Source organism: Podarcis melisellensis, assembly GCF_964234715.1.
Source record: "Podarcis melisellensis genome assembly, chromosome: 6".
In the NCBI taxonomy this organism is placed as follows: Eukaryota; Metazoa; Chordata; class Lepidosauria; order Squamata; family Lacertidae; genus Podarcis; species Podarcis melisellensis.
The window spans coordinates 49579071-49864229 of NC_138538.1; the positions used below are offsets into that span (position 1 = coordinate 49579071).

General features: G+C 45.2%; 9 protein-coding genes and 1 long non-coding RNA gene across 25 annotated transcripts; 5 read left to right on the forward strand and 5 right to left on the reverse strand.

Moving 5' to 3' along the window:
* Window positions 1-8231: 8231 nt before the first annotated feature.
* On the reverse strand, window positions 8232-13507 carry LOC309372561. Its single transcript, XR_014169557.1, has 2 exons — window positions 11299-13507; window positions 8232-9831 (listed from the first exon to the last, which is right to left on the reverse strand). It is a non-coding gene; the product is annotated as an uncharacterized lncRNA (long non-coding RNA).
* Window positions 13508-17782: 4275 nt separating this feature from the next.
* ARTN (artemin) lies at window positions 17783-26148 on the forward strand. 4 transcript variants are annotated; one of them, XM_081916235.1, is made up of 5 exons: window positions 18188-18249; window positions 18460-18595; window positions 22859-22953; window positions 23711-23903; window positions 24236-26148. In XM_081916235.1, exons 2-5 carry the CDS (start codon window positions 18472-18474, stop codon window positions 24655-24657), a joined length of 834 nt encoding a protein of 277 aa, XP_081772361.1. In that variant the 5' UTR covers window positions 18188-18249; window positions 18460-18471; the 3' UTR covers window positions 24658-26148. The 4 variants fall into 4 exon arrangements, with proteins under 4 accessions (XP_081772359.1, XP_081772361.1, XP_081772360.1 ...); XM_081916233.1 differs by lacking the exon at window positions 18460-18595 and having other exon boundaries at window positions 17783-18249; XM_081916234.1 differs by lacking the exon at window positions 18188-18249 and having other exon boundaries at window positions 18257-18595.
* A 2406-nt stretch (window positions 26149-28554) lies between these two features.
* IPO13 (importin 13) lies at window positions 28555-70819 on the forward strand. 4 transcript variants are annotated; one of them, XM_081916218.1, is made up of 20 exons: window positions 28555-29371; window positions 41864-42600; window positions 51338-51478; window positions 52214-52355; window positions 54329-54495; window positions 54715-54835; window positions 56596-56743; window positions 57425-57606; window positions 58592-58618; window positions 59187-59321; window positions 59703-59850; window positions 60388-60464; window positions 60838-60975; window positions 61359-61455; window positions 62949-63001; window positions 67972-68038; window positions 68317-68375; window positions 68748-68837; window positions 69207-69388; window positions 70177-70819. In XM_081916218.1, exons 1-20 carry the CDS (start codon window positions 29297-29299, stop codon window positions 70274-70276), a joined length of 2886 nt encoding a protein of 961 aa, XP_081772344.1. In that variant the 5' UTR covers window positions 28555-29296; the 3' UTR covers window positions 70277-70819. The 4 variants fall into 4 exon arrangements, with proteins under 4 accessions (XP_081772344.1, XP_081772345.1, XP_081772347.1 ...); XM_081916219.1 differs by having other exon boundaries at window positions 59703-59846; window positions 60384-60464; XM_081916221.1 differs by having other exon boundaries at window positions 28558-29371; window positions 59703-59846; window positions 60384-60464; window positions 70180-70819.
* Window positions 70820-72885: 2066 nt separating this feature from the next.
* Window positions 72886-81922, reverse strand: DPH2 (diphthamide biosynthesis 2). Of its 3 annotated transcripts, none has more exons than XM_081916222.1 (7): window positions 81728-81918; window positions 80915-81084; window positions 79671-79783; window positions 78973-79193; window positions 77501-78133; window positions 76405-76587; window positions 72886-76016 (listed from the first exon to the last, which is right to left on the reverse strand). In XM_081916222.1, exons 2-7 carry the CDS (start codon window positions 81065-81067, stop codon window positions 75892-75894), a joined length of 1428 nt encoding a protein of 475 aa, XP_081772348.1. In that variant the 5' UTR covers window positions 81068-81084; window positions 81728-81918; the 3' UTR covers window positions 72886-75891. The 3 variants fall into 3 exon arrangements, with proteins under 3 accessions (XP_081772348.1, XP_081772349.1, XP_081772350.1); XM_081916223.1 differs by lacking the exon at window positions 81728-81918 and adding an exon at window positions 81615-81637; XM_081916224.1 differs by lacking the exon at window positions 72886-76016 and having other exon boundaries at window positions 76075-76587; window positions 81728-81922.
* Window positions 81923-82045: 123 nt separating this feature from the next.
* ATP6V0B (ATPase H+ transporting V0 subunit b) lies at window positions 82046-97048 on the forward strand. The gene is made up of 8 exons (XM_081916237.1): window positions 82046-82202; window positions 90868-90916; window positions 91931-92014; window positions 92710-92787; window positions 93500-93569; window positions 94205-94256; window positions 95445-95635; window positions 96450-97048. Exons 1-8 carry the CDS (start codon window positions 82136-82138, stop codon window positions 96474-96476), a joined length of 618 nt encoding a protein of 205 aa, XP_081772363.1. The 5' UTR covers window positions 82046-82135; the 3' UTR covers window positions 96477-97048.
* Window positions 97049-103461: 6413 nt separating this feature from the next.
* B4GALT2 (beta-1,4-galactosyltransferase 2) lies at window positions 103462-119004 on the forward strand. Of its 3 annotated transcripts, none has more exons than XM_081914777.1 (7): window positions 103462-103524; window positions 111255-111631; window positions 112911-113146; window positions 113820-114010; window positions 115645-115767; window positions 116177-116281; window positions 117457-119004. In XM_081914777.1, the coding sequence occupies exons 2-7, from the start codon at window positions 111322-111324 to the stop codon at window positions 117605-117607; spliced, it is 1116 nt and encodes a 371-aa protein (XP_081770903.1). In that variant the 5' UTR covers window positions 103462-103524; window positions 111255-111321; the 3' UTR covers window positions 117608-119004. The 3 variants fall into 3 exon arrangements, with proteins under 3 accessions (XP_081770903.1, XP_081770905.1, XP_081770904.1); XM_081914778.1 differs by lacking the exon at window positions 103462-103524 and adding an exon at window positions 103789-103982; XM_081914779.1 differs by lacking the exon at window positions 115645-115767.
* A 241-nt stretch (window positions 119005-119245) lies between these two features.
* On the reverse strand, window positions 119246-123684 carry LOC309371787 (von Willebrand factor C domain-containing protein 2-like). The gene is made up of 3 exons (XM_081914783.1): window positions 123158-123684; window positions 120465-120594; window positions 119246-119918 (listed from the first exon to the last, which is right to left on the reverse strand). Exons 1-3 carry the CDS (start codon window positions 123503-123505, stop codon window positions 119734-119736), a joined length of 663 nt encoding a protein of 220 aa, XP_081770909.1. The 5' UTR covers window positions 123506-123684; the 3' UTR covers window positions 119246-119733.
* A 498-nt stretch (window positions 123685-124182) lies between these two features.
* CCDC24 (coiled-coil domain containing 24) lies at window positions 124183-135846 on the forward strand. Of its 2 annotated transcripts, none has more exons than XM_081914775.1 (9): window positions 124183-124330; window positions 125636-125823; window positions 127577-127761; window positions 129524-129631; window positions 131852-131938; window positions 132887-132941; window positions 134271-134340; window positions 134550-134670; window positions 135060-135846. In XM_081914775.1, exons 2-9 carry the CDS (start codon window positions 125668-125670, stop codon window positions 135427-135429), a joined length of 1152 nt encoding a protein of 383 aa, XP_081770901.1. In that variant the 5' UTR covers window positions 124183-124330; window positions 125636-125667; the 3' UTR covers window positions 135430-135846. The 2 variants fall into 2 exon arrangements, with proteins under 2 accessions (XP_081770901.1, XP_081770902.1); XM_081914776.1 differs by having other exon boundaries at window positions 124236-124330; window positions 125663-125823.
* Window positions 135797-189703, reverse strand: SLC6A9 (solute carrier family 6 member 9). 4 transcript variants are annotated; one of them, XM_081914752.1, is made up of 14 exons: window positions 189483-189703; window positions 180077-180222; window positions 146489-146645; window positions 145533-145664; window positions 144574-144829; window positions 143409-143541; window positions 142534-142668; window positions 142259-142362; window positions 141293-141530; window positions 140378-140512; window positions 140171-140270; window positions 138801-138901; window positions 138280-138450; window positions 135797-138172 (listed from the first exon to the last, which is right to left on the reverse strand). In XM_081914752.1, exons 2-14 carry the CDS (start codon window positions 180104-180106, stop codon window positions 137954-137956), a joined length of 1911 nt encoding a protein of 636 aa, XP_081770878.1. In that variant the 5' UTR covers window positions 180107-180222; window positions 189483-189703; the 3' UTR covers window positions 135797-137953. The 4 variants fall into 4 exon arrangements, with proteins under 4 accessions (XP_081770878.1, XP_081770877.1, XP_081770876.1 ...); XM_081914751.1 differs by lacking the exon at window positions 189483-189703 and adding an exon at window positions 188416-188720; XM_081914750.1 differs by lacking the exon at window positions 189483-189703 and adding an exon at window positions 188416-188720 and having other exon boundaries at window positions 180077-180241.
* A 48824-nt stretch (window positions 189704-238527) lies between these two features.
* On the reverse strand, window positions 238528-245376 carry KLF17 (KLF transcription factor 17). 2 transcript variants are annotated; one of them, XM_081914774.1, is made up of 3 exons: window positions 244320-245376; window positions 241705-242695; window positions 238528-241020 (listed from the first exon to the last, which is right to left on the reverse strand). In XM_081914774.1, the coding sequence occupies exons 1-3, from the start codon at window positions 244410-244412 to the stop codon at window positions 240845-240847; spliced, it is 1260 nt and encodes a 419-aa protein (XP_081770900.1). In that variant the 5' UTR covers window positions 244413-245376; the 3' UTR covers window positions 238528-240844. The 2 variants fall into 2 exon arrangements, with proteins under 2 accessions (XP_081770900.1, XP_081770899.1); XM_081914773.1 differs by having other exon boundaries at window positions 241705-242698; window positions 244320-245230.
* Between the last annotated feature and the right edge of the window lie 39783 nt (window positions 245377-285159).

The following is a 285159-nucleotide window of genomic DNA, read 5'->3' on the forward strand; positions in this document are numbered from 1 at the left end:
AGTTTTCCTTGCATGTGCATCAAAGTGTGTCAGGCTTGAATGGCAGCTCCTCATAGGGGAGGATGGCTGCTTTGTTTGTTAGCCCTTGTTGGCTGAGAGTAATGAGCTGGAGTGTGAAGTATTGAATTTGTAGCCAGCCCTTCTTGTATTGGAATTAGTGCATTTGAATACATCTCTATTATTTGTTTATCTGCTCCACTAGCCTCCTGATTGTTTTCAGAAATGTCAGACCTGGTTTGCTAAGCATCCAAATTTTGCCTACTTGAATGCTTTCTTGTGAGATTCAAAACTGAATTGGAATTGCTGCCCAGGCCAGAAGAGTGGAGCATAATTGCCCCCAAATGCTCTGTTTTCCCCAAGTCACACTGGTTCACTTTGAACTGGTACTCAAATCATCTTAACTTCCACTTCGGTAGTTTCTGCAGCTGGGTTTGCAGCGTTCCTGGGAGAGCTATTTCAGCTACATGAATCAATGAGAAATTTCCAAGATTATAGAAGTTTCTGAAAAATATGTCATTCATTCATCACTGTACATAGCCTGGATGGGAGGTATGTGTGTGTTATGATAGGCCCAAAGAGTGTGAACGAGTTGTAGAATTGGGGAGCAGGCCTCCACCATATTGACCAGTGCTAAGCCTCCTATTGGCAATCAAGCCACACAGAAAGCAAGGCTATGGCATTAGTCCATCAAGAGTGATGTGCTGAAAAAGTATTAAGATGATAATGTTGTTAGTTCCTGTGCTCTGTGTTGAGTCCATTTTATTATCCTGCCCTGGATCAGTTACCTCAGGGTCCTGGCCAGAGAGCTACACTTGTGGATTCTCAGAGTGGAAATGGAGCCACTGCCACTTTTCTGGATGTAATGGTAGAGTGATAAGAGGTGGGTTGAACTCTCTTTCCTGCCAATCTATGCTATTTTAGTGCATTTGCTGCCCCTAAGTGCATGCACTTTCTATCCCATTAGTCATGTACCGTTCCTACGACATGTGCAAAAGAGGAACATTTGTCAGGAAAGGATCACTGATACACAGAGGCTATGCCCTCAGTCCACATCCATTCTGAGCTAAGGTTGCTACCCAGAGGAGAAAAACAGACATTGCTCATTGGCAAATGTTAACTCAACTGCATGTGCAAAAGGGTAAAACTGAGTATTCCTAATATTTTACAAATCTTATTTCTCTCAACTTCATAATAATCATGTAAAATTTGCAATTATTCCAATTTTAGTAGGGCTGTCACCCAGTTAAGAAGAAAGCTTATTATATGAGTTTCAGTCAATTAATCAGATTTGTATATAGTTCAGAAGCAAAAAATAAAATAAAATCATGCTTCCGTTGCTCAGTGCACATGTATGTCATTGCTGAAATCATCTTAGAAGAGGCATTCCCTCTTGTTTGATGGGAAAGGATGATGCCTCTGTTAAGATTATGCTTGGCATCACTATTTCTTACAAGTATTTGTATTAAATGTAATACTCTTTTTTAAAAAATCTGCCAAATTAATCTGGACACTTCTTCAGTGTTTTAACTGAGTAATCAAACCAGTTAATAGATTAAATGTTGCAGTTCTATAATTTGCAGATAGCTGAACTGAAACAGGGAGAGAGTACTTTACCCAAGGTAACCCAGCAATAGCATACCTTGGGATAGCGAAGATGTTGCACAGGAGATAGATAGCAGGATCTTCTGCTGCTCCCTGATTTCCCTTAGCCTTGGACTCTGAAGGAATGTGGTTTACACTGGAATTACCCACTGATGTATACCATTTGTCTGATCATCATAGCTGGGAGCTTTACAGTTGCCTTCAGGCATTTCCTACAGAAATAATGCGAAAACTTAATTGTTTGTGATAATTACTAAATGCCTGTTCCATTTTTGTGACTATTTCTTCAATGTCTGAAACTTCACTTTACAAGTTGTTTCGTAGGCTTCAGTGGGAATACAGCAAATCCTTCCTAGCCTGCAGCTGTTATGGACAGAGGCTGGCGACGTGCTTTACAGATCTCACAGAGAGACCCTTGTTCATGCCATTCACTATCAGTCACCTCCCTGGCATCAGCAGTTTAGAAACACAGTCTTTCTATATCATTCAAGGAGTACAAAGTACTAGAGTGAGCTCTGGGTCTTTGCTGGCCCATCCTACAGAGGGACTGAACCACATTGCGGTGGATGGTGAAGGGGCCCACCCTGTTAATGTGCTTGAAACAGGCATAGTTTTATTAAATTGTGCAGTTTCTATTGTTTGAACTTTCTTTTTAGCTAAGAAAGAGGTGGTGTGATGTATGAGCCTCCAAGTCACTTGTGACTTATTCATATCATGGAAGCAATAAAACTATAAAAGACGTCTGGATTTCTGTGTCTGTGTTTCCCTCCCTCCCCTCCCCTCAAGTGAAAAGGCAGAGGGATGCTTACAGATTGGTGCAACTTGTTCCTGGAGTCGCTTCCATAGTTAGCAAACAGCTACTGGTGAAATCACACAGAAAAAATCAGCTCCTAGATTTATAAGGAGCAGTTCCTGTGAGAAAAGGAAACTGGAGCACCTTTATACTGTATTTCCACATAAAAAGTCAAATGGGTGAAAATAGATACTTTAGGCCTTGTGTATATAACCTTATTTTCAACCACATTGGGCAGCTATGGACTAGCTAACCTCAGCACATAGTGTTCTTTCATAGTTTAATGTGCAGACATATCTGTATTCTGGGCTTTAGGTACCACTCTTTCACAAAAACTCATAAGAGGCCACCTGTTGTCATCTGAGGAAGTTGCAGCTTATCTATACAGATCCCAATGGTGCCATGCCACAGCTGGGTGTGTTTTTGTTGTCGCTACTATCTGGTATCTATGTGCAGACAGATACCTTACATAATATCCATCCTGGGATTATTTGGAGAATATCATATTTTATTGTGCAGTATACTCAATCCCTGCAAACAACAAGCTCATGAGGCTTCATCTGATACAAACACATCACTTAACTGCAATTGACAGGGGTGTGAGTGAGCCTGGATGAGTTGTGCAGAGTTCGTATTAGTGCTGTAGGAATGCCATGTGGGAAAAGACTGCAAGCATTGCTCAGGTCACACCAGCTACGCTTTGAGTTGCATAAAGTCATATTGATCCAAGAACATGAACAGGTACTGTAATGATGTGCCCACAGAGTGGAAACTTGGTAGCCTTCCATGAAATCTGCTTTCATTCTGCTTTCTTAGAATCATTGAGTTGAAAGTGACGCTGGGGTTCATCTAGTCCAGCCCCCTGGAATGCAGGAATATGCATTCCTTTATAGGGATCAAACCCGCAACATTGGCATTATCAGCACCACACTCTAGCCAACTGAGCTATCCAGCTGTTTCTTGCATCTTTGAAGGGTGCGGAGTAAAGTGGAGCAGAACATGTTGGGCTACAAAGCAGGTAAAATGGTCTCTTTCCCTGTAAGCTAGGGGAAGGTTTTGCTGTTTAGAATGGAGGCACACACTCATTTCCTCAACAGTTCTGAGACTGACTTTTAATAATTAGACCACTCCAGGGAGGCTCCCCTGAAAGGGGAGGCTAGGGACATGATACTTTAGTTCCTCTCAACTGAAGAGATATTTATTTATTATACTGCTTAGCTGCATGGAACATCCTGAAAAGATGAGATGTAAATATATTTTTGAAAAGCAGAACTGTGTTCTGGAAAAGTCTGGTTTCTTGAAAGCTTACTGACAGTGCCTTGATGCAAATATCCATAGTGATGGACAAGTTTCTGCAACCTCCCTTTACAATGTGCAGCCACAGGACAGTTTTGGTATAGGATTGCCACCTTGCTATAATGTTTCCCATCTATCTATATCCTTTTCTCCATCCAAATGCCCAATTTACTCAACTAGTTGATGAATTTTGGAGACAAACAGGGTTATGCAGGAGGGGGAGGAGAATGTGGTCATGGAACCAAGGTATGTTCTGAAAGCACATTGGGCAACCACTTGGCTGAAGCTAAGCATGTCTGGGTCTGGTCAGGGCTTGGATGGGTAGCCACCTAGGAATTACATGATGCGTTCCATGATGGAAGAAAAGCAACATATAAAGGTAAGAAAATAGTGTTCTCCCTGTGTATTTGGATGGAAAGTGGACAGCTATTTCACTGAGCCTGGGATTGAGGCAGCCCAGAGAGAGGATAAAAAATTGATATGGATATGAAATAAAGAGAAACCTGCAAGTGATCATGAGAGGAGAGGAGAAAGCTTCAAGTGGATTGAGAGATGGAGGAGGAGATGCACAGAAAAAACAAGAAGGAGGTGAAACAGAGAAAGCTATGTCCATGCCGTCGTCAACAGAAAAAAGGATTTCAACATAGCTTAAAGCAACACACAGCAGTCCTTTTCAGTACCGAGAAATCCCTACTGGAAACAAGTACCTCTGAGATGTCTGTTGAGGCCAGCTTCCACACTCCAGCTGATGTACATACTGGGGAGAAGAAGCGGCCGTAGCTCAGTGGCAGAACACAAGTTTTGTGTGGGGAAAGTCCCTGGTTCCATTCCTGGTGTCTTGAATTGAAAAGGTCAGGTAGGAAGTTATGTGGAAGAATCTGCCCTGCAGAGCCACTGCCAGAGTAGGCAATGCTAGGCTAGATGGACAAATTGTCCGACATGACAGAAAGCTACTTCCTATGTTCCCAGCATGCTTAAAAGGAAAACATCATGGAACTTTCAGTCCTACATGTGGAGCATTTGGTGTTTTCTGCCAGGTTTATATGCACATGGGTCTGGATCAGAAGCTACACTAAGAAAGAAGAAGCTACTTGCTGTTCTTGATTAGCCCAAACAGAGTGTTCACTATTTATTTTATTTTAATTTTAGTCCTCTTTTGTTGTTTTTACATAAGATAAATGGGACACTGAGGCTTTGTCTAAGCAGAATGCTTCCTGACATACCATTTGCATTGGGATAGGCCACATAATGTAAATTTTAGGACAGCTTAAAATGTTAGGGAAAACATCCATTGTGTCAGTTAAGTAACAGAAGAGAATAAACTTGAGATAAATATCGCATAAGAAGAAGGTTGGTCTTGAATAATAATTTTGGATTATTATCAAGCACTACAAGTTTATCCAGTTGATCAGTCAATGCAAGGCATGCCCCACCCGTCACAAGAACCAAATAGAACTTCAGTACCCAATTCACACATTACTTTATTAAGAGATTTACTGGGGTGGTATAAACATAAAAACACCATCATTCTTAAAAAGAATTGCCATGGCTTGGCTAAGGTTTTACAGAGACTTGCCGTGAAATTGGCCCTGTAGCCTTAAGCGAATCAGGATGTTGACAGGACTGAGACAATGGTCATAAAAGTCAAACCTGATTGTCCCTAAGGAAGGAAGGGGGGATGTCCAGAACATCAAGGTCTTCAAATGCTTTTAAGGCATTTTCTATAATGTAATCCTATAGCTTCTAACTGTGTGTCACCCATGCAAATCCTCCTTTGTGCAATATACATCTTATAGGGAAAGCCGTAGACCTCCTATGGCAGGGGTCTGCAACCCGCGGCTCCGGAGCCGCATGTGGCTCTTTTACACCTTTGCTGCGGCTCCAGGGCAGATACTAGCGAGGGGAGGAGGCGCATTGTGCGCCCCGACACTCCCCACTGTGGCGGGCGCTGTACTGGCTGTGACGTCACATGGGGGCGGTGCGTGCGTTAGTCACTCACCGTCCCGACGTCACCTTCCCGCCCGCTGTCAGATCGCGGCTCCGGAGATATATTTGTTGTAAATGTGGCAATGGTTTTGCGGCTCCCATATTTTTTTTTCCTTCGGAAACGGGTCCAAGTGGCTCTTTTTGTCTTAAAGGTTGCAGACCCCTGTCCTATGGGGAAGGAGAAACTCGCTCATCAATATGTGTTTCTGCATTCCTGCAGGCCAGAGTGAGGCAGCCACCTCAGGCAGCCGATTGTGAGAGTCACGAAAGGACAAAAAATAATTTATTGTTATTTTATATTATTCCTGAGGAGAAGTGTTTTGTGAGATTTTCTGCCTCAGGTGTCAAAATAACTCGGCCAGCCTTGGGTACTGGGGGAGGGAGGGACACCATTTCTGTTTTGCCTTGGGTGAGTTCTGCATTTAAGCACTGAAGAAAAGTACAGAAACCACTGAACTGTCAAGAAAGATGCCAGAGCTCAGACACGGATGAGATTTATAAAAACGAAAATCACAAAATACTTCTGTCTCAAACACCCTTTAAAAAGGTAAAGGTAAAGGACCCCTGGCAGTTAATCCAGTCACGAACGACTCTGAGGTTGTGGCGCTCATCTCGCTTTACTGGCTGAGGGAGCTGACCTTTGTTTGCAGACAATTTTTTCTGGGTCATGTGGCCAGCATGACTAAGCCGCTTCTGGCGAAACAAGAGCAGCGCACAGAAACGCCATTTACCTTCCCGCTGGAGCGGTACCTATTTATCTACTTGCACTTTGACGTGCTTTCGAACTGCTAGCTTGGCAGGAGCTGGGACTGAGCAACGGAAGTTCACCCTGTCGCAGGGATTTGAATTGTCGACCTTCCTATCGGCAAACTTTAGACCACAGTGCCACCTGCGTCCCTGTATCAACCCTTTACTGTTTGTTTAAAAGATTTCCCCTCACCCCTTCCCAATTATACAAGCTGGTGATGTGTGACATATGTTAATCAGCCTCCATTTCCCGAGGCTTCCCCTCTCACAACCCTGCCCTCCTTCAGCTTACTAGTATGTTAAATTCTGTGTCTACGTATTCTAAAAAAAACTGAAGAAAGGATGCGGTGGGAGGGAATAGAAGGAACAACACAAAACACAGTATTGATGGCAAATCACTTTTAACATTACAGACATTATAAAATAGGTGATTTGACATTTCTGCAGCCACCTTCTAAAGGTCAGTGCCAACAGCAATGATATCTGTGGGAAGAACCAACATACTGAGGCCTAAACAACAAAGATCCTTGTGGCATTTTGAACTAACAACTACCTAGAGACCCTCCTATTGAGACAGAAAGGCAGGACATGAATGCTGTTAATAAATAAATAAATAGACAGCTAAAGTCTTGGAGAAAGTCCTTTTCCAGTCTTGAGAGGCACGGAATATCTTTCTATGTTAAGGGCTACCTGTCTACCAGTGTTGCCTGAGTGGTCTCCTTTGTGATGTCAGTGGTAATGACAGGAGCATAGCACCTTAGCTGGGCCTGGGAACTTAAAGGAAAACCCCCCACTATTTTTGCTTCGAAGAAAAATGCCAGCTACTACTGATATTGCACTGAAAGTCCCTGAAAGGGACAAGGAGTGGGTTCTGGTTATTAGAAATTAACTCAGCTGAAGTTCAGACACCTTTTCCTCCAGCAAATCGCCTAAGAAAATACAACTTTTAAACGATTTGAAATTGTGAACTGACTGAATGTTATTTCGGAATTACCTGTTTTCCCCTATAACTGTATATTTTAAATCTGACTATTAAACAACCTGCTTTAATGAGGGAAGATTAGATTCAAGCCATTACTTCAATGGCTCCTGATGCTCCTGTCAGAATGACTCATCAAAACAAACAAACCCACTCCAGTGACATTAACAGAGTTATGAGATAGGATTTAATACAAGATCTATAAAATAAGCCACAGAAGAACTCAATATTTGAACAAACTAAGCACGTGTGGAGGAAAATAAACTAGGTTGCAAGTATTTTCAGAATTTGCTCTTAATTGTTTTGGGCCAAAGTAAGTTGTTGAGGTTGGTGGTTGTTTTTTTCATAAGAATGTAGAGAGGACCTTTTAATGCAAATTGCATATCACGTACTGTCAGGAATTTATGTTCTTAATGCCTTTCTTCATCTAGGTCCCTAGGTACAACCCTATATATTATATATTGACTCAAAAGAATGTCCTAATAATGTGGTGTGGCACCTCAAGTGTTGGACTAGGTAGGACATGGGAGAGCAGTGTTTGAATTCTCATTCAGTCATGAAGCTTACTGGCTGACCTTGGGCCAGTCACAGTCTTTCAGCCTAACCTACTTAACAGGATTGCTGTGAACATAAACTGGAGTGTGTACCACCTTGAGCTCCTTGGAGAAAATGTGGGATATAAATATAAATAATTATGTTCAATGATGTTTACTCTGTAGTGTGTTTTGGATTGCAACTTTAGAGTATTGTATTTTGAGTTTTTCTTTGACTTACTTAACAAAGTTTGGGCACTCCAGAATTAGTGAGGAACACACAGTCTAGAGGGAATATTATTATGATTATAATTTATTAGGAAATGTCAGGACAGTATTGCAAGGGAGGAAATAATCTTGATGGGGTTTACCCAGCTCGTTACACATTTAACAAGGCTGCAGTTGGCACTCCTGCTGTTATGCTACAGAAGGAAAGCTCATTAAAGACCTTTAACTCCTGAATTTTTTTAAAAAAAAGAAACATGTTTTTTAAAACAACTTCAACAACAACAACTTTAAAAGTAACACCAGGGGGTGGGGAAGAGTGGTGCTTGTCACCAGTGACATCACTGACATTAACCAAAAAGTGCTTCTGACATGCCAGAACCACATTCCACACCAAGCACGCTGCTGCAATTGACATGCTGTCTGGAAGAAGAAACACTTTCCTTTCTTTTTTTTCTTTACCAGCAACAACAAGAAAAGCTATTTATTGCTGGGAAAATGTTATTTCCCCGCAAAACAAGTGATAATTTGGCCGACATTTCAGAATGATTCCCAAATCGTAGGCACACTAACTGAAAAAGAGCAGCACATTCCTAGCATAGAATGTAATAAAACCTACCAGAATGTTAAAAAGGTCCTAGAACATTCTCCGACCAGGCGAGGGGCAGAAGATGGTTTCAAAATTGATAATATAGCCCAGCCTTTACCATCCTAGTGCCCTCCAGATGCTTTGAACCATGTTGTCCATCAGATGCAAGATAAATGATACAGTATATTCTGTCCTCACTGTTCTTTCCCTTTTCTCTAGAACCTTTAGCAATTTCACTGCAATTCAACCCTCATATTAGCGGTGACTGAGGAAAGGATGAAGAGCATTTATGCTGATGACATGATTTGCATGTTAACTAATCCACTGGACACCTCACCAATGCTAAAATCAGAATTAGGTCAGTTTGAAAAAATGGCAGGCCTTAAAACCAATCTCAATAAATCATGGATCATGTACCACAATATAGGCCCAATGGAGCAAATTAAGCTTCAGCAAACACCTATTCCATATTGTAGGACTGATTTTTAGGGGTAAAAATCCCATATAAATTGAATAAATTATACATTTTAAATTATACTCTTATAAAAAGTTAGGAGCCTTGGGTTGATGGGATAAACTACATCTTTCAACTTCATAACTGTGTTTATTCAAATGATGATAATACCTACAATTTTATATCCTTCCCAATTGCTTCTAATTTGATTTCCACCCAATTGACTCAAGAAATGGTAAATGATACTTTAAAAGTTTGTGTTTGTGTAAAAAAAAAAAAAAAAAAGGTCCAGCCTGGCTATTATTATTATTTTTTACAGGAAATCAAGGGAGTGGATAGGGGCTACCACACCTAGCCTTATCTCACGATGCACTCCAACGATGTCAATGTAATTTTATCATCACTAAAACAAATAAGAAATGGATTGACCTCAAAGACTCAAATGATATAAAATAAAATATGGGTACTCCTTAATTTCTAAAACAATTTTAGATAAAATACCGCAACCCATATACAAAGAACACAATATGGAAAAGGTTCCAGCGATGTCTATCTTCTTTGTGTTCACCTTTAACATCACTTGGCTTTCACACCCAAGTCCAAGATCCAGCTCTATGAAATCTCATCCTATTACGGAAGAAAAAACATTTATTTAGACTTTGTAGTTTTTATGCTAATGATAAACCAATATCCAAAGAACAACTAACAATAAATACAGGTGAATTGAGACTCTACTGGTTACAATAAATACAGTTCTCCCACTTATTTAGCATATAATGCTTTAATTGCACAAGCCACCAGACCGTTAACTAAATTTGAATTTATACTCTTAAACCAAGGGCATGTAGGAAGAGGCTTGATCTCTACCATGTATAGTATAATGAATTATTACACAACTACAGGCCAATTAGTTGGCCTGAAAACTGCATAGGAAAGAGAACTTAATTTGAAGACTATGTGGAATGGTATTTGCTCAAGTAAACCCTTCGAGTCAATATCTGCTTATATTCAAGAATACTCTTTGAAAGTACAATATTACATAGATGGCACCAAACTCCTGTTCAGATCTCACACATAAACTCTCAACCTTCCCAGGTCTGTTGGAGGCAGGGGCGCCGACTTATAGAAAATATTGGGGGGGCGGGGGCCCATACCGACTTATAAAAAATATTGGGGGGGCCCAAGACCTCCAAACCGCTGCTGCTGGGGGAACGAAAGGGGCGAGCCCCGGGCTGCCCCGACCTTAAGTGAACCTGTGAGGGCCCGCCCTTTGCGGCAGCCGATTGGCTGCCGCCGTGGGCAGTGAATATTAATGAGCTAGGGGGAATCCCCGCTTCTCGCGGGGCTGACGCCAGCCCCGCGAGATTGTTGATGGGTCGAGAGCCCGCAACCCCACCCCCTCTCTAGATCAGGAGTGGCTTTGTTTTAACTCATTACTGAATGTATTTTAAAAGGTAACTATCGTCAAACAAGGAAAATAAAAAATACCAATATAATTTTGTGATTTTACAAAGCATAATATAACTAATAATTTTCTTAAATTATTGGGGGGGCAGAGCCCCCCCAAACGAATTTTTGAGGGGGCTCGGGCCCCCTCAGGCCCTATGGAGTCGGCGCCTATGGTTGGAGGAGGGTGTGCTCAAAAGGGAACTTTTTCCCCTTTATGGTGAGAATGTCCATGAAAGAGATATTTGCAGAAATGTCAGACATATTTAAGTTTCAGATTCAAGCAACCCCACACATTCATTCATTCATTCATTCATTCATTTAATATGTGGGATAATAATATGAAGCAGTGTCCTTCAAAAGAGCTATTACTTGGATGCTGGCAGCTGCCGGAATTTCTGCAGCACAAAAATGGAAGACATTAAAGTTGACTCTTGCATTATGGTACAAAGATTTGCAGACTGGTGATCACTGAAAAAATAACCCACAAACTTTGTGTAATTAAAGGCAAAGATTCTTTAGAGCACTTCTATGCAATATACTGGGACTTTACCAATAATCTACAAGATTCTTTACCTGCACATAAAAAGAACTCTGGACTTCATGATTAGAATATATTGTAAAATGAATGTATCGGATTATACTTACCCATCTTACATATGTATGCATCTCTCCTGTGACTTTCCAGATTTCCAGGCTGAAGTCAGTTGCTCTTTGTTGTTACCTGCAAAAGAAAAAGTATAATAAGAATAATAAAAACTTCCATCAAATCGGGTGGAAGTTTTCATCTAACATCTCTGGAAGCCACCAAGTTGGCAAAGGCTGCTATAGTTGTACCTCAACCAATCTCCTCTGAAACTATTCTAGAAAAATATTAGAATTTCTATTCTGGCAAGGAGGACAATTGATCCCCACAAACAACATTTTTCCTGTGCTACAGTATTTTAAGGAACAAATATGCTTTTGATGCTGTGTAGGCCAAGTGGCACCTGTCATGGTTTAACTCTTTACTCTTTCCCTGTACCTTAAGTAGATTCCATTCTCCTACCCCACTTTTTAAAATAAAATATGCTTACTGTATTCAAAAACTAAGTAGGAGGAGGTGTTGCATTTGCAATTGGTATTGTTCACCCCAATCTCCAAACGGCAAGAGACTTACCCAATGCTTACCCAGGTTTCCGGTTTCAGGAAACAAGCTCAAAAGAGACAGTTATGTCTTTATTTGCACACATATATACAACCTGAACATAGGATTGGCATAGAAGGGCTGACAGCATAAACACACCAACAGATCTTGCCTCCTCATTAGGTTCCCAGGGGGATCCCCAAGCCACAGCTTTTGAGTCCAGCACAGACCAAGCCTCTCTGTCTCCAGCTTCCAGTGATAGCCAAAACTCTCTCTCTCACAGCCCCTCTTTACCTATTGTTTTCAATCCTAGGATGATGTGGGATCCAGTCAGGTGAGGTGGGAAAAGACCTACTCATTTGTCTCTATGACAACAGGACTCACTCTTTAAGATGCTGGTGATGAACATTTAGCTGAGCTAACAAAGGAACTGGTTTAACTGGTTCAACAGGTTTCATCTTACATATTCTAACCCAGGGGTAGGCAACCTAAGGCCCGGGGGCCGGTTGCGGCCCAATCGCCTTCTCAATCCAGCCCGTGGACAGTCTGGGAATCAGCATGTTTTTACATGAGAAGAATGTGCCCTTTTATATAAAATGCATCTCTGGATTATTTGTGGGGCATAGGAATCGTTCATTCCCCCCCCCCATATAGTCTGGCCCACCACATGGTCTGAGGGACAGTGGACTGGCCCACAGCTGAAAAAGGTTGCTGACCCCTGTTCTAACCCCACAGATACAATATCTCAGGCCTGGAAGGGACCCATGGATATAATCCAGACTGCGCCCCCATTCTATACAGTTTACTCAGCTATACAATGTAAGTACAGAGAATGAAAAATTGTGCAAGAACATTTTCTTTATATTAACTTAGAACATCTGTCCAGTATCTGAAGCCGATGTCCAACTATTTCATTTCCAGAAGTAAGAAAACGATAAAGTACATAATTTGACCCATGTGTTTCCCCTTTAGCAACTTTTACTTGGTTGGTTAGGGGTTTTTTTGGCCAAGGGAAGGTTGCACACTTTGCTCTACCCATGGTCCAATCATGTTACTGCTCTGTGTTAATTCTTAGGTTATACTTGCATGGCTGCACCTATCACAAATAACAGACTTGTTTGTATAGCAAGTTTTTGTTTTGTCCATGCAATAATGAGATCAGCTCCAGCTTTAGTGTACAATATATCTGTTGACCTTTTATAGTAAAACTTTTAACCAAAAAATATTAACCGTTCCACAGGTCCACCTCATGTGGAAAAATTATCCCAATTAGGGCCTTTGTCGCCAGCATTGTGGACTGGTTGTACTGCTTAGTTTTGGCAGTGGAAGGCAGTGGATGATTTTAAATGTGTCTGCTCCAATTGCTAAAATAGATTTAAATGGTTAACACAGCTACACTTGAGGCTTTTTTGAGATGTGACTTTTATTTCTTCAGAAGGTCAGGCTAGCTGATTGCAAGCAATTTGCTTCATTTTATTTATAGTCCATCTTATCTCATGGGGTCAGGGCAGGAAACAATCATTTTATCAAAAAATGACAGGCATATCCCCATCCTTGAAGGCATAGGAAATTGATACAAATGGCTTAGGGCTGTTGGGGGGTGGTGGCGAAGAATAATACTACTACTAATAATAATTTGAACACTGGTATGCTTCAAGGTGTCAATAAAAGCTAACCCCATCTCACCCGCTCACACCCACCCATAGCAGGGTGTCAGCAGCAGTTTATAGATATAGATAGATGATTATGATAGATAGATGATAGATAGATAGATAGATAGATAGATAGATAGATAGATAGATAGATAGATAGATAGAGATAGATAGATATAGATATAGATGATAGATAGATGATAGATAGATAGATGATAGATTGATAGATGATAGATAGAGATAGATAGATAGATAGATAGATAGATAGATAGATAGATAGATAGATAGATAGATAGATAGATAGAGATAGATAGAGATAGAGATGATAGATATGCCTTAAGCCTATAACTATATGCACTGCTGTTGCCTTGGTCCCTGACATGTCCCTGACAGCCTGCAACAGAGAAGATCATCCAAGATTTAGCACAGACCATAAATTCTGCAGGCAACCAGCTTTCTGTTCCAAAAACAGGGAGAAATATACCTTCTTCTTTAAATAGCTCTTGCATCCACTTTTGGGTTTCACTGTAATCAGACTCAGGCAGTCTTTACCATCTGTATATGTGTTATTTATCAAGAGGGTTTCTTCCCAGCCTCTCCATTTCTAGACCCCACAAGGCAGCTTATGGAAAACTGATTTAAAAATACATAGCAACAACAAACCAACGCTGGTATTAAAACGGAGCAAAAATGGCAAAAAAGCATATAGTTCAAAAAGAACCTAGAAGTGCAGTGCTGATAAAAGCGAACATAAAAGACTCCGTTACGCTACATTCCTAAATCCAGACAAAGGTCATCTGAGGTGTGGTATAAGTGCTCCCCTGCTCCCAGAGAAGTACTTGTGAGGCAGTATTCATGCCACCAAGGGTCCCCAGGTATGTCCATGGAAAGCTTATATGAAGAGAACTGTTGGATCAGACAAAAGGCCCATTTTGTCCAACACTGAGTTGGCCAGCCAGATGCATATAAAGCCTGCAAGTAGGACTTGAGTGCCAAAAACACCTTTCCCCAGGAACTGGTATTCAGTTGCATACTGCCTCCGACAGTGAAGGTAGAACATAGGATGGTTAGTATCCATTGACAGCCTTAGCCCCTGTGCATTTGTCTAATCCTCTTTTAAAGCCATCTAGGTTGGTGACCACCCCAACACCTTGTGGGAGCAAATGCCATAGTTTCACTAGGCAGTGTGGGAAGAGGTACTTCCTTTCATCTGTCCTGAATTTCCCAACATTCATTGGATGCCCCCTTCCCTTTTGATTTCAATTGTTATGCTTTCTCATTTACAAAGTACCTACATTTTTAATAAACTCTGCACAGATTAAAAACATGACAGTCCCCGCTCGCAGGCTTACAACCTAAAAGGCAGGACCCAGAAAGGGGTGGGGGGAAGGGGTGGGGTAGAAAGAGCAAAACAAACATCTCTGGCACCAGTTATTGTTCTTATATTTCCCAGTTGCAACACATCAAGTGAGGGGGTGGGGTTGGCACTGCTCCTTGTTGGGGCCAAGATTCAAATCTCCTCCTCCCTAAAAACCCAGTTTGTCAAGGATCTTGGGTCCACACTAGTAGATTTAGCACAACACCTTGGTTGGGTCTAAAGCTGGTGCTGGTTCTCTAAAGCGTTATCCCGCTGAGACTGCCTTGAGCAGGGCAGTTTTAGCAATAGGTTTACTTGACACTATAATGCTTATTAAGATCACTGCACAGCAAGTGTAAGTAAGGGAGGAGTGGCTACACTTTAACGAAACGGAGCTGTCATACAGGATAATCCTAACGGATTTAAGCAAATGTGCTCAGGGGTAAGACCCTATGTAGCTAAGAGTAAATAATGCTTGGCCTATATATAGCTGGCCCAGGGCAGGAGGTGGGGGAAGGGCCAGGTGCAGAGGCATCCCCCAGGCCCATTCTCTGGCCAGCAGTGGAAACCACTAATGAGCGTGCAGTTCCTCTCTGGAGCAAAGAATTATTATATAAGCCCAGAGAGATTGGGTTGGCAATTTATCAAGCGATCCCAGTTTAGATCCTGTGCCAACAGCAAGCGCCCCATTTGGCTCTCTCCATTGGAATAGCTAATTAGAGGCAAGAGAGAGCAGCTGAGGGCAAGTGCAGCCAGCAGAGAAACGGTGCAAAGGGGCTTACGATGTACAGCAGCAGCAGCAGGCAGGGAAGGGGACGGGATGTGAGAACTGGATGCAAGCTAGTGCCCTTGAGAGCTGCCTGGTGCCAGGGGAGCCGGGAAGGCGCAGGGAATACATTCCCTTCCCAGGCCTCCAAGGGGTAGGGTGCTTGGGGACCTGGGGTGGTGGTTCTGCTGAGCCATCTCAGTCCCTCCGCTGAGGTCCGGAGAAGAACATAAGAGTTGGAGGTAAGAACTGAGCTGTCTGCCCACAAACAGATTAGCAAGGTATACCCTCGGCAGCTATGTGGGAGTTAATCCATGATCCATTTGGCGTGGGGAGGGGGTTCGTGGGACATGTGAGCAACGCCAGTGGTGATTTCTAGAAAAGATCCAGGCTTCTCCTCCAGCCGGCAAGGAAGGACTGTGGTTCAGCGGCAGAGCCGAAGGTCCCTCTTCTAGCCCCAGCATCTCCAGATATTGCTGAGGAAGGTCAATACTGGAGAACTGCTGCCAATCTATGCGTAGACCAGCCTTTCCAAACCATCAGCCCAAGCTGGGCAGGACTCATGGGATGGTGGTGGAATTCTGCTCTAGATAATAGCAAGCTAGATGGACCAATGATCTCTTCTTGGACTAAAGCAGCCTTTTATATTTTGAATGAGGAACCGTTAATCAAAGTAACCGAGTCTTCCAAAGGTGCATATGAAAACCAGTGTGCCATATCTGCTTACATTTGTGTTGAGTCCCCAGCAGGGCCATCTTAAGCATATCTGGGGCCGTGGTGTAAAGCTCCCTCTGGCGCCCCCGCCCCCATTTCCCATAGTTTTTTAGGGAGGACGGTGCTACCGGCGGGGCTGGAGGAGGCGGGCAGCGGCTGGAGGTTGGCTCCTCTGTCAGGGAAGAGGTGGAGGCTGGCCGTGGTGCCTCCCGGCTCAGCTGGCCGCTGCATGCCATGGTGGGCAAGGGCGGCGAGCTGATGCTGGCAGGTGCCGCGTCCAGCCTCTGCCTCTTCCCTGGCGCCCTCCAGAACCTGGCGCCCTGGCGCCCCTAGCCTCTATGGGTAAGACGCCCCTGGTCCCCAGCAAAAGCAGAGTGGCCACAGGCACCAGCCTAGCTTAAGGAGAGAGGGGAGTTGCATGTGTGCTTGAATAGCTGGGGAAAGGGGGCGTAATTGTTACACTGGGTGGTGCCTTGCCTCTATTCCATGGAATCAGAAAAGGGAAGACTTTCCAGTGTGGCTCAGCTGCTCTCCAACAAGACCACTGTACCCCATAACCCAGAATCTCCCAGGCCCCTAGCACATGCTCCTGGGCCCTCAGGCCAGGATCTGGGGGCAGAAGACGGGGGTCCCATGCAGCAAAATGATGAAGGACCCCCAATGCATGACTTCATAAGTGAGCAAAGTCATACAAATTATTACTATCTAAGGATGATGGGGAGGGGGATAGAAGACAGTTAACTGCTACTGAGCACCTGGAAGTAGGGACTGGGGGAGCTTGATGAGACAAGAGCAGAACTTGGCAGAACAGCGCTGTGCGTCTGCCATTCTGTCCAGGGAAAGGCAGCCGTGATTCAGCTACTGGGGTCAGGGATCAGCACTGCCAAGCCGCTGATCACCAGCACTGGCATGGACTACAGACCAGTTCCTGCTGTGGCACAACATCCTTGAGAAGTTTGGGTGGGCAAGGACTGCTCTGTACCTCCCCTAGCAATGGATGTTAGGAGTAACTGCCACAGCTTCCAGCCACTCATCTGCTCTCTCCTGCCCTGGGCAGCTCTGCCTGCGGGTGATGCAGCAGTAAGGACTGCCCAGCTTGAGAGTGCAAGCAAACGTCATGCCCAATACTGTGCCACCACGAGGGAGGATGCAGGTGAGAGTGAGTATGTGGGTGGCCCACGTTTTGCATGAGCAGCTGCCTCTGCTCACCTGCACCCTCCCTGCTGTCCCTCCCTGAGAGAGAGAGAGAGCGCAAGCCGGCAGAAGCAGCACCTTACTCTGGCTCTCCTTGGGCCCAATCCTCTCCACCATGTTGTCCAGAGAGCGAAAGTGCCCGCAGCCTCCAATCCCCCCACTCTCTGGTGGCAGCGAGGACTAGGAGGCAGAGAAGTGCCTCATGACCGTCGCCAGGGCGCCAGCTGCCCGAGGGCCCCAGGGGCCTCCGCGCCGGTCCCAGGGGCGGCGCCTGCGCCGGCTGCTCGGCTTGGCGGCCGGGGTGGGGTGCGGCGAGGTCCCACCCGTGGCTCTTTCTCTTGTCTCTCGGGCGAGCCCCGCCCTGGGGATCAGGTGACAGCGGAGGCTGGAATTTGACACCAGACTCTGCCAGCCGCGGAGATGGAGCCGGTGCTTTTCTTCCTGCCAGAGGCCGCCTGTCCCGGAGCCCGGCCGGCCGTAGGTCCGCTTCCCGAGGGCCGAGCGCCCCGCCGGCTCCCTGCCTCGCCGTGTGCGGTGAGTCCGGCCCGGCGTGGAGGGGGGTCCCGGGATCGGAGCTGCCCTGCCGACTCTGGCCCGGACGCCAGCCGCTCTAACCCGATCTTTCCCCGCAGGGGGGCGCTGAGCCCACCGGGCACCTGCCGGCCATGCAGGCGACGTGAACGTCGGGCGCCCGAGGGAGCGATCCCGGCAGGGCCGGGCTATGGCCCCCGGGGCCGGGTGAGCGCAGGAGCCGCCGAGGAGCCGCTGCCGCCGCCGCCGCCGCCGGGAGGTAAGGAGGGGGGCTGGCGAGCTCGTGGTCCTCGCGGGGAAAGGGCTGTGGGTGTGCGCAGTTCTGTCCCAGAGCGGGGAGAGGCGAAATCTCTGGTGGTCGGGAAGGGGCGCGGGGGCCCTCCTCTTTGCTCCCTCCCCGGCCGATCCCGGTGTAGGTATTCCCCGTGGCTCTGACCAGGCCGCCGGTGACCGTGTGTCTCCCGTGCAGGGAGCGGATTCGATGCCCTGGAAGGGCCGGTACCCGAGGGCAGAGGGAGGCGCTTCCCGGCCCGGATCCTCGGAGCATGGTCCCCGGAGAGCCGCGCGCAGCAGGAGGCGCCCGATCTGCCGAGACGGAGCGCGCGGTGAGTGCGGCGGGCGGGAAAGCGCGAGCGCAGCGCCCCCTGGACTGGGGCGGGGAGGAGAGAGCGGGGCAAATGCGCGGCTGGGGGGGGGGGGCGGAGAAGCAAGACTCTGGAGCGGAGCAAGTAGGCAGGCTGTTCGGAAGGGGAGCGGGCGCTTGTCGCGGCAGGGCTGCTTCTCCGCCGCCGACCCGGGTAACTCTTGGCGGACTTCGAGCGCCTTCGTTCTCCAGAGGGCCGCTTGCTCGGAGTCGAACCGCTCGCTCTCTCGGTTCCCCGCACCCCACAGCTCAGGTCTGCCTCGTGGCTCCAGTCTTAAGTTTTCCAGGCAGCTCCTCTGGAGAGAATCGATGGTTGAGTGTGTTGTATGTGTGTGTGAGAGAGGCAGAGAAAGACAAGAGAGCCGGATGCAGGGTGTCTCTTTGCCTTTTCCCAGGCGGTCCAGGTCCTCTTCTCTTCTAGAATTTCTCTGGCATTTCTCTGCGTTTCCTCCAGTCCAAGAGTGGCTAACCTTTGGCCCTCCAGATATTGCTGGACTACAACTAACATCATCCCTGACCATTGGTAATGTTGGATGGGACTGAGGAGTCATAGAATCACAGAATTGTAGGGTTGCAAGGGACCTCCAGGGTAATCTAGTCCAACCCCCTGCAATGCAGGAATGCTGCTCATGGTACCTGGGTGGACTTGACCCACCAAAACAGCCAGATGCACTGACCCTACAGAGCCTAACAACTTCTAGCAAGCTCTCTGGGGCTGTTAGACCAGGCCTATCAGGAAGGACCTCTCTGGCTTCCTCAGGCACTTCCAGAACATATTTCCACCAGCATTCAAAGGAGAGAGGGAGAGAGAGAAGAATTCGACACAATTTCTACATCATCAAAACTTGAGAAACTCAGCTCGTCCACCTCAGTCACTGAGCCTACAATGCTATCCAAACTTACCTGAGAGCAGCGGGACTTATGTCTGAGTAAACGTGCCGAGGATTGCACAGCAGGTCTGTTTTCCACTCCCCATCACCACCGGTGTCCGGCAGCCCACTCTTTTCTGCTGTGGTTCCGATCCTGCCGTGACTTCTCTGTTGCTTCCTAGCAGATATAATTCCTGCTGTTTTTGGTTACTGTTCATGAGAATGTGGCGTCAGGTTGCGAGTCCTGCATTAGCTTGCTTGCTCACTTAGTCTTTTGACTGTGTTCGTTGTAGACACCAGGGACATGTTGGGCTGCTCCGGTGGCTGAGTGTCCAGAGATGAGGCTCCAGAACTGACACTTTGGCATGCTGTTCCAGCCACAAGGGGTCCAGGATAGCATATGCATGGATGCTTTACAAAGTGAGCAGGATGTTCAGAGTTGTGGGGGTGGGGTGGAGGAGCAGGAGAAGGAGCGGGGTGTATATTGGCTGCTCATCAGCTTCAAGGAAGACTTTGCTGCCAACATCTCTTTGTTTTGGAAAGTAAACATAAATCTTCAAACCAGCTTCCTTCAAAAACTCCTGCAGCTCTGCAACGGAATGCCTTAGAGTCACCACTTCAGATTGTTATGACAGTTCGAGGCACCAGAAAGATAATATTCTGTTCTCCCCGCCCATACTAACCCATTCCTTTCTTACTAGCCATTGTTTTGTATATTTCCCTAATTACCCACAAATAGACTATGTGGTCCTATGTGCTCTGACTGCCTATTTGGCTCTCCCAGAACCTGTTCCAAACACTCCTCCCTGATTTGCGAAATGCAGCACAAGCAGCCCTTCATTTCTTAATCGAAACAGCTGCATGACAGGGGAAGATGCTGTTTTGATAATGCCCTTGCCCCTGTGTGCTACTAGGTGGCACATACCAGGCAGGAGTCTTCAGGAATGCATTTCAAAGGATTTGTGTCATCCTTCTGACACAGCTTCTGAATTCATTTTGCAGCCAGCAGTCAATGGATAAGTCTCCCCTCCCTTCCATTCTTCTCAGTCCTCTTGGGTTTCCCTGGGAATTGAAGCTTGATTCCCCACCCCCATAATTCTGATCCAGGTCTGTGGAAGACTTGCATTAATGAACACGAGTCAAATTCAGGCCTCTGCATCAGAGGAGGCATGGCTTTTCCACCCAAAGGTCTTGGGAAAGCGGAAAGATGTCTTTGAAGCTTCCAGAGTTGTTGCTGGAAGCTGATGACTCCCAGAAGCTCTGCAATCAGTGTGGTTATTACTCTGTGCTGGGTCTGGCAAGATATGGAGGCAGATTTCCACTGGGCCTCAATGTCTGCATGGCTGGGGACTTTGCATACTAGGTATGGTTGCCTGGATGGCAGAAAATAAACAGAAGTCTGAATTCTGAAGATCAGTAGTATCTATTAGGATGTGCTTGGACATTGGACCCAGAGGATATAATTTCCACATTTCACAGGTTGATCTTCAGAAGCTATTCTTTTCTCTACAAAATCACTGGTAGGACCTCCCCACCTTCCAGGACAGACATGGATATTCTGTGCAGGGCTTAAAGATAGAGATGTATCTGTTTCAGTGGAAGGCTCATAGACTATAGAATTGTAGTGTTGGGAGGGGCCAAAATGGTCCTCTAGTCCAGGGGTAGGCAACCTAAGGCCCATGGGCCACAAGCAGCCCACGGGGGTCATTTAACCAGCCCATGAGCTGTCCCCTAACTGAGCAGCCCACTTGGCGAGTCCCCATGCACTGTGCTAAACCAGCACAGCACGGCACAGGGACTTGCTTTCACAGTGCCGGAAATCACGTCTGCGCATGCTCAGGCGCCGGAAATTGCGGCCGTGCATGCGCAATCTGGCCCATGGAGGGATCTCTGCTGGAGTGAACCGGCCCAGGCGAGGTAAACCTTGCCGACCCCTGCTCTAGTCCAACCCCCTGTGATGCAGGAATTCTTTCCCCAATGTGAGATTTGAACCCATGGCCCTGAGGTTAAGAGTCTCCTGCTCCACTGACTGAACTATCCCAGGAAGCCTGTCTTTCTCACAGCTACCCGAACTGCTGCGTCTTTAAATCATTTTGGAACTCTCTGTTTCCCAGTCTGCGGAATCAGGGCTAGTTTCTCCCTCTTAGCCACTGAGATGAGATAAAAGGTTCCCCCCTGTGTGTGTGGTATGGGCAGCGTAAAAAACGCAACAAAACTCTGGTTCTCTGTTGCCACCTTGTGGGAATCTGATAAAGTGCACATCTCTGCAAACGACCCGATTTCCCGATGTTCCCTCATGCAGGAGATGAATCCTGTCTCGTCAGGTCAGATCAATGCCAGTTGAAGGTAGTCTAATATCAAAGCTAGCTAATTAAGGTGGTGGCAACTTCAGATGGAAGGATAATCAAGAACCAAAAGGGTTTGCCTTTGCATCCAGCCTCTACACAAGCTCTTTTAAAAGGGCTCAGCTGTTTAATACTCTGGGGAACCGCTCTCTGTAGTTGCAGGGCAGAAAGTAGTGTGAGGGCAGACTGTGCCTCTGATAAAATCTGGTGCTTCACTCAGTGGGTTAGCTCTAACAATGAGCTTACAATCTAAAATTTTACACTGGGGTAAAACTGTCTGCAGTTGTGGGACATGTGTGCTCATACCTCACAATCATAGCAGTGACATAATAAAGTACCCATGTTGGAAGCACATACTGTCATAATAGACTCTTCCATGTGAGCGTTTCCTGGTTGCATGCCTGGTGGCAGCCCTTACAAACCCCAAGCCATTTGTGTGCATGTCACCGTAAACATGAACTAGCACAAAACCTTCAGAAATTATCAAGCCAGGTCTCGATCAGAGTTGGAACTGGCCAGGAACCTCTTTTGTCCCAGTCCTGATCTCTCTCCATGGTACTCCTCTAGATGATGAAATACAAGGAGCTGCAACACTCATGCCTGTTTTATTTATTTCAGCACCAGCATCCGCAAGATAGTTGCTTGCTGTGGATATTGGTGGTCTTAGCTGATGCTAAGGAAATGGCTTGTTTTAATTTTTCATTGGCAAAGATACATTATTGGGACAGAGCCATGGGAATGTCTCATAGCCCAACCCTGTTCCTGTTACAGACTCATACCAGATCCTAAACTGCAAACTTTCAGGTCAACTATCTCTTGCAAGGGTCATCTTAACTGCTTTTATTTAGCTCAACTGACTCACTTATCCAGAGAGGCTTGCAGTGCAGGAAGGAGAAGTGTAGATCTAGACAAGGGTGATGTCTGGGCCACAGTAAGGCTGAAGGTGTGGAAATTAGGCTATCCAATTAGGAAAGAAAGGCCCGATTCCTGAACTGTGTCTTTGTGTTGCAGGTAGGATGGAGTGGAGAGTGGAGGGGCCAAGGCACAGATCGGACAGATCTCCCTCTGCCTACAGGAGTTTGCCTGTCCAACAAGAGCGATACAGGGTGAGTTAGCCTCGCCAGAGGGTGTTTTCAACACAGGAGCAGGAGCCTCAGAAGCAACGGGTAGGTAGAAAGGCCCTTGTCTGCAGGAGGATCCCAGCTCTCCCAATGTATGAGAGATGGAATGGCTTCTTGGTACATCACTTGCCTTGGGTTTCCAATGCATGAATCTGGTTCTTTGCTGCTCTCTGTTAGCCTAGCCCAGTGTTTCTCAAACTTGGGTCTCTAGCTGTGGTGGGACTACAACTCCCATCACCCCAAGTTAGCATAACCAGTGGTCAGGGATGATGGGAGTTGTAGTCCAACAACAGCTAGAGACCCAAGTTTGAGAAACACTGGCCTCTCCCCTTGTGGGAACCTTGTCTTGGAGGGCCGCATTGTACATAGCAGTTTTCTTACATAGGTTTCATTTTTATGTAGGCCAAAGCTTGTCCATTGCTCATGTGAACTTGCATATGTCTTCTTTGCTGCATGCATCTATAACTGTAGCTTCTCACTTGGCATGCATGTGATGAAATGGATTCCTGGGCACCTTTATCTTTTCACATAATGGTGCAATTATGGCACATATACATGGCCAGCATGTGTTTTCCAGCACAGAAGTGACACCCACGTTAGAAGGTGAAGTAGCCTCGAGACTCCAGCACAACACATTGCCTCCTCATCACACCTTCCTTTGTAGGACAGCAACTGCTGCATTCTCTGTGCCCTTGTTTCCATGAGGTGTGCTTACTGAGGTGTGCCATTATCTCTTTCGTAGGAGCGGGGTTTGTGGGGTACAATCACCCTGCTATCATTGTTTGCTGGTGCAGTCATGGCAACCCCGCAGACCTGGCACAACAACCAGACATTGGGAGCTGCCTCTGATGGAAGCATGGGCACTGCCAGCCCTGCCTCTCTGGAGGAAAACAGCAGGGAAGCATCATCACTGGGCACATGGAGCCACTGGCACGGTAGGAACCTGGCATGTCTCGTGGGGAAGTGGGTGAGAGTCTGGGGTAGTGAGGATCTGAACTTTTCCCAGTCGGATCCTCACCCACACAGTGGTCCCCAGCTTCCTTTGTCTCAGGCACTGCTGTGATGCTTTGCCTCTCTTTAAATCATTTACCCATCCCCCATGTCCTTTGAAACAGGCAGTCCATTTGCAGAGCAAATGGAAATAGGTATATTTCTGCCTGTTATCTTTTGGGCCGATTGAGCCCCATGCCCTTTTCCTTGATTCCCGGTGCCTAACATTCTCCCCATGTCCTCCTTTCTGCTCGCCCCTCTTCTTTTTTTCCTTCAGGGGGAAACGTGACCATAGACAGGCTGAGCTCTTCGGAACTGCTCAGGGCTGAGCGCTCCCCAGCCAGCTCCAGCAAGGCCAAGAAAGGATCCAAGAAAGCCGGTCGCAGCAAAAACAACCGCTTCTGCCGCCTGCACAGCCGCCTGGTGAAGGTGCGGGACCTTGGGCTGGGCTTCGAGTCGGAGGAGATTGTGCGGTTCAAGTACTGCAGTGGGTCCTGCCAGCGAGCCCGCACCAACTATGACTTGGCCTTGAGTAGCCTGCTACAGCAACGCACCATCGTGCCTGGGCCTCATGACCACCCTTCCTCCCACCCCTGCTGCCGCCCCACCCGGTATGAGGACTTCTCCTTTATGAATGTGCGCAATGCCTGGCAGACTGTGGACCATGTCTCAGCAGCAGAGTGTGGCTGTGTGGGCTGAGGGGGCTGCCTACTCCGAGCTCGCAGTTTGTCACTGAGGCTGCAGCCATGCCTAGGGCCTTGCTCCATTGGTGGGGCATGAGACACGGAGAGACACGGTCTGTGGTGGGGCTTTCCAGGTCAGGCAGAAGCAGCACATGGACAATAAGCAGGAGGAGAGCATGATGGCCACAGCTCGAAGGTGCCTGGGCCTTCATCTCCACATCTGTGGAACATTTTCATAGGGTACTTTCCTCATAGCAGCAAGATGGTGAGATGGAGGCCAGCCAAGCCTTTGAGGACTGCAAACCCACACTGGGAGGAATTCTCCCCTTTAGGGTTTGGTCCGTCAACCGTGTCGTGCATTTGCTCACCCATCAAGTTGCACCCTCCAGTGGAGAAGCAGCACTGGGATTTCCCATACCTTTACTGAAGGGATGAAGGATAGGGATGTAGCCTGAAAGACCTGTGGTGCAAATGGGTAGGTTCTTGAGCATCTCTTCTTGCCACTTTGTCAGGCAGTGGAAAGAACTGGCTACTCGCTCAGGTCACCTGGCCCTGTCAATTGCAAGGCTGATGTTCTCTCCCACTTTAAGCCCCCAAACCTTTCCCTGAGCAAATTGGTTTGCTCTATCAGAGAGCAGATGTAGTTGAACACGAAAGACAGAGTCACAATGCTTAGCAGCAGCATCAGGATCAACCTACAACTGGTGAGCTTGTGCTCTGACGGTCCAGCGATTGCTACTGCTGTCAGTCTTGTGCTGGGATGTTCGGCACAGTTGTTGAGGACTGAATGGAGCACCTTCCTGGTTTTGTACTAAGATGGTGGTAATTCTTAGAATCTTTGACCTGGTCTGGGGAGCTTCTCCTGGTGAGAACAAGCCCTTGGCAGATGGAAGGCTGGTGGCTGGACCTTGTGGAGATCAAGAAGCACAGCTGATGGAAGTCTTATGTTTCCACAGCGTAATTAAGGCATCTATTGCTATAGAAAATGGTCTTATCCTATAAAACCAATGATGGTGTTAACATCCTGGTTTGCAACATTCCCTAACACACCAGCAGCAGCTTGGAGTTTGGCCACTACAGTTGCCAGGCCAACACTGGAAGCAGCAATAGCCCCTGCCAATCCCCGAGTCAGCCATCACTTGGTGCCAGCAGGGTGGGGAACTCTCTGTCCTGGAAGTGACACTTTCTGAACAAAGTTATTTATTCTCTAACTTATTTATTTATTTGTTTGAACCCCACTCCCCACCCTACCCACCCAGTGGCACCTATTTATGATGCTGAGAGTCGGGCCTGGTGTACCATTGAAAACGGGTGCTGATGTTATGTCCCGGCCTGTGACCAGCAGTTCCTACTCCCTTTTCCCTTCTTGGCCTGATCAAAGGCATTTCCTCTTTTTCCTTTCCTGATTTTTATATTCTCTACCCTTTATTTGCATTTGAATAAACTCTATTTTTGTACAGCAGCAACTTCCTGTAGCAATAAAGCCTGTTAAGGCAGTGAGAAATTGGCTTCATGTGTATCTGTGTAGGAGGGGGGAAAACAACAAATATGCAAACCAGCTTAATTCATAAATATAGTTTCTGAAGCAAGTGTGGGCGCTGACAAGCATTTGACTATGTGCCTTGTCATCTCAAAGTTTATCACCCATGTGCCAAACCTCTTGTTTATTTATACGTGCTTGGTTGAAAGTGAGTTAAAAGGCCAGCAGATTGAACTCTGGCCAGCAGTGCCTAGGAGAATTTACTAAGAGCTGCTTCCTTTCTAGGTAAAAACCTGCAAATCCTGGGAGTCCTCGCACCTCAGTTTCAGGGTAAAAAGAGGGTTTTGTGCAACAAACGTTAAGTAACTTTGTGAAAAGTATTACAGACTAGTCCATCTTAACATGGCAGTTGACGTTCCTTTATTCAAAACTGAATCCGCTGACATGCAGTGTTGGTAAATGGTTGCCAGATATTATAAAAATAAGCTCTAGAAACCTCTGAAATGCTTAGAATATGTTATTTTATTCATTTCTAACAACAGCACAAGTGGTAAAGAATAGATTGTGCTGCTGAGCTTCTCCAATTTGAGCCAAGGTTAAGCTGGCATCTATCAACACATTCCTGAAAGGAAAAAGGGAGTTCTGTTGGAGTGACTTTTCCACACTGAAAACAAAAATTATGAAAAGTAAGACCCCATTAAAACTAGAGACAACATTGTACAAATCACATCTCCCACACTGGTCAGAATAATCTGAGATGTTTTCAAACTTAGCAGGTAGTAAATATCAGTGGTAAGCTATTTTATTTATTAATTAAAATATTTACAACCTGCCGTCTACACCAATCATTAAAAAGAACAAATCCAACTACCGATCAGGATTGGATAAACAAATAATAAAGAATCTTTAAACACAAGTGATGGTAATAACAAATTAGGCACGCATAACTGCATGTACTCCAGCAGTTAGTTATGCAAACACGTTTCACACATTACTAAATCCTGGACTAGTGCCTACCACACAAGTAGCTTAAGCAGTGTTTATACTGGCGCCTGTTGTGCAGTGTTTACTTAGAAGTTAGTCCTGGTGACTTATTCTGTTGAAGAGTGTAGAAGTGCATCTGTAAAGTAGCTGCCCCCCCCTTTCTGCCCAGGTTCATAAAGACACCTAGTTTTGTTTTTTATGTTGCTGGGACTGGTGTGGTCTTAGGCTTTGGTTGTTTGTTGTTTAAATGTTTAAGCAGGGCTGAGGAACCTCAGGGATGGGGGCTGATTGTAGCTCTCCAAATTCTCTTTCCCGCCCTGAGACCTCCCAGGCCACATCCTTCACTGACTGGCCTATGGGCCTATGCCTTTTAGGGGCCCCTCGACAATGGAGCAAAATAATATTGACTTGGTCTTTTAAGAAATTACAAAAAATGTATTAGGGGATAATTTGTGAGCCCTCCCCCAATATTTCAACTGCCATGGGGCCTCCACAGGGTTTAATCCAGCATTGAAGAAGAAGAGTTTGGATTTGATATCCCGCTTTATCACTACCCGAAGGAGTCTCAAAGCGGCTAACATTCTCCTTTCCCTTCCTCCCCCACAACAAACACTCTGTGAGGTGAGTGGGGCTGAGAGACTTCAGAGAAGTGTGACTAGCCCAAGGTCACCCAGCAGCTGCATGTGGAGGAGCGGAGACGCGAACCCGGTTCACCAGATTAAAAGTCTACCGCTCTTAACCACTACACCACACTGGCACATTATCACTGACTGTGCTCTGTGCCCCCTTCAGCTTTTTTATCTGACCAGAACATGTCATTGAACTGTAAAAAGTAGTCCACTACCCAAAGGTGAGTCACATCCGATGCTCTGCCTTCTTTTACACCTGACCCCACCCACCAATGCCACTTGAAAGGTTGTCTACCGGGAACGGAATGCTTGTGTAAGTTGCTTTGAGTGATTTATGGGTTACCTAAGCGTTTCCATAACATTCTATTTTATACCAGCTGCAAATTTGCTGCTGCTACGAGGTACCTGGACCAGACTCCCTTACCGGGGTGCCACTTCCAACTTCGTCCGCCCCAGTCTCGCAGAATCCCACTGCTTAGCTGAGATTCACTATTTTTTCCCCCGCCACCAGGGGGTGCAGTAGGCAGAGACTCGCCACACTGCAAGAACTACAACTCCCATGAGCACCCCTCGGCCAATGTCTCTCTCGCTTCCGGAGCTGGGAACTACAACTCCCATGATCCTTCCGCCACAAGCTTGGTCCTCAGCGGGAAGCGGCTGTTCTTGGCGCCTGACTGGAAGCGAGCGAGCGAGCTGGCAAGAGGGCTTTTGGCGAGGACAACCCGGCAGCGCGTGAGGCCCTCCCTCCCTCCGCTCTCACTGGGTGCCCCACTGGGTGCCCGGCCCAACTGCCAGTCAATTAGTCCGACTGAGCGGCCAGGGAGGCGTCTCGGCGGCGGCGGCAGCGGTTGCCGCCTCAGGCAGATAGAGCGACCCTCCTCGGGGGGCGTTGAGCGGGAGGGGCCGGGCGAGTACGAGACCGGCAGACGCCCTTCTGTCTGTCTGTGTCTGTGGCGGGTGATAGGCAGGTACCTCCTCCGCCATTAAGGGCAGAAGGACAGATTCCCCGCTTCCCCAGGAAATTTGCGTCAGTTTATCAAGCCTTTTCTGTGCTCCCTCCCTCCCAATAATCCCGCTCAAGGCGGGGCGCAGATGGTCCGTGCGCTTTACCGGGGCGGAGGCAGGTAGCTTCCATTCACTCTGAATCTTGTTGGGAACAGGCGGGATATTCTCCCCTTATTTCCCTGCTGAGAGTCCCGTCTCCCACACATCACCCTGTGGGGGGCAGCTAGGCATGTATCCCTCTTGCAGAGAAGCTGATAAGACATCGCGCCTTTAAAAAAGAAGAATATTGGGAAAGAATCCGGCAGCCCCCACCCCTTTTTTAAAAAAGAAAAACCCCTCCCATTGACAGGCTGAGCACACGTAGCACTCCCCTTTCCTTCGGGCGAGACACAGGCAGAGAGAATTGCCCTTTCTCTCTCGTTTGGGGGGCTGCTCTTCTCTCCTTTCGCCCGTCCTTCCACCCCAAGATGCTGCCGCCGCTGTCGCCGCCGCCGCCTACCCCCCTGTAGCTGAGCCCCAGTGCAGGGCGAGGCTCAGACCGTCGGCGTGCCGGCGCCATGGAGCGCCGAGGGGAGGCTGCCGCCGCTGCCCTCCCGCAGACCCTGGACTTCACCGTGGAGAACGTGGAGAAGGTGAGAGGTGGGGAGGAGGGGCCGCTTTAGGGTACCTGTGTTGGGGTTGCGGGTGGCTTGGGTGGAAGTGCCTAATCCTGCACCCCAGTTAATTTCCGCACACTGGATTAGGAGCTTTCAATGTGCTCAGGCTTTTAGTGTACATTTGTCTCAGGCAATCCTGTCTTGAGTTCCAGTAGTTTTGTACTTCACCTATTCGGTGGGCATAGCTGCTCCCATCTTGATCTTTTTCAGGAGATTGAGAGTGCCCTTGGCATGTTATTGGTCTCTGACATTGGCTTCACGGTTTAATTTGCACTACTGTAGCCTCTGAATCCCATTGAATCGCACACACACTCTCTCTCTTTGGAGTGGCAGTAATATTGGTCCTTATGTTATAATCTGGGAACCTTTCCTCCGCTTACCTCCTTCTGAGAGCGTATCATGATGAGCCTGGCGGGGTGGGGGGTGCTGACACTACTGCTGCTGGCTTGAGGGGGCATTTGCAGAAGTGATGATCTGCCCTGGCAGCATACCCAGGGGGCATCCTGTTACTCATTGAATCCTTAGCATGTCATAGTCCGAACTCATGGCACTTTGGGCTTTCTCCTTTAGCTTCACTCCTTAGGAGATACCCTCTAGTTGTAGAAAGCAAAGTGGCCTTTAGAAACACACCTGGAAGATGAACTACTGTCTGGTGACTGCTTTATTCTTTTGGCAGTCGTGTAATCACCTGCCTCTGTTCTCTTTTAGATGTAGGTATAAATGTTCCCTAATTCACTGGAGCTATTTAAATGGTATTGTAATACTGGCTATGACTCCTGGCACCTCCATGTAAAAGGTTCTGATGGCAGGTGATGGGAAAGACCTCTGTCTCAGACCCTGGAGAGCTCCTTCCACTTAGAATAGTCTGTCATAGTATAAGGCAGCTTCCTATATTTACATGAATTTTGTAATGAGAGTAACCTTTTATTTTTGAGGGCCTCATTCCCTTAGCAGTTGTCTGTCGGGGACTGCATGCTGATCATGGGTGGGGCTGCCACCAGCTTTCCTTTCTCTTTTCTGCCACTCCTTACTTCTCTCTCTTTCTCTCTCTCTCTCTCTCCTCTTTCTCCTCCTCCTCCCTGGCCAGCAGGCTGGGGGCAGGGGGAGATCACTCTTGCCAGAGATGGCTTGCTGAGGGTTTTTAAAAATTGGTTAGCAGGTGGCCCACCTCTGCTATAGGCATACCACAACTTCACTGGCAAATATGCTAGACTAGAGTGAGTGCCACCACTTGGTTCAAGGCTAAAGAGGATCTTACCTATGTAATTGTTCCACATTCCTTCACTGTAATGCTTTTGCAGCTATTTCTCAAAATTCTTTGTGGTGGCCTTGTGGAAGGCAGGCTGCTAATGAAAATACAATTGTGCTTCAGATTTATACAATGCATTTTTGAAAGATCAGAAACAACCATATACTGTAGACAAGTATTTTTGTTCCCATGTTGCAGATTGAATGTTGAAGCTGATGAATAGTAGCTTATTCAAGACTATTTAGTGAGTTTATGTGTGGATTGAAGATGAACTTCCCAATCAAAGCTCACACTCATAGTCACTACGGTATATTGCAATAAAACAGCTCTTTATCTGTATCCAGGTAAACTATCTCTATCTCTGGACTGTGATGTGTTGTATAATGGACATTAACAAGGAGAAGCAAGAAGAATGGATGCTGTGGTACTAGTTACTGAAAGGGCACCATATTTCTTGAGGCTCCATCTTAAGTTGTGGGGCAGTCTGTGTTATGATAATAGTGAAGATTTCACTTTGCCAAGTGATTGGTGTCTTAACTGTTGCTGCCTGTTTGTAAGAATAAAATTCTACACTTACAAGATAGAAAAGCATGAGCTTGGAGCTGTTTTTGAGAGGTTGTTAAGGAATGATACTTAGAAATATCTATAACTATGTGTTTTTGGAGATTTCACTCAAGTGTAAGTAGAACTCCAGTCTGCTCCCGTTTCCCACATTGGCATATGTATAATTCATTATAATTGATTATGATGAATATAATTTATCTTTAAATGAAAAGGAACATTTCTAGCCTCCAGGTTTTTGAAGGCGGGCTTGAAAATATGTGAACAATATCTGATGAAATATTGAAAGCCAGGGATACCTTGTAAGTTTCCTAGGGGCCATGGAACTGGAGCTCTGTGGCCTGCATAGCTCCAGGTCTAGGAAAAGCAGAATAAGTGCACTCACTTTGAATAAGTTATACATACTGCAGAAATTTTATTTTCCTGGTTGAAACTGGGATACTTTGGCCTGAAAGAAATTAAAAAGCAGTTTAGGGTTAGTCCTGAACAGTTTATTTTTCTCCCCTTCTGTTGAGTAAAGTTCTGCAGGATGGAAATTGTTATTTCTGTAAAACAACACGCATCTTCCATTGTGGCTTTGTAGAGTGCTCTGTTGTGGACCTGTCACTATTCAGGCAGCTTTAACCTGCCTTTGCTGCCCATTGTATTTTCAGAAGCACTGGAGTAGCCACTCCCTATTACACCCTGAATTCTGTCATTCTGCTCGTGTTAAATTGTCACACAGGTTCCAGGCAGCTCACTAGTAGGGATTATGACATTTAGCCCTCTTCCTAGCAAAGCCCAGATAGTGACAACTCACCAAGGTATATCTTTAGCTGGATATGGAACCTGACTTGCTTCCCTTTCTTTGTTTATTAGATCCATAGCCAGGAATGGCAGACTCCTAGTCCAAGATTTTAGGCCATGATGTTAAAAACCTCCCACTTTCATAGTGCATATGGAATAAGGGTTTGTGCCTTTCTGCAAAGTTATGTAGCAGCACTAGCTTTTGTGGCCTAATCTGTTACTGGGTAATGCTGCTTTATAATTCCCTCTGAAAGGAACGCACAGGCAGCTTCTTTGTGCGAGCTGACAATAGAGCAAATGTTGACATCAAGAAAGGTCAGTACACCCCAGGTGGTGATTAGCTCAGCAAGTGCTGGGGTAGAAGTTGGAGCCATCAGGGGTGTGCCAGAATGGCTTCCACACTGGCTGGGAAGGGCTGTAGCAGGCTCTCAAGGATGCTTCGGCTCCCCCCCCCCCGTCTGTCTCAAACCTTATTTGCTTCGCTGCCTAGCACTGCTTGCATCAAGCTTTCCCGTAAGATACAACTGTTATGCTATAACAGTGGAGATTGGTTGGCTGACTGAGGAGGAAGGGTGTAAGCAGGCAATTGTGCCATAATAGTCTGTATTTAGTGCCAGTTTATGCTGCAGGAAGCATTGACTATTGGGGTCAAGATACAGGTTTTTGAGTAGGGTCAAATCTGCCATGCATTTGCCTCATCAGCCCAAGGCTTTTTTTTTTTTTTTTTGCTGCAAGTGACAGAAAGTGGTACTCTGCCAGGGTAGATTCAGACTGCTTTCTTACACACGTGGTGTATTTTTGTAATAACAATCCTCTCTGGTCTTGAGGCTGCCTCTTCATGGCAGGTGCCACAGATCCAGGGAGTCAGCATCTAGCCAAACCAATATGCTCATGCTCCAGTTCAGTCCTGAGGTAACTGAGTAGGCTAACCAGCTTTTGCAGGAGCTCATAGATTTGGTTTGTAGTTATCACTGTACCAGACATTTAGACCAAAGTAGTTAATGACATCTTGCTGTCACAAGCAGTGGTTGAACTAATACTGGGCACTTCTTTCGTATTCAGTGCAGAGCTACCCAACCTCACACATTAGTATATGAATGAAGAAGCTTAATTGGTTCTGAATGTTTGAATTATCCAGTTCAAAACTTCAGTGAGCAGGGGAAGCTTGGGAAAAGCAACACAAAGAACAAGGAAGTTAAAACAGTTATACCAATTAAAGTGCAGCTTAGATTTTAACCCTAAGGAATATTTATGGTACAGTGTTCAAAACATTGGGGTTTTTTGTGGGGTTTTTTGGGAAAGGTCTTTCTTACTCTTAGCCAGAGAGCAAACCAGGTAGCTTTTCTGTTTCTTAGCCTAGACAAGCTAGCTTTTCATACAGGAGTACAGACAGGATGCAAGAAACTCCAATGAAACCAGAGACATGCCCTTACATCTAAAGCCTTTTTGGTCTTGTGATAACACAGGCCCATTTGGCTTAGAGTGAAGTATTCTGGTTGCATTTCACATTGGATAAAGGCTTCAGGTCAGAGGCAAGGGTGTAAATTGCCATTTTGCACTTTTTATAGGGTGACCCTAAGGAGGTGACTTATCTCGCAGCAGAAGCCAAGGGATGTGAAAATGTATAGAGGAATTATCTTATGCTGTGTGTAATGTAACAATTGTTTGGGGTACAGGAAAAAATGGTTGCACTTTCAATAAGAGATGTGTAAAAAAATCATATTTCTCTGGCTTCAACAAGTTGGTAAAAAATAGAAAAAAATGAATCTGAAGATGGGAACACCTTGGAAACACCACATTTCCACCACTGGAAAACATTGGGTTGAATCTGTACACACATGCACTCCACTCTTCCTATAGCCATCTTGATGGTACTTAGGCGGCAGTTCCTGTTAACTTTATGGCTTCAACATCAGACATAACCTTTCTGCATTTGTATGATTGTGTTTGTTCTCAATCCAGTGTGTTTTAATGGTTAAAGTGTTGGGCTATGACTTGGGAGACCAGAATTTGAATCTCTAGTCAGCCATGAAGCTCACTGGGTGACCTTGGATTTCTCAGCCAAACTACCTCACAGGGTTGATGTGGGGATAAACTGGGGAGGGGAGAGCCATGTAGACCACACTGAGCTCCTCAAAGGAAAAGGTGATATATAAATGAAATTAATAAATCAAATCCTCCCACGTCCCCTGCTATTCCCCTTTTCTTGTGGGCATGTGTGTGTATTTGAGGTGAGGGCTGTATCATCTAGGCTCTCTCCCTGGATAAAAAGGTTTTGGTTTCCATCACTTCTAATTTGAGGTGGTGAGCCGCAGGCCTGTGTGATGTGACAGCTGAGACAGCTGCCTTCAGACCAAGATATTGGGGAATAGAAATACAAGTGAATCTGCCTCTTTGACTCTTTAAAAATGCTGTTGCTGATTTACTGTTGTCAAAGTAGTCTGAAGATCCCCTTCCTTGTATGCAGCTGGGAGCAGCTTTCCTGACCTGCTCCTTTTCCATTAAATTTCCATAGTACTGTTGAGGATTTCATTGGACTTTCAGGGTATAGTAGCATTTCATTTCAAATGGAAGTCTGCAGAATGATAGTGGTCGCGAGTGCAAGCCTTAGCTCAAGTTTCACCTGCTGGCCTTGTTTACTTAGAATCATAGAATTGTAGAGGTGGATGGGACTCTTAGGGTCATCGCTACTCTAACACCCTGTAATGCAGAAATCTCTTTTTTTTATATATAAATTTGTATTAAGTTTTCTTTTACAAAAAAATTTGACAACCGTGTTTGCAAATTTACAATTTTTTGAACTTCCACCAGCACCTCCCTCAATCATCCATTTTTCATATCTTTACGCATTTTCCATGTAATATTGCCGATTTGAAATTAACCTTCCATCTCAGTTCCATTCTTACAATATACCTTATATTATCACAAAGCCTCTTTAAAACCCACTAGCGTTGTCTGTTCATCACATATAGTTTTCAGATATTCCGTAAACTTTCCCCAGTCCTCAATGAATTTGTGATCTTTCTGATACCTAATTTTTCCAGTCATTTTGTCCAATTCTGCATAGTCCATAAGTTTCATTCCCCACTCGCTCAAAGTTGGTAATTCCTCTTGTTTCCATTTTTGGGCCATTAATATTCTTGCCGCTGTAACTGCATATTGAAACAGTTTATAATCACTTCTTTTTATCTCTCTTCCTGTTATTCCTAACAAAAAGGCTTCTGGTTTTTTAACAAACGTATATTTAAACATCTTTTTCATGTAATGCAGAAATCTCAACTAAAGCATTAATGACAGATGGCTATCCAACTTCTGCATGAAAACTTCCAGTGAAGGAGAATCCACCACCTTCCAATGGAGTCTGTTCCAATTGTCAAGCAGCTCTTACTGTCAAAAAGTTCTTCCTAATGTTTAATTGGAATCTCATTTCTTGTGAATTGAATCCATTGGTTTGGGTCCTAGCCTCCAAAGCAGGAGAAAACAAGCTTGCTGCATCTTCCATGTGACAGCCCTTTAGATATTTAAAGATTGTTGTCTTTCTCATCTTTACATACCCAACTCCTTCAACCATTCCTCATAAGGCTGGGTTTCCAGGCCTTTGATCATTTGGTTGCCTTCCTATGCATATGTTCCAGCTTGCCATTATCTTTCTTAAATTGTGCCCAGAACTGGACACAATACTTTAGACGTGGTCTTACCATGGCAGAATAGAGTGGTAATATTGCTTCCCTTGATCTGGACACTATACCTCTGCTGATAACTGGGTTATTTTGTCTTATGCCTGGTCTTATGAACCATAGTACCAGCACATGGCCTCTCCACTTGCACAGAGCTAGCCCTGGAAGTGCTGCTGTTGAGAGCAGCAAAGCAACAGGTCCAAGAACACACCATCTTTAGCTCTAACAGTTTTGGGTTGCCTGGCACAACCCTGTGCTGGCATCAGCTAAAAGTGACTTCCCCAAGGACATGCCTCTGCTTGATTTCCAGGGATAGGATGCTGGAGTATTTGGAACAGAGCAAACCACTACCTGTGCATATTGTGGCTTCTTAGGTTTGCTTTACACTGTTCATTATGAATTGTGTTGCAGAAGGTATTGGTGCTGTGCATGTTAGAAAGAAGTTTTTTGTTCCTGCAGTACAAGATGTCATTACTCATAGACAATGGGGCTTCTGTTTTTTACAGGGTATGTTTGAATTTGCTTACAAAAGATGTTGTGTAGCCTGCGGTATTGTGTCGCCTGGTTTCATGGTTGCAACTGTGATCAATGCTGGTCTCTTGTGCCAAGCAAAGAGTCAACCATATATTCTGATGTTCTTGCATACCTCCTAGTTAACAGCAAGTAATAGGTGTTTCCTTCATGATGACAGATGGCCAATCATGCTAGCCCTTATCAATAGCCCATTTTAGAAAGTAAGTGAAAGAGGCAGTTTGTGATGTTTCAGTTTGAGAGTTTATTTTTTAAAGCAATTTGCTAGCAAGAAGCAATCTCTGACATGGACTGCATATTTCTGTGACTTTTGTAGTCTTGATTCTTTCGTAGGGTTAACATTAACTGGGCATATGATCCCCTTCTTCTTGTAAATTTTGTGTCTGTGTGTGTGTGTGTGTGTGTGTGTGTGTGTGTACACCCACACCAAGTGTCTGCAGTACTTTCCTCTTGTAAAGAAGCTGACTCTAGTGTACTAGAGGTGAAGAATGTGAATACTTATGTGTTCCTTTGTCTGGAACTTCAGCTGCTGCTCTAAATGTAGGCTTTCTTTCTCCCAGAATCTGCATTCTTTGAACACTCTTCTGTTCCGAAGATCAGCCCTGGGTCATCACTCTTCTTCTGTCACTCCTAAATGTCAAGCTTCAACCACGTTGCAGCTTAAGCCCTAGAACTCATGCCCCTTCCCTAGTTCTAGTCAGTAGTAGTGGCATACTCACTGTAGCAAGAGCTATTGCTAGAAGCTGCTCTTTTGTTACTGAATTAGCTTTTTTAAATAAACTTGTTTTCTGTCTTGTTTTAGTTGATTGTACTGTATGTAAGCTGTTCTGCAAGCCTTTTCTGTGAAGACTGGGTACAAACATTCTAAATAACACCATCACTACCATCTAGTCTTCTTAAGCTGTTGGTCTGTTGGTGCTGAAGGCTGGCCCATCTTCCTCTGTTATGTGCTTTACTGTCTTTGGGGTGACAGTATGTTGCGTACTGTGGGGGTTGAAGGCAGTGGGTAATGCCAGCAATGTTTTCGACGTGTTGAAGGATGTCATTGGCTGCTGGCAAACATGTCTGGCGGCTTGGTTGGCACAGAACTCTATAATATGGGCCCATCAATATTTGGCTCAAGTGGGTGGGAGGAAAATGCTTGTTATGTTCACGCCTGTATTGTGGCAGAACTGAGACTGTGGTTGCAGCTGACTGCGCTCAGTACTGCAGAACCAGGGCAATTCTCAGCAACCTTTCCGCCTTCTATGTAGATTGCCTGTGCCCTCTACGCCATAGTGGAGAGGGCTAGGTCTTTGCTTGAATGAACAGATGATGCTCTGGTTGCTATGGTTCCTGTTGCTTGGTGGCAATTGGCTGTGCTGTTCAGGAGATCAAGATATTGGGTGCTTTGGACAGGACTGAAAGGAAAGCAACCCAGAATGCCTTCCAGGAGGTGAGGAGTGGTAGTCGCTGCAGAGTCAGCAGCCATACAGTCCCTCTTTGGCCCATTGGGGTCATTGGATTATGAGGCCATATCCTGAGTGTGCACAGTGACATCATGTTGGTCTCCATTCACTTCAGTTTGATGGAGCAAGAAGTATGTCTCAAACAACTGCATCTCCTGCAATTCCAGGGAGAGAGATTGTATAGGAACACGGGATGGGTTTTGTGTGTTCACTAACCTGGAGTGGCCTCATGTACTCATGCTATCTTTAATTGTTGATATCTGCTGGAACTCCTCTTCTCACTTAGTCTCTGGGACTTTGAGAATTCAGCTTGCTGTTATTTACATAGTGCTGTCAAGGAGACAAACTGCTATTTTCTTACTCTTCAAAAGCTCAGAGGAGGCCTGGAAGGAGGAAGCACTGCACCAGGGACACTGAGCTTGTGGCAGTTGCTGCTGCTACTTAAGCATCAAAACCTGATATGTCACATTTTCATTCATGCTCCTTTAATAAAGCAAACCCAGTGCCAATCTGCTTGAGAGGTCAGAGAAAAGAAATGAATCCTGTTTTGGGTCTCTGGTTAAGGCTCAGGGTGTCAATAGTGTTGTCTCATCAGTTGAACTACATTAGTATACCATGTGCTGTGGTGTTCATTAGGTGAGTTCTTTCCCAGCAGTGATCCTTTGCTGGCGAGACCTCACTCTGTTGCACTGAAAGTGCCGTGCATGCTGGGCTGCTTACAAGATATAACGTTACAAACTTTGCCATTTCTATTGGCCCAAGAATAGCACAGTATTTCAGGCTTTCTTACGGCACTCCATTCTGCATCCATTTCTTTAGTCACCGGATTGGACGCTGTATGCCAACTCCTTATGGTGTTGAACCCATAAAGCTGGTCTGAGGCTTGAGAAACCGTTATTGCCACTTTTAAAGTGCTCGTTTGAAAGATCCCTTGCTTCCGTTGTCTAGAGGAAGGGGCATATGTATGCTGTTACTTTAAGATGCATTATCTGGAGCAGGGGTCAGCAACCTTTTTCAGCCATGGGCCAGTCCACTGTCTGTCAGACCATGTGGTGTGCCTAAATTGTTTTTTGGGGAAATGAACGAATTCCTATGCCCCACAAATAACCCAGAGATGCATTTTAAATAAAAGGACACATTCTACTCATGTAAAAACACATTGATTCCTGGACTGTCTGTGGGCTGGCTTGAGAAGGCGATTGGGTCGCATCCGGCCCCCGGGCCTTAGTTTGCCTACCCCTGATCTGGAGGTTTTGAAGTCTCAGCAGGTCAAGTCATGAGACACTTGTGTAGGGAGACTGTAATATGGTTTAGTTTATGCAGCAGTTGAGCTCCTGTGTGTTTCTGTGACTGTGTTAGTTATGTGCTGACTACATTCAGTAAGTGTGTGAGCAAACTTAAAGCCCGAGTGGTGTAATGTTTATTCATGTACTTATTAATGTTGGATTTCAGCTGCCATTTTGTTGCCAATTCATCCAGCTAGGGACAGCATCCTGGAGCTCTTCAGTCTTGCTGAGATTTCACCATCCTGAATAATTTGGCATCATCTGCAAATTTGGTTGTCTGTCAGTTTCACTCTTACTCCAGACCACAATGGACAAATTATATAGCACCAATCCAAATACAAATGGGCATGGTTTACTGTCCTCCTTCATGAAAGCTGTCAAACTCTGCTTTCTGTTTTGGTGTTGGAGGCTCTTAAGAAACTTGGTTACCTAATGACAATCCTTGCTCAAAAATATAAATAATTTTAACCCTTATATTTCAATAGATTCTGGCTGCATGGGAACCTACTATAAAGTTCAGTAGTTAATAGGAATTTTATGTGTGTTTGTAGTCTGCTTCAGATTTGTACAAGGACCAAGTGCAGTCTGTGCCACATCTTGAGAAATATCATTGATTACAATTTGTGGAGAACCTGACACAAAGTCAGGCCATGGCTGCACAATGCACTCGTTGATCAGCAGCCTGATGCTTTTCTTTGTAGGCACTGCTTAAAACATCTGGAGCTATATGACTTCATATTGTATTTTTTCCCCTTTGCTACACCTACCCATTAAAATATTTGCATTTATGTTTAGAGACTTCTTGTTTTTACATTTGATAAAACTAATCAGTTTTGTGGTCTCTGTTTTTCAACATTTTGCATTGTTAAAAGCAATGGTTCCCAACTTTTTTATTATGAAGATCCACTATTAGAATCACATGAGTTTTGTACTTTAGGTCTTCAACAGATGTCGATTTCATGCATTTTAACTGCACGTTTGCCTATTTTATAACCATTATTTGAGGCACCCAAGCAAAAATTTATTTAATGCCCCTATTAATATGGAACTTGTTGAAATATTTATAATACTTACAGAGATACTCAGTTTTTTATGGGAATGTAACCACCAATCACCTGGTTACAGAATATTGCTTCATGAGCTATTAAAAATATTTTAAAAACATGCTATTACACAAGCAGTGTTAGATATTTTGAACTATGAATATTTTAAATAGCTTTATTCACAATAAAGTCCATTTTGGCAAATATAAGTGGGATGGCTGAGCTTGCACTTCGCTAATGAGTAGATCAATGTGGGGATTGATGGCTGTCAAGCATAGTCTCATATCGTTATTGATACATAGCCGGCTACTGTATTTATAGTATTTATACTGTATTTATACTGTCTTCATAGTAGTTATTGCTGAAATACCTGTCTCGCAAGTATATGCACTATCAAATGGCAGCAGCACAGATTTTGCTTCATTGGCAAGCTCAGGATACTCAGTAGTAGCTGAGTAATTTTGGTAACCTGAACCCAAAATTCAGAGAGCCTCACTGTTATAGCTCGCCTCTGATGGGCAGGTGCACAGCTTTTCTGAGTGAGAGACAGAAAAGAATTTACTAGCTATGTAGGGAAGAATTTACTGTCTATGTAAAGAAAGTGAACTTCCGGGCTCGTTCACACTTCCATTGCCCCTCTGCTTCCTCTGGGGAAACCCTCTCATTGCCACTACATCGTAGCAGATGTCAGTCGAATTTTCAGCAGATTGACGTTCAGCAGATTAACTCAGCAGTGAAGAGTGGGGTTTCCCAGAGAAAGTGGTAGGGCAAATGCAAAACCGCCTGGACGCATGCTTAGAAAGTATGGGGCAAGGTGAAAACCTTTCAGACCTGTGCTTTCTAGGCATTGGACAAGTGTGGAGTAGCCTTAGCTATAACTCAGTATATCCAGGAAACAGCCACTACCAAGATGGACCAGACTGTTATTCCCATATGTAAAATACAGAAATAAAAGGTTTTGGTTGGTGGGGAATATTGCATTGTGTGTTCAGCAAAGTGGCACTGAAAACTGGGTTCACCTAGATGTGACAGCACCATGATGAACAGGTATTAAGCATGGGATGGGGTGGAGGTGATTGTAATGTATTATAGAAACAGGTAATATAAAGGGGATTCTGAATCTTCTGTTTCAGAATTGCCACCCAAATACTTTTCTCTCGTCATGTTTTGGAACCCAACTTAAAAATAAGCAGCTAGGGCAGAGGAAGTGTTCAGCAACTTCTTCCATTTCCCCACTTTCCTCATTAAATTGCTGCTCCCTTATATTAGTTCTCTACCATTCCTAGTTCTAAAACATGAGCTCTTCATTGTGGAAGGATATTATTACAGCACTAAAGGTTTGAAATACAGTCATACCTCGGGTTGAAGTAGCTTCGGGATAATTATTTTCGGGTTGCGCGCTGTGACGACCCGGAAGTAATGGAGCGCGTTGCTTCCAGGTTTCACTGCTTGTGCATGCGCAGAAGCTGCGAATCGCCACACACGCAGATGCAGATTGCGTTCGCTTCTGGATGCGAACAGGGCTCTGGAATGGATCCCGTTCACATGAAGAGGTACCACTGTAGTAATTAACACTTTCTGTTCACTGACTTAGAATACTCTTATCCTGAATTTCTTCTGCTGAGGGCAGTTGAGACTTTTACCAGTCCCCAACTGCTGTGTTGTACTTGATTGCATGGTTATCTGTAGTATCGTCCCCACTCAACCATATCTGCCCTCTTCTGATCTAAAGTACGGGAGAGCAAGGGTGTTACTCTTTTTTGTAGTATGGAGAGAGTTAACGTTTCATGAACCAGGTACCTAACAGTAAGGGATCTGGATTTGGCTTTTTACTGTCTTACAAGCATATATAAAACAGTGGCTAAGTTGCTATTTTCTACCTTCTAGGCACTTCACCAGTTGTATTATGACCCCAACATTGAAAACAAGAATCTGGCTCAGAAATGGTTGATGCAAGCTCAAGTCTCACCACAAGCCTGGCACTTCAGTTGGCTACTTCTCGATATGGACAAGGTGCCTGAGATCCAGTACTTTGGGGCCAGCGCCCTCCACATCAAGATTTCACGCTACTGGAATGACATCCCAGCTGACCAGTATGAAAGCCTCAAATCACAGCTCTTCAGCCAAATAACCCGTTTTGCTAGTGGTTCCAAGATTGTGCTGACCCGGCTTTGTGTGGCACTGGCTTCGTTAGCACTAAACATGATGCCAGAGGCCTGGCCATGTGCTGTTGCTGACATGGTGCGCATGTTTCAGGCAGAGGACTCTAATGTCGATGGGCGAGCACGCTGCCTGGCACTCTTAGAGCTGTTGACTGTTCTGCCTGAGGAGTTCCAAACCAGCCGCCTGCCTCAGTACCGTAAGGGGCAGGTGCGTAGCGTCTTGGCACAGGAGTGCAGTTCTGTCTTCCCCCTGCTAGAGCAATTACTACAGCAACAAGACTCTCCCAGCTTCATTAAACAGAAGGTGTTGAAGTGCTTCTCGAGCTGGGTGCAGTTAGAGATTCCCCTGATGGAGTGTGAAAACTTGATCCAGGCAGCCTTCACCTCTTTGCGCGATCCAGAACTCTTTGATACAGCTGTGGAGGCCATTGTCAATGCCATTTCCCAGCCTGATGCTCAGAGGTAAGTGTTGGTTCCAAATTGTGGGTCAGTTGTGGTTACAGTTGTGCAGCCTCCCCTGTAAGCTGACTGTTTCCACATGCAGCAATCAAGGGGAGAACCTGTATTGACAGAACTTTCAATCAGCTTTCTGAACCACACTCTGATTCCAACAAAGAGGTTATAGAGTGTGCTTGTGTAGAGTTTCATATCCATGGACAGTACATAAATTCCGCAGGTCTTCTTGAAGATGGGGGGCAAGGGAGGAGATTGAGGAACTCTTGAATTGGCGCAACCATTGGCAAGCAAGCATCAACCTTTTGTGGACTTTTTTAGTTACTACGTATCAGCCAATAAAAACAGAATTACCAGAACTGAAATTAAGCTAAAACTAGTATTATTAACTTTTAAATAATCATGTGGTTGATTCTTGTGAGACAGAATTCTACCAAGCTTCAAAACAGACATTCTGTAGCCACAGCCAATCTACAAGAGCATCTGTTGGTTCTGTTCTAATTTCAACTAGGGAAGGATGCCATGCATCCTCTCGTAAGCTTCAAGAGAGTTCATGGAGTGGCCAGACAGCTCAGCTTTGGGCCCCTACCCATTAGAGTCTTGCATTGTGTCTTCATCCAGGTCTTAAATCACCTCTCTGTGAATTCATTTGCTGTGGCTGTTGGTTGTAGTTCTTTGTCTTGTGTGATATGAAAGGTAGTCATGAATGGAGGAATTCACCTTTTTTCTGTAGAGGTTCACTGGTGTGCATTAATTCAGTAACCCCTTTGGGCACAGTATGGAATCTAAGTGAGTAAGGGAGTTGTCCAGGACTATTGGTCTGTTTCAAAATCTGTTAATGACTAGCAGAGCTAGAATCTGTTGTGACTACATTGGTGTGGTTCTGGGTGCAAACATAATTGGGAAGTTTCTGTCAGCAGACAGGGCCTGTGATATAGTTTGCTTCCTATCTCCTTTCATCTCTCTTTCCTTCTCTACTCCCAACACCCCTCCTTCCCTGACTGTATTTGTTCATAGTACAGATTACATCCTTGATGTCTGGGAGTGAGAGACCTTGCCCACAGGTTCATCAACAAAGCTGTTTTTGGTTTTTTTAAGGAAATGAGTGCTGTGGTTCTTCAGGTGGCAGAACTATTCATGACAACAGATATTATAGGCTTGGAAATGTATAACATGCTCAATTTAGATAAAAGAAAATTATAGGGAACATGATACCAGTGTTCAAATATCTAAAAGGATGGCAGAGTAAACCACTATTTACCAGTGCTGCTGGAAAAAAGAGAAACATTGGCCTTTAGTAGTAATAGAATAGACGGGTTAGATTTCAAAAATACATTTTTCATAAGAATAAAGGTGCAATAGAACAAACTCCTCAGGGTTGAAGTAGAGCAGGAGTCGGGACTTTAAACCCGGAGGCCAAATGGGATCCTCCAGGTCTCTTTCTGGCCCTCAAGATGCTGCCCAGGCCAGGCCTCTTCCCCAGGCCACACCTCTCATCAGCTGTACTCCACTCCTTCCTCAAGTGCTTTTTTGGGGCTGAAATGTGTCCTTGAACTGTGATTGATAATGTCTCTTGCCTGGATGGGGAATGGAGAAATAGGTATGGATGTGTAAAAACCTGACTTTTGCTTAGCTGGAATGTGGTCTATTGTACCAAGTCACAGCTGTTGCTTTGTTCTCTTTTGCCTCTGACCCTATTTACTACTGGCATGCAACCTCTGGAAGGTTGCCCATGAGAGATATGGCCTTTGGGCTGAAGAGGTTTTCCCATCCCTGCTGTAATGTCTCATTCTAAGCAGTTCTTATGAGAGCTGGATGAGCATTGGCTGTGTGTGCATGAGTTTAGATCTTAGAGTGGTGATCCAATTTAGCCATACTCTTAATAGACCCATTGATATCAGTGGGTTTACTCGGATGAGTATGGCTAACATTGGATAATCACCTTTTTAGTCTCTTGCATTTTCTTAGTGGTTGCCAAATTAGAATTATAAGGTGTATAGTAAAGTAATTATTTCACTTGTATTCAAGTGTGTTGTGACACTGGGCCATATTCAACTAAACTGTTGCTCCAGCAGGAGCCAGTGCAATGACCACAATGGGACTTCTCCCTTCTCCCCCCCCCCATCATATACCCCTGTGCCATCCCCAGATCTACTCCAAAGCGTTAGAAGAACCCCCACAATGGGGCGGGGGCGGGGCGGGAGATGGTTTGTCAGACAAGCATAAATTCTTATTCTGATGGAACAATTCCCTTAGCACTAAGTTGATTGCAGCCTATTCAAAATGGACCAGAAAGGGAATTTGTTAATCTTCTTTAGCAGTAATATTAAATTCTGAATTATGCTTACTGCTACAACCCACCATTTATTTAAACTCAATCTGCTGAATGACTTAAAAACCACTAGCAAGGACTAATTTAGATGTGTCCTAGTTACATGATGTGAGGTGGTTCAGCCACTACTAGCTACACCAAAGTGGTACATACAGAAAGACAACCTTATGCTTACCATGAGGAACCAGCAATGTCTTGCTGGTCCTGATTATGGAGATCACACATACACAGATGTAGTTGCTGTGTAATGACAAGAGGGGGGAAGCTTGCTTTAGTACCAGGAAAAATATACAAGGTAGTCATATCACTCACATTTCATTGAAATCACTTAGGAGGTATCTACACATTTTGCTCATAGAGACTTTTTTTAATGAAAGCTGAGTCTAGGGCACCTGCCCAGTGGCACCACTGGAAGCCTTCATAGGTGCCATGTTGCCTGTAGCAACCACTACATGAGAGAGGATCTTTTTGTGGTGGCTCTGCACTTCTGGAATATTTCCTTGTCATGGTTCATAAATCATCAACCCTATAAGCAATTACGAGAGCACTAAAAGGCAATCCGTTCTCACTGGCCTTTGCTTAAGACTGTGTTTTGCTTCATGCTATAGCTGGTGATTTTAGACTGTATTTTATGATTTCATAGAATCATACAAGTGTAGAGTTAGAAGGCACCCTGAAGATCATCTAGTTCAACCCCCTGCAATCCAGGAATCTCAACTGAAGCATCCATGACATATGACCATCCAGTTTCTGCTTAAAAACCTTCAGTGAAGGAAAGTCTACCACCTTCCAAGGGAGTCTGTTTAGCTTTGGGTTGCCTGAATGTTCATTATTTTTTAAGTAGACTGGCTTTTCTGAAGCATTCTTATCATGGTTGCATTGTGCCTTGAGAGGGTTTTTGTCCTTAAAGGTGGTCTAAAAATATTATAATTCTCCCTGTCCCCCCCCCCAAAATAAGAGCTTAAGCAAGGTCAAAAGAAACTTAAAACACATCACTAGTAAATATACCATAACTATGCGTTTCAGGGATCAGAATACAGGCCACGGAATAGCACTGGCACTCACTCTCAGTCGGTCAGTCTTTAATGTTTTAACCATAGGTTAGAACAGAAGCACTCGCTACCTTAGGGAATAAGTAAACTTGTGTGTAGAAGCCCAAAATGATAGACACTGGGTGCCATTAGGTGGCCACAAGGAAAGATGTGACATAGAGACTAGTTTGAAAATGGGTGGCAGCAGGGCAAGATAGTGGTTGCATAAGCTTTGTAGGGAGGGAGCAACAAGGGTTGTGTGTGTGCATGCAGTGCCATTGTTTTCACTAGAGATCAGTGAGGAATGAGAGGAAGTTGAATAGCAATATGATTCTGGCTGGATCAACAGGATTAAGCTCTGTTTCTCCTTTCAGTCTCTGTTGCTCTTAAGAATCTTCCTTGAGCTCTCTGAGTGTGCTGCTGCCCCCTCCCCCCATTGCATTGTCTGTGGATGCTTGCTGGCAGCCTTGATGCACATGCTTTTCTGTTGTCGGAGACCACTGGAGCTGGCGCACTTCCCCTCCTCCACCCACTTCAGTTTTTGCACACAGCAATGCAGAACTGGATTCATTTGAGTTGCCCCTCGGGGCATAAATGCTGCCTTCTTCCTCACCTCCTTCCTACGTTTGCAGCTTATTGAGCAGCCTGATCTCTCTACCCCAGGCTTCTAAACACCAGTGACATGACCACGTACTTTTCCCTTTGCAGGATATTATATGCCTAGTGACTGTGGGGAGATGGGCATCTGTCTACTAGCTTAGGCTGCTTTCAAACCATAACCTGGCATTCCGTGATATGTCCCAAGTAAATTGATATGAGGGTGGTCCTAATTGTTCTGAGAGCTTAAAAAAATGATAGAGGAATTGGGTCTCCAGTGCAGAACTCAGCCTTGAAGGTGATGCTAGCATATGGATGGCCTTTGAACTGTTTAGTGCTGCATGCATGCACATTGGTGTGTTCTTCCACCTGTATCTGTGGGCTGCATGTGCGATGGCGGCAGGCATGCGAGTGCAGAATAACTGCTCTCCAGATAATATGCCTCAGTAGCCAGGTAACTGACAGCTGGCCGATTAGCCGCCAGCACAGCCTCTCTCTGGGGGCCATCCTTTGCTCTTCCCCACCATTTCCTCTGTGCTTGTTGTCATGGTTACAATCACTTATTGGCAGCAGCAGGGAGATTGACAGGCATGAAATTGCTTATATGGTGCTGGAATACTGCTGTGCACAGGGAGGCAGTAGCTGCCTGGATGCCCCCAGGAGACCACTGTATGAGCATTGTACTTTTGATTTTAGGAAATGGATATTCAAGGGTCTTGATTCTTTCAGCCTCCCCCCTCCCCTTTACCAACAGATTCTTCAAATGGAATAAATTCTGTGAATGGCATACAGCTTTAGATTTGTATTCCATTTCAGAATATGTTTCATCCTGAATGCATGAAAATGTTGACTTTGTGAAATGTTGTGGGGTAATGGAACTATACAGAAGGAAGGACAAGCACTGAGCACTGAGAGTAGACCAGGGAAGCCAGAACAGGGAAACCATATGCAGATTATTTTCCCCTGAAGTTTGAGCAGAACACACTCATCCTTAAAATCTGAGTTCAGATTTTAAATTCACCTGTAGCTGGTAAATTCCAGAAGAGTAGTGATGTTGAGTTTTTGCACCAAAAACCAAAGTCCTTTACATTTATGTATTGGTTGAGGTTTAAGGGCCATATCTCAGTGGCAGAGCATCTGCCTTGCATAAGAGGGAGATAAAGAACTACAGAACTTTTAAAAGACATCTGAAGGCAGCCCTGTATTGGAAAGTTTTTAATGTTTAATGTTTTACAATATTTTATATGTGCTGGAAGCCGCCCAGTGGCTGGGGCATAAATAATAAAATTATTGTTGTTATCAAGAAGGTCCCAGGTTCAATCCCTGATATTTCCAGCTAGAGCCAGAAATGTCTCCTTGCTCAAACCTTCAAGAGCTGCTGCCAGTCAGTGTAGACAGTACTGAGCTAGATGGGCCAGTGGTCTGACTCGGTATGAGGCAGTTTCCTATATTCCTGCGTGTGCAATTGGGCCTGTGCATGTATGGGCACCCACCTCATATATTAAGTGGTGTGTGTGATGAGAGGGAAATGCGCAGCTGCATCTCCACCAGAGTTATATTTTTTGATCCTGGTATCTAGTGTGTGCTCATTATTTTAAGTGTTTGGATAACCCTCATAAAGCAGTTTGTATAAATCATTTAAAATAACATGCTTCAATTAAAGTACAATGACAATGAACATAAACAGCAGGGGAAAAACAAAAGCCAGATAAAACCATCATTTGAGACTAAAAGACACTAAAGTGTATGGCTGAATGAAAAGATCCTCATTTGGTATGGAAAGTAAGTAGAATTAGCACCAGGCAGACCTCCTGGGGAGAGCATTGCAGAGACAGGGCATCACAGTAGAAAAAGCCCCATTGTGCATCACCATCCATCTTGCTTCAGATGGGGGAGGGCACAAAAAGCCTCAGAGGATCTTAAAACCCTGGCTGGTTCATGTGGGAGGAAGTAGTTACTGAGGTATCTTCATCCCAAGCTGTTTAGATCTTTAAATAGCACAGTGAATTTGCTCTGGAAATCAATGCAGGAGCCAGTGCAGTTGTTTTAAGACTGGCAAGATGTGTTCCATATATCTCATCCCAAGTAGTGCAAAATATGGCAACTAGGTTACTAACTGACTTCCAAACTCTTCAAGGTCAGCCCTATATACAATACATTGCAATAATCTGAATGGGATTTTCCTGGAGCATGAATAATTGTGGTTAGCTTGATTGTACCAGCCTAGAGTAGTAAAAGGCATTTCGTACCGCTGAGGTTACTTGGGCATCCAGAAGTAAGGCTAGATCTCATAGCACCTCCAGACTGTGTATCCAATCTACTAAGGCAGGCAAACCACCTACCAATAGAACTTGTCATGATTGAGCTTCAGGACATTGGTCCTCATGCAGCCAATTACTGGTTCCAGGCACAAATTCAGCATTTTTAAATGCCACAGCACCAGCTGAATTAGAAGGAAAAATGATAGAGGTGGGTGTCAAGTGCGCCCTAAATTTTCAAATCTCACTCAGTAGTTTCATGTAGATCAGAGATAGAGAACACATGACCTTCCTGATGTTGGTGGACTCCCAACTCCCATCAGTCCCAGCCAGTGTGTGTAATAGCCAGGGATGATGGGAGCTGTACTTCAACATCTGGAGAACCACTGGTTCCCCATTCCCAAACAGATGCTGGTATAACATGGGAAGGGCAGATTAGGGTTGTGTGGAACAACATGGCATGACTGTCATGGGTCACAGCAACAGTCCAGCACCATGACCTTCTAGAACTGATGATTCAGGTTGGTATGGGATCGCCAAAGTGTGGTTCCCCTGTTCTCCCCCAGTGCAGCCAATCTAGAAGGATAGCAATGTCAATAGTATTGAAAGTCATGAGGTGTATAGTTGAATTAGCAGGGTCTCATTCCCTTGGCATAGGTCACCCAGAAGGGAGACTAAGACAGTTTCAGTTCCAAAACCAAGCTGGAAACTAATTTGAAATGGCCTCAGAAAATTAATGTTGCTCTGGGGAGCTCCAGCCCTTTTCAGCACCCTATTTTCTAGGTTATAGCATGTGCCCTAAACAGTTACTCTTCTAGCATGCATAATAATAATAATAATAATAATAATAATAATAATAATAATAATAATATCATCATCACCAGAATCATGCTAGAACGTGACAAAGTAGACTGAGTTGTGAAGCCTACCTCTCTCAACATTGTTATCAAGGCCTCTTTCACTTGTTCAACCTTCATGAGATATGTTCTGTCATCTGCCTTCAAATCTGTATCTGTTATCCTATGTAGAAAATAACAGAGGATTCTTAAGATGGCTAGGACATGATGTTTGTTAGCGAATTTTACACTTTACATTATCTTTTGGTATAAAAAGGGATTGTTGATGGCTACCTCACTGCATCCCATGAAGTGTTATAATCATGGTTTCATCTTGCACAGAAAGGACACAACTTAGTGTGAGCTGGTTCCTTTGGCATTCATCTGGGGAAAAGAATGCATCTAACTGGGTTATGTGTTCATCTGCGCTCAGCAGATATTACTACACTTAGGCTTTATTGGGACCAGGATATGTTATATTTTGTTGTCTTGGCCTTACTGTAAAATACTTTCTCTTCCATGGTGTATACAAACCTGCTTCCTATTTCAGGTATTTCATGTAGGCTCATGCCATGAGTTACAGTGGTACCTTAGGTTAAGAACTTAATTCGTTCTGGAGGTCCATTCTTAATCTGAAACTGTTCTTAACCTGAGGTACCACTTTAGCTAATGGGGCCTCCTGCTGCTGCTGCGCTGCCACCACACGATTTCTGTTCTCATCCTGAAGCAAAGTTCTTAACCCGAGGTACTATTTCTGGGTCTGTAACCTGAAGTGTCTGTAACCTGAAGCATCTGTAATCCGAGGTACCACTGTATTAGTCTTTAAAGTGCTACAGGACTCTTCATCATGAAAGTTCTAGGTATGTTCTCTCAGCAGTGTTTGTTAGCTTACAAGACCTGTAGATCAGGAATTTTGAAAGGTTTGTTGTGGAAGAGAAGGCCATTTAATGTAAGTTATCAATATTCTGTGCCAGGAAGAATCATTTAAGAGGTATAGCAAATCTCATATCTGAAAAATTTCACTTCCAAGAGGCAAAATGGGGATTGATGTGTTGGTTAATGTGACAGTAGTTTGCATGTGACAAGCCTATAGAGATAACAAAATACACTCTTTACAGTTGGCTTGGGTTTCCTGACTGATGTTGGCACTTTCAGAGTTGTGGAGGAGGGGTCTGTGTAAGATGCCCTTGGTGTTTGGGGCTTTTATATTTAGATAAAGGACAAGAAGAGGATGATAGAGCTTCAAAAAAATCATGAGTTATGTGGTGGAGAATTCTTTTCTTCCTCCCAAGACTCAGGGTCACTCACTATTGATTGGCAAATTGAGGATAGACAAAAAGAAAATAGTTCTTCACACAGTGCACAACTAACTTGTGGATTTCACTGGTGCAAGAGATAAGCCACTTTATGAAAGGTCAGAAGCAATAGTATTTACAGAAACTCCAGGTTCACGGATTATATAACTCTGAGTACAGTTGCTGCAGAGCAAATTGCAGGACAGGATTGTTACCTTCATCCCTTGCTTACGAGCTTCCTGAAGCATCTGGTTGGGCAGCATGGGGAATGGAAGGCTGGGCAAAACTGATATCTGGCTTGATTCAGCAGGAGTCATTTTACATTTGTGATTGACAGTTCATTATTTTAGGAGGCTATATAGGCATAAAGCCTCCCATCCCCTCTCTCCCTTGGCAGGTATGTGAATACTCTTCTGAAGCTCATCCCACCTGTTCTGGGACTCCAGGAACAACTACGTCAAGCAGTTCAGAGCAGGGATATGGAGACATCTCATGGGATCTGCCGCATTGCTGTTGCCCTGGGGGAGAATCATTCCCGGTGAGGAGAATGGTGATGGAATCTGATAGCAATGATCTGTAGAAAATGGAGCTATTTTGGGGGGTGTTCCCTCTGCCCTACTAGCTTCCTTTGTAGCTAAGCAGCCTATAAGTCTCCCAAACCTCATTCTAAAGCAGCTCAAAGATCCAAAGGGTCATATGGACTCTAATGTATCTGTGCATGATAGCAGAGATACTATACCAAGTGTGGCCAAACTTGGCCTTCCAGCTGTTTTGGGACTACAGTTCCCATCATCCCTGACCACTGGTCCTGTTAGCTAGGGATGGTGGGAGTTATAGTTCCAAAACAGCTGGAGGGCCAAGTTTTGCCTTGCCTGGACTATACGGAACCCTTTTCCATCTGGAAGCCATTGAAGATCCTAAACCTACTGTATCTAGTCCACTTGCTGGGCAATTTGTTCCATGAGTTGGCCGAATCCCTTTCAGTTTGCTTCCTAGCTCTTTTCCTGTAGAGCACGCATCCCCAAACTCTGTCCTCCAGCTGCTTTGGGACTACAATTCCCATCATCCCTGACCACTGGTCCTGTTAGCTAGGGATAATGGGAGTTGTAGTCCTAAAACAGCTGGAAGGCTGAGTTTGGGGATGCCTGCTGTAGAGGGTATAGCGCACTGATATACTGTACTGTATTATCCCAAATGTGGGGTGACTGCTGTTTCTATGCACCTGCAATGGCAGAGCCAATTCCTGATGCAGTGTGCCTACTATCTCCCACAGAGCTCTCTTGGACCAAGTGGACCACTGGCAGAGCTTCCTAGCACTGGTTAACATGATCATGTTCTGCACTGGGATCCCAGGACACTATCCTGTCAATGAGACCACGAGTTCGCTTACACTCACTTTCTGGTATACACTTCAGGTAAGTGTTAGCCACCTTCATGAAGTGGACTTCTTCAGTGCCATCTTTATAGGTTTGTTCTCTGGCTTGTACTTGGTTGGTGCCAGGCATGTTCTTGTACTAGTGGTTCTGCATGCCTCTACATGAAAAAGTTGGCAAGGCTAATAGCTAGCACATTAAAGTTGTTTATGACAATTACACTAATTTTTCTGCATATGCAAGCACTTGTCATGTAGATTGTATAGATATTGGCTCTGGATTGAGTATAATGGAATGTTCTAGAATTGTCCACTAGAAGCTCTGAGGCCAAACTTGATGTATGCTCTGTGCTTAATAGAGTGGAAATTCTTGCATTCTTGCATACATATATTGAAGGCCAGAGTGAGTGACAAGGATGTATAGTAATTCTGCTTACTGCATAAACATGGTGTATAAACATGGTTGTGTTCCAGTAGTATGTTCTGTGGCAACAGAGAAGATGCTCAGATATACCCGTGAGCCTTAAATTCCCTTTAGGTGCTGCAGGTATTTATTTGCAGCTCAGACTCCACCATCTTCGAGAAGTGTGTAAACTAAACACCTCATTACATGAATCAAATTATTCGCTATGAGGTAGATTTATCATCTTCCTCTCTTTCTGCTAGAGAACAACTTGACTGTGAGTACCCTGTTTTGACAGGAAGAGAGCTCCATTTAGTTTGCTGTCTAGTGGTGGCAAGGTGTTTCTTTACTAGAGTAACCCATAGTGCATCAGTGGCCTTATTAGAAGAGCCTTACAGATAATAGCTCTTTTCAGCTATGAAAGAAGACCAAGTTTGTTCTCTGTCTTGACAGGCAAAGTGCTGCTATTCCCAGTTGCAAGCACAATTAATGCAGATGCAGATTTGTCTGTTGTGGTGTATGCTTGCTGCTATGCTGAGACACAGTCCTTGAAGCAGTGCAGCCTGGTCTGACTTGCCCTCCCCACCCCCACACTTCCTTGGAGCCCAGAAGCTTCATTAGCATGGCAAATTAGCCTGACATACTCCTGCACTGCCCAAGAGCAAGGCTAGCTGTTGAGCTGCTGCTTCTCTGGGTGCCAGCTTGAAATGAGATGAGGTCATGCATTGTCTCAGTGTGTGACTGGCGCAGTACTTGAGTCCACAGGCACATCATCCCTAATGAAGGGAACAAAACTGAAGCAGCATCTTTTATAGGCTGCCCAAGAACAGAGAGACAGCAGAAGACTTTTTCTGCATGGTCTAACCCACACCAGTACACACCTTTGCAGTTTCCAGTGGGTTCCCAAAACCTTTGGTAATTTTGTGCCAGGCAACCCAGGATCATCCTTTTCTATTTCCTTCATAAGCTCTGCCTAGTGTGAGAATCTTGAATCAGAGGTTTAGTGAAGCTCCAGGATTGTATTCAGTGACCCAGAATCCCTTCTTACTTTTCTTTTCTATACATCTGTTTTTGCATCAGCCTAGTTTATAAGGTAACCTTGTCCATGCCAGCCTTGAGCAGCATAGGAATACCCAGCTTTCTTCTTGGAGCAGACATTGCTATACTGTAGGGGGTGGATTTATTCCTTACCTGGCTAAAACTGTCTCTAAAGGAAAAAACAAGGTGTTGGTCACTAAAAGTAGAAGAAAGCAGACGTGGTCAGCTGCTTTACCAGCCTGTGATGGCTTCTGTGCTTGTCTAGTTGGTGTCAATGTGTTGAGAAGGAATGATACTACAGAGAGAGTGACCTGACAAAGTATTATGTAGAACTGCTCCTAGAAGCTAGGAAGGATCTTAGATGCATTAAGGAGAATATTTGAGTGGAGTAACTTGACTTTAAAATGTCATTTCTGGGTTTCCCATATAGAGATTCAACAGCAATGAGAGGTGATCCCCCCCCCCAATCACATCAAAATGCTTGGGGGACTGATTGTGTTAACATCAACATGATTGCTGGAGTTCAGGGCTGATTTTTCCAATCTCCACTTGTTGAATGATCTTTTTCTTTACAGGATGACATCCTCTCTTTTGATCCAGAAAAGCAGGCCATGTATCAGCAAGTGTATCGGCCTGTCTATTTCCAGCTGGTGGATGTGCTCCTGCACAAGGCACAGTTTCCCTCTGATGAAGAGTACAGCTGCTGGTCCTCTGATGAAAAGGAGCAATTTCGGATATACCGGTATGACCTTTTGCCTAATCATATCCCTTAGCATTCAGTTGGTGTGCAGTGCTTATAATCTGCAGAAGAGGAAGTTGATCATGCTTCATTAATGGGAGTAAACATTGAACTTGCCCTGATTTGGCTATGGGCTATAACTGTTTCAGCAATTTCTATCTAGCTGCTATTTGGTAATGTGGGAGTGTTTTGTAACTTTTTTTCTATTGCTCATTTCCTCAGAGTGGACATCTCTGACACCTTGATGTATGTGTATGAAATGCTTGGAGCAGAGCTGCTGAGCAGCTTATATGACAAACTAGGTCGCCTCTTGACCAACACAGAGCACCCATCCTCATGGCAGGTGAGTGGAGAACTCCACCCTCAAATGGAACACCAAGCTAGAGGAATGCAGCAAGCACAGAGGTTGAATATGCTGCAGATTTTTAAGAAAGGATGGTACTAGTCCTGGTTAGACCTGGGGAGAGAGCATTGTGGAAGAGAGGTGCTAAGGTAAAGTGAAGGTGCAGAGTGTCTTGGTTAGAAGAACCATCTGTTAAATCTCAGAGCAGCATGTGTGCAAGGGCAATCCAAAGTCACAAAGCTCCAAAAAGTTGTTAGAAGTGTTGAATGGGTCTGAAATGTGTAAACCTCTTCCTTGTAGTACTGAGTTGGTGGTTTATAAAATTGGGACTGAAGGATTACTTCGATGTCCCAACTTCCAGCTTGCTGATTTCTCTCCTAGTGTAAGACACTGCTGGTGGTTTTTGCAATCATTCTGCCACACCTCCCATCACTGTGTGGCAGCAACCAAATTATGCAAGATACCTGACAGCAGGATTGCGGACTCAACAAATGCATGCTCAATTACATCTATTTTTCCTTATCATAGGGTTTGTGTTACCACATGTTTTTATCACTAGTCTACAAGTTAGGTTTCTGTACTGGGAAAACTGAGGAGTGTAGTTGTCCCACTACCTCCAGTGTTACAAAGAAAATATGCCTTTACAGTTTGCTGAAAGATTCTTTGATATGTCTCCTGTGCCATGATGGGTGGTAATGCCAGGCTAGAGGTCTCTGTGTGGCAGCTAATCAGAATGTATCTGTTCACCTTGGCATGTTGACAGTGTGTTACTGGCACAGCAAACAGTGATGGGCGTCAAGGACCAGTGACCGCAGGGGCTCCTCGTTCATCAATGTGACAGCCAAGCAAAAACCCTGCCTAGCCATGATTTACAGTCCACGCACCTGGAAGACTTAAGACAGTAGCAAACATACCAGCACTCCAGCATACTAAGTATGCAGCCTCAGCAGTCCATATCTTGCTAGAATAGCCCTTGGTGAGAGGGAGCATGGATGCAGGTGTATCCTGCCTCCTCTTGCGGGTGCAGGAAGGGGAGAGACTACACAATGAGCTCATCCACACTTGCACTTGCCCCGCCCCTTTCTCCCCAGGAAACCCACTTTTTACTGCTGAATCAGAGCAAACGCCAATCAATTTTTCTGCAGACTGGTGTTTGTTCTCATGGAAAGTGGTGAGACAAATAGGACAAGTGGAAAACCTCTTGGACCCATGCTTTCAAGGTATGGGACAAGTGGAAGTGTGGGTGAGCCCTGTGTGTTATATAGCCAGTGGTTTCAGGATGCCTAGTTGGGGTTGCACTGAAGGATAGCAGGTGCTTTATGTTGCTGGGGAAAGGGGTTCCTTGACCTGAAGAATTTGACTCACTAGATATGATGCCCCTGCAAAAAGCTTACTGGTGAAATAATTATTATTGTGCTACTAAGTGTAAAGGATCAACAACTCATCATAACTTTTTATGGAAGTTAGCCCTACATATTTTTTGTAAAAATGAAATCTAGGTTGGGGACTTTTTCAACATACCGTGTCTCTGCCTTCATTGCCTTCAAGTTTGATTAAATAAATTTTAAATATTTATATATCTGTTCATTTGGGTAGTGGTGTTTGAACCACCCTTTGTAAAATTCAGCACCAACATGCAGTCCATGTTGCAAATCGGATGAAGGGAGGTATATACATTTAATAAATAAAAAAAATTAAAATATCTATGTGGGGCATTTTTCGGCCTGGGCTCAAGAATGAAATCTTTTTTTCTCTGGCAGCACACAGAAGCTTTGCTTTATGGGTTCCAGTCCATTGCAGAAACAATAGATGTAAACTACTCGGATGTAGTGCCTGGCCTCATTGGGCTCATTCCTCACATCAGCATCAGCAATGTGCAGCTTGCAGATACGGTTATGTTCACTATTGGTAAGAAGACTGGGTATGGGGAGGGAATGGGTGCTAAAAGGGAAGGTTAACCCAAAGAACCTCAGGCTGTTGAGGTCTTACAACACTATGGAACCAGCAGTCCATAGGCTGGATGTGGCCTGTAGGGCCTCTTCTTCCACAGTACCCTCTCCTTGCCCAAGCCTGTGCTACAATTAGGCTGCAAAAAGCCTTGTATTGTCTCTGCTATGTGTATATGTGTGCCAGCTTTGAGTGTGGCCAAAACAGAATGGGGCAATTTATTTTTTTACTCCCCCTCCCCAGCATGTAGCTCCCTGAAGGTTGGCAGTGAGGAAATGTGGCCCTTGGAATGAAAAGATTCCTAATGCCTGAAATTGGTGTGCATTACAGTAGTCCATATGGGGCTTCCTTGAGATGGTTTGGAAGCTATATCTGGTGGAGAATGTTACAGCCAGTTTTTTGAATGGAGCACCTTGATGTGCACATAGTGCACCTGTGCTGAGGGAACTGCACTAGCTGTTTTTATGATCCTGTTTATTGCTGTATTTTTGTACGTTGCTTAGACCTTTAATGAAGTGGTTTAGTAATGCTTTTAAATAACTAAATACTGATGGGTGCTGCTTTGCTTTTTGTGGACTGTACTGATAGCATTTGGCACATTAAACAGAGCAGCTCCTGACTCTGCATTTTCTATCTTTCTAGGAGCACTTTCAGAGTGGCTGGCTGACCACCCTGTCATGATCAACAATGTCTTACCCCTGGTGCTACAGGCTCTGGGCAATCCTGAGTTGTCCATCTCTAGTGTCTCAACCCTTAAGAAAATCTGCCGTGAATGCAAGTATGACTTGCCTCCCTATGCTGCCAACATAGTTGCTGTCTCTCAGGTAACTGAAATACAGTAATGGTCTAAGGATACATGGTTTTATGAGACAATGAAAGTTTAAGTGACTGACTAGTTTTGAGCTGTATGTAAAGGAGAGATCATTCAACAGGGCTTAAAGCAGTAGGAACATTCTGAGGAGGATATCTGCGTGTGTATGTGAGATTTAGTGGGGTAAATATTTATTGCACATTGTCAGAATGGGAATTCTGACTGCATGTATCAGTTAAAATAACTTGAATCTTATCAGTTTGAAGGTATGCGTGCATCTGTTTTGGCAGCTGGCAGGGTGGGTTGACTTTGAGTTACTTCTGCAGTAGAAATTTGGTCAAGATTCAGCTCAGCCTTCTGCTTAACTAAATGCTGTCTTTGGTTTCTCCTTCACATTTCCTGCTAGAAGAGGAAAAATTATGCTTGCAGGGTGTGTGGAGGAAACAGAACTGTTGATCCTTGTTGCTGACATTATGGAGCTTGGGAGACAAGCTATATGAAACCGCTGCCTATAATGAATCACTGATGACTACTTATCCATTATGAAGCATCCTTGAGAAGGGTTGGCTTTCACTGTAGGAGGGAGAGGGTGCTTATTGATTATTTATTCAGATATTTATAAGCTGCATTTTAAGATCAAGCCCTCACTGGTATGTAAAAAGATTGATGCAAGATAACAATAGGTACATCAGACAGGTGTACAACTACTATGAAAAAGCTGCTCTGAATCATACAAGTCTTTAACACTCTTCAGGAAAAGCAGTAGAGAGCTGTTCAAGGCCCTCTTAAAAGCATGTATGGAAAGGGCCAAGCTTAAGAATAATCAGAAGGGAGTTAGCCTTCTCTTGCTTATCCACGTTTCCTTGAAATTTCATAGCGCCCATGCTCCAGATCAGTGTTTGTCTCCCAGAGTTGTCAGTTGATATTGTGGTTGGAGCATTGTTAAATGTTTCTGCTGTGGGGCGAGTACTCACTTTCTCACATCTTTCCTTCTATAGGATGTGCTAATGAAGCAGATTCACAAGGTAAGATATTTATACTCCTCCCTGGTGCAGAGGGTCAAAGAGTGTATGGAATATATGATTACCTATCAAGTTATTATTTCCGAAGTATTGAGCATTCCAGTCAATGAGAGGAGGATTAGAGGAATTGGTGAAATTGGGTGCATGTCTCCCAAACAGAGTTTTGATCAGGAGTGAGGAATCTGTGACCCTCCAGAAGTTGCTGGCCATTGGCTTTGCAGGCAAGAACTGTTGGGAGTTGGAATCCAAAAGCATATGTAGAGTCACACATTTTTCTTTCCTAGTTTAGATAGACATCCATTATGTTTCCAGGCATTCCAAAGCTGCATGAAAGAGTCTTATTTGTGTTTATCTGTGACTCAGGGCTCTGACAATGGCTATTTTGGTGCTAAGTTCTGGCACTAAACACAGGTTTCTGTGTTGAGACTTCCAGAAGGCATAGCTAAGACTTAAGCATTAGAGTTGACGAAGAATAGAGAGAGAATAAACTCCAACTGAGATGTAGTGTAGCATGACTTTCTGAGGATAATAGGAGAAACTAAGAATGTTGTCCATCTTGTTCTGCCCCCAGACAAGTCAGTGCATGTGGCTGATGCAAGCTCTGGGCTTCTTGCTCTCTGCCCTCCAAGTGGAGGAGATTTTGAAGAATCTGCACTCATTGATTACTCCTTACATCCAGCAGCTGGAGAAGCTGGCTGATGAAACGGTGAGCTACTTCACTTGCTTGGTGGTGGCTGTTTGCCAACCTTCTTTTAAGAAAGAATAGAGCCTGTTGTGTGTAAAACTCTACTCTTCTTCTTGCAAGTTGTGCATTGTTTTAACCATACCTCCCTGGTCTTGCAAGCCTCTCATTTCTTATCTCTGTCCTCTGGTTTTTAAATTCCTTCCCCCTGCCCTGTTTTCCATTATGCTTCTGGAGTCAAGAACGGAGTGGGTGAGAATTGGCTGGGGGTGGGGGTGGGAATCAATCACTAGACTATGCTTCACAGTTGTGCTGTCCATTCTTGCTGCCAATCTGGGACATCTGATGTGAGTGGCCCATATCCTGGGTCTACTGTAACTGCTATAGTGATGCCTTGCCTTGCAGCCAAACCCCTCCAACAAGCTGGCCATCATCCACATCCTGGGCTTGCTCTCCAACCTCTTCACCACATTGGACATCAGTCATCATGATGATGATCATGAGAGCTCAGAGGTCAAGAAGCTGCCGGTGCCTCAGGGCCCCAATCCGGTGGGTGTTACATGTGTCTGAGTAGTTCTTTTTATACATTAGGGCATACAACTCCATGTTTATTTGGCTGTGCCTCTTCCCTGCCATGTAACTGTAGGCAGCTTCTTCTAACTTTTGAAGGGCAGTAGCATAGAATGGTTGAAGGGTTGTGAAAATAGGTGGTGTACAACATAGCACTGTGTGTGTGTTACTTTAACTATTGGAATGAGCCCGTGTAGATTAGCCACTTCATCACCGCAGATTGTGAGCTTTTTGACGTGACTACTGAGTGATCAGAAGAGAGCTCAGAATGTCCCTTCAATTGCGTATATTTTCTTTGTGTTCGCTTTTAAAAAGAAGTGAGGGCAGCTGCACATCTGGTATTGTGAGACTTTTGAAAACTACTCTGGCATAATATGAGTTGTGGAGCAATCTCTAGAGAGGCCTCTAATACCATCTTTTCATCCCTGGATCTGAATGGTTGTGAGCTGTCTCCTCCTCCTCAAACTGTAGTAGACCAAGCCAGTTTCATAATTATCTTTTATCTTCTTCCTCTAGGTAGTGATGGTGCTGCAGCAAGTCTTCCAGCTTATCCAGAAAGTGCTCAGCAAGTGGCTGAATGATGCCCAGGTTGTGGAGGTAATGCATCTTCTAGGTTAAAAAACAAGCAACACTTTGCCCACATAGCTATAGTTAGATAGGAGATTCCCAGGTTGGCACTGGTGGTTGTTGGTAGAACTTGAAGAATGTATGTTTGTGATGTTGGATAAGTCTCTCTTTTCAGTTGATTCCCACATTCTGTTCAATTTGGTATTCTACTTTTAGGCTTAGGAGTTTGGCCGACCACGCCAAACTTACCTCACAAAACTGAATTGGAGGTGGGTGGAGGAAACTATATATGGCACCTCAGGCTTCTTTGAGGAAAGGTGAAGTACAGAATCAATAGATATTTAGCTAAGGAACAAGTTATTTAACCACTCCTCCCTTGACGCAGCCCTTCCTCTTCCCACAGTCTGTGTGCTCCATTTTTGAAAAGTCTGTGAAGACCCTCCTGGATGACTTTGCACCCATGGTGCCTCAACTGTGTGAGATGCTGGGCCAGATGTATAGCACCATTCCTCAGGCATCTGCCATTGATCTCACTCGACAGGTAAGTCTAAGTACTAGAATTCCTGGAAGCTACTAAGTTTACAATGGAGGCTGATTACTCAACAGATTAATTCCTACCCACTTAGTATCTTTAGCTTGTCTCCTTTGTTTTGTTCAAGCACAGATATTGCTCAAAATGTGTTTTCCCCCATACACGCGAATTGTGTATGCACATATCTGAGAAGCTACTGTAGTGTTCCTATGCCAGCTGGTCTCTGTCTCCTTTGCTGTGTTAGCAGCAAGGGTCTTGTTGATGTTTTTAGGCAAAGAACAGGCAGCTAGACTTACACGGGGGATAGCTAGGGGCTACAAATATGGGATGGAATGGAATGGGTCAAACCAGACTGCTCTGGCTTCAGTCTCCTTTGTATTTTATATCCCCAGCTGGTTCACATCTTTGCCCATGAGCCTGCCCATTTCCCACCTATCAAGGCGCTCTTTCTGCTCGTCACATCAGTTACGCTAACACTGTTTCAGCAAGGTACGTGTGCTTGGGCACCTTCAGTCTTGTGAGGCTGCCACGTTGAAAACTGCTGTTCCTGGTTTCAGCTGTTCAGACTCGACTATAAGGTGTGTGCAGGTGGGGGGAGGGAACACCTTCCTCAGGTCATGGCTGTGCTCATTCAGTTCCAAAAGCTTTTAGCTGGTACAGATGAAGATGAAAAGCTCTTGCTGAGGTGGACTCTCTGGCATGCTTCTCCTCAGGTATCAGTGCCTGAGTGGACAGTAGTGCTGCCATTTCTCCCTCTTCTCCTGTCCTTCATGACTGGAAATGTGCCCTCCCCGTGTCAGATTCCTGGGTTAGGGCCCCAAGAGGAAGATGAAGCGAGCAATCGGCTCTGAGTAGAAAGCAAGAATCACTCAGGAGTGTGTTGTAATGTCTTTCAGTTAACCCCATCATGGCTCTTTATGGAGTCGACCATATTCATCAGGGTGTTTTTTTTCCTGTGGCCTAAATAAAACATTTGTCATGTGGACTCTGTATCCTATCTCCCTGGTTCTCCAGCTCAAAGGATTCCTTTTACAGCTTTGTGAAATTCCCAGCAAGTGTTTGGACTTGCCTTTGCATGGAACTGCCATATTGACTCCATGTTGACCCCAGCTGAGATGAAAAGCTTGGAATACATGTACAGATCCAGTCAGCATGGTTGGTGGGGTATCTGCTTCCTTCTCCAGGTTCTTGTTTGAACTCAGAATTGATGGGAAGCAACTAGTACTTGGAGTGATGCCCTGTTATTGCCTGACTGGGTCAGGCATAGCCAACATGGAGGAAGAGAATTCTCAGATCCAGGAAAGCTTATGTGATAATAAATTTGCTAAATTTATAATGCCACAAGGCTTTCTGTTTTGTGGAATGGAAGTATGCTTACCAGCAACCACACTGGCCTTTCCCTGCAGAAAATGCCAGAAAGTTGGGTTCTTCCCAACTAGGCAGGCATGTGGACATGGGTGTTAGGAAAATATTGTGTTGGGACTGTCCACCCGGCACTCTAGTGGATTTCCAATACTTTGTGCCTACTCCATGTCAATACTGGATTTGTTGTTTGACTCTGGAGTTGTCTTTCAGGACTAAGTAAATCATGATAACATGTATCCAGTTCAAATGTGCTCGTTCTCCACATGAAGCTGGTGTCCAGTTAGCTCCTGCTTCTCTCTTCCCTTGCTAGGGTGCAATGAGCTCTCCCCTTCCTATCCTTGGTGCTTGGCAGGGGACTCTGGGCACAGGCCTATTCCTTTGCACTTTCTTTCTGTTCTTGGGTTTCCAAGCTCCATGATTTTTGTATGTTTTGTTTCTTTAACTTGCTTCAAGCTGCTCATGTGCCTGCCCTCCTCGACCCACCCCCTTGCACCCTCCCCTTCCTTCCCTTACTCCTGTTTTCACTTGTAAATTCTTTCTGTATCACATAACTATATGATGTTGAGTTGCTGTTTGTATGATTTTTCTCTTCAGTTACATCTTTATTATATTTTTAGGGCCCAGGGATCATCCTGATATTGTTGATTCATTTATGCAACTCCTGGCACAGGTGTGTTTTAGTTTCTTATTCATTCACTTTCTGTTCTCTCTCTTTCTCTTTTTTAATTCAATTTAAACCTATTTTTAGCTTTCTGTTGACAACGTTTTTTCCTTTTAGTTGAATATCGAGTTTCTCCATCTGTTTCCGTGGAAGTTGAAAACAAAACATTCTCCTTTTTCATAGGTGTGAGTTTGCCCTTTCCATTCCCCAAGGGGCAATACCTAGTGATGCAACAAGGCTTGTAGGTTGGGTTTGTTTTCAAGTCATGTGGTGTGGCCTTGCCCAGGAGGGGGCTGCTGAAAAATTGGTAAATGTAGTTCAAGAGTTATGGCAGCAGCATTCCAGTCCTGGTATAGATCTGTGTGCTTTTCTGAAGTGACTCTGACTTCTTTACAAATGCTGGCAAGTCCATAGTTTCTGTTTATTAGGTAGGAGTGATGTATTCAGTAACTTGGTGGATCTGGGAGGGGCAGCTGATCTAATGGGCAAGGATAGCAGATGAGCCTTGTCTCCCGTGTTTGACCCCCAAACCCTTCTGCACTCCAGCATTTCTGCCAAGGCTTCCTGTGTCTGGTGTTTTGTTTTTCCCCCCAGATTGTGCTTCTTCCATAGAGCTCTGTCTCTAATGCTGTAATGACATCATGCACAGGGCAGGGCAAAGCAGTGGTGGTGGAATACAAACAGAGGCTGGTGGGTATCATTCCCTGGAGTAAGTGAAGGATGAAGCACCCCCAGCAAGTGGATTAGAATGAGCAATCCCTAGACTGAAAATAAGCTGCAGCACTAAGAACTGATGGAGCAGAATGGGGTGGGATCTTATATATTGATCTCCTGACTGTAATAAGATGCTCTCTCGTTGGCTCTGGTTTATTGTTGCCTAATGGGGTTTCTGTATACTGTGATGGGGGAAGTATCTGAGTGCTTAGCTCCCCCTTGTGGCAGTTAATACAGATGCAAATATGGGAGGCAATGTTTCTAATAGGTAAAGGTAAAGAGACCCCTGACCATCAGCTAATACTCACACTTCTATTCAGTAACACAGTAACAAACTTCCAGAAAATTCTGAAATTTGACAACAGCAAATCGCAAAATTAAAATGCCACCCTTTAGAGTTCTTATTCTTGTTTTGTCATCATGTTAAGGGGATGTCAGCTATCAATGTACAGTTAAATATCAAATACTGAAATCAGTTATAATTATATAGGTGGAACCCTATGGTGGATCCATGTTCTCAGGAAAGGGTTGGAACAATCTCATCCTAGGAGGGGGGGGTAGGGAGTAGCTTTAGCCAGATGAAGGAAAAGGAGTTGGAATGGTAGATGTGAAGAGAGGGACTAGGAGAAGCCCCTGGGGCATCCAGACACAGTTGAAAGCCCCACAGTAGCTCATGCAGTTCGACATGGAACAACTTGGGACCCCAGATCTTCTGACTGACTGCATCCAGACGAGACCTAATCATCAGCCAATATTCATCCTGAAGAATTAAAAAATGCAGCACCGTGTCTGGGACAGTGGGTGTCATAGTTTGGCTCATGCTGGAAATTAAAGCAGTAGTGTTTCAGTGGACTCAAAACAACGCTATTAATACTTTTTTATATTGTATGTCTTCCTCTCTTGCATATATACACACATACACACACACTTTCCTCCCTTGGTTGAATAAATATTGTTTGTTTGCCTCCATAAAATTTGAGAGAAGCTCAAATTAGAAGTTGCCTGGGATTGGGCTGATTTAGCTACTAGTGCCCAGTATGTTTTGTTCACCACTTTTTTTGGAGATGTGAAAGCTGGTGGTCTGGAGACACTGTACTCTGCATCTTGGTGTCACTGGCATTCTTATTCTTATGTCGCTTATTCTACTTCATCTGTGAGCCTAAGTCCCATTGCACTTTTGCTATCTCTCAGCATTCACATTAAAATTTAACACACACCCCAAAAGAGGAGAGAGAGGCAGCTGATATACTGGTTATTCCCCATATTGTCATTAGCACTTTCATTATTTCTTTGAGTAAAAAAATAAAATACTACCTCCTGGTCCACCAGTCCCACAAAACAGCTTACAATAAGATACAATAAAATTCTGAAGCAATATTCGAAACACTTGTAACTAAAAGATTAATTACAGTAGTCCAGCATTTGAAACTCTTCATCTTCCAACTGCCTTGCTAAGAATATGTTTGGGCCATGCACCAAAATGCATCTTAGCAGACTCTCTAGAGAGACACTTCCAAGGGCAGGCTGCCATCACCCAAAGAGTCATGCTCTTTGTGGCTACCAGTCTACATACACCTGTAGTACTTGGAGCAAGAACTCAACTAAAACAAAAGAGGCAGAGTGGATTTATATGGGAGAATATGACCCTTGAGGTAACATGGTTCCAAACTATGCATGGTTCTGGATTCTGTATGAGGCAAAGAGGACTGGGTTGCATTTGAAAGTGCAACTTCTGCAGTCTGCCATTTTCCTATAATTTGCTGACGGTGTCCCATTGGCAGAATGTCACCTATACCCTTCTCTCCTGGAGTAAGCCTAAATTGGCAATGCCCTAGAAGACTTCTGTTAACATTTGCTATGTTTAACTTGCCCAACTGGTGGCCCATGTCCAGGCTCGTTCTGTCCCAACAACCAAGTTAAAAGACACTGGATATAGGAATATTTGAGAAGTCTGAAATCCTAGGGGAATGTTCTCCCCTCACGCTTAGTGTGGAGACAATCAGTAGGAAAATTCTTCACAGCATCAGCATCAGGCATGCACTTTCTTTGAAGCCATCTAGTGAGACTCGAATACAGGCCTAGCAGAAGGGTCAGTTTGCTAAAATGAGAAGACCATTGAGTATGTAACAACACTGCTTGTCCATTCAAGTGGACTGGTACATTGTGAAACATAAATGTTGTGTCTGTGTGCAGAATAATGCAAGAATATATACCATTTTCCTTTCTTTGTTCAAAAATCAAATCATCTTGATTTGCAAGTATTGCCCCACTAATGCCTATATTATCCCTAAATCAAAAGACCAGCAGCCTAGGCTTAAATATACATTTGAGCTTTCCTGAAATTGTGTGTATTGCCTTGTAGAAGAAAAAAAGAAGTGAAGAGGAAAGGGAGATGCAAAAGAATGATCTTTTGTGAAACAATTTTAATTGCTTAAAATGTCAGAACACTAGAGTCATTCCTCTAGCATAGGTGTTTACATGAAAATTTTAAATATGTTCTTAGAGGTCCTAGTTTTAGCGCACCCCCATAAGGTTGCTTTGATACAAAGGTAGTTGTTGAGAGACAAAGGGTTAGTGTCAAGTCATGAGCATATTGTGAGCTAGCACTGAGTTTCCTTTAACTGGTTGTCATTATGTGGTATATTGGCTAAATTGTTTATGGAGACCTGTATAGGTATTAATATAATTTATTCTGCATGGTTTAATTTGCTTCACTTTGGATATGAGCAAATGTTTCAGTAATGGAATACAAAGATTTGTGGGCTCAGACATTTGATTTAATTGGCCTTTTTATCTATTTCTATACTGATGGCTCACAATGCACTGTGTACTAAGCAAATCTGTTTCCACTTAGTTGGCTGTAACACATTGTGGGAGGAATTCAACATAGCACTATGGCAATCATTCTGTCAAAGCAAGCGCTTCATCTTGCCATATGGAATGATGCCCCTCTCTTCCTCCTGCAGGCTGTTTTGGGGGGGCCTCCTGGCCCTTCTCCAGCCAATTTGGGTGCAGGGAGAGGGAAGAGGGGAAGCCCCATTGCGCTAGTTCTGCTAGTGGGGCTCATTAGTTGAAACTGGCCGTCAATATGTAAAAATGTACTTGGAGGGATGCAAACAAACGAAACATTCTTTACTAGGGTGATGGAATAAAAATTATTTTTAAAACTTTAGAGTATTAGCAGTATTCCATAGCAGTTTTAACAGTAGCATTTGCAATACAAGAGCCATTGAAAACTCTGCAGATTAGCACCAGGCAGATATTTACCATTGCATGACAGAAAGGGACATAACGTTGGATCATAGGAAGGTGCCTTACACCAGGTCAAACCATTGGTCCATCTAGCTCAGTATTGTCTACACTGACTGGTAGTGGCTCTGCCAGGTTTCAGGCAGGGGACATCCCTAGCCCTACCTGCAGATGTCGGAAATTGTACCTGAGAGCTTCAGTGTGCAAGGCAGATGCTCTGCCACTGAATTACAGCACTTCCCTTAACTCTCTTTGCTCCTTCCACCTGGGTGATGAACAAGTGGACAATCAAGGTGTGTAGAGTGGAAACTGAGAATGCAAAGCTTTGGAAGCTAGTCATTGCAGTGATTGGTATCCAGTTGCAGGTACAACAAGCAATACTTCTGCAGCCCCGGAAGATCGTGCTTCATTGACAAAGCACATACTTCACATAGCTATATGGGAGTATAAGTTGTTTAGGGCCCTGTTTGTTAATAGGTCTCACCTTGTTTTGCGAATGCCATGGTGGAGCAGATGTTTAGGTCATTCAACAGTGGGGACTGCTGTCCAAGGTGCTGAATTGGATAGGCTCGCAAAATTCTTGCCTGTGCTTGCTGTCTATGGTGCTGAAATAAGCTGCCAGGCAGCAATATTTATATTAAGTCACAAGTAAAATCAGCCTTTTTGTAGTTTAACAGGAATACTGAAACTAGATGAGCCCCCTTTCCTGACGGTCCATATCTGGATTTCTTCATTTGTAGCAAAGTAGGAATCCTAGTAGGTTGTTTCTAGGTAATGTTTCAATTACATGTGTCTTCAGAGGCTCTTAATTACCTGGAGTCCTTGATGCCCTTGACTTCAGAAGTGTCCTACTTATGTTCTTTCCCTTCCTGCCATATCTGACTTACTGTGCACCATGGCTGATGGCCAGGTAAGTGCACATGGGGGTCTTGGCCAGGGAGCTATTCTGTGGCACTTTTTTGCCCCGGTTTGCCAGAGCTGTGTTTATTGTCTGTGTATGTGTGTGTACCTTGCAGGCACTCAAACGGAAACCTGACCTGTTCCTGTGTAGCAGCCTGGATGTCAAAGCAGTATTCCATTGTGGTGAGTAGGCAGGCCCCGTAAGACTAAGCTATCAAAAAATTGAGCTCCCTTGATGCAGTTGGGAAAGCTGATTTAGCCAAATGAGGCAGTGTTTCTTAAAGGTTCAGATATATGACAACAGCCTGCATGTTTGATGTAGAAACACCCCTCCAATCAGACCAGCTGAAGCTCCATGTAAAGTCCTTATGCTTGCAGAAGGGAAGGCTCCTTTCCTTCCTGCTCCTGTGGAAAGCTTTGAATTGTGTTAGCTGAGTCCTGAAGTGTTGCTTTCCCTCTAGGTGTGATCTCCTTGAAGTTCCCTGAAGCACCAACTGTCAAAGCTGCCTGTGGCTTTTTTGTGAGTGTTTTGCTTTTGCTAGATCTGCCATTGGCCAATGGTACAGGCAAAGTTGCGTTTGGGCCAAGTGGCTTGGAAGCACTTGTGCTGGGACAGGATGGAGAAGCACCCAGAACTGGTGAGAGGGAGCCTCCTCCAAATTCCAGAAAGGAGCTTCTCCTTTCATAAGTTGCCATTTGGGCCTTTTTATTTTCTTTTGCAGTTGGGATTTTTTGTATGGAGGCATTTTCTCCTAACTGTATATGCCTCCACTCTGTTTGGACATGTATACAGGCATGTGCTTGTCTCCTACATGGAACTGGAGACAGATGGCTATATATCTGAGTTCTAGCAATACAGTTTGCATCAATTCCTTCTCACTGTTTCTTACAGACTGAGTTATTGCCACGTTGTGGGGAGATTCCACCGGTGGGACAAGTGGTACATGAGAATGGCAAAATGCTGCTGCAGGCTGTGCTTGAGGTAAGGAGTGGGGCTTTTCAAGCTAAGTCAGGGACAATTAGAAGGAATAACTGGAAGGAGCCATGTTCACAGATAAGCTGCACTTATTCCAGTATGTTTTATTAATTCAGCTCCCTTCTAACCAGAATATCCCTGTATGATTTGCAGCCTGATCTAGTATTTCGTGTCTTACTTGGAAGCGTGTTCCACTAGGTTCAGTGGTGCTTACTCCCAAGCAAGTGTGCCACCTTGGCCACTTCCTTTTTAAAAACACTTCCTTGATGCAATCTGCTGGAGCCTTCTTAGGTTTGTAATGTAATGCTCCCTCCTGCAGTGCAGTCTCCTGGGAGGATTATTGTCCGGTGTTAACTGGATTTGCTCCATCTGCAGGGTATAGGTGGCCAAGCCGCACGCAACTTGATGGATCACTTTGCTGAGATCCTCTTTGCTCTCAACAAGCACTGCTTCAGTTACTTGAGTGTCTGGATCAAGGAAGTGATGCAGCAGGATGGTTTTCCATCAGCCCGTGTCAGCCCTGAACAAAAGGAAATCTTCAGCCAACAAATTCTCAGGTGAACTTTCTCTTGAAGACTTTTCTGGAAGACTGAGTTGGGGAAGATGTATAAGCGGGTTTCTTGGCTCTTCAGCTTTCTATCTGTGCCCCCAAATTGTCATGAATGATCATGATAGATACTGAGCATTTCCCCAGGTTCAACTGTTCTCCCCAGAATCATCTACAATAAAGAGCTTGTTTATTTTTTTATTTTTTAGTTAATTAATTAAGATGTTCAGAAAGGTTCAAGGTATTTATATAAAGTAGAGGTAAATAGAAAAGTGTAGCACGGAAACTAAACATGAACTTGAGTTTTTATCCTTGTAGAGACATGCTACCTATCTTGGTGTTGCTTTGGTTTCTCCTTTAAGCCCTGCTACTCCATGTAAAGACCCATGAATTCACCAGCATTTAATAATTATTATAACAGGAACATAAGCAGAGCCTGCTGTATCGGGCCATTGGCCTGTTCTGGCAGGCTCTTCTTGTATTCTTATGGCTGGAAGAGCAGGATTCACTAGATTAATCCAGACACCGATGAACTGAGATGCACTGGTGAATGATAATTTGCAGAACAGGAACATGAGTTATTTGAAAGAGGATGTCTTAATGGAGGGCAGCAATGATTATAGTAGCTGTGCGGAGCACGTCTGCAGTGCCCAGCTCTCAGTGCTGGGGATTCCATGGGTTTGGCACTGGGTGGTGCCCTTGTGTATGGGAACATCCGACTCAGCTCTAGCTGTATTTTTAAGTGACTCATTCACCATTCTTATATATCAGCCTTTCATCGTTCTTGTTCTGTGTTAGCAGAGAGCGAGTGAACAAACGGCGTGTGAAGGAGATGGTAAAGGAGTTCACGCTGCTGTGCCGAGGACTACATGGTACCGAATACACAGCAGACTACTGAGGGGCCATGTAGCAAAACAGGAGCATGAACAGATCTGCTGGCTACCTGCCACTGCCTAACGCTGCTATTGAACCAGCTCATAGGACGATAACTGCAACTAACCTGCTGAGGCTGCTCCTCTCAAGAATGAGCTGTTTGTCCATCCCTCCTGCATGTTCAGAGGCAGCAGGCTACAAGGACTTGGAGCACAGGCTGGAGCTGAGGAGATTTCCTCCCCCTGCTAGACTGGTGCAATGATTGCCCCTTGTTTTCCCGGCACACTCCTGTAGACATATCTGTGGTATTGTCTGTTCCTAAAGAGTCTGCCTTTGCCCTGCATGAGGCAGCTTGTGTCTGACTGAAGTGGAAGGCCCTGCAGCCTTGAATTATATTAAGGCTATTTCTAAGCTGTGGTGTTTGGTGAATTGGGGGAAGAGACGTAACTTCTGGACAATATTGGGCAGGGGAGGGTAAAAAGCTGTAGCAGCTGCAGTTGCACTTATAGCTGCCCTAGCCTAACGGGTAATAAAGAAGAGTATGATGTCATTTTGGACAAAGAAGAAATCCAAATTCTGCAACAAAGTATTGGAAAGAATCAAAGTTAGCTTCTCAGAAGGAAGCATACCTGCCAGCCTTTGCATTTATTGGTGTGCTGGCAAAGTTGCATAACCAGTTCAAATTTTCTTTTTGCAGGCAACAATCTATAGGAGCATCCCGTGGAAGGCATATTATCATACTAGCCTGTAATATGAATGATAGTTTCTAGGTTCATTTAAAAGGATTGCAGCCACCTTTATGTGCTCTGATGAAAAATGTCCCTGGTTGCTTCTGCAGCTGAAGATCAAGATGTAACAATGGATCTGAGGGTGTGCTACTGTTTATGGTGGAATGATGGAAGAGGAGCAAATCATTTTCATATGGGGGATTGTTGGTATTGCAGGTTTGGAGACTAACCAAGTTGAGCAAATGTGCAATTCAGAATGACTCCAGGGCCCTTTTCAGTCTTACCTCCCCATACAACACGAGTAGGTTCCTAACCTGAGACTTGCTGTAATGTTTCCTAACCCTCGGTAGTGAAGCTCAGTTTACATAAGAGCAGGTTGGGATGGCTTGAACCTTAGTCAATCCTTTCTATTTAACAAGAGCTTACCAAAGTAACCATTGAACCATCTAAATAACAATAGCAGATACCAGTGTGGTAAAGTACTGGAGCAGAAGTTCTCAAACACTTGCAGGCTCCATTGAGGTGGTTTGTGGAGTGGTCACAAGTATCTGTACTTGGCCCTGCACTTTATATTTTCTGATGATAGAGATGGACTTCACAGAACGTTGCTCACAAAAAAACAGGCATATCCATCGCATTAGAAATAAAAGACTGCAGTTATTTAGAGTATGAGTTATAAAACAAAAAAGTAGCTGGCTGAGACCTGCACCATCCACAGCATTTTCCAAGTGGTCCATGAAAAAATGGTTTGGGAACTGCTGTACTAGAGGTTTATGTAGACATCAGCTGGAGCTTCTGCATTTCCAAGGCAAAACATGTTCTTGGGGAAGAATATGCTTATGGGACAACAGAAGCTGAAACAAAACCAGGCATCTTAAGTAAATGCAAAAAGTAGCATACTGACAATGCACTGTTCTAGGTCAAGTCTTGAAAAGTGAATAGGGTATACCGTATTTTTTTCCAAGTAAGGGTTGTTCCAGTTCAGGCAGATGAAGTACTTTGAATCTGGAAACAAGATAAGCATTTTGTGTAATCCTGGCTTGTTAAGTAACTGCTTTCACTGGTTAAAAAAGTCAAATTATATCAGAAATCTTCACATCAAATGTGGACTTAATGTTTAGCTAATCAGTGCAACCAAGTAGTTTATGTGTTTTGATCAGAAATTGGGAGTAGTGATCTGTAATTAAGCCACCAAGCCATCTTATAGATTACTTATCTTGAATAGATGTGAAACCTTCACAATGCATATGGAAAGAACAAAGTACAGTTGGCTATATTAGGGAAAAAGCAGTACTCTGGTATTTCTATAGCAGTGGCCATGATTACACCCCGGTAAAGAGAAGTATCTACATTAATGCACAAAACAAGCAGTACTTGGCAGAGAATGTGCCTTCTAGGTTTGGGCATGTGGTACCTTGCTGCACCTTCTCTCTTTCCATTGATTTCAGTGTTTCTGTCTGGTGTTCTTTGCACTGAAACATTCCTTTAAAAAGTAGCATTTTGAGGCTGTGTGCTGTACCTTTCAGTTATTTATTTGAAGCTCTTACTTCCATGCTGCTTATCTAAGCACTCCACACTTTGCCTTATTAGGAAAGGTATTGATCACTGGTGTGGTCATGGGCTGCTACAGGGCTTAGCATATGATGTTGCTGCTTTCCGGAACCTGATACCTATGCAACTGCTGCCCAGGACCTTGACTGATGAGCTTGCATTGCACACAGCACTTGACCCACGTCTTCATAGGTGGTATAAGTAGAGTAGAAGGTACAAGCAAGAGACTGTAAGAGGCCATGGAACTGAATCTTACTTTGCAGCATGGAGCAAAAAGCAACATAATCATTACTAGCTTGTGCAAAAGACTGCCTGTTATACCTTTCTTGTGCTTTTTTTTTGGGGGGGGGGTCTGGTATGGCATGGCATGGCAGTTGGAGAATGGAATGTGTAGGTGATGTTCTGAAAATAGTGTTCAGAGGAAACAAACTTACGGAGATTAGGAGCAGTGCTCATGTCTAAACATGGCTTCTCCAGTTATGTTGCATTTTGTAGTATGGTTTATGGAGTTGCATACTTCCTTGGTTATTCAGTATTGTTTGCCCCACTCCTGTCTATCTTAGCCTTTCTGTCTATAACTTTTAAGCTATTGCTATGCGGTGGTCTCTTTCTTCACTTTTTGGACCATGTGTGAAGGGTAGAGGTGTGTGACTTTTCTCCACAGCGGGTGGCTGTGTAAAACAGGTATATGTGGTGCCCTCCTAATTATGATGGGCTACCATTACACCTAATGGCTATGTTGGCTGAGGCTTGTGGGAATTGTAGTTCAACAACATCTGAAGGGCCAATGGTTAGCCACCCTGGTGTAAAATAACTCACCTGGCTGCTTCTAGGGCCTTGGCCTGCTACAGTATGCCCCTCTCACTTCAGCAAACTATTATAACAGCAGCAGAAGGTGAGCGGGAGCACCAGGAAAGCAGCTATGACACGGTATAAGCAGTGTTAGAAACAGAAATATGAAAGCTAGGAGCTAAATGGCAGCTTAAACTTGGGGTATGGGCGCAACAATGGAATGTCTAGGCACACTTTTTTGTAACAAGAATGCAAAGCTGAAAATGAATGAACTGCAGCTAAAATATGTTCATTTTTCACATGGTCTCTCCTTCCGCTGCTCACCCACTAATATTCTTGAGGGTCTCTTCTCCAGTCTTCAGAGAGTAGCTGGAAGTGGAGAGGCAGAAAAAGGTCCTTTCCTTCCACTCTGCAGTTTTAATCTGAAATCTTAGGCGCAGTACTGCACCCAGAGGTCAGAAGCTACTTGTGCTAACAGAATTCCCTGTTGCAAAATGTGCCTAGAACAATGGGAGTTTTGAACACTGGGTATAAGCTAGTCTTACTTCTCTGTACTACCCTGTGCTAATTTATGCTGTGCTCATTTCTGGAGGTTCCCATTCTACCAGTTACTATCTCTCCCTCTCCCACTCCCATTACTTTTCTTTTTTGCTGGTATGTATCACAAGCCCCCACCCCAGGGATCATACATACGCAGCCAGATACTAAGAGCATTGGCCAGATGGGCTGTAATGTGCATAGCATACAGTGGCCCTCCTATTATCTGATAAACAATTATGAAGTTGATTTGGGTGTATTAATGCTTCAGAAAAGTTGCCCAAATAAGGAGAAAGGAAGGATGCCAATGGATTTAAAATAGAACTTTATTTGGCATAGCAAGGTCTACAAGTAGTGTTTAAAAATGTTTTTTTTATTGGCAAATTATTCTAAGTCTTAAAAATGTTACTAGCTTTAACTGAAGTAGGTTCTTGACTTAAGGGATGTATATATCCCTTATCCGGTACATCTTGTACCTTGTGCTCAATGCTGTTTTGATTCCTGATTGGATGGCAGATGTTTACACAACACAGTGCCAGCTGTGTTATATTTTTCTTCTCTATTAGGATATGGAATGATGTTTCTCCTCTCTGTTTGATAGGCAGTGCCATATAGTCATGTTCAACCGAAATAACTTTGAGCATTATATCGGATGGTACACATCTAAGGATGTCAGTGACTTATGCTTGTGGGTCGGAAATGACGAGTGGATAAACATACCCTATCCTGCTACTGGGAGGAAAGATGCTAGTACAAAACTCTTTCGCTAACACAGATCAACAGCCACCCCTTTCTTCATTCTGTGCTTTTAAACTCCAAAGAGCAGCAAAATATGTAACCTCCAGCTGAGCAGACAATGCATATTTTGTAGGAGTATAACTGTATGGAGAACTATTGGATTCCATTTCTACTTGTTTCTATAGGATGCCATTGCCTCTCGTGTTCTTGTGTGCTTCCCATAGGTGTAGGTATGTGGTTGCCCACTGTGGGAAACAGGATCCTAGACAAGATGGGCCTTTGGTTTAATGCGGCAAGGCTGTTCTTATTTTTTTACTACATTTGTATCCTGCCTTTCCTCTAAAGAGATATCAAGGAGATATATATACTTCTCCCCATTTTACCTTCAACCCACCTTACAGGGTTGTAGTGAGTTGAGTAGCCCAAAATCACCCAGTGAGCTTCATGGCTGAGTGGGCATATGAACCCTAGTCTCCAAAGTCCTGTTCAGCACTCTACCCACTATACTGGCTCTTTATCATAGGATTCTTATGCCCCAGCTATTCAAAGCCTGGTTCTTGCTTCTGAATCCTAAAATTCAGTTCCTCATGCTATCAGCAAATCTAACTCCTCGAGGATACAAAATCCTAGCCTCAATAGGAAAACTTTTCCCAACTTCTAGTTACACCTTTAACACTGGATGGTGTGGATTAGCTCAAGGTTCAACCAGAGTATAGAAACCTGCCCTCCTTCCTCAATCGCACTCTTATCTGCTTTTCCCATGTATGAGAATATGGCAGAGGTTGAGCCTGGGCATGTAGGGGCACAATTGGCTTCCAAGAGTGCCCTAAGTTATAGCTAACTATAACTTCCACTTGCCAGTGGAAGCTGGATAAATGGGGATCTGTGGTATAATTTCACATGTGAATTAAGCTGCAGTGCTACATACCCCTGTTCCCCCAACAGAACCCCAAGTCTACTGTGCTGCTACTCTTAGCCCAGGGCTGCTTTATGTGCACAGATAAACACCAGCACAATTGAGAGTACAGTGAGAAGAATAGGTTTACTTAGCTTCTTAACATAAAAAACACCATTTGGCAGAACTACTGTATTGTAGATGTCAGCCTGTTAGAATATTGATCTATCCATCCACCAAGAGGAATGTCCAGGCCAGGGAAAGTGATATTCCTTGCCTTATACATGTGTCTAGTTATGGATAGGAGGAAGAAGGTTGTGATAAAAACCATGTTTGGTTATCTCATCTAGATGCAGAAAGGGAAGGCAACTTTTTCTCAGCATGGCCCGGCTGGTACTGTCATCCAGAAGGCTCATCTTCATATGCAATGGCAATTCCCCGTCGTCCAGCCACGGCTTTTGTGACTGCTGACTGCCCCAGCTGCTGCTCCAGCCCCCGCCAGCTTCGTGACTCCAAAAATGAGGCTAAGACACACAAAAAATCAATCAAACAAAAACAAAACAGAAGAACAATGATCATAGCATAAATGATTTCCCCAAGCTGAATTCCAGACACCACTCTGGAAGAGAACAGAGCTTACAGTATATTCAAGATTATGGATGAAAGAGCCCATGGGGCCCACTGCCCCACTCATTACTGCAACAGTAAATGGAGGAAGGCGACTAGGCTGCTAATTGCTATTCTGACACTAGCATAAACCTTTGAAACATTCACCACATAACAGACTTCAAAACAGCCATTTTCATCTCCCAAGAACAACCATTAGTCACAAGAAAGGTCCTAACAGATGAGATTTGCCACCATTTGTGTGGACCGTTAACATAATCTGTTCCCGACCCCTCAGACACATACCTGCTGGGCTACTCTCAGCCATATGCATATGGCTGCGGCAGGTCACAGAAGTGCCAGAGCTTGGCTCTGGGTCCGGTGCTGTATAAAGACAAGTTGAGCGTAGCTCGCCGGTGATGAGTGAAATGCTGGGTTCACTGTCAGCCTCTGAAACCTTGTCTGGGAAAGGGGTGTGTTCACATGCTCCTGCAGGCAACAGCAAGGGAAAGAGTAATAGCTAAGCTTGGCCCATCCAGAATCATGCCCTGCTTTTATCCACCTAAGGATGATCAAGAGGTGCAGAATTAGCACATGGAAAACAGCAGTGGGTGAGGTTGGCATTGCTCGCCTGGCTTCCCAACATGCTGCTTGTTACTGAGAGGTTGGGGAACTTGGTAAGGGCATAGCTACTCTGATGCTTCCTTTCCTGCACCTATACCACACTGAGCTCCCCACTGCCTTGCCCTTTCCCCTCTTGGTCACTGGCAGCAATGCATGGCATGGGGAAGCCAGGTGAGCAACATCAGCCCCACTGGCCACTGCAAGGTGCAACTCTTATTTGACCATTTCATATGGCAAATGTGGAGAGGACTATGGGAGGTACGCATAGCCCAATTATATCTGCTTGCACAATGGAACTTCCCCATTTCCTCCTTCCCCAAATCAGCTCTGAAGGGTTAGGGGAACCCCTAGAATAGATTCAGGGCAAGAGGAGGGGGGAGTTTCATTGCGCAAGTGAAAGTCTTTGCACTGACAGGACATGTTACTATTTTGGATACAACCCTATGTATTTGAATTATCCCCAATGTAGAAATTGTTCCCTGCCGCTGGTCTGTCTTTGTGTGGGTGTAGGGAACTTTATGGTCATTGCTGCTGCAGCAGACTATGCCTTCAGGGCAGGCCCAAGAGCATTGGTAGAGCTGTGCAGCTTTTATGAGTCTGAAATTGCAATTCATCGTGAGACTCAAGTTATCATTATAATAAAGCAACTTTCAAACCCTTATGCCTGCAGAAAGAATTTTGGAAGTGTGTGACCAAACATAATTTCCAGAGTCTGGTGTGAAAGGAGCTCACTGGTTTTGCCTCTACTCATTTCTCCAGTTACGAAGCCTAGTATTACCTGGTAGGAGGTGACGGAAATCTGTGACATAGCTGCCTGTCCAGGTCCGTGCTGGATTGCATGCCATCTCCAGCTCGTAGGGTGTGACCACAGGCCGGTAGAAGTCAGCTGAATCAAGCAAAGAGTTCTGTGGGCAGGCTACCAACACAAAAATGTCCACCTCTGGAAAGTTTGCCAGCTTTGCAGGGTTGGGTTTACCCACAGCCAAGGTATAGGCCCGTTTGCCTGCCCGCTGAATGATGCCACGCAGATGCTCCAGAACAGACAAGTAGTCTGCCACACCAAGAGTGCCCACCACAATGCCCACTACTTGGGCATCCCGTGCCCGCTCCACTAGATAGAGGCGTCGCCTCAGGGCCCGGTTCACATCCAATGTTTCCCGTCGGCCTTGTCCTGTCTGAGGATTAAAGGAGCTGAAGGGACACCGGTTCCAGCTCAGCATGAAGTTGGTGAGTTCTGGGCCTTCACAACCCACATAGAACATGGCGTAGTTGTCAAGACCATGCTGACTGTCCACTACAAAGTGCCGCCCAAATTTCTTCACCAGCCCGGGAACTGGCTGAAGTTCCTTGTTATCCAGTTGAGAGAAAACTACATTGGGATAAATGGGGTGCAGCAGAGCGGCCAGGTTATCTGAGGGGAAGAGAAATGAAAAGTCATTCAGTTTAGAGACCATAACTGTCACATACGCCTCACTGTTCCAAATACTCAGCAGGCCTCTTCCATGGACAGGGAAGGGCCCTTGTGCTAGACACTAGGTTTAAAGCTGTGATGGGGAACTCCTATCAGCCTCATGCAGCATAGCCAGTGGTCAGGGATGATGAGATTTCTAGTCCAACAACATCTGGAGAGCAATAGGTTCCCCATCCCTGATTTAAAGGATGTAAACAGAGGGGAGTTAACTGAAAGTGAATATTACAAGGAAAGATTACTTCTGTGGCCCTTTAAAAGAGAACCCCTCCAGCCACCAAATCAGAAATATAAATTGGAACATTCACAGGAGTATTGTTTTGAATTTTCTCACTTTCATAGAATCACAAAACATATAAAAGCCTCTTTGGCAGGTATCTGTGCATTAACTGACCACATTCCTAGTTCATTCAAACTACAAAGGAGTAAACACTAATTAATTTATGTGGTTTTGCCTTTGAACATTAGCATGCAGGTCTATTAGCTTTGCTCTGAAGAATGTTATTGTTGAGGAAACTGCAAACTAGTAACCTAGTGGCAATTGAGGTGGGGAGCACGGAGAGAAATAGGCATTTCCTGGTTAATCCAGCCCTGAGGATAGTAGAGAGGGTTAAAAGCTGAGACTGAGTAACATTGGAAGGCAGCTAAGACATAAAGGGCAGGACTGGCAGGGAGAGCACTGTTTGAGGTTAGAGGATGCCCACTGTAGCTTTTTCCCATCCTGGCCTGATGTACCTCTTGAATACCACCCACCACCCACATTGTGATCCCCATGGTCTCACCAAGAGAATGAAAATAGGCCACTTCACTCAGCACAACCACATGAGCTAGAGGGTCTGGATGCAGCTCCCGGAAGACTTCTGTGCAGCGCGCCACGTCTAGTTGTTTGCGGCCAAACACATGAAGCACGGGCAGCTTGCGGCAGGGACTCAAGCAGGCAGGGCCGTAGTGCACCACAGCCTCAGCGCCCACGTGCTCTGCTGCCACTTCATCCACGCAACAGCTAAAGAAAAGCAACAGCATTAGCTATGGAGGGCAGCATTCCTCAAAACACCTACCACCTCTATCACACAGAAAAATGCTTCCTTTGTAGTTACCATTGTAGAGACTGGATTTCCCCTGTCACTAGCTCACTCAGCATGCAAGGAGCCCCAGGCCTGACAGCAGATGGGAAAAATACTCTGTTACCAACACCCAAAATGCAGGAACTGGGGAGCAACTAATGATCCCAAAGTCCTACTCTCTTGTCATAAATAGTACCCCCACCCCAGCTGAGGCAGTCAAGAGACTGCTGAACATCCAGAGGCTGACATATTACTACAGAACCCCTTGAAAATGCAAGCCTGCAGTATAGTCCTATGCATGTTCTCAGCACTAAGTTCCATGTTTTCAATGAGGCTTACTCCCAAGTGTCTATAGGACTACGGCCTGAGCTTCTATCATGTGTTTATGTGGAAGGAGGTTCCTGCTGTGACCTCACCTGCCGTATGATGTGTCCCCCAGAATGTACATTTTGGCACCAGTTGCTGCTTCCATCTTGCTAGCAAGGCTTGCTGAATCTGGCAAGAGTTCATCGGGAAACTGAAGAGCAACCTACAAAACAAACCCAAGATAATTATTCAGTACATGTCCATTGTACACAGCTAGCAGTACTGTGGGTTTCCTGGGGAATTAGGCTTTGAAGAAAAAGGTCCCATCCACATGGACAGGATTTTTTCTTGTAAGTCTAATTGCCATGGGGGGAGGGGTTTGAAGGGTGAGGGTGGCAGCACTGGGGAGAGGGTTAATTTACCCCCCCCCCCAATCTGCATTGTGACTCCCTCAAAAACCTACATACTGAGCGAAATGAATTTCCTCTAAGCTTAATTGCAGCAGGGAAGGGCAAAGAGCAAAAGCAAAAAAAGGAGGAAGAATGGGTGGGGAGAGAGAATAGAATGGATGGACATACATGTGTAAGCAGTGATGTGGGTTTGCCAGTCAATTCTGAACTGGAACAAAATCCTTTGAAAATTAGGATAGTGTGAACAGGGCAATATGTGATGCCCTAGAACACTGGCCTTCAACAGGTGTACTTGGACCCACTGGTGCGTCACGGCCTGATCCAAGATGGGTCACAACAGGAGCATAACCACCATGCAAATATATGATAAAAGATTAAGAAATAGTTTTCCATATGTATGTTGGGGTTAAAAGTGGGTCCTGGGTCTGAAAAGGTTGAAGAATACCTGCCTTAGAGAAGGGTCTAATTTGGTATTTTTATTTTACTTGTATTTAGCAAACAAGAGCTAAAAACTTGAAACTGCCAAGTTTGCCTAATGCTGTATTTGCAACTAGCATCCATTCATTGTTGATCGTGACCTTATGAAACATATTTTTTCCTTGTAGAAAAATAAAGCACCAGAAAGTCCACCTCACATCACTGGTGAAAAGGAAAAGGTGGGGGGAGAAGAGATGTACCCCAGCTCTCCCATCGCTGGCATGTTCCCCCTGGGAGATATGGCCCTTGGGGAGGATTCCACATCTCTGCCTTAAATACTGTAGTGTGTGAGCTGCTTCTACATATTTATTTGTTTGACATACTTGGAAAACAAAACTTTTTAAAAGTCCCCCATATTTAGTGCCCCAATACTTGATTATTTGGGGCGGGGATGTCCACTAACTCTAGGGGAAGAACTGACATTCATGCCTGTAGCTTTCTGGCAAAAGGGCAAACTACTGTCTCACCTTAGTGAAGCCATTATCAGATACAAATGCAGCTGCTCTCTCCAGTTCATAGAACTCTTCCAGCCTGGTGGTTGGGGGACGTCCACTTGCTTCTGCAGGAATCACGGCCCGCTGCATAACTTCAGCACCATCACTGCTGAATGCTGTTGCCATGGTGGCCTATATCCAAACTAAAGTACAAAAATACAAGGTGATGCTCGTCCGCATAGCAATATCCCACTACTAGCAAGATGCTGGATGAGAATGGTCGTGAGCGTCAGTTCTCCAAGGTCACATTTACAGGATCATATTCTATATTAATCAGTAGGGAACCGACATAGCTAAAACCCTTTGTATCCATGCTTCTAATCACTAACACTGATTAGAATGCCTCCTTCATTCAGAAACATGCACTGAAATGGGGTTGCAGAGACACAAGAAAATGGCACTGAAGCGGCTTGGGAAACAGAAGAACTCAGGAAGGCTCCTTACACAAAGACAGACCACCGGTCTCTCTAGTTCAGGGATAGGCAAACTCGGCCCTCCAGAAGTTTTGAGACTACAATTCCCATCATCCCTGACCACTGGTCTTGTTAGCTAGGGATGATAGTTGTTGTAGTCCCAAAACATTTGGAGGGCCGAGTTTGCCTATGCCTGCTCTAGTTCCATGTTGTCAAGAGGACTGACTGGCATTTCGGGCAGAAGCATTTCTCAACCTTACCTGGAACTGCCAGGAATTGAATCTGGAACCCCTTTGCACGCAAAACAATTGTATCCCCCCGCCCGCCATAAGAAACATTAACTACTGTGCCCCATTACTGCCACTCTACTCACCTAGAGGACCCCCCAACATCCACCACATGGCCACCAATACACTTCCTGGGTGGAGTTAAAGGCACCCAATGAGAACGCCACGCTCCTTTCCCTATCGGAATGCGTCTTTTTTCTATCGCTTCGCTTCTCTTTCTCTCTCCTACGTCATTAGCGGGAAGCTTTGCAGCCAATAAAAGATCCCGACACAGCAAGGCCCTCGGAAAGTAGAAGAAACGGGAAGCCTATCAGCGCGCTGCATTGTGGGGGTTGGAGTTTCGCCTTCCTCCCATCCGACCAATCATCCCAGCCGGCGAGAGGCGTCAGATAAACCTCGTCTGGTCACGTGGAGCGTGGTTCCCGTCATTCTGTGGGTCAGGTGATTCCCGGTCGCGTTCAGTCCGTGTTGAGGACCCGCCGCCGCCCGCCGCCATGTCCGGTCTCGCGCTGCTGTATTCGGGACTGGGGCTGACCGCGGCCGCCACCATCACCGGCATCGGTTAGTGCTTTGAACGGGGAGCTGGGAGCGCCGCTGCGAGGGCCAACGCCGCTTTGCCGAAGTCCTCCTCTCCCCTCCTTTCGCCGGGGCTGTGTGCGGTTATACGCAAAGGAAATGGCTGTGGGAATTGGCTTGTCGTGGGCGGGCGGGGGGCGCAGGGCGCGAGGAAGCACACTTGGGGCGCTGGGGGTGGGATGCCGCCCTCCAGGCCCAGCGAATGTTTTTGGGTGCTTCTTGATCCGCGGTGCTGCCTTGCCCTACCCTAGTTTGCCCGTCAGGCTGTTCTCGGGGTTGGGGGGCGAGGCGACATCCCTGCTGAGGGGAGACTCGCATCCTCCTGCTTGCGCGGGGAGAGCCGTTTTGTCTTCAGGGGGTGGTCCGGAAGATACTGTACTTGGTTCTCCTTGTCCATGACCTTCTCATAGGGAAGGTTTCCGGAGGGGCCCTCGCATGTGGGTTTCCCACGGCAGGCCCCACCTCTTGTCGTTCTCCACATCCTTGGTCTCAAAAATAAAAATAGTTTAAGAGGCGACTCCAGACTTCCACCATATTGGGCTCTGTGGTGCTCAGTTTGCTTCCTCATCTGTGAAAGCAGCGAAAAGGCGAGGGGTGGGGAAAGGCTTTCTTAATGGCTGTTCAGTGCTAGTTGTGAATTTTGATGCTGTGCACACCAATGGCATTTTGATGTCTGAAAGTAGATCAAAAGAAGTGCATTTGGAGGAACTTTCTGAAAGTGCAGTGTTGTTTCCTTTTTTTATGTGGTGAAATTTGAGCAAGGCCTAGAGGTTGTAGCCTTGGAACCAGGGGACCTGTGGCAGAGTCGGAAGCTGCTGTCCCTTGGTTATCTTTAGTATCAAAGCAATTGCACTTTAATGAACTCCTGACTAGCTACGTAAATGTTTATACATTGACAGGATTACTGGGTCTTAATGTTGATATTGTATATATCTTTTCCTTCACTACCAAACATTGATTTCATTGTTCATCATGGTTTCGATGTTAACCATCCTAGCATTGGTAAGAAGTTCTGCATGTTTTTGGGTGAAGGAGACTTGGCTCACCAATAGTCTGGATTCATTCTTGCTGGAGAGATATTTCCATTTTCTGGTAGTCTCTACATTTGTTCAGGTGATAATTTGTTCTTGGTGAGCCCATGCAGGTATGCTGTGTCCTTATTCTAAACAAGGAACAATTCAGAAAGTCCTCCATCATGAGTTGAATGACATATTTGTTCTTGTATTGTGTGGTTGCAATTTATTGGGAACCAAAAAAGCGTTAACACTGTTGGGGGAAATGTGATGAACCATGCAAAAGGTGCACAGTGGACTCTTCCCCCCCCTTCAGTTTGTTTTGTCAACAAGCTTTGGAGCAGTTGTCCTACAACAGTCCTGTCCCAGCTCTCTGGGAGCTGTTGGTGGCTTCAACTGGATTAGCCCAGATGATTTGGTTAAGACTTCACCAGTCAGGGTTGAGGAATGACAAACAGCAAACTAAGCTCTGACCTTCTGATTGAAACTCAGCTTCTTTAAGGTCATTTTACCAATTGGACACAGACCTTGCTTAGAAGCAGAGAGTTTCTTACTGGTTCCTGTTGGGACTAAGCAGTCTGCTCACGTATACCACTCTACTCAAACAGTACTCCATTTCCTTTTCTCCTTCATTATATCTTATTTGCAGCTAGGGTTCTTCTGCCCCTCCCCTCCTCTTTTTGCAACTTTTCCAGTGGTAAGTGTGACTCTTAGTTCCCCTTTCAGATCAGCATGGATGGGAAGAACAGAACTTCTCCTTTTCTAGCCATGATTACTACAGCTGTACCAGGGAGGACATTAACATTTTCCTTTCTTTTCAGTAGGATGTGAGCATAGATGCCTCATGGTGGGTCTCTGAGTATCGCCCTGTCTTGGCTTCTGTGGACCCTGAACCAAGCATGGTTCTGTTATTACTCTGGGACATTCATGCACCTCAGTTTTGTCAGACTGGTGGCTGGGGACTGTGGCCAGGAAGGAATGTGCTCCAAGTCATGAGACATCTGTCCCAAAATGTGAGAAGCTATTTGACTTATAGATGGGCTACATAGGTAGAAATACCTTACCCCATCCCAATATGTATGTGGAAGGGACAATGAAGAACTCTTTCCTATAACAGTACTTCAGTGTTCTGCCTCATGACTAAACTTATTGGAGAGGAAGCAGAGCGGAGCACCACTTGAATGAATAAATGATGTATGTAACCGTACTCAGGGGGGGTAGCCTGTCATTTGACCTTGCTACTATAGGGAAGAAGCAGTGTGATGAATGGAGGTTTATTCACTGTGCTGTCTCTTCTTTTTTATGGTAGCTTGGGGTAGCTGTTGTTGCAAAACAGGGACTTAACTTCTCAGATGTGATTGAATGATTAATAACTTTGAAGAGTCTTAAAAGTTTTGGATCTTAACCTTTAGGATCACAATCTTTAATGTGAAGGATTTACTGAAATGGTATTCTCTCTAGGTTTTATGCTCGAAACACTGTTCCATTTTTATTTTTTCATCATTGTTAAACAATTAATAAGATCAGTTGTACAGGCCAATTCTCAAAGCATCAGCAGAATCATGGCTTCACTGGTCAGTTTGCTGTTGTGCCAACTCTACTTTGTGTAATAAACTACACTTAACTTGGTTTTCCATAGTGTCTGCTAACAATTTTGGGACTTTGTATGGGTTGTCTGGGGGGTGGGGAGTTAATTTCCCCCAAGAATTCTTGTAGCTTTAAAACTTTTTACATGCACTGCATACAAGGGTTTCACTCATGTCTTCTGGCAGGATGATGAACCATTTGGTCTTGGACTTAGAGGTAGGATAGGTTTGTGTTGCTTTTTATACTATCTGGCCCAAATTTTAAGAGGGCTCCTGTACCTCTAGGAGTTTTACAGAAAGTAGTGTATTTTCATCAATTGCTGCAACACTGCGTTGGGTAAAACAACTCTGAAAAAATGCTACCTGTATTCTGAAATAATGCATTCCAAAATAGTATTGGGCCTGAAAGTGGTAGTTTGCTTCCTTTCTTTGCAATTGCATATTCCATCCTTGCTATGTGTTATATACTTGTAATATAAATCAAGGAGGAGAAAAGTGAATGACTACTACAAGAGACAAAAATCTGGAGCTGGTCCTATTGAAAGTAACATATCAAGATTAGCATTGTGGATCTGAAAAGTAAATACCAGAATTCTGGGTGGGAATCTTTAGCCCACTTCCTGTTAGGCCTCACAGGGTGCCATGGAATTTTCTCCCCTTCTGAAAGTATAGAAAGAGACTCTCCAGTCTACTGAGTGTATTCTCTACTGCTTATAGTACAAATTGATTTGGAATATAGAGAGGGATTGTCCTAGTCAGTATCCACTGAGAAAGCAGTGAACAAATCCACATAAGGACAGGAAGCTTCTTTTGCCAGCTCGCTTCACACTTTTCTTTTGAAGAAAAGTAGAGGTGTCCTTAGGGTTCATTTTTGGCCCTTGAGTTCTCCTGCAGTATGTAAAGAAGATCCTTCAAGCAGTGTGAGTAAACTACCGTTCAGCTGTGCTTTGTCTTATTATGCCTTTCCATTCCTGTATTCCTCCATTGTTGGGATGCCTTCAGATACCTGATTTCTGACTTCAAAGTTCACATTGTGTACTGTGTCTGAATGATGCTGTTGTAGTACTTGAGGGTAGCTAGAATTACTGATATGTTTTCCTACCATGTTGTAAAGACTTGGGATGGATTACAAGAACCCCTCTTTTTTAGTAAGGTTCTTGCACTCAGTGGGATATGCCAAGGTTGCCCACCACCCCAGGATGTTTTATTTAATGCTGCTTAGCATGAAGCCATTGGTAAGGAGAATTTTGAGCTAATATTTGCCAGATTTAAAATTTACTTGTAAATCGGTATGCACTAAAATATAGCTTTGGTATAATATAATAAAAATATAACTATATTTTATGTAATAAATTATTATAACCAGAGAAAAAGCTTTAATTTATGCTAGTTGATCTAATTTTCTACATTAGAAAGGGGGACCATAAGTTCTCAAATTGTCCCGTTTATTTGTCTACTTTTGCTTAATTGTACTATTTCTCTTTAATTTCGTTACTGTAGCAAGATACCAAACTCTATCTAACCATTCTCATTCTGTTGAAATGATTGGAAAATACCATTTCACTTCCAAAATATATATTTTGGCAGCAGCTAATAAAACCCAAATGAATTCCCATGTTCTGATCTGACATCTTCATTAGGATATTCCAGAAAAAATATTAGCAGATTTATAAGTATGTGATATGCAATTATAATTATATAAATGCATCTAGTGGTCTTTCCTACCAAATTCCTAATTTTGTCTCATGTCCATCAGACATTAATATAACCCTCAACTGTTTCCCCACATTTCCAATATATTCCACTAATGTCTTTGGTTATATGTTTGGTGAATATTTGAATATAATTTGATGTGGTGTCTTTTATAAAAAAAAAAATTTGAATTGAATATAATCTGGAGCTTTGGGCAGTGATGTTATTGACATAACACCAAGCTGTAAATGTTGTTAACTAAATGAACGGGTACTACTATTTTGGTTTTAGTTAACATTGACACATTTTGGTGGAGTGGATGGTTAAACAAACTAGATTTGAATTTAGGCAAGTTGAAGATAGTTCTGGTAGATAGTTCTGGACTGGTAGCAGCCCTGCCTCTATTAGACAGAAGTGACAGTCACCGCATCAAACTAGTTAGGTGTCTAGAAGTATCGTACCCTTAAACCCTGTCTTATTTTTTGACAGGCAGGTTTGGGGGTTTCCAGGAGCACCTTCAATCAACTACATCTATTGTGTAGCTGTGTAGCTTTCTGGAGAGGAAGGCTCTAGCTATGCTTTTTGATATTGTGTAACCAGTACTGTAGTATGGAACTTCCAGAAATTTTTGAATTAGATACCTTTCTGGGAAACTTTCTTATGCTATTAGGCTAATTTACACTGTAGATAATTCAGTTTGTGTTGGAAACTTTTATTACACTCCCAATTTAGCATGTTCATTTTTCTAATATTTTGTAAACAAAGTAAAGAAACTTGGGCATTGGCAAGCTTGCCTGTGTTTGCAGTTGGCATCCAACTCACAAAATGGGGGTGGGGGGATTCCACAGCAAAATAAATCACTGGTAAATTTTCCATTCCACATCTTGGTTTGTAACTGCCGGGTTTGACTACTTTTTGTAAGGAAGACTGCAAAGTGCAGTTAATACAAAATGGCATCAGATTATATCTTATGCTAACTTTCTCAGTGTTGGTGGCATGGCTTGGCAAGGAAGGATGCTATGCCACACTCCCCTCTTCTCCAACCTTCACCTGGGTTGCTCCAAAAGAACACTTTGCCTTCATGGGGCCCCGTTCCCCCCTTGTGCATAGACTATTAACCTGCACAGCATACAAATTTGAATAGATTCTGCTCCTAGTTCTTACCTAAATGTCAGGAAGAGTGTAGCTCTCCCTGGGTGTATATGCCCATTATCTCTCTCTCTCCAGTGTTGCTTTCAAAGCCTGTGTGTGCAGGGAAAGGCAGCAGGCTGTTGGCTCCTGGTGCCAATTTTTTTTGAGATCAGAGTCTGCTGCTGCTGAGTGAAGGTTCTGGAGTTGGCAGTGCCTGGGGCTTAAAGCTGTCGCTTGGAGCAGGCTGCACACCTATGAGCAGCTAGGCTTCTGCTCACAGGGATGCGAATATGACCCTGATGAGCTCTGAGCCATTGAATAGAGTCTTCAGTTTCCTGACCCACTTTCTTCTGCTTCCCCATACATGGTTAATTCTACCAGACTTGTTTTTGGTGTGGTGTATTATATCTACAATGTCTACTGATAGGGACTTCACACCCTCTGTTGAACTGCCTTGTTGTCTAACACTTCCTAATGTCAACACTATTTTTTAAAAATAGATCAAAGGGTCACCCTACTTGCATTCTCTCTTTAGTTATTCTCCATGGGAGCCAATCTATCCTTTCTTCCCCAGTTCTGTGACTCATTTGTTCTCTATCCTGCCCCATGATGCTCTGTTTCTGCAGCCTTGCTCTTTCTTTCTCAGCTCCTTCCCACCTCTGTGTCTGTCTGTGTCTTTTTTCACATTGTCAGGCTCACAGGCGGATAGTTCTGCCTGGACCTTGCAAGTGGAACATTTGCATCCTGTGACTGTCCCATCATATTCTATTCATATATCCCGAAATACAGTTCCCATCATCATGTCATTGACTCATCTTCTTCCACTCTGCTTCCCAGTCTGAGATTGTGGGGTGATTTTCCCTTCCTGTCTGCAGTATGTGATACTGCTAACTTTTTCACAGCTGGTTTTTGGAGGAAAAAAGGCCCCCAGAGCCAGAATTTCTGTGGATGTGAAGGCACACCATTCTTGCTTATCTAAGAATGAAAGCTGCTGGGGATCCTTTTGGTATTGTTAATAATAATAATAACATTTCATTTATCAGTCACTTTATGCAATAAAAGGTCTCAAAGCAACTTGACAAATTAAATTACAACACCATTTAAAGCCAGAAAAGTTTAAAACAGCGAGAATATATAGTACATAAAATGCACATTCATCAACAAATTAATAAGGACCAAGTCCTACCCACCCCACTAAAAGATGGGCCCCACCATAGGAGGCAATATTAATTAACCAAAGGTCTTGGCTTGCTGCGCCTAAAAACTGACAAAGATGGTGACAGGCGCATCTCCCTAAAAAGAGCATTCCACAGGTGAGGCGGTTGGGAACATCACAGAAAAGAATGACTGATTATAAAAAGACTTCATGAATAACTTTGTTTATTTGGGTTGGTCACGAGTAGTGTCACAGATGGATGTGCTTCAAACTGCAGCTGTTAGATAACTTTTTTCATAGCAATCCCCATTAGGGCTACCACAAAGGGGCCGTGCCCTTCCAGTTAGCTGTGTGAACATGGGGATTTTATTTTTTATACATAAACATAATATTTCAATGAATATTAAACTAAGAAAGATTTTCATTTATACGTACAGAAAAAATGGGGCGGGGGCAGAAAAGTGTTTCCATTACTGCACACAGTAAAATCAGCAAATCTATAGACATAGATTCATTAAGCATTATATTAAATCACCCTGCTCCTTATTTATTTTAGGAATTGCAGTACATCATTTCTCCTGAAAGCCGACATTTTGGCTAGATAAGATGATTCCCAGACTGTCACTGATCCTTCCCTGATGATATAGATTGTCCTTCCCATTGTTTGGCATAAATCAACTTTGCAGCAACCAATAAATTTGAAATCAGCTCGTGCAATCTTTCACATATTCTTCTGTTACATAATTCAAAAGAAGGAGGATCAAATGGCAGCTACATTTCATTTTATCACTCCCACTAGCATTTTCCAAATTCTCTGGTTCTTATACAATTTCACTACCTGCAGAGAAAATGTGTTTTCTTTCCCTGATGCTAAAAAGGTACCCAGTATCTGGTTTACACATTTCTGTGGCGTAAGATGCCACTGAATTGCCATGTTATAGCAGTTTCCCCTTAAATTGAAGTACAACGAAAACATTGACCTTTTCATAAATAAAAATGTCTGCACTTCCACAGAAGTTTTGTAAGTTTCTTTTTCAGTTTGTCATAAAAGAATTTGACTATATGCACTAATGGAAGATGATACAAGGGTGGTTGTGGTTTTTTTTAACCGGAGTTCATTGCCATTATCTCTCTGAACATTTCATTTTCTTTTTGTAGAGTGAAATTATGAATATAGGGATAAAAGGCCATATTCTTTGCCTCCAAGATACCTGTGACTTCTTTATAGGCAATCATAGGAGATCTTCGTTACATTTTTCCAGTAAACTGAAACTTTCTAAATATTGATAAAGATCTAAATCACTTGTTACCCAAGCCAATGTGTTGTATCAGGAGCTGTTGTTTAGATTTTGAGGATAGACATAGACAAAGATACATTAATGATAGGTGGAATGATTACATCTCTTGAGTTTTTCTATAACTGCCAATTGTGCCATTAGGAAGCTTCCATCATAGCTACACAGAACATCCTGCCCATACATTGGTGGCTGTTATCTTGCCTTTGGCTGAGCCTGGCTTCTGCACGGGCCTTGCAGAAGTTCGAAAGTGATTGTTTGAGGTCCAAGGTGTTGTATTCCTATGTGGGTCAGTGCTGCAGCACTCAGAAGATAAAGAGTGAGGTAGCCAGTATGGTACCCCAAATGTTATTTTTGCACTACTGACTGGAGATGATGAGAATTGGAGTTGCGCAGCATCTAGAGGATGCTCACATTGGCTACCCTGGAACAGAGAGGGGCAAGACTTCCTGTTAGTGCTGAAAGGATTAAAAAAAGTGTGCTGGTAGGAAGCCTGTAGGATAGGATTCCTTTTCTGTCTCTTATTTCTAGTAAGTAGTGACCTTTTGGGTCTTGTTAAACAGAGCACAATAGAAAGGAATAAGTGATAGTTTCCCCATGAAAGAGGTGATTTGGAAAGGGGCAATTTGTGGTGTAAGCTGTATGAAGACTATATAAACCCTTTCTGCTCTCCCTGTGGGAGATCAGCACCGGTGGCAAGGTGTGAGCATCACAGATTGAGCTTTGAGGAGACCAAGACAAAAGGCGGAATCATTCTGTGTTTCTCTTGTTTTTCAGGAATCTGCTACACAATATTTGACCTTGGTTTCCGTTTCGATATAGCATGGTAAGATGGCACTTTTTCCTAGAGGCTGGGGTTGGAGTAGCATGGGGAACAGTAACTTATTGGTGTTTTCAGCAATATATCGGGGAAGAAAGCATGAGGAAAAGCAGTAATTTCCCTTCGCATTTTCTTTTCCATGCGCGTTAATTACTGAAAGCCCAACAGTGCTCTGCTCTGAGGAGTGGTAGGCAGGCAGACGTTTGCATGGTTGCTTCCACAGGCAGGCCGTGTCTCCCACCCCCCTTCCCCTGTTGGTTGACAACAGTATTGATGGCAGTGTCCCATTTCACTAGTCGATGCTGCTAATTGCCTCATTTTGCCTGCAGGTCAGCTGGCTGCCTCTCCTCTTCCCCTGCTGTTGCAAGCCACTTGTCCCTGTGCTTAGCTAGGTTACAGGTCCTGTGCTGCTCAGATTCTGTTGGCACATCCGCACACACATCTTGAACATTTTTGGAGCACTTTTTTCTGTGCTTCTGGACTATTGCTTGGGCCTGAAAACAGTTGCTTCTCCATGCACCCACTAGTCTTAATGGTATAGGATTAGTGGTCTTGAGGACTTGCCATGACCCATATCCTGCTTCTGCTAGTTCAAGAGCTAACCAAAGAGTGCTGTATTGAACAGCATCTTAAGCAAGTCTCTAGCTCACCCTGCTTTCATGGACCTCCTTTCCTGTTGGCTAAACTAGCCTAGGGTTGCTTGGGCTCAGCACAGCTTTTCTATAGTGTTGTTTTGTAGCCCAAACTATAACAAATAACACCTTTCCTAATGGGTTATGAAGTCTCCTAGTTACTGCTAAAGAGGCAAGGCCTACTGGGTGCCATCCTGGGCAGCAGGCGTTAGTTCTATTTTACCACTTACCAATTGTGCAGGATGGGTAGACTGACCTGACCAAGTTCTGTCCAGAAATGGGATGGATTGGTTTGACTAGGGCTGCTTCTCCCCTGCGGGTGCTATGACTTGATGCTATGATGGAGAAAGGAATAGAGTATTCATAAGGTAATTCCTCCTATGTACAGGTTCCTGACAGAGACCTCGCCATACTTGTGGTCCAACCTGGGCATTGGGCTGGCCATCTCATTATCAGTGGTGGGTGCTGCCTGGTGAGTACTTCATCTCTCCCAGCCCCTAGCGATCTGTTAATGGACATCATTCCTCAACCAATACTGCTGAGCCCTACTTTGGGCTTCCATTTTGGGGGGTTAGTCCCAAGGCACAGTCTGAGGGCACATGATGCAGCCACTTCACCAAAGGTCTGTGTCTGGTCAGTGCCTGGAGGGAGATCCCCAAACTCTGTCTGGATCCTGGGATTGTCATCTGAGACCCTTTTCTGCCTGATGCATCAAAGGCAGACTCAAAGAGTGGTGATGAAAGAACAGGCCTTTTCTGCAGCTCCCCAACTATGGAGTGTGGCAGCAATTCTGTCATAGTTCAAGTACCGGACAGATACAGTTTTGTTTCCCTGGGCATTTGGGAAGCACCAATGATTGGATATTCCCCTTAACTCTGCCTGCATTTTTAATATGCTTATGTGTTTTCATTACTGTATTCTATTATTGTTGTAAATCACCCTGGGAATTTTGGGATTCAATAAACCTAACCTAACTTCATGTACACCACCTTGACTTCTATAATGGAAGAAAGTCAAGATATAAGTGTACTTAAATAAGTGTAGTGCTGGGCATTAATGAATAATAAAATGATTTTGGCAGGGTGCAATCTAAGCAAGCCGTCCCCCCTCCCCTTTGCTGCCTATCAAGTACCACTCCTCTAACCGCTTCTGTAACTATTTTTTCAGGGGCATTTACATTACTGGATCCAGCATCCTTGGCGGTGGTGTCAAAGCACCTAGGATCAAAACCAAAAATCTGGTCAGGTGAGAGGACCCCCTTGTTCAGCATATATTCCACAGGTATAGGTACTGCAAAGTCCAAAAGCTCACTTGCCCATCCTTGATATGCCTTGTTTCCTGCTTCACAGATTTTAAAAAAATTGTGCATTCCTGAATTGGCTTCTGTGTACCGTAAAATCCTTGTGAGAGCTAGGCATTGAGTTTGATCCAGCACAGGTGTGGGGACCCTCAATGCTTGCAGGGCAAAAGATGGAACTGGGCACAGCAAAATACAAAGAAAAAGCAAATAAATAAAATCCCCTCTAGTTCAGTACATTACCTGTTCCTCACCCCTGGCTTAATGGGTGGGGTGTGAGAATAGGGGTGTGAGAACCTTGTGGAAGGATCTGCTTTGGGCCGGCGCTGCCTATGCTCAGAAACACTCTGCCTTAAGTGTCAAGCAAAGACTTTAAACAAATGAATCAGCTTTACTTTTGGGGGAACAAGGTGTGCTCTGAAACTTGCTGCTTCCTTGGTTGCCTGGTCCTTCTCAGGCTGCTGCCTCATCTGCAAGGTTACCACCTCATTCCTAGCTAGCTAGGGGAAGGAAGGAGGTGGTTGGGAAGCCAAGGAGGGTCCCAGTGGTAGATGTGCCATTGGAGGCCAACCCATTCCTCCCTCTCTCGTTCCCTGGTCCCATGCCCACATTGTCACCCTTGAGATGTTGCAGCTGCTAATCTGTGTTTTCTCCTGGCAGCATCATCTTTTGTGAAGCTGTGGCCATCTATGGAATCATCATGGCCATCGTCATCACCAACATGGCTGAGGTAATGGGGGGGGGCAGGGGCTGGCTTGTATGGGAGGGACACGGTTGTGTGCCAAGTCTCGCTCTTGGCCATGCTCCACGGTGTCTGATTTGAAGGGAGCTGAGCTGTATTGCCAAACGGAGGAGGGCAAAGAAGGTAATCAGAGAGGTATTGATGGAGTCCAGGCAACTGTGGAGCCAAGTGCTATGCTGGGTAGAAGCCCAGTTGCAGGAGGCAATCCTGGCTCATGCCTCTGAGCAAAAGTTTTCTATCCTTGTAGGGGAGAACAAGCCCTGACTAATTGCTCTTGAAGCAGGGGCTGGTATCGACACAGGGACATAGTATTGACATAGAGAGAAATAGGAGTTATTTTCACCTGGGATGAATCCCACTACTGAGCCATAGATCGCCCAAGGCCTTGGAGCAAGGTTAACCTGCATCTGGCAAAAGTTTAGAGTTATGAGCTTATGAAGAATGAGGCACCTTGGTGGGCCGCAGCCCTCTCAGCTCCCTTTCCCCCTGCTGTAATTCTGAAAAGGGTACGAGTTTATTTCAACTCAAGTCTGGATAGTGCCTATCTACAGTGACGTGCCTTAATGCCACATCTAATGTCTTTGTCAGAGACTTGCTTATTAAAATCCTTCCTTTCCTTGCAGCAATTTTCGGGCAGAACCCCTAAGACGATTGGCGCCCAGAACTACCATGCAGGTAGGCTGGGTTTGTGGGGACTGGGGATAGGCAGGCATAATGGTTCTTGCCCTTGTGATATCATCATAGGAAACCTAGAAGGCTGTCTTATAGCAAGTCAGCCCATTGGTCCATCAAGGCCAGTGTCCTCGACACTGACTGGCAGCAGTTTCTGCCAGCCCTACTTAGATGCACCAAAGATTGAATCTGGAACCTGCTCTGTCTCTGAGCTGCAGCCCTTCCCTAGTTGAATTGTGTCTTGGCACAAGTTCACCTGCACTAGGACAGCTTTTTTCCAATAGGCCACTGAACATTGTCTGACAAGCAGGGGGTATATGTATTATCTCCAGTTGATTTTCTGGCTTTGCAAAGCTCCCTACCCCATGTTGCAGTATCTGATGTGCCAACTATATCTGTGCTGTCACCCTGGGGTGGTGGGTATATCATCTTTTGTCATCACAGAAGAGACCGACACATCTTGACATGTTTGCTGGCAGCAGCTGTCCTCTTGGATGGCTATAGTGGCAATGCTATTCTTGTGGCATGCCACAGATGCAAGCCTGAGCGAGGTGTGAGCTGGGCCAAGATGCTGTCTTTGGCTGTATCCTGTCCCAAAGTCTTTAGAATTGTGACATCTAATACCACCCTGTGGCCTGAGAGGCTTTCTAGTGCTCCAGAAATAACTAAATAAATAGTATATAGCCATTGTTCTGCTTAGATAGTGTTGCTGTCACCAGTCTTTGCTTTGCTGCATTTCCCCTGAGTGAGTCAGGAACACCTTTAAACTTTGTAAATCTGAACCTAGTAGTCTGGTTCATGATTAAGGTGTGGCGAGGGAGGGTGACAGGGAGAGCTTTCTCCAATAAATAAGGAGCCCTTGCACCAGTTGCACTAAATTCCTAAGAACTGGTTTAATTTATTTGTGGATTAAAAGGTTTGCATATAGAAAGCAAGGGTTAATATACATAACATGCACCTTTTCTTCCTAAGGAAAAATCGGTTTGTGTGTGAGTTTGGGAGGGAAATTGTTACAATTTCTTGTTACCTTATTTCCATCTGCAGATAATGCATAACAAGGACAGGCTTAGAAAAAAACATAAGGGCCTTCATCCTAACGGTCTCTGAGGCCAGTCTTGTCAGGCCTGCAATGATCATCAACTGAAAATATAACTGGGTGCCGCCCATTCCTAATACTCTTTCCTCCCATAGGTTTCTCCATGTTTGGGGCAGGCTTGACTGTGGGCCTGTCCAATCTCTTCTGTGGTATATGTGTGGGCATTGTGGGCAGTGGTGCAGCATTGGCAGATGCCCAGAATGCCAGCCTCTTTGTCAAGATCCTCATCGTGGAAATCTTTGGCAGTGCCATCGGACTCTTTGGAGTCATCGTGGCTATCCTGCAGGTGAGTCTCTCCGGCCTTGCTATCCCCAGACAGTCTTGCCCATTCCCACCTCCTAAGCAGAGGTAGAAGGAAGAATTTAGAGAGGATGAAGGTTTGGAAATGCCAGTAGTCATGCCTAGACTGCTCTTTGCAGATTAGCGAAGCAAAAAAGAATTTCAAAAACTAATTTGTTCCTTCAAAGGGGCTCTCATCTACTCTTAAGTTGCGCCCAATATTTACTGGTTCGGTAGGTTAGGTAGTTATCTCGCGGTACTGGTGTTGCTTTAAGGAATCCCCAAGCCATCCCTGCTTCAGGGCAAGGAAGAGGCAAGGCCTTTAATGGGTGTGTGTGGCTCAACCTTTAGCCTTCTTCAATGACAAGAAGCTTCCCTGTCCATAAGATCTACTATGGCTCTATCTCTTCAGCCTCCCTCTCCACAACTATTGCCCCTCACTTTGGGCTGCTGCTCTGTGCACCTGTCCTGAACAGCCATATTTCCTCATGAACATGTACAGGTGGATGCATTTGCAGTGTTAAAAAGCTGCTACATGCGACAAATATGATAGCATGCCCAGTTTGCATTTCACAGTCTGTAATTGGTAGTTAATGGTTTACTGTGAAGGCACAGAAGGCTCCCAATTTGCTCCTCCCTTCTAGTCAGCAGGAGCAACAAATCACCATTCCTGGCCTGGGGGTTGCTGTTTGTTTCACTCCAAACACTCTTAAGCCAAAAACAAATCCTGGCATTATTCTTGGCAATAGTGGGGGTACGTAGGGGAGCTTAATTCATGTCCCCTGTGTTTTCTTACGTTCTCTCCTTTTTGTCTTTTGCAGGTGTCTAAAGTGAAAATGGGCGACTAAGCCCTTTGCCACCAGCCTGTCTGCCAGCTGCAGACTCTGTACATATTTATTTAATGTCTTCTGTTGGCTTGGGATGGAGCTTGGTGTATAAATTTATTCCCGTGATCTTTCCCTGCGAGGCCGTGGAAGAACCTGACCAATTGATGTGTGTGTGAGAAAGAATCTGTCCTCCTTTCCTTCCATCCTTTCCTGCTCCACTTCCCCTGAAAGAAGGGTCTGGATGGACCTAGGAGAAGGAGCCTAGAGTCTTCCAGCCCTCCACTCTTTGTGGCAACCACTGCCAACAGCAATGCCATGTTCTGTGAAATAAACTCATCCGTGTCCCAAGTAGTTTCCCTTCCTTGTGCTGCTGTGCCCCTCCTGCTACCCTGGCTCCTGCTGCCTCTCACTGTCCACATTTTCTGGAACAGCCAGTGGTACTGGCTGAAGATTTGGCTCTGCAGGCTATGGGAGGTGCCCTCCTAGGCACATCTGTTCCATACTGAAGGGGTGCATAGGAGCTAAAAGTTGTGATTTTTTGAGTTCCCTGAAACTTCACAAATGATTGGTTAATTAAAATTAAATATGGGAAATGTCTTGTCCGGTGATTAATCGTTGCTGTTTCTCTGTGGTGTGCCTGCTGTTCATCAAACTGCTCAATGCAGGGCTGGGCAAACTTCAGGCTTATCTGATTGTCTTTGTTTCTTTAACTGGAATCCAAAATCTACTAACCAGGGGCAAAATATAGATTATTATTCTTTAGAAGGGGTTCCTCTGAGCCCATTTTGAATCCTAGGAATTGGTTTTCAGTACTAGAACGGAGCTCATAGTCCTTTTGCCCAAGTCTTCTCCTGCGTAACTTTCATCATTTCAGCGGCCAAATTTAGATGGGAAAGGTCATTTTGTTATTTCCTTTAGACAACTGATAGTTGAAAAGCCCTGCTGATTGATTGCAAATCACCCAGAGGTTTGATAGAGCCTGTGAGGTAGGTGCAAAGGCTGTAACTGGCCCAAGGTCACCCAGTGAGCTTCATGACTTGAGTGGGGATTTGAACCCTGAAGTTTTAAAGTGTTGTAAACTTTAAGGGTTTTTTTTCCTTTATAATGTGGTATAGAAATGAAATTAATCATCATCAACATCATCCCTGAGAAAGAAAATGAGACCTGGACATTCCATTGTGGCAGCCACAACCTAGGTTTAAATTACCATTTAGCGAATAGCTTATATATCTGAGTCTCTACACTGGACCCCCATGGATTGGAGGTTCCCTCTCCCAGGGTAAAGAGTATTCCTGCTACCTCTTCCCAGGGGTGGGTAGTTTTGCAGTCCTAGGACCATGAAGCATATTAATTTACAAAACTGTATTTGTATCCTATCTTGGGAGTTGCCAAAGGCAGCTTTCAGTTAAAGCAAAACTTAGCTGAAAATTAGAAGCCAGAGAGTCACATTGCAGAAGGGGAAACACTTCTTATGGTAGGATGAATCTACAGATCTTATAGCTTAAGCCCTGAGCAGGATTTGCCATCTGTAATCCAATCCCATGCCAGCCTTACCTGGTAACTGTAAGGGTGGGAGGAAGGAGCTGGATTCTAGGCAGCAAAAATTGTTATTTTCCCTGCAAAGTTTAGATAGTCAAATGGGGGGGGGTGTATTGTGATATATTCTTATTTTAAGGAATATATAAAAAAGAAAACTGATTCTGTTTGTTTGTTATTTCATTATTTACAGCAAGACTTCACTGTTCTGATTGGCTCAGTGCTTTTGGAGAACAACAGAGCTGTGCTTATTTTTCTACAGGAACTAAAAAAATTATGTGGCAGGGTGTTTAGTGTCACCTTTTGGGTTCCTTGCTGGGACAGAGCCCCACCCCGGGAGATTTCCTGAAACACTTTTGACAACTGTATATTTAGCCTCTTTTCCACGTTTCCCACTACTCTGAGTAAAAACACTTGAATTTACATGTGTGAGCCATTCTGGTGCTTGTTCTGAAGGCAAAGATGTTCCTTTGGGACACTCTCGGTACTTCTCAATGACATAACTAGTGTTCATCTAAATAAAGCTTTTAAGAACATTGCTAGTGGGGCAAGATCTGACCCATATAAGCTAGAGCAGGGCTACCAGATGGGGTTGCATGTTCCCTTGCTCTCCATAGTTTAATTCTCAAACTGTAGCTTTATCAGCATGTGGTTATAAAAGTCATCAAAGGATAGAAAACATCATCTTTATGTTGATGATACCCCGATGCTCTCTCATAGGCTGACTGAAATGGATTCATTTAGTGTTTAAAAAATGATGTAGGTCAGGTGGTGGAAGAAGCCCTCCAGTAAATGGCTCTGTCAAGGACGTTTCCTTCAGTTCAGATCTGTACATGTTTTGATAGCTAGATGTGATGGCTTGTGTAAATTTAGAGGACATAGAGCCTCAAATTTCAGTTCAGCTTGATAACTGACAAGCCTAACATCTTGCTGTGGGGCAAAACGGATTTCAAAAGACAAACATTGTTTTGTCTAGTGCCACGTACATTCTTTCCTGGTGATGTATTTACAAAATCTTTCCTATTTAAAACATATAGGACTATAACAATATGTCCAGAATAGCCTTAACACAAACTGGAGTTGCTATGGGTGGGGATGAGGGATTTATTTTCCTAACCTTTAAGCTGCGCTACAAGACTTACCTGCTTTTGAATGCAGCCCAGTGGTCCCTACACAACATTTCTTAAGCACTGAGATATGTATAACAAGTCTCTTCAAGGTCTGCATCTCAGTTACTTGTGATGGCTTCGTTCGCCTGCAGTTCATACTCTTAATGTTCTTCTCATTGTGATTGCAGCTCGGGGGGGGGGGGCTTTTCCTTACATAGATAATAACTCAAAATTTGACCTGTACACGTAACCTCAGGTCCTTGATTTTGCATACCCCACTTCTGTGTATTTAAATACAGTCATTGGGTGAGCAGTCAGTATCAGAAGATGAATCTTGATCCAAACAAAACACCTACATTCTGATTGTCATATGTGAAATCATAGTAACTGTCACTGTTCCAAGAAATGGGCTAGTTTGGCTTTATTCTCATTGGAAATATGCTGGAGAAGTTGTGAGGGTTCCTTCAGATCAGGACAGGTTGCTGTTCTGTGGCATGAGTAGGGCCTGCTACACTGTAGCTCCACATTTCCCCCCTCAAAACATGTTGTGGTTACTGCCTTGAGGTGGCTTATCTTGCTGAGGCATAACCCTGGCAAGCCTATTGCTTTTTAGGAACCTTACACCGGCCTTGCGTGTTTCTGTGCTGCAGATAATTCTCTCTATTTAACAAATGTGTGCCCTGCCCTGTCTGCTATGTGCCAGGCTGATGGTAATAAAAGCAGCTTAAAAGAAGAACAGATTCCGACTAGTGAGCAATGGAAGTGGCAGCACAATCAAATGCTTGAAAATAAAAACAGCAGCAAACTACAAAACATTTCAACTGATATTTAAAAGGCTAGGAAAATAAAAGTCTAGGAAATTAAAAGGCTATGTGCGTCACATCAAAAAGGCATTGTAGTTGGCACTAGGTGTGCTCTCTTGGGAAAGCATTCCAGTGATGTGCTAAAATGGTGAAGGCCCTTTCTGTAGTCCCCACCTGCCACCTGCTGTGTTTTTTCCTACACTGAAATGGTGTTGCTTCCTAGCACTATGTTAGGAGCTGTTGTCCTCAGGAATCTTGCCACACCATTTTTCTGAGGGTGTTTCTTTCCTTAGTGCCATGAGGTCCTGTGTCTCATGTGGATGACCTCTGAGGCGGTGCAGACTGGGCCTGAGCCTACACAAGGAGTGAAAGTGAAGTCCTCCATTTTCCTCTCTAGGAGGCTTAAGTACAATCACAGTGCTTTTGCTGGCTTAGTGTTGGCTCCCTGGGTGATTCTGCCACATCCCTGCAAATCTGCTGTAAGATGCAGAAAATCCACTCACTTTGGATGTTTGTAGAGTGCCCGGCATAAGGAGCCAAGCTGGCTCATCAGACTAATGAGCTGGCAGGGATCCTTGGAGCATCGTGGGTGGGTGTTGTGGGGAGAGTCTTCCAGGATATTTGTATCCTGCCTCCCACTTAATGAGCATGCAAGTTGCTGGGTGTGGTAGGAAGGTAAAAATTACCAGATCGAGGCACTAGGCTGGCATGCAAAGCTGTAAAGAAGAGCTGGGGAGCTTGACAGCTCTCACACAGAGAGAGAATAATAAACACATGAGCCCCGCAATATTGCACTGGGACTGAAGGAGCTCAGATGTGCTTGGGCAAGAATGTTGGCATGGCTTGCAGAGTGCCTGGAAGCACTGAACTCATTAGGTTACGTTACATGATAGTTGGAGGGGAAGGCTGGGTGGGGCTGGGTGGCTGAGGGGAGAAAAACAAAAGAAGCTCTTTGTTCAGAACTTACAGGGTTCTCCAAATTCTAGTGAGGAACAGACAATACTTCCTGATGATTCTTGAGGGTATTAGGGTGTGGAGATTTTGGAGGCTAGTGTTAATGACACTGTCTTGGCAACAGCAGCATAGTCCTATTGGCAGAGGTTATACCGGTAGTTCCCTGGAGGAAAACGTGTTTTGCATGCAGAATGCCCCAGGTTCAATAATTAGCATTTCCAACTGAAAAGATACCAAGTGGAGAAAAAGATGAACCTTGGACTGCCACTGCTAAGAGAGACAGTGCTGTCTATTGTGAGTTCTTCCCAAGGTCTATGTAACTATGACAAGTTCATCGTTCAAATTTCCTGGGCGCCTCACCATTGTTAACATGTAGCATGTCTGCCAAACCATATTCTCATTTAATGAGCTCCTTCTCTCCTAGAATGTCCTTTATGAAGAAGGCTCGGTTCATTTCTCAGTTACCTGGAAATGTATCCCAAAAGCATTCTATAGTACAGCTGGAAAGAGAAACTTTGGGAGGAAGGAGTCACAAATTGAACTGAACTGGTGGGGTGGGGGGCGGCGGCAGACAGACAGACCAAGACAGAGAACATTTGAATGGTCCACGCCAGGTAGGAAGGTGACAGTGCACTAGCAGACACAGGTTGGATAACAGTCTCCTAAACACATGGACATTTTGGGAATCCTAAGCAAGTTAATACCTTGCTACAGCCGATGAGTTATATTTTATGTATGCTTTATTTTTATTCATTTTGCATATTTTTATTAATGATGTAGTGCTGGAAATGAAGAACCCAAATCTCTGGTGTTAGGCACATCTATACCCTACCAAATTCCATGGGTCTGATTATGCACCCCCTTGTCCAAATGATAGCCCAAAGTTCTTAGTAATACAGAGCTTGCTTCAGGGAGAGGCAACTGCCACTTGCTGGGTTCTGTTCTACTCCAGCATGCCTAGAAGTGTGACTTCTGTGTGCCGTTTCTGTGGGCAGCATTGGCATCACCCTATCATACCTTCGGCAGCATGAATTTCCCTTGCATCTCCACTTCATTTCCAAGTTGCCTAACCAAGCACCAACATGGTGACAGCCACATTTTACATTTCTGGCTATATAACCCTGCTGAGAGGCGGGTCCTGTGATGCGACATTTAGTGGAAACATTCAGTTAACACTGTCCTGGGGCCTCAGCAGATGTGCTTATAAACTTGCCACCTGACCATTTATATGCCAAATTCAGAGAAGAGTGGAGAGGCATCAGGAAATGGAAGGACCTTCCCCTTTGCTTTTGCAGTACCCTAGACTTGAAAGGAATCTTAAAAGCAAGATTTAAAAAAAAATAAATTCTAGAGCTGCAGATTGGAAGGAGGCCCAAACTTCCTTGTTTGTTGCATTTCACCAGTTGGGCTCAGGCTCCCTGATGGTTTTGGTTACCCTAAGTAACACCATATTCTAGCTTAAAACATGGCGGGCAGGACTAGTAAGTGGCCTATGATGAACCACAGTGCCACAGAAAATGGGTCAGGGTGGCGAGCTCTGTGGAAGGAACAGATGGGCCACCACCCTATCTCACATGTCAAAAACTCACAACCACAGAAAACATTAATTTTGGAATACCAACTAAATGCTCCTTTTTTTTGATGTGGCAACCCAACTCCTCCTGTTCGATGTACCTTTGTAAGAGTGGGGCCTAGATTTCTGCGTACCTGGGAGTCGTGCTGCTAAGTTCAAAAGTGAGAAAAAGGAGTGGGCTATTTAGAAGGGAGGGAGATGCATTCTGTATGCAGTCAAACCCGTTCCCTTGTTGCATCTTCACATGCTCCAGAGCCCACGACTGAAAACGTGTGTGTCCCATGGAGCTGAGCCCACAACGTTTAATATATGCGATTCTATTTCTTTTATTTGCAATATGGTGTGTACAGTTGACATTATGGGAAAATATCATGGCGACGAACAGCATAAAATCAACAATAACATGCGATTCACAAAACAAGTACGAAATACATCACAGATCGGCAGAGGAGGTCAATACATCGCCGGTTCACCCCTCAGGTGAGCATCATCACCACTGGGTGATGAGATTCATGCCTTGGTTGGAGTGCGTGTGTGATGAATGGGTACTCCCCACCCCACCCCCTAGGATCTTCTCCTCTGATCGGGACTGAGAGCCGGCGAGGAACCTGTGATCTCCACCAATCCCGAAGACGCTCTCTCCGCGTTCCCTACTCTCCCACGTGACTTCTTGGAGAGCAGCCCCCCGTCCTGTTGCACTAAACGGGGCTGACGAGGGCGGCGGCGGCGGAGACGGCGGCCCGGGGAGCGGGCTGGCTGGGAATGGCTGGCCGGAGCTGGCAGGGGCGGCGCTGAGCGCGCAGGAGGCGGAGCTGCCGGCGCGCCCAAGCAGGCCTGATCCGCTCCCCGGTGTGGGCGCCGCTCATCGTCCTGCCTGGGCTCCGCTGTGCTGCCCGGGATGGGGCGCAGGAGCCGCTGTTGCAGCTGGCCGGGCAGCCGCCCGCTCTGAGGCCGGGCCGGGCTGGGCTGGGGCCGGGGGAGCCGCCGCGCCGTCCCCTGAGCCGCCCGGCCCGGGCGCCGAGAGACAGCGGCGGCCCGGGCGCCGAGAGACAGCGGCACCACGAGCGCACGGCGCGGCCGGGAACGAGCAGGCGGTGAGCTGGAGCGAGCGGGGCCGAGCCGGGGAGGGAGTCCGCTGCTCGGGCGCGGGGAGCCCAGAGGGGCTGCACCCATCGCGGGCGGCGGGTGGGCGAAGAGAGAGACCCTGCCTTTGCGGCCGCCAGCCTCCTTTTGTTGTGGAGAAGGGGCTGGGTGTGTTCCCAGCAGGTCTTCCTCACACGGCTCCTCTCGGCGCCTCCATCACCTGCACCCACCTCCGGGGTTCAGGGGCGCATCCCCAGGCGGGGCGCTTCCTCCGGCACCTCAGCCATGTTTCGTCTGATCACCCACTCCTGGGCAAACTGGGCATTGTGTGGACCGATGGGCTTGGGCATAGGTGTGTCGAGAGGCGCGGATGGATGCTCTCGCGTGTACCGGTTCTCGGTGGTGTGCAGCGTAGATGCGTGTCTCTAGAATAGATAACAGTTGTGCACGGATGTCTGTTTACAAGCAGGTACGTGGGCGAGAGTAAAGGTGTGCCTCTGGCTGTCTGTCTGCGCGTATCTCTAGGATGCTGGCACTTGAGCCCCTCCCCCAGCCAGCCTCGCTCCCCCTCCCCCAAGATGGCTCCTGCACAATCCCCAAGGCGCTTCTTCGAGCAGAGAAAGGCTGGGGCTGTGTCTGGGCCGCCTGGGAATTGGGGAGGGGGGCGCTCTGGCACCTGCTGCACAAGCTTGTTCTCAGCCCCTCCGCCTCTGGGCCGGATCACTTTTGAGGTTCTTCTACCCGTTTGAGGTTCCTGACAAGACGGGGGATTTCCTGTTCCAGGCAGGGGGATCCGTGGAGAAACAATGTAGCCTTTCTCTTAGGAAAAGGGAAGGGGCAGCTGCTTTTAGGAACGAGGGGCCTCACAGCCAAGGCAGCCCAGGCGGAAAATAATGGAGCTTGTATATGTTTACCAGGCTGTGTGGAACAGAATGGCCTTGTTGCTGTCTTTTGGATCAGTTTTGCAAAAAAAGAAGAAGAGAGGAATAAACACACACACACAACAGCAACCCTTGGCTGGCATCCACTTACCTTTCCCAGAGCTTCCCCATGGGCTTGTCTTCAGCCAACTGGTTTTTTGCCCCTTGGGAGCCCATATGGGACTAGGGGCTAGCACTATATATAGCCTAGAAATGTGTGTGCCTGGGAAGCAGGGGGCTCTGTGCTGCCTCTGCCTTCCTGCAGGCACCATTTACGAATGTTTCACTTTCCTGTTTTCACAGATAGGTAGATAGGTAACTTTCCAAAACAGGTAACTGTTAGGGATGCTTATGCCAAGTCAGGTCAGCAAGGAACATTATTGACCCGAGACTATGTTTTCTGACTCCAGTTAAAACCTGGATATTTTTTAATGCCCACAAATTGTATAAACATTGGTGTCTGCTCTCTGGTGATCATCAGGCAGAAGACAAGACTGAATTTCCAGATAAATTATTCACAGCCAAGAAGCAGCCCAGCTGCAGTCTGGCTCCATTAGTGGATTGTTAACATTGCAAAAGCCCATCTCTCCAGCTTTGCTAACTTGTATTTTGCACAGCTTGCCTGCACTCTGTTTGTACAATGGGCTATCCAGCTACATACTTAATCGAGGGGAAAGGAATGGAGAGACTCCTGTGAGGCAGGCAGACCTGGGATGCCATCTCATTTAAGAGGCTGCTGTAGATAATATCCTAGGAATAAGATGGTGGCTAATGGGCTCCTGCAATGTGTACTAGCTTCACAAATAGTCTTTCTTGCCCCAGAGATGAGCTGTCTCTGACACACGGGCCAAGTTGCCACTTAAGCAGTTTCTGACTTCTGCCTCTGTTTCTCGTCCTCTTGTGTGAGAGGAGGCCAGGGGTTTTCTTGAATGCAGTGGATGTAGGTTGGCAAAGGAAGTATCTGAGGATGAACTAGGGGACCAGCAAAGCTCCTGGGAGGAGATAATTATATTCCTTTGGCACCCACTCCACTAGCCAGAGTGCAGCAAAGCCATAATTTTGAAGGAATTACATGATGGACTACAATTTTACCAGGCCCAGCTAGCATGTGCCATCTAGGGCTGTTTGGGAGTTATAGTTCAAAACTTTGGAGGGTGCTATGTTGACAAGGGCTGCTTTAGGACAAGAGACGTCTGGTTGACAGGTAAAACATAGTGGTTCTAGGATGCCAATGTGTATCCACATATTCTGTTTTGAGATATTTTGTTCCTTAAGAGGAGCCATCTTATTGTGAACAAGGATGTGTCTGGACTGGTTTTCTTAATCTTCAGGTTCCCAGTGGCAGACTTTGGATCCCCAAATTTCAGTGGCACCCTGTGTGATGCTAAACTTTGGTTCCCCCCTCTCATGCCCCATTCTACATCACTGTTGTGGTGCCCCCCTGTGGTGCCAGTTCCTAGTGCGGCCAAACTGGCTGCGCTACCTTAAAACTACCCTTCCATTTAAGCAAGGCCTTGTTATCTTCACCACGAATAGAGCAAACTCTGGTGAGGTTATTCATCTAGCAGACTCAGCAAGGCACTGGGATGCTGTCCTGGCACACGTTCTGAGAAATGGCTACTTTTGAGATTCCAGCTCTGCAATGTGGTTGGAGTAGAGCAAGTGCACCCGGCCCATTGCGAACCGTTAGGAAGCTACATGGCCCTGAGACCAGTGTGATGTGCTCTGCAGCCCGCTTCTGCTTGGAGCATGACACATATACAGCAGTGGTGCTGGTGTCAGTTGGTTTGGCAAGGAAGCTGCAAATTTGTACGGGGCTTCATTCATTCCCTGAACCATCAGAATGCCCCTGGCTATGTTGTCTTCTGCTCTTGAGCTCTCCTTAGTGTATGCTTTGTTGGGTGTGCCGTAGTGGCAGGTGAGATGTGTGAATCTCTGGAATGGGAATTGTTGCTTCAGCTCAGTTGTTTATATTGTTCCTCTCATTGCACTTTCCTCACTGTGTCCTGGAGCAAGTAAGTAGGGTGTTTGGGACATGCAAGGTTAAAATTAAATGAGAGTGCCTTATAAATCCTTTTTCCACTCTGCTGCATTCACAATAAACATACTTAGGGGCATCACTAGGACCTTAAAATACTCAGGGCACATGCCCATGATATATATTTGCATATGTTAATTTCCGTTCATGTGTAGGTGTAAATTTAGGCTCCCTTTCAAAGGGAAAGCTAGCCTGTAAGCAAAATGGTTTTGAAAAGAAAAAAAGAGAGAGGGGGGCAAGAGATCTAGGACCTAGTGCAAAAGATCCAGGACTCAAGACTTCTGTTCTATCCCCCATATAATGTCCCAGCATGTATTTCAGAAGTTGTGAAAAGCTGTGGTTTGTGTGCCAGGGTGAACACTGTCGTTTTAGTTCAACTCTTTTCAACCCCTAGCTCACAGCTGATATAAAAACTCCCTGCTCATAGAAATGTGGGTGTTTGGGAGAAATCCATGCTTTCCCTGACATTTACATTACTTTGTGGGTGCATTTTTCCCCATGGGAAAGCATTCAACCTCACTCCAAACCTTAAGGTCAGATGATAGATCTTTAGGAATAGTGTTACAATTTAATCTGTTGGTTGTGTGATCTAGACCTGGATGAAGTGAAGATTCCTATCCATTAGGGTTGCATCCAAAGCAGCATCAACAGAGTCCTGCTGGCAACAGTGGCACTTCTGTTTCTTCTCCTACCCCTGGTGTTCCCCCAAAATCTTCTCCAGAGGGTTCCCCAATCCTCCAGAGCTGATTGTGCATGTGGAGCTGAATGGGAGAGGAGGTTCCATTCCATTAGCACAAGGTCTTTTGTACCAGTGGAACAGGAGCGTTGGACAATGCCCACAGTCATTGTGAATTTGGAGGCAGAAGGAAGTAGTGATGATCAACTGATTGTTGTAAAATGAATACAGGAGTGTTTTCTTGTGCATACATATTTTGGAAAGAGTGACTAGTCCCACACCCACCACCAAAAATTTATTCTGACAGCTCAATTAAAAGAGCATGAGACTCATAATCTCAGGGTCATGGTCAAGGGTTCAAGCCCCATGTTGGGTGAAAGATTCCATTGCAGGTGGTTGGACTAGAATAGATGATCCTTGTGGTCCCTTCCAACTCTACAATTCTATGATTCTGTTATTCACTGCCTCCCCATGTAAGGAGAGAGTTATTGGCTTCTTCCCTTTTTGTGAGGGTCATAGAACTCTATAGTGCAGTAGTAAGGCAGAAAGTCTGCTGTTTCAGTCACAAAGGATGAAAGAGATTTTATGGGATTAAGGTATGTGGGTGAATGTACTGAATATGCAGCTGTCTAACATGCTAAATGCTTTGTGATTAGCCCAGCATTTGCCTGAATGAAACAGCTTATTATAACTTTCCTCTGTATTAAGCTGAGAGCCAGGTGCTTTGTCCTGGTGCCTGAAGTAGTTACTTGAAAACTCCTATTTCCTTCCATCAATGGCAGTGAGTGCAGTGAAATGTTTGACTTTGGCATAAGGTAAGACTCCAAATAAATAAATCTATTGTTATAGAGACTTTATTCTTCTTCTAACACAGGGTTGCAGAACCCCTGGCCCTCCAGATGTTTCTGAAATACCCATCAGCCCCAGCGCAGAAATGGACAGTGGACAGGGATGATGGGTGTTGTATTTCAAGCAACATCAGGAGGGCCAAAAGTTCTCCACCCCTGTTCTAACAAAACCTACTTACACACAGTCCCATGTTCAGTACTTCCTAACATTTCAAACAGCTAGAATGAATTAAAGGAGCAGGTTTATTATTATTTTTAAGCTGATATTTCATGCACAGTAACTTGAGATGATGATGATGATTATATATTTATGCCCTGCACTTTTCCCTCACAGGGATTGTGAAGGTCTAGGCGGGGAAACAAAAATATTTGGAGGGGATATCCAGTTCCACACCAAAAAGCCTTACCCTGCCCCCTAAAGTGAAAAAATAGGCTTATGAAACATTTTCTTTTGGAATGGTGGATAGAGTTTTACTCCCCAAAATGATTTCTAAAAACTTCATAATAGGAAGACTTTTATGTAAGACTTTGTACAGTACAAGATCCTTACAATATTATTCCTGTACACTTAGAAGTTGCACACTGAAAGCACAATTCTCAAATGCAAAAGCAAGTTTCATTGCTACCTCTGTGAGGCACTGCAATTGACATGTGAAAGATCCAGTTACTTTGCTTGTCGGCTTCCTCTTGTTGGCACAGTTGTTGGGTTTGTTTCTGTGCTCTTGCCTGGGCCTCAAAGGACTGTGGGTGTGAGTGGAGAAAGTAGAGGTTTTAGAAGTCTCTGATAAATATGACGACAGATATTAAGAAGCGGAAACTGATGGCAATAGCTCTGAAAATGAGACTGATTAAATTCCATGTAATATGCATTGAGTCTTGGTCACCCTCTTTCCCCCTCTCAGTTCTTTTTATGGAATTGAGTGCTTTATGTCTGCTTGACACTGGAAGTCTGGAGGAGACAATAATATTCTTTGTCTTGCTATAATGTTGATGATTCATTCTCTCTGTATAGTGTTTTGCCTGCTCCTCATAAACTGGTAGAACCAAAGAGATGCTAGGTTCCTTACAGCCTTCTTGACCATTTGGCCCACTATTGGTCTCTTCTGCTGAACATATTGGAGCTTGTCTTTGCATACAGGGAAAGTCCTTAACTTACTGAGCATTTGAGATCCATTGGCCACCCTTACCTGGTTTAGCCAGCCAGTTGAAGCCATTTCCTGGAGTGTGCCACTGTCACATTCTGACAGCCTATAGGAGCCACAGGTGAGAGCTGAGTGCAGGGTGGGAACCAAATGTGGACAAACTTTCCCAGAAAGAGCTTTACAACTCCCCTGCCAGAGGTACTCCTCCTCCCCTAACACCCCTCAATCTGCATAGTGCATTAAAAAAGTATTGCAAATGTTTCAGGGTCCCCAGAAATGTCTGTTTTGAGGTAGTGGTGGGGAAAACCCTGGGTTTTTAAATCATGGCTTCAATATTTCCAGAAAATTTACTTCTCTAGTTAGACCTTAGACTCCTTGGGAATCCTGAGAGTGCCATCCTAACCATTCCTATTCAGAAGTAAAGGTACCCTTGACCATTAGGTCCAGTCGTGTACAACTCTGGGGTTGCAGCGCTCATCTCGCTCTATAGGCCGAGGGAGCCAGTGTTTGTCTGCAGACAGGTCATGTGGCCAGCATGACTAAGCCGCTTCTGGCAAAACCAGAGCAGCGTAAGGAAAGTCGTTTACCTTCCTGCCGGAGCAGTACCTATTTATCTACTTGCACTTTGATGTGCTTTCAACAGCCTATAGGAGCTGGAACTGAACAATGGGAGCTCACCCCATTGTGGGGATTCAAACTGCCGACCTTCCGATTGGCAAGCCCTAGGGTCAGTGGTTTAGACCACAGCGCCTCACGCGTCCTTCTATTCAAAAGTACCGAATTTTTCGCTCTATAAGACGCACCAGACCATAAGACGCACCTAGTTATTGGAGGAGGAAAACTAAGAAAAATAAATTCTGAATCTCAGAAGCCAGAACAACAAGAGGGATCGCTGCGCAGCAAAAGCAGCGGTCCCTCTTGCTGTTCTGGCTTCTAGGATAGCTGCACAGCCTGCATTCACTCCATAAGATGCACACACATTTCCCCTTACTTTTTAGGAGGTAAAAAGTGAGTCTTATAGAGCAAAAAATATGGTATGGTAAGTCCTATTAAACACAGTGGGGCTTACTCAGATAATTGGGGCTAGGAGTGCAGCCCTGCTCTGCATTCTGTTCTTTCTGCCTGCTTTCTGCTATTATCCTACAAATTCATTTTCACAGATGGGGGGGGGGGAGATCCTGCTGATAAGGATAAGATCAGATACTCTTCACATGTGTGCAATTGTGCCTTAGATCCAGCTTGCCTTTTTTTATCCCCTCCACACACACAAAAGGGACTCCAGCATGGGATGGCAGGATTTCAAAGTGAAAGTGGAACAGCCCCTCTTCAATAAAGCTCCTGTTGAGAATTGTTCCCTTCCAAATGCTGTGGAACTGGTGCCTTTTTCTGATAAGAGGTGTGATGATGGGTGATTGATCTGTGTTATCTGTCATGTCTGTGTGTGCAGGATGTAGGTCTTTGAGGGAGCAAAGGATAATTGAATACAGAAAAGGGGGCGTAGGGGGTGCTGGTCTGGTGTGGTAAAGGTCTAGTTCGAGCTGGTATCTGAGTCGCTGTTGGAGAGATAAGACAGGCCCTGGTCCCTGGAAAGGGATGCACTGCCTAACTTGGATCATTCCCCTCTTGATTCCTGTGTCTGCCCTCCCCAAAGCTCAAGGGACATCTGCCCTTCTTCCATTTCTGATGTTAAGGGCAGGAGGATATCAGTGCTGGCAAGTGGGAAGCCCTCTCCTTCCTTCTTAATAACCCCTTGTTGAGTGCCAGCCCTTCATCTCTTTTGTTTTTGTTTCTTTGGCTGGCCTGCTTCTTGCCCATTTGCCAACATTTCTTTATAGGGGGAGATAGAATGTCAGGAGAGTTATTAGATTGAAAAAGCTCATCTACTTAGACTGGAATCAATGCCATAGTGTAAGCATGCATAGTCATTCTGCAGGTTGTGGGTGATGGTAGTGATAGGATGGCCACCCTTTCCCCATGAAACATGCCCAAAATTCATGGGGAAGACAGAAAGGGTAGTACTCGCTTGCCTTTAACACACTGTACTCTTATGAGAGTGATTGGTGGGTGCTGCTGGTAGGGAAGGTGTATTTGCTGACCCCTCCATCTTTCCCAAACAGGCTTGGTGCCTGGGCCAGAGCCCCCTACACTGTGCCCCCCTGATGCTGGCTGGCCTGTGCCCAGAAGATGAGCAGATTGCTGGTGGGAGTGACCCTGGAGAGGATCTGCAAAGCTGTGCTGCTCTTATGTTTACTGCACTTCCTCATCATCATGATCCTCTACTTTGATGTCTACGCCCAGCGCCTGGACTTTTTCAGTCGCTTCAATATGCGCAACTCCTCCCGCACTCTGCCCTACGTCAACGTCTCTCGGCCTAACGGGACCGCCGGGCCTCTGGGCCCTGAGCTCCTGGCCCCGAGTGTGAAGTCCGTCAGTATGAACAGCACTGTCACCGAGAAGCCCTTACCACCTTGCCCAGAGATGCCTCCTGGCCTAGGTAAGATTACAGATGAGCTCTGTCTGCCTCATGCCTAGTCCTACAGAAGGCCCTTTAGTAGGGAAACTGTATTGCAGTTATTGGGTTTATTTGTGCCCTGCTTGCCACCTGCTGTTTCCCTGTCAATGCAAATATGTCAAGTGGCTTTGGCTCCTGATAATAGGAACTAGAAGATCTAGGAATCTGCAGAACAGGCATGGTATTGCAAATCATAGGCTCCAATAGCCTCTACCATTGGAGCCAATCCTGCAGTGGAAAAACAGTTGGGAATATGTGGACAGTATTTGTTGAAAGCTGGCAAACTGAATAGTGTTCTTAGTATATTTACAGTGATCAGATAGCGGATTTTTTATTTCCCTTTTTGCCATGGCAACTCATTGTCTCTTTCCAACCCCACTGTACCTAGCTGGTGCCTTTCTGCAAGTGGGCTATAAGTAATTGGGGAAAGGGCTCAGCTTCTGCACAGACACGGCTTAGTAGGGGCTACAAGAGTTAGCTCCTTCTTATGCTGATCTCTTTGAATGAATGCATGACCAGCTTTCACTCACCTGATGCCCTCCAAATGTATTGGACTATAACATGGCTGCGGCTGATGAAACGTAGCACAAAAACATCTGGAAAGCACCTGGTTAGTGAAGACCAAAGTAGACCATCTCCTCACCCTAGGGGGCGAAACATTTAAGGCATAGAGAACTTAATAGCCTTATTCCTGACAGGTGAATAAAGAGTTGAAGCATAAGCTTTGGTACAGTGGTACTTCTGGATGTGAACGGGATCCATTCCGGAGCCCTGTTCGCATCCTGAAGTGAACGCAACCCGCGTCTACGCGTGCGCGGGTCGTGATTCGCCACTTCCGTGCATGCGTGTTATGTCATTTTGACTGTCTGCGCATGTGCGAGTGTCAAAACCCGGGAAGGCCCCGTTACTTCCGGGTCGCCGCAACGCGCAACCCGAAAATACTCATCCCGAAGCTACTTTAACTCAAGGTATGACTGTATTGATATTTAACTGGGGCTAAAACTTTTATTAAACAATGCAATCTGCAACAAGCAACAACCTTTCCTGTTAACTCTGAATCACTTAGCGGGGTATTCAAGTTAACTCTGCTTTGACTGTTTGCTGTCTCTATGCTTGATACATGTGTCGGTATTTAGGTTTCTTTGCTGGTTTTTTTCTGGGCGGTGCCCCACCAACTTGGCTGGTGAAAGGGACATGAGCTGTTTGTGTAAGTCAAGAGGCTGTGGCTGATGCATAGATAATGGAGTCCTTTCTCCTGCAGTGGGCCGGCTCCTTATCGAGTTCAGCACTCCCATGAGCATGGAGCGGGTGCAACGGGAAAACCCAGATGTGCGGGAGGGCGGCAAGTATTCTCCCCCAGACTGTGTGCCTCGCCAGAAGGTGGCCATCCTCATTCCGTTCCGGCACCGGGAGCACCACCTCAAGTACTGGCTGCACTACCTGCACCCGATTCTACGGCGCCAGAAGGTGTCTTACGGCATCTATATAATTAACCAGGTGCGTAGAGAATGATAATGTGGGGGCAGTGGTGCAGTTGGGTCATTGAGTATTCTGGACTGAATGGTCTCATGGGCATCCCCTTCAGATGGTAATGTGCATTACTTCAAAATATGGTGTTCCAGCCCTGCTGTGCTCCAAAGCAGAAGGAGTAGAGCCTGGATATCTGACCCAAAGTTCTGTCCTAATGGCACCACTGATGCGGAAGAGAGCAAGATGGTTGGGTTTAGAACATATTGCCATCCGGTTCCCTTGAGAGGAACCTGATTAGGGAAAGCGGTATGTTAGTTTTCATGAATATATGCCTCTCTGTTCTGAGTGGAAGCAAAGGCTTCCTGCTTTGTGGGGGAAGTTGAGTGTGGGCCTTACAATGCACCATGAACTTTGCACCTATGGTAAGTGTGGAATGTGACGTAGATGCTTCTCACTTGCTTCTTGTTTAAGAAAAAATCAGGCCTGCTCTCTGACATGACAATAAATCTGCAATACAGTTGGTGGGACTTTGCAAGATCTATAAAGGGAGATATAACAGTTCTAGAAAAAAATAGGAAAACAGTAGAATGTTATTCACAATGAAATGTAACAAGCGAGAGGTCAGCCAGATGCATCAGGTAAGAGTAAAAGGGTTTGTGGCAGTTGATGTGATCCTGTCCTTCATTATCTTTCCGTACAGTTTGGTGAAGACACCTTTAACCGAGCTAAGCTGTTGAATGTGGGCTTCCTAGAAGCCCTTCGAGATGATGAGAGCTATGACTGCTTCATCTTCAGCGATGTTGACCTGGTGCCCATGGATGACCGGAATCTCTATCGCTGTTATGACCAACCCCGGCACTTTGCTGTTGCCATGGATAAGTTTGGCTTCCGGTGAGTTTGTGCACTTTGATCTTTTTTGAAATGCCAGTGGCCCCTTGAAAATGTTCAGAGTGTCAGAGGCAAAATTGAAGGAGGAATATATGACTTTATTGCACACATAACTTATGGGCTCTCATTCTGTGTGGCTTGGACATTGTGGGGACCTGCAAGCTGTGAAATGTGTTTCTTAACTAGATTGCAGTACAGGAACCTCCCCCATTCTTAAGACTACCATGTCACATTTCTTCATAATTTGCAGGGGTTTTGTACTTAAAAGTGGGGATATACAACGGCTTTGGGTGAATCCCAAGCCAAAGCAGGGTGCTTTGCAGGGATTCTGGGATTGTCTGAGACAAAGTGGAACCTCTTCAAGGATCCAGAGACAAAGTGGGGAGTTCCCAAAGTGCCTCATGGCACCGTGACAACTCTGACAATTGTCTGCTGAAAGCAAAACTAATGTAGCTAACCTTAGTGTATAAGGAAAACACAAGGGGTGTGGAACAGCAGAAGTAGAACAAATGCCATGGTAAGGGGGACGGGATTCTGCTGTGATGTGACTGACAGGTCAAGCTTGTAACCAGAGGGAATGAGTTCACCTGGAGTCTTCAACCCCAGTGCTTTGTGAGGAGGAAAGGAAATCCTTTTTAGTTCTGTCCCCTGCCTCCCAAGATTAACTTTAAAAGTCCCTAGTTCACAAAAGTTGAACCAATTTGTCTGCCATTGGCAAGTTTCATACCTAGGGAAACCTCTTTTGTGTCTGGTTTCCGAACAATTGCCCTCAAAAGACATGGGAAGTTTAAGTGGACACTTTTTACCCATCCCCAAACTGTGAAGGCTGTCCTTGTGGGGAAAACCAATGAAATTATCATTCAGAAATTTGACAGGATTCATCTTTCTTGGAGACTCTGATGCCTGCAAATTTCATCCAATAGTGGGGGAGGGGGAAAAGTTTCCTTAGAAAAATAACCATAAAATTTCAAAGGTACCTGACAGAAAAAAGCCCCACCCTGGAACTATTTGGCTGGCTGAATCCGCTGTGGAGCGGCAAATGTGCCTGCAAGGGGGAAAGGTATAGCTTAAAAAACAACAACAACCCAATAGTGAACGAGGGGAAATGAAATCTTGTTTTCCCCCAACTCAGACTCAGAAGCACTTGGGACTGAGGCATGTTGTTTTCTGAAGTACTGACTCAAGGTCCAAACTGAATCTTCTGTTTGGTGCACACCCCTAATTTAAACTTTGCTGCCTCTTATATGACTAGATGAAATGCTCCAGGGAAGTCCTTGTGATACTACATTATGGAATAGGCACTTGCAAAACCTATATGAAGGTGATGTAAACAAGCAGACAGGATCCCCACGTGAATGTTCTGTGTTGCCTATATTCTTACCTGCCAAACATGGCAAAAGGAGATGGAGGAGGTACAGTGTGTATAAAATGGAACCCTGCATTCCAGCTAAGGAGAAGGGAAATGGGAAGGATTTAGGAGAGACCTGATGCAGTGGGAGCAATGGGTGACATCACATGGCTGATTTGGAAACTGGGATTTAGACTGTGTCAGGTGTAGCTTGGACCACCCAGGTTCTGTGCTCCTGAACCCATTCGTGGCTTGACTGATTCCCATCTCTCCTGCTTGTCCTCTGCAGGCTGCCATACTCTGGCTACTTCGGAGGTGTCTCTGGCCTGAGCAAGACACAGTTTCTGAAGATCAATGGCTTCCCTAACGAGTACTGGGGCTGGGGTGGGGAAGATGACGACATCTTTAACCGGTGCGTGAGAGGCTGGGCCAAGCCTAGCCAGAACTTGTTCTCTGCAAGTTGGTTGTAGTAGCCATGTAGTCTGTTTTTCCGTGTGGTGTCTCCTGGGAATGTGCTGAGTGGCAGGGAACAGCATTCTCTTCTGGGGTGGGGTAGCTGTGCAAATGGCAGGTGGCAATATGCAACACCTGCCTTTCCTATAACAATGCTCCCAAATCTGAGACAGGGGGACATAGGCAGGTAGGTATTCCACAGCACATAACAGGCAGGGCCAAATAGAAGGCCTGGGGAGCCAATACTCTGAAAGCCAGAAGGGGTTGGGGGTGCTGAGGACTGGAGGGTGAGGACTAACTCCAGCTTTATTTAGAATTTGCCCCCAACCTGTCTGCTGGTCTTTGAGCTGCACTTTTTCTTTACACAGGATCTCGCTTAATGGCATGAAAGTGTCACGTCCTGATGCCCGCATTGGGCGCTACCGCATGATCAAGCACGAGCGTGACCGACACAACGAGCCCAATCCCCAGCGGTGAGAGAGACAATGTGCTTGCTAGCTCCCTACCTAGTCCATTGCAAGCTACATAAGGAGATAGAAAGCTCCCACATAATTTCTGCACCATTTCCCTGGGCACATAATGGCTTTCAAGCCTGATTTCCAATGGAATATAATCTTCCAGACACATCTTCCCTTTTATAGCATACTACTCTACACCTCGTGAGGAGAGAGGGGCCACATTTGTTTGCCTCCCTGTAGAATGTACATGAAACAAACCAAGATAGCCTACAAGTCCTTAGCCTTCCCCCAGAGAGTGTTTTCTATTACTGCGTGTGCATTCCTCTCTTTCTGATCTACCCCCAGTTTTAATTCCACTCTCTGCCTCTTCTAAGAGACACAGACATGAATCAGAGTCCCAACCATGCACCAGGTGTGTTTGGTTAAATCTATGTTATGCTAGTTCTAGGCAAGGAAAGAGAAAGGGCCTCCTGTCCTGTGCCCTAACATTTATTGTCTGGAACCAGAGAAAAGCCACAGCTGGCATGGTTTCAGGGCAATACACTAAACCTTATTTCATGAGACCCTGACATTCCACTTGAGAAGGTTGTGTGGTGGTAGTAATCACCTATAATGAGAACTAAATGCAGTCACCATCCATGGCCCTCCAGGATCCTATGACGCCATCACACTTTGCAACCTTGCTATATCATTTGACAGGGACTGTTGTTTTACAGCTGAGCTCTGGGTAGAGAAGCTCACTCTGTTACTTGGGACTTTCAACCTGGAAGGGCTGTGCATGGTGATTGTCCGTTCATGTGTTCATGAAACACAATTTCATTTCGGAAGTCCCAGTGCTTTGTATGCTGGAAATCTGACTTAAGAAATTGCTTTATTGTGTGTGGATAATGCCACATAAGGCTCTTCCCAAAATTCTTCCAAGTGGCCTGAGCTGTCATTAGACTCTCTATTCCAGGCTTCCTCAAACTCAGCCCTACAGATGTTTTTGGCCTACAACTCCCATGATCCCTAGCTAGCAGGACCAGAGGTCAGGGATGATGGGAATTGTAGTCTCGAAACATCTGGAGGGCCGAGGTTGAGGAAGCCTGCTCTATTCCATTCATCAAGGAATGGCTTGTAGGTTTAACTTGAATTAACCTAACTGCCTACTTTCATGTGTAAGATGACTTTCTCTCTGGTTCTCCTGGCAGGTTCACCAAAATCCAGAATACCAAGGTGACCATGAAACGCGATGGCATTGGCTCGCTTCAGTACCGCCTGGTGGAGGTGGTTCGTCGTCCCATGTACACCAATGTAACCGTGGAGATTGGCCGCCCACCACCACGCCCCCCTCGGGGCTGACTCTTTGCTGCCTGGCTCTGCCCATGGCCCCATGCATGAGGAGCTGTGCGGATCCCAGCCCTGACTGGTTCAGAGGACTGTGTCCTGGCTTGGAGGAGCTGTCTGCCTCCTTTGTGGGGATGCGGGAAAGGCCAAGACTACACCTTTGCCTTGCCCCAGCCTTTGGCTGAAGCCCATCTCCTGATCACTAGTCAGTTCTCCACAGTGCCCTTCACAGGTTGGGGAGGAAGTATGAGTGTGTCATGGTGCCTGGCGCAGCGCATGGGGGTCCTGGGCACAGCCAAGCCCCACTCCTGGCTGGAAGGCACTGAGAGCAGAGAAACCTTGTGCAGGTTCTTGAACCTCCCTATCCTCTCCCAGAACTTTTCACAGAGCGGCATCCCTTAAGGATCCCGGAAGTACAGTACAGGTAGTTGTTTTCCTTTCCTCTCAGTGTGCAAGAGTGCCGTTTGAGCCTTCCTTCCAGGGGGTGGCCTGGCCTTACGACAAATGCCAGCTCGCAAGGTGTCCAGGTGGTTCACTCGTGCCCAGCTGAGGAGAAGCTCTTCCAAAGGAGAAGCTCTCATGGGCCTGGCCACTGCCCACCTCCATTCATGGCTTGGTGCTGTCCCCCTGCTGGGCCCTGGGTGTCACTTCTGGCTCCAGTAACACAGGGGCGTTTTATACAAAACCCTCATTAGAATACTTGAGTGCTTCCTGGGTTAGTTTGACAGGTAGCCTGTCTGTCAAGGGACAACAGGTCATTCTTCCTAACAGTGTTTGCTCTTCTGTCTGTGAATGGGGAATATTGGTTGGGCAGTGTGTGCTTCACTTTTCAGCAAGGATGGAATCAAAATGGCATGGTTCGGCCTACTCTCTGGTGTGGGCTGGCTTCTCTTTTTTACAGGCACCAATGGGCCTATGGCCATACAGAACAGAGGAAGGTGAAGTTGGCTTCTTGCTGCCTGTCCCCTACCTCTCACCTCCAACCCACTTACCCCATACCAACCCTCACTCACCAATCAACCTTCCCGCCATCTGCCAGGCAACCTGCCGTTGACCACTCATCGTGCCCTCTTTGTCAAGCTGCCATCTGCCACCACCTGAGGCCAGGCCCCTGGGTCCGACCGTCTGCTCATGACACATGGTGGCCGTGTGCCTAATTCCTGGAGCTTGGAAGCTGCTGGTGTCCCTCATCTCTGGTTATGGTGCCTGGCAGGTAGAATCTCCTGTGCCGGTCCACTTTGGGATGGCAGCTGGGCCAGGCTTGAAGCCAGGCACCAGCGTGTTGCGCAGCCCAGGTGTTGGTGACTTTTGTACATTTGAATGTTTTGATCCCTTTTCAAGCCTATGGTGAATGCAGCACTGGTCACTACGATCAGACTTTTGTATTCAATAAAGTTTCAAAACTTGGGAGACTCCTTGCCTATGGGATTCAGGTGGGGTCTGTGGATAGGGGCAACGCTGCAGGTTTATGCAATCTGCAGCCTCCCCTCCTTGGGCTCATCTTGGCAAGGTACAAAATGAAGAATTAAATTCGTTTCCAAATGAATGGCACCTCATTGTGCTTCCCCAACAAGTTTGTTTAAAGCAGGGACTGGGTTTTCTGGCCCAGGAAACTCTGGGCATAGTTACTCAGTCCAGAAGACAAGAGCGAACTATTCTACAAGGTTCTTTTATTGATGCTCACACAGAGAAAAACTGTTAAATAGTAGCAAAAGATGCTATGTTTAGTTGAAGCTGGAGTGGGAATGTGGTGGTGGTTGGTGGGTGATTCCCTAAATCATATGGGGAACCTCTGGCTCTCGAGATGTGGCTAAATTATTCCTAGCCATTAGTCATGCTGGCTACAGCTGATGGGAGCTGGGAGTCCAACTATATCTGAACGGCCACAGGTTGCCTATCCATCCTAAATAAAATGGGCTTTCTCATATGAGCTACTCCCCTGTGTAATAACTCTAGACATTGTCAAGGGAAAGGGGGTAGATCTGGAAAGGGGTCTGCGACTGGCAATTGCTTATGTGTATGGTTGAAGGAGTTGGGCCAGGGCTGGGTGTAAAGGCACACTAGGGCTTGTCTGAATAAGCAGAAGCCTTGCAGGTGCTGAAGAATGGCTGGCCCGGGAATTGTTTGGTGTTTGGAGCAGCTCAGGTGTGATGTGCACCTGTAGCCCGGCATCCCCGTAGCCGCTCACATTTAGCTAAGCGGTTTCCTTCCCAGTAACCGGCGTCCTGGCCATCATGACAGTGGCAACGGGTGCAGGGCCCCACCCATATGCTCTCCCCAGCAGGAATTACGCGTCGCTGGCTCCCATCCACGTAGCAGTTGGGCCCTGTGGAGAGACATGTCCATGTATTAGAGTCTGCCATTGTTTGCAGAAGTCTCATCATGACTCTTAGAAGCAGAAATGGCAAGCAGTTTAAGAGTACATATGTAGGTGGGGGGCAACCCAGCCAGATGGGCAGGGTATAAATAATAAAATTATAAATTATTATTACTCCAGCCTTGCACCCCTATCCTCTACCGGGAGCTCACCTAGTGCCTGTTCGTCCACAGGTTCTGTGCTAGAGGCTGCTTTTGTACCAGGAGGACATTTTTCATTTTGGGGGGAGCCCCTCTTCTAACACTAGGGCCAAACACCTGCCAAATCCTTCAAGATGAGGTGGGGGCTACCAGGTGTCCCACCATCATTTCTAAGTAGGAGGCTTTCTGTTCAGTTAAGCAACCTTGTGTCTCGTCAGCTTGGCCCAATTCCTCTCACTTCCCTGCTCCAGTAGGACAGGGGCCCTGAACAGTGAGGGAGACAAAGTTCTCTCCCCCTTCTGGACAGCTTGAAGTGGAACATTTGTCCCTTGCTGTGAAGGTGTGTCTTTCTCACCGTCCTCACAGGTGGGGCAGCAGTGGCCCTTCTCGTAGACTGGATTGACGCAGGGCGGAGGGGCGCAGTCTGCCACTAGGCAACGAGCGATGCCATCGAGGTCACAGGTACACTGCTCACACTCTGAGGGCTGTGAGAGACAAATATTGGTCAATACAGCAAGGCAGCTTTACGTGGACAGCACACGGTTATGATGATGCAGCTCCAGAACTATTTTGCATCAGTGGTGCAGAAGCTTATTCTTTTCTGAGAATTGCATTCCCTTGGGAATCTGTTCAGAATTGCATGCCAGTGGTGTGCTGGTCCAGAGTCAAAGTGGGTAGGGCACCTCCTCTGCCACCCTGTTTCCCTCCCCCTTTTCCTCCTAATGAAATTAGGCTGAGAGAAATAGGTTACCCATCCACCCCACACCACCATGTTGCAGAACTGACTGGATTTTGCGGTTCCAGAATGAATTAGTCATGTCTTCTGTCTGTAATTTGCAAAGAGATGTGTGTATGCAAGCAGGTGGGAAACTCATGCCTCAGATACTTAATTGGATTAGGCTCCTGGCTGCATCTTTGCTTACCTGTATCTGTGCTTTAAGTATCACAAAAGAAATAAAAGGCCCATCATCTTCCTTTTTTTGTAATGTGTGAAGAAGCATTCCAAACTGAATGCATAGCCATGGCAGTACTGGGATTATACCATCAGATGGCACTATCAACCAAAAATTGATAGGAGGGAGAAAAAGCTTCTGTCCCAATCTCCCTTGACTTTGTGTATCTTGTCAGCTCTGGCCAACTCAAGATTACTCTCAAATAATAATGCAGCTGGCCACTGGGGAAACTGACTGGTCATAAGAAAATATTGAATAGAGAAGACTGTGAGTGAGTGAGATATTGTCCCCAGTAGCACAGAACCATCAGGGATCCCAATATGCTAAAAAAGGCCCATGAATGTGTTTTGGAACCCATTACCCAATCAAGCTCCTTAAAATATCCAGCAAAGGAGACTGAAGTCATTTTCAGCACCTCACCTCTCATTCGCCTTCTCACTAGCAAAACATGAGGCTAATTCTAGCCAAGCCACATGCTTTTGTTCTCTGCCCTAAGGGGAAAGTTCCAAGATTCTACCTTCTGTCAAATTCCCTCCGTCCTGAACTGTCTGATTTCACACCTTCAGGGTGGGTGATGATAAAGACTGGTCTCCACTGAACTTCAAGTGGTTGCAGATAAAAACATTGGTCACTTGCTCTAGATCACTCCTCACAATACTTTAAAATATTACAAAGCTGGAAGATGACATCAACATTTAACACCAAAAATCATATCTTAATGATATAATTGTCCATGATCATCTTTATAACTCGAGGGAAAGAGATTGCACAACTTCACTGGCAAGTTGATATCCTGCCCTTACTACAAACCTACAGTACAAAGGAAAGTGTTTACCCTTCCTAATTACAGAACTTTTCTCTCTCTAGATCTATAGCACTTGTCTTGCTTATAAGCAAATGCAAGATAACCTAGTTCCAGGAGGTGCTGGGAAGCAGCCCTATATTACTGTATCCACAACCCAGATGTTCTGGACCTAGAGCAAAATCTGGCCATCCCTAGTAAAGAACTGAGAAGCTTTGGCTGAGCAGAGTATTTTAGGGCAAGTTAGGCCCCAGCTGAATGGTTCTGGATAATCCAAAGCTTGCTTGCTATTTTATGATATTTCGGTTGGCCATAATAAAGTTACTATTTTGGGGAAAATTATGGCTCAATATTGCTTTGCAGAAAGCATTTACTTTCTGTGTACCTTTCAATAGAATTTTGTGTTTGGGTAAATGGGACAGGCCAAGAGATAAGTCATCAAACAGACACACAATAATTTGGTGTTTAGGTAACGGACAATTCACCTAGGAAGAACCCCACTGCCCATTCTTTGACTATATGTAGCAACTGGTCCTTTCTTCATCAATACATTTATTTTTTGCAAACACTCAATTCATGATATCCAAAGAGGCATGGAGCCCAGGAATGGAGGGCTTTGATCTTCCACCTGCAGCCTCAGGGCCAGAATTTGACTCCCTTCGGCTAGTGCAGGCTTAGTGCCAAAAATACTCCTTTCCGAACCCACCCTCAATTGTCCAAGTCAGCCATGCTAGAGATTGTTTGGTCTGACTCAAGTCCTAAAATAAACTACACACATTTTTGGCAGCAACAGACAATAGCCAGAAGCAAGGTCTGAACAGGTCAATGTCAGGCCTAAAAAATGGATGAAAATGAAATTCAATTAGTCAAAGGATGCTCAGCTAGGTACTACAGCCAATAAAATTGCCTTCTGAATTATTGGTTTTATGGGAATATCTTAAGAGCACCTACAGCTTCATAGAGCACTTTTGATTTGGTGCTTCTCACCCCTTTTGGAAAAATGCAATTTATTAGTTTTGTTTGTATTTTCTTTTGCTTCAGCCAGTAATGAACCAACTATAAAGACAGCGTTCCTGCTTCCAGTCTCTTACTCTCCTGCCTAGGCCTCCCTTTCAGAACAAGATTTAAGAAACAGAAGGGACTGCTAGAGATTCTTTTTCAGGAGCGCTCGCTTTTTCTCCTGCTTTTGAATATCCTCACTTTGCCTATCCATCACCTATTCATCCCTGCCCACCTCGCTCTAGATTCCTTCTCATGCCACCCCTTTGCCTAATTCTCCCTTGAATGCCTTACCTGGAAATGCTGCCCCAGCTCATACACTTGTCCACGGTGCTCACAGCCAACCCTTTCGCAGCGTGGGCAGCAGTCGCTGGGGTAGTGGCTGACGTGAATGCAGGCAGGTGGCAGAGCGGTGCAGTCCGTGCGGGCGCAGGCGGGCCCCTCCGCTGTGCACTCGCACTGGGTGCAGTGGTCACTGTCCAGGAAATACCACTCCCCAACATAGTACAGGCTCCCGTTGGCATCGCACGTGGTCACTGGCCCTGCCAGTCCTGGGATGGGCACCAGAGTCAGCAGCAGCACTAAGATCAGCTGTGCCAACGGAAAGGGCATCGCTGAACTCGAGGGACAGATGCCGGGCATGGGAGTTGGCGAGAGGGAGGAGCAGAGCAGGAGTAGGGAAATGAAGCGGAGGAGAGCTGGCGGGGAAAGTGGGCATCCAGTCCGCTCCAATGCCGCCCGCGGGGTCCCGCCGGGAGGTTGCCTGCTGAAGCTGCGGCTAAGAACCGCCCTGGCGTGCCTCGGCCTTTGTGTAGCCGCCGCCCGGCCCGGTCCGCCCCTTCTTGCAACCCGAGCCCGCCCAGGGGCACAACACCCCCTCCCCAACGGAGCGGGCGGGACCGGGGCGGTGGGAGGGACCTGGCCCCCTATCTGCACCTCAGGAAAAGCCTACTAAGACAAGTCCACTGTGCTCCCTCTCCAAACCCCTCGAACACTTATCCGGGGAGCCAATGCTGCGTCTCCCCAGTTCCCAGTCTCCGCGGCCTCCAAAACACGCGCGGCGCTGGATCTCTCTCTCTCTCTCCCCACCCCCTTTATTCCTAGGAACATTAATGGGCAAAGAAAGAAGTTTCTCAATACTGTACTGTTGCCAAAGCAAAAAGCCAGTGGGACCCCTTCCGGATGAAAACTGGCCGACGTGTGGCTGCTCTTTACCTCCGATTGCTTGGGTGCAAGCGCGGGCGCACCAAGAGCTTCAACGCACACGCTTCCTTCCCCCGAGACCCCCGTCTCCACGCTCGACCGACATCCTGTCTGCCTCGTGGGCACGGCTCCTTTAAGAGGCGAGGCTTCAGAGGAACGCGGCGGGGCGTTTCCATGGAGACGGCGAGTTTATATTCCAGAGAGTTAGAGGGTGGAGGGGGCTCGCATAGGGCAAGACGCCTGGCCCTCCGCCCGGTGTCGCCGGTGAGGGCTACCGCAGTTATGTCCGTGGGTCCGTAGTAAGAGAGGAAGTGTGGGGAGAGTAAAAGGTCTGGGGCGGAAGTGGGCTCGGTGGGCCGAGACGTAGGTGAGTTAAGCACTGGGGAGCAACTATGGGGAGGGATAATGGGCAATAGGTTACATTTGGGGCTATAAACAACTACCTGACATTCAGAAGACATCTGAAGGCAGGGTCCCCTGAAGTTCAGGGAAGTTTTTAATGTGTGACATTTTAATGTATTTTTAATCTTTGTTGGAAGCCGCCCAGAGTGGCTGGGGAAACCCAGCCAGATGGGCGGGGTACAAATAAATAACAACAACAACAACAACAACAACGATTAACGGGAATTAGTATGACTCTCAAGGTTAATGTGAGGGGATGAGTTTGGTATATGGCGAGCAAGAAAAATTATATGCTCTTATAATTTGTAACATGATTTGTAGACAGTAGTGCAACTCAGGGGGAAAGTACAGAGCACCACAAAAATGGGGTGCCTCAAATGGCCATTCTAGAGAGTGTCAGGTGATGGAGTCAGGAACAAACGACCTGTGGCAGCACCTGGGCTGGCATGGGCATGTTGTGGTCTATTGGCGCTGATGGTAGTCACAGCGGCATCCTTGTTTTCTACAACAGTTTTAGTCAGAGGGTCGTTAGCCAGGCATGTACATGGCACTCAATTCTATTTTTTACTTTTATTTTCATCCTTGGTGCTCCCCCACCCGAATAAACGTGTTTAACATCAGGGCAGCAGAAGCAAATTCCATTGTATTCCTGTAATGCTAGTGCTATGACTTAAGTGAGTTTAGAATGTGAAACTGTACATGCTCAGAGTATTTCACAACCATTTATCTATTGTGCTAATGTATCAGGAATGTAGGAGCAGTTATAAAACATGGGAATGGCTTAACTGACAACTGACAAATGTAGTATGTGTGACTGTCTAATGGGAGAGGGGTGTAAAACCATGGATGTGGCCAGGATTTTAGTTGGGGAGGGACAAAGTTGTTGAGCTTTTCTTGGGAAATCATGGGTGAAAATACCTCATAAATAGGACATTGCGGGGGGCCAGGCTTCTGTTGGGGGGGGCAGAACCTCACATAATTGAATACTTTCAATGGTTTTCAATAATATTTGTGAATCTCGGGAGGACAGCAGCCCATGTGTAAAACCATTAAGTTCAGTGTCTAAAATTACCTAGGTGCACCACTGCATGTTGCACCAAGTACAGTAGTTGTGATGTGGAGCTTCTACTCACTGTCTCATTGGCACAATCTTTTTTTCCTTTAAAGCCTCATTTATCGTGGAATCGGATACAGCACCCATGTTGCCCTTGCCTGGTGCATCTGGGGAATCCTTGCAGTCCGTGCCATCACTCTGGACAATGGTAGAGGAACAATTAGCACCCAGTGAGAGGCTTGAGGCGAAAGCTATCTTGGGTCATGGCCTTGTGGAACGGAGCTTGGAACTTCATGCTGAGGTTAAGTACCAAAATACTGGATCTCCTATTCAAAATGATTCACAAAAGAGCAGAACAAACAAACCACCTCTCTTACTACACAATTTAGAAGTGGCTGGTGACAAAGGGATATCTGAATAAAGCATCAAATCTAGGTTTCATCAGCTAAAGAGGCAGCACTAATTTTGTAAGGGGATTTGACTGATGAAAGGGCCCGCCTTTCATGTCTATAGATTTGAGTGGAGTGGACAGTGCTAAAATTGAGTGGAGCTAAGGGAGGGCTTATAAATTGTATTAAGCCCCCTTTCACTGAGCAATGGCCACTAGTTTTGGCATACATGCATTTTCATATAGAGTAGCATTCATGTGTATGATAATCTTGTATGGAGAAAACCTCTGGTTTGCCACTTACATCTGCTTTGAGTGCTGTTTAATTTAAGTGAAAGGAAAGCATATCTGAGAAGGCAAGTCAAGGAGGGGATAAAATATTGCAACCACCCCCTCCCTGTTTGACAAGGTCCCCATTTGCCAGCTCCCAGCTCAGCTGGTTCCTAATGCTTGGCCAGAGCCCCTAATCCATGCTATTCCAGGCCCTTTGTTCTCCTCCAGCCATTCATGCCCTTTCTTTATTCAGCATGGTCCTGACTGCAGCTGAGAAGAACAGTAAACATCCCAGAGGCTTTTCACATGGTAATTGCCTTACCTCCTCCTGAAACCAGAAGAGCAAGCACAGCACACCCTGACAAGATGGCACCTTTTTCACTCTATCACTTCTTCATGTTAGAGCTTTGCTTGAGATCCAGCCCCCCCCATTGTGATTAGTGACCCCTCCCCAGCCTTTATGGGGTCTCTCACCTGGCTGTCTATTACCTCTTCATCACAAGCCTGATAAATGTAGCCCAGGTACTGCCTGTCTCCCTGCTGTGTTCTTGTATGTGTCTCTGCTCCCCTCCCCAATTGGATATCTGAGAGGCCGCCCAGGGAAGCAGCTGTACCATAACGTTCCTCTTGTGGATGTGTGGGGCCAGAAAGGGAGTTCTGGCGCTCGCCTGCCTTACAAATATCCTGCAGATATTTTTGCGGCATGACCTTGACTTTCCTCATGGGGGGAGGGAGAGAATGATTGTGGGTGGGCTGTCTGCAGCTTTGCACCTTTTATGGAGTGTACAGACGGCAACAAAGTAGTGCCCTCTTGCCAGCTACATTGGAATGACAGTGTCCTGGCTGGTGTTCTTATCTTCCGCAGCCAACTTTGCCCATTTTCTGCAAAAGAGTTGTTTTTTTAAAACCTAAAAACTTCACTCTTAATCCTAAAATACACTTCACATAAACTAATAGCCTCATAGTCTGTTCCCAGTCTTTGGGGAGATGCAACGTTTTACTGAATTCAGTGTGCTCTCACACACATTTATCACATTTGAGGCATCTTTTATTCCCCTGATGTATGACATACTTCCAAAAAGTTGTCAGTTCCCTGACTGTGGCCTTTATGAAATGTAATTGTCTACCATCAGGTGAGTAATTAACTCATGGCTAGGTATTGGTTTTCTTTTCTTGCAGGCAGGCACCTGGCTTGATTTCCAGGTGTGCAGAATACCAATACTGGGAATGGGAGTGCAACGTGTATTTTTAGGTTGTGTCAGTGCTCCATCATTTGGGGAGGTGGAGGGTGGGGGAAAGATTACTTTGAGAAAGTTACTGCAGTTTGTGTCAATGTGCACATGTGTGAATTTCTGCATGTGGCAATGCACTCCAACCCCTTCCCTATTTACAGGTGCGGACACTGTTGGAATTACATCAGGAGTTGCAGTCAGGCTGCCTTGGAGTGGAGCAAAGCCCACTGCAAGCGGATGACAGCTGGGCCTTGCTGGCAGCTCCCCCCAACCTCAAGGAGCTGGTCAGGGAGGAGATCCGCCTTCTTCTAATTGGCCTACAGCAGAAGGCATCGCAGGAGGGCAGGTACTGGAGATTGGAAGAGAAGGGACTTGAGAGAATTAAGGGCTGAGCTGAGGGGGAGCAGGTAGTAGGGATAGAAGAAAAGCAAGCAGAATATCTTAGGACCTGAAGCCTATTTGATATAAAAATGAGCCCATTGGTTTCCAACTGATGTGGCTGGTGGTATTTATGTGTGCGGAATGGGTGAGTTTTATATCATCTTTTGGCCAAAGCAGTCTAGATTGAGGAAGCCATAACTATTTGTTATGAGAGGCTTAGAGTTTCATGGGACAAATCAGTTAGGAGGCTAGACAATAACCTGATTGTCTCTCTTAACAAGAACAGGATGAGGGAAACCTCTGATTCCACTCAGATATAAATAAGTCCAGTGCCACCTAGTGACTAAACTATATATTTACACTATTTATACAGTATTCTTTCTCCCTTTGCCTTCTAAGGGTGACTGTTCCAGAAATGCTTACTAGGAAATATCAGCTCCAATGCAATTTAATTGGCAGTTCCAGTATAGTTTCAACATGATTGCCACTCGGATGGCCAATGTCCAGCAAAAATAACCTGTACCAAACATATGTTTGCACCACACACCTCCATCTGTAACTTGCGCTCCCATTCAAGTGCAGCTTGTCAGTTTGTGTGTCTCTCTAGTCTTTTTTATATGTAGAATTAATTCCAGCCTTACATTCCCATTCTTTGGGTCTCAATCATATAACCTTTGTCATTCCCACTTAGCTCCCTTACATCATGCAGGAATTGCATTGCTGAGCGCTTCTATCAAGAATGCCAGTCCTGCTAGTGCGTTTGTTTTTTATGGTGTGTTCAGTCCATAGCCTGAGGCTGAGATTATGTCCCACCTCCAAGTTCAAAGTGAGCATTCATCCAAGTGAGCACTGGGATCAGCACCTGCTGGAACCCTTGCCTGAGGATTTGCTCCCTGCCTTAGCCCTGTGTAACCAATGAATAGTTCAGTGAAGGCACGGATTAGAACAGGCTGGCTAGTAAGGGATGAGCTCTCAAACTCCTCATGCTGGAGTTGTTTGTACCATGTTGCCGTATCGGAGAATCCCTTCACACCCTTCAAACCTTTCTACTATCTCTCAGTCACAACCTGAAATTCTGCATTTGTTACTTACTTTCAAATAGCTCCCCTCTTGTTGAATTGACATGAGCACAGGTCATGGCTCCCTGTGTTCTGCCTAGAACTGGGTGGTCCAATAAATGGCCTGAGGGCTGCATGTGGCCCTCAAGGCCTGTTTTGTTGGCCCGAGCAACATTTGACACCCTCCCCAGCCCTCATGCTGCCTTCCCAAAGCCAGATAAACAAGGCACTAGGCTTAGCGAAGGAGGTGTACAGGATCTGGCAGGGTCCTAAAGTCCTCCTGTCTCCTACCCAAAGCCTAATTGCTACTTCCCTGGAGTGCTCTAGGACCCTCCCAAAGCCTGTTGTCTCACTTAGCTGGCTTTGGGAAGGCAGGGCAAGGACTGGGGGGTGGCATCAAATTTTTGCCTCAGTCTCCCCACTGCACAATACAGTATGTGTTCTGTTGGTTCTGTGTCAAACTACTTTTGTGGTCTACCTTGGTATGGAAAATTGGACCTCACTGGGCTCTTTAGTCCAGCTTGTTTTTCCTTTTAGGCTTCTATTCATTCCAGCTACTGGGTGGTTTTGTGACCCTGCACTGCCACCAACTGGTCTTCTCTTGTCCTTGTCAGCCCAAAGACTGGGGATGAACAATTGCCTTATAGCTGTATGTTTTCTGCTTCACAGGAACCAAGATTGTGCCATCGCTAAATACAGCCCTCATGTGGTCACCTTTGCATTGAAGGCAAATGCTGGCAATAGTCAGTCTTCATCTGGGAGCAGTGCTCTAATCAGGTAAGACTGAAGGAAGCTGCAGCCTCCACACAATGAGCCTCTGGCCTGTGACTTGTTCTTACCCGGAACACCATGAACTGTATCACCACAGGAGGTCTCAGAATCCAGGACTGATTTTGTCTGTAGGAAGCCTAACACCACAGAGTGCCATATGCCATAGACTTAGAAACCTAGCAGCGATAGGTTCTTTTTGCATCTATGGGCAGTTTGGGGCTGATCACTATTATCCCATTTGATCCTTATACAAGTTCCAGGAGCGGGGTCTTGCAATGAGTTGGCCTCCCTGCTGGTTTCAGTCCCATTGTGGCATTAATCTAGAAATGTGTTTGCATTATTTATATAGATATGCATATTATGCATATGTAGAATTAGCAGTGGTGTGCCCACTCAAATTATAAGTCTCCATTTTGGATAGAACCTTAATGTTAAGTCAGAGAGGCTGTGAAATTACAGACTCAGCCAGCAAAGATGGGGCAATACCAATGGGGTGGGGTGGGGAGACTCACTGAGCAAGCAGAAATCTTTGTGCAGGGCTTCCACTGACAGAGATGTAGGTGAATCCCACCCCTAGTATGTTTTCCTTTTATATCTAGTTGAAGAAACCAAGAGCAGGTTGGTATGCGGAGGTACAGTCTCTCAAACATCTTGGTGAGGTTCCTGGGCATATCAGCTCCAGTTTCTGTGGTGTTAAGTACCACCTGTAGGTGAGTTTCAGAATGAGTTCCCTTCTTTTGGCTGATATGGACTTAAAGGGAGGTATAGACCACATTCTAGTCCATTGGGTGGGGTTAATTTCATAGCCTATATCATGCTCCCATGGTTCTTTGATTGCATCAGTGTTGTGGGGATTTACTTTAGTTTGTTTTGGAGAAATGGGTGTGCTGTTGTGGGGATGTTTTCGATGGTATCCCCATGAATTTTTGTTCTTCTGCAGTTATGGTTGGCATGGTCAGCCCTGTTAGGAATCTTCTGATTTCATGTTCAGGTGGGTTGCGGGAGGTGTATAGGTTGGCATAAAATTCTGAGGTTATTTCTTTGGTGGTGGATGTTAACGCAATCGTCTTTTATAGTGACACAGTATATACCGTATTTTTCGCTCTATAACACGCACCAGACCATAACACGCACGTAGTTTTTAGAGGAGGAAAACAAGAAAAAAAAAATCTAAATGAAATAGTGGATATATGATTTTTGTGGTTCATGCTGTGGCCACAGACATGTGATCTGACAGTGAGTTTGGAGTAGCCCAATGCAAAAATCCTGAGGATCCATGTGGATCCATGCTTTGTAACCACGGGGGAGGGAAGAAAGGGGAACCATGGATCCTGTGCTCACGACTGCAGCAAATCCCCCCCGCCACCCGCAGGCATTCGCTCCATAACACGCACAGTCATTTCCCCTTACTTTCTAGGCGGAAAAAAGTGAGTGTTATGGTGCAAAAAATACGGTACTTGTTTTGAGTGATTCCCCCCCCCCCCCGCATCTGTTTGCTAGTAGTCTGGAGTTCTTCCCTCCATATTCGTAAAAGCATTGTTTAGGATATAGGATGTTAATCATTGTTTTATTGATTTCTGGAGAGTCAATTTCCCTTCTTTTTTGTTCTATGAATTTAATGAGGGTTTTTTTGGCTCCTGTTTGTTTGTAGTGTGATGACAAGGTTGAAATGTCTTGTTCTAATTTACCAATTTTTGAGGAAGTTTGTTTTTTAAGGGATGTCCTCTCCTTTATGTAAGCTCCTCTGATGACCACTTTCATTGTGTCCCAGAGAAGGGGGGTTGCAATGTCGTCTACATCGTTGTCCTTAAAGTAGTTTTGGAGAGTTTTCAAGAGACTCTCTAGGTAGTTCATTTGTGGTTAGGATGGGGCTGAAGGACCATGATTGGGTGGTTTATGCTTCCTCTCCTGTTAGGAGGGTTGCTTCTACTGGGGCATGGTCTGTGATTTTAATGTTCTGTGTCTGAGTCCTAAGAAGCATGCTAGTTCGGTTTGATGAATCCCTGTCCTGTGACAGCCATACAGAGAGGATGGGAGTACAACTTGTTGAAAGAGACTAGGGGTCCTGGAAAGAAAATGACTGACATCCCCAACCAAATTCTGTTACCTGATCCTTGTGCCAGTGTCCCATTCAAGCTTTGTTTAGTGCAGGAATGCCCAGTTGCAGGCATCAAGCCCGTCTGGTCACAGGAAAATGCAAGTCTCACCCAATTTCTGTTTCCTTAGGCCATTATTCTCCAGAACCACTAATCTGGAATCCTTCTGTAATAAACTGAATATTGCCCATATCAGTGAGGTAGCCTCTCAACTTCGGTAAGTTTTTGCTCTATTAGGTTTTTTATTTGCACAAATATTGTAAGAGGGAAGAAGGCACAAGAGGGTTACAGGTATCCGTTGCAGGTGTCTGGAAGGCAGATATAACAGAAGACCTTGTGTCTGAGAACAGTAAACTCACTGCAGAGACAGAAGGGAAGCTGGGGATGGCATTGTGTGAAAATGTGTGCAGATGGACCCAAGCAGCTTGAATTCTACCTTCTAACTCTCCCCATCAGCTGTCTCCCAGTCTGGCCTATACCACAATCATGAAGACAAGGAGGGGCAAGAGTCTCTTTCCAAACTTCCTCTGGGTACAGATATAGTTTCTATGGCACATTTTGCTCTGTGTAATTGCAAGGAGTGAAGCAGATGAAACAACAGTTGTGGCAGAACTTGGTGGGAAGGGCATAGCATAAAAAGGTGGGAACCTCAAGAGAAGGTCAAGAAGCAACACAGGAGTGTGGTGTCTAAGCCATACATAGTCTTGGCTCCCAGTGCAGTCTCCAGTGGGGAACACACAAAGGGCTTTGTAAAGATTCTTCCATCTTGTGCCACTGGGCATCCTGCATATTCCAGGCAGTATGTATAGTTATTGAAGGGAGCTTGCTCAAGTCCACCCTCAGAAATGCCAGAAAGTGTTCAACAGCAGAGTACAAAACAAGGTTTAGAAACACTGTCAGCATTAGAGATACTTGTGCCTAGTTACGAACTGTTTCAAAGAAGTGTGGTTTTCTCTTCACATCCCTAGCAACATGAGCTGCCATTGCAAGCAGATGGTGGCTATCCTCACATCTAACTTTCATTTGAATTGCCAGCCCCCACATTGGGAACGTAAACAAAAAGTGAGGAAGATGTGGAGACACCAAGTCTGCAATGCTGGCAATTGTTTTCTGTCCCAAATGTATCACCTCCTTTGGGTCTCACTGGCTGTACTATTTTTTCTAGAACCTTGCTAGAGGATGAGTGCTCTGATCTGGAAAGATACATCCCCTATTTACAGGTAAGGGCTGAACCCTTCTCATCTCAAGGAGGGTCTCTAGAGTTCCTCATAAACAGTGTTTCTCCCATGCGCTTCCAAGCATCTGCTTCAAGTTTTGGCCAATAGGTCTGTGAGACTGGTTTTTGTTGCAGCTTGGGTAGAGCATCTGCAGCAACATTTCCTCAGCCCTTCTAGACTATTGTGTAAGAACAGAGGCAAGGCTCTGTGGGATCTGACCAAAGCCCCATCTAGTCTAGCACCCTGTTCTCACAGATGCTTATAGAAAACTTGCATGCAGGATATCCCCATGGCACATCATCTAAGTTGGCACCCATCCCTATATCTCATGGGGGCAAATTCCATAGTTAACTTTTGTTTGTCCTGAATGTTGCAACCATCTTCTTCATTGGATGGACCCAAGTTCTAGTATTACTGCTCTCATGTCTTCCCTCCTGCCCACGTACATAGGAGCTTGGTCTCAGAGCTGTATCTACAAAGCTGTTCCCATGGCTATGGCAGCCTGGGTTAGAACAGGCCTTGGGTCAGAACTCTTGAGAGGAGTGACAAGGGTGTTTGGCTTCCATACCAGTTCTACAACTGCCCAAATAGCTAGCTTTTTTGTCTCCTTCCCAAATCTGGGGGACAGGGAGCAGCTGAGGAAAGATGTGAGTGGCAGGAAAACTGTTATGATGATTTGGATGTGAAAACACCATCACATTGGGCTGCAGGACTGCTGCAAGAGTACTTCCTGTCACCAGTGTCTGATTATTATTATTATTATTATTATTATTATTATTATTATTATTTTAAAAACACACCTTTGCAGCAGTACACCCATAGTGCTGAGAGCTGCCAAGTTATGAAATCACAGTGACTTGTGACTGCGGAATCAGGGTCAAAAGAATTGTTGAACTGCAGTTGGCATGATCATCTAGTCCCAATGATCATCTACTCCAACCTCCGGCAATGTAGGCTATCCACTGCTAGAGCATCCCTGAGAAGTGGTCATTTAGCCTCTGCTTAAAAGCCTCTAGCAAATGAGAACCTATTAAGTCAGCCCACTAAGTTTCTAAGTCAGCAACCTGACAGACTATTTTCCAGAAGAATATGAAACGAGCGTCATCAGCTGAAGGGACTGGATATGCTGGTGTGTATCCATTAGCTTTCTGCAGTGACTGGGGCAACTAGAAGGCTGGGAGGGAAAGTAAGGTATTTAATACGGGAAGACATTCCAACACGAGGAAAACCTGTAAGCAGAGACATGTACATCTTTAAGAGAAATTGTATAGTTAAAGGTGCAGCTTCTTTCTTCTGTGTTGTGTTTCCTATAGCATTTTTCATGTTCCACAGTGCCAACTGGAGGAGGTGCATCAGCATGCTACAGAGCTGCTAGAGGCAACACATGAGCCCACCATGGCTGGTATGAAGAACCCGAGTCTCGGATAAGGCCAGGCTGGGAATTGGGGAAGGGATGCAGCATCATGGTGCCTATAGCCATCATCTTTAGGCAGGTGTTGCCAAGGAGAGGCGTTTGCAGTGGGGCATGGTCTCTTTGTGAGTGCCAGCCCCAATGCTCTTCATGATTGTTGCTTCCCCCAACCCCCATGAAATAGGGTCTTCTCTCCGCAGAATTACAAGAGGAGAAACGTGCCATGGAACGGGATTTGCAGCTAAGCCAGCCTAAGCCAGGCACCAGCCCTTCCCTGATGTCGAAACATCTTGGGAGTAGCAGCTACCAGCCGCAATTCAGGTGGGCCTGCAAGCACCAAAGCTATGATACCATGAAGCTGCATAATATTATAACTGAGGGGTAGCTGTCAAACTGGCGCCTGCAGCAGAGAGGTGCAACCATAGTTCAGGGTTGGTTTATTATTCTATGGCAGGGGTCACCAACGCAGCACCCTCCAAGTGGGGCTGTTGGGAGTCTAACATCTAGAGGGGGCATCTTGTTGGCTCTTTGTGCTGTATGGTCTCTAGCATACCTGCCATATTTTAAGTAAAAATTCTGGAGTTTGTTCTGCGCAGGACCCATTAGTTCTGCTGTAGTGACTAAAGCTTTTCTCTCCTTGATGCTTTACATGGAAAGATGCTTGGTCAACACCTCCTGCTTCTTGGTAACCCCTTCCTTTCCCTTCGCAGTGGCTTGAGAGGCTCAGCAAAAGGACCAAGCTTTGGAGAGGTCAGTCCTGCTTCTTCACCAACTCTCAGAGACCAGGCTTCTCCTTTATGCCATCAGGCACTACCCCGGCAGGGCCACTCAGCACGAGGGTCCTATGGATGGCCGCAGCGAGATGGTGAGGAACCCAACCATGCCAGGAAGGACAATGATGTTCTGTTGCCCAGACCTGTGCTGCCAGTGCCTCTGAAAGGGGGCAGGATTGCTTCATCCTGCGGGCTGGCAGTAGCAGGGTTGGACCATGTCTTCCACCCCACGCCTCCTACAGAGCCATGCCCAGTGCCCCGCTTCTGCCCTCGCACTCGGCTGCTGCGATGCAAAGGACCCAGCTAGGGAATGGAGAGCTGCCGCCTTCCCTTAAGTACCCCATTTCCCGCTCCCATGCTGCAGAGTCTTCAAGGGACCTAGCCCTGCAGCATCCTGTGCCTCAAGAGTTGCTGCGGTTGCCTTTTGCTCATCCTTGTGAACAGGGTCAATGGGATTCCAGGGAAAGCGAAAAGGCAAAGAACTGCATACACACAACCTCCCCCAACCCATGAATGCAGATAAACTACTTGCAAGTGGGACCCATGCCAGTGAGATGCTTCTTCTCCTTCTTGTCCACAACACAGGACAGTGGGCCTTGTGGCAGTGAGGCTGTGAACCCAACCCACACCTTCCCCATTCCTCCACGCACACCAAAGAACTGTACCACCCAAGGTTCAGGAATATAAATTTCATTAAAATCTATCAGACTTTAAAAATCTACAACTGGAAGAGTCACAGTATGGGAGACGCGTCACAATTATTGCTATGAACAATGAGGCGGCAATGCTAGCTGCCGCCTTCGACACAGGAGGAAAGGACAGACACGGAACCATGCATTAAATAGTGCAGCCTTGGCGCAGAGGAGGGAAGGTCTGGGGGCTTGCGGCTTAGGGCAAAAGTACCATCATGGCATGGAGCCATCTGTCCCCCCTCTCCCTCTTAACTGCTCACGATGCAGACGTTTGGCACTTGAACGCTGGCTGCTATGCCCATGCCACCGGCTGGAGCAGGTACCACGTGGGTAGGAGCCAGGTGTGCCCTTGCTGTTGGCACCATGGCTACACCGCAGCAATCGTGCACGGCTGGGAGCTGAGGGGTGCCCCCCGACATGCACTGTTTGGCATTGGTTAAGTGAATTGGCATCGGGGTACAAGACAGGATTGTGGCTGCCGGGGTCTCCTGTCTCCTCCACCCAGGCGTTTCTAGGGGGTAAAGTGCAGGCAGCAACACTGACATGGAAACACGGGACGGTGAGGCCAGAAGACGGAACCATTAGTACCTCCTACCCATCTGAGGCAGCACAGGCCCTGCTTTGTGTTAGGGAGAAAAGCCATGGAGCTGGAGACGGGGCTGGTGCCTATGGCCAACTTCTCCATGAAGCTAGCAGCTTCTGCCCCCACCACTAGTGGAGAAGTGGGCCACATGGAACCCAGGCCTGGCCAGGATAGCCTTTAGGGAAGCTTGTGCTTTTGCTCTATGTGTGTGTGTGTGTCTTTCCCACCTGCAATGGTGTGGGCAGGACTTGGCACATCATCTGCTCTTAGCACCATGGTTGGCTCTGTCCCTTTCCCTGTGGGATAGGGCAGAGCTAGGTCCCAATGGTCTCTTACCTTTGTGGAGACCCCATTCAAATTAATTTATTCCCTTTAGGGGAAGAGTGTAGAAAAGTGCTTCAGAATAACAGGCTTGGGGGAGCATCCAGAAGATGCTGTCTAGACCAGGAATGCACACCTGGGCAAAATCTGTCCAGTGGGTTGCGTGTGCTGCCCAGAGTCTGTGGCACTGCCCAAGATGTCTATCATGGTAATACGGTGCATCCAGCCTCTCAGCTGTCACTTTTTCTATTTGTGAGAGATGCTGTTTGCTTATGTTTCGCTCTGCAGGTGTGCGATTCTGGAAGGTGTGCAAATAAGGCTCAATATTAAGATCAGGAGGGAGACAAGTGCATATTTTTGTTCATGGAGTTGTGATCCTCCCATGCTCTTGCAACCCAATTAAAGAGAGCTCTCCTGCCCCCTGCCCACCCACCCCAATCATTAACCTGCCAAATTCAATACTAAGGTTCTAGCAGGAACGTTTCTTATCATGGGAGACCATGGCGAGAAGTGCAAATTGGTAAGTGCTGGGGAAGCTAGCTTTCCTTTCCTAGGTGGGGAAGCTGGGAAGGTCTGTGCAGTGGTTGGGGGGGGGAGGTGCAGTCTTAAGTGCATCTCTGGAAAAGCCCTCGCAGGGGCAACAGCCTAGCTGAAGGCTGCCTAGCCTGTGGCCAAGCGATGCCTAGAATGTCAGGATTAACATTTACAATTACAACCAACCCTCTTGCCCTCCCCCCACCCCAATCCCCCATTTGCTTATCTGTGGGGCCAGTCCCCAGGGCCCTGATCCAGGGCAGTATGGGGCATACCACCCCCAATAGATACCAGACCCCCTGGGCCCAGGTGCAGCTGCCAGAATCCACCCCCAAAGGGGTTGCTGAGCCAGCGAGGCTCCAACCGACCCTCCTCCTGGTGCCCTTTCCCAAGGCACCCCCAACGGTTCAGCCAGTACACACCCTCCCCACCCCTGACCCTGGTCCTGGTTGCGAATTGGGGCCATCCGAACATGACTGTAAACATGAGGGTTACAAGATGGCACGGGGGCACTAATGAGGTGGGTGGGGTTGGAACTCACAGCCCCTCCCCCAGAGTCCGGCGCAGCCCGGGAGCCAGGGCTCCCCCACCCAGTGGGGGGCGCTGTCATATATCTGAGCAGAGTAGGGTTTGGAGAACCAGGGCAGGTGGGAGAGGGGAGGTGCAAGGAGGGCTCCCTGCCCTGCCTCCCAGGCTCATGTTCAGATCTTGGAGTCCTGGCTGTGGGTAGAGCCGTTGGTTCCCACGGTGATGGCAACAGCCACGCCAGCCTCGTCGCTCTTGGGCTTCTCGGGGTTCAGCAGCTGCACCTCCAGCTGGGACTCCGTGGAGGAGCTGAGTACTGGCGCATAGCGGCCTTTCCGGTGCTCCATAAGGGCTGGGCCCCACTCGCGGCTGGGACGGGTAGCGTTTTTCAAACGCTGCAGGGAGACAGGAGGCAAGGGAGCGGGTTAGTGGTTTCAAAGCCCTTGGCCATTGGGATTCAAGGCAGGGGGCGCTCGGCTAGCCTGCTCACGGACAGCCTCACCTGCATCAGCGAGTCCCCTTCTGAGCGCAACACGCAAAACACGGCATAGATAGGGATGCAGATGACCGACGAGAGCGCCATAAGGAAACCGATAGAGATGGCCCAGGTGGGGTACACATAGGTATTGTAGGAGATCGGTCGGTACTGGATCACTGTGAACACGAGGATGAACTGAGGAGAGAGGGGAAAGAAGACTGAGTGATACAAAGCCCAAGGGGAGCAAGGGGGGGTGGCATCAGGCAACTGGCCTAATTCCACACCCTCCTGTCCTCCTTCATACTGGTTACGCTTATACCCAATGTTACACTCACTGCATCTTTGGGAACCCCTCTTGCCTCTGCAGATGTGGTTCTTCCTCATTGGTATTTCCCTTGTCTTCTTCCTTGGCACTGTTCTCTCCTGTACTGGTGCGCTACCTAACGTCTCCCCCCTCCCCCAACTCATATGTGAGTGGCTGTTCACAATCCTCTCCCTCCCATTCTAGCCCTCTCTCACTGGGAGTGTTCTCGTCACACACTCACAAATATGATAACAGGAGAGATGAATCTCCAGCAGATTTGGAAGAAGATGGGTGGTGGGAAGCCCAGCATCATCTCAATGTCCTTGAAGTAGTTCCGGTGCCCTGTGTGAAGCAGAGGCAAAGGGTGGTCAGAGGAGTGGCATGAGCCAGGGATGTTGTAACTGGGCACTAGGGCCAGTTGCAGGTTTCCATGGGCCCTGTTGTATGTAGTAGGGTGTCTGTGGGACTCCACGTTGTAGATTGTGCACTTTCTCTTCCCACCCCACATCATGATTCCACAGATTTTCCCTGCTTTGACAGAGGAAGCAGAGCACCAGATAGGTTCCAACTGCTTCATGGGAAAGGACCTGGATGAGACAACGGAGCTGAACCCTTGCACACAGCCAGTTCCAGGGTTGTGTTTCTTATGTGGGGTGGGAACTGGGCCCTCTAGTGGGCCAACTTCCACAGACAGCTAGGAGATACCCTTGTACTTTCCCACAATGCCCTTGGGTGCCTGATGTAGCTCTAGGGCACTGTGGGAAATGCAAAGACTTTCCCAGCTGGATAAACAGCTGTTTACAAGAGTATCCACTCCTTGGGGTTTTAATTGTATTTATTGTTATTGTGTTTTTAATTGCTTTTAATTATTTTAAGTGTACATTGCCTTAAGACCAGTGGTTTAAGAAGGTGATCAATAAATTGTGGTGATGGGAGTGGTGGTGGTGGTGATGATATAGTGCTGCCTGCAGTCCCAGCTGAAAGGCATAGAGGATCCAGAGCAGCCATCAGCATTGGTGGGCCAAGAAATAATACCGAGGCCTCAGCAGTTGTCCAAGATTCCAGATGCTGACACCAGGCCTTGCTCTTGCACAGTTTATTTTCCTAGCAACAAGCATTTCTCTCACTGTCGAATGGGAAATCAGGCCAGCATCTTGGACCTCAGCAAGTGCCTCACCAAACTGACCATTGGTAGAAGCCTTGTTGGACATGTTATCTTCAACAGAATCCGTATCGCCCTGCCTGAGTGACGTTACTCCTATATGGATTTGGGGACTAGGGAAAACATTGCCTTCATCGTTAGTCTGGAGAAACTAATCTATGGTGAAGGTTTCACAAGCCAAGAATGAGCAGAGGGTTTCAATTTCCCTAACAATCCTGGGTTCCTATCTGTCAGTCACACTGCAGACAGCAGGAAGATGTCTTGGTAGTCTTGACTACCAGTGAAAGGTTTTGTTGGACTGTGGAATACCCTGCCCAATTCTGATTGGGAATGCTAGTCGCTGCCCAGCTTATTCCTGACATAGCTTCTAAAAAGGACGAAGTGCAAACGGCCCATATCTTGACTCGCTACCCCAGAAGAAGCTTCCAGGCAACTCTCAGGATACTTACCATAGATGTACATGATAGAGACACACATGATGCACGAAATAACGACAAGTGAAAAGCTTGCTGCATAGTTGTCCATTAACAACAGCCAATAGATGCCAGCCTGGAGAATGGAGGGAAGGAAAGCTGTCAGTATGGGCAACACCTATTGCCTTCAGCTCAGTAAGGGCTGATTTCCCTAAGAATGCCCCCTCTCCCTGTGCCCCATACCTGTGTAGTGAGTGGAACCCCTAGAAGAAAGCCCACTACAGCCACACCTAGAGTCACAAAGGTTTTCCGACGGATGATCCACTCATTTCCTATTTCATCCACAATGGCTGTGACCAGAGTCTCCAGGAGGCAGAACTAAGGAGAGAATTGACCAAGGAGAAACAGGACGTGAGGAATATTGAGATGGCTCCAACCTCTCCATCCACCCCCTTTAGCAACAGGGCCTGCTGCCTTCCTCCTCCACCTGAACCAGTTCTAATACACTTTCAGGGCGAGGATCTGGACTGTTTGAGATGTGGCCCGCAGCCTGTGATCAAAGATGCTTTCTTTGTTCTTTGGGACAACGTGGGCACAAATAACATTTTATATAACACCATTCTTATCTGTTCTTATTTTATCTGTAAGCCACATTGAGTCCCTGTCAGGGTAAAAGCTGTGATATAAATAAATGCATGAGGATGATAATAATAATAATTAAAAAAAAACAACTTTTTTGTCTGCAGTAGGGATAGCCAAAGAGATACCTTTCAGATGTTGTTAGATTACAATTCTTACTATCGTTGACCATTGGCCATGTCACACGGGGCGGATGGGAAATTTGTAGTCCAAAACATCTGGATGCAACCAGCTTGGCTACCTATCCCTAGTCCCTAAGCATGTGACTCAGCTCGTCCTTGCTCTACCCAGTCTGGAAAAAGGAGAATTCATTTCTGATGCAGTGCCCTGGGTGATTTCTGTCAAACCCTCCATCACCCAGTTCTGCAATGCCTCAGACACCAGTGCCCACTCTCACATATCCAGCCCTCCATTACTAAAGCACTCAAGTGCCCCAATTGCAAATGTGTCTGTTCTACATAGGTGCCCATAACCTCTCTCCCGCCCCACAATATCTGATGGGTCAATTTCCATGATTACCTGTGTTCCCAGCCCCAGCAGGATGAGCATGAAGAAGAAGAGAACAGACCAAAGGGGCGAGATAGGAAGTAGTGTCAGTGCCTCTGGATATGCCACGAAGGCCAAGCCAGGACCATGGTCAGCCACCTTGGAAACATCCACACCTAGATGATTGGCCATGAAACCAAGGATGGAGAAGATGACGAAGCCTGCATAGACACTTGTGGCGCAGTTGGTGATGCTGATGATGATGCTGTCCCTGTTGGAAGTGGGAGGACATGTCACATTATGAGACACCAAGGAAAGGGTCAAAGAATGAGCCTTGGAGGTGGAGAGAAGGAGAGATTACTTCAGCCATGAAAAAAATCATCGAATGAAGGAGGAAAAGGTCAAGCGAATGGTTTCATGGTATCTCATGTACTTTGTATTTCCTAAAGCTAAGCGCTTCTAGCTCTCAACAATATCACCAGAGACCCTCTGTAGAGCCCCAGATAAGCAGCTCTGATTTATGGAGGAACAAAAAAGCGTAAGACACAAAATTTAAATTTTAAAATGAGTAGGGAAAATCACCTCTTACTTCCCTTAACAAAGTGTGGCTGACATATGTATGAGGTAACTAGTCCACCGTGTTTAATTCTGAACATATCGCCTATATTAGGGGTAGCTAATCTGTGGCCCTTGGAGTACATAATCCCTGACCACTGGCCATGCTGGCTGGGGCTGATGGGAGCTGGTGGTCAACAACGTCTGGAGGACCACAGGTTAGCCACCTTGCCCTATATGTTTTGTTAAGGCTCTGGTGATGAAATCAAGTCCCTAGACTTCATGGTTTCATGGAACAACTTGAAAATGGGCAGCATCTAAAATTGAGCACCTCAAAATGGAAGGGGCGCACCTCCCTATAGACACCTTCCAGAGACAAGAACTATGCCACGCCAACAAATAGTTTCAACATCCTTTCGGGATTGCTTATAGAATGAATCTTACCTGTAGCAGTTGTTGTGGAACTTGTTATATGATGCCATGGTGATAAGTCCACCCCAGGCACAGCCCAATGAATAGAAGATCTGGGAAGCCGCATCTCCCCATACCTATGAAAGACAAGGAAAGGGCATTACCAGCACAGCTCCTTGCCTAGTTTACACAAGCCCCCAAACTCCTATGGTAAGGAGGGGAGGGGAAGAGGTGGTGTGATCATGAAATCCCAGAGATCATGTCCCAGGGGCAACAGCTCAAGCCTACCAGGCTTTCCACACAAGTACCTTTGCATCAAGAATTTTGTCCCACTGCGGTGTCAAGTAGTACATGATCCCGGTAACGGCTCCTTCAAGGGTTATCCCCCGCACAAATAAGATTGTCAGCACCACGTACGGGAAGGTTGCCGTGAAATACACAACCTGGGAGTCAATAGGAAAGTTGGATGAGAACATTAGAAGAGTCAGCTGGATCAGGCCAATGGCATCCTGTCCAGTGTTCTGTTGTCACTGCGGCCACTCAGATGCTTGTGGGAAACCTTCAAGTAGGACCCAAGCACAAGAGCACTCTACCTGCCTATGGTTTCCAGCAACTGGACAAAGATGTCTTCTTCCCCAGAAAACTTAGTTTCATCACTGTGTCAGTCGCAACAGGCTTGCAACTTAACTTTTACTCCCCGTCCCGCTCTTAAGGAAAACTTGCCACTGTTGCTACTGCTATTGTTGAATGTTTCTTTAGTACAACGTTTCTCAAACTTGCATCTCCAGCTGTTGTTGGACTATAGTTCCCATCATCTCAGACCACTGGTCCTGCTAGCTAGGGATGGTGGGAGTTGTAGGCCAACAGCAGCAGGAGACCCAAGTGAGGAACACTGCTTTAGTACCAACAGTCTGTTAGGCAGCATGATTTTTCTGCCTATATCATGAATCCGTGTCCCCTGCTTAGTCAAGGTCTAAGCACTGGGCACACAGCTCAGCCTCTTCCTAAGGATCTAGAAGGGCAATTCTGAAGTAAACGTTTCTCACAAGCAACTTGTTAGGCCTGCATAAGAGAGGAGGGGTAGACTGTTCATAGGCATTGGGTAGGCCATGTTGGAGGGCCAGAGAGGTCATTGTGCTTTGGGTTTCCATGGAGAAGTTAGAAGAGAAGGAACACTACTTGCTTTTCCTGAGGACTTGACACCCTTGATGAGGCAGAGGAAGACGACGACCCAAGAGACGCCCAGACAACCCAGAAGAGGGAGCCGTACTTCGCCCAGGTTCCCAATGTCATCCGACAGCTTCAGCACATACCGCCTGGGGTAGAAGACAGCAGCACAAACCAGAGTTCATATGTGCTCCAGAAAACACACCCCAACTAATCTGCACCTGCCCAACCTGCCCCCACCCAAAGGTCCAACCCCAGACATTAGGGCTGCTGATATTGCCAGGAGTGATAGCCTATTATGTTAAATGCTGGCGTAATGGCCTTATGACATTAGCTGCTTTGATTAAACAGTTGAAAATCGGAGATAGGAACCTGTGCATAAGTAAGTAAGCAAGCAAGCAAGCAAGCAAGCAAGCAAGCAAGCGAGTGAATGCACACAATTTAGCACTAGCCTCAAGGTTTTGGTTATTTCTAGACCACTTGCATCATGAGACTTAGAAAAAGAAAAAAAATATCACAAGCATCTCTCAGATTCCTATGGGAACAGTCCATTTATAACCCTCCTCACAATATAAGAAACATTTTGGGGCCCGACTGGAGCTGAGGTCAATCAGAAGATGAATATAAAAATAATCCTCAACATATATTCTGTTCCAATCTTGTAATTCAAGAGGCAAAATACACAGGATGGTTTTGAACTTTTAAAGTGAAAATGCTGCAGGCTCATATTCACACCTACTATCTCCATCCCTTGGCTCAGCAATAAAGAGCCTGCCTTCTAATTATCCAGATGTGCTTGCCTCTGGCTGCAAATCCTTAGACACTCTCCCATCATTTATGACAAACAAGAGGTTTCCCCACATTCATTCTGATGACCCATGAAACTTTCAGGACAGCTGCATTCAGAACTTCTGTGCTTGGTCCCTATTTGGGGCAACATCTCTCCAATATGCAGCCTCCCTTAGAGACACCCAGTGATCCCAGGTCTGGAGGGTTTTGGTAACATCCTTAACAATTTAGGGAAGGTAAAAATAAGGCCATGATCTCCATCTGGCATATTTGAACTAAGATGTGTCCATGGTGGTCAGCTTGTCGTCTTGTGAGGCAGGCCCTCAGTTCCCGACTGACAAGCTGGTTCCCTCTTCATCCCACACCCATTTGCCCTCCTCCATCATCATCACCTCCAGTATTCCTCACTGGGGCTCGTGCGCTTGGCCGTCTGGTTAAAGAGTTGTGTGAAGTTGAGTGATGACCCAGCTGAGCCATTGGTAACGTCCAACACACCAGCGCAATCAGGTGTGTTCCAGTAGTTGCCGCAGTACGTCCAGGGTAGCACCCGTGTCATTGATGAGAAGAAATAATAGAAGGCGATGCAGATCACAACGTTGTAGTAGATTCCAATGTAGCTGGACACAACCATCATACCATACCCAACACCTGGAGGGAAAGGAAAGCATGAGCACAAGTTGCAAGGGGGAGAGCTCTAAGGCATCTAGGGATGGGAGTTTGCAGCCAAATAAAGTATATGGCCTGTGCAAGTAGGGACACACATACACTGAGGCTGTGGATATAAGGCACAGGCAGACAAACTGCAGCACAATTTGGGCCTGGTTACGCAATTTGTTGATTTATTATTTAACGTGCCAAGATCTCAGCTTTCTGCCTAGTCAGCACTCAGGCCTGCATGCCTGCCCACCCCTTTCACACATTAAGCTGCTGCCTGCCCTCCCTGGTTCACTAACAGCAAAGGCACAACTGCAACAAGGAATGTGGGATGCAGGTGGAGGGAGCACACTGGCTGCACAGATGCTGCATCATGCCCTGCATGGTCTCCTGCACTTACAACACGTGAGACTAAGCATGATGAAAAGGAAGTGGTATTACATGTGCAGTATTACATGTTCTAAATGTTGCTTTTGAACTAATCCTGCCCAGAGATGCCAAAGGTCCACTGCCCCAAAATACTGATTATCTGTCTTAAATTGATTTTGCTCCTAGCAACTCCAGTTGAAATGCAAATACTGTACAGATGTGCGCACAAGTCTCTACCCACACATGGGAAGCAAAGGATGCAGACTGCAAATGTGTTTGTAGCACAATAACCGGACAGAATGTATGCACTGAATGTGCTGCCTCTCACCTTTGAACATGGGGCTAATCCTCCAGACACCAAGGCAGCCCTGGCTAGCAAACTGTCCGAACGAGAGCTCCATGAAGAAGAGGGGGATCCCGCAGAACACCAACATGATGAAGTAGGGGAACATGAAAGCACCTGGAGACAGAAGAGGAAATGAGCACCGGAGAGGAACCATAGTTCAGGGGTAAAGCACATGCTTTGTAGGCAAAAAGGTCCATCTCCAGCATCTCAAGATGAAAAAGCTCAAGATGGGATGTAATATTCATTTGTTGTACTTACATCCCACTTTCCCCTCGTTTAACTCCTCCCCCCGGTGAGGTAGGTTAGGCTCAGAGGCAGTGATTGGCCTAAGGTCACTCAGGGAGCTTCATGGTCAAGTAGTGATTTGAGCCCTGGTTTCCCCCATGTCCAGTCTGAGGCTCTGAACCACTATATCACATCAAGGGAAGACCTCTTCTACCTGGCACACTGGGCTAGATGGACAAATAGTCTTAGTACAAGGCAATTTCCTGTGCTTCAAGCCAGTGGAAAAGGAGCTTCAAAACCCTTAAGAAATGCAGAGATTTCCCCCAAGTGTCATATTCTGGGTGGGGAGAAAGCTGCCCAGAGTGTGGCATGGAATCCCAGTCCTCTCCTGCAGGAGGAGCCCTATACTCACCGGATAGTTGTGTATGAAGCTCCTAGGACACACCTTTGTCTGTGGGGACAAAGTTGCATCCCGGAACTAGCAGGACACAGCACTGCAATTCCCACCACACACAAACACACACACCAGTGCTATGCCAGAGCACTGGGCTTAGTACCGGCTGGGGGCAGGGAATCAGTCCTACCCTGCTATTTGCAACACTGCACACGCTCTAGCCCCAGACAGTGTCAGGGCCAGGACTGTCAGCAAATGCAATGCAGAGTGGGTCCTATCTCTCTTGTGCTGCATGCACCCTTCCCCGGCCAATACTCACCTCCTCCATTGCGATAGCAGAGGTAAGGGAAGCGCCATACATTGCCAAGCCCAACAGCGTAGCCAACGCTCGTGAGAACAAACTCGATCTGGTTGCCCCAGTTGCCACGCTTGAGGTTCTCGTCTCGCTTAGCCGTCTCGCCAGGCACAGCACCATTCTGCCAGAAGAGGACAGTCAGTTATTGCAGGTAGGGGAATGGCAAGAGGGTGGGCGGAGGTAAGTTATCCTATTCCTTCCTTCTGGGTCTCCCCTACTGTCAATCCTGTAAGGTCTTCCCACAAAAAGAGGGGCTTTAGAAGGGGCAACAGGCAGATAACAAAACAAGTCATATGGATGGGGACACACACACACAAACACACACCCTTCTGCAACTTTGGATGCTTGCGCTGCTGGTGGTTTAAAGTCACTCCCCTTCCCCAGCTGGAGGCAAAGCAGGCAGGGGGCGGAGAGTTTGATTATGCTAAGGGGGCTGCTACCCCCTGCCTGCCCAGATGAATAGTCCTGGGTCAGGCTGTAGGGAAGCTGGCAGCTGCAGCCCATACAAAGCAGGCATAAGAGGAGTCAGCACAAAGGAGCCTCTGTGCCTGTTCCCTCTGCCTGCCTACTGATGGAGCACAAGAGGCCACAGGAAAGGCAAGCAGATCCCTTTACCCACTGGCAGGGAAGCTAAGCCCATCAGGGCATCAGAAAAGCCCTGCTGGACCACACCAAGCCCCACCTAACCCAGCATACTGCTTCCATCAGTGGCCAGAACAATTGCTTTGGGAAGCCCACAAGCCAGGAGGGGGGCTTCATGAAGATACCTGTTGATTTGTCCCTGGCACCTGATATTTACAGATTTATCTGAATCATTTATGTCATTACTTCATGAATGAACTCTCCATGTGGAGGTTTCATTTAAGCCAAAGGTTTTCAACCTTCTTGAGTCCATGGCTCCCTTGACCAACTACGTTTTTTCTGTGGCACCCCTGTGGGGCTCAGGAGCCCAGTTATGTCACCCCTTGCTTGCAGAGCTGGCAGCCTCACACACTTTTTTGAACACCCCCCCCCTTGTGGAGTGTTCCCTCAGCCTCCTCTCCGCTCCCCTCTCCTTGGGAGTCCTCCAGGCAGCACCTTAAATTGGGAGGCAGCAGTGGCTGCAGCAGGAGCCGCTGGGCCTACATGGCAGATAGGCTCCCCTTCAGCACAGGGCACTCGGATCCCAGGCAAGCCTTGGAAACAGCAAGAACAAGAAAGGCCAGCGCAGTACCTGCCTGCCTGCCTGGCCTCCCAATTGTCTGTCCATTCCCAACAGCAAGGGCTGGCGGACTGGCTGGCTGGGCTCCCTCATCCACTTGCTTGCTTACTCCGAGGCTGCCTCAGCTCCTGGCAACCAACACCTCCTGGCCAGCCCCACAGGCACCAGTTGCCTGGGGAGCTTGTAGCCAGGGCTCCAACAAACAGCTATGCAAGCCTTTGGGAGGTAGATGTGAAAGGGCATCAGAGGAGGGAGGGAAAGAAAGAGGGACAGAGCCCAGTGTTGCCCGCAGCACCCCTGACCGTCATTCAAGACACCCCAGGGTGCCACAGCACACTGGTTAGAAACCACTGATTTAAGCCATTGTGACCGACTGCTGTTGAGACTTCGCATCCGGTAATTATTTATCGCCCTTTATAAAGCCCTATAAGCCAGTGACCATTACTGTATCCTGTGACAGGGAATGCCCAATGCTAACTATGTTTTGTGTGAAGAAGGAACAGAAATATACTCGTGCTTGTTCCTGGCAATCTCAGGAGGAAAACTGGATCCTCTCTTTGGCTATTGGTAGCTAATTCAGAATATACCCATTGAGCGTACAGTCTATGGATGTTTACATGGCATCACTAAATTGCCCTTTTATAGATGTTAAGTCCCTTTTATACTCACAATAAAAGTGGGGAAATTACTATATCTGACCTGTCAGCCCATAAGTGAGAGCTGTTCTATTAATAACATATAATGGTACACGGACTACAGGCAACTCCCCGTTTGCATGAGGATTGAGTTCCGGGTCATGCGCATGTCAGCGGTCACACGTAAGCCTGTTCCACCCCCACCCCCATCTGGGGCCAAAAACAACATATGCACCAGCAAATTTGGGTTGCACAGTTATAACTTGTGTGACAAGCCAGCTTCTTCCCTGTAAGACTGGAAACTGGTGGGAAGAATACACTAGAGAGTGGAGAGGGTGTGGAGAGAAACACTTGCTTTGACGCAATGTCATCTAATCTCCCCCAAAACAATTCTGAACCAATGGTCATTAAATAGCCAATGTTATCTCCCTGCAAACAAATCAGGGCGAATGCTTAGTAAACAGGTCATCTGGAAGGAAGTGCCCACGGTGTGTCTATCTGTGACAAAGGCTGGTTATTGGCTGTAGTAAAAGGATATCACCAGCAGAGGGAGCCTCAGTCCTCCTTAATCATACCGAGTAAGTTTAAGGTCTGTCAGAGAAAATAAATGATACTAAAAAATCTTGGCCCATCACCCTAGAGTTCCCCTTCCGAATGTGTCCAATGCTAGCCCAAGCCTTAGACAGGCCCCCAGTTTCTCTATCCCCTAAGGGGCAGGGGGGAAAACAGAGGCTACTAGCCGCAGCGTTGACAGAGCCAAGGTCTGAGCTACCTTTGGAACAGTACGACTTCCAAGTGGCTGGAAGCACTCAGCCCCACACAGAAGAAGCCCAAGCACCACACAGGACAGGATGCTGTCATCAAGCGTAGCCGCTTTCCGCAGGACAAAAATGGAGCTTTTGTGCATCTAGCTCCATCCTGGCACCACCAGTTCCCTGTACTGCCCAAGGATAACAATGGCAGCCTTCAGATCAAAGGAACGGGAGATGTGCTGTGTCAACAACAAAGCCTGGCTTCTCCTCCCTTAGAGCGGATGGGGCACATCTGGCCGTGCTCTGGAACAATATTTCTCTGGCGGCTACTGCCTGTACCTTGCCCCTTCCTCCTACTGAGAGATGGGACATCACCTGAAGATGCTTCTAGGTTCAGTTCTCCTGCATGAGACTTAAGTGATCGTTAGTTCGCTTGCCTACGTACTTGAGGGGTAAATCAGAATTTGAAGTAAGTTGGGTCAGCAATTTGCAAAGACTCTCCTCTGTCAACTGCCACTTGTAAAATTATTAACATCTTATTAAGAAAATTTCAGTTATATAGAGAAAATAAAGTGATAAAAGAGAAGGGAGCGAGAGAAGAACAAATAAAAAAGCAAAAAATTAAAATATAAGAAAAGACATAGGATACACTAAATATAATCAGCTATACTACCATACATTATTATATAGATATTACAGTACTATTATTGTCCAAATACATATATGATTATTGATAATCTACTATATTCTGTATAATCTCATTCCAAATGCCAATATATTTCACCTATTATTCATAAGCAATTAAATAAACCATGACAGAGCTGCTTTTTTCCAGTTGAAGGCGTCAATAAGTCAATAAGCGAAGATTGGGAGCAAGGCGATGCAGCTGGCGCATCCTAGAATCCCTTGGTTATACGGATGGATGATCAGCCCTGTGCTAGCAGCTTTTGCATCTTGACTGTTTAAAGCAGGGGCAGGGAAACTTGTGGCCCTCCAGACACTGCAGGGCCGAACTTCCCACCATCCTCAACCAGGGATGCTGCGGTTTGTAGTTCAGCCACAGGTTTCCCCAACCCTGGGTTTAAACCTCCCCAACCCAATGCTGCTGCTTCTCATGAGGGTCTAAAGCATTTCCTTTTATCTTCTGAGAAACTCACATTGGCTCCTGTGGTTTGCACCTCACACCCAGCCAGTGATCCCTCCAGTTGCTGGTGTGTTAGGAAGAGGGTGCTGCAATTGAGTGCTTATGGGATAGGTCAGCTTTACTACAGGAAGGGAGAAAACAGGGTATTGTAAAGAAAAAAGTGGGTGTCCTAGGAAAGGAGCACTTGGCCTCTGTGGACCCTCCCTCCTGTTCATGGCTGGGGATCCAGCAGCAGCCTGCCCCTGCCCCATGTTCCAGGATGCTTTGCTGGGGAGGATGTTGCTCCCTGAGCCCCACTACTTCTCAGGAGCTCTGAGATGAACAGGCTGCCAGCAGGAGTCTTTTGCAGGAGCCTCTCCTGTGGATGCACCTCCTTTGCTCTCCCCCTGGTGCACGCAGCACACTCCACGTAGGCGCACGTGGCTGCCCGCTGATCGCAAACAATTGCTGTGAGCACTCAGCAAATGGAAGCCGTCATTTCAGCTTTGCCTCCTGCCACTGGGATGGGAGGGGGCTGGCAGCCGGCGAGTTGTGCACCTAACCGTGTCATTCAATTAGAGCCAGCAGCCGCTCTGGCACAGAGCTGCCAAGGAGCCATCTGCTGCGCTAACTGGGGGGACTGGCAGGGTACGGGAGAGCCACGCCTGCTAGAAGTGACCTCTGCTGTGAGCCCTGGCCATGGAAGCCGGAGTTGGGATTGTGGCATCACGGGGACTCAGCGGCAACCTAAAGGATCACCTCCAAGCATCTCCATGTTCTGCAAGGGACAGGGAGACCCTGCACACAACCTGTCTCAAAAGAAAAGACTGCACACACAATACATTTATAGCACACACCCCCAAAGAATCCTGGGAGCTGTAGTTGGTTAAGGGTACTGTGAAGTGTAGCTCTATGAGGGGCAAACTACACTTCCCATTATCCTTAGGGGGGGTGTTTTAAAAGTATGGTATGTACACAGCCAAAGGTATACATTTGCCAGTGGCAAGCAGGGAGTAATACCACATCCTAATATCCTTATCCCAGTCTTTCTCTGTATTCTTCACATCCACCCTTGACACGAGGGAGGCTTGAAGTCATTTCCCCATGATAAGTGGAGTCTTGGAGGGGCAAATGCAAAGAGGGAAAATCAGCAACACTTTGCACACACAGAATGCATCCCAACCATAGTTGCAAGACAAGGGAGTTAGGCCAAGAGACAATCCTGCATCATGGCAACGTTTGACCCAGCAGTTCCAAGGGCTGCTCTTATGGGGGATGTTTGTGTTTTAGGGGCAGAGAATCTGGCACTTTTGAAGAGCTGTGGCACAATATGACCTTTAACAGATGTTGCCTCTCCTCCATCAATTCTGAAATGAGAAACAGAATATGAACAGAGCCCCAGAGCGTTCCAAGACTAGCAGTGAGATACATGTATTTATGCATATTTGTCCCAAGGTTTCTCTGCATGTTTGTTTACAGAAAAGCATGTGTGTAACTGTTACATACCTGCACATATACATGTGTATACATGCACCTAGCTATGTGCAAATAACCTTGCAGGGTTTGCTTACAGAGGGATAAGGTTGATGGCCTGAGCATTGCCAGCAACTTTCCCTTGGTGCCTTTTGGCTGAAGGCTAAACCAGCCCTGCCACATGGGGTCTTTAATATGGGTGGCTACTCTTAACCAAACAGCCTTCTCCCCCCAGATACAGTCAAGCTGTTACTGCATAAATGCAGCTTCTGGAGGGGCAGTTCTGTTAATCTGTTGCAGCAAAACCAACAAAGTGCCTTGTGGCATCTTAAAGACTGAACCAATTTATTACGACACTAAGTATTATCCTCATTTGGTACTGTAAATACACCACACACTCACACTGTGCATAGCAAGAAGAAGAAAAAGGACAATCAGTGGAGCGGAATGGCAATAAAATGCAAAAAGTACATGCAAAGACTGATTTGAACTTAAATGGGGATGGGAAGAGCAGCAGCATTCACAACAGCAGTAACTAGTAAAAATACAACCATCCTAGCATTGTTAATTAGCAAACTGTACTGGGACATGAACCACTGTGTCGATTTATGCCCAAACGGATACAAGAAAACTTCTTAATAAGTTCTGATTCAGTCCTTTCAGCTGCTGACATCTCTCTTTAACATTTCCATGTTGAAGAGAAGCAGCTTCCAGGTCAGCAGTGGAGTGTGTCGGAAGAATTAAAAGTTCGCTCAGTGGATTCTGATAAAAAGGCAGGTATCTCACCATATCAGACCTGGGCTAGCAGCTCCAGTCCACTTGGATGATGGTGTATGTGTAATTTTATCTCAAAGAGTCCCTACAAAGACAATCTGAGGAATTTGGAGTAATAACAGGTTATTCCACTCCTGGCTTTAGTGGCAAGTTTCCTATTAAGGTTCTGGGTCTGTACCCACCTGAAGGAAGCTTCTTTCTTTGGCTTTGTAAGATGTGTGACACAATGGACAGCAGAGGCTCCTCAGTGCTTTTCCACTTAGACCAATAGGCCTTTCACCAGGGCACAGCAGGGAATCTGGGGCAGAGAGAGGAAGTGCTAGCACCCCCTCCCTTTCTCTCACCCGCGGAAGCAGGGAGTCCAGATGCTGTAAATCAAGCAACGAGTGCGTTCCCAGCTCCCCTCCCGCTCTGCCCCCCATTCCTTCTGCATTGATCGAGTCCTTGCCGGGCGCTTGCGGCCATTCATGTTCCCTGAGCATGGGCTCGGGACGAGATGTTCAGGCGGCAGCCACATGTGACCGCGTGGCACGTTCGCTGGCGCAGCTAATGGGGTTGCCAGCCTGGCTACAACAGCACTTTGCAAGGAATTGGATACACAGCCTGGTAGCCTTCCCCATAAGAAGTCATAACGGTGCAGTAGCTGTGTCAGGCTGTTGCAGCAAAAACAGCAAGAATATTGCGGCATCTCAAAGACCTGTGGAATAGAGTCCACGTTATCAGATGCATGAAGCGTTATCCTGCATTTGCTGTGGTGGTGGGGGTCTCTTTCTGAGTGCATGTATGTATATCAGCTGTGTCTGCATGCCACAATAATGCTGTTGGAAGCGGAGTTCTGATTTGTTACCATGAAATAAACCAAAAATGTAAAGCCAAGAACAAAAGTTGACTGCTGTTCACAACTTCCCAAAAATAAATATCCCATGAATACGTTTGTGTGTTTTTTTATACTAAATCTTTGTCAAATCGCTGTACAAATCGGTGTATATGGCCAACACACAAATCCTCTCACTAATAATTAGTAAACTAATTAACAATGTGGTAAGATGAGCTACTGTTGCTCGATTCTGGCACAGGTGAGAGAACTGAACTTTTCATAAATTACAGTTCAGCAGTTTCACGCTGGAAGTCTCCCTCTGAAGTTCCTTTGCTCAAGAAGGCCAGTAACAGTGATCTGGGTGGTTGAAGTGTTCTCTCCCCCCCCCCCCGGTGGTTTCTGAATAGGGTGGCAGTTTATGATGTTCTAGTACTGTAACATGAAGCTCCAGGGTATCACACAACACAACTGCCTCTATCCTTTATATTCTACTTGTGCCAGCTTGACATTAAAGAATGACTCTACACCATTAGGCTGTGAAGAAAAATGGTCATAGTTCGTCCTACCAGTTCAGCTGCCCTAGCTGGTACACAGTTTTCCATGGAGCAGCATCTCAAGAGTAAGGGCAGCACTATAGTTGGCTGCAGGTCAGATCCTCCATGGCTGACTTCTTAAAGCATGCTGCTCACTCTGAGTAGCCTAATCCAACTTGAATTGCAAAGCGAGCACTAATGAGGCTTCTGTTCTGCTTAATTAATGGGAGCTCAGTTCACTCTGGCCACGTGGTGGTCTATTGGGCAGAGAACTCCCAACAGGAGCTCAAAGAGAAGGCTGGAGTGAAACTCATGGAAGTAGCCCATTGACTTGGGCAACTCCCAGCATACACTGCTGCTTCTTAGCATGTTAGGATCAAGCCACTCTTTGGAAACTTTGGACTATTTCATTTCACCTCCCTGAGGAGGAAATGTAGGGAATCAGTCCTCCACTGCTTCTGTTACTACTACTTAGAGGGAGGTGAGTACCGAGGCTAATCCTCCGTTACCATTGCCTTTCCTTCAGCCACTGGAAGAAACTACCAACCCTGCCATTTGGGGGCAGGCAAGACAAGCAGTGGCTATAGCAGGGCAGGAATGGGCCACACATTCCCTTATTAGAGGAAGACATGTGAATTAGTTCCCACAGTGAGTCAGAAATTAAATCAGTTGACTTTTCATGAAGGAAAACTATCTTGGTAAGAAAACAGGTATTTTGCGGGTCTGGCCAAATCATGAATTGGTGGCAGCAATTTTACCTGTCGCACACAGACAGAATGTTTCACTGTTTGGAAGATTTATAATGATATCCTCCCAGAACAAGGGCTGATTTAAATCAGTGCTTTAAATAGTTTCCAGCTTTCTAATTCATGTATTTACTCAGCAAGTGTATATACTAAACAGATGAAAGTCAATGAAATTCTATATATTTTATACTAAATTCTGCCTCAGCTTTATACTACTACCTAGGAGCATATATGGTCATGCAGCTTTCAATGGTGAAGTTAATTATTCTGTTTGGCATTCTTTCTATACATATGTGTGTATCTGAAGAAGTGTGCATGCGCACGAAAGCTCATACCAAGAACTAACTTAGTTGGTCTTTAAGGTGCTACTGTAAGGAATTTTTTCTTGTTTTGACTATGGCAGACCAACACGGCTACCTATCTGTAACTGTCACTTACTTGAATACTTTTATACAGAACTTTCCAGAAACAAGGGCTGGTAGTTACTGTATAGAAGAGCACTGTTTCTCCGTGGTTATTTTAATTTGTTTTTTAACATTATTTTGTTTTCCCCCCATTTTGCCAGCAGGACTCCCCTGTAACAGGCTCTCATCACATTGCCAGGGCATGCAGCAATACAGCCTGCTCACGCATTCCTACCCAAGGCCTGCCAAGCCTCCTCAGGAAGCATCCAGCAGCTCATTCATCCTCCAGACCCAAGGGCATAAGAACCTCCTGGAAGGGGGGGGCAGAATAGGAGAAGAACCATGTATGGGGGGAAAGTTCCACACACCTTTCTATACTTGTGGAAGAGGATTCCATTTGGATCAGACATAAGAAAGTGATTCGTAAATTAAAAAATAGCAGCAGCAACAACAACCCTGGTCCAACAAACCAAAGAATAAGCTATAAGAACACAGACTCCTGCCTCTTCCCTTTTCTCTTCCTTAATTCAACATTTCCTTGTTTCCTGAAAGAGTTTCCAACAATATATGAACTAGGAAATGATCATTTGAGTGATCCCTGTCAAGGAGGTTAACAAACCATGGACTGCTATCCTGGTTTGTAGGGATCATTCAAACCACATTTTCTTAGTTTGGACATCATGGTTCGGATGCCACCAGTTTAATAACTTAAGTAGTACTGAATTAAAGTCCATGTGGGATAAAAATGAAAAGTCTAAAGCAAGCTGGTAGGCAGACACACACACTTTCATTATCAGTTTATGATTCCAAGCTTCTGTTCTGACTTTGTACTTGGCAGTTCTAGAGTGGCATCTGTCTTAGCCTATTGCAGCAACAACAAAAGGGTCTTGTGGCATCTTAAAGGACAACAAATTAATAAAGGGAATTACGGCATAAACGTTTGTGGACTACAGTTGATTTCATCAAGTACATAAAGTTGCAGGTATATCTTCACATGGTTATTTGGGGGGGAGGGTTTTGAAGAATTGCAAATGCTGATGCCAGAGGTAGTAATGAATTGTGTAATTAACAGTGGTAATTTACAAAACATTTGTTGCTGATAACACAGAAACCCTGACATCTGTAAGCTAGGTTGCACGCAGAGTGTGATAAACAAATAAGCAATGTCCCAAATTTCCAATTCAGTCAACAAATTATAGCATTGAACCTCTTGATGAATTCAGTGGTTTTACACTGCAATTTCTCTTTAAAGCTCTGTGATGTCCTTGGTTTCAGCATGCATGCACAGGGGCCTCCTGTACTGACATGGTGCAGCTATTTCATCACACTACATTGGTACAAGATGCCTCTGTGCAGGTATAAATGTATCACCTTACGTGCCAGACAATCATGATGAAAGCTGCCAAGTTCTTGGTCTGCTGTGGAAGCACAGGTTTCTACCAAATTCTACCTCAGGCAGAATTGTGAGCCCTCCTTAAATGCTGTTTGTTAAGTCTGGATTTCCTCCCCATACATAGGCAGTGCACCAGGAGTGGGTGCAAACAGTCACCATTCTCCAGACATTTAGCTTGCCTCTCTCCCATTACTGAAATGTTGTGGCTACTTGAGGGGGAAAATGCATTTTTAAATGTTCACCTCCCCAGGAAGGCTCTTTATCCCTGGTATGCTCCTGAATATAGATTCTTCCTGGTGCTGCCACTATCCCCATATGAGTGCGGTACTATACCTTTCCTCACTATTTGTGACTATTGCAGAAATACCAATGCCTCAATGGGCAAAAGCAAATGCTGCAAATGTTTTCATATTCAGCCGGAGCCATGTTGGAACTGATCCTGAGCAATAGTTTGAGGTGGCAAAACTAGGGGAGCCATTTACCCTGAATCCCCATGAATGCCATTAACCTGCTTCTCTCTCTTCTTGCTCTAACAAAGCATAAAAGGGGAAAGTACCACAAACTTCACTTTTTACTTACAATGCTGGTGAATTCAAGAAAAAGTGTGTGTGCATCTATATTCACATACATGCATGATTTAGCATCCTCCTACCTGCACCCATCAAGTCAGGACTCATTCACACTTCCACATGCCCTGCTGCTTGCCCCCGGGGAAACCCAATCTTTACTGCTGAATTGGAGCAAACATCAGTTGGGTTTTTGTCCAGATTGACATTTGCTCTGATTTAGCACTAAACAGCAGGCTTTCAGGAAGTTGTGGGGCATAGGCAAAACCACTCAGACCCATGTTTTCCAGGCATGGGACAAGCGGAAGTGCGGAAGTGTAGACGAGCCCTCAGTTGCATAGCAAATGTGGTACAAATACATACTGAATTTGACTCAAGTGATGACACAGATCAGAGAGTCACCCATGGTTTCTCCTAGAGACACAGCAGGATTTCATAGGCATGAGAAGGGGAAGGAAGTTCTTATACCACCTCATGCTCATCCATCAGGACTCCCTGGCAAGAGCTACCTTTCTTATGCTAATTCACCTGTTGGCTCAACTGGTGGGCCTCATGGCTGAGCTTGTAAGGCCACTGGGCTGCTTCCAGAAGGAGGCTTCAATCAGGCAACAGGATTTATGCTACAGAAGCTCCTGTCAGCTGCACAGCCCCTTCCGGCAAGTGGTTCCCAAGGGACATGCTGCCCTTGCGGTGGTGAAGGAAGAGAAGCAGGTCTGGGCTAAAAGCCAGGTGGCAAGGAAGGCTTAGCTAGGAGCCAAGGGAAATCCCTCTTTTGATCCCAGCTCACTCATTGCTGGAGTCAACTGGAGCCTCACCTGACCCCCAGTCATTACCCCACAAAGCCTCCAACTCTGGGGCAGTGCAGGCAAGAAGACAACTAGCTGCTCAGCTTATATCAACAACAAGAAGCCTAGAGTATGCTGGAGTCAAACTGTTCATAACATGATGCCCTCAGTACCAAAGGGAACAGGGAAGATCATTTTGGAGTGCCAGTGGGTAGAGACTGGGCACAGAATGTTCATCCTAGGCTAGGAGCTGCACAATGTGTGTGTTTCTAAATATGCTAGTGGAAGTCGGGAGGAAAAGAGAAAGCAGCAGATATTACCAGAAAAGCTTTTCCCAATTCCCCCAGCCTTGCTGGTCAAAGGGCTCCCATGATCACCTTCACATACTGCACCTTAATTGGACTGAATCAGTGTTATACTCAATATACAATGGGTCAGAGGGGAGATGACCTTTCTTAACTTATTGAGGGTTCTATGCTTCAGTCTGAAGCCCAAACATTTTAGTAAAAGTCACATGGGACACCCAGCAGAGGTGCTGCTACCCAGGTGTGTTCTGAAGGCACAGGAGGTCACCACTTGGCTGATGCTAAACAGGTTTGTGGCTGGATTGCCTGAGAACTACATGCAGGCCTCCTTGGATCCCATGATAGAAGAAAGGAAGGATATAAGTGTAATAAAATAAAATAAAATAACATAATAGATGCTATTCACACAACATGTGAAAGTATATTTAATTGGAGGGAGATGCCTGAATCAGGAGATGTTGAAAGAGTGGATTATTATGCCAGTGAGAAGTTAACATTAAGAATAGTGAATCCAAGCATCAAATTAAATATTATTCAGTGTTTGATAGACAGGGCTGATCTTTTCTTTTCTTTGCCTTCTTTTGCTACAACCTTTAGACTGCATTCACTATCATTCTATAGATTTTCTCCTTCTCCAACACATATCAAGTATGAGCACGGGAGAGGGGGGCTTCTCATTTCATTTGCCCCCAAACTTGAATCCTTTTGGCGTATGAAGCAGCACTTCCAAAATGGTGCTAGGCAATAAATTGCGGGGATGGAAGAGACAAGCTGCTTTCCTAGGTGGGATGTTTTCTCCGCCTCATCCTTCTCTGGAATTGCAATAGGGTGGTGGCACTTTAGATCAATCAGCCTTCCTCAGCCTGCTACCCTCCAGATGTGTGGGACTATAACTCCCATAAGCCTCAGCTAGAATGGCCCATGGTCAGGAGAGTGGGCATTATTGTCTACTAACATCCAGAGGGCCACAGATTGGGGAAGGTTGTCCTAAATGGATGACTAAAAAACAAACTTGCTTGCCATGTGCATCCTTGGTGCCATCTTGCAGGCACTTTCCCACCTGCCAGTTCAGGGGCTAGAGCTCTTAAAGTTAGGGTCCAGGGGCAGCATATTTTGGAGAAAATCTGCCACCCCTAAATTGCTCTTCAAATTCATTCCCTGTGATGGGGCTTTCAGCTTGCTTGTCACTCTGGTGCTTCTCTGTAAGCTCACCTCAGCACTATTCTATATATTTCCTCCATAAATTATTTGCTTATATTACCACCCTCTTAATTCAAAATACCGTATGGTTTAATGGATGTTGAACTAAAGGGAGCCTGTTGAATGGACAGAGGCAGGAAATCAAAGGCTTGTGTCAAAAGTAGCACTGTCCAGCATGCCAAGAATAGCCAAAACAGGTAGAAAAGAATAAGGAACTGAGGTTGTGCATCCAAAAATAAGACTTATGCCACCACAAGTTCTATATACACACACAGCTCTACAAGGTGACATTGAATTGCATTTGGCCCAGTGCAATTCAAACATAGTTTTGAGCTGGGAGCAGGATGAATTCATTATGCAACCCATGACCTCAAAGCAGCTACAGAACCACCTGTATGATCTGTAGCAAGTTCATCAAATCAGAAATCTCACTTTGGGTAAACCTTTGAAAGGAAATGTTGCTCCACACTGCAAAAGAAGTCACCAATTGTGATGTCCCTCCCTCCCTTCATGTACTGATGAGCAAACTTCTTTTTAATCACGGAAATTATTTGTCTGCTTCACTGACTATAACAACGGTTTGGACTCCATCTGGCACCCAGGCTGAACCTTAAATTGCTACAGAAAGCAACTGAGGGTAAAACATATGACCTGATTAAATCTATGCATCAACCCATCAAATGCAGGATAAAAATAAATAGGCAAACTGAGGTTTTAAAAGAGGCATAAAGGAGTGAGCCGGGGACGCAGCACTCAACTCTCCTCACTCCAACCCATACACAAGCTGCAACCACAATCCATCTGGCCTCAGACTTCCTTTAATTGGGATAGATCAGCTTTGTTAGCTATCACATTCAGTGTGACAGCAAAGAAATCGACTGCAGTATCGGAGCCCCACAAGTCAGGTTGGGAGATAACACATACTGTGACCATCCAGGATTTTGGGTAGGTGGGATTAATTAGTCAAGGTTTAGCCCATGTACAGGCAATTCGTGGCTCTCCAGATGCTGGACCACAACTCCCATCAACCCCAGACAACATGTCCAATGGTCAGGGATGAGTTGCAGTGCAGCAATTATTTGGAGGGCCCAGTGGCAGACCTTAATTTTTAGGGCCCTGAAGCTTGAATTGTTATGGGAGCCCCTTTGCAACCAGCAATTAGGTCTGGATAACCACTGTTATCTTCTTCAGTTGGGTTGTTTACAATCTTTTCAACATCCATGCTACTGACTCTCAAAACTCTGAGAAATATATACAAAAACTAATAAATAACCAATCTGAGCCATGCAACTCAAATTGAGTCTACTAGACCCATTTTTTAAAAAAAGCAATGTGGATGAAAGTTGCTTCTGGGGCCCCTCTGGGATTAAGGGCCCTGAAATTTAAACTTCGTTAGTTTCGTAGCAGATCCACTCCTGGGTTCCCCATCCCTGGTTTAGGCTCTTGCCTTCGGAAGGGTGCAGTCAAGACTGATTCACAGAAAAGTAGCAATGGAAACTCAGAAGTCTTTGCCGAAGGGAGAGGAGGGGGTATCCTAACCATGATGGCTCTGGTTGTGATGCAAGCAATACATTTGCTTGCAGGTGTTGAGATTTGGTGAAGTTGGTGTTCCATTTTTTGGAGACAGTTCCTAGATATCATTCTTAAAAAGGTGAAACCTGTTTCAAGGTTCTACGAGAAAAAACCAGTAATAGGTCCCACCCCCAATAATCTTAATTAATGAGTTGATTTTTCTTTTGTACTTGTAGTCATTCTGATACTTCATTTAAAGTTTCATAGTATATTTCTTGGTACATCCAAAACTAAGGGAACTGAACGTGATTTTCATTTTTTAAAGTCATTCTTGCTGGCTGTGGGACTTCTTCTAGAAGTGCAAAAATGCTGTGTTCCCCTTACCGCAAGCCAAGCTGCAGAACTTACAAATTGCAGCTGGCTTCCAGTATTTGAAGTTTCTTGCTAGTATTGATATCTCTTGTAAAAATGATAGTATAACCAAGTCAGTATTAATACATTTTTTAAAAGGTTCAATTTCCTCTCTTTTAATTTTACTGCTGACAAATCACCAAAAATATGACTATTCACCCTATACTATACTTTGTGTTGAAAGCCATGCATATAAAGGTATTGTTTGCTTGTGGCTGATGCAAGACATTTTGCTGCCTTTGGCAAAAGACAAAATGGCGTCTCACCATTCCATGTACAGAAGCCAACTAGATTAGTATTTAAATCTTATTTCAATACTAGCAATGGTATCGTGTCCACCATACCTGACAGCAGCAGACTACGTCTGTGGTTGCAGGATAGGTCACAAGGCAGCATTGCCCACAACAAAATGGTATGGTCTAGAAACTCACTAGGAGGAGAACCCATGGGGCTGCTGTCATTGCACCCCAGGACCTGGTAAATTAGACAGTCACATCACTCTGTCTAATGGTAGGGCCGGCTTTATTGACGCCTCTTCTTCTTGCTTTTAGTTGTTTTCACTTTTAAAACGTTACTGAGAGCATGGATCCTGCAATCTGTTTTAGGAATCCCTCTGTTCAAAGGCTCAGATAAATTCCTTGTCCAAACCCCTGACCACAGGCACTGTCCCAGCAGAGCAATCAGTGCATCTGTGTTTGAAGCTTCCCCTTTACTCCACACAGAGCATCAAAAGTTCTGGACAGGTGTTACTAAGAAAAGTGAGGGGAAACTTCTTGGCTCCATGGGCCAGATCCTTAGCAGGATCTGGTCTAGTCTCACAGGCCAAATTTGACAGGTGGGTGAGGCTTCCCACCTGTCAATCACCTGACTGCACAAGGGAATCAGTGCTTTGAGGTCTCAAAGCTATGACTTCAAAGCACCACATGCAGCTAATCCAGCAGGCTTCCGATCCACAAATTGGTGGTGGGCAAGCCTGTTTTCCTTTGCTAATTCACAACAAGGAGTGCACTTCAAGGTTCCTGATTGTGCATTGGCAACTGCATCTTACCAGCCCCGCACCTAACATCATATATGACATCAGGTGTGGGGCAGCTGGGGTGGCTGGCCGTATTTGAACCTCTGATGAGCCAAGTTTGGTCCGTGGGCCAGAGGTTCCTCACCCCTGTGCTAAAGTGTGCAGGAAGTGGAGTTACCAATAGCTACATGGCCTTTACAGCCCCTCATGCAGTAAATACTGTTCTCTGGCTCTCTCTAGAGGCCACGGGGAAACACAGCAGCTCCCCACACCTCCAGCTGGCAAATGTAATTTAATGTGTATAAGCTGTGAGGGTACAATGGTGACCACAATGGTGTAGGGCCTGAGCAGTGCATTTCCTGCTACCAGACAACACAGACCATAAGGTGATGGAAGCGAGCACTACAAGAAAGCAAGGGCTAGAGCCCTCAAGAAGAAAAAGGCCACCTTACTGAAGTCCACAGCAGGGGAGATAATGCACATGTGCAGCCACAAAAGTTTATTCACTCACACCTACAACCATAACCAACCTTAAATGCAGACTTTCTGGCTTCATAAAGCGGATGGAATGGCAGCCAAGGAGCAGCCCCCCCCTCCCTGCACTCCTGTATGTTTATGGGCTGGAGCCCCCAAACTGTTTTATGCATCTCCACCCTCATGAGAAACAGCCTGGCAGTGATGCCTGAGCCACATTGAGCCTGGCAATTCCTCACCTCTTTGCGCTGTCTCCCCGGGAGCCAGCACAAAGAGGCTTTGAGAGAGTGTGGTTACCAGCTTTCATTGAGTCTCCGGCATTAACTTCTCCCCTTTACCCCCTTTTTAAACTTGCTGTGGCAGCCGCAGCAACAGGACCCCCTCGCTTCTTTGTGGAACTTGAACACTCACACACACTCACACACTCACATGAATCCTTCCTCCCCCATTGGAAAAACGGCTCCCTCCCCTCCCCCTGACTTTAGGGCTTTAGGGAAGATTCCCCACTGACCTGCTCTTGGGGGCAGGGAACCCCTTGGCTGCTCATTCCCGGTATCCTGGGGCGTTGCTAGAGCTGTGGCTGTTTGCTGCCTCCTTCGCATCCAGCCCCGCTGCTACTGGGGCGGTAATGTGCTTGCCTCTCCCTCATGAACTTGGCATTACTCTCAGCTCAGTTCTCCCAGCACCATGCTGCCCCCGCCTGCCCAGTGCCCAGCACCGCGCTGCCCTGCACCCGCCAACATTCTATACCCAGCCACATGGCTCCCCTCTACTGCTGCAATCTCTCCCTCTCTCACACACACATATACACAGAAGCCCACACTCCCAGAAGGACCTAGGATCACCAATTTCCTCTGTTATTAAGGCTGTATACACCCCACTATCACCAAATCCTGGGAACCATAGTTTATCCATTCACAGAGCTGCGATTCCCAGCACCTTTAATGAGCTACTTTTAATGTATGGCGCACATGCAGCCTAGTCTCCACTCTCATGGACAAAAGGTGGCTCCTCCTAAGAAGTGATAACCTACAGTACACAGGGAAAGCTCATCATGTTATCTGCAGTCGGATCTTCCAGTGCTTTGGTTTTCATTAAAGATAGGGTCAGGGCAGAACTGCTGTGAAAAGCAGCATGCAACTCCTCTCACTCAAAGCATTTCCCCTGAGGCTATTTGTACCACTGCAGAAAGTGTACTTGGTAAATGATGAACAAACGTGAATGAGGTAAAGACTCAGAGGGAACGAAGAAAGAGCCTGGAATCCCAGCAAATTCCACATGCTTTCAGGCTACAAACAAATGAAGCTGGAGGGTGCAAAGCAGTGTCAGGATATGTTTGGCCAGCCTGACTAAACCAAGCAAAATGAGCCTGGAGGTCTATCCCTGTCGTACAGCCCATATCCATTTGCTTTCCAAGGGTCCTATGTGGAATTGCTCTTGTGAGGCATGGATGTACTTCATTTTCCAAGTGTGGCTCATTCCTTCCCAGCATTCAGTATTCAGATCCCACTGAACCAGAACCTAGGAGGCTGCCATATACCAAAGCCAGGACATTGGTCTAGCTAGCTGCGTAGTGTCTACATTCAACTAGCAACAACTCTTTAAGGTTTCAGCCAGAACACTTTTCCATCTCTACCTGGAGATGCTGGGGACTGAACTGGGTACCTTTTCTATGCAAATGGTTCCCATTATATCCACTGGCCTGTGGAGCTAGCTATAAGCACCTTCAGGTAGAGATGCAGCAAACAGCTCCAGGGCAGGGATCTGGCTTACCTGAAGCTGAGACTTGCATGCACAGCAACATGGAAAGCTGCCGTATATCATTTAGCAACATGTGGATAGCTCAGTTGTTAGAGCATGGTGCTGACAATGCCAAGGCTGCAGGTTTGATCCCTGTTTGGGGCAGCTGCATATTCCTCCATTGCAGGAGGCTGGACTACAGGACCCCTGGACAGTTAAGTCCAGTCAAAGGCAACTATGGCTCATCTTGCTTTCAGGCTGAGGGAGCCGGCGTTTGTCCACAGACGGTTTTCCAGGCCATGTGGCCAGCATGACTAAACCACTTCTGGAGCAATGAAACACAGTGACATAAGCCAGAGAGCATGGAAACACCATTTACCTACCTATTTATCTACTTGCAAAGATCCTTAGGGTCCTTTGCAACTCTACAATTCTGTGATCAAGTCAGACCCTTGGGCCCACCTAGATCCCCCCTCCTGCCTTTCCCAGGGATTGAACCTGTGACCTTCTGCATGCAAAGCAAATGTTCTACCACTGAGCTACAGCTCCTCCCCAACATCCCCAACTCTGACATCCCCGCCCTGACTTCCCAATTCTATTTGGAAATGGAGAGAACTCTGGGATGCAGGGCTGAAGGAGCATGTGGGGTCTCTTGCTCCGCTTTGCATCCAATCGTGGCGCAACCCTTTCCCATTTGCCCAGCAGGCACGCAGTGTGGTGAAAGAGCCAGCTCAGCCTGACCTCGCCTAATGAGGCCTCATTAGCAGCATCCAGCTGTTGGCTGCCCCTCCCTTTCAATTAGCTAGCACTAGAAGGAGGGGGCTGCCTCACAGATGGGCTCAGACCCCACAGTGCTTGGGCAAGCAGCCGGGCGCCAAGAGGGAAAGGCAGCCAGGAAGGGCTTAAGTTTTTCTTACTCCTGCGGTGAAGGAGACTCCACCCGCTTCTGCCCCCCCCCCCGCCGGCCACAGGCAGCCCCTCCCAAGCCCAGTGCGGGCTCAGCGCCTGTGCTTTCAGCCTGGCCCGGCTCCTTGGAGGCGGTAATACCTGGCACAGGATTACAGTCTTGCTGGAGTCTGCAGAGGCAGGCATCCTGGGCCCAAACAGATTTCATAACAACTCATTCACAGTGCTCACATACAGTATTCCTTGCTGAGCTATTTAAGTCTTGGCTTGGCACACACCCCTGGCCTTATAGGGACTTCTGCCTGCACCCACCTGTTGTAGGGCATCCCAAAAAGCCCAGCCAGTCACAGAGCTGAGAAGAACTCAGAGCTGTAAAGAGACAGTTCTGAGACGTGTGCATGTACGTGTGTGTGTGTGTGTGTGTAGCCAGGCTTGAGTCTAGTTCTTGGCATGACAGTGTAGGTCTTGCCCCACAGCCAGCTTAGCCCTCTGAGGTCAATGGCAACTGTACGCAGCCGCCTGCCCCTCTGCAGGGGCCTGTATATAGCACCACAGTCTGCTTAGGATACAGCTATCTAGCACTGGGCCTGGACTGGTGTCGAAGGCTTGATTGTGTGAGCCAATGTTCCTCTTTCTCCTTGCCACCCTTGGATGTGTGTGTGTTCTGTAGCCACGCCTTGGCCAAGTAGCTCTGACACTCAGAGAATACCGAGAACTATGACAAGACGGTAGGTTTGAGGTCCCAGGTGGAAGATCAGTGCTGGGGCCACCCTCGGCAAGGCTGGGGCACAACACCAAAGGGGGCAACAGCAAAGGGGAGTTATCCACTGTGGGGGTGGAATGAGGGTTTGAGCCAGTCCCCTTGTGTTAAAGTTATTGTTTTCACGGGGATGTGGTTTTAACTTGGATGGGTGCTGTTTTATTGGGAGGGTGGTGTTGTTTTAAATTGTTTTTAAATGTTATATGTTAATTTGGATTTTTCTATTTGTATTTGTGGGTGGGCTGGAGCATTGTTTAGGGGCTTTTGTTGGGGAATGTATTGTTTATTAGTGTCTATACTGTACATCACAATTGTTTATTGTTTTGATTATTTTTATCATATATTTTGTGCTTTGATTATTTTTCTTATGATTTTATTGCTTTGTATATTGTAACTTTGTGTTGTGAACTGCCCTGAGACCTATAGGTAGAGAGCGGTACGCAAATTTAAATAAATAAATGGAAAGCTTTAGGCAGGCATATTGCTGGATACATGGATTCATGACATAAATTTGCATTCAATCTCCATATGCTAACTTAAATGTATAGATATTTATGGGAAACTAAGGTAGCGGGTGACTAAGGTAGTTGGTTCATCGGTAGTGAACTCGGCAGTGTGCCCAGCTGTCCTATATGCAAACTGACTTTTTAAACGCCCCCCCCCCCAAAGAGGCAAAGGAGTAGGCAATCCAGAGCCTATTGCAAAAATCATGGGGTTCAGCAATACCCCTGCCTGCAGGTTCTCCTTCCAGTAGAGAAGGGCTATAGCACAGTGGCATGCTGACAGTCCCAGGTTCAATTCCTGGCCTCTCCAGGCAAGGTAGAGAAAGATCTCTGTCTGAAACCCTAAAGAACCTCTGCCAATCCTTGTTGACCATACTGGGCTAGATGGACTGACCTGGTGTAAAACACTTTCCTATATGTGAGTCTGGGTTTTGCTCAGAGTAGACATTGAGTAAAACTAGCTATCACTCATTTCCTTAAACCATTCCATTCCTCACTGAGACCTTCTGACTTTGTATCACAGTGGCATTAGGGTGCAGGAAGGCAGGGTGAAATCCACTCTGCAAATGTGCAGTGCTGCTAAATATATCCTAATCCCCACCATGTTTTAACAATGCCTCATCTTTGGTCAGTTCCGGCTCTTTGGGTGGATGAACCAGATATGCTTAGATTAACTTTCTGAACCTTTATCCCACTATCTTGAGATGCAAAGGTTCCCAAAATTGATTGAGGTAGTGGCCAAGGGAAAAGAGCAACAACTTATCCAAGTGGAAAGGGAAGCCTATCCAATAGTGCAGACCTCACCAGCCTGGTGCCTTCCAGATGTTTTGGACTACAAATCCCATTGGCTGGAGGGCACCAGATTGGCAAAGCTGCTTTAGGGACATGTGATCCCTCAGAGCCATCCCAGGTTGCCTTTCCTCCAAGAACCACATGCCACATCCTGCTGCTGCTCTCCCTTCCTCTTGATGTCAGCAAAGCCATCTCCATGGTAACCATTTATGAAGTCACCATGCACTGAGCTGACCATCTGGTGACAACAATGAGCAACAGAAAAGAGGGGAAGTTAAGATGGCACCACAAATGTCTTCTATTTTCTCCAACTTGGGCTCCCTCATAGGGGCACCAAGAACTTGATTCTCAGTCTCCCCTTTTGGACTCAGTCTGACCTGCCTTGTTCTTTAGGGACGCTCTTGTTGTCTTTACTGCTTTTGATAGAATGCTAAGCCTCCCCACCTCCCCAACTATGGCTTCGAGCACCCCAGCTGTTTCCTGAGCATCAACTGTCCAAGGAGCCCAATGAGGCGTGAATGAGACAGCAGAACATGGCAGGGAAGTGCAGAGAAGGGGGAGGGAGAGACCAGATGGGGTCTGGGGGGCTGCCATTGCTACACATGGACAAGGCATGGTCCAGTGATAAGCTGCCACACGTGGGGGCAGTCGGCATGCAATACTAGCTTAGAACCAGTAAGTCCCACTCTGCAAAACCTACTTGCCACCACAGCTGCAAAAGGCAAATTGAGGGTCATGCCAGCAACAGAGTCTGATTCAGCCAGAAGGTGGAGCTAGACAGGATAGGCAGGATAGGAATCCTATGTCAGATATAAAAGCAAAGGGCAAAGGAGACACATTCATTCTTGTTAGTTACATTCATTCTAATGCAAAGAAGGAAAAATACAGTTGGCAGAATGATAATGCTTTCCGTGCAGATACAAATGTCTTACATTTCAGGAAATCAGACACCAGACTGCAGGGTGAAACTGTGGTCTTGGGGATGGCTTATTTTTAATGGGAGATACTTATGACCAGCACACAGAAGGAACATGCTCAAACATCTCAAACTAGAACAACCGTGTTCTGCAAGGGCTACATAAATCCTGGATGGGTCAGTCTCAGAAAACCCAGCCTGGCTAAAAAATCTTGAGCTGAATGGAAGCTTAGTCATTCTTCTAAATTGGAAATATGTACAAAGACTTTATTCTACCTTAAACCATTTACAACAACAAACAAAGCAAGAAAGAGAGCGTCTTTCCATTTAAAACCACCACACAAGCATTTGTGCCATATCACAGAAGAGCTTCACACTGGGTTTGGGGTTCCATCTTTGAGTCCCTTTGCTGTCACTTCTCATATTTTCCTTGGAAATAAATCCAGCACAGGAATCATGGTGTACAAGTCCATGTCACCTACTATCACTGCTTAGGACAATGGTGTTCTTTGCTAGTCTCTGTGGTCCAATAATCTCCTTAAAGTCACATCATGTACTGTGTCAATCTACATCGCAATAACTGTGTTACAGGGCCACATACCTGTCTCTGGACATCTTTGGGGTGTTGGTGGGTGCTGCAGTGGCCTATTACAGGTTCAATGGGGTGTGCTCAGGTGTATTATCTGCCGATGAACATGTATAAAGACTAAATGAATGTACACTGAAACTCTCCACAAAAGATTCTTTCAGTTGCAGACTTAGCTCAATTGTTTAGAACGATTCCCCTGTGTACACACACACACACACACGGCTTGCACCTTTTGGTTTCCATGCATTCACAACAGCACACACACCCACTTCATACAAAGGGATTTGCACATCTCTTCTCCTGATCCCCACTGGTATATCACCTTGAAGCAGGTCAGAGTTTCTGGCATGCCCTTCTTACTCCCAGTTTCTCAGTTGTGTACACGACAAGGATGCGTACACCCTACAGGAACCCAGGAAGAGTGGGAGCAAGCTTTGGAAGTGTTTTAAATTCCTAGGCACATATTTATTCTCAGGCTCAGCATATGAAGGATGAGAACAGGTCCTGACCAAAGGCTCCTACGGACAAGTAGATTTCCAGATGAGAACAGGAAGGGAATAAATCTGGCCACAGCCTTAGTTGCATCTGTACTGGATAAATGTAATGCATACACAGAGCTACCTGGAAACATCTGCTGGTAGTTCAAAATGCAGGAGCTAGACTTAACGGGTGCTGGTTTATTCGGGACATGCAACTCCTCTTTTGTACAAAGTACACTGGGTACTAGTTTGCTTCCAGGCACAATCCAAGGGTTGTTTATTGCCTTTAAAGCCATTGATGGTTTGGAGCTTACACAGCAATCCAAACCCCTCTTGGGCCTGGCTATGGCGGGGTTGGATAGAGTGGAGCTACCTTTCAACTCAGCACTGATGCCTGAGCTCGGCCTTCCACTGGAGTAACTGCCCACTGGCAGTTTCTGCACCAGCAGCAGCCAGTTGAAATCCCCAGAACCTGGGTGTTCCAAGTGCAGGGAGGTAGTAGAGCAGCGCTGGCCCAGAATCTGCTGGATCTTGAGCTGGTCTTGCTGCCACCACCTGATGGCATCAGGCTCAATCCTCCTCCATGCCCCCCCCATCCATATGTGTGCCGCCACCACTGCGAGCAGCTGGGCTGCAGATGCTGCTGCGGCTCTGCTGCTTTGCACAGCCCTGCCAGAGGGGTGGGGAGTTGGGCTGCACTCATAGATACCTAAAGGACTGCCTCCTCCCATAAGAACCCACCCAGCTTCTATGCTCAGTGGGAGATCCTGTTCCTCATGGCCTCTCATCTTCAGAAGTACAGCAGGTGGAAACAAAAGAAAGGGCCTTTTCTGCCATGGCACCCACAATGTGGATTGCTGTTCCCTAGGATATTTCACTCACCCTCTTTTTATTTTTCACTCTTTTAGATACTTTTCTTGTTCTAGGAAGCCTTCACCATGCTTATTATGAGATTTTGTTTTGCTTACCCCACCCCACCCCAGAAATTGTTTCTGTAATTTTACACATTTTTAAAATGTATATGTTTTATATTTTTAATATATTAGCCATCACGTGTTTCATGAAAAAGTAAAGATAGGTACGAATCTTAAAACAAATAAAATAAAAATTGGTCACACAACTGAGTAAAAGAATCTAAACAGATGGGCATATAACTTCAGTTGACATTTTGCTACGGCCAGGCTTCCAATGAATTACTCAGAATGCAGGTGAATGCTGTGAACTGAAAATCTGGCCATAACTTCACCCATCCTCTTAAAAAGGGACAGTAAAGGCTCCTACCATTTCTGTTGTACAGTGTGAATGGGGGAGCGGTGGTAATAACTTCCGAGACTATAGCTGCAAACGAGTACTATATATTCCATTACAGACAGATGGAGTATCGGTACATTCCTCACTGTGTATGTGTGGGGCGATAATTTCACCTTTAACACTGAGGGGGACAGTAGAGTGGCATGCCATTTCTATTATAAAATAATCTCGTCACCTCACCCTCTACCTCCCAGGAAGCAGCAACAATGCAACTGAGGTGAGGTGAGCCCCACTACCCGTCATGCATATATCTCATTCTCTAACAATTTTCTATATCTCATATCTCTATATCTCATTCTCTAACATCCAGTCGGTGTTACCACTTCGTGGATGTGAAACCAACTGAAATAAGTGAATGAACTTATGCAACAGCTTTTCTGAATGTACGGGAACTCCCACAACAGCAGCTGACAACAGGTCTTGGGACACTTCCTTTCAACAAAAAGAAGAGTTTCCCATTTCTCATGTAGCTTTAGTAAAGCAGCCAGCAATGCTCTGCAAGATCAAAACTTAAAACCCAAACGTATCCCAACCTGTGAATCGCAGCCTTCCTGAACCACTGTGAAAGTCAGACCAGAAGACGCTCAAACATTCAACCCACGCCCAACACAGCAACATAGAATTCAATGGTAAGCAGCAAATACAAATCAGTCAACAAGTTTGGCTGCTATGGAATCTTTTGTCTGTGTAACCTCTTGTGGACAAAGGATTAGAAGATTAGAAACCTTTGTTCAATTTCAGTTCAGTGATGTTTCATTGCCATTACAATATACAAAACTTTTGGCAAAGTGTATTAGAAGGACTTGCTCTCTGAAGTGTTCGTCAGAAAGTACAAGTTACAGAGCAATCCTATGCATATTTACTCAGAAGTAAGTTCTACTCAGTTCAGTGGGGCTTAGTCCTAGGGAGGTATAGGATGTCAGCCTTAATGTACAATTAGCTTACAGAAACCATTTTCACAAGATATGATTGTAGATGTTTTTTTAAAAAACAAAATCCAAGAGCTGGAAAAATTCATTGGGAATAGGAGCTATACAGTGCCTTTTAGAAAAATAACTAAAAATAGAGGCCCCCATGTTTAGAGGCAGCAAGCTTCCAATTATCAGATGCTGGTGGCATAGAACAGGGGATGGCTATAGTTGCCTGTGGCTGTTTTATGTAAACTGTACTTAACCACTGGTTCTTTATTGGAAAACTCCCACTAAGAAATAGCCCTATTAAAGCAACAATCCAAAGAACTACAGTACGTTTGTATATCCAGTTAGTTTTAGAAGATTTAGTCCCATTGATTTAAATGGGTCTATTCTAAACAGGACTGAGCCTGGACCCAATCCTACACTGTTGACAATATATGGAACATCTTAGGAGGATTAAATATGCTGATTCGAAATTGTATATATGGAGATTAGATAACGCACATATGTGCAACTATATTCAGTCAAGCTTCTTAGAAGGTGAGTTAGAAGGGAGCATAGCCCAAAGGTGAAACCTTTTATTAGACCAACTTTTGTGCGGTAAAGAAACATGCAACCACTGGAAATAATACAACACTCTTCTCAGGCAGATAAAGGTTTTAGCATGATTTGAAGGGCAGCTTGCTAAACCAATAGAAACAGATCTAATTACCTTATTTATTTTTACATGTTTTAACTTCTCTGGGAGAAACCTGGCAGTGGAAGTTTATGCCAAAAGAAGCCAAGACAGATCTAGATATCTTAAAACATATTCCACTCATATATCAGACCATTAGAAAGAAACCGTGATCAGCTTGAAGTTGTTCAATATGCCCAGCGTGCTTTCCCCCCTTAATCCCAAATAATTATTTTGCTGTAATCAGGAAGGAAAGCTTCCCTTTTTTTCTGTTCCAGGTCTCCCATGTGAGGAAAAGTGTGAAAGTGGTATCTTTAAGCTACCAGTGTTTTCAGACAACTTCAAAATTTGAAGTTCAAAGAAGAAGAATGTGTGCGTTCAATGCTGGGGTGTGTGTTCTATCCTGGGGGATGGAGAGACCAAGATTAATGGAAACTACTATTCCAGTGCAGTCCATTTATTATCCAAATCAATGTAACCGCAGGGATAGGAGGATATGTATTTGCTTATAAAAAGCATGTCAAAGGAAGGAGAGGCACCAAGGATGCTGGCTTTCTGCACTTAAATACACCTTGAGCATGCAACATCAGAAAATGCAGGCATCCCCTCTTTCATTTCCCCCAAAAGGAAGATGTCTATGACAAAGGTGTCTCTCACTAAATGTAAATGAACTGTGAAAAAGACTACAAATTGCAATTGGAGACAATAGCTGTACCTGTCCCTCTTTGTCTGTTTGTTTTGTAACACAAAAAACCTTTTACAAAAACTAATTAGAAATTAAGAAAGAAAGAAAACTCAGACATAGTGGTACTGGAACATCTGGTTCTTCAGCACTGGCAAATAATCCATTCTCTACCATCACCATCAAACAGAGGTGAAACAGAACTGAGACGAGAGCATGGTTAGAATCAATAATTGTGCACTGAAATCACCACATTCTGCAAGCAACATGCCACAGTTTCTCAATTAAAATAAAGTTTGCATAAACCTATGTGAACAGAGTCCATACTTGGCTGGAAAATATTTTTTAAGTTTTTTGCAAAACTAGGATTTTTATCTTAAATTATTTATAGTAAAGAAGTGTTGGGATTCAGACAAGAGTGAAGAGGAAAAGAGAATATATGCAGGAGTTTGGTGTGGGGTGTAGCTGTAAGGAGTATGATAAGTTAGGCTTATTATTGTTTTGACCTTTGGAATCCTTAAACATGAATGTTCTGTATTCTGTGCTTTTTAAAATATGGACCATGTGTTTTCAATTTTTTCTCTGCAATCATGCAAGCTGAAAAGCCATTACTAAGAAGTAATACCACCAGCATGGCAGCAGGTAACTATCAGAAGAAAACCTGCCAGTAAGAAAAGAAAAAATAAATTCTAACAAAGTTTCTAATATTTAAAAGTCAAGATGTATGGAAATCCCTGTATATTTCAAACCATAATCTCTTTATTATTAGCAATTCAAATATGGTGGCCATCTTCCCTGAACACCATTTTAAAAAATAACAACAGTGCAATCATATGCAAAAGTAAATCCAATTATGTTCAGTGGAGCTTATTTTCCAGTAAGTGTGCTTAGGTCACGTTCTTAAGCAAGCTAGGATTCTTGGGATTTTAGCTATTGTGTTCCATGTTAAATGTTTATTCTTTGTTCTATGGCAGGCATGACCAAATGTGGCCCTCCAGATGTTTTGGGACTACAATCCCCAGCATTCCTGACCACTGGTCCTGTTAGCTAGGGATGATGGGAATTGTAGTCCCAAAACATCTGGAGGGCCAAGTTTGGCCATGCCTGTCTATGGCATGACAACAGCCAAGCATATTTGCAGAACTCCCAAGGACTAGAATGCCAGCGTGATAAAGGTACATTGGTGGGACACTACAGATAGATAAGAGGTAACTCGGAGTCTAGGCAATCTTATGGCACATCACATATAATGCTTCAAGCAACTCTCTCTAAATTTCCACTCAGTTGATGCAGATCAGGGGGACAGAGAGAACCCACAAATATTCTATCAAGCAGAGCATCCCTTAGAAGCCCATTGAAAAGAGTGGTGTAAGGTGTGTCAGGTCATGCTGGAAATATGTGTGTCAGGTCATGCTGGAGGGGTTGAGGGACTGGAGTGACAGAAGCCTTTGCCTGAGCAGACAGACAACTTGATGCAGTTGAGCCTCATCTACCCTTGATTACACTGTGAATATCAGCAACAGGGCTGGCGTGCCAGGTACATATAACACCTCAGGATACGATAGGTGCATTTCGAAAAGATGGGACCGGGTCCTATCTAGCTGCCTCATTCACAGGTGGCAGCTCTTGTCTCTGTCATGGGTGTGGGGGGAGAACATGGGGCAAGGAAGTGGGTAAGGAGGGAAAGAAAGAGGCCTGTGCCAGACACATACATCCTCAGGCGACTTTCTCAGGCCCCGCTGACAGCCCGGCCTCAATTCTCCAGGGCTGCTCAGGCAGAAAATCCTCACCAACCCCCCTCCTTCTGCTCCCCCCCTTATTATTCCAGCCAGAGGAGCTTCCGCAGCCTAGTAAAGGCTCAGCACCCACAGCGGGGGTGGTTTGGCCAGAGGCCGGCAGGCATGAGCCAGGCTTAAATCTCTTGAAACCCAGAAGTAAAATTCCCTCATTAGGCTTGAACCCCGCAGCTAAGTGGAAGACAACCGCCCGGGTCATCACTGCAGTATATGCCACGGACGCCCCTGCCCTCTTTACCCGCCCCGTCTGCCTAAAAATCCCCCAGCAGATGCTGCAAGCCCCCGGGCAGCCAGGGAATCTGCCCAAGAGTCAGGAGGCGCTGGCAGGGGTTGCTGTGCAAACAAAGGCAATGGCAAAACCAAGGACAAAACATAATGTCCTTAAAAAACGAGCAAGTGAGAGAGTGTCTGGCACTGACTTCTGCTGGGGGGTTGGGAAATGCCACCCCCTCAATGGGAGAAAACACACACACACACCCATCAGGCAGTGTCAGGGCAGCAAATGGGATTTGTGAATGGACCCCCGTTCCAGTGAAAAAGGCAGCTACCTCAAGAGCTCAGCATCCCCTCTCTCACTCTACTTAGTACCCTCTCCAGGATTCACTGTGTCTCCTGACATCTCCCTGGAAATCAGAGTTCCCAGCTGAATTAAAGGTACTGCAGTCCACTACACACTATCGCAGATCCCCCTTTACTGCCACACTAGCCATCCCCCTTTACTATCTGGGCCCCAATCCCACTGCAGGCAGCCTGGAGGGATGCTGTAGCTGGCTGGAGCCCAGGTCTTGTCCATCCGGACTCAGGAAGCTGCAGGACAGAGCTGTTTTTCTCAGGTCCAAGTCCTGCCCACATCCTGGTGTTTGCAAGCTGTACTATGATGGCCCCATTTACAGAACTTGTGGAGGGGGAGCAGGATCTAAGTGATCTAAAAATGTCCTGCTGGCACATTTGCCCTCACCCCTGCATTGGACTCCCAAAATGTTGATACTGCCTTTCCCTGAGGCACTTGAAAGCATTTCCCAGCCTGCAGCAACCCCTCTGAGGTAGGAATGCCATACAGCATCAGGATTCCCACCCTAAACCCCCTTGATCAGAAAGAACCGAAACAAAATTCTCCAGAAGTTGGCTCCACAGCACAGCACTGAGAGGTAGAGTTAACACCTGACACATAACCGTTCCCTGTCTTACCATCTCTGCCTCTTTTCTGTAATTGCTGGGTGCTTCCACACAGCCTGCTCACTGAATATTCATCCTGATGCTTGTAGGGCGATCAGACAACATTGGTTATTTAATGAGTGCTCTTTCTGATTTATTTTCTTTGCATTTTCTCATATTTCCTTATCCAAAAAAAGTCCAATCTTTCTAGGGAGTGTGGAAACTATAAGTCACAAAGCAATGGGTACTTTTTAAGTTTAGAAAGAAAGAAAGAAGGAAAGAAAGAAGGAAAGAAAAGAAAATAGAATGAGGCTACAATCCTGTTCCTCATTTTTTCTTACACATTGTATAGAACTCTGGGTTTGAGGCAAGCACTGCTGCCATCCCCAGAAAGTAAAAACAAGGCCAGTCCAGGACTAAGAGTCACATACTCAGAAGGGCTGGAGTCAGAGTGCCAACACCAAGTAAATTTGAGGAGAAACATCCACACCAGTTTTGGGGAGCATTATATACACATACAGAACTATGAACACACAGTTCTTCAATGGCTGAACAGACCTAGATGCTTCTCAGTGGCCTGTCTTCCTCCTCCTCCCTGTTTTAAAATGAATGGTTCCTTCTTTCACCTTGTCCTAGAGCATTAGAAGCAGGAAATACACTGTCCCATTGACAGAAATATTATGTACCCACAGATTTCCTAGTAGCTGACTGAACTGGGCAGAGGCCAGATGGAGAAACCCCATTGCACCACAGATACCTGTAAACCTGGCTCTTGAAACACTGATCAATTCCACAAAATAGATGCTAGCACTATGGGTGAATGACATCGTTGGCTCATGCAATCATCTCACTTGTGGCTTTGTGCCCAGCTTGCTCCATCTCCCCAATCGGCTGAAAAACTGTAATTTTCCACAACGTCAGACTGATCCACACGATGTCACTTTGGGTAAGAGGTAAATAGACCAAAGTTGGCACCTCTGGGCATACCTGGGCATTTGATCCGTCCAAACATCAGAACCCCAGGCACTGCTGGCTGATGTTGGCGGCAAAGAGTGCCAAATGAATGGAAAGGGCCATCCAAGGCTAATTACCACTAGCACTTCTGGATCTCACTGTGTGTCAACAACACTTCCCAGTCTCTACTGCCTTTATGTTAATCCACAGCCAATATAGAGCAAAGGGACTGGGCAGCTGCATAGGTGGCATTTTGCAAAGATTCAGTCCAAAAGAGCCCCAGTTATTGATAGAGCCAATTTCATGACACACGTAAACATGCAACAAGATGGGGAACAAGACTTGGCTACTATGGCTCCAGAAAGAAGCAAGTGGCCCAAAACTATTCCCCCACCCACAACTGCATAATTGTCTTGCTCTGCACTACCTATCAGAAATAGGCATTGTGACAATAGTTGAATGCTGTGCAATAAGAAAGTTATGTTTTGTGACAGACAATCCTTGAAAAAGCCAGGAAATATTCTCTTCTGAGGGCAAATCCTATGCAACCACAAGTCCGCCAATGCTCGTCAGATGAAAGAGAACTACCCAAGAGGACAAACTGGGGGGTGGAGAACGTGACACAAAGAGGTGAGAGAGGTGACCAACAGGGTTTTTATGTGCTATTGACACCACCACCCCTTGTTTGTCTCTTCTTGGAAATGCTTGTGGTTCCAAGACTGGGACATCCTGTGCCAAGGTCATGTTTATTTGGTATTTTGGGGAATGTGGACATTAGCAAATCAAGCCCCATCAAAAAGAAGTGCCAGAGAGAGCTGTCCCATTCTTTCCCTGGACCTCAAAGAGAAGCTGTAGGCTCTGAGATACTATTACTGTCTTGGGATAGGCGATTAGTGGGTGATGGGTTTATGCTGCTATTTCAATTATGTCTAGGCAGCTCAATGAGGGGATTAGCTTCTTCTCTGTGGCCAGAAAGCTCCGAGTGCCTGCTCCAGTGACCTAGAGACACTACATGAACTGCATGAGAGCAAGCAGGAAACTTCAACGCCAGGTGACTGGGTGGGGTGAAATGCAGGGGCATTTCTGATTCACCTTCCCATCATAGAGTTGGAAGGGATCCCAAGGATCACCTACTAGTCCAACCCCTTCCCTTGTCCTAGTAGCCTCTGCAAACATCCTCTTTCCCATTTGACAACACTGACTCCCAGAATTGGTTAAAGATTGACTCGGAATATATGTCGTACTCCGAAGCTACGCTGGACTCTCCCCGCCGCACATCCTCTTTTCTCCACCCCAGGGCACAAAACAACATTGACAAAGGACTCCAGAAACAAAAGTAGCAGCCAGAGCATTGAGCAACAGTATAAAAGTTTTGTCAAGGGAAGAAGGCAAGGATGTGCAAGTCATTATATACCACTTCACACAAAGAGCACTGCAATATAGCAAAAGAGGAGCAGTGCTCTTAGTGCCTGTGCATGTGAAAGCATGTGCACACATTTGCAGACCTGCTGGGATGCTTTCTAACACCAAGTGCTGAACCTGGGCAGCAAAGGGTATGTGCACAGTCCAAAATGTCCCGCAACCAGGCAAATATGGGAATCTGAGTAGTTTTTGCACATACCCTTTGCTGTCTAGGTTCAGCCAATCTGAACCGCACTTAGGCAGGTGGTTCACCCGTTTATCATCTCCTTTCATTTTGATTAATGCTGGCTGGCCTGGCTTGGTTTCTAATCAGCAGAATCACATTCAGTTGAATGGAGATGACCCAACGGGCACAGCCCTTTACACCTGTGTTTGTGTGCATGAAAATATGTCTGTGCATGCATTGATGTATTATTATTTATTACATGTGTATCTTGACATTCCTCCAAAAAGAGCCAGCAGGTCAGCGAGCAGAGCAGCAATAGCACAATTAAAACATCTAAAAACAATTCCAATACACATGCAGACATGTGGATTGAAAAAGCTATGGGAGGAAATAGTGTGTGGGGGTCACAGATCATACAGTGCTGTGCTGTATGCACAAATGCCAGGGTCTGAGTGCTCTGTGCTTGCAAAACAATGTTTTATGCAGGAAAAATATAAAGCAGCACATGAGAGGAAATGTGTAGAGGAATGCATGGACGTGCCTGTGAAATGCTGCAGTAGAGAAGACCTGCAATCTCTATAGATGGAATGCAAGGGGCTTTGGTGTCTGTGTGTTGCAGCTATCCAAACTCCCCTTCCCCCACATGTTCCAGGCCTGAAACTGGCACGGTGCCCCCTGGCTGGGGTGCAGGCTATTTCAGGCGTCTCCTGGGAGCCTCGCTCTCAGTAAATGTAGAAATCCAAAACACAAACAACACAGCGGTGTGGATGGGGGCTAACATTTCCCACTTGCTGAACTCTACATGTTTCCTTGGTAATGTCTGATGACTTGCGGGGGGGGGGGGCTTTAAGGGAAGTAGCATCACTTCACCTATGAGAGAAGCGAAGAGCCTAGCTCTGGTAAAGGCACCTGCAGAAGGCACATCCTGCCTTCCACTTCCCAGGCTATTTGGGGGAAGAGGAAATGGACAGGTGCAGGAGGACTTCTCGGTAGTTGTGCCCGCCCTGTGGAATGCCCTCCCATCACATGTCAAAGAGATAAACAGTTATATGACTTTTCATAGATATCCGAGGGCAGCCAAGTGTGCTTTCTTAGTGTGGGGAATTCCCAGACTCTACATCCACTGCCCTTCTGCTTAAGATTGTTGTGATTCATCTTGTTGTGATAACACCTTTTTATACCAATAGCTGTAAAATATAGGGCTGCGATTTCCTGCACTTGACACATCTGAGGAACTGCCTGCAGGCTATATTATTTATGAAAACCTGGCTACACTGGAAAGCTTTACTGTATCTAATTCTGGCTTAAATGTGCTTTAGCAACTGATAAATAATATAAATTGATACTGTGCTTTAATGATTTATACCGCCTATTCTGAAATGAATGTACTGTGTTATAACAGTACAGTATTAATGAAACAGACTCCTTTGTGGAGATTGCTGTATTATGATTTGAAACGAATTGGTACTGAGCTGTTTACGCTAATGCTGCTTTGCTGCGTTCTCATGTAGTGCATCGCTTTGGGCACATTTGTGCAGAAAAGCAGCAAACAAATTAAGTAACAATTCATCACCCCCCCGCCAGACCACCGAGACCCATGGATCCCTCTCCCCTGCATTCCAAGGGGGCAGAATATGCCAACTCAAACCTGACGTATTCCCCGCAAACTCACCAGCAACCCCTCACTGCATTTTTCTGCCATGGTTGGGGGCCGTGATGTGAGCGCCCAGCTGCCCACTGTCCGTCTTGATGGCTAGGCTTCCCAGGCTACACAGAGAGCTCAGACAGAAGCGCAAATTAGACCAAAGAGACAGGAAGCTGTGGAGAATAAAACGGGCTTTGGTTAGAGAAAATGAAACAAGAGAAGACTCCTGTCCTCTAAATTAGGGGTGACAAAACTTTGGGGGGGGGGAGATTCAAGGGCCGCATTCACTCCTGGCCAGTCCTGCAGGGGCCACATACTAATGGTGGGTGTGGCCTAAAGTTATTGCAGTCACCTCACATTTACACACACACACAGAGCTCCCCTCTCCAGCAGATCAATGTGGAAGGAGGGGGTTATTGCTCATCTCTGCTCATCAAATGATTGATCTGATGATCACAGAATGAGAGATCTGCAACCCCATCAGGGTGCTGAGCAGAGAGCTTGAACCCTCCCTGACCACTCAAGTTCTGTGTCTACTTTACTTCATCCACACCAGCACTACTTTTTTGCCACTGCCATCAAAATTAGGGGCGGGGGAGGTGGTTTGGGAAGGTGGCTGGATCAGGCCTCTGGGCCAGGGGTAGTTACCCCTGCTCTAAATACTCAATGAGGGGAACACACACATGACCAAGACTGGTGCATTTGCAAGGACCATCTCTTTTTACAGCAAAAATTACATTGCCGTTTCCCAGTCTACATTCAGCATATGCCCAAAGATGGTAAAATGAGAGCAGGGCTGGGAGAGGATGCAGAGTTTGGGTTAACAGGCACTTATATCTGCCCCATCATTCCTGGTTCCTTCAGCGCATTGCCATCTCTGAAGTGGGAAGAAGCTGCAAGAATCACACACGTGGCTGCAAAGAGCGTAGCCAGTGCTCAGGGCAGGGGAAGTCTTCAGGGCACCAAACACGCACAGGGGCACAGCTGCCACTGAGGACACAGATGGGAGGCAATTGCCTTCCACCCTGGTGCACCTAGTCACGTGCCAGGTCAGCTCTGCCATTGTGCTAGAGACCAGGTGGTACTGCCAGACAGCGAAAAAGGGACAGCCATGGTGTCTGTGTGTCTGTCCGTGGCAGGGAAAGGCATCGCCCGAGATAGTTTGTAAGAAATCGGCGACAAAAGTGAATTGGTTGTTGGTCATGAAGGGGGCAGAGCATGAAAGGTTGCCTCTATAAACTGTAGCACATGGGGAACAGGGTGGATGGGGAGAGGACAGGGTGGGTACTTAGAGGGACCTTGCTGGTGGTTGAGCCTGAGCCAGTGAGATAAGGAGCTGAATGAAGTGTGCAAGCTCTTCTCTACTGTCTCACACAAAGGGGACGCAAATTCCGAGTCATTTTTGTCTCTTCTGCGATGATTCAACTCCAGATAAGGTGACTTGGAGAAAGCAAACCTGAATTGACTTTTGTTCAGACCCTCAACTCAAATGGTCCAGCTTCATGTTAAATGCCAGGGGGTCAAATACCCCATGGAAACTGAATACCAACCACCCAAAATGCACGCAGCAATTGGTAGTGTTAAAAATTCTTTTTAATGTACTGTCACTGCACTTAGCCGCCACTCCAAGGATGTGGCTACTGTAAGGAAAGGGTTCTGGTAATTCTGTCTTCTCAGCTCCTAGCAGACCTATCTGAGCATCCACTACTGCCTGTGCCTTCCAATGGTGGGCCCCAGGTGCCCTCCCCCCCCCCCCAGGGGGCTGACCTAACTGCATCAGACATTTCTGGTCACCAGGGAGGAAACATCACCTCATTCTCTTCACCTGGTCTCCAGCTAGGGGAATGTGCACATGTAAGCATGAACACCAGAGTCCTGGTCTTCTCTTTACTTCCATAATATACTTGGCTTTGAGTACCAGGGTAAACTGGCGCTGAAAGCAGAACTCGGCAACAAGAAAGTAGACACAGGCTGTCATTCAGTCTCTCTAAATTATTGAATTAAAATTCAGAACCCAAATTCGGGAACACTAACGACTAAATAAAAAACATCAGGACCATAGGATCCGTGATCAAATATAAATTATGAAAACCAATATAATTAAGCAAATTAAGCAGCTATGGTTTTTGCAAACGTAGAACAGGGCAAAAGAGAGAGGTGTTTATAAATAACATGGCGGACTCACTAGTTGGGTTGAAATGGGGTTGGGTGGGGGGACAGCGCTTCATTTCAGCTTCAGGACAAGGCTAGATCCTTTTGCTTGACATTCTATGGATGCTAATTGTATTCAGCAAGCAATAAAGCTGAACAAATTGTGCTTCACTTCCTGTGAACAGGACTGTGAACACAAAACTGGGCCCTGGATATCTTATTGTGAAACAATCACTAAACAGCTGGCACATTCACTACAGAAAAACAGGAGGTGGTCACAGACACTTTTTTTTTCAATTCTCCAGGACAGAGGTGGCAACCTCAATACCACAGGGCATGTTTGGTTCCTGGACACTTGAAAGGGCAGCTCCTGAATAGTTAAAGGCAGTGAACTGGAACAGATGCGTCATGAGTATGAGCACACAGACTTGCCTCTCATCCCATTTCTTCCATCAACTATTTTCTCATGGATTAGTTAAAATATATTCATTTTTTATTTTTATTAAATTTCACACCACCCTTCATCCAAAGATCAGAGGATTGTTTACAATATAAAAACACAAAAATATATAACATAATGACAAAAACAATAACACCCCCACCCCACCCCCCGTTTAAAAGGCTTTAATTAGCCAAAGGCCTGAAATGTTTTTTGCCTGGCGCCCAAAAATATGCCATTCTTTGGAGACATGATTATATTCATACTTAATATTGTATATTTTTCAAAGCACTTTACACACACTGTCAGTTGCCCTTACAACAGCCATCTAGGGTACTCTGTATTATTAGCCCTGTACTGCAGACTGGAGAAAAATATGTCTCGTCCAACATCCTCTACCAAATCCATGGCAGAGGGGATATTTAACAAGGGACTTCCTGGTTCAAAGCTTAGTCATTTAGTTACTACACTGTGCTGTGTTGGGAGCTGGTCAGTGAAATCCCTGCCCTGGAACTTGTGTAGAAATGAATTCTCTCTACCACAAGAATAAGTTTCAAAGCTTTACTGCAGAACCATCTTAAACACTAGTTAAAATAAGCTAAACATTGCAAAATAACAAAAGTAATACATTGGAAATGGGGCCCGGTCCTTTATGCAGTTCAGTAAACTTTTCTCTCTCTGAACCCAGAGAGAGATCCTAAGCTTGTTCATCATTGCAGAGCTTCTTTGCAACCACTGCTGCTCCTGCCAGCTATCTCCCAGAAGCACATGCTGGCTTCTTAAGTTCCAACTTCCTGCTGTGAGAGCTCTGCGGCTCTCCTGTGATGAATCACCAGGTAGTTTACCTTATTGAATGAAAAAGTATCAGTCTTCTTATAGGGCAGCTTCCCATATATTTTTGTACCAGTGGTCTATGTTCACTTCTTATGGGTCCTTCCAGTGTCTAGTTACAATATTTCTAGCTGCTGAGAGTAAGTGACTTAAGCTTAAAGCAGCATGCGGACAAGCAAAGGAGGACACCTTCACCCCAGTGTAGCTCTTTTTTATCACATATAAAGCACAACAAGACAACGACCTATCCCGCCCCAACAGCATACAAACTACTATGGCTAATCTGACCCAACAACACCCCCTCCCCACAGCTCACAGATACAAACAAACCACACTGAAACCAAGCAAGCTTTGAAGCCTCTAATCTCTTGCAATGCCAATACAAATAAATATATAAATAAAGGACCTACACACATGATGCTGACACAAAAACCTTGTGCAAACACTATGCAACAGAATGGAAGATCGCTATCCCATCTCCCTCCCTCTCTTTCCCCCTAACCACACACAGTGTCTATGACAATAGTGTCTCATACCAAATGTAAATGAAATGTGAAAAAGACTCTATGAATCGAAAGCAGAGACTTTCCTTGTTCATTTGTTTGTATTCCAACACAAAACAATCTTTAACAAGAACCAATTCAAAAATATCAGCCTTCTCTGACACTTTTGCTGGAGTGAAACTTCTTGCCTAAGGTAAACTTCCCTTTACGGCATTTTAAATACAATGCATTGAAACAAAGCATGTGATGTACGTTAAACATATAACTATAACATGCTGGCTGCAGTGAGGTGGGGTTTCACTTTGTATTAGAGACTGGCAGCATTAAACGAAGGAATGATCATTACTCCAGCTGAATGCAAATGATAAGGGTGTGATCTTGTGCGCTGGGAAAGGGAACATTAAAAAAACGGTGCACTGCAATCTCTAGGCCTCCAAGTAGTGAGCTTCTGAAGAACACAAGGAGGGAACAACTACCAAGTGAAGAAGAGGAGAGAGAGGTAGCAGTGGCAGGACACAAGGCCAGCTATACTGATAGGCAGAGAGAGGGGTTCACCTCAGGTGGCAGATTTAGGTTGTGGGGAGCAGCAAGGTTGGACAGCAGTTCTGTGTGTGCCACACAGCCCACACCAGACCTCTTAAACTACTACCTCCAGGCAGAGTGGAGGATGCTAACATGTCACCAGTCTGGTTAATTTTAGATAGATGTGGCACTGAGGCTCTCATGTTCTTCAACTTAAGCAGCAAAATGTTTTGGGCTAGCCCTTGTTTGATGTTTGAATTTGTTGGCATATTATTATTATTATTATTATTATTATTATTATTATTATTATTATTATTATTATTATTTCCTGAGGAGGAAGGAAGAAATACAACATAAGAAGTACAGACATAAGTTTAGAAGCAGCCAGAAAATTCAGCATCCTGCGAATTTTAGCTGTTGTTGATAAAGAGGTGGGTGGAAAGCAAATTTCTGGCAGTTCTGAAGGCAAATATAAGCTTGAACATCCAAGTCCCAAAAACCAGAAGGGAAATAAGCACACGATTTTGAGTTCAGGAGGAAGCGTGACAGCGCCCTGCAAATCTCTTCGGAAATCAGGGAAATGGTGATATGCAAAAGGTGCAAATCTGATTTACATGCTTGCTACCACAAATTGTGGCAACCTCTGTGCAGATCTCTCTCTTAGAAAATAAATAAATGCAAGAGTATGCACAGTCTTGGATATATGGCTGCTACACACGAGTTTTCAGCAGCCCTGTTTCAGGTAAAAGGTGAAGTCTCCACAACATTATAACCAGGAAACAGTCCTAGCATAAAATATGAGGCATGAGTGATAACCCTCTCTGCTGCTTCACAGCCTGGCTCTCACAACCAGAAAGGTGTTTAAACCACCAGCCTAGCAAACAAATTGCCCTCAGGATCCTGCCCAGTGCACACTTGCAAATAAATGTTCATTTCACTTCAAGGAAGGACACCATAATAATCACACTCTTATGCTTGCAGCAAGGAACTAGCCAAAGACCCAAGGTGAAAATGCAGCATAACAAAGGACACTCTTGAGGCCAGAGGAGACGTTGTGCAACCAAAGGGACCCTGAGGAGCAGCTGGAACAGAGGCCCTTTCTGCTCCGGTGTCCTAAATATAAGGAAGTACGTGAATGATACACCCTCAAGCTGTCAGGGATCAGACAAGGGGGGGGGGAGTATGCTCTGTGGGGAGGTGCAGGAATGAAGCGACACAGAAGGCATTATGTGATAGGGAATCTACCCTGTTCCTAAGCTTGAGTGACTTGCCCCCACTCTAGATAGACACCGGAATGATGGCTCCCTTTTCATACTTGAGCAGTCCTTGTCCTGCCAACAAGCAGCTACTGAATTGGGATGCAGAAAAGTTTTTCTGCTCTGCCATGCCAAAAGCACGGAAGTGCAATTAAGAAACCCTGCAAAATAGCAGGACATCTCACAAAGGGGACACGAGGGAAGCTGTGCCCAGGGATGGCACTTTCTCTCAGAGCCACTTTGTCACTTTGTCCACACACTCTTTCTCTCTCAAGTGGACTGACCCACCCTGCCCACGGGACCGAACAAGGAGCTCTCCCCCCCTCGCCACAGTCACTGCATTTCGCCAGGGGGAGGGAGCACTCCTGCCAACCATGTCTTGGTTCACTGAATAGTCTTCAGCAGCTGTACGTCACAACTATAAGGGGATCAGAAGTCATGCAAGAAAGTCACTTGCCTTGGAAGAGTTTGGTGAGAGGGAACTTCTGAGACCTGGCGGGAATATATCACACTTGATACAAGAAAAAAATCCTGGCCTTAGCTCAGCCCAAAGTGTTATTTTAACAGTACAGTGGTACCTCAGGTTAAGTACTTAATTTGTTCCGGAGGTCCGTACTTAACCTGAAACTGTTCTTAACCTGAAGCACCACTTTAGCTAATGGGGCCTCCTGCTGCTGCCGTGCCGCCGGAGCCCGATTTCTGTTCTCATCCTGAAGCAAAGTTCTTAACCTGAAGCACTATTTCTGGGTTAGCGGAGTCTGTAACCTGAAGCTTATGTAACCCAAGGTACCACTGTAATCAGATCTCCACTCTTGGCCCTGATTCACTACTCAGGGCTAGCACGACACAATAATGAGGATTGCCCTAGGATTACATGTCTGGCTATTCAAGCGGCTGAACCCAGATGCTAGGAAACTGAGGACCACCCAAACCACACTGGCAACGTCCACAGCTCAGTGGTGCAAACAGCTTGATGCATGAGCACAAGTATGGTTATGTGGAACAGGGCAACCTGCGCTTTTATCTCCTCAAGGATGGATGAGACTGTCTCAGAATGAAGCATTGATCTGGCATGTAATCTAGTGACTCTTGCATGTCCCAGCCCATGAGTGTTGGTACTGTTTTGCTGATGGGCTGAAATGGAGATCTGGCGGAACATTATTCCTCATAATCGGAAATAAAACATTGTTACAGATTCTTTTTTAAAAATTAGAACTCCAGGGGGGTAGCCATGCTAGTTTTGTGGCAGCATAAACAAAAAATAATATCACAGCAAAAAATAATTATACATTCATTCCCCGCTTTCTTCTTTCATCTGTATTCAGGGAGGGTCAACGTATATTTCACTTCAGGCATTTGACGAAGTGAGCTTCGACCCACAATAAACATGTAATTCTTTAAGGTGCCAGAAGGGTCTTTGCTGTTTTGATTATTCAGAAGGAGTAATTTTGTAAGTTTGTTCAGTCTCTCTTTGTAACTGAACAGCCTCCATTTCTGAGTGCGAAGTGAGCTTTGTGCCTTTCAGTCCATCCTCAGGACTGAATCTATTATTTAGGCTCTTTGTTTTAGTTGGGTGCACTTTATTATGGCAAGCTAGCAGCACTTTAAACAAAGTCGTCTGCAGCCATCAAACCTGTTGCAATTAACAATATGTAAATTATGTGTGGATTCCCCCCCCACACTGTACCACTGGTACATTGTTGCATTAACTGATTTCCTACTGCCTGAACTTTCAGATTTGTAATTCTACAAGTCGGCATGTGGCCAAGCTAGAAAGAGGACACAGGATACCGTGAGGCAAGTTTAGGATCCCAAAGTTGAGTGAAAAACTGTAAGTTCTTTTTCGGCATAATGTGCGTGTGCGTGCGTGTGTGGCACACACACACACACACACACAGAGAAATCCTGGTGGCACACCATTGACAAGTGCTGGCAAAAACCTCTCACTGATACTACCCCCAAGCTGATGTAGCTATTAAGTCACTCCTTCAACTCCAAATCCACACCATTCTCCACTTTCTATCTGATGTCACAATACTGAACCCACCACAGCATCGGTTGAAGGAAGCACCACCACCCCTGGCACAAACACACACACACACACACACCCCGTGGGTGAAAACAAATCCAGAGAAGTCCGAAACACCTGGCCAGAGAGGGCGCGCGATCCCTTTAAAAGCAGCGGAGGGGGCAAGAAAACGGGGGGTTACATCAGCTGCCACGTGGGAGCTGCTCCGCGCCCCGCCCCCGCACATGCCGGGGTGGAAAATTACAGCGCGCGGATCCCCCGGCCCCCGGGAGCGCCCGGCAACTTCACCTCCCCTAGGCCAGAAACCCGCGGCGTCCAGACAGGCCGCGCGCACCCGCTCCCTTCCCGCGTGGCGGTTTCCGTAAAGCTCGGGGGTCCGGGACACCCTTTGACAGCCCGCCTCCGGGGCTGCCCGCCACACGTCTCGCCTCGAGGAGGCTCCGGTGACAGCGGCGGATGGAACACACTGGAAGCCGCGCCGCCTCCGGACCTTCGCCGGCGCTTCCTCGGCGGCACCACGCTTTCCTCCTGCCACGCTTTCCCCGCCCCTTCGTTTCTCTTTTCCTCTCGCGCACACCGGCGCGCGTGTCTCCAAACCCAACCCCGGGATCCTTTTCTCTCTGCCCGCGCCTTACCCTCTCCATGCCGCTCCCCGCCGGTGCCTCGCCCGGGCTTTTCAGGCGCGCTGTCAAGGTGGAGGATCCTCTTATTGAGAAAATTGCATCAGCCCGAACCGTACTCCTTCAGCCTCGCCTCGCCGCCGCCGCCGCCGCGCACCCTGCGAGCTGGCCCGCCTGCTGCGCGTCCCGGGAGCAGCGTGTCCGCGCGTGGCAGCCGACAGTCCCTCTTCTGCCGCGGGCTCGGGGGGGACGCCGACTTTAATGAAAGTTCTGGGAGAGGATTCCGAGGGGGCGGCAGCAGCAGCAACAGCAACAGCGGCGGGCACGTCCCGCCTTCCCTGGCCGGCTCCGCCCCGCCCGATCCCGCCCCGCTCGCTGATTGGGGCGATTTGTTTCCCCGACCCGCTCCCGCCCTGCCGCGCCGTGGGGCTCTGGGGAGGGGGCTGCGCAGAGCCCTGGTGGCGGCGGCGGAGCGAGAGGCGGCTCGGCGGGACCCCAGAGGCGGCCCCCTTCTTCGCGCGCGCAGTGTCAATAAATATCGTCGCCACCCACATGACAGGGAAAACATATACCTCGGAGGCATGCTTCGGCTTGGAGGCGCGCGCGCGCGCACGGCCGCAGGGGGCGCGGACGCACAAAAGAAGCGCGCGGAGCAAAACAGATGGCTGTGACCACGCGCGTACTCCGAAGGGGCAGCGGCGCAACGCGCGCTCTCTCTTTCTCAGACAGACACACACCGACGCAGAGAGGCGGCTGGGGGCACGTACATTTTCTCGTGGAAACATGTGCGATGCCCTTGGCACATAGATGCGCAACCAGGAAGACATCCGCGCAAGCGCCCCTCCCTCTTAGGGCTCCCGCTAGCAGACCCGAGAAGCCCCCACGCGCCCAGCAGCACCTTGGACAGGCACGTACCAGAGAAGACGCGCGCGCCCCCGAGGTGCTTTGGGTGGACCCCGCGCAGCGGCTGTAGGCGCCTCAGGTCCTCATTCCAGTCATGCATCGGACGAAGCCGACAATAAACCTGTTAAGGCTTCAGGTTGCTCTCTAGGAAAGCCTCGTTGTCTTGGGCCCCTTCTTACCTGACGATCCCAGCGATGGTTCCCCAGCCTCGGGGGGCCGTGCCTTAGAAGCATCGTGTCTTCCCTGCCCTGCCCTATCATCTTGGGCCCGCTCCCACCAGAGTGCTCGATCTTCTTCTCCAGCCCAAGACCGAGGGCGCCCGGCTTGTTGCGTCTTGCAAGCAAAGGGATCGCATTGCTCAGCCTTGGTCAGACAAACGCGGGGCTCCCTTCTACGTACGAACTGCCCCAGGTGCTGTTAAGAGCCCACTTGAGGAGGGATAGAGCAGCGCCCCCTCTACCCTAGCCCCAGAGTATGAAACGCCCCCCCCCCGGTTAAATTGGTCCACAAATTTTGCTCGAGATTTGCGTGTTGCTACGTGGCAGCGATTCTTTGCTGCGCCAGGGAAGCGAGGGATTTTGCGCGCTGCCGCCCCCTGCCGGCCCACCCTGGGGCCTGCGGGTGGGGGCTTGGGGCAGGGAGCAAAGCTGCCTCTATCCATCCCGGGACGAAGATCGCAGCTTTGAGCCAAAGAGTCTGCTAATCGATCCAAACCAAACATAACAAGTTCCCAGGGTCGACTTCCCTCTGACTCTCAGCGCCCACCTGCCAACAACAATCGCCCCCTTAAGCCGCAGCAAGGTGCAACTGGCTATGACTGTGTCCCCCAGAAGACAAGTAGGAAGTGTTTCGTGACGCTTCCTCGCCCGCCCCCCTCACCGCAAATGCAGATGCCATCATTGTACTGAAGTGGCATTTCTTTTATAGGACAGGCGCCACAAGTGCCAGTGAATCATGCAACGGATTCCAGCAATCATCGCTGTGAGAGGTCGCTGGTGCTGCTCCACCTCGCGTCACGGGGGGGGGGGACCAGTTGACCAAGAGAGCGCCTGCTACTGACCTCTGCCTCTTCCCTCCCCCACCACTGTCAGCATGTCTCTTCCTTACATCAAGAGCACATTGGGGGAGGAGGAAGACTGCTTCCTGTCCGTCTGTTTTATCATGCAGAATCTGTTTGAAGGCTCAGCTGTACAATTGTACCAGGGATGGACTTCAGAAGGAAACTCCAAAGTAGCCAACTCCTGCTTAGCCTTTGGCTGTTTTGAGTTCATTGCTGCGTGCGCCTCTTGCACCTTATGCAGAGTATCTTCTACTTTACACCTCTACTCACAAGGCTTAGTACAGGCTAGAACCCCAGCTTAAGTGTGTTGGGGAATTAGGAAAATCCACCTTTTTGCCACTTTTTAATCACACAGTTGTCAGCACAGCAGAAGTATTACACAATGTTGAAAGATACCTAATCTCTGTTTAGACAGATAACATGCTTTCTAAGGGACATGTTCCAACAGCCAGGTATGGCAGCAAGCAGTGCTTTTTTTGGTATTAAAAAAATGAGGTGCCAGCACTCATATATTGAGACAAGCAAGACTCAACCGCCCATTAGCCTTGGTCCGGCAGCAGGCTGGGGACAGCTGGGAGGGGCAGCAGATCCAAACCTCTGAGGAGTGCACCTCCTGTGCTTGTTTCCCATGCGCAGCCTGGGAAGATGCAGGGCTGCTGCTGCTGCTGCTACCACCTCCTCCTTTCTGGCCTCCTTTTCTCTCTCCTCCACCTTTGGTGTTCCGGGGCTTACCTGGGCCTCCTCCAATTGCCTCAGGTTGAGGTGGGACATGGCAGGGCTGGCGGAAGAGGAGGAGCCTGCTGTGGCAGAGGTGCCATTTTCTGTTCTGCCTCAAGCGGCAAAATGTCTTGGGCCAGTCCTGTATACAAGTGCTGTGGGTGCCAGCACAAAATGGCTGCCACGGGCAGCAAAGAAAGAGTAGTGTCAGGCCGGGGGCGGGGAGGGAGCCCTGGCACTGCGGGCAGTCAGTTTGTGCATGTGAGAACATACGTGTTGAGGTTTAAAAACTCTTTCTGTGTTTGTTGACCCAGGTAATGAGACTGCTGAGCAGTCAAAGGGCCTTTAACTCTACCCTTCTGGGCAAGAAGCATGAAAGTAAAAGTTATGACTGAGCTTGTGGTTTCTGAATAAATGGAGAAGCATGCATACACTGCATGCAGAAACTTGTACTGGCTGCTTATTCACATATCTCCCATCTCTGAGATAAATAAAAGAGTAGGGCTTGCACACAAGCAGGCTTTTTACCCGTTATCTAAGAGGAAATTAAGGAAGAGGGAGCAGCATACATTTCAGTTTATCATGGAAACCACCAGAAATCCCCACCTCCCTGATAAGCAGGTATTTGGGGTGATGAACTTTTCCCAATTGCCTTTTTTCAGTACAACAGATCTTTATCTCTTACTTTTTCCCCCTGAAGATGGTATTTGCAGAAAGTGAAAGAGCTTTAGTGGGTATGGGGGTGTGGGTCCTTTGGCCTCCAGACCTGATGGTGGTAGGGAGTACTGGCATAGCCGGGGGGGGGGGGAGACAGGGAGGGTCAACTGCTCCCCAATCAATAAAATTCAATAAAAATACATAGCAAACTGAGGTTCTGCACCCCCAACAAAGATCCTGGCTATGCCCATGGTAGGGAGCCTTCACACATGAGTGGCCCCCACTGTTTCCATTGCTCAGCATCAAGCCCACATTCCTGATCAGCTCCCACATCAGTGCCTATTTCATAATACCTTTCCCTGCATTCTTAGAGCGTTACAATCCACTGCTTCTTGAATATGATCTACTGCTTTCCTTTGGGATAGCAGTAGATCATATTTAAGAAGTCTGTTTACCTCACATGTTGGCAGATTTCTACCTCTTCCCAAAGGATCCCCAAAGAGTTGCTTAAAGCTTGCACACCTCACACTGCAGTACAAATAATGGAGCCCCGTGGCTCCTGAACAACTAATAGGATATATAATGACTGTTTGTATGAGTGCGGAAGATTAGATCTTTATCTCAGGAAACTGCTGAAGCAGGTGCTTGGTACATATTAGCAGGATTGGCAATCAGAAGCATTTGGCAAAGAAATAGGAACAAACATTGCAGCGCTTCAGGTTATGCCATACACTTGAAGTTCTTTAGAAGGCAAGATTAAAGGCTCAGGCTATCTCCACATGATGACCAACAAGGGATCTGTGTGATTATTTAACTAAGCACACTAGGTAAAGATAAAAGACCCCTGGACAGTTAAGTCCAGTCAAAGGTGACTGTGGGGTGTGGCACTCATCTTGCTTTCAGGCCAAGGTTTTTGTCTGCAGCCTTTTGTCTGCAGACAGCTTTCCAGGTCATGTGGCCAGCATGACTAAACCACTTCTGGCACAATGGATCACTGTGACAAAAGCCAGAGCGCACAGAAACGTTTACCTACCTGCCGCACCAGTACCTATTTACCTACTTGCACTGGTGTGCTTTCAGATTGCTAAGTTGGCAGAAGCTGGGACAGAGCAACGGGAGCTCACCCCATCACATTTGAGCTGCTGACCTTCTGATTGGCAGGCCCAAGCGGCTCAGTGGTTTAGACCACAGTGTCACCTATATCCCTTTACCTCAGGGGTCAGCAACCTTTTCCAGCCATGGGCCGGTCCACCATCCCTCAGACCATGCGGTGTGCCAGACTATATTTTTTGGGGGGGAAATGAATGAATTCCTATACCCACAAATAACCCAGAGATGCATTTTAAATAAAAGGACACATTCTACTCATGTAAAAACACGCTGATTTCTGGACTGTCTGTGGGCTGGATTGAGAAGGCGATTGGGCCGCATATGGCCCCTGGGCCTTAGGTTGCCTACCCCTGTTTTACCTATTGACCCTTTACCTTTACCTATGCATTCTAGGCAATGCTAACTTGAAATATCCTGTCCTCATATGTTATTTTTTATGGTGGGGCTGGGGGAGTGGAATTAACCATTATGCCGTGAATGTCCTTCTTAGTTTCTTTCTTAAAAAATAATAACATACATAGCTGCAGCACTGGTGAAGGGGAGGGAACAGTAAAAACAAAAATTTAAGAGTGAGAAGAAGAAAAACTTTTCACAAGGCAGCAGGGCATTCGTGTATGGGAGGAGACATGCGTGAATGGGCATCAGTGATGTCCAGAAGGCCAGCTAATAGATGTATATGTCAGTAGCATAACCGTAACATATCCATGACATTCCAAACAGATGCAAAAGTGCTAGTAGTAGATGGGGCTGGAATAGCATTTTTTCTAATGAAGGAAAAAATGCAGCTTGTTGCCTAAAATGTATGCTTTCCTTTAAAGGACATGACATTTCAGGAAGGAGATTCCGTTTCCCCTGATTTCCCTGCAGTGAGTACACAAGCTGGAGGAAAGACTTGGGATCCAGTTCAGCAATCGCAACCTGCATTTGTACTGCTCAGTAGAACAGAATTGTTCAGAATGGTCCTCATCTGGACTACTTTGTTCAAGCTGAATGACACTGCTCCTTGCAAGGTATGAGCAACATTTGTGAAGGGAGATGGAGAAGTCTGGAACTGTTTCCTCCAGAAATGAAAAGAGCAGGATGAGAAGATTAAGAAAAGGAAAGGGGGAGGGTGTGTGTGTGGAGAAAACCTTGCACTGTTTTTTGGGGTGTCCATTCTCCTCCCCACCTCACATAAGGCAGGAACAGAACTACTGTACTGTATATAGAATATCCCCAACATACTTTCACCACCAAAATTTCCTTGTCAGAAATGCTTGAGATGGCTCCAAGTCAATCTCATTCTCTCTCTCTCTCTCTCTCTCTCTCTCTCTCTCTCTCTCTCTCTCTCTCACACACACACACACACACACACACACACACACAGCCCTACCTGTTAGGGAAAACTTTCTAACACAGAGCAAAAAATGCATTCCAAAATTATCCACCATATTTGCAGGTGGGAAAAATGGAAGGAGGATTCACTGAATATTCTACAGGGGGAAGATGAATTCTCCAACAGTTTAGGGGGAGAGGGACCCAAAAAATAAAATTGACAACATTTCACAGAAAATGCTATTTCAAGAACTTTTGTCTCAGGTAATACTGAATGGAACTACTGTTAGTCCATGTGGTTGGAAGAAACAATAGGATAAGAGAGAAGGTTTGGAAGGAATACAGTCCACACCCGTTGCTTCCATCAACAATATTAAAATTATATTAAAACTGCATGCAAAACATTTCACCTAATTTGTGAATGCTGGAATTGGAGGAGGGGATTTCACTGAATATTCTCCAGGGTCCTGCTGTGATTTCTCCAAAAATATAATTCTCAGTAAGTTTACCTGTAAATTCTTTCCTGACATTCTATGTTCCAGTTCTAAAACTTCCACACATCTCATGAAAATAGGACCTTGTCACTAAAAGCATATGCCAAAATAAAGTTGCTAAGCATTTACAGTGCCACAGAACTGTTGCTTTTGTTCCCTAATACAGTGCTAGGAAGATAAGACAAAATACATATAGCCAGACAGTAAAAATAATTCTTGTAGCATCACCTAAGTAGACCAGGTAAGCAGAGCAGGTGCATTGAGCTTCATAGGACTTAGCAGGGAGACCAGAGGAGTGTTAATTGGCATCAGTTAAATACTGCTGTGGGAGATTGGGGGCTGGATCTCACTTATGGTTTCTGATGAGTTTCTTGGGTATCTATTGCATGCCTTGAGATGAATGCTGCACTGTTTGAAAGGATACATATTTGTATACACACATCCCTCCTTCAGATGCTTTCGTATTCACCACTGGACATGCAGTACACGGTCAGTCAGTCAGGCAGCTGGACAAATGCCTGAATGACAGTGGGGTCAAGGACAGTTTAGGGTACTGTTAAAGGGCATCATGTTATCACCAATTTGTTTTTTATTTAAACCATTAAAACACACACACACAAATAGAAGGAACAGTAGCAGTGCTAGCAGGGGAAAGAGTTCTTTTAAGACACTGTCGTCACTATCCCCACTTTCCAAAATGCTGATTGACAGGGACAAGAGGAACAGCAATCGTGGATCACTCGTTTAAGGAACAGCAATCGTGGATCACTCGTAAAGTACTAGATGATGCATATTGATATGGCTGGGCTTTACTTATTATTTGACAGGTCTTGCTATACAAATGAGGTTGACCTTTACATTTTTGCTCCTGGTGAAATTCGTTTAGTTTTCTTTGCAGCACACTGCCAAATTAAGGTTAAGCTGTTGTTGTTGTGGTTGTTGATGATGATGATGAAAGAAGAGCTACCGTATTTTTCACTCTATAACACGCACCCGACCATAACACGCACGTAGTTTTTAGAGGAGGAAAATCTGTAGGTATGCCACCCGTAGGCATTCCCTCCATAACACGCACAGACATTTCCCCTTACTTTTTAGGAGGAAAAAAGTGAGTGTTATGGTGCAAAAAATACGGTACATATTTCTCTTGGCATTCTCTAAGCTTGGAGACAGCTGCAATATCTCAGTGTGTAATACAGCTGTAATACGCATATCTCTATAAATAAAAAGGACTAGAAGCTTACTTTCCCCCCAGATTAAAGAAGGGGCCTGGAACACAGGGTGGCAAATTACATAAGATTGCCAGTGTATGCCCCTGCTCCCATAACTATGGTCCTGTGTACACTAGGAATTAACAATTGTGTCTTTTTTTTAAAGCAACAACAACAGCAACAACAATAGTTTTTCATTATCAGGCTGTGTAATTCTGTGTCCCTCCACCATAAATACTTAAGAAGTGCCTTCTCATATATTGTTCTTTCAAGCCACTCCCACCAGGTAAATGGCCATTTCTGGGAAATAAACCTAGCTGTAGTCCTATGAGGATAAAATAGCAAACATACCAAACAAGACAAGCAGAGACTGGAGTAGGAAAGGAGAGTAAGTTTCACTGAAGGACAAAAGGCAGAAAGGTCTAGAGGGCCGGCAGCAGGGAGAGGGCAGAGAGAGAATGCTTTGGGGAAGTGGGAAAAGTGTATTGGGGCACTTAGACAGGATGATGGGTGGATTAAAATAAAGGTTCAAGGATTTATTGCATGTAGCAAGCTGCTTGCATTCAACCAGTCGTTATAAGCACCAGCCAGAGAGTTAAGTGTTATTTAAGTGTCATTCATATTCCAATTTTCTGTATAAAAAACAGCTTTAAAACTGTAAAAATAATGCAACCAAGAAGTTACAAGAACAATACGTAGAATAATAACACCGCTAAAATCACATAACAAAATAAAAGCAGCAGCCCACAAAACGTAGCAGGTGATCAGACATTGAAAGGTTCTTGTAATAAGAGAGGTTTTTTTGCATACCTTTTAAAGCATAAAGAGAGGGGTCCCAGTGGGTCCAAAGATTGATGCTACCACTTAAAAGGCCCTGTCTCTTGTGATACTGAGCATTCAGGGAAAGCATTGTGTAAATTCTAATCATTATATTATAACTAAGATGGGAAGGTCCTGTGCTTTACAGCTGCAGCTGAGCACCATGACTAAATTAAGATTTTAATTGGGGGGTTTCCAGTTTACAGCCAAACACTTATATGCTATAAATTATTCACTTTAAAAAGAGGCCAAAAAAACAACTCGCACCACTTGGGTCCTGTACCTGAGAAAGGAAATGAGATATGTTTCACCCGTGCCTTACCATTTATAACTCTATCTTTCTGAGCTGGTATCACAATATTGTTCAAGCTTCTATGAACCCTCCTATCCACTCTTGCACTGAAGAAACACATTTGCCATATAAAGCAGGAAGGAACTCAAATAGCACAGCTGTATACATGTCTTCTCTGTTTTCCCCAATGGGATTTACTCCCAGGTAAGTGTGTATAATATTGCAGCCTAAATGTCCTTTGCCCCTGAGTAGTTCTGAATGTATTTCATTTCAGGCTGTTGATTTAGACTGTGTTCCTTGTGAGTGGGTGGCATCTTATTTATTTGTTTGAAAAACCATTCCTATCTCACCTTTCAAGAAAAATAAAACTTCCAAATCTACTAGCAGCAGTCATGACAATCGGTTTGAAACAGTTTCCCTGCCGGGGGGGGGGGGAGTATAAATAAATACTGATAATAATATCAAATACTTTAAATAAAATATGAATTAAAACAGCAGTACAATGTAAGATGGAAGTGTGAAGTCACTGTATAAAAAGTATTTCTTTTGTTTTGTTGCTCTCTAATTTTGCAGTAAGGAGGACCTGATTCACTTGATAAGATTAAAGGGCTCAGCTTGCTAAATGATCATATGGAAGGCCTGAACTTCGCCTTCCGTCTTCCCATTCTGCCAGAGGAAGGGCACCGTGAGGTTTCTACACTCTTGCAATTCAACCCAATAAAAGTACTTGTCTTACCTCCTCTAATTATAGCATTCTCGGGACCCCGCCCCTCGTTTCTGGTCTCCCCTTGGCTGGCACTCTCCTGCACAAACAGCCCAAACCTGGAGAGCTCAAGGTTTCTCCCACACCAATTGCCCATACGTCTTCCATCGGCAGGCCTGTCACAGCAATGATCTCCAGGCCCCATCTCGCCCTGCCTGCTGCTGAGGCTGCACAGACAGAGCTGAGCGCTACCCTCTGGAAGAAATGACAGCCGGTGCAGAGACAGCCATGGCACACTCTCTGCTGCAAGCACAATGCCCAGGAGCACTGCCATGTGTCTGCCTTCCCAGCAAAAGGACTGCAAGCCCATCCTCCCTGGGATGACAATTGCCTCTATATCTCAGGAGAGAGCCTGAGTGCTGTGTGTTTGCCACTGGGTGTGCATGTGCTTGCCATAACAATGAGTGCTGCGAGAGGGGAAAGGTTTGCACCTAAGCAGGGCACGATTTCCCCTTCAGATCCTGTAGAATAGAACAAAAACCCTACCGAACACTACTGAAGCCTGCCTTGTTGAGGGAGCCGCATGCTCCCAGCTAACATGGACAGCAGAGCCCCAGACTGTAGTGGAAAACCATATACAGAAATCTGTATGTGTGTCTAACAAGGAAATATCCGTTTTAGCCTGGTCAAACTCTCCTTGTGCATCCATCTCTCTCTCTCTCTTCCTCCCCAGAGACATTTGGATGCTAGGGATAAACACCCCACAGAGCTATGTCAGATTTCTAAAGGAGTGGTGCAGATGTAATCTTGTCTTTCACAGAGCCTGCATGGTGACTGTGCTGGTGCAGACTTCCCGCTGATGAGGCTTTCATTACTCCCAGCTCCACTTGATGGATTTCCTCCTGTAGAGCGTTCAGGATACAGGCCATGCTGGCTGGCAGAACTAAGAGATTTTGCAGGGCCAATGCTTTCATGGCAGGAGATGCTTGTGCGTAGTAAATGCAGTGTGTGGAAATAGTGGCTGCCATATACCAGGACATATTTGTTGCTGTATTCAGCACAAAAAAGCCCACTGTTAATGTGTCCATTTGTGAAGAGGGGCAGCATATTGAAAGGAAAGGACACGGTAGGCTAGCATGCCCTGCCAACTCCCACTTGTGTCTCCATTATGTCGTGGGGATATGGAACAAAGAAAGAATTGATGCCCTCTGAGTCATAGTCCTTCACACATGCTACTTGCCTCATTGTCTATTAGTTCCTGCACTTCTGTTCTGTTTTGTTTGGGGATGTGTCTTCTTTTATGCTGCTAAGATGATGATGAATGCAACTCAGCCACAACATTTCCCAGAAAAGCAGTCACTACTGCAGTGTCATTGCTGTCTCTTCTAATATTACCAGAGAAGCCACTTGTTGGTTGCCTAGGAAACGAGGTAGAAGATTTGGTCCTTAGGATGGATCAATTGTTGCCACCTGAAAGGAGAGGTTTCAGAAAAGCAAAGGGGGCAGACAGATTAATGTCTGAGGTAAGGAACTTCAGTAGATCATTTTCTGTAATGAGGAAGCTCAAAAATCTCTCAGTGCACCTGAGGAAATTGGAGGCTTCCAGTTAATGACCACAGGGCAGTTCTGATAGTTTTGTACAAGGCTGGATTAGCCCCACAGGGCTGGCAATGGCACCTGACTCTGCCCAAGCACAGGCAACCATCTATGCCAGTAGTTAATCACCCTCCCTCCCTTTCCAGACTGTTAGTTTCATTGCATTCTTTTCCACTTCCTTCTTCACAACTGAGATATGATAATAATACTCAATTTTTAAACTCAATAATGCATCGGTAGGGCTATCTCTATTCTACATTCTCCCACTCATTGCCCCAGTTTGTCATGAGGCGTGAGGGTGGCAATGGTGTCATGTGGGTTGTCAGCACCCAGGGCAAGTTAAGGATCCTCAGCACTGCCCACCAGTAATATGGAACAATGGGGCAATAGCTTGGCGGCCTAAACGAGTGGCAGCCATGGTGCCCCATGAGTGTCGAGCACGGCAGAGAGTGGGACAGAGGATTGGTTAGGAGTGGGTATCTTTCTAAAGCCCATGCAGAGGGTGCCTTAGGAACTGGCCATCGCTCAAATCCGCTCCTCTATCTGTCCAAGCAAACAGATGTGAGGGGGAGGGTGCACTATTTTAAATTTATTATTTCTACTTTCTCTTTTTTTCTTTTGAAATTTTGCACCCCTAAGAATTTGGCACCCAGGCAACTGCTATGTCACTGAAGAGTAGTTACATTTTTCTCCCTTGAAAGGGAGAAATTGGAATAGGGACATTCTTTTTCATTTCTTCTTTCAGCTCTATGGGATTTTCAAGGTTCAGATTCATTCTACTAAATTTCAGGCAGGGGTCCTGATCTGGGGGAGGGAGCGGAATGGAGAAGTGACCCAACGAGTCACCTACGACTCTTATTCAAAAATCCAAATTTGCCCCTGAACCTAGACGGTTGGTGACCCCGGATTTGTAACCAGTATTGATACTGCTAAACCCTCTCACACACTGCTTACTTGCCAGAATGAACTGGAAACCTGTGGCCAGCACCTGCTGCATTCTCAGGATGTTTTCACGGTTGCTGCAATGTGAAGCTGACAATCTAGAAGACTTGGACAGTATTGCTGGCAAGCAGAAGAAGGCATGCAAAATAAGGACGCAAACCCGTCTTTGTAACCTTTTTGTGCTGTGTGCCTGAAATGATACATGTAACAAGAGGCAGGGATTCTTTCCCCCCCTTCCCCTTCAGAACACCAGAAATGTGTCGCTTTGATCCGTGCTGCAATGCTGACAAACCTGCACAGCAAAAATGTAAGCTTGTGTGTTGACTCTATAAAGCAGAGTTAAAACATTGGAAGCATTCTGTTAACATTCTGTTTCGTGTATGTATTGATCAGGCTTTTTGAAAAATCACAAAGACTGGGCATTTACATGGCTCCTTACCACATTAGAAGCAGAAGCATGAACACTCTCACTGCTAAAAAGGGAAGTCTTTACCAATGGGCTCTGCCTGTCATTCTGTTTCACTTTGTTTCCAAATTCTGCAGCTCTTCAATGTTGTCATATTGATATATGTGAAAATACAAACATGGTGACACAACTTGTGACCACCCAAACCTTCCAGCTGGTCTGTCTTGCTCCTTCTTGCACTTCCTTTCAACACAGATGCAGAGACTACACATAGTAAAAGGAAAATACAGAATTACATTTTACGTTGTCACAAAATTGGGTTGGATATGGGTTCCACCCTTAAACTGTTCTTGTAGCTACTTCCATTTTCTGATTCAAATCTGTGGTTATTTTGGGGGAGCTTAGAAACAAAGCAAGCAACTTAGTGATGAGGAAATCTGTGTCACACAATTAGAAAATTGCTTCATTTCCAATCAGTGCATGTCCCATAGCTTTCTGCTGAAATTCTGTAAATTTTTGTACCATAAATGTTCTGGTTTATTTTTTACCCCACTTCTGTTTATTTATTAAATTTGTATACCACCTTTCTGTTGTGCTGTGATATAAGAGTGCCCCTCCAGAAAACAATAATATGTAAACATTGGGGAAGCATTGCCAAACACCTAAGAAAGCAGAATGATGTATGGATGGTCCAGGATAAATCCACCACTGATGCCCTACTATTGCATCAATGGCATGTTGCAGAATATGCCATAAAGAAACACCAGTTTCCAGTGGCCTTTTGATGGACAGATACCCTCTCAGGCCAGATCAGTTGTCGGCTTCTGTGAAGGGGTGTTATCCAGGGGTGGGGGAAGAAAAGCTCATAGTTATGGGGGGGAGGAGAAATAAGTTCAGGTTGTGAATTTAAGGCTCATCCACACTTTTGCTTGACCCATATTTTGATCATATTGTGTACCAATTAATTCCCCCATCTCTGCAAGTTTTTCTCGTTGTTCCACAACTGTGCCTTGCGAAACCCCAGTCATATTTATTGCATTTATTGATTGCATTATACGTCACCTTTTCCTCCAAGAAGCTCAAGGTGGCATACATGGTTCTCCCCCTCCTCATTTAATCCCCACAACAACACTGTGAGGAAGGTTAGGCTGAGAGGCAGTGACTGGCCCAAGTTTCATGACCAAGTGGGGATTTGAACCCTGGTCTTCCCCCTAGTCTGACATTCTAACCACTATACCACCCTGGCCTGCACAGTTGAGCCAAATCTCTCTACTGATTTTCTGTGCATCTGATAAGATCCAATTCAGCAGGCAAGATAGGATTTTCTCAAGGAACCAGCCATGAAACAATGAGGAAAGCTCTCAGACTCAGGGGAATTCAGGGGTATTCAGTATACAGTGGTACCTCGGGTTACATACGCTTCAGGTTACAGACGCTTCAGTTTACAGACTCCGCTAACCCAGAAATAGTACCTCGGGTTAAGAACTTTGCTTCAGGATGAAAACAGAAATTGTGCTCCGGTGGTGGGGCATCAGCAGGACGCCCCATTAGCTAAAGTGGTACCTCAGGTTAAGAACAATTGCAGGTTAAGAACAGACCTCCAGAACAAATTAAGTTCTTAACCCAAGGTACCACTGTAATCAAAATACAGGTCAAGCAAAGGTGTTGCTGAGCCCTAAGAGGAGAGCAAAGTTGTGATGAGAAATTGTAGGGTTAACGTTAAGGTTTTCACTATATTGGGAGCAAAGGACTCCACCCTTAGACTGTGCTTGTGGTTACTTTGATTTTCCTACTCAGTCTTGTGTTTGCTTGTTCTTCAGCAGACAGCCTATGATTTGGGACCTATGAAATTTCATGAGGAATGTTGGAGGGTATGTCTGAAAAGTGAGTATTGTAAACCATGGGTGTGGCCAGGATTTTTGTTGGGGTGGCAGGCCTTTTGTTAGGGGGAGACAGAAGCTCAATTTGCTATGCATTTTTATAGATTTTTAGTGATGGAGGGGCTCCTCCCTGCCCCCACGCATGCTGTAAACAGAAGAGGTGGCTGGCTGTGGCCCCAGTTATGTGTGCCCAGAAGGCCCACTGCAAACTGGAACACCTGGCTGCTGAGTGCTCACTAAGCTGCCCCGCCCACACTAGAATTGCTCCCCCCCGGGGGGGCTTTGGGTGGAGCCAATTTTCTAACTGGAATGTCATACTGGGCCTGTATCATGCCAGCTTCTCTTGTGATTTTGTGTGTTGACTGCCAGCTCACAAACCAGCTTGGGTTCACACCCAGCTCCACAGCTCAGTGGCCGATGTGCTGAGCATATGAGCAGTTCTCTCTTCTCAGTGCAATCCAATCCGCACATGCTAGCTGCCAGCAGCTAGGGTCTGAATGCAGAAGAACCAGTTTGCTGGTTGGTCCAAGGTTAAGTTGGCTGCAAGGTCTGGATGCATTTCATGAAACTGTGGCCTTTCCCCCGCTTTATGTGCATTGCATCTGGAGTGCCAGCCACACTAGGTTCAATGTTCCGCTGTCTTTCCTGCTCTGCTTCTCCTAGAGAGGCATTTGGAGAGCAGTTACATCCACTCACTCTAGCAGACCTTAGCAACACTAGCCTTCCCAGATTACAGGGCAAACAATCTAAACTGGGGAGCAGTTGGTATGGTGCAATGACAGTCCTGTCACCAATGAAACCGTACAAAAGGGTTGCTACAAAAGTTGCACCAGTATATACACCACATTGTATTTAAATCAAAGCATGTGCTCCTCTTTTGATAGGCAAGCAACTACCATGGATTCAGTCTATGGTGAGTGTTGCTTGTGGTCTGTCAACAGAAGCAGATATCTCACTTTATCCATTATCTGGCCAGTGGCGGAGTTTCATGCTCTAGCACCAGGGGGTGGAGAGCAGGCGGGGGCGGGGCAGGAGTGTGTCCCATGGGCGTGGCACGCCGCCTGCAGGGGGGTGGCGTGTGTCCTGGGGGTGTGGCACCCAGTGCAGGTGGGGGGATAGCTGTGATGGCACCCCACCGGGATCGTGCTGCCGGGGGCGGTGCGCTCACCCCGCACTCCTGTTCTTCCACCAGTGTATCAGGCTAGCTCTGAACCTAATTTTGCTTAACATGTGTCTCCAACTTCCACTTTTGTAATGTTCTGTAGGGACCAATCTAATCCACGGTCAGATCTCTCAACACCTTTTTTCCAAAACAGCCTGGCCTTACTCAAAATTGGATCAGGACTGTGGCATACACCATTGCCTTGAGTGAAATCACACATGCACACGAAGCTGTTAATACTCTTTCTGGGGCTTAGAGTAGATTGGGCTGAAAAATAACACTGACATCCAGTTAAAGACCTCTCATATATCATCTAGGTTGGTCCTATATAGCAGAATAATAAAAGATGATTGAGGTTTATTTGGGTTTAGTCTAGGCTTGATGCTTTTGAATTATGGTGCTGGAAGAGACTCTTGAGAGTCCCATGGACTGCAAGAAGATCAAACCTATCCATTCTTAAGGAAATCAACCCTGAGTGCTCCCTGGAAGGACAGATCGTGAAGCTGAGGCTCCAATACTTTGGCCACCTCATGAGACGACCCTAATGTTCCTCCCTGGAAAAGACGCTAATGTTGGGAAAGATTGAGGGCACAAGGAGAAGGGGACGACAGAGGACGAGATGGTTGGATAGTGTTCTCGAAGCTACCAGCATGAGTTTGACCAAACTGCAGGAGGCAGTGGAAGACAGAAGTGCCTGGCGTGCTCTGGTCCATGGGGTCACGAAGAGTCGGACACGACTAAACGACTAAACAACAACAAAAGGTTTCTAAATCATGGAGAAAATTGGGCAATATTGAAAGGGGAAAGTTTGTTCAAAACAGAGGACAACATAAAATTAAGATCTATAAGAAAATAAAGGAAACGTAAAATGCATCTCCCCCTAACATACCATTCTACCTTACATTTGAAGGAGAAAGATCACATGGGAAGATATGGAGAAGTTACCAGTCCAAGAATTACTGAAACATATCCAGGCATGTAAAGCTATTCACAACCAGAAGAGCAAAACAAGCACCTCTCAGCTGTATCCGGTTCTTGCGATCCAACAGGCATGTACAGCGGAACCCAAAGAGTAACCTATTGGCGTGCCCTTCTAGAGATGGAAGCACTTTTAATTGGCATGAAATCACGGAGTTTGTTACAGTTGGAGATTTAGGGTAGAATAACAGATGATTCAGAGCTCATTAAAAGTGTTTCAGTTAGATATTGGAAAACATATACTTGTGCCTGCCAGGATATTTTCGTGCTGTAAAATGAGAAGACCTGGGAGCTCAGAGACGTCATTTCCAAGAGGGGCCAAGCTGGTTGTTGTTTGCAAGAAGGAGCTGCAAAAGCATAATTGTGTTGCTTTTCTCTGCAAGGTGCCATGGCTGCTTTTGGGCTAATGTCTGTTTTTAATATGCTTGTTTTTAATAATTTTAATATGGTACCTGATTTATGTTATAAGGTAACCCTGCTCGGTATCTGTTTCCTGCCACGGTGGGTGCAAGGGAGAGAAGGATCTGTCCATTTCTGTCCTCTCCATTTCCCATTTTTCCAATCTTAAATTCAGTTATCCACCATCTTGCAGCAATTTCTGATTAAAAAAAAAATCCTCACAAAAATTCAGCAGCATTTTAGACAAATGTCTCCTTTAAAAAGATGGTTCATATGCAGTTTTGACTAATGTACACATTTTGCAAGCTATTTGGCCCCTAAATTTAGTGGTCAGTTTCTGCAAAATTGGCAGAAACCATGCCTTTGATACCATGCCTTTGCAGAAAGACCCTCCAAATATTTCCAGTCAGTGGCGTAGCGTGGGTTGTCAGCACCCGGGGCAAGGCAAGTAATTTGCGCCCCCTAACCCGTGGCTTTGCGCCCCCTAACCCTAACTCCCAGATGTTGCACCCGGTGCGGCCGGCCCCCCCTGCACCCCCCACGCTACGCCACTGTTTCCAGTGCCTAGAGATTAATAATCTTGCAGACATTAAGAAAAAATCTAGCTCAACTTTTCCCTTTCCCAACTCTGTTCTAGTTGTTACTGGTGGTTAACAGTGCCAGTGAGGACACTGGCAATGAAACCTATGCTGTTATTTGGATAATCACTATGAACACAGTTCTTCAAAAGACGCTACCATAGCGCATTCCCATCAAAGGTGAAAAGACATTCCTTTATGCTGCCGACATTTTGGGTGAAGATGTTTTCAATACCTAAGCTCATTCTACCTCACCCTATTCCTGCCAGTCAGGCTGTTGATGCCAGGGGACCCCAATCTTCCTTGTTAAACCAACCTGGGTTCAAACAAAAATGTTATGAAATGTTAACATTTAGTCATGATTCTTATACTGACCCCATTGGGATAGTGCCTCTCTGGATACCATTTCCTCTCTTACCTTTCTGAAATGCAGGACCGGTTGACACTGACCCTCTAGGCCAGGCTTCCTCAAACTCTGCCCTCCAGATGTTTTTGGCCTACAACTCCCATGATCCCTAGCTAGCAGGACCAGTGGTCAGGGATGATGGGAACTGTAGTCTCAAAACAACTGGAGGGCTGAGGTTGAGGAAGCCTGCTCTAGGCTTAACAAGTATTTCCACTGTCTCCCCTCATTTCCATCTGCATCTCCGTATTACTGAACTGCAAACAAAGATGTTCAGGTCTTTCCCCCTGATTGGCTTTGATTAATTTAGGACCCAGTGATGCGCATGAGTAATTCTTATTATGCTCTCCAATGTGCATTTACTCTGTATTAGTTGACACTGATTTGCATTTGTCAGCATACAACTCATTCCCTGAGCTTGTTTAGGTCCCTCTGAAATTTATCTCTCATAGAAGTTGCACCCCTGCTTTATCCATCTCAGCTCATTTCCATCATCTGCCTAGCTCAGTCACACTGCTTTCTGATTTGTGGTGGCCGCTGTAAAAATAGAAAAGAAAGGAAACTTCTGGCTTTTCTTACCCAGGAAAATGGGTAAGCTCCATTGCAACAGAATGGGATCTGTGTGAGAAGGCAGACACGGTTCCTGCACCTTCAAAAGTTGTGTAGCAGAGGAAATTTCTCCTGCAAGCTTCCATCTGCTGAAATGTCTGCACAATTAAAGGTGAAGGAGCCCTAGTCTCCTATCTTAAACCTAGCCACCCTAGAGCTGTATGATCATATTTCTCCCACCCTCCCTAGCTCTTTGGGAATGTTTCTGTACAGGTGAGATCCTGGGTTTGCCTCCCACCTTAATATTTGTGAACACAGAGCCAGGAATTCTAGTGCTCCACCAATCAAAATGCTTTGTGCAGAGACCGTAGTGGCTAGTGCCCATCACCTCAACCTGATCAGAAATCAGATAGGCTGATTTCTACTTTTGGAACTAGTTCCTAAATGGAGGCTTTGTGAGATGCAGCTCTCAGGCATGCCCACAGTTAACAGTTACAACAAAAAGCAAAATTCCTTCTGATGCAACAGCCAGTTTGAATGAAATTACATAATTTTAGTTCTTTTTAAAGTCTCAGACCACTCAATCCTTTTAATGGTCTCTCATGTAGAGACTTGAGGCTTTCTTAATTGGAGTACAGGTATGCAGAACAGGACAGAACTTCCCCTTCTGGACTGGGCATAGTCATGCTCCCCCCCCCCCAGTCTAATTTATGGCTTCTCTACAGAATTACCAGCTTTCATTCTGTTGGGAGCCCCCCCCCTTGTGGATTGTTAAACTACTGGTTTTAATAGAAATGTCAAGTTGTGGTGTGTGTTTTTTACTGTAACAGATTTTTGTGCTCTTCTCTCTCTGCTTGCAGCTGTGACTGCTAACCATCGTCAGAAATATGGAATGCCAGTAGCGATTGCTTAATTCTGTCAGGGGCCCAGAAGTATCTATAAATCAGTCAGGAAGCAGGAAGTTACCCAAGACTGGGGATAGGGAAAACACAGCCCTCCATATGTTGCTGGACTCTAACTCCCATCAGCCCCAGCCAGCATGGCCAATGATCAAGAATTATGGGAATTGTAGCTCAGCATCTTCTGAAGGGCTTCCCATCCCTGCTCAAGAGCATGGCCGGGAGACTTACGGCACAACCCCATACATGTCTAAGTCCCATTGAGTTCAGTGGGACTTACTTCCTGTTCCAGGTAAGTGAGGGTGCTAGGATTGCAGCCTTGGTATCATAAGAAGTTCAAGGGAGGTACAGACTCCAGAGTGGGTGATGGAGGCAAAAATCCTATACACACTTACACAGGGAGTAAGCCTGATTAATCTCAATGGGGTTTACTTAGGAGTAGAGGTGCATAGGATTGTGCTGTGAAGCACTGGGTAAAAAGTGGAGACAAGCAAGGCTTTTGCAAACTGAATTAGCCAAGTAGACTTCTTTAGGCTATGTGCAGATAGAGAGTCATGAGACCTGGTCTAACAAAGGTGCCAATAGGCTCAAGCCAAATGAAACCAGTCATTTAGGTGAGGTAGCTAAGGTGTAAAAATTTATAGGAGTAGGAATCTGGGCAGCATGGCTTAACATGGCCTCATGAGAGGAGCAGTAAACCCCATTGCCCCAGTGGACATGGACTAGTTGTTGAGCAATTCAAGCTCTGTTCCCACTGGAGATACCAGAATAGTGTAACTCAGGCTCAATAAGATCTAAGTCGAAGTAAACAATCATCCCAACTCACAAGCTCATATATGAGCAGCAGATTGGCTTTGTTTCCTCTTCCTACTCTTGCAATATGCCAGACAAATATTTCCCAATAATAAAAGAAGTAACACTGTTATGCTGTGTGCTCAGTACACTTCCTCTCCCCCAGTCCTCTCCTTTCATCAGGGACAGGGACTGCAGCAGCACTGTGAGACTCTTTGGAGGAAAAGCTGTGAGAAGGAGCAGAGAAGTTTGTTTATCCAGCTAGCATAGACATCTGGAGAAGAGGAAGGGAGCCAACATGGTGCCCTGCAGATATTGCGGGCGATTCACTCCCATCATCCCTAATCCTGCTGGCTGAGGCTGATGAGAGTTGGAGGACACCACATTGGCCGTCCCAGGGCTAGATTAGCCAGTGGGAAGCAGAATTCCATGATTTCATTGTTACTGGAGCCCTTCGGAACCCAGCAAATGCAAAGCATTTCCCCATATGTTGAATAGTGAGATTGCTACCTCTTTTCTGATAGGGCTCATGGATCTTTAACTGCTGCATGTTAATTGCTGTCCTGTCTCTGTGCCTAGGGGAGATGCCCCCTGCTGTATTTCTTCCTACCAGGCAGCTGATAAAGGCACAGGAGCCTGTCCTGGTGATATACTATTTCATCACAGAACAAGGCTCTGTTTTGTAAGCTGTTGAGATACACATGCACACATTGGTGCTGGAGTAAAGATATGCATGTGGTCACAGGACAAACATAACTGTATTTTGTCAGCATGGTGAAGGCACACGGCTATGGGAAGTTTGAACAAAATCTGTATCCCAACCAAAATTCCTCCAGTATTACTTGCTCAAGCTTTTTTGTAAGCACCAATGGCTATAACGCCTACCCTATTTACCCCATGATCTCAGGTAGAGGATCAATTGTGGCTTGATGTTCTTTGCTGCCCTCTGCTGGCAAAGTGAATAGAATTATTGGCTCAGAAAGCGAAAGATAAGCATTCTGAATGGGGGTCACCATTGGGAGCTTCCAGTTGGGAACCATTATTCAAGAGGATCCACCATACCTGCATTTCAAATATGCTAAGTGTCATATTCAGAGCCATAATAAATAACAAGATGAAAGATTAAAAAAATTAAAAGATGATCCAAAAAGAACTCCCTTAAGAGAATCAAGTCTTTTCGTCTTAAGACAGTCTTTGAAAGAATCTTTCAAAAGAATCTTAAAATTGTCTTAAGATATTTCATCTTGTTATTTATTATCACTACGACTGACCAACACAGCTACCTACCTCAGAGACAGTCCATTTTTCACCAAATGGACAGTTATGAAGGGGCACCACACAAGATAGAACTGTCTTTTTAGATTTCTACAAGGTCCTGCAGCTACTAATAGGTGTACAACAAGCACAAAATCAACAAGTGTAGCTAGCTTAGCTACTGCTTCCTCAGCAGTCGCAGCAGCACCTCATGGAAAGCTCTATCTGTTAAGCTGCTTGCCTTGTGTCTGTTAAAAATGTACAGTATTAGCCTTGTGTTTGTGTAGCAAGACTTAAAACTGAAACTCTTTCCCCCCTTTTGCTTGTAGCAGTTTTCTATTCCCATCAAATGGATTGTCTTTTTTTCATGTACTACGAGCAGAATCCTCTCCAGTTTGTAGAGCACCTCTTAAATGTGGATTGAATAGGTAGCCTGTCGACTGTTACAAGTTCTGCTGGTGTTCAGCATAAGCAGGGAGCTACGCTACCACAAAGGAAAAATTGAACACCATGTGCAGGATGATTATGAGTGCTGGTGCTGAAGTGAATGACAAGATCTGTCATCCTACAAGTGTTAAGAAGGCAGTGTGAGAGATCTTGCGCTTACCAGGAACATGCCCAGCCCCAGTAAGGACAAGTGAAACTGTCCCTCTCTATGGCAATTCCACATCGAACGCAGCTTTGCCTCCTGCAATAGTTCTGCAGCTATTTGAACAGGGTTGGGGAATCTGTGGCCTATCAGCTGTTGGAGATCACCATTAGTCATGCTGGCAGGGGATGAAATCCAACCATATCTAGACGACCAACACAGGTTCTCCAGCCCTGCATTAAAGGCATAAGGAGCTTGCCAGCAAGAAAAATGGCTAACAGGTCTAACGGAGGTCAGAAGCAACCAGATCACACATTTCCCTCCCCCTTCAGTTCCGCAGTTGTGTTAGCAGAAATGCATCCCATCTCTTGCCTTTCTGTAGACTGATTTGATGAGTCCCGGGCAGTAACTGCAGTAGCTTCAAGTGTGATGTGAACTGGAGTTTTTTTTTTATAATATTTTATTAAGTTTCTTTTCTTACAGTCAGAGATATATAGATTAAATAAAAAAGAAAAAGAACAAAGAGAAAAAGGAATATATAAAAAATCCAACTTTCCATAATGTTTTTTAACAATCCAACTGGACTTCCCCACATCCTCCAAACCCTGCGTTCTTTGTAATGAAAACGTCAGCAATTTGTTACCTTGTTTCATAGCTTACTGTATCTTTCAATTTATCATGTTTCTAGATTCACAATGTTGTATCCCAATTCTTGTATATTTAAAATAAACATAATAAAATTAATTCATGATTCCGCCTCTTCTTTCTTATACCTTAATTTTCAGTTCACCTAATCAAGTTGCTGAAGCTAAAGTTTCCTAATCGTGCATTTTCTTAACATTCATACAGCTTATAATGTTTTTGCAAATAGTCCTTAAATTTTTTCCAGTCCTCTTCCATTGTTTCCTCTCCCAAGTCTCGGATTCTGCCAGTCATTTCAGCCAGTTCCATATAGTCCATCAACTGCGTCTGCCATTCCTCCAGCGTGGGTAAATCTTGTGTCTTCCAATACTTTGCAATCAGAATTCTTGCTGCTGTAGTAGCATGATGTGAACTGGAGTTATTCTGGAGGCAGCAAGGGTGGGTGCCATTTCTTGGGCAAGGAGATGAACACACACAGGAATGTGCCCTACATTTGGAAAGAGATATGTGGGGTACACACCATCCACACCGTCACATGAGGAGAAGGTATGACTGGGCTGTCCTTGGTTCCATTTTAGACACTAAATCACTAGGGAGCCTTACACAGCAATTCTATACTGGCTTACCCAGGAGTAACTCAATGAGAGCTCACTGAAGCTTGTTTCTAAGTATCTAAAGGGCTGTCACATGGAAGGTGGAGCAAGCTTGCTTTCTGCTGCTCCAGAGGGTAGGACCAGAACCAATGGATTCAAATTATAAGAAAGGAGATTCCGACTAGACATTGGGAATTTTTTTCTGACAGTCAGAGCTGTTTGAGAGTGGAATAGACTACTTTGGAAGGTGATGGGTTCTCATTCATTAGAGGTTTTTAAACAAGCTGGATCTGTCAGGGTGTTTTTTTTAAATAGTTGTGATCTTTCATCGCAGGGGGCTGGACTAGATGACCCATTGGGTCTCTTCAAACTCTATAGTACTAAGATTCTAAATAAACTTGTATAGGATTCTGCTGTTAGGCAAATTCCTGTTCCTTTCAGTCACCCACCACCGTTATGAGGAGAATAATATTGGCCTACTTGGAGGTTGTAAGAATTACAGAGATTATGTCATACAAGATCTGGGGAGGCTGAAACCACCATGTTATCTGAGCAATTGCATTCCCTGAAATATTGCATAATATTTGTATTGAGCTAGCACTTTCCTTTCCCTGAGATACATACAGTTTATCCTTGTACTGTTTTCTTCTTGATGGTCCATTATTCTAGGCACTGTCATTCTTGCAGCTTCAAAATACTAGCTTTAGAGCACTGGATAAGTGCTGTGATTTCTATAGCAATCCCAAGGAGCCCCTGGATGAGGGCACAGAGCCTAACCCCCACTGCTCCTGGATAGCTTTGCCCATCCTTTGCAAGCCCTTCCCATTATGATGGGCACAATATGAAGAGCTTCCAGCCAAGAGGTCTGTATCCATTGCCTTGCCCTGCTTGCAGTGGGGAAACTCAACAGCTGAGCTGTCTGCAGCTGCTCAAAATAACCTCCAACCAGTGAGGCACTATCATGTGACTGGGCCTCAAAAGGGGCCTCAGCAGCTGGGGTGAAGGCATCTGAGCTGGGCTGGCAGCTGGCACCAATTACTTTGAAGGATTTATGGAGTCCATGGGGCTAAGTATAAGGAGAGGGGCTCCACGCATGCAAGGAGTCCTTGCTCCGGTGGGTAGCACCTGCCGCTGTATCATCCTGGGTCTCTCTTGGGCGGTTCTTTCGTATCAGAATAAACAACCTGGAATAAGGCTGTGTACACACTGCCAGTTTCAAATGCTTTCCTCGATTTGCATTGAAGGTGGTTCGCGGAAAAGCGCACCAAAATGCAGAATTTCATGAGGAATGACGGGATGGATACAGGATATAGATTGTGGTTAATATGATGTGTGTACACCACTGCCCAAACCAGCAGGGGGAGCACACAAGATGCAAACAGGATTGCCTCCACCGCCCAAATCCACTCTCTGGTTCTCTTCTTGCTGACAAGGCTTTTTATTATAACACCCACACATTTAAGGACCTGCTCTCAAGATAATTCAACATACACTGCATGTTTTTAAGGGTTTTTAATTATCTAGTTAGGATGGTTTAAATTACAGGGGTCAGCAAACTTTTTCAGCAGGGGGTCGGTCCACTGCCCCTCAGACCTTGTGGGGGGCCGGACTATATGGGGGGGAGAATTAATTCCTATGCCCCACAAATAACCCAGAAATGCATTTTAAATAAAAGGACACATTCTACTCATGTAACAACACACCAATTCACGGACTGTCCGTGGGCCGGATTTAGAAGGTGATTGGGCCGGATCTGGCCCCCGGGCCTACCCATGGTTTAAAAAAAGATGAATCCACTGCTTCAAAGATCAGTTAAGGGATAATTGTCCAAAACCTATAAGAATCTATATAGTTCAGGATTCATGAACTGTCCTGAAGACACAAGTATGGTCCTGAAAGCAACTGTTTGAAACCACTCTCCCATCCTTTAAGTACTTCAAAACCAGTGTCTTACTATTCTAATTGTGGAAACAGAAAGGCAATCAAAATATACTTGTGATCATTAATACTTATAAAATCCTTGCAAATTCTTTCTCTTGCAGAACTTTGCTTCAGGATGAGAACAGAAATTGTGCTCTGGCGGCGCGGTGGCAGCAGGAGGCCCCATTAGCTAAAGTGGTGCTTCAGGTTAAGAACAGTTTCAGGTTTGTAAATTATTCCAGTATGCAGTTACTGCAGCAAGAATTCTACTGGCCAAGAAATGGAAACAAGAGGAAATACCGACAATTCAAGAATGGAGAATGAAATTGACAGATTATGCGGAACTGGATAAACTGACTGGGAAAATAAGATATGTTCGAAACCAAAAATTCATTGAAGATTGGGGAAAATTTGTAAATTATCTGAAAAATGTATGTGATGTGCAAACAACGCTAGTGGGGTTTCAAGAAGCACTGTAAAAGCTTAAGAGGTATTGTCAAAAGAAATAGAAAAGGGAGGGAAGACAAATAGCAATGCAATCAAAGGAATGCGTATTAAAGAGTAATTACGGATGATTACCAGAGAAGCTGAAGGAAGTCCAAAAAGAGCAATCTGTTAAAATTTGTTAAGATTTGGATAATATTTGTATGATTGGAAAACTAATAAAAATTTATTTTAAAAAAGAAGAAGAACAGTTTCAGGTTAAGAACAGACCTCCGAAACGAATTAAGTGCTTACCACTATACAGGTATCTTACACCTGTATATCAGATCAGGCTGGATCTCTGAAGTATCACCACTCTCCAATAGGGGGAGGTATCTATACATGCCGCAACAGAGATAACAGGCTACAAACCTTTCCCTACAGAACAAATGGCTGACAGATTGCAAAACAGGACAAAATGACTGTGATTTTGTGATAGCTGTGTTGAAGGGGGAAGTTTGGAACGTTCAGCTTGTCATGGAGGGATAAGAAAAGCATCATCAGTCTACACAACTCTCCTTTGCTGCCCGGTATTCTTGGAACTGCCTCCTAGATTATATTTGCCATGCCACCTCTCCCTTCCATCAAATTCCTCTTCAAAATCCACCTTTGCTGTGAAGCCTTTTGCATAACCCACAGGCTCCCAGGCCCTCCTGAAACTCAGCCTAGTACACTGACAACTGGAACCACTGCTTGCCTGAGTATACCCGTCTCCATTTCCTTCCTCTGTTGGCTTCACCTGAGTCAGATTTTAGACTGTAAGGTCTTTGGGGCAGGGACCTGTTCCTTTGCACTCTGTAAAGAACTATGCACACTGAGGGCACTCTCTTAAATTAGTTTTGAATCCAAGATGGGCAGCTGTGTTAGCCTGCTACAGTCAGAAGAAAAACAGGAATATTGTGCCTCTGACTAACACATTTATTGTGGCACAAGCTTTTGTCTACAAGAGCCCACTTCACCAGATGCTATGTGTGCACACTCACACATATATATAGGGGTGAGGGGAGAATCTTGTAAACCATGGAGCTGAAAGGCCATGGAATAAGAAATATATGTAATGTAACATTTCTGTGCAAATATATGTAATGTAACATTTCTGTGCAAAACACAAATAGCAGTGTGATCATTTACAACAGCAGTTACAGTGGTACCTCGGGTTACAGACGCTTCAGGTTACAGACCCCGCTAACCCTGAAATAGTACTTTGGGTTAGGAACTTTGTTTCAGGATGAGAACAGAAATCGCATGGTGGCGGCGCGGCGGCAGCAGCGGGAGGCCCCATTAGCTAAAGTAGTACCTCAGGTTAAGAACAGTTTCAGGTTAAGAACAGACCTCCAGAATGAATTAAGTTCTTAACCCGAGGTACCACTGTATAGTGTTCCTTGCATTTTGCAGTCTTTTGGTTCCATAGTTTATTAATTTCCCCCCATGTACCCCAGGTGTACACTCCTGAGGGACCATGTATCTGATGAAGTCAGTTTAGGACACAAGACCTTTGCCATGATAAATCTGCTAGTCTCTAAGCTGCTATAAGAATCTTTGTTGTTACATCTATTAATGGCACAGGAACCTTGTCCTTGGGATTTGGTTGCCCTCATAGTACCTGCCTGCTTAGGAAGACCTCATAGGAACTTGGCTGGAAGCCAGAAGAGTTGGGTGCCTCAAGGACTCTTTCATTCGGCGCAGAGAAGCAAATACAAGAACTGTTTGTGAAATACAGACAGGTTAATTTTAGGAATATCCCGGTTTCTTTTAAAATGGAGGCTGCTTTAATCATCTGGCACTACAGGTCCTGAGATGGGAGGGATTCTGAGTTTTGAAGACTCCACGTTCCCATGCCTTGACTCTGTAACAGGAGAAGCACAAGTGCAGTTGGCTGTGCAAAAGTGGGCCTGATCCAACAGTACTAACCAGAAAGGATATGAATCATAAGAAGCTGTCATATTATCAGGTCAGATCACATGTCCATTTAGCTCAGCATTGTCTTCACGATGGCAGTAAAGCTTGTCCTTTTTACAGGAGATGGCCAGGAATCAGACTCAGACAGCCAGCATGGTGTAGTGATTAGAGCATGGGTAGGCAAACTAAGGCCTGGGGATCGGATGTGGCCCAATCGCCTTCTAAATCTGGCCCATGGACAGCCCGGGAATCCATGTGTTTTTACATGAGTAGAATGTGCGCTTTTATTTAAAATGCATCTCTGGGTTATTTGTGGGGCATAGGAATTCGTTCATTCCCCCCCCCCAAAAAAAATATAGTCCGGCTCCCCACAAGGTCTGAGGGACGGTGGACCAGCCCGCTGCTGAAAAAGTTTGCAGACCCCTGAATTAGAGTGTCACCCAACTAGGACTAAGGGGAGTTGGGTTCCAATCCCCACTGAGCCATGTGCTTGGTTTTTAGTATGGTTGAAATGTTCTGAATTTATATAAATTGTATTGTTTGTATTTGCATTATTTTGTATTGACATTGTTGTATTTGTGTGTATCTGTTGATACTTGAGCAGTGCCTCCCTGGACAAAGGTCCTGTAGCACCTCTGCTTGTGGTTAACGCTTAGCTGGAATGAAATATTCAACGCAGCAATAGAGAAATTAAAATAATAATTTATTTGTCAGACAAATAAATGAGAGGCACAGTGGTATATGGTTACCAAGCTCTGGCCTGCCCTCCTGCCATCCTGGCCAGCACTTATATTCCCTTAATCCAGCCCCCTTTGCTCCTCCTGTGGCTGCCTCTGTCCAATCAGCCTGGTTGGAATTCCTATTGGCTGTTTGGTAGAACCAATCACAAAAGATACACCCACAAAAGATACACCCATTTCCTTGCCCTTATAAGGGAGACAAAGAGCTATATATATGACATATAAGTAATAATATATCTTACATGGAATCTTAATTACCAGCTCACCTCTTGCCCTATTGCCTTCTAAAACAAATGTTTAATCTTACATTTTTATGTTCAACAGATGTCAAGGATCTTGAGTTCACATCAACATTGAAAGATTTCCTTCATTTAAGGTTTCTAAACAAATGCCTGACAACTATATATCAAGAGTGCTTGGATGGCGTCTTCTGTCTGGCAGGGGGGCTAGGCTGGTGGCTGACTTAATTTCAGGATAAATACAACTCTTACAACCATATGAAATAAGAATCTAGCATTCCTTAAATCCTTTGCATAATTACATTTAAGCCAATATATTTAAGCTAATATATTTCATACATTATCATAGGTAGCCTCTTAAAAGAATAAAGCTTCTCAAAGTAAAAAGGAAGGAACTCAGTAAAAAACAGCTTTTAAAAGAAGCCTCTTTAGTTTACACCCCTCCTTTCACCCCCCTTTCCAGCCTAAAAATAAAGTAGAAAGAAGCTTCTTCTCCAGCCAAGCCAGTTGCCTTTCCCCAACATTTTATTGCCCTTTTTAACTCTCTCAGTTTAAGAAAGAAACAGCTTTAGAAGATTTCCTAAAAATGTTCTCCTTTTTCTGTCAGCTAAATGTTTTTCCCATTTGCTTCTGGCCTTAGAGAATTCAGCTCAAGGTTTAACGTGAGGCCCATTGGTATCATTTTACTTATTTACCCATTCTTAATAGTGTTTTTTCAGCCTTGGGGCAGCATATGTAATTCTCCCTTTTTATGACTTTGAGAATTGTTTTTTCTACTATAAATCAATGGGGCCCTCTTGTCTTAGGAGAAAAGCCAAGGTTTTTTCTCTGCCTGGCATGGAACATTTGAAAATCCTTTTTTTTTTTTAAAGCTCATTTTTAAATACAAGCAAGCCTTAATAAAATATATAAGCTTTGATAAAAATGCAGGCTTATCATTAGATGCCTCATTCCCCCCTTTCAAGCTCAAGGACCTTCATCCCAAGTGTCCTTGATAGCTTGACCTTCATCATATTCCTGAGGTAAAGCTCTGTATAGGGCCATGATATGAGGTAGAGTTTCATTTGAAACCATCTTGCTAATTGTACTTCTAAAACATGAAATTATACATGGCATCATACATAAAACCATTACTACTACTGTCAAGAAAAACAAGCAAGACAATAGTATCCCTTTAAGTCCTGTGACATTAGGTAACCAATTGGTGAGCCATCCCATATCCCATCCTTCCCATGTTTGTACTGGGACATGTGCTATATTCTCCATCTTTGTGGCCAACACACGGATTGCCTCACCATTATCTGAAATGTTAAAGCAACAGGCATTCCCTGTCAAGTTCAAGACTCCACATAAGCCTCCCTGCCTGGCAAGTACATAATCCATTCCCATTTTCAGCTGCAAAATGGCGGCTCTACTTTCATCCAACTGTTGTGCAATAAGTCTCAAACTCTGGGCCGTTGCATTGGTTACAAGTTCCACTACTGCTTGCAATCGAATTATTCTATTTAGATTATAAATAGGATCCCGTGCCCCTTGTATGAGCTCACCAGGATTCCAGGAGGCAGGATCATAATAGGCTATAATGCGCTCTGGCGGCCAATCATCAGTACCGCTCCAACTTTGGGTACTTCCTCCTGCTATATGAGAAATATCAGCGTTTCTTCGTGTACGCTTGGCCGAACTAGTGGGCATAATCCACATTGGTGGTAATACCCAACCCAAGAAACAAGTCCCACTCCATTTGGAAGGGAGTTTCTTGTATGCCCATTCTCCACATATCCACCACAACCATCGGGTCTGAGGTTTTTGGTACGTGGAGTGCATAAGGCGAAATATCAAAAGGGGTAGAGAGTTCACAGTGCAGTATGTTAGATTGCCTTTTTCTGTCACAGTTATGTTCCACACCACTTTCCATGCATGAATAAAAGGAGGTGCACAGGGCAAGGTATTCCGAGTTCGATACGTAGTACCGTTTGCCCAGGTTTGACTATTCTTAATATAATCCCAAGTATAGTGGCAATGAGAAGAGCCTATCATGGTAGGATCAGCTGCATCTGATGATTTATGCACACAGATTTCCCCTTGCACAGGTATAACTCGTATTGGTTTAGTTGAGTTCCATCCGGGGAAATTCTGTACTTCTGTTTGGTGTGGCATTTCGCTTACCATACCAATGGCACTTAATGGTATTGGTAATAAGGGCATACCTCCCTCTGAATCATCTGGCCCAAGAGAGCAAACAAGGCAATTAGTCCTATTTGCAACATTGGCTACCATCTCAGCTAAGCCTACCCACATATTGTGGTCATGGCGGAATCCATATTTAGCAAATTTGGTCAGATTCATGGACCCTTCCCCTTCCCAAGGGATCAGGATTAATAATGAAATCATGTTGATGTCTAGCATATGCATTCCTTCCACAAAAGATTACCTTATTGTGATAGCAAATAATTATTAGCCCCAATATAATTCCCCCAGTGACAGAAATGGGGTACCACCAAGACCAAAACATATATCCCGAGGATCCCCAATGAGTAATATCACTTATAATTGTTCCACAAGGGGGCAGTCAATCGATTGTATAAGAGAATCTTCCCGTTCACAGTCGCTGGTTCAGACGCTCCTCAAGCTTCAGGCGTGCGCAGGTCAGCCAGCTTCCAGGTAGTGGCTGCAGCAGGCCGGTCGTCAAATGTTGCCCGTGACCTAGCCCGTTCCCGGTAGGGCTAGATACAGGGGTTTTTGGAGAGAGTCAGTTTTAAAGGATTAGAGGGGTCACCTTTGCATGTCCAACTGCCTTCAGACTTCTTCAAACGAGAGTGATGAATCCAGGGGGTCACCTCAGCTACCTTCACCGCTGTTGGAGTAGAGAGCAAGACGGTGTAAGGTCCACGCCATTTAGGTGCAAGTGGATCGCGTTTCCACTCTTTCACCCATACGCTATCGCCAGCCTGGAACTGATGAATCGGCTCGGCAATGCTGCACGGCGTGCGTTCGAGGGCCCACCTGTTAAGAGAAACAAAAACACGGGAGAGAGATTGCACTTGTCCCTGTGTCACATAGTCTCCTATTTGTTTAAGATCAGCTGGAATATCCTGAACAAAGGAGGGCGGTCTCCCATACAGGAGCTCAAAAGGTGACAACTTAAGTCTTTTTGTGGGTGCACACCGAACACGAAACAGTGTTATGGGTAACACATCTACCCATCCCAATCCCGTTTCCTGGGTTAATTTTGCCAATTGGGTTTTCAGAGTCCGATTCATTCTTTCAGTTTTCCCTGAACTCTGAGGCCTATATGCTGCATGCAGTCTCCATTTTACTTGTAGGACTCGACATACTTCTTGTACTACTTGATCAATGAACGCTGGCCCATTATCACTTCCAATGCATCTAGGTAATCCAAACCTTGGGATCAATTCAGTGAGGAGTCTCTTAGTTACCTCTCGTGCTTTTTCAGTTCGGGTGGGAAAAGCTTCAACCCATCCGGTAAGAGTATCTACAAACACAAGGAGATACTTGAATCCCTTAGAAGGGACCAGCTCTGTGAAGTCCACAATTAGGCTTTCCATGGGGACGTATCCCACATGCTGAATTCCAGGAGGTTGTACTGGTCCCTGCCTGGGATTGTTTTTAGCACAAAGAACACATTTCTGTGAAATGCAAGTTGCTAATTGTGATAGATTAATAATATACAACTTCCGACTGAGACTCTCTCTGGTTGCAGTACCGCCAAGGTGAGTAGATTCATGATAATTTCTTACAATTGTGCCTGCTAGATGATGAGGTACATAAATCCTATTGTCCGGCAGGATCATCCAACCGTCCTTCACAACCGCTCCTTCCTGTTCAGCCCACTTCTTCTCTTCTGGGGTATAGTGAGGTTTAACTTCTTCTGGAACTACCTCTGGTATGAGGGCTGCTATAAATCCTCCCACAGGCTTTTGGGCTGCCTCTCGGGCTGCTTTGTCAGCAGCATGATTTCCTCTGGTTATTGGATCCCTTCCTCGTCCATGACCTTTGCAGTGCATTACAGCAATCTGTTCTGGAGCCCATACTGCTTCTAACAGGATTTCTACTTCAGGTCCATATTTCAAGGCCTTCCCGTGGGCTCCTATTAGACCTCTTTCTTTCCATAGAGCTCCATGTGCATGCAGGGTTAAGAAGGCATATTTAGAATCAGTATAGATGTTTGCCTTACATCCAGCTGCCAACTGCAGAGCTCTAGTTAAGCCTATAAGTTCAGCTTTTTGTGCTGAGGTGCCAGCAGGCAAAGCTTCAGCTTCCACAACTTCCTCATTGGTGACCACAGCATATCCTGCTCGTCTGGCACCTTCATGCAGGTAACTGCTACCATCCGTATAATATACAACATCTGGATTTTTCAATGGCTCATCTTTCAGATCAGGTCTACTGGAATAAACTTCATCCATTATTTGGAGACAATCATGTGATTCTTCATCATCTACCTCTGGTAGGGGCAGCAAAGTCGCTGGATTGAGCATATTCACTACTCGTAGATGAATCCTGGGATTTTCACACAATAGGCCTTGGTATCTAGCCATCCTTGGGTTCGTTAGCCAATAACTACCCTTATATTCCATGAGTGTCAGAACAGCATGAGGTACATTCACATACATCGTCTGGCCAAAGGTAAATTTATCAGCTTCTTTGACAAGGCTCGCAGTGGCCGCTACTGCCCTTAGGCATGGAGGCCATCCTTTTGCTACTGAGTCCAATTGTTTAGACAAATAAGCTACTGGACGGTTCCAACTTCCTAGTCTCTGGGTCAGGACTGCCGCTGCAATCCCATTCTGTTCATGTACATACAGCTGAAAGGGTTTTTCCGAATTAGGCAATCCAAGGGCTGGTGCCTCCATAAGTCGTTGTTTGATAACTAAAAAGGCTTGTTTCTGCTCAGGTCCCCATACGAATGGGTCCTTTTCTGCACCTCGAGTGCTTTCATGTAAGGGCTTGGCCAGACTGCTGAAATCAGGTATCCATAGTCTACAAAACCCTGCTGTTCCCAGGAATCCTCTAAGTTGTTTTCTTGTGGTAGGTTCCTTGATAAGGCAAATAGCTTCTTTCCTCTCTGGTCTCAATGCTCGTTGTTGGTGTGAGATGTCAAAGCCCAAATATTTGACCTTTTCTAAACATAACTGTGCCTTTTTCTGGGAAACTCGGTAGCCAGCTTCCCAGAGCAAGTGGAGCAGTTCCTCTGTCCCTTCTTTACAGGTATCAAAATCTTTTGCCGCTAATATAAGGTCATCTACATATTGCAGAACTACCTTTTCTCCCGGTATTGAGGGGTAACTTGTTAGATCCCTCGCCAAGGCAGTGCCAAATAAAGTTGGGGAATTTTTGAATCCTTGGGGCAATCTTGTCCAGGTTAGCTGGCCTTTTGTTCCTGTTAAAGGGTCTTCCCACTGGAAGGCAAATATAGGTTGGCTCTGTGGTGCCAGCCGGCAACAGAAGAATGCATCTTTCAAGTCCAATACAGTAAAAAATGTTGCTTCTGGTGGGATTAAACTCAGCAAGGTATATGGGTTTGGTACATTTGGGTGCAAGGTCTCGATAGCCTGGTTTACGAGCCTCAAGTCCTGCACTGGCCTGTATTCATCTGTCCCAGGTTTTCGAACAGGCAAAAGGGGTGTGTTCCATTCTGATTGGCAAGGCTTAAGCAGACCATATTTTAATAGGCGGTCCAAATGTTTCTGGATGCCCTCTGCTGCTCGCCGGGGTAAGGGATATTGCTTTACAGATACAGGGGTAGCCATAGGTTTTAGGGTTACTACAATTGGAGCTATATTCTTAGCCATTCCTGGTGGGCTATTTTCGGCCCATACTCCTGGTGGCACCTGTAGAGTTCGGAGGAGCTTGTTTAATTCTGTATCCAATGTGGGTTGGACTTGCAAGGCTGACATTAGGCGCCATGATTGTTCCTTAGGTACTGAGAGGGTAATTATTCCTGCTGCTTTTGGTGGCAGTTTCATTTCTGGACCTCGAGGAGTGAAGGTGATTTGGGCCTGCAATTTGGACAGCATATCTCTGCCTAAGAGAGGTATTGGACACTCAGGTATATACAAAAACTGATGGGTTAAACGATGTCCCCCAATCTGGCATTCCAAAGGTTGGAGGAAAGACCTCTTAGCTGACTGTCCAGTGGCACTTTTAATGACTACACTTTTGGATGCCTTTTTCTGCAATAGTTCTGGGAGTACTGAGTATTCAGCCCCAGTATCAATCATAAAGTCTATTAAATGGCTCCCTAATTGAATCGTGACCGTGGGCTCCTGGAAGCCTAACTTTATGGAGTCCGGTCGTTCCTAGTCTTGAGTAAAATCCTCTTCTGCCAGTCCAATAAAATTGTCTCTACTCCGTCCCTGTCCTGGTCTCTGATATCTTCCATCTCGGATCATTCCCCGTCCCCGTCCCTGGTTTCTTGGGCCGGAGCCTGGGCCTGGGCCTGGGCCTGGGCGTACTTCTTCCAACCTCAAGGGTTCAGGACACTCCCGCTTCCAGTGACCCTCCTTCTTGCAATTTGCACATTGATTCCTTCCCAGTGGTGGATTCCTTCCTCGCCCTCGCCCTCCATTTAAGGGGCGGTGGTCTTGCTTCACTGCTGTGGCTAGCATCACCATCTTTTCCTTCTGCCACTTCTTCTTCTCTTGTTTCTCAGCCTCATCCCTATTCCGATAAACTCGGCGTGCAATGGCCATAATTTGGCTCATCAGCATCCCTTCCCATCCTTCTGATTTCTGAATTTTCTTACGAATGTCAGAAGCACACTGGGCCACAAATGTAGCAGTAATCATTCTGCTGTTTTCAGGGGCTTCAGGGTCAAAAGGTGTCCATATACGATAGGCTTCCTGCAGCCTCTCTAAAAAGTCTCCCGGACTCTCATTTGGTTTCTGTTCTACTTCTGAGACTTTAGACATATTAGTGGGCTTCTGGCATGCCCTGCGGATACCTTGCACAAGCGTCTGGCGGTAGGTGGTAAGTCTGGCCAGGTGAATTGCATTGTTTGGATCCCAATTAGGATCTTCCAAGGGAAAGTTGTCTTGGAGATGACGGTCAATATTAAAAATATTTCCCACTCTGGCCTGCTCACGCAAATATATCTGTGCCTTTTCAATTATGTCTCTCCTTTCCTCAGTGGTGAAAAGAGTATTTAGGAGCTGGCGACAATCTGTCCAAGTAGGGCTATGAGTATTTACTATTGAAGTCACCAAGTCCATCATAGCCTGAGGTTTTTCTGCAAAAGATGGGGTGTGTGTTTTCCAATTCATCAGATCTGTAGTTGTGAATGGAATGTACTGCAGGGTCGAAGTTCGAGGTGGCCGTGGTCCGGGTTGCCCGTTAACCAGCGCAGGCTCCTCAAGTGCATCAAATACTCTTCTAAGAGGGGCTACTACGTGACCTTTCTCTTCACTTTGCTCTAGGGGCCTCAAATCATAAGGGATGGTATCTGTTCCAAGGCGTTCTTTTAGCAGCTTTATACGCCTGGCTGTATTGCTTGCTGACCGATTAAGGTCTCCCTGTAACTTCTGTAATATTTCTCTGGGACTTGGATGTACAGGGGTTTGGGGTGGGCAATCAGTTGTTCCACTAAGGGAGACTGTAGATGGAGGTCTATTAGGAGTCACAGGTGGAATAACCACTTCTGCTTGGGCTTTATTATAGGACTCCAATGCCTCCTGAAGATATTTATCATAATCTATCAAGGAATCAAGCTCTGTGACTCCACCCCCATTATTCATTCCACTTTCTTGCTTCGGGGTTACAACTGGTGGAGTGTTTGGATTAGGCTCCCTTCGATGTGGAGCATAGGGGGGAGGTGGAAGCACCTCTTCCTCTGGTCCCTCAAAAATGGGTTTAAGTTTATTTGGCAAGATTCCTTTCCTAGCTTCAGCTTTTACAGCCAATAATTTGCATCGTTGGACTTTGCATTCCCTTATCCATGGAGGATTTTTATTTAATGTGCTCAGCCAGGAATCTATATATGGAAATTGTTCTGGGCACCCTCCAGTTTCTTTGGCGATATCAGACCAAAGTTTGCTTACTAAATTTATATCAAAGGTTCCCTGAGATGGCCATTCAGTATTTTGTTTTGGCCATTCTAGTTCACATAACGTTCTCAAGCGCTCTGGCGTCATTTTGACTCCATATGCCCCTGAGAAGGCTTTCTTAAAATTATTTAACATACACTCAAGAGGTGTATTTTCCCCCTTTGAACCCCCAACTCCCATTGTATGGCCCTGTGAAGTATCCACTCAGTCACTCACAGACACGCTTTGTGGGTTTCCTTGCCTAGTGAAGTCGCCTTACTAGGAACCGAAGTACTGCCCACTCCACACTCAGGTCAGCTACAGATTGCTCTGTACTTTCTCACACATACAATGCGCTGGATACTTCACCACACTCTACCTCCCAATTTTCCCTTTTCCTCCACCAGACCACCATCTGATGTACCCAACCACCTAGCGTACTCAGTTTCCCCTTACTGAGACGCAGAAGTTTGATCAAGACTTCTCTTCCTCCTAATTAATTGGAGGGCCAAAAATCCCTTTGTGCACTTACCCTTGGTTGATTCCCTGTTTCCCCCGGTTCCGTCGCCGCCAGTGAGCAGGGTATCAGACAGACGAGTCTTCTGCGTTCCCCCTGGAAAAATTTACCAGTGCGCGCTTTGGGTAAGCAGTTGTCCTCTCTCTTGTACCCTGCCCAGTAGGGCGAAGGGGCTGCGTTCCAGCAGACCACTTATCCGAGTCACGGCACCATAAAATGTAGCACCTCTGCTTGTGGTTAACGCTTAGCTGGAATGAAATATTCAACGCAGCAATAGAGAAATTAAAATAATAATTTATTTGTCAGACAAATAAATGAGAGGCACAGTGGTATATGGTTACCAAGCTCTGGCCTGCCCTCCTGCCATCCTGGCCAGCACTTATATTCCCTTAATCCAGCCCCCTTTGCTCCTCCTGTGGCTGCCTCTGTCCAATCAGCCTGGTTGGAATTCCTATTGGCTGTTTGGTAGAACCAATCACAAAAGATACACCCACAAAAGATACACCCATTTCCTTGCCCTTATAAGGGAGACAAAGAGCTATATATATGACATATAAGTAATAATATATCTTACATGGAATCTTAATTACCAGCTCACCTCTTGCCCTATTGCCTTCTAAAACAAATGTTTAATCTTACATTTTTATGTTCAACAGATGTCAAGGATCTTGAGTTCACATCAACATTGAAAGATTTCCTTCATTTAAGGTTTCTAAACAAATGCCTGACAACTATATATCAAGAGTGCTTGGATGGCGTCTTCTGTCTGGCAGGGGGGCTAGGCTGGTGGCTGACTTAATTTCAGGATAAATACAACTCTTACAACCATATGAAATAAGAATCTAGCATTCCTTAAATCCTTTGCATAATTACATTTAAGCCAATATATTTAAGCTAATATATTTCATACATTATCATAGGTAGCCTCTTAAAAGAATAAAGCTTCTCAAAGTAAAAAGGAAGGAACTCAGTAAAAAACAGCTTTTAAAAGAAGCCTCTTTAGTTTACACCCCTCCTTTCACCCCCCTTTCCAGCCTAAAAATAAAGTAGAAAGAAGCTTCTTCTCCAGCCAAGCCAGTTGCCTTTCCCCAACATTTTATTGCCCTTTTTAACTCTCTCAGTTTAAGAAAGAAACAGCTTTAGAAGATTTCCTAAAAATGTTCTCCTTTTTCTGTCAGCTAAATGTTTTTCCCATTTGCTTCTGGCCTTAGAGAATTCAGCTCAAGGTTTAACGTGAGGCCCATTGGTATCATTTTACTTATTTACCCATTCTTAATAGTGTTTTTTCAGCCTTGGGGCAGCATATGTAATTCTCCCTTTTTATGACTTTGAGAATTGTTTTTTCTACTATAAATCAATGGGGCCCTCTTGTCTTAGGAGAAAAGCCAAGGTTTTTTCTCTGCCTGGCATGGAACATTTGAAAATCCTTTTTTTTTTTAAAGCTCATTTTTAAATACAAGCAAGCCTTAATAAAATATATAAGCTTTGATAAAAATGCAGGCTTATCATTAGATGCCTCAGTCCAACTGCCTTATCTTAGATCCTAACTTAAACAGTTCAGGACTGCAATATCTCAAGGACTGCCTCTTTCCATATGAACCTATCCAGACCCTGAGATCATCTTCTGAGGCCTTCCTTTGTGTGCCTTCTCCTTGAGAGGTCCGGAGGGTGGCAACATGAGAATGAGCCTTCTCTGCAGTGGCTCCCTGTCTGTGGAATTCTCTCCCCAGGGAAGTTCACCTGGCGCCTTCATTGCACAGCTATAGGCGCCAGGCAAAAACATTCCTTTTTAACCAGGCCTTTGGTTGATCTGTTTAACATCCTATACCCTTTTAAAATGTGGCTCTTTTCTGTGGGGGTTTTATTGGGTTGCTGTTTTTATTCTGATTATATATGTTGTGATCTTTTCTGTGAACCACCCTGAGACCTCCAGGTATAGGGTGGTATATAAACTCAATAAATAAGTGCTACTACTACTTTCTCCTCCTCTGACCGCCTATGAAATCAGCAGTTCAAAAAGGCCGCCTCCACCTTCTACTCTGCTTGAAGAACTTTCCTCATCCTCCAACTTCTTTCTTTTTGCAGATTGGTATGATTTAGCAATGGCGGAATTAACCCACAGGGCAATGTGTTTCCAGCTTTCTCCTGGGCTGGCATCCATCCCCTCCCCCTGGCTCTGTTTCCAAGGGGTGAACTGCACATGCTTCAGCTGTGCTTTTAGAACATACATGATGCGGCCCAAGCAGAGGAGGGTCCTGCAGCAGGAAGAATGAAGGACGCCTGGCTTCACTGTCCATATCTGTGGCACATTCACTAAGCTCTTTAATTCCTGACTCTTTTGATCCAGGAGATCTTAGCAACCCTTGCAATGTGTATCTTCTCTCTGGTACCTGGCAGTCCTCCAGTGTTGGGGAAGGGCCATAGCTCATTGGTAGAGCATCTGTTTGGCATGCAGCAAGTTCCAGGTTCAATTCCCAGCATCTCCAGGTCGGGCTGTCCCCTGCCTGAAATCCTGGAGAGCTGCTGCCAGTCTGTGTAGACAACCCTGAACTGGATGGCCCAGTGGTCTGACTCATAAAAAGGCAGCTTCCTTTGTTCCTAGCATCTTCCGTGATCCTCACATCCAGGATCCACACCACTGAGTATTAAAGCAGATCAGCCCCTCACTCAAATGCTGTTTTCCCTTTCTGCTCTCAGCAGGACTATTTAGGACAGGGCTTGTGGAACAATTGCCCAAGCTTCTCGCATTATTCAGGGCTTTTCCAGATGATCGGACTGCTGCACAATATATTCACAGTAGTTAGCTGCTTTGCTGTGCATGGTCCAGACATCTTGCCTCAAGGTAATACTTCTGTTGTGGGAGAAATACCACATTTTCAAAGCATCCAAACAGCAGCATTTTGTTCTTAGCAAAACACGTTTGTTTTCCAGCTAGTGCATCCATGGCCATTGTGAATGCTGAGTGTGATTTGGGTTGCACAAGAATTTGGGGTGGATGGGGGTGTCACCTACGGATGATACCCCCCACTCATGCATCCCAGATGGTACTGCTACAGGATGGTACCAACAGCCATGAGGTGAAACACAGCCTTTCTCCTCATGCCTTTCTATCAAATTTGGCCAGTGTAAGGCAGAGTTCCACCAAATGTTGAGTTTCTCCCAGGGAAAATTGGGGTGGGTGGGCAGAAGACATCCAACTGGAAAAAGTGACTATGGCCAACATTTCAAGGGAGAGAATGAATCAGGAGGGTGGGGTGGGCAGAGAAAGTTTCTGCCACTGCAAGGCTAGTATTTGAGGCTTTCAAGTATTGTAGTGCCTAAAATAATTAAGGACTAAGTGTCCTTGTCTCACTGCAAGATGAAGAACTCGAACTCCCAGCTCTGTGTTGTTGTTTTTTGCCACAGGCTTTAATTTGTAAATCAGATTGTGTACGCAGGCCAGACACAGGTTACAAAGTGTGGCAGGTACACAAGAGGTGGCTAAGTGCAAAGTAAGACATTGATCCAACAAGCAACACACTCTGTCTGCACCTTCCGCTTGAAGAGCAGGACAGGCCCAGCTCTTAGGGTGGCAAATAGCCAGAGCCCCAGAACTGGTCAAGGGAACAGGCACGCTTTGAGTGGGTTGGATCTGTGAGCTTGTTCATGCCATCACTGGCGTCTCTGCGTCCCTGGAGGCAGAGGGGTGTCGGCCTCAGCATCTGATTTACTCTGTCACCTCTTTGAACACATAGACTGCCTATGTTAATCTGTATGTTTAAGTTAGGATTGATGCAATGCTTTTAATTGCTATCGTCAGTGTTTATTTGCTCCCTGTTATATTTGCAAAAACAAAGTGTGTAAGACAGAGCTTGATAGTAGCTGCTAGTTTGTTTACCTGTGAGATGCTGATTTGAGAATAACTTCTGATTGTATAACTCAGGTGATCACACGACACGGTGCATGCCCACCATTTGAATGGCAATGTTCATAGACTTTGGGGGCAGTGGCCCCCTCAAATATTTTCGGGGGTGAGCGAAGGGACCTCCGCCCCAAGGAGCTGGCCCCTATGTTTGGGGCCATACAGCACTGGGAAAACCCAGCCCGTCCAACCTGGGCAGAGTGGATGATATCCAGGGTAGAAGTAACAGCTCATGAAATGTGACTTGTAGTCGAATTAGATCACTTGTAATAAAACATGGAGCTGTTTCTTATAACTTTGAGTAAGGGACGTTTTCACTTAAATGTCTGTGTCTCCCAGCACCTGTGAAAAATAACCACTACAGTTTGACTGTAACGCTGTGTCAAAGCACGGAGCAAAGGTTTGCAGGAGGCCAGAGCTGGGATTTTATTTTATTTTGTACGCTTGCATTGTCGCAGGATTGAAAACCAATAAAAATATATGCTTTAAAAAACTGAACTGGAATGCACGGAGCTGCAAAGCATAAGGGGAGGGGGTTTGACCAGAAGCCTGCGCCAGCTGGCATTCCCTAGCAAGCGCTGAAAGCCACGCGGAGGGCAGTGCGAGCTCCCGGGTTACGTAACTCCGCGCTCCGGCAGCCTTACCAGCCGCATCGGCTCAAAAGGATCACAGTGCCCTCTGGTGGTTGCTCTGGATAACTGAGCATTTAGCAAGAGGCTGCGCTCCTTTGGTGCTCCTCCACATTCCTCTCTGCTCGACCGTTTCTGTACTTTACTAGATTCTCAACGGGCCATGCAGCCCGATCTGACGCTGGTGAGAGCAAGGCGGGGTAATGTAAGTGTCAGGACCCAGTGGAGCCTTAATGCAGGCAGAGGCTCATGTTGACAAGGAGCTTGTTGCAGGAATCTTCAGGCATCTGGGAATCCAAGGAGAGGCGTCAACAGGACCCCTTCATCCAAGCAATTCTGGTTGCCAGTTCTTGGAAAATCAAGACAAATATTGATTGATTGATTGATTGATTTGATTTGATTTGATTTGATTGAATTTAACTTCTTCCCTCTCAAAGGAGCCCAGGGCGGCCAATACATCAGTGTTAAAACTGTACAGTTTTTAAAATAATAACATATTAAATAATAAACATCTAAAACAATTGCATACTTCCACAGCAACTGCTTCCAGGTTGCAAGGAACAGAAAATGTTGACCTTCCCGTTCCCCCATATGTAGCCTACGATACCAAGGTCCCTAATTCCCAGACAACCGTATATGGAAATTCATTTCCTAATGCAAACCTCTGTAGGACAAACATGCCAGTTGCACAATCTGAGCGTGTGGCCATGTTTTTCCTTTGCTATTTGCCCAGTGTTACAGCTCTGATCAGATTACAAATGGAAGGCTGAGATTATTAAGCCATGAGCATCACACTCGTACGCACGCACATGGAGAAGCAGGCCGGCCTCACCCTTAGGAAACATTTGCCTTTGGGCACCAGAGTCCACAGGGCAGTGATAATTCCCAGCTCTCCCTTGCTGCCTGATGTTCACATTTGGTGCTATCAGATCTTAGCTGCACTCAAACAGAGATTGCCCTATGGATGGTCACATCATAGCCTTCCTCTGCCTTGCTAGCATCACATCACAATTTGCTAGCAGGGCAGAGGTCTCAACTTGGGGAGGCATGTTAAAGACCCCAGCAGAGAAAGAAGATACTTTGACCCCAGTGAGGGTAGCTAGTGCAACACCCCAACAACTTCAGCCTACCCTTGCCCAGCCCCCACCTGCCTGTTTACTTACCAGCAGGCCAGAGGGTGGACCTAGCTGCTAGCTTCCTCCTTCATAGGGTCTCTCCAGACTGTTTTCTCTGTGTGGGGGAGTGTATTCTACAACACATAATTAATAGTAGATTAGTGGTAGATTTATACTGGACCACCTGCATATCATTCCACTTTACTAGTAGCTCTGCAGTGCTTCCCTCATGTTATTGCATTATTGACATCTTGAAGGACACCCTTGCACGATAGTGCAATAAAAGTGAGACAAAAATATTTTCCCCAGAACCTTTGGCATCATAAAGGTATAGGATTCCATCAGTAAGTACAGGACATGCACCGACTGGAAATGAAATAGTATGTCCACCACAAAACCTGTGCTAAAAGCATGTTTGTGCATAGCTATCCCAAGACCTTCATGAGTGCACATAATCACGAATGCACAAAAAAGGACATCTAAAGGAGCCATATAGTGTTGCCATTATAGATGTCTATATAGGAATGCAGGCAAAATGAGAATTAGTTGGTTCTGCCTCTCATTGACTCCAGCTCCATGTATCATTGGCCTTTTGACCTGTCAGTTCCAATAGGCACCAGGCACCAGTGTCTGAGCCAACACTTCAGTCTAAACAGCTGCACAATGCAGAGCCTAACAGGAGTCAGGGAAAGATAAAGAAATGTCTGAGGTAACAGCGCACAGAACTTACAGAAATACATGATCTAATTTCACTGTCAAACAGGTCATAACTCCTTTTAGAGGGCAATCTGTTAACCATTACTGAGGATAGTAATTTAGTGTCCTGATTGATACACTCTATTGGGCAGCAAGAGCCCACTAGAAGAGAGCATTTACCTGGTGTCCGTAGCGCCATGATTTTTGATTTCTACCATGAATCAGCTATGGTACCTCCATCTAGCATGCTGTTGAATTTAGTGAGCCATGGTGTGGCTTTATAGAATTTGCTAGTGAACCCATGTTCCCTGAGTGATTCACCACTTGTGAGGTGTTTCATAGTGTTGCTTCTGAGTTGACATTGTCAGGATTTTGCTGTTTGTCACCTCTCCCCCCCCCAAAAAAAATTAGAAAGCTACAGACATCATAGTCTTTCCTCCCATGCAAGGTGCTGATAATTTTGGTTGCCCATTCCTGCACCAAACTCTAAGATATCCTTTTTGAGCTACAGCAACTAAAACTGTACACAGTATTCCAAGTGTGCTTGAATAAGGGCATTGTGCTACAGGCAGTTTTGTTTTTTATTCACATCCTAATAATCCCTGGCATGGAATTCACCACCTTCACAGCACACTGGGTGAACATTTCATTGAGTTGTCTACCAAGTTCCCTTTCATTGTGAGCCACTGCCTTTTTGGATCAAATTGGCCTATGTGTGAAGCTATTCCCCCCCCCCCATCACTGACTCTCATTTGCCATCTTGCTGCTCAGTTCAGCCAGCCAGAGAGGTCTTTTGATTCCTTTGTAGCCTGCTTGTGTTTTCAGTATCCCGAATAATGTGAGTATTGAGATGCCACAGATGAAACTGTGTGGCCAGATGACTCATGGAATTTGGAAGCTAGGGCTATCATGATGACTATGTATTACCTCCAGGACCAGAGTCCATAAGCCTCTGAATCCTCAGTGTTGCTGGGGAACACAAGCAGGAGATGGCTGTGGTGTGCTCATGTCCTGCTTGTGGACTTCTCAAAGGCACCTGGTTGACCTTGGGAGGAACAGAATGCTGATGGAGATGGGCCTTTGGCCTGATCCAGCCCAACCTTGTTGATTATGTCTCTTTACTCCCCTACCTGGGGTGTATGGGGTGTTCAATGAAGGGTAGTACCTCTGGTGGGGGACATGTCATGTTCCTTTTGGGGTAGTTTGTCCACCTTTGGTTCCCATCCAACGCAGCTCTCACCTTGTGGGTCCTGGAAGCTGTCAGCAAGTGACAGCAGCCACACCCTGGTAAACAGTTTTGACTGGCCGGCTATACCAGGTAACGGTAGCCAATGGATCTTAAGCCCTCAGTGAGTAAGGGACTTGCCCCTGCATGTGAAGACAGGCTCCAGCAGATTGAGTGGACAAGACCAACAGTGAGCCCAATACTTAAGAAGGTGGTTTCTGCACATGCTGTAGAGGGAAGCGAGGGGCAGAGGGGCTTCTCAACCTCGGAACATAACCCATCTAGGAGGAGGAAAACTCTGATCCTAAACCTCCTCTGCCTTCTGGGATATCTTCAGGAGAAGAAAAGGCTAAGGAGTAAACCCTACACAAATCTGAAGCATAGTCTCTAAGATGGTTGGATGGTGCCTTGTATGGCTCCTTCCAGCAACTCTTACAGCCAAGCTGATGCCAAAAGCACTGCTCTGCTTTCTTTTGGACCACTTCAGTGAGACTGGGGGGGTGGGTCTTGTCATCTGTGCAGCCCAGGACCTCCATCTATACTGCTCAGGCTTGTGCCCCAGGGAGGTCACCGGTGCTTCTAATGCAGTGGTTTGACTTCAACCCCAGAGGTGCACTCCAAGGTCTCTTGAGACAGGCGGGTGCCAACAAACTCCCCTATGTGAATTTCTTATTCCATTTCAGGACAATTATTTACAGTGCAATCCTATACATGACTACTCAGAAGAACTAAGGCTGTCAGAATTAAACAGGGCTTGCTCCCAGGCAACTGGGGTAATGCACTGCCGACTTGTTTTTGGAAAGAAGAAATACATACGATTCTAGCATTCTTATCAAGCTGTGTTGATAGTACACTATACAAAGTCTTCACAAGGGGGCATAATTCTAATTGGGAAATGTAATTGAAGTTAGGACAAGATACAGTACAGCCTCTTTGCATCAAGACCTGCCAGCGACTGAGTTCTTCTGAGAACTCTGACCTTAGCTTTTGTTCTACAAGTGCTGCTCCCTGGAGGCTACCTGGCATGCAGGCATACAGAACTGCTAACTCCACCCAAAGCAGCTCATGTTTGTGATTTTTACAAAGCTAACACAGAGAACACCAGCCACTTCATGATTTGCACTGAGGGCCTCATTCACTTCCAATGGTTGGACCATCACGTAACGTATGCAAGCAGGCAGGATGAGCTGGTTCCACTCGATTTACACACCCCCAGCAGTTCAGTGAGCAACACCTCAGAGGCCAAGTATTGTGATTCTTTCTGCCCTGTTTATAGGATCAAGGCCTCATCACAATATCCAGGTGATTCATGTTTTCTGTCATCTTAGGGCATTGCCGTGCTAGTTGCGTTTTCATTTTCCCTTACCCCACAGAACAGGGGCTTATATTATCACCAAAGATGGTGGAGATGAGGAGCCTGTGGGCCCTTCCTCTTGGTACCATCTTCTTTCCCCTCCATCTTTCACATTTTGCATAGCTGTACTCAGTCCACCCCCCTCCATCCCAACACATAACATTCCCATTAGTACTGCTTTTTCTTTAGATGCCATCTGAGCATTAGACTTGTATCCTGTTTCCAGGTGTTGAATAGTCTCTTTAAATGTGAAGGTTCATTATTGTTCCACAAGATGTGTATGTCTTTAAGGGCCAGAGCAAATAACGAGACCCAGTTTTACAGCTGTGAAACAGTATAGCAGGTGCTGCTAAGTTGTGTTAATTAAGCTGTGTCAGCAATTGGTTATAGTATATAAAGTGCAGCACCTAGCTCTCTCAGTACCCTGGGGGATGGGTTGGTGGTTGGGTCATGCTTGTTGATATATTTAGTGTAAAAGGAGTTTTTGTTTTTATTATTAAAACCTTGCTAAAGTTATTTTTGAGTTCCTTGTAATGCGTGGTCGCCCCAGCAAGCTTTCTGCAGCGCAACTAAACTGCAAATAGCCAACACCAGGGGCATACAGCCCCAACCAGGGACTCAAGCCAGGGGTGGGACAAGAATCACTTATCAGATCATGGAGTGTATGATGTATATATGCAAGATCAAATGTGAGAGAAGTTTCCCATCCTTGTTGCACCATGGCACAAAGGTGTGCATTTTATTTATTTATTTATTTGCCCTTTCTACTCACCTTGCCCTCACTCTGAATGCTTTGAGTACTTGAATCACGTAAAATGTAGTAATTTCTACAGTAGCTATTGTGGTAAAGTGTTTTTTTCTGGCACCAGTGCAGATACAGCTCCTTGCCAAAGGTGCAAAGGACCCTAGGTAAACCTCTGCCTATTTCAGTTTTAGAAGCTGAATAAGGAGTTTCAGAACAATAGACGCTCCAGCAGCTGAAGCTCAGGGAGTTTTCACCTGACCATCTTGCCCAAAACAGCAAATATTTGTATCCCACTCATCTTTGGTTTTGTTTGGTACACCACCTTCTCTCTAGTAAGCTATAAACACTATGGGAACAAATGCTTTATTCCCTCTTGCAAAATATATGAACAGAGCAATACACCACCAAAGATCTAAGTAACAGTGCTGTGGAAAGTAGGGTGTTGTACTCATCTTCAAAAAGGGGGAAAATTAAAGCTCATTTAACTACCAACTGGTAAGCTTGACACCGATACCAGGAAAGGTCCTAGAACAGTTAATTCAACAGTTGGTCTGTGCACACTTAGAAAAGGATGCTGTGATTATAAAGACCCAATGTGGGTTTCTCAAAAACGACTCATGCCAGATCATGGGTTTAGTCAAGCCGGGGCAGGGAGGGGCAGCTGCCCTCTCCCCAAATCAATAAAAAATACATAGGAAAGGTTCTTCCTTGCTTCCCCCAACAAAAATCCTGTCTATGCCCCTGTGCCAGATGAATCTCATTTCTTTCTTTTTTTATAGTTACAAGCTTGGTAGATCAGGGGAATGCTGTAGACATAGTATATCTTGATTTCAGTAAGGCTTTTGGCAAGGGCCCCCATGATAGTCTTGTGGAGAAGCTGGTAAATGTGGATTAAACAAGGTAACTGTTTGGTGGATTTGTAGCTGGTTGACTGACCAAACCCAAACAGTGCTCAGTAATGGTTCCTCATCATCCTGGGGGGGAAGTGACAAGTGGGGTGCCACAAGGTTGTCCTGGGCCTGTTGTTGTTCAACATCTTTATAAATGACTTAGATGAAGGTATTCAAGGGATGCTTATCAAATCTGCAGTTGACACCAAACTGGGAGGGGTAGTCAATGCCGCTAAAGACAGAATCAGGATTCAAGATTACCTTAACAGATGGGAGAACTGAACCAAAACTAAGAAAAAGAATTTCAACAGGGACAAATGTAAGGTTCTACACTTAGGCAGGAAGAACGAGCTCCACAAATTATAAGATGGGGAACACTTAGCTAGCCAGTAGTAGATGTGAAAAGGATCTAGGGGTCATAGTAGACCACTAGCTTAACAATGTGATGCAGAAACAAACAAACAAACAAAGCTAATGTTATTCTAGGCTGCATCAACAGAACTATAGTGTCCAGATCAAGGGAAGTAATAGTTCCGTTCTATTCTGCCTTGGTCAGACCACACCTGGAATACTGGGTCCAATTCTGGGCACAATTTCAGAAGGAGAGCAACCAAGATGATCAAGGATCTAGAAACCAAGCCTTGTGAGTAGTGGCTGAAGGAGCTAGAGATGTTTAGCCTGGAAAAGAGGAGACTGAGAGGAAGTATGATAGCCATCTTCAAGCATCTGAAGGGCTGTCACATGGAAGATGGAGGAAGCTTGTTTTCTCCTGCTCTGGAAGGTAGAACTTGAACCAATAGCTTCAAGTTACAAAAAAGGGTATTTCGACCAAACATCAGGAAGAACTTTCCGACAGTAAGAGCTGTTAGACATTGGAGTGGTCTCCGTTAGGAGGTTGTAGACACTCCATTTGAGGCTTTTAAGCAGAGATTGGATGGTCATCTGTCATGGATGCTTTAGATGAGATTCCTGCATTGCAGGGGGTTGGACTAGATGACCCTTGGGGTCCCTTCCAACCCTAAGATTTTATTATTCTATTATCTGTCATTCCACATAATTTCCCCCCCACAATAATCGCAGGCTGTGGATATTTGCTGAGAGCAGGGGAGGTAAACTCTGAATCCAGCTTTTCCAGTGTTACAGGATGTTTGTAGGAACTAAGAGGCTTAACTATATCAAGAGCAGTGGTGCTCTCTCTCTCTCTTTCTTTCACAAACACACACATACATACATACATACACTTGCCTGATTAATCAGGTATTCAGCTTATCCCACACCTCTTTCTCTGGTCTGTAAACAAAGACACTCCTTAGAGAAGTATCACACACACAAACCTGGATCTATTAGAAAATCTAATTTGAGGCCAAGATCATCTTCCATTTATCCAGCCAGACAAGCATATTTCAAAATTCAAGCAGAGGCGGCCAAGCTTCACACAAGGGACCAAATTAGTTTATCAACACACAAGTATAAAACCAGCCATCTGCACACCAAACTAGCTAGTTTGAAATCAGGTTATGCGCTAGCGATTAACCAAATCCAAAATCATGTCAGCACTAGATTTAGTGAGTCACAACTAGTTCAAAGGCTTCCAGCAGGGCGAAATAAGATTTACACCGTCAGCATGAGCAGAATCTAGCTCTCTCTCTTACAGCAAAGAAGTGAATAAAAGTTATCCTTTCTGGTAAGATGCACACAACTAACTGCATGCTTTCTTCAGATCTCGCTACCAACCAGCTACCCTAGAATACCCCCCCCACAGGATAGCTGCCCTTACTTCATTTTAAACCCCTTAATAAGTTTGCAAAGTTCTCAGGACAGATCGCTATGTACACCCTCCCACTCTGCACCTAGCTAAGTAATCTACAACAGAAAAGCTCCCTCCACCAGATGACTGAGTGGATGGCCAGAGCCCATCATCCCTACAGATTCCTCTGTTCAGATGTGGCCTCCAGTTCCAGCCCCAGCTCATGAAACCCATCTTGTTTGGGACAGTCATTTTGCCTGTGCTAATAGCTCCGCATCAAGTTTGCACAAGCCCAGCCCTTAAAATGAGTATGAGTGCCTGTGGGAGGGAGAAAGACCTGCTTGTTGGGCTTGGGACCTGCCAGAACTTAGTCACCCTTATTAATTTAAAGAGGAAGCCTTCGTGCCTAGCAAGGAGTGAAACTACCAGTAGATCCAGTGCGGGAGCTCAGCTGAGCCAGAGGGATGGGTCATGCCCAGCCTTGATAGAATTTGTGGAGGAACCTGTCCTCTAGCCACCTGGCATCACAGAGACTCAGAAGTCCTTGCTTCCTTTTAATACAGCTGCAAACACAATCCTGGTTCCTGAGTAGGGTGGCCAGCTACAGACAATGATGGGACTCCTGCACCTTTAACAAGTGTGTAGAAGTGGGGATTTTAGCAGGTACAAAACACCACTTACTCCCACACAACTATTAATGGCATAGGAACCCTATCCCTCTTTGCACCTGGCCACCTCATACCTGAATTTCCATCTGTGTTAGGCACCCAAGCAAAATGGGGAGAAAACTGAAAGTGGCACATCTGCAGGTTTCGTTAGTCCAAGTGTTACTGAACTCCCAACTTGTATCAGCCACAAGGGATTGGGAATGACAAGAGTTGCAGTCCAACCACTTCTGGAGGGCCACAGGTCCCCCACTCTTGTTTTTAAACCTAACTTGTGAAACAAAGAGCAGTTTCCTATTTTATAAGATGTCTACCTCGCCATTTCAGACGCCGTCCTCCTGCCCACATTTTTTTGCAGTTAAATTAGAAATAAACTACTTTAGTTCAGATTTTTTTATTATTTGTCTGCATCAGATCAACAATCTTTAAAAGGTATGCATATAGAGAAAACTAACATTTTGCATGGTAGATTGCTCGATGGGCCCAAGCCAAACATACAAACAATATTAACAATATAATACAGACAGGTGCAGTGCACATACCAGGGTCATTTACCCAGCCTATAAAAAAACAACAAAAAACAACAACAATACATTTACAGCATTTTTAAAAAGAATTACAACTTGTTTGCAGGAGCTACATATTGAGAGGGTCCTTTTCTCATCGGAAAGAAAGTTTCAAGTATAGCAGAAATGGACAAAAATGCCCTTTACAAAAAAAATGAAAAGTAAAAAAGCTGCCATGGCAGTTGTAGGAGAGGGATTGCAGCTGCAGCAGTACCTGGCTTCATGATCATCCTTTGGAAGGAGACACCAAAACAGATTTTAAAAGGTTATCAGTTAATCAACCAAATCATTAGCCTTGTAGAACAGATTGCTTTCATGCTCCAAACAGCATCTTTGCTTTGAGCAAAGGAATAGGCAGTTCAGGACAAATGATTGCAAGAACAGAACCATAGTTTTCAGTTGTACTTTTACAAAAATGTCGCTAGCACATAAATCTACAAGAGTCTTGGAGCATTCCTTGCCTTTACACATTTGTTTAAGAAGCAAGCAAAGATGGCTTTCTTTCCCATTTACGAAGACAAGAGGTTGAAAATCATGTTACATTCTCACAAAGCACCTAGAGGTATTGCAACTAAGCAGATGTATGGACATCTTCTTGTCAGTTAAAAGCTAAGACAGTTCAGTTGCAGTACTATGCACACTTATCTGCGAGTAAGCCCTGCTGAAAAAAAGTGGGATTTATTTTTCAGTAAACATATAGGATTGTACAGTTAGCCAGCCAAAGCACAATTCTATATAAACTTATTTAAAAGTGGTTCCCACTGCATTCAGTGTGGCTTGTTCCCTTGAAAGCAAAGATCGCATCCACAAGAATTTTAGCTGGTTGACAGCACCGAAGTAGTACACATTTATATGGCAACTTTTTCAAGGTTTCACCTATAAATATGTGATATCTCAATTTTGCAGGAAAAAAGTGTATTTGAATGTTAAGGCATTTTTGGCAATGCTTTAGCAGCATCCCTGAGCAGGACAAGGGGGAGGGGGAATTAACATTGCAACTCTAGGCATACTTTGGGGTTAATGGCTGACAGGATTCCTCTGCTTAATAAAAGTTGTGTAGAAGATGTAAGCCTGCGTGACAACTTACAACTATTAGACTATACAACTATACAACTAATTAAAGGTGCCGGAGTCTTGTTCTCATTTTCAGCTTGGCCACCTTAGAACACTTGCTAAACTCAATGGTGCTTTTTTTGAATGTATGTTAGTCCCATTAAACTCAAATGAGACTTGCTTCTGAGTTAAGTATCAGCAGGATTGTCCTGCCCTACATTGGTCCTTGAAACCCTTCAGCTCATGCAATCTTCCAGAGTAAGTTTTGCCTTTTGTTCAGGGTTTATATTTTGGTTTTACAGCCTGTTCCAGAAGTGACCATTTTAGAAAAAAGAAAAAAGTTGACTTCCCCCATGTCCCTTCCCGGGTCATTATATACATTGGCAAAACATGAGGTAAACCTCCCCCCAATCTATCTTTGATTAAAAAAATTTGGTATGAGATGCAGATGTTTTAATTCACTGGGGTAACTTAGTTCAAGCCAACCTTTTTGGATCTGTCCCTTTTGGCAACATCCCTTTGAACAAAAGGAGCCAGCAAGTTTAAATCTGTCCCTCTTTTCCTCAAGGATACCTACTATTAAAAGGTAGTTCGACAAGAGCAAGCATTTTACATTACAAGATAAAAAATAAAGACCATTGTACAGAGCAAAACATTAAAAAGTTAAACTCGCTTGAGGCAATTGACATAGTCTTTGAACTATGGCTGTGTGCACACTGAAGATTTGGAATGGGAATGGCAGAGATATGCTGCCACAATTAAAGTGCCCACACACAAATATTTCCAGTGCAATTTTTTCATATACTCTGCTGCAGTTAGATCTGTGTAACTATTCACTCTTAAATACACAAACGTTTTCCATATTGCCATGGAAGAACCAACTGGGTTTCCTCTTTAAATATTAAAATGTTTTACTAATATATACATAATTTACCTCTTCCAATAAGAAAATATTCCATCCCTTCATAAATAGAGTTCAGAGTCTCTTTGCATCCCTGCCCCGTTGTCCTGTCCCATCCCCCTCTTCTTCATCCCTACCACATCCCCCCCAGGTGTCCCAGGGAGCAGGCCATGCTTCACACATGCCTCTTCATGTGCAGGGCCAGGTGATCTGATCGGGAGAAGGCACGGTCACAGAGGTGGCACTGGAAGGGCCGGACACCAGTGTGTTTGCGGTAATGGCGTGTTAGTTCATCTGACCGTGCAAATTTCCAGCCGCAGCCTTCCCAGTTACAGTGATAAGGCTTCTCACCTGGAAAAACAGAAAAGGAGAGAAAGGTGAACTTTCTAGCCTGGTGAGAAGGAGTGCAAATGGCCCTGTCTCCACCCACCCTGGGGCAAACACTCGCCCAAATAAAAGACCAAGTGAGTCTATTCCAGGGAATGTGCTCTCCACTGATCTCACATCCCTGGTGAAAACTGGCCCCAGCGATGTCCTACATTGGACGTAACCGCTTTACATCAAACTAGCATTAGTTCAACCTAGTCAGCGGTCTTAACTGGAGAGTTCTGTAAACAAACTTCCGGGCAAACAACATGCACAGGATTGTACTGCACGCGCCTTTCCAGAAACAATTTAATTCGCGAAATAAAGCAACAAGGCGCACTGGCGCTGTCCTGCCAAGCTCTGCTGCTGCCGCGTCCCCTGTACACAAGCCGCACATTCCCGGGAAGACAGGATTGGCCAAAGCACGCCCAGGTGTCATATAAGATCAGCCTGGCAGAGTTTGCTGCCAGTTTTCGCACACTCGGCGAGTCTGCCCTGAGTCTGTGCGCCCACAAAACACCTCCGCGCTTCCCCCGCCCCGCTCCTCCTCTTGGGGGAGCGCTTCTCCACATCCACCCACCCGAGGCGGTCCGCACCCCCCACCCCCAGCGACCCTTAACTCCACTCCCAGCCCCGCGCCCTCCGGCCCGGGCCCTGCGCCCTCCTTACCCGTGTGGGTCCGCATGTGCGCCTTGAGATGTGAGCTCTTCGTGTAGGTCTTGCCGCAGCCGGCGAACTCGCAGTTGTGGGTGGCCGTGCGCTTGCGCGCCCAGGACCTGCGGCCCCTCTTCGGCTTGCACTCCTCCGGGGGCCCCATCGGGGCATAGTAATCCAAGACGGGCGAGTTGGGCGGCGTTACCAGCAGCCCGTGCAGGCCCTGGGCGTGCGCGTTCAAGGACTCCCGGAAGACGCTGAAGTGTCCACGGAACTGGGGCTGCATCTGCCCGGCGAAGTTGGGCGGGAAGAGGTGGGCCCCCCGGGGGTAATGCTGGGGGGCTCCCATCTGCGCGTGCATGTCGCCGGCCACCTGGCACTGGGCCGCGGGGCTCATCTGCTCGCTGGGGAAGCCGGAGGGCGCGTGCTGCGGGAGGGGCGGCTGCTGCTGGTGCTGCTGCTGCTGCATCATGGCCTGCATCAGGAGGGGCTTGTGGTCCAGAGGAGCGGGCCCCAGGCAATCCGGGCTGCCGCTCATCATGCACGGCTGCCCGTCCATCGGCTCCTGCTTGACGCGCAGGTGCTCCATGGATAGGCCCCGAGCTAAGCCTGGGGGAGCGTGGGCCAAGCCAGGGGCGCGCAGCTCCGTGTATTCCCGCCGCTGCAGCTCGCAAGGGCCCGGCCCTGCTGCCGGGTGCTGTTGCATGTCCTGCGTGAAGAGCTCGGCCATGTAACTGTGGCCCGGGCTGGGCATGTAGGACGCGGCGAACTTGTTGGAGGGCTGCTGGTAGTTGGAGCTGTCGCTGTCGTAGGTGGTGCCGCAGCTCTCGGGAGTCTCGGGCAACGGGTAGTTGGGGTTGGGGTGCGGGGGCGCCGCCACCCCCGAGGGCTGCCCGTTCGTGGTGTGCGCCAGGATGAACTCCAGGTCGACGAAGTTCCCTAGCTCGTCCGCTTCCCTCTTGATGGTCGCGGCGCCCTCCACGTGGGTGGGAATCCTCTGCTGCTGCTGCTGCGTGGATAGGAGCAGCGGGGTTATGGCGGGGAAAGAGTTAAGGTGCCAGGCGCAAACATGCTACTGGGGAGCCAAATCCAGACACTATTTATAGCACCCCCTAACCTGAAAAACGGGTTGCGCACACCTTCCCTCTCCGATGAGTTTAAGGCCAGGGCGCGCCTGGCACTCAAATCACTTCGAATTAATACCAATCTGCTAGGCTCCACTGGATCCCACCAGGTCCCCTCGCTATGTTTGGAGGAGCGGATCCTGCGTCTACACAGCCTACTAGTATGCCAGTCAGGAATGAGCCGGGATCGCTTCCTGATCTCTCCAAAATGTACCCATCTCCTCTTGGAATGTAGTTAATTATGGAGGAGTTAATTGACTTGACCCCCCACTAGCCCCGCCCTCTCTCCGCCCCCGCCCCAATATTTGATTGGTTCCGCTCAGCGAGAAGCCCCTCGCGCTGGAATATGACTGGTACGCTCCGTCCTTTGCAGATTACGGCGGTCTTTAACAAAACGTCCGGCGGAGAGTTAAGTTTAAATTTCTCGGCCGTCAAAAAAACTTCATCCCTGCATCCTTTCCAAGTCCCACAAAAATATGTTCAAGGTGTTTTTTTTTCTAGCTAGCCTTTAAATTGTTAGATCGCCCAGAAATTCTCGTGGGGACAAACATACATTTTAGACGCAAATGCGTATAAGGGAGCCGTGACAACCTTTAAGAAGAAAATGGAGATTTTAAGGGGGGGGGCATGCTTAACCACCTTCCACCTCCACTACCACGCTTTTCTGCACAAAATCGCTTCCCCCAAGAGCCTTTTTCGTAGGGACACCCGGCTTCAAAATGCCCCTCTCCCAGAGCTTGCACGCGCCGCCACTGCCCCTCGGGGTGCCTAACGCAGCGCAGGATCGGGACGCAAATCAGGTAGGAATTCCAGTAACTGTGAGGGGCTAACTTTGCTACCGAACAATTCGGGCATCAATTCAGCCTGATCAGGAACTCCACCCTTACTCTCTGCACGTACTCCTGGACCAGGATAAAACTCTCGCTTATATACATTCTAGTATCCTGCCCGCCCTCCAAGAGGCTGAGTGCGGTATTTTAGCTTCACAGCTGTGAGCTGAGTTCAAGGCATGTGCCACTCCAGAATTCTTAAGATAATTTCGAAAGTTTTTTTTTTTTAAGCGAAAACCTCAGTAACGTTGGTGCCCCCAAACAGCTCAGGCAAGAGTTTTAAATTAACATCGTTGAAAAATCGTATTGCTCGCAGCTGATCCTGACCTGTGTCATTTTTATATGATCCAAGGTAGTTTATCCTACGAGTGCAAAGACCAGAAACCTCCCCAGCAAAGCCAGGCAGGTTAGAAGTGGGGTGCAGCCTCAAGGCGCCGTCGCGCAGTTTCTAACACCCCACCTCAAAATACACATCTGGATCCTGGCGGCGGCAAGGGGAGCATCGGGGGCGATTAAGAACGGGGAAACTGTCCCCAGGGGCCAAGGGCCCTTGCCCCGCAACCCCTCCAAACAGTCTCGGAGCGTCATTCTGTTAATATTAGTTTTAAAGGACGAGAGGGTCTTCCTTGCGCCTTGCCCCTCCGGCGCTTTCCCGAACAGTTCCGTGCGCCCTCACCTGTACCATGTCGGGCTGCCGGTCTTCCAGCGGCACCAATCCGGCAAAGGTGGAGATAGACGGCAAGACAGCTTCCTCCACGGCTGCGCTCATCTTGCACGGTGGCTTGAGCGGGAAAGAGCTAGGAAACTGCCCCGAGTCCGGCAGCTCCCCTCCAGGCACTGAACGAGCGCTGAACTTCTGCAAGCGCCAAAAAAAAAAAAAAAAGTTTCCTTGCGTTCCAGTAGTAAAACAGCTGAGCTCCCGTGCGCTCTGATTGGCCGAGGCGAACTACATATTCAGGAGGCTCATCTTTGGAATTTATTACAAAGGAAACGGCCACGCCCACTACAAAGATCTGGGCTGTAGTCGAAGCTCGTTGACAAGCAAATGGAAATGAGCAAGAAAATCCCATTCTTGGTAAAGGAAGGGGGCACCTTCCCACTTTTTTTTAGATCCAGAAGCAGACCTACTAAGCAAGCGGTCTTTACTCCGGAGCAATTGTCACGGAATGCTTCGGGTAGGCACTTCGTAGGAAATCGATTCGGAGAAAGCAGCCTACTCTTCGAGATCCACGGTGCTAGTGATTAGTTAGTGTCCGCCTGGGTTGGCGGAGAGGCAGGTTTAAATCCCCACTCTGGCCAACTGGCGATGACCACGCAGGAGACCACGCAGGAGGGGTTGTTGTATGCGAGGATAAAATTGCAGTGTGTGTATGAGAGACAGAGGACATCAAATACTGTACCCTGCTTTTCCTAGAAGGAGTGGTGGTGTGTGTGTGGTCGATAAATATGAGATACAGCTTATAACTAAAGTCAGGGTCCAGCTTCTAGGGGAAGCTGCAGCCTTATCAGAATATGACTTGTATCATGATCCTATGCATGGAAGCTTGGACGTCATTCTTCATGCATGATTGCAAATAACAGAAGTGCAGGTGGTGGTTGCCCAGTTAACTGTAATAGCAATGTCAGGGAGTTGTGTTTTGCCTCTGAACATCTCATGAAGCAGAGAAGAAAACAGCTACAATGAAGGACTAAGAAGATCTTACGTGCCCCCACCCCAATGTCCACAGCTGAAAATGGCATAGTTGGGGCTACTGCTAAAGTTCCAAAGAACATACACCAACACCCATTAAAGCCCACAGTTATGTCTTATGCAGTTATTCTGCTTTATACTGTGTTACATTGTATGTCTAATTTAAATTGTTTTCTTCCTTTCTATAAGGTGTCCTGATTTTTCTTTTTAAACTGGACATCCTACCAGTATTGTTCATAAATTTTTTAAAGGGTATGAAATAAGAAAGGCAGGTCAGGTGGCTGAACAGGCATGTTTATCTTAATTAGAGAGTGAGAAGGAATATTGAAAGTCATGTCAACAACCTATACCCAATCAAAATGTTTCACAGCGGACTGAAATCCTCCATAAAAGTCTTCACAGAAAGGCATCCCATAACTGCCCTTAGACTCAGTTCAGAAATTCAGAGGTGCCCATTGCAAAGGGATATTAGGGGTCTATAGAAATACAGTTCTGCTATTCCTCTTCAGTAATTTGCTGTGGAAGTAGCATCTATAGCAAATGAGTTCTGGTTCTGACACATGATTTTCCCTCTACGGAAGGAAGGTAAGAGAAGAAACACACAGGGTGATAGACATAATGTTTGGCACACAATGTGTTTCATGGGTATCTCCACAAAAATAATGATTAGAATTGAGTGAAATAATTTAAGAGAAAGGTCTGACTTCCAAGTTTAGAAACCAAACGGGGCAAATTCTTAGCCCCGCGTCCCAAAAGACAGCAGAAGGGAGATGTCACAATAGTGAATGAAACTCAAAATCATAATGAGATCAATTCTCTGCATGATTACTCGGAAGTAAGCCCTTGAAGCCTGTCAATGAGTTCTAAGCATAATGTGCATTAATCATCCTTTATATGCAAAACCAAAGTCGGTAAAAGTTCTGGATAAAACTGGGACTTTAATTTATATGTGTGATGGTGTGTAGAAATCAAAGGTTGAACATTTTTGAGCAAAAATGATGGATGGTATCCAACTAGGCCATACTCAGAGTAGACCCATTTAAATTAATGGACTTGAGTCCGTTGTGATTTTGTATGCTATGTACATATTAACAGTGTTCTGTGGACAGCTCCTTTGGTAGAGCATGCAACTCTTAATCTCAGGGTCGTTGGGCAAATGATTTCTGCATTGCAGGACCCTCCTGGTCCCTTCCAACTCTACATTTCTGTGATTTCCTAGAGCTATAGAAAACAAGTTGTTGAAATTAAACAATTAAAATCATTTTTAAAAATAGACAATCTGCTGTTTAAATTACTCCTTCCTTTCTTCCTTGCCTCCTCTTATGTATGAAACTGCTACTCATATCACTTAAATCCCAAACCTATTTTTTCTGTGAAGCCTTTGACACAGTCTCTATTTCCTATTGCAATTAAGCCTAAATATGTGTAAACTAGTAATGCACATTCTTCCCTTATTTACCCTGGCTTCAAGTTACAAAGAAAGGAGATTCTAACTTAACATCAGAAGAAATTTTCTGATAGTAAGAGCTGTACGACAGGGGAATAATCTCCCTCTGGAAGTTATGGACTTCCAAGGAAGGATCCTTGGAGGTTTTTAAGCAGAGGCTGGATAGTCATCTGTCACGGATGCTTTACCTGAGATTCCTCCTTTGCAGCGGGTTGGGCTGGATGACCTTTGGGGTCCCTTCCAGCTCTATGATTGTATTATTCTACATGTCCCTCTCCTTTCTCTGTTGTCTCCCTGTGATAGATTATAGATTATAAACCCTATGGGCAGAGACTTATCTTTTTGTACTCTATAAAGCCTCGTACACGCTGGTATTTATATAAATCTTCAACAAAATGTTTGCATTGGGGAGTGTTCTAGGCAGTCAACCTTGGGTTTTAAAAGCCAGGATATTACAGATTTTTAAAAGTTTCTATATCAACTAGAGCCAGGGCTTTCTCGGCTGCGGCTCCAATCTGGTGGAACACTCTGTCACAAGAGACTAGGGCCCTGCGGGACCTGACATCTTTCCGCAGGGCCTGCAAGACAGAGTTGTTTCACCAGGCCTTTGGTCAGGGCGCAGCCTGACTCCCTCCTCTGGCAACCTGCACAAAATTTTGCTTAACGGTTGCCATTAATTTGATTTTAATTAATTTTTATAATGAAATGTTTTTAGAATGTTGGATTATTTGATTGTTTGATTATTTGATTGTTGTTAGCCGCCCTGAGCCCGGCTTCGGCTGGGGAGGGCGGGATATAAATAAAATTTATTAATTATTATTATTATTATTATTATTATTGCTATTGAAAACAGTTGCTTTTTGTTTTATGCTGTCCATTTATCTTCTAAGATATTTTAAAAAATATTTGCAAACTCTTCAACATATCTGTCCTAACTTTATTTCCTCTAAGATGGACCTGTTGCCCAGTTTCGTTAGCCTTTCCAGCTAGGAGTACTTTTAGACCCTTTGCCACCTTTGTTGTTTTCTTGCGAACTCCTTTGTTGCCTGTTAGCAATTTTTCTGAACTGCAAGTGCCTAAATGAATGCAATACTCCACTTGCAACCTTCAGCTAGACCTGGGTGAGTACCATGTGAGTCTTAATGACAAAGAACACTTACTTCACTTCTTCTTAGTCTTAGAAGTGATGCTTCTGCTGATAACAGAAAAAGACGTTCACCATATTTGTCACAGAATTGTATTGCTGACTCATGCTTGGTTTGTTATCCGAGCTAACACTGATACCATTTTCATCACTCTTGCTGCCTGCCTGGTTGTTCTCCTATCTTATTCCCAAACATTTGTATCTTCCTTGCCACTTCTAACACATATCCCACTTCTAACAGATCTGCCTTCGTGTTTCTTGCTGTCTTCTCTTTTTGGTAGTTTGTTAGCTGGGTTTTGAATTTTGAGCTTGAGCAAGTGATAAGGCTTACATTTCTCCCAGACCTTAGGATTGAATCAGACTGCAGGGTCATATTGATTGGATTAGGGTTTTAGAGAAATATTAGCATCCCAATACTGAAATTACATCCATTAGCAGCATGAGATTGCCTGAGGCCACAATGCTAACCAAAATGGAAGTAGGGAGTAGAAAGGTGTGATTGGTAAACTATGGAGTAAATAATGGGTTATTCTAGGCCTACAGATCTCGCATGTCAAGCTTCTTGAAGACCTAGCTCAAACGGGTTGAAGGAGAAAGTTCACAGATTTGTTGTGATGATCACATGAGGAGAGGGATATCCATCCTTGAGCCCTTTGGAGGAAAGGTGGGATATAATAATAATAATAATAATAATAATAATAATAATAATAATAATATAATACAGTGGTACCTCTGGATATGAACGGGATCTGTTCCGGAGCCCTTTTCGCATCCTGAAGTAAACACAACCTGTGTCTGCACGTGCGTGGGCCGCGATTCACTGCTTCTGCGCATGCGTGTGACATCATTTTGACCTTCTGTGCATGTGCGAGCGGCGAAACCCGGAAGTAATGTGTTCCGTTACTTCCGGGTCACAGCGGAGCGCAACCCGAAAGCGTTCAACCTGAAGCAACTTAAACCCGAGGTATGACTGTATAACTATAGCCCAGGTTCATATCAGAATACTCTAGCATGTTTGCAGTTCCTCCAGATGTAGTATCATCCACAAACTTTATAAAGTTAAATGCACTAGACCCTGCAGTACTTCTATGGAATGCCAGTGGCTGTTTATTTTCAGAATCCTATTAATCAATTTGTAACTACCATAGAACCACAGTACAGTTGTACCTTGGATCCTGAACGCCTTGGCTCCCAAACAAATTGGCTCCCGAACAATCGAAACCCAGAAGGGAGTGTTCCAGTTTTTGAATGATTTTTGGAAGCTGAACGTCCTGCGCAGTTTCCGCAGCTTCCAATTGGCTGCAGGAGCTTCCTGCAGCCAATCAGAAGCCGTGCTTTGGTTTCCAAACATACGACTGCATTGAAGAGTTGGAAGGAACCCCAAGAATCATCTAGTCCAACCCCTTGTAATGAAGGGATATGCAGCTGTCCCATCTAGGGATTGAACCTTCAACCTTGGCATTATAAGCAACACCCTCTAACTAAGCTATCCCAGTTACTCAACCCATCCATTCCTACCTCTTCAATAAAGTAGCAGAAGACAATAGGAATGTAGTTTGGATTCATTAAGGCTTTGGATGTAAGAAAGCTTGAGGAAAGTGACATAAAAGAGTAATATAAATTCAACTTTTTCTGCTGCTTTTTTAGCATGCCCAGAGCTGAGCCCACCTACAAGAGGATGCGTGCACATCAAGTTGTAGAAAACAACACATGCATTTCCCTATGTGAGGAGATGCACAGGCTTAGTTTTAGGTGTCAAAACCCTAGTGTTTTGCTTGTTCTTTCCCACCCCCTGAACAATAGTTGTAAATGTCTGAAGCAACTCAGACAATATAGCAAGAAATGAAATTGAGAGGCAGGTGGTTGCTGCTGCTTCCAGGACTAGAACAGGGCCTCCCATCAATTATCTCTGACTTTCTGTTCCTGTGTAAACTCATATCTAGTAATAGGAAATGCAAATATGCCCCTCCCCTCTGTGATAAAAGGTGCAAAAAGCAACATGTACTACACACATAATTCAATAAGAGAGGAAATGCGAAAAGGTAAATTGTTCTATTTGCTTACTATACAAGTGTGGGCACATGACTTCCCTATGCATATTATTTCCATTCTCTGTGTTAGGGCATCCCCACACATGACTTCATAATTTGAAGTATTGTATGAATGCCTCTGTAGTTCATGAATGGATCCTATCCTGTCTTGGTTTCTTGCCTACCTGCATGACTGATGGGGGAAGTTACAAGAATATCCCCTGATTTCACTCTGGGGATGCCCAAGGGAAAGTACCTGCTTATTCTAATTACCTCCTCTGTTTCTGCACTGCAGCACCAGACTGGCAGTGCAAGCACTGCTGCATGAATATGGCCTTACCTGCCAATCTGAAGCACATTTTCTTGGAAGAAGCGTAACAAGTGTCAGCTGCTTCAAAATATTGCACTGTATGTATGCATACACCATACAAGAGATACTGACTTCATTTGCATACGTGTGTGTGTGTGTGTGTTAACCTAACGCTCATGTCACAATAAACCAATTAGCCCTTAAACTGCCATAGCACCCTTCGTCTTATTAATTTTAATTACACGAGAATGCCTCAGAAATTCTCTGCATTGGAATGTTTATGTTTCAGTCCTGATCTGGTCTTCAGAGTTCCCTTCTTTTTTAAAAAACAACAACAGCAACAGACCATTCACTTCCAAGTCTGGAATTTATTTTTTTCTAGATAACATGAGTGTCTGCTGGTGATGTTCGTTGTATATTACAAGCAGTGATAGTTTTATCACTGAGTACGGGGTCTCAGCTGCTGCCTTTTCCGTGAGGTACAGTAGCTGTATATATGTGTGGCAGGAGAGAGATAATTGGGGTTTTTTATGATAGAGAGAAGTTTGCAAAAATGTTAAATAAGCAGCATTGTGAGTGGGAGAACCCTAACAGTGGGAGAACCTTTTGTGATCCATTTGAACATGTAGCAAGCACATCCCAAATGCAGACAGGGTTAAATGTTGTACAGAGTCCCTGTGACCAGCTACTACTGATCTCAGAATATCAACATTAATTATTTCAGCTCTTCTGGCATGGGGTGTATTCCTTTTGACAATCTGGGGCTTTCCATACCCTGGGCATGAAAGGCAGGCTCCTCCTCATATGAGCTCTGCTTCACCTGCCAATGTGCAGGATAGTTGGAAGAGTGACTGTCGCTGGGGATATCTTGGCAGATTCCCAAACAGGGCATGGGCCGGCACACAGGGTGGTCTTCAGGCCCTTGAAGGACTGTGGCAAGTCGGGAAGCAAAGTGTCTTCTGCTTTCTCTCTTTAGCTGGGATCTGGCTTCCAGCCACTCAGTACCAAGAAGCTCCTTAGCTGTTGAGTTTGTCGAGCAGAGATAGGTCTTATCTCCCCAAGCCGCTTGCCAGCACAGGGTTTCCCATATCCAGTTACCTTTCTAAGAACTTTGGGTTGATTCTGCTGTTTGGAAAGTGCACAAGACCATTCTAAGTAAAGTGGATGTGCTAATAACCATCAAGAGAGAGGCACACTGGATTCTCGAGCCTGAATCAAAAAGCTACTCTTCCAGTTACTCTCCTTACCAGACCATAATTATCTGGGTGGAGCAGGACAATAAATGGTTGCCTTAATCCAGAAAAGCAACAACTATGCAAATCTCTCCCCAAGAGATGCAGCACTCCTTCTCAAGGCACATGCCGGTCTCTACAAGGAAATTGGCTCCACACTATCCCTGTTGCTCATCTTTGTTTCAAGCTCAGAATTAATTCACTGACAGTGGCAGTGCAAGACCTTGAAGGCTCTTCTGCCTTCAGGGTAAATTCAAAAGAAAACAGGTCTCTAACCTGGTGAGCAGCAAGCTGCTTTGCTTTTGCTAAACCTATTTTTTGCGTATTAAAGTGACTCATTCAGCCAGTGAGCAAGGCACAAGCCTTAAGCATATTTCTGTCCCAAGAGTCAAGGATGTGAGGAAATGGTGTAAACAGCACAAAATGAGCACAAAGCTTTGGCATCAGTTTGGAGGGGATCCAAAATTTCAGGGTTACACGCAGTGGCGTAGTGTGGGGGGGGGCGGCCCCACCGGGCACAACATTTGGGGGCTAGGGGGCGCAAATCCATGGGTTAGGGGGCGCAAATTACTTGCCTTGCCCCGGGTGCTGACAACCCACGCTACGCCACTGGTTAGACGTTAATGAAGCTGGTTTGTTACCTACAATCATTCATAGAAAATGGAAGCTACAGCACAACTCCTCTTAAATTATGCAACGGACAACCAAAAATCTCCAGTTTAACCAGATGCTTCAATAAAAGTGCCATCTATAGAAGAGTACCTTGATGTATGGTGTCATTGTGGGTGTAGAAAAGGTGAATTTGGATAATGGATATTAAAGAGAATTTGATAAATGAGGTTTGGGGAATGAGATGTTGAGGTAGAAAATGTGAGCTAGTGTGGCGTAGTGGTCAATGCGTCAGAGTAGGACCGCAAAGGCTTGGATTCAAATCCTTACGCAGACAGTGGTGAAGGTCACTGGGTGACTTTGGACTGATCACTATCTCTCTCTCAGCCTAATCTGTCTCACTGGATGTTGAGAGAACAAAATGGGAGGAGGAAACTATGTACAGTGCCATGAACATTTTGGAAAGACTTAAATGTAATGAATTAGTTTTAAATATAAAAGTGGTGTCACCACTTCAAAAGCTGACAATGCAATTCTAAGCATAATTACCTTAAAGTAAGTTCCTCTGAAATCAACTGGATATTTTTTGAGTATGTAAAGTTGGTTAGGATGAAGCTGCAACTGGGAGCAGGGAAGTATGGTAAGCCTTACCTCAGTCCCTGATTGAGCCTTACCTCAGTCCCAATGGCCTTCGGCCACCCGCTATCTCCTAGCTTCAGCGCCATCGCCTCCCCTCCCCTCTGCAATATGGGGATAATACATAATATTCATTGACTCTGCAGAGCTCTTGTTATGAGGATTACTGAGATGCTATTGTGAAGCATGCTGTATTGGTTTTTAAAACACACACCTTGCCACTTAGTTAAAAATGTGCAAGGCAGCTTATAATGATTTCAAGGAGACAAGTTTAGCAATACTGAAATGCTAAGTGTGTTTCTTGCAGTGGTGGCCTCTTCAAAAAGGGCATGTACACACACAAAAAGAAGGTCCAGAGGCAGAGCAGAGGTCTCAGGTTCAGTGTCTAGCATCTCCAGGTAGGGCTGGGAATACCTCCTGTCTGAAACCCTGGAGAGCATAGATACAGTCTGACTCAGTATAAAGCAGCTTCTTAACTTCCTGTGAGATGAGATGGGCTGAGGAGCAACAAGAGAGAGTGAGGCCTTCTGAGTGTAAAAGGTAAAAATGTTTTTGGTTGGTTGTTTTTTTTTAAAAAAAATCCAAAGCAAATTAAATTTTGTTGGATTTTGTTTTATTCTTCTTTCATCAGCTGCTTACATCTCCCTACCAACAATTTAATTTCTGCTTACATATTGTGTTTTGTTTTTGTGTACAGTATTTTCAAAGCCAACCCAAAGGGATATAAGCTGTGCTTAGAAGTATGTCTGAACCAATAAGCTCGGGTTTGGAAAAAATACTAAGCGGAACCATAGCTTAGCTCTGGCTAGCATGGTGGCAGCAGGACCAGGAAAGGAGAGCTGCAGCTGCAGTATTCAGTCAATGAACTCACAAGGTTGCTCATTTGTTCTCATCTGTGGTTTGGTTTAGCATCACATGCAAGCTGGACAAGCATCAAGAAAAATGCAGAGAGCAAAACCAAACCCTGTATATGGCATTTATTGACCTGGGTAAGGCCTTTGACACTGTAAATTGTAATATCCTGTGGACTGTCCTTCTGAAAATTGGCTGCCCAGATAAATTTGTGAACATCCTTCAGCTCCTCCATGATAATATGATAGCAACTATCACAGATAACAATGGCTCTCAAAGTGAACCATTCACAGTGGTATCAGGTGTTAAACAGGGTTTAACTCTATTCATTATTTTCATTCCCATTGTCAAAGGAAAACTCCCCATTGGGTAGAAATCATATATTGAACAGATGGAAAGCTCTTTAACTTGAGTAGGCTGAAAGCAAAGAGTAAGATTACCATAACTTCCATTATAGAGCTTCAGTATGCTGATGACAACGTAGTGTGTGCTCACCCAGAGGATGACCTCCAAACCATCCTAAATATTTTCGCAGAAGCTTACGAAAATCTTGGCCTATCACTCAACATCCAAAAAAACCAAAGTGCTGCACCAACAAGCACAAAAATCCCCTCTGCAGTGCCACAAATCCAACTCAATGGTGTAATGTTGGAAAGTGTCAATCACTTCTCCTACCTGGACAGTTATCTTTCCACAAGGGCCGACACTGATGCCGAAATCCAGCATCGCCTGAGCTCTGCGAGTGCAGCTTTCTCCTGATTGAAGCACAGAGTGTTTGAGGACCTGGATATTCTCAGGGAAACCAAAATGTTTGTTTACAAAACTATTGTACTACCAACCTTGCTGTATGATTGTGAAATATGGACCACTTACAAACACCATCTCCAACTCCTCGAAGGATTCCATCAACGGTGTCTCCATAAAACTTTACATATCACTTGGGAAGACAGGTGAACTAATGCCATTGTACTGGAAGAAAGATCACCAGTGTCAAAGCAATGATTCTTCAACATCAACTTCATTGTACTGGTCATGCTGTTCGGATGCCTGAACACTGTCTCCCAAAGCAACTAATCTATTCTGAACTTTAAAATGGAAAGCGTCATGCTGGTGGTCAACAAAAGAGGTTTAAAGACTCTCTCAAGGCAAATCTTAAAAAGTGTAGTATAAACACCAACACCTGGAAAACACTGGCCTGCGAGTGCTTCAATTGGAGAACAGCCTTTACCAAAGGTGTCAGGGGCTTTGAAGACGCTTGAACTCAGGATGAAAGGGAGAAATGTGCTAAGAGGAAGGCACGCTTGGCAAACCCTCACCATAATCAGCTCCTGCCCAGAAACCTATGTCTCCACTGTGGAAGGACATGTGGATTGGCCTCCAAAGTCACTTACAGACTCACTGTTAAGACCATGTTTATGGAAGACAATCTTACTTGGCTACAAGTGATCGCCAAAGAAGAAAGAAGACACAGTTGGCATGTGGCCCGTGACTGTTTATCGTTGAAGGAATGCAGCCCTGAGTAGAAAGAAAATAGCCTGTTGGTGGTCTATTTGAAAGGGGTTTCATAGGGGCCAAGGTATAAAGTTACAGAATCCAAAATAAGGTGTGTTTTTCGATTATGATCTCTGGTTTATGTGTTCCGTAGAACTAGAGTACCTTTGAAATAAGAAATGCCTATCATGTTCCATGAAGTTGGATTGCTGCAGAATAGGAGACATAATTAAATAGACATTATTTAATTATTTGATGCCTAGAAGCAGGTGAGCACAGAGGTGTGCATTTCTATGGGTTGTGCCTTCCAATCAGCTCTTGCACCAGAGTTTTTAGACTTCTGTGAAAAAGAATGTGTAATTATTCCTCGTTTCCCAGACCAGGAAACAAGGAAAGAATGTGAACAGACTTGATCCAAGTCACTACCAGTAAGGAGTAGTCAGCCCCTAGACTTTTTGCTTGCCATGAAACACACTGGGTGACCTTGGACCCATTCACTCACTTTCTCAACCTAAACTACTTCACCAAGGCTAGAATAAACTGAGAAAATTTACATTCATGTATACCACCCTGAATTATGTGGAGACAAGAAAGTGCTTATTCGTAAAATATTTTGCTAACAGAGCAACCCCGACTTCTCAGATGAACTGCCTGGACAGGGTGAGGTTTGCCCATGGGTGCCTCCCCAGCAACAGAGAGCACCAGTGGAAAAGGTGCACCTCTAGAGCCAGCTGTGTTCCCAGTGGCAGTGGCTGGCATTAGGCCCCCAAACAGGACATTCCCTGGGGTTGAGACTATGGCACGATAGCCTATGGCCAGCCCGGAGCTAGTGTAAACAATTCCACCAATTAGAACCAATGGAGGATGGAAGAAGAAGAAGAAGAAGGGAGGGGGTGAAGGCTAAATAGGCCCACCTTCCATCTCCTCAAACAATCCTGGCTAGCAGGAGTCTGCACAGCTTTGGAAGTGGTGATAGAGCTGCCGTTTCATACACATACAGCAGCCCTGCTTAGGGTTGCACTCAAATTCAAGGAATCTGCTGCCACAAGAAGCAGTAATAGCCACTAGTTTAAATGACTTTCAAAAGAGGATTAGCCAAATTCTATCAACTACTATTCCCCATGATAGCTAAAGGGAGCGTCCAGGACCTGAGGCAGTCTACCTGCTGGAGGAAAGATGGAATTTAGCATTCATAGCAGTAGAACCTGAGCTTACAGATCCTACTTGGGACTTGCATACACCAGAAGCTGCTCTTCCCCAGAAGCGTTGGCCTCTAGGAGTTTGATTGTAGGGAATGGGTCACTTTGGGGGCGGGAGAGGCCCAGTCTCAAGCGCTCCACCTCCATGACTTTGGGTTTCACACATATACAAAAGATTTCTACATAGCAACCATTTCTTTTTGCTTGACTCACAAGTCCTTCTTATCTTTGAAATGGGTTGGGTACTTAGCATTACTGGTGATACATAACCTTTCAAAACACCCTCTGAAACAAAACAGAATACTTGGGTTCATCTACTACCATTATAGTTCCCTCAGAACAGCAATTAACTGTCTCTATGCCGTTGTTTTTAGCCAGCTTAAACTTTGTGCTCTGAAAGAACAGCAGGGCCTTTTGTGAGCATTGTCTAATTGTCACCTTTGAGTCAGTATAACCAATCCACATGTATAGGCAGGCGGGTGTTCACATTATAAATGTGTCTCTTAAAAACAAAGCAAAGAAAAAACTACTGTCACGTAATATTGCACTCCCCAAAAAGAACTGCTTGAACTAACCATTTATCAGGTGTAGATTAATACGGCCACAAATGCTGTGCCTAGGCAGTGGGGTCATAATGAAAGTAAAAACAACTAGAAGAAAATGAAATTCAACCTAGAGTGGCCTCAGATTAAAGGGAGATTCACTTATCAAGGCTTGGCAGGTCCTTCCCTTGGATGGAAAGAAAACAATCTTATCAGGAGTAGCATTCATTTTCATTTGTAAGGAGTTTCAGAGGTGGTGGGGGAACTCCAAACTTTGCTCCAACCCAGGGTGGTAACACACTCCTTTAGGGGGAGAAACAGATTGAAGTCCTGAAAATCAAATTATGTATGCAGCTAGGTTTTCTGGAGGCTATTTGATCAAATCATTACTTGATTAAATCAAGTAATTGTTCTGATGGAATTTACCTGCAAGTTCAGTCATTGTCGTTGAGAACCATCACTATATAAGAGGCTAATTCATCTCTTTCCTCAGCCTATTCCAAAGCTATCTCATAAGTGTCTTTAGTTTTTTTTTTTATAATAATGTTTTTATTTGCTTTTTTCCAAGGTCAGATACATCGTCAGTTATTCAACAAAGGCAGTTTTACAGAAAGAAAAGGAAAAAGGTTATAAGTAAAAAAGAGATCTTACTTTACAAAACAATTTTTCATGATCTACTGGACTTCCCCACATCTTCCATCCCCTGCATCTTTTTCAATAAAATAAAGTTACAGCAAATTAATACCTTGTTTCCTGTGTTTTGTACTTTCCTCAATTGTATATTAGGTTTAGGGGAAATATTGTTAGTTCACAATTCCAACAGTCCTCAATATAGAAACTTTACCCTAGACTTTAGTCATTTCATCATCAGAACTTAAATTCAGCAATATCAAAAATTTGAAATCTGAAGCTTGTTGTCTAAAAACTTAACAAATTCTCAACATTCACATAACTTATAATGTTTTTGTAAATAGTCCTTAAATTTTTTCCAGTCCTCTTCCACTGCCTCTTCTCCCAGGTCTCGGATTCTGCCAGTCATTTCGGCCAGTTCCATATAGTCCATCAGCTGCGTATGCCACTCTTCCAGCGTGGGTAGCTCCTGTACCTTCCAATATTTAGCCAATAGAATTCTTGCTGCTGTAGTTGCATATAAAAAGAAAGTTCTATCCTTCTTTGTCACTCTCTGGCCCACAATGCCCAGGAGAAAGGCCTCTGGTTTCTTAGTAAAGGTATACTTAAATACCTTTTTCAACTCATTATAAACCATTTCCCAGAATGCCTTCACCTTCGGGCATGTCCACCAGAGGTGAAAGAACGTTCCTTCAGCTTCCTTACACTTCCAACACCTTTTATCAGACAAATGGTAAATCTTTGCAAGTTTGACTGGGGTCATGTACCACCTATATATCATTTTCATAATGTTTTCTTTCAAGGCACTACATGCCGTGAATTTCATATCGGTGTTCCATAACCTTTCCCAGTCTTCAAACATGATGTTGTAACCAATGTCTTGAGCCCATTTAATCATAGCTGATTTAACTAACTCATCTTGTGTATTCCATTTAAGCAGCAAGTTATACATTCTTGAGAGCACTTTCGTCTTAGGTTCAAGTAGTTCTGTCTCTAATTTTGATTTTTCCACCTGGAAACCAATCTTTTTATCTTTTTTAAACATCTCTTGAATTTGGGCATAGAGAAACCAGTCTCGCACCTTGTCCTTTATTTTTTCTAAACTCTGCAGCTTCCAATTATCTCCAACTTTTTCTATTATCTCACAATATTTAGCCCAACCACTCTCCATGTTAAGTACTTTGGTGGTCTTCGCCTCCGTTGGTGACAACCACCTCGGTGTCTTATTTTCAAATAAGTCCTTGTATCTAGTCCAGACATTAAACAAAGCTTTCCTGACAATATGGCTCTTGAACAATTTATGTACCTTTACCTTGTCGTACCACAAATATGCATGCCATCCAAAAGCATTGTTAAACCCTTCCAGATCTAGGACATCAGTGTTTTCTAGTAGAAACCAATCCTTCAGCCAGCAGAAGGATGCTGCCTCATAGTATAACCTTAAGTCCGGCAGGGCAAACCCCCCTCTTTCTTTAGCATCTGTTAGTATTTTAAGTTTTATCCGGGGCCTTTTGCCCTGCCAGACAAATTTCGTAATGTCCTTCTGCCACTTTCCAAAACACTCCACTCTATCCACGATCTGCAGGGTTTGAAACAAGAATAACATCTTTGGCAATACATTCATCTTTACAGCTGCAATTCTTCCCGACAAGGTAAGTTTTAGTCTTGACCAGATTTCTAAATCCTTTTTAATTTCAATCCAGCATTTTTCATAATTATCTTTGAATAAGTTCAAATTTTTCCCGGTCAAATTCACCCCCAGGTATTTCACTTTTTTAGCCACATTTAACTCCGTTTCTTTCTGAAACTCATCTATTTCTAAAGAAGTCAGATTTTTCGCCAAAACCTTTGTTTTTTGTTTGTTCAACTTGAATCCTGCCACCTGACCAAACTCATAAATTAATTCTAAAGCTCTTTTAGTACTAGATTCTGGCTCCTGTAGTGTCAAAACCAAATCATCTGCAAAGGCCTTCAACTTGTATTGTTTACCTCCGACCTGTATTCCTTGTACCTCCCGATCCTTTCTAATCAAGTTCAGCAGTACCTCCAGGACCGAGATAAATAGCAGGGGTGATAGGGGGCACCCCTGTCGTGTTCCTTTTTCAATTCTGAACTCTTCTGTCACCACATTATTCACTATCAATTTAGCTTTTTGCTCTGAATAGATTGCTTCTATACCATTTTGAAACGCCCCTCCCACTCCCATCCCTTCCAAATTTCTCTTCATAAATTTCCAAGATATATTGTCAAAGGCCTTCTCTGCATCTATAAAAATTAATACAGCTCTTGTGTTCAAATTTGTCTGTAGTAGCTCCAGAACATCTATAATGTTCCTAGTGTTGTCAGACAGATGTCTACCAGGGAGAAAGCCTGCTTGGTCTTTATGAATTACTTCATTCAGAACTTTTTTAAATCTACTTGCCAGAATGTCAGCAAAAATTTTGTAATCCACATTCAGGAGTGAAATAGGACGATAATTCTTGAGTTGAGTCTTTTCAGATTCCAATTTTGGTATCAAAGTGATGAATGCTTCTTTCCACGATTCCGGAGCCCCCTTCCCCTCCATAATTTGGTTACACACCTCCACTAATGGTTGAATCAAATAATCTTTTAAAACCTTGTAATATTTGGAGGTGAGTCCATCTGGGCCTGGGGATTTCCCCAATTGCATGTTCTGAATGGCACTTTCTATTTCCTGCTGTGTTATTCTGTAATTCAGGGTTGTTTGTTTATCTTGGGATAATTTTTTCAATCCGTTACTTTTTAAAAATTGAATAATCTCCTCCTCCGCCTGTGGACCTTGAGTAAACAGTTTTTTGAAATATCTCTGGAAACACTTTCTAATTTCTTCTGGTTTCTGAATACTTTCTCCATCAACCTCCAAGTTGGTAATAGAATTCAATTTGTGTCTCTTTTTCAGCTGCCATGCTAATAATTTTCCACATTTGTTTGCTGATTCAAAAGATCTTTGTTTCATTTGTTTAATTTTCCATTCTACTTCTTGGTTTATCAATTTGGCATATTGTGCTTGATGGAACTTAATTTCTCTTAACACTTCTTTTGACTTTGGGTTAAGTCTAAGTCTTTTTTCACCCTCTCGTATCTTCTCTAAAATCTTATCTCTTTTCCCATTCCAGAGTTTTTTCTTAATAGAATTTTGTTGAATCAGAAACCCCCTCATTACAGCTTTGCTTGCGTCCCAGATTGTTCTCTTGTCCACCGGGGTATTCATATTGATTTCAAAATAATCCTTCAACGTTTTTTGGGCCTTCTTCACAATCTCCTGATCTCTGAACAAAGTGTCATTCATTCTCCATCTGAAGGATCCAGCTGGCACAAGTCTCAGATCCATTTTCAATGCGTTATGGTCGGAGCAGGTTTTAGGGCAGATCTCTATTTTTTTTGTCTTAGGGGCCAGCCCTCTAGTTATCCAAATTTGGTCAATTCTTGTCCATGATAGGTGAGCCTCAGAAAAGAAAGTCCCTTCTTTACCTAGTGGGTTTTTGGTCCTCCAAATGTCGATCAAGTCCATATTGTCTGTCAGTTCAAAGAAAGATTTAGGTAGTCTGCCATCTTTAGTCAAATTTTGGTTTTGTGACTTATCCATATGTGTAGAGACGACTCCATTCATATCTCCCATCAAAATGATGTTAGTGTAGTCTATATGATCCAACATTATCTCATGCAGCTTTTTGTAAAATTCCGCTTTCCCCTCATTTGGTGCATATACTCCTACTATCAAAAATTTTTCTCCTTGTGTTTGGATTTCAATCGCCAAAATTCTTCCTTGTTCATCTTTAAATATCAACTTTGGTGCTAGGTTCTCTTTTGCATAAATCACTACTCCTCTTTTCTTAACTTTGTCTGAGGAAACAAATTCTTGGCCTAATTTTTTGTTAATTAAAACTCTCCTATGGAGCCTAGTCACATGTGTTTCTTGTAGGCATATGATGTCCAATTGTTCCTTTCTCAATATGTGAAAAATCTTTTTCCTTTTCTCAGGGGAATTTGCACCATGAATGTTCCAACTAAATAGCTGCAGAGACATCTTGAATCAAATTGTTAGCCAGTAGGAGTGTCTTTCTTGCTGTCAAGATCTGGAGGTAATGCACCAGGCGGAGGTGGTGGCCAGGCACCTGCTACTCCTTTCCGAAGGTCCTCCCCGTAGTCGTTCAAAAATTTTTCTTGGTCTTCTGCTGATCTAATTCTCACTTTTTTCCCTTTAATGCTGAAGGATAGTCCTTGAGGGAATTCCCACCTATAAGGGATTGTGTTGTTTCTCAGTAGGCTTGCGAGGTCTTTATATGCAATTCTTAAATCCAACAGCTGTTTCGGAATGTCTCTGAAGATTACTGCAGTTCTTCCCTGAATCACCAATGTATTTTTAAAATGAAGGCCGAGTATGTTATCTTTTTCTTGCTTAGATCTCAAAATGACCAAGCAATCTCTTGGTTTGTCCTTCTTTGCTACTCTTCCCAGCCTGAAGGCGGTGACAATTTTAAAGTCCTTGTCTTCTGCGATACCCCAGAACTTTGATATTTCTGCCGTCAGGTAGCTGATCAAATCTTCTTTCTCAAGTTCTGGTATATTCCTAATCCTAAGGTTGCTTTCCCGGTTTTTCAATTCTGCCATGGACAGGTAGGCTTGCTGTTCATTAAGCTGTCTGCTCAGTGGTCTTACTTCTCCTCTTACTTCCTCTATCCTCTTTTTATTTTGGTCTGCCTTTAAATTTGCTTCTTCGGCTAATTTACGATTTTCTGCTGTTGTTGCCTGCAAATTTCCAATGGCCTCTAAATTTTTAGAAACTTGGTCAGTCAATTTGTTGATTGTGGCTGTCACCTGATCAAACTTAGAGGCCTGCTCATCTGCCTTTTTATTTAACGCTGCCAGCTGTTCCAAAATTTCCTTAGATACAGGATCTAGTCCTCCTGCAGCCATGTCCCGAAAAGCTGGCTGTTTAATTTCTCCTTCTTGCAGACCTGTAACTATTGGAACTGATGATCTGCGAGGCTGCACCGGCAAGGTTGTTTGTATTAGCTCAGATTGTTTTGCTTTTTTGGCAGCTCTTGTTTTTGCGGCTCCACTCATTCCACAGCTGTCCATGTAGCAAGGTCAAATTGTAAATCCCATGGGAAAGACAAACCGAAAGGTAAACATCCAGGCAGAAGCTTTACAAAAAACCCTGCAGTTCCCAGAGACTATATATTCCACAATCCAGTAGGGGGAGCTCCCCAAAAGTTAAGAGAAAAAAAAAGGTGAAAAGTTTCCACCATTAAATTCCCCTCTTTAAAAGTTCCAAAAAGTTCCAAAAGTTAAAGAAAAACCGAAAACCAAGGGGTAGAACCTTCGAAAGTTCATTTAAACTAGCAGAGAGTACGTGTTCTTTACAGTGGTGCATGCACAGTTCCTTATTTGTAACCACAAAAGTAGCCCCAAAGTAACTTTAAAGTCTTATATACAGTTACCGCAGTCTGATGATTTTTGTATCCAGACAGCCCGAGAGCTGTTTTGAAACTTTGTAATCCACACAAAAGAGAAAGGAAGAGGTTGCTGCCTATATCCTCTTGTAAAAAAGAAATTCTCAACTTTTCTTAACTTTCCATGCACTTTAATTCGAATTTGCAAGGTGTACTCCAACTTCTTAAAAGTCCCTCTCAGCGCTTCAGATTTATAGCTCTTTGCTTGGTGTTTAAACAGAGCCGGAAGACGGACTTCCTTTTTAACGTCTCCCGCTTTCAGCCAAATTTCAGAAATTTAGAGTCCCAAATCTCAAAAACCTTACTCACGAGTAAGTTGATTCCAATCGAATGTTCAAGGAAGAAAGGTCAGCGCTCATCAGCAGCAGCCGCGCGGCTTCACTCCCGCGGAAAGAGCGATGAACTCACAGCACCGCTACCCCCTCCACGTTCCGGAGCCCCTTACGGGGTCCCTTCTTCGTTTCCGAGGTCGCTCTTGGTGCCCGCCGAGTCCCACGACCACAGGCTCACTCTACCTGTGGTTTTTCTTAACGGGTCTCCGCTTTGCCGTAGCGGACGACCCTTTTCCGCGGAGCCCCTCTTCACAGCGCGAAGAGGACCGCCATTGCTGTTTCGCGCCGCCTCCGGAAGTCCAAAAGCTATCTCATAAGTGTCTTTAGGATTACAGTCCTTGCAGTTGGTTCAGTCTAGAACTATTTAAATAAACAGGAAAATAAATGGGGATTTCAGTTGGACTCATGTGACTGTAATATGATTGGACCCGGGGGCTTCCAATAAAAATATTTGTGTGAAAATTCTGGGCACATGCTTATCAGAAATTAAACCAAATTGGAACTAATTTTGTACTTATTCAGTTTGTTTCTGTCAATTTGTATTCAAATGGTACAATAATACAGGCTAAATAAGAGTGTTATTCTCTCCTGGGGACTAGAAAGAAGCAACTTAGTAAATGGGTCCTCCCAACACTTGTGCCCTTCTAAAAGCAGTTGCTCAGTTATCTTGCATGGTATGTATACAAATTAATAATATAGTATTTCATAAAGGCATTTTTTTTAAAATCAGCATCTAGCATCGGGGTGGAAAATATGCCTCTTTAGAAACCTTTCTCTTTCCCTCGACTTTCTTATTTGTATTAATTCATAAAACTGAAGTTAGAATGATATTTAATATTGACTATTCACCCTGCTAAAGAGAGTTGTATAATCTACACCTATTATAGTCATGAATCTCCTTTGAAACCTTTAATGGTTACAGACATACAAAATATCAATTAAAAATTTCTGTACTAGAAAATTACAGCCCCACCTATTATTAGGAAGAAGATTTATTATTATGGTTATTTTCCAGGACTATAAAAGGCAAACAGACTGAAATGGCTAGAAGGGCACGAACTCTCCTTGTGTCTGTGTATTAGCGTGCGCACACACACATGTTCAACTGCAATGCAATCAGACCTCTTGGCATTATGAACTGAACAGACATTACCAAACATGTAATTAAGGCTACAGTCTCAAGTAAACCTACAAGGAGTTCAGACATTAAGCTGTATGAGACTTACTTCTAAGTAAACAAGGTTATGATTTGATTATAAAGGTACAGTCCAGATTCCACTGAAATCAACTGAAAAACTGCCATTGATATCAGTGCAATATGGTTTCCCTTTTCGTCTCTGCTGCCTACCCAGGCATGCACACACTTTCATGCAGAAGCACACGCATACTACAGTTACTTGGACTATTCTATGTTGGAGCATTTTCACTTTGATCATGTTCCTTGATGCAGTGGTAGTTCTGCCACTTCACTGCGCATCCCTTCGACTCTTTGTTATAGAATTCACTGGCCCTGTGCATTTCTCTTTATATACCCCTGTTATTTTTAACTCTGCCTACGCAAATCCCAGATCCGGAATGAGCTGCGGCTCAGGGCCAAGGGGAAATGGACACGGCACAAATTTCCTGCCCTTTTTACCTCTCTTCCTCTATAACATGCTAAGAACAACTTTATTTTCTCCTACTCTTAACTTTCACTGTTCCAGGAAAGCTTGCTGGCAGCCCTAATGAGTGTAAGAAGGAAGAGCCCCCAGGGTCCGAGTCCTTCAGATGGAGAACAGCTTAGCCCAGCCGGGCCCTGTGATTGTAGTGTCTTCAAGGGATGTTGAACACCTATTGGATAAGGGATCTGTCAGGACAAAAGGTCAGCCTGTGAAGCAACAGGTACAATCTGCATATGCACTGTCTCCAGGCCAGGCAAGCAGCAGGAGGAAAGCACAAAAGAACAGACAGACAGATGTGCACACATCTAAGGGGGCAGGTGCATTTCAACCTGTCCAAACATATGAGTTGCCTTCCACCCTGCCTAGGTCACTTGTCATCCCAGCTGCTTCCCCAGTTGGGTGGAAGGTGAATCCATAGGAGCAAGCTAGCTTTTGTCTTCCCAGGTTAGGATATCTCTTCATCACATTGAGATAATCGCTGTTAATGGCATATTAACAGATATGTCCATGATTTTCAAGTAGTTAAATTTGCAAGTAAGCTCAAAAGAGGCCATAGCAGATGTTATCTCTTTGTTCAAGCACTCCCATTACCAACCCAGATATCAAAGTTTTATTACTAATACTGTTCTATAGTACATTTCAAGAGCTCTGAGTACTCTTTATATCTCATCTTAGTAATTCTTACAACCACCCTGGAGGGTAGGCCAAGTATTGTTACTTTCATATTACGCTGATTAGAGTAGTGTCTTTGTACTACTGCATAATTTGCCATGCTTTTGTCAAATCCACTACATGGTTATCCTGAACCATGAAGTCTTCATAGTCGTCACACTCATATCAGTGGGTGTTATATATGTACACATTTGCCTGCTTGTGATACGTTAAGCCAGTGGTTTTCAACCAGTGTGCCATGGCACTCTGGGGTGCCTTGAATGATGGTCGGGGTGTTGGGGGCAACACTCGCCTCTGTCCCTCATTCCTTCCCTTCCTCCTCTGATGCCCTCTCGCGTCTCGACCTCCCAAAGGCTTGTGTGGCTGTTTGTTGCAGCAGCCCTGGCCATAAGCTCCCCAGGCAAATGGTGCCTCTGGGAGGCACCCCTCTTTTTTTGCAGCTCAGAGACCAGGGGCGGCTGCCCAGGGGACTCCCAAGGAGAGAGGAGAGGAGGCTGAGGGAACAGGGCCGACACAATTTGGCTTCTGAGCCCCGCAGGGCTGGCACAGAAAGAATGTACCGTAGTTGGTCAAGGGAGCCATAGACTCAAAAAGGTTGAAAACCTCTGCCTTAAGTCTTTAAGATAATAAGGAGAGCCTTGTGAATCAGGCCAAAGATACATCTAGTCTAGCATCCTGTTTTCTCAGTGGCCAGACAGATGCTAATGTGAAGCACTTGATAATACACAGAGGTGAGCCCTACTTAAAATCCAAATTTAAAATTTAAAATTAAATCAAGTGAATTAATCACATTCATTACTTGATTAATGTCTGCCACCCAAATTCAGTGCAAATATACATATGATATCTGTAGAATGAGGGTGGTAACCTTTTTCAGACTATGCAGATGAGAGTGTGTGAACTGCCTATTTCATTGTAGCCAATTGCCCACGTCAACTGAAGGCCCCCCACAAATGTCAATGTTCATGTGAGAGTTTCCAATACAATATGTCATGCAGTCTTGAGCTGCATTAAATCACATAGCTCAAAACTAAGTGTGTTTACTCACCACTGAATTCTGTCCATATCAAAAGTAAATGGGCATTGGATTGCAACCTTATCAACGGGTGTGTGTGTATTTCACTCCAAATCACACTGTTACAGGTGTATCACACCTGCTAAAACAGCATTTGATGAGATTACCAGAGATGGCAAAATAATTATCATGACACTATAGAGTTGTTGGAGGATAGGTCAACCATTGCTACAAGCCAAGGGGTTTGGTTCCAACTCCACCGTCAGAGGCAGTAGGCTTCTGAATATTGGTTGCTGGGGATGGATAGTGCATGAGAAGGAAGAGATTGAGATAGAGATGCATTCTGCTATAATGCCTGTTTCTCCAGGGAGCTTCAACAGCTCAAGCTGGGAGCTTTTATAGGAGCTGAAGAATCCACCCATTCCTGGATCTCAGCCAGACCCTAATCTAGACAGGTTTCTCCCTCCTTTCAAGTAGCCTCATGTGCAGCTAGTGGTGGCTCTGGAACTTCTGTCTAGCTCCCTGTCTCTTCTGCTGCTGGGGGAGGTGGGCAGTGGTGGGTCTGAGAGCCAGCAAGAAATCCAGGTAACTGGTATGATGACCTCCAGTCCTGGGGTAGGATTGTCCAGTTCTGATGGCTCCTCTGAGCCATTGGCAGTATGGAGATATGCTAGGGTTCTGTTGTCCCTGTTCCTCATCCAATGAGATCTCTGGTTCCAGGGCTGGGCAAAGATGGCCCCTTACAATCCAGAAAGCATGGAAGCAGAGTATCTCCTACATTTTTTTTTTTTTTGGAATTCTAAATGGCTTCTGTTTGTGCCCGTTGGGAGAAAGCAAGAAATCAGCAGAGTGCACATTTACCACACCATGATGACCGCCTAGTCCTGATTCAGTTACTGAAAAAATGAACAGAAGGCATTAAAATCCTCAAAAGGAGACTTGACTGGCAGACATTCTTTCTGAATCTATTGCCTTCTCCTCCAACTCACCTCTGTGTAATTTGGTAACACTGGAATAGTTTCCCAGCCATCTTTTAATTAATAATGAATTATTATCTTATGGTATCTGGGGCATGGATGATTCTTACATCTTTGCCGTTAAGGTGGCAGATCAATATTTAAATAAGAAGGACCTTGTGGAGTTTTCCCATGGGATTCCTTTATGAAGTTGTGTTGTTGGATATTTGCCATGCATACCTGTGAGAAGATCATTTGTTCTATGGAATTGCTGAGTCTCTTAGGCAGTTATGTGGCAGTAGTGTGCTCTATACTGCAAGCCATAAAGCAAGGCACACCTGGCTTTCAAACTCAGTAGCCTCTTCTTACTCACCTGCTAGAGATGGAGGCTGTGCTGAACTGCAACAAACAAACAGTTGAATGAAACACATGTATATCCTTGAACATCAGGGATGGCTAACCTGTGACCCTCCTAGTGTTGGACTACAGTTCCCATCATGCCTGAGAATTAGCTATGCTGTCTGGGACTGATAGGTGCTGGAGTCCAACTACAACTGGAGGGCCAACTGGTTAGCAACCTCTGCCATACGTTTTCAGTTTCTCTACTCTTTTCCAGTTGTATGAACCCAATAGTTGCTGTGAAAGTTCATTCAGCACACAGAGAGTTAAACAATCACACAATATTAACTGCTCAGCTTATAATACTCATGCAGGGCAAGTTATCCAAGCACACACCCACACTATATGTAAAAAAGTTCTTTTAGATAACGAGTAAGAAAAACAACAACCCCAACTTAATATCAGACATGTAACATATGCTCGGGCATTCTATTTGCCCATTGCAGCACCACACACACACACACACACACACACACACACACACACGAGTAGACAGCCTTGGTCAGGCACAAAAAGTCTAGAAGGAACAATATCGTTCTCCTGATCAGGGATCAAGCCGCTTTCATGTTGCATTACGTAAAGCTTCCTCCCTCTGTTCCAGGAAGTGTCATTTAATTATCCAGCTTTCATATTGGTAAATAGGTTTGCTACACATCACAAAAGGGTTGCAATTTTTGGAAGCAGGTTTGTTCACTGTTCAGATTAGCTAATCTCTTGGGGCTCAGGTTCCAAAACAGTTTCGGTTGCTAATAAGCAAGGAAAAAAATTAGGGACATGCTTTTCGTCTTCTTTCTTTTAAGAGATCCATTGCTGTTTTCCTCACTCTCTTCCCACTTTCAAGTGCTTAGCAGGGAACTTTAGAGTCTTCATCTTCATCTTCATCACCTTCTGCCCATACTAAAAAAAAATATACACAAATATATGTCACTGAGTTCAGTCCCTTTCTTTAGTTTGGGCCATTTTATTTAGTTCTACAAGTGTGATTGGCAATAAAATCTGGTTGTATGGAGGGCTCCCATTCAGATTTCTAGCCAGTCAGGCATGCTATTTTCTAGGATACTCTATTTAATTTTGTTTCCCTGGTTTTCTATTTCCCCCCACCATTCATCATTATCTGGGCACTGAGCATTGGCCTGTTTTGGGGTTATAATTTCCCCAAGACGCCCCCTCAAAAAAAATAGTTGTTGTGCTTCTGCAAGTTATGAGATTTCCCCATTTTCTTGCTACAAGAATGCTGCTGAGATGTTATGTTGCTATTTGTTTTTGCTTTCTTGTCAGTTTGATTTCCAGTATCCGGTTTGCATTCTTTGAGCTAGACTTTTATAGCAGGCAATTGCTGCACATGTAGCCTGTCCCAGAAGAGGACAAGCATTCAAAACCCTCAATCCTACTTTAATTCCAGACATGATACTCAGGCACTTATTGTAATAGGGGTGCAGTGGCAGGGAACTTTACCAGTTGCTGGGGATCATGAATGGGAGAGTGCTGTTGCACTCATGCCATACCTGTGGGTTTCCAATAAACATCTGGTTAACCACTGACAGAGCACCGGAAGGCTCTCTGAAAGAGTGTCTCCTCCCATGTCAAGATCAGCAAGTGGTTTTTGTGACTTCTCCCAGTCAAGGATATATGAAGTGAGGGGCCCAATAGCATGGCCTTTTCAGTGGTAGCAACAAAACTCTGGAATGACCTCCCTATGGAAAAACATCTTGCTTTTGTGGTTGCTTTAATTGAGGAGACAGGTAAAGATGCAACTTTTTCACCAGGAGAGGAAGTACGATATAAAGTGTAGGCATTGCAGAATGATGTAATTGTTGGAACAGCTGAATGTTTGCTGATGTTACTTTAGTTTGCTGTTTAAATCACTTTAATGTTTTATATTAGGTATTTATGAAGTCTTTAATTTGTAAACTGCCCTGTGTCCATTTGGTTAAGGGTGGTATAAAAATCTGTAAATGAATAAACAGAGTGCTGGACTGTTGGTCCTTTGGTCTGTTCTTAACTGGTATACCCCACGAGCCAAACACAATTGACAGGTGACAAATTCATCTTACGACTCACTTCTGGCCTTCTGGCATTTACAGCTTGAGCCAGTCTTCCCAATACTAACATTACAAGAAGTGGGAAACTAGCAATATACAAATTCCATGGCCCACAGGTTTCTTTCCAGTCTTTCTCTTGGTTCAGAAAAAAGCACCAGTCAATCTAGCTAGTAATATGCAGAAAACCCAGCAGTGACAGCATTATCTATCCCACTAAAGTTTTTTTGCAGGGTTATATTAAGGCTAAATCACTGAGGCAGGGTCACAGAGATAGGAGGAGCAAGTGGGACCTACAACAAAATGTTGTAGTAGTGAATGCTCTTCAGGTTTCCAGCCAGACATACCTTCCTTCAGGGTACTTCACTGTGTTCCACATGAAGGCGTGTGCACAGAAACACACACAGGATTCCAAATGACACAATATTCTATTGTCAGTCCTCACTGGTCTGTTTTTAAGGGAGTTTATATGCCACTTGTTTGGGGGGAAAACCCCTCAAGGTGGTTTACAAAAGACAAGTTGCCCACTTAGGTTTTTTAATTACCGTATTTTTCGCTCTATAACACGCACCCAACCATAACACGCACATAGTTTTTAGAGGAGGAAAATCCGTAGGCATGCCACCCGTAGGCATTCCCTCCATAACACGCACAGACATTTTCCCTTACTTTCTAGGAGGAAAAAAGTGAGTGTTATGGTGCAAAAAATACGGTACTTCTGCACACCTTGAGGTACTTTCTTCCTCAGCAATGCTGATGCCTCCATCTTGTTTCTCAGTGCCTTCCTTTGGGCTGTCAGTTATCATCATTTGAGCTGGCTGTTAAAAGGAGAGCGTATCTGCTATCTGGAAGGGTATCTTAGGACTGCCTCTTGAGCCGGACAAGTCATTCACCTGAAATTCTCCTCATCCCCCTGCCCTGCATAGCGCAGAAGGAGAAAAAGATGGTTGGGAGTCTGAGGCTTTCATAGAAGGCAACAACTAGATGACTAGAAACATGTGAGGAAAGCAGCCAACAAATATTTACTTTCACAGGGGCCTGATGCTCTTCAGAAACATTTTCTTAAGAGAAGTCTCTCAAAATTCAAATACTTTCCTTCTCACAGTTTGCTTTCTCAGAACATTTTCCATCATCCCTCATGGTCAGGTTGGTTGGATATGTTGTGTGTGTGTTTTATATGTATCTTAAAGCCACAACAAATATTGCATTAGGGGTTTTTTTTATATGTATAAAAAAATCCTTGGCTGTTGAATAGCAGGTGTGGTCCTCACTCCACGCCAAAACCAACAGTCACTGTGTAGCAAATAACCCTATGAGCACAACACACACACACACACACACACACACCAGAGAGATGTCAGTCAGAGAGAGAAAAGCAGGCAGGCTTCCTAGATAGGACTCATAGGCTGTGTACACATTACTGTTTACTCTGGTTGAAATGCACTCCCACAGCTGGCTTTTGAATCCGTGTACACACGACGATACTCATGATACTCACAGCTATCTTGTAGTTTCTTGAAAAATACTGATGTTTGACATGTTTCCCTTCAAATTAGCTTCAAAAGGAAAACTTAAGCCCAATTCACTTCACAGTTAAGTGAGGTGTGTACATTTGTGTGTGTACAGATAACAGCACATGTACAGATAGCTGGCACGTGCATGAATAGCAGTTTAGAGATGGTTTGCAGGGATAGGGTAACTGAACAGGAAATGTGCATTGGGTGAAGACATCTGGTGTGCACAGCAATGTGCAAATGTGACTTGAAATGCAATGGGGTGGGGAATGGACAACCTACCTGTATCTTAAGTTGCTTAATGTGTACATGGTACCAGATTAATGTGCAACAAGGCTGTTTTTCCCTGCTGCATTCCGAGTTGCATTTGCATGTCACTGAGCACATCAGAGAGGGGGTGGGGATGTCTTCACATGATGTATATGACCTGATTGGTTTCCTTGCCCCTGCAACCCCCTCCCCCAGAATGCCTATTCATGAAGCTGTGCATACACAATAGCTATCTCAAATATACACACTTCTGTTTAACTGTGAAGTGAATGTGGCTTAAGTTTTCCCTTTAGATTGAAGGTGATTTGAAGGAAAACACATCAAACACCAGCATTTCTCAAGGAGACACAGGATAATTCTGCATCATGGGTAATAATGTAGGTACACAGATTCGAAAGCCAGCAGTGGGAGCACACTGGAACCAGAGTAAACAGTAATGTGTACACAGCCCACAGTCAGTTTGGAGATGGTTTTGGGAGAGTTAAGGACTAAAGGTAGAAGCACAAGCTGGTAAAAGCTGTCTTGGAAAACTGCTTTGTGAAGTCTTTCAGGAAATCACTTGTATTTTTGTGTTTTAAAGTATGTGGGTGAGATGGAGAAAATGGAAGTGCCGTGCCAGAAAGCTCAGTTCTGCTTTTCCTCAGAATCAGCCTTCAATTTATATCAGTATCAACAGTGCACAGAGGCATCCAGGATGTTGTCGGTGCTTTCCAAGCATATGGGGACAACCCTTGCTGTTATCACCTGCAAATGATCACATCCATGTATGCGCTGTCCAAACAAAACTAAGAGTCAATACCACCCCAACCTTTGCCAGCCTGGTGCCCTCCAAATGTTTTCATAGCAGGGTGGTTCTGTGCTGGCTGGGTCTGATGGGAGTTGTAGTCCTAAACAACTGATGGGTGAAGGCTGCCTAAACTCTAGTAGTAACATAGATTTGGCTCCCCATTTCACTCACCAACATGCAAGCTGTAGGGAAAGTATACCGTAACTTTGTGTGTGAGAGAGAGAATAAATTAACTCACTGACTGAGAGTATGATGGGTGATTAAGTGCTCAGCAGCTAATTAAGGCTAAAATCTTATGCACTGGGAGTAAGTTTAATCGGACACAGTGGGACTTCCTTCAGTGTAATCATGTTTAAGAGTGTGTTACCTTCTTCAGAGAGGGTAATGCTGTTATAGTACAGTCATTAACATGTTTAATCATTGTAAAATCTCAATGTATTCCATTGGACTTATTCTCAAGTAAGAGTGCATAGGATTGTAACTAAAATCTGCTGCAGCAGAAGTGGCTGTATTATCATCAGTTGCAGCTGCTGCGAATGGACACCTTGCTAATTTCTACAGTTCAAACTGCTGTCAGACAGATAGCTACCAGGGCCAATTTAAAGTTAGAAGCTTCATAGCTATTGTGTTGTACGCAACTATCTTTTACTCAGTGTAGACCCGTTAAAATTAAAGGAGCTAAGTTAGAGTCATGGTCATAAATTTCAATGGATCTACTCTGATTAAATGTTAGTTGAATACAACTCATTATCAGCAGCTCACCAGATGGTAGTAACTTTCCGTTTTAAACTGTTGCAAACTGAGCAGGCTTCAGCTACAAGCATTTGAAAGTAGAGACGTGGCGGGCTTTGGGAATGGTGCGGTAAGTACTAGGCATTTGCACTGCTGATGAAAATCCAGAAGAAAAGCACACACACCAAACACTCAAGGCAGATTAGAGTACATTTAATTGGTTTTGGTGGAACTCACTTCCATGGAAATGTGTCTAGGACTGGAGGCAGGTGAATGAATGCTGCTTTGTGCTTCTTCAAGGGCAATACATATGAATCCTCATCTAAGTAGGCTTGTATCCTCCTGCTTGCACTTACATAATTTTAGATTCCTGGGTGCACTGTTGTAGATTTCTTGGAAAGATGGTGGGAAGGAATTGCTCTTTAAGAAGAGACTGCCACTGTCAGAAATGCTCATGGCAAAGGGGTGTGCAGAAAGCCCTGAGAAGATTATTTATAAACACAGCCCTGACTACTCCTCTCCAGGTATTTGCCAGAGGAATTGCACACCCTGCTGCAAACAAGCAAATATTAAATCTGGGGAGTACCAGGCATGTAAACACAGTCCTCTGGTGGGGCAAGCTGCCAGCCAGTCTCAGTAGCAGGCAGGACGTTTCCTGCGTAAAATGATTTGAGTCCTGAGGCACTGGGATTTTGCTGAAAATGTGTGAGGGGGAGGAAGCAGATTGTCTTTGCTCTGTGTTGAAGGGGTCAAGCCTAGTTTAGGGTACAACGTATGCATTGCCAGAAAAGAGGAACTGCATCGCCCACCTCATAGAAAACAATGGAGAACACAGACTTGTATAAAATTTGCATATGCTAATGTATATGCATATGTGCACATTTAACAGCATTTCCTGTCATTTAAACAGAAATGCAACCATCTTACCATAGTAAGGACTGGGATCAGGGGACCTGTGTCTCTGTTCAATCAGCTGTCTATGGGATGTTGATCGCCAGCTTCAAGGCCTCTGTGCTCACTTCAGTTCTTTATATTTAAACCTGACTTGGACTGGGCAGCTCTTCCAAGAGGACGCCTTAAAATAGAGGACTGTGCTCTTGCCAGTCCTTGAAATAGAGGACTGTCCTCCATATTGTAGGACACAGGGACACCGTAAGGCTGCCTAGTTGACAAGGCTACATTTCAAAGTGCTGGCCTTAACATCTGAAATCACTGTATGGCCTGGAATCAGTGCACCTCAAGAACCAGCTGCTCCCACCTAAACCAGGCCAGATTTTGGATCCTATTCAGAGGCCCTTCTTTGGGCCCACCTGCCTTCAGAGACAGGACTTTTTTGTAGTGGTGTCCTGGCTTTGGAATGCCGGCCTTATGGCATTCCATAATGATAACATTGTTACCTTTTTAGCATCAGATAATGACCTTTCAATTTGCCCAATCCTTTTAGATGCTGTTTTAACTCATTTAATCATACTCAGGCCTATAGTTTTATTATCTCAACAAACATGAATTCAGTCTCACAACAATCCAAAGGGGATACTTATAAACTTTCTAAAGCAACTTGTTCCATTCCCAACCCAACAGAATATTCTTTCCAATAGTCTGTTCCACTGGAACAGAGAAAACTACCTTCTTAAGACCATTGATCCATTTAGTTCAGTGCTGTCTATCTGGCAGTGACTATCAAAGGCTTCAGAGGAATCATCCCAGACTTACCTGAAGATGCCAGGGACTGAACCTGTGACTTTCTGCATGCAAAACCTGCCCTCTACCCATGAGCCATTGCCTCTCTACAAAAATGGTATTCCTAGGCACTGGCAGTCATTCCTATAAATACTAACTAGACCTGACACGATTTGGCTTCTGAGATCAGAAGAGATGGAACTTGGATAGCTGCTTTATATTGAATCAGACCATTGGTCTAGCTAGCTCATTGCTGTCAACCCTGACCAACAGTGTATTTTCTGGGTTTCATTCAGGGAGTCTTTCTCATCTCTTCCTGGAGATACCAGCGATTTAACCTGGGACTTCTGCCTAAGCATTATTTCATGCTCATGGGTGTGGCGAACAGTTCTCCAGTCTCTCTATAGCCGCCTGCTGCATTTGAAACTGCTTTCAGTCATCTTCCACTTTTAGTTTCTTTCCTCTAAATAAAGTATGCTGCCTGGTTTCTTCCACCTGTTTCTTTTGCAGCCTTTCTTAAAGCATGAAAGGGCCAGTCACTTGCTAATACGATGCTCCTCTCAGATGAGATGCTGCTCTCTCTGCTAGAGGTCCAGAACCGAGGGCCTTCTGGCAGTTCCCTCACTGCAAGAAGCCAAGTTACAGGGAACCAGGCAGAGGGCCTTCTCGGTAGTGGCGCCTGCCCTGTGGAGCACCCTCCCACCAGATGTCACAGAGAAAAACTACCACCAAACTTTTAAAAGGCATCTAAAGGCAGCCCTGTTTAGGGAAGCTTTTAATGTTTAATAGGTTATTGTATTTTAGTGTTTTGTTGGAAGCCGCCCAGAGTGGCTGTGAGGACCCTGCCAGATGGGTGGGGTATAAATAATAAATTATTATTATTATTATTATTATTATTATTATTATTATTATTATTATTAGTCTGAAGTTGTTTATTTTCTATGGGGGCCGGGGAGGCAGTACTTAAGATATTAACTTTTGGTATTTGCAGCTTTCTAGCAGCAAGTTACTGAGAAGGTACTTGGTCAACATCTTCCATTCAACTCAAGCATCATTTATATGCAATCACACCCAGAAACATAAAACCTGCCTCCATACTGATGCAAAACACTACAAGTCATGGCACACAGCCAGGGTATGGGAGGGGGGTAGTTCCCAGGTTCTGGTATAGGTAGGGCAGTGTTACCTTATGGCCATACTCCTAGAATCATACAGAGGTGAGTCTCGTGCTGTAGCACACCCAGGGGTGTGTGGCAGGCAGATGGTGCACTCTGTAACTCTGCCAGTCTCAAAAGACTGGTGAACTAGAGCAGGGCACACCCCCTGCATACAGCATTGTCTGACCAGGGAGGCCCCATGTTTTATTAATGGGGGAAGGCCCTTGGTAGCAAGAGATGCTATATTAAAAGCCTTCCTTATCTGGGGACTCCTGGAGCAAATCAAGGCAGCCTAGCTAACTTTGAATCTTGCTATATTCTTTGTGATTCAGTTGAATGTATAGAAATTTAATTAATAGCAATAATAATAATGTGAGAAAGTTGAGTTTCTGTCATGAGAGAACCATATCTCACCAAGCACATTGATTGGACTAGATGTCACTAGATTTTAATTTGTACGCTGCTTTTCCACAGAAGGGATTGCATCGAAAGCGTCTCACACAAACAAGAATGTCAGCACTACATGATAAAACATGTTAGCAAACACCGGTAAGCATTTCAATGACATTTCATTTCAAAACAAAATACTGACATTTCAGTAATATGGCAGTAAGTCATAGAAAAAATAAATAAAATCAAAGAATTACCTGTCATCTCTGATAACTCTGAAAAGAGATTTTGAATGTGAAAACTTGTATTTGTGTTTGGCAAATGCTGGTAGGGGAAGGGTTGTGGCTCAGCTTTAGAGCACATGCTTTTTCATTCAGAAGGGCCAAGTTCAATCCCTGGCAGCTCCAGGAACGGCTGGTAATAACCTCTGTCACACTCTGGTGAGCAGCCGCCAATCAGATAATTCTAAGCAAGATGGACCAATTGTCTGACTCAGTATAAGGGAGCTTGCTTAAGTTCCTCTTGCTGTTCTCTAACTGAAACAAACAAACAATTTATTTGCATATGGTGTTTTAATCCCTTGTTTATCCTCCCCACCTCTGTTCCCTCAAAAAACCTACAAAAACCAACCAACAAACAAAAAAAACCTAAGGCTATTTCTTCAGTTATCTGTATTATGTAAATCTCCCCCCCCCCCAACTCTGCAAGTTATTTACAAATGCTTGAATGGCTTGTAATCTTTTCCTCCCTTGTTCAAAAATAAATAAAAATGATTTATAAAAAGGAGAGGGGGAACTCAAATGAAGGACAGTAGTCAACAACAACAACAACAACAACAACAACAACAACAACACCTCAGTATAAAAAAGTGCCACAACAACAGAGAGGGCCTCAACTGGAGTTTGCAAAAACACAACAATGAAGAGCTTCGTAAACCACCTTCCAGCCCCCTTTTTATTTTTGCCTTTGACACTGTGGCTACCCCTTAGACAAGGGACATTTTCATTATCTTAACCAATTATCCCTCTCATCTCATGATGGGACATGAGATTATACCTTCACTCTCTATAGGAAGACAACCTCAGTGTACCAAGAGAAGACACTCAGAGAGAGAAAAAGAGAAAATTACGAAGAGGCTGGGATTTTTTTGTTTATTTATTGGATTATTTAGCTGCCCCTCACCATAAGGTCCAAGGATGGGTTGCAATGATAAAATAGTATGTACAAAATTAAAAACAGTTAAAACAATTTACATCAGGATATTGACTATCAAAACCAGTTAAAAGTGGTTTTATATCAGAAGAGGAGGGTAAGTCCTAAAATGTATACTGTATCTGTCAGATACAGTTTAAGACTAGCAAGTCCTGCTATTTCTAGGGGTTGAACTATGAAAGATCTTGATTCCATTATTCTTGTCAGGGGTGAGAGCAATTTAATGTACCCCACAGCAAGTCAGTGGTTCTGCCATTAGAATACTCTGAAAAGTGCCCCAAAATAGCAAGAAACTCTTCAAATGTTTCTCAATTTAAGTTAAGGCCTGAAATGTGTTCATTTAGAAAATTACTGCTAGAGTTGTCTGATGTCCTATTTTTAAAGGACAGCTCCTGATATTAGAATATCACACCCTCCTACTCAAGATGCGGTGAGGGGAATAAATCACCCTCTAGTTCCATACAGAAGCTGTCTTTATCCTTGTCTCAATTTAGTAGGAATAGGTTTCTGCGGCATTCCAGCAAGGGGGAAACAAAACAACCTCTAATGTTGCCTCTCCAGCTGGGAAGGCAACATCTTTCTATCAGAATATAATGGAGATTTCCACCTCTCTTTGGTCCAAAATGATCTAGTACTGAAACACTAGCCTACCCAGCCAGGAATCCAGGCAAAAAGAGGATTTTTCCACCAATATTTTAAATAAATCAGAACACCACGAGGTATTTTGCCTGGACGTCTGCCCTCCTCATGCCTCATTGTTTTGGAACAATATGAGCAGTTTATCACATGTTGTCCTCTAGCCATACAATTCCACTTGTCCATTAAAAACTGCATTGTTTGGAGGGAAAAATTATAATCACAGCCAGCAAAGCTGGGGAAGACAGATATTGTGTGGCATTTCAGCTGCTGCACTTTCAAATGGAATCAGGGGGTCCTGCAGATGTTTTCCATTCTACAATGCTGGTGATCTAAAAGGAATCCCTCCCTCCAGTGTTGTAAAAACAAGGGATTTGAACATCAAAGAGTATGGAAATGAAAGGTCACATGAAGAACCAAGGGCAGTTCTGGGATCCAAATACCTCCCCCCCTTCTTCAGAGGTGGCTTGGCTTCATAGCAATACCACTTTCCTCACCTGATACCTCTAGAGGAGGGACATATCATAGCAATTGCTGGGCTGAGCCAGAACAAGTGCCCATACCACAGAGAAATCTTTCTCCAGATCTAAAGCGCTCCTGAAAAAATGAGGTTCCACATCCAGTCTTTATCATTACCAGTTAAAAAAGTATCAGGTAAGGGTTGCTTCCAATCAGAGCAGATTATTATGGGCTAGATGGACAAAAAGCCTGACCTGGTAAAAGATAGTTTCCTGTGTTCCATTAAAATAAACATTTGTTCTGTTAATTTTAATCTTGGTTATAGTGTTGCATGGCACCCCAATCTCTAGCAGTGCAAGATTCCTGGTTTTCCAGACCCTTACCTAAGGTTCATGTTTCCTTTTGGACTGTGGTGTCTTTATGATATATGCTTTATTTACACATCTATACAACCTGAGCCTGCGAAGGAGGGGTTCACAGCATCAACACACCAAAAAGTTATTGTTTCTCCCATAACCACAGCCTTGGATTCAAATAGAATCCAAACATTTCTTTCATACTTTCTTTCATACTTTCTCGACTTTCTCTCCAGCTTGCTGCTTTCCTTCTAGGTCACATCACTGCTACTTTCAACTCAAAACTCTGGCTTTGTCTTCTAACTAACCATGGGCAGCCCCTCCCATTTTCTGTCTCACACAGAGCCCTTTCCTCCATTTCCCTTAATGGCCCATCACCCAGGCTGTCACCTCTACACAGGAAGCTAGTGGCTTATATGTCAACACCTGCTGGATTCAAGGGACAGGAGAATCTCACATATAGCCGCCTTCTTTGGCAATCACTTATAGCCGAGTAAGATTATCTTCTATAAACAGTTTTAACAGTGAGTCCGTAAGTGACTGTGAAGGCCAATTCTGGATCCACATGTCCTTCCACAGTGGGGACATAGATTTCCGAGCGGGAGTTGATCATGGTGAAGGTTTGCCAAACGTGCCTTCCTCTTAGCTCGTTTCTCCCTTTCGTCCTGAGTTTTGAGCATCTTCAAAACCCATGACACCTTTGGTAAAGGCTGTTCTCCAATTGGAGCGCTCGCGGGCCAGTGTTTCCCAGCACATAGCCTACTTCCTCCCTAACAAACTCATAACAATATTATTATCCATTGATGGATCAATGAATTTCATGGGAATAGTTGGACTCACCTATTTAAAAAGTCATTTTATACATCCTAAAGTGGCTACCTAGCTTTTTAATTTGTTGTTGTTTTCTGTTTTGTTGTTGGTAATTAATTAATTAATTACAGGCATGTAGAGTGACAGCTGCTCTAGTGCTGTGCTTAAGAGACATGAGCTGCAAAGTCCTTCCCTACTTTGACTCACATCCTTGCCTTGAACTTTCTCCCAAGCCTTAGGCTAACCCCTCTCTCTTTCAGTTACAGACAGCCCCACTCCCATCTACAATGTATGTGGATTCATGATATCCCTGCCCAATCAATGAGGTCTTTGAGAAAGTCAATTTTAGCTGTCCCCCATGGCTTGTATGCACCAGGAGTCCTGCATTCTATATTGTGGGTCCAAGTTTATGGAACTCATTTCCAGGTGAGGTTCCAGACAGACCCTCCCTGTTGAACTTCCAGTACCTATTGAAGATTTTCTACTCAAACAGGCATTTTAACAGTATCCTGATTTTATAGTTTTGAGCGAGTTGTTACTGCACTTAGAGATGATTGTAATGAAGCAGTATATAAATTGTCAAAATGAATCAAATCATCATCATCATCAGCCTTATGGGGTTCATCAAGATAATGTATGCAAAGTGCTTCGAACAGTCAAGTACTATATTGCATCAGCACTAGAAGTAGGAAGGAAGTTTCTCAAACTTTGTGAGCTTCTTCGTGAGCTTCCCTAAATTGTATAAAATTTGCTTGATGTGTCCTAAGTGTATGTACTCAAAATATATTGGCTACTATTCAAACCAACATTTGATAGTATTCAAGCCAAATATTAGAAAAAGGAATATCAAGGGAATGCAACTTCCAAAGAATTTTTTTTAAAAGGAAAGGAAAGTAACCCCAGTGGAATAATTCTGGGCCAAATGAAATGTCAGAAATAGTGAGCAGGTTTTCAAATTTCCCAAAACTCTTTTTCAGGCTAGGAAATAGACACATTAAACAAAAAAAAACAACAACAACAGTAGGGGGAGATAAAACTGGAGCGATGGAAAATCCTCTGTCTGCATTTTGCCAAAGTCTCAAAGATAGAAGATTGGTGCTTTGCAGACTTAATTAGGTTAGACCTCTCCTTCTGAAAGCAGAAAAGCCAAGCTATCAATTATGCAGATCTGTCTCTAATCTGTTATTCAGATTAAGATCAGACCAGTTAGTAGCTCATGGAAGAGTCTCTTTGTGTGCAACAGAGGACTGGCTAATGATGGCAGTACTTTGTGATCAACCTGAATGTTAAGTCAAAACATGTGAGGAGGTGTTAATGGGGAAATTCTAAACAGCAACTGAGTAGTGACTCAGCCCAGTAGGAATGCTTTGTATAGATGCTGTTGGGAACAGTGCTGGAGGCCCAGGGGAATCTCATAAAGTGCAACCCTAAACAATATGCTCATAATTAAGTCCCATTGATTTCAATGAGGCTTACTCCCAGATAGGTGTTTATAAAATGTTTGCAAGTTATATCATAGTTTCCCTGTGTGACATGTGTGACAGCACTGATCTTAGTAACAGGTTGTTAAGGAAGAAGACACTATTTTAGATATTTTAACTCTTTTGTGTATATGTAGTATAAGCATCTTGAGTTGGGCTAAAAAGCAAATTGACAAGCTGAACAGAATACTTAGTAGCCAGATAGGTCACCTGTTCACAGTCTTTCTGAGACTATGCTGAGATGTATTGCATTATTCAAATTAGCATATGCAAAATATATGTATATTATTACTATTATTATTATTATTAATGAGTCACTTTCCATGAGGGATTTCCCCCCGCAAAGGCCCACTCTTCCATTATCTCCTGAGACAGACGCATGTCAGCAACAATGAGGCATCCCAAAGTGATTTAAAATATCTATGTCCTCTTTTCTTCTTTTTCATTTTTTTATGATGCATTTTGTCTTCTTTTTTTGGTGGTGTGGAAGTAGCCACTGGGTTCAGTTGATCATTTGCTTATGATAAATACTGCAGCAATGCTTCCAGAATGTAATTTCCTTTTCGTTGTCTTCTTCCAAGAGAGAGACAGGCTTTTACATGTCGTAGGCATGTGGGAAATCGGTACTCATCGAGTTCCATCTCACTCGTTTTGCCTACTATGATATGAAGCTGATCAGCTTAGCGTGGTTTAGCATCCCAAGTAGGCTGATTTATATCTCCAAAATGAAAGTGCTGATTATGTCAGCAGGGCCAGCAAAATACATTGTGCTACTGGAAGAAGAAGAAGAAGAAGAGTTTGGATTTTATATCCCGCTTTATCACTACCCGAAGGAGTCTCAAAGCGGCTAACATTCTCCTTTTCCTTCCTCCCCCACAACAAACACTCTGTGAGGTGAGTGGGGCTGAGAGACTTCAGAGAAGTTGCAGCTCACAGCCCCATGGGCAAAGCAACAGCAGAGGGGCTGGGGGGCACTGATCCATCACCTCTCACATTGCTTAATGAGGGACCCACCCTATATGCCAGTCTTTAGATATTTCTATAGTAGAATGCCTATGTACTTAGTTTCTCCTTTATGATGGTTATGTAGCAGTTTGCCCTATGGGGCTGTTTAGGTCTTGGTGTGATTAATGTATGTGATGCCAGATTGTATTTTCTTTATTCCGTGCTTTTATGTACAGCTCTTTTATTGTATTGATTTTAGTGTTGTTTTGTATCTATTTTATTGTATGGTGCCATCTTTTTTGGAGGTGCAAGGCCTGTGAGAAAACCTCTTCTGTAATGGCCCCCAAACTTAGAATTCCTTTCTTATACAGGTGCATCAGGCACCATCTCTTTGCAGCTTTAGCTGGTGGCTGGAGATGTACCTGTTCTCCTTGACCTTTCTCTGTTGAAATGTTATTGTCAGTGCCTCTCTGGTATGTAATGGCATCACACTGCAGTTCACTTGGCCACAGACAGGTGCTTTTTGCGAAATACGGTGTGACCACAAACTGGGCTCTCAGAGCTGCTGGGTCATCGCATCAGAGTTGGAGGGCGAGACAGAGGCAGTTGGGCAGGTGGCCCCTAGAGGGTTGCAGAGGTTTGGCAAGTGGGAGGTGTTTCTTTGGCAAATTCTATTGGGAGGGAAGGGGCTTTGGCAAGGAGTAAAGAATGGGGGCAGGTGGCTTTGTAAAGTGGAGTTGATGGGGGGTATGCAGCGTTGGGGAACAAAGCAAAGAGGGGCCTCAGCCGCTAGTATGCATGTGTGTACAGAGAGACAGACAGACAGACAGACAGACAGACAGACAGACAGACAAAATGTTATGCTGTTGTGGGTGGGGTTATTTGATTTGTTTCATTGAACTGTGTTATATTTTGTATTCTTCCATGAAAAGTTTGACCTGCTACATTGGAGTGTGTCAGGCTGCTGTTAAAGCTGTAGGAGCAGAACTAAGAAGAAACAAAAAGAAAAAGTGGCAACCTTCCTTGGATGGGGAAAACCCAGCAAGCATCCACGTGAGAGGCCCTCCCAAGGTGAGTGATGCATCATCAACATAAACACCAAATTAGAGGCCTGAGCCTGTGGCTGAGACAGCCCTAATTACAAGTGGAAATGAGCCTTATAAAAAAAATAAGAACATGACAGGGTTTCACAATCCCTGCAGCAAAGAAACCAGGAAGAAAAGACAAAGGGTTGCAGGTCCACATTTTTGTCTAGCAGGAGCTTCTTTCAGATATTTCATTGTGCTATATTTAACAATGAATAGTAGATTTCAGTTACTATCAAGGGTAATTTATATAACTCTTTGGAAACATGCAGAGAATTTTAGCATATTTATTTTGCACTGCCCTCAAAGTAACTTTATGAAGTAGGTTGCTCTTCCCTTTTCACAGGTAGGAATAGGTTCTTTTGTTCACTGTATAAATTCGAAATTAAATTGCCGCTGTCATCTGTTGCAATTCATTTAAGGATCTCTTCTTAGGTGTAGTAGATAAGCTCTTGGTGAAACATTTTGCATGAAAAAATAACCTGATAAATAGAAAGTAAAACTAGATGGGTAGATTTTAAAAAGGAAGAATAAATAATCTAATGTTATTTGGTAGTCTAATGCCAAAATAAGAAGGGCTTACAAGACAAATGAGCAAGGAACCTGCTTTCTACATAGCAAAATCTTTAGGCCATCTTTTTTTAACTTCTGCTCTCTATTTGGAAATCAGACTGTCTGCTGAATACAGGAAAGTTGCCTTATAGAAAATTGAACTGCTGGTCCAACTAGCTCAGTATTGGCTACACTGATTGGCATCAACTCTCCAGAGTTTAATTCAGACCTATTACATTGTTTAGCCACTTAAGGAGACAAAAGGCTTTTCCAAATATCTGTTTTATTTAACAATAAATCCGTTGTCACTTTTTACAGGGGTCCAAAAAAATTTATTTGTGGACAAACTGCATTTTTACCAACAATGAGCTGCCAGCACATGCTGTTTCTGGGCAAATTTCCCACAAAGCCCTTTCCGCCCCTTCAGCGGGGAGGGTGTTGCGGGCAGGATCCTCCCACAATCGTGGGGGCTTCCTTGCCCCCGCGAGACTTGGGGGAATCCCCGGGCGTGACTGCACCCAGCCTGCCAATCGGCGGGCGGGGGAGGCGTGGCCCGGGCTATTTAGGGCCAAGCACGCCCGGGGACCGCCCTCTTTTTCCCCTCACCCAGCTGAGGGGGGAAAGAAGCGCAATCACCTTCCCCCAATGTGAAGGGGTAGTCCGGTAGAGGACTCTGGGGGAGGCGTGGCCTTGTCCGAAGCCTTGTGAGGTAGGGCCCCCGGCACGCCCCCGAGCGGTGACGCCCGTGGGATCCTAGTTGGCGTACTACAACAGGACTCCCGCGGTTGTGTTCAACCCTTCCCGGTCACCATGCCGGGTAGTCGATAGGAGCCAATGCCTAAGGCCAATACCTTCAATTTTCCATAATCAATAAAGTTGTGGCCTTTTATGCCCATTAACCTTACATCATTGTGTCCGTGTCCTTATTTCATTGGGGGAGGTAACTTGCCACGCAACCATTTTTCTCTATTACAGACTAGAACATCATGTGAAATGTGGTTGTATCTGTCATAGGAGCCTTTCGGTGCATGCCAGTGACATCATGACTGACCAGTGACATACTCTTCCATGGCTCCGATTCACTCCA

Bases quoted from the DNA above. Each gene is read 5' to 3' on its own strand.
- ARTN (XM_081916233.1), top strand. From the start codon at position 17,880: ATGGAGCCGGTGCTTTTCTTCCTGCCAGAGGCCGCCTGTCCCGGAGCC. The intron at 18,250-22,858 runs GTAAGGAGGGGG...TTTGTGTTGCAG, and splicing joins GCCGCCGCCGCCGCCGGGAG to GTAGGATGGAGTGGAGAGTG. The intron at 23,904-24,235 runs GTAGGAACCTGG...TTTTTCCTTCAG, and splicing joins CACATGGAGCCACTGGCACG to GGGGAAACGTGACCATAGAC.
- IPO13 (XM_081916218.1), top strand. From the start codon at position 29,297: ATGGAGCGCCGAGGGGAGGCTGCCGCCGCTGCCCTCCCGCAGACCCTG. The intron at 51,479-52,213 runs GTGAGGAGAATG...TATCTCCCACAG, and splicing joins CTGGGGGAGAATCATTCCCG to AGCTCTCTTGGACCAAGTGG. The intron at 68,039-68,316 runs GTGAGTAGGCAG...CTTTCCCTCTAG, and splicing joins CAAAGCAGTATTCCATTGTG to GTGTGATCTCCTTGAAGTTC.
- DPH2 (XM_081916222.1), bottom strand. From the start codon at position 81,067: ATGGCAACAGCATTCAGCAGTGATGGTGCTGAAGTTATGCAGCGGGCC. The intron at 76,588-77,500 runs GTAATACTAGGC...TGTTGCCTGCAG, and splicing joins TTTCCGTCACCTCCTACCAG to GAGCATGTGAACACACCCCT. The intron at 76,017-76,404 runs GTATGTGTCTGA...TGTGTGTCTTAG, and splicing joins GGCTGAGAGTAGCCCAGCAG to CCTCATTTTTGGAGTCACGA.
- ATP6V0B (XM_081916237.1), top strand. From the start codon at position 82,136: ATGTCCGGTCTCGCGCTGCTGTATTCGGGACTGGGGCTGACCGCGGCC. The intron at 92,788-93,499 runs GTGAGAGGACCC...TTCTCCTGGCAG, and splicing joins AAAACCAAAAATCTGGTCAG to CATCATCTTTTGTGAAGCTG. The intron at 94,257-95,444 runs GTAGGCTGGGTT...TTCCTCCCATAG, and splicing joins CGCCCAGAACTACCATGCAG to GTTTCTCCATGTTTGGGGCA.
- B4GALT2 (XM_081914777.1), top strand. From the start codon at position 111,322: ATGAGCAGATTGCTGGTGGGAGTGACCCTGGAGAGGATCTGCAAAGCT. The intron at 113,147-113,819 runs GTGCGTAGAGAA...CTTTCCGTACAG, and splicing joins GCATCTATATAATTAACCAG to TTTGGTGAAGACACCTTTAA. The intron at 115,768-116,176 runs GTGCGTGAGAGG...TTCTTTACACAG, and splicing joins GATGACGACATCTTTAACCG to GATCTCGCTTAATGGCATGA.
- LOC309371787 (XM_081914783.1), bottom strand. From the start codon at position 123,505: ATGCCCGGCATCTGTCCCTCGAGTTCAGCGATGCCCTTTCCGTTGGCA. The intron at 120,595-123,157 runs GTAAGGCATTCA...TGTCTCTCACAG, and splicing joins AGCTGGGGCAGCATTTCCAG to CCCTCAGAGTGTGAGCAGTG. The intron at 119,919-120,464 runs GTGAGAAAGACA...GTCTCTCCACAG, and splicing joins CTGCCCCACCTGTGAGGACG to GGCCCAACTGCTACGTGGAT.
- CCDC24 (XM_081914775.1), top strand. From the start codon at position 125,668: ATGTTGCCCTTGCCTGGTGCATCTGGGGAATCCTTGCAGTCCGTGCCA. The intron at 127,762-129,523 runs GTACTGGAGATT...TCTGCTTCACAG, and splicing joins AAGGCATCGCAGGAGGGCAG to GAACCAAGATTGTGCCATCG. The intron at 129,632-131,851 runs GTAAGACTGAAG...CTGTTTCCTTAG, and splicing joins GGGAGCAGTGCTCTAATCAG to GCCATTATTCTCCAGAACCA.
- SLC6A9 (XM_081914749.1), bottom strand. From the start codon at position 163,190: ATGAGCAGCCAAGGGGTTCCCTGCCCCCAAGAGCAG. The intron at 141,531-142,258 runs GTAAGATTCATT...CACTTCCAACAG, and splicing joins TTCCACAACAACTGCTACAG to GGACAGCATCATCATCAGCA. The intron at 140,271-140,377 runs GTATGGGGCACA...TCCATTCTCCAG, and splicing joins GGGTTCCACTCACTACACAG to GCTGGCATCTATTGGCTGTT.
- KLF17 (XM_081914773.1), bottom strand. From the start codon at position 244,412: ATGAGCGCAGCCGTGGAGGAAGCTGTCTTGCCGTCTATCTCCACCTTT. The intron at 242,699-244,319 runs GTGAGGGCGCAC...CTATCCACGCAG, and splicing joins GGCAGCCCGACATGGTACAG to CAGCAGCAGCAGAGGATTCC. The intron at 241,021-241,704 runs GTAAGGAGGGCG...CTGTTTTTCCAG, and splicing joins GCACATGCGGACCCACACGG to GTGAGAAGCCTTATCACTGT.